Source organism: Gobio gobio (assembly GCF_949357685.1).
Source record: "Gobio gobio genome assembly, chromosome: 18".
NCBI classification, from domain to species: Eukaryota; Metazoa; Chordata; class Actinopteri; order Cypriniformes; family Gobionidae; genus Gobio; species Gobio gobio.
In genome coordinates, this window is record NC_137111.1 from 40,214,969 (window position 1) to 40,503,326 (window position 288,358).

At 37.5% G+C, this 288,358-nt stretch overlaps 5 protein-coding genes across 18 annotated transcripts; 2 read left to right on the forward strand and 3 right to left on the reverse strand.

The window, feature by feature from the left end:
- The first annotated feature begins 816 nt into the window (after positions 1 to 816).
- Positions 817 to 43,241, forward strand: ninl (ninein-like). 2 transcript variants are annotated; one of them, XM_079843394.1, is made up of 28 exons: positions 817 to 1,077; positions 2,704 to 2,915; positions 2,992 to 3,088; positions 5,747 to 5,940; positions 18,789 to 18,855; positions 18,941 to 19,131; positions 19,215 to 19,370; positions 21,851 to 22,018; positions 22,142 to 22,278; positions 23,998 to 24,138; positions 24,228 to 24,402; positions 25,655 to 25,765; positions 25,870 to 25,959; positions 28,218 to 28,365; positions 28,476 to 28,544; positions 28,632 to 28,753; positions 29,641 to 29,999; positions 32,385 to 34,001; positions 34,491 to 34,595; positions 34,683 to 34,752; positions 36,272 to 36,556; positions 36,639 to 36,752; positions 36,833 to 36,979; positions 37,067 to 37,216; positions 39,101 to 39,214; positions 39,304 to 39,513; positions 40,447 to 40,560; positions 42,259 to 43,241. In XM_079843394.1, the coding sequence occupies exons 2-28, from the start codon at positions 2,733 to 2,735 to the stop codon at positions 42,448 to 42,450; spliced, it is 5,526 nt and encodes a 1,841-aa protein (XP_079699520.1). In that variant the 5' UTR covers positions 817 to 1,077; positions 2,704 to 2,732; the 3' UTR covers positions 42,451 to 43,241. The 2 variants fall into 2 exon arrangements, with proteins under 2 accessions (XP_079699520.1, XP_079699521.1); XM_079843395.1 differs by lacking the exon at positions 32,385 to 34,001.
- Positions 42,773 to 47,251, reverse strand: gins1 (GINS complex subunit 1 (Psf1 homolog)). The gene is made up of 7 exons (XM_079843396.1): positions 47,038 to 47,251; positions 46,832 to 46,896; positions 45,897 to 45,995; positions 45,712 to 45,802; positions 45,501 to 45,617; positions 44,459 to 44,533; positions 42,773 to 43,332 (listed from the first exon to the last, which is right to left on the reverse strand). The coding sequence occupies exons 1-7, from the start codon at positions 47,110 to 47,112 to the stop codon at positions 43,264 to 43,266; spliced, it is 591 nt and encodes a 196-aa protein (XP_079699522.1). The 5' UTR covers positions 47,113 to 47,251; the 3' UTR covers positions 42,773 to 43,263.
- An 18,520-nt stretch (positions 47,252 to 65,771) lies between these two features.
- Positions 65,772 to 80,550, reverse strand: pitx3 (paired-like homeodomain 3). 3 transcript variants are annotated; one of them, XM_079842008.1, is made up of 4 exons: positions 80,214 to 80,550; positions 74,751 to 74,877; positions 72,120 to 72,325; positions 65,772 to 67,119 (listed from the first exon to the last, which is right to left on the reverse strand). In XM_079842008.1, the coding sequence occupies exons 2-4, from the start codon at positions 74,857 to 74,859 to the stop codon at positions 66,556 to 66,558; spliced, it is 879 nt and encodes a 292-aa protein (XP_079698134.1). In that variant the 5' UTR covers positions 74,860 to 74,877; positions 80,214 to 80,550; the 3' UTR covers positions 65,772 to 66,555. The 3 variants fall into 3 exon arrangements, with proteins under 3 accessions (XP_079698134.1, XP_079698136.1, XP_079698135.1); XM_079842010.1 differs by lacking the exon at positions 80,214 to 80,550 and adding an exon at positions 79,901 to 80,170 and having other exon boundaries at positions 65,778 to 67,119; XM_079842009.1 differs by lacking the exon at positions 80,214 to 80,550 and adding an exon at positions 77,533 to 77,670 and having other exon boundaries at positions 65,778 to 67,119.
- Positions 80,551 to 82,114: 1,564 nt separating this feature from the next.
- On the forward strand, positions 82,115 to 198,113 carry gbf1 (golgi brefeldin A resistant guanine nucleotide exchange factor 1). Of its 7 annotated transcripts, XM_079842756.1 has the most exons (42): positions 82,115 to 82,248; positions 91,709 to 91,811; positions 93,048 to 93,114; positions 142,352 to 142,483; positions 150,906 to 151,024; positions 151,713 to 151,821; positions 152,747 to 152,807; positions 156,778 to 156,832; positions 157,212 to 157,292; positions 162,625 to 162,660; positions 165,952 to 166,096; positions 166,495 to 166,712; positions 167,570 to 167,741; positions 169,624 to 169,835; positions 169,951 to 170,049; positions 170,134 to 170,328; positions 172,218 to 172,410; positions 172,537 to 172,677; positions 172,785 to 172,870; positions 172,978 to 173,180; positions 174,319 to 174,442; positions 175,158 to 175,283; positions 178,287 to 178,369; positions 179,200 to 179,436; positions 179,587 to 179,680; positions 179,757 to 179,933; positions 180,141 to 180,205; positions 181,439 to 181,556; positions 181,683 to 181,754; positions 181,859 to 181,953; positions 182,050 to 182,203; positions 182,362 to 182,587; positions 182,709 to 182,857; positions 183,716 to 183,965; positions 185,267 to 185,457; positions 187,104 to 187,254; positions 187,408 to 187,538; positions 187,657 to 187,758; positions 187,871 to 187,984; positions 191,522 to 191,699; positions 191,788 to 191,958; positions 196,130 to 196,499. In XM_079842756.1, exons 2-42 carry the CDS (start codon positions 91,716 to 91,718, stop codon positions 196,360 to 196,362), a joined length of 5,661 nt encoding a protein of 1,886 aa, XP_079698882.1. In that variant the 5' UTR covers positions 82,115 to 82,248; positions 91,709 to 91,715; the 3' UTR covers positions 196,363 to 196,499. The 7 variants fall into 7 exon arrangements, with proteins under 7 accessions (XP_079698882.1, XP_079698877.1, XP_079698878.1 ...); XM_079842751.1 differs by lacking the exons at positions 157,212 to 157,292; positions 162,625 to 162,660 and having other exon boundaries at positions 169,564 to 169,835; positions 185,267 to 185,469; positions 196,130 to 198,113; XM_079842752.1 differs by lacking the exons at positions 157,212 to 157,292; positions 162,625 to 162,660 and having other exon boundaries at positions 169,564 to 169,835; positions 185,267 to 185,469; positions 191,788 to 191,952; positions 196,130 to 198,113.
- Positions 198,114 to 202,935: 4,822 nt separating this feature from the next.
- On the reverse strand, positions 202,936 to 214,203 carry macroh2a2 (macroH2A.2 histone). 5 transcript variants are annotated; one of them, XM_079843569.1, is made up of 11 exons: positions 213,866 to 214,203; positions 213,447 to 213,565; positions 210,970 to 211,004; positions 210,673 to 210,854; positions 209,504 to 209,610; positions 209,010 to 209,198; positions 208,827 to 208,934; positions 208,346 to 208,445; positions 205,434 to 205,523; positions 204,813 to 204,987; positions 202,936 to 204,734 (listed from the first exon to the last, which is right to left on the reverse strand). In XM_079843569.1, exons 4-11 carry the CDS (start codon positions 210,842 to 210,844, stop codon positions 204,569 to 204,571), a joined length of 1,107 nt encoding a protein of 368 aa, XP_079699695.1. In that variant the 5' UTR covers positions 210,845 to 210,854; positions 210,970 to 211,004; positions 213,447 to 213,565; positions 213,866 to 214,203; the 3' UTR covers positions 202,936 to 204,568. The 5 variants fall into 5 exon arrangements, with proteins under 5 accessions (XP_079699695.1, XP_079699696.1, XP_079699697.1 ...); XM_079843570.1 differs by having other exon boundaries at positions 213,895 to 214,198; XM_079843571.1 differs by lacking the exon at positions 213,447 to 213,565 and having other exon boundaries at positions 213,866 to 214,198.
- Positions 214,204 to 288,358: the final 74,155 nt, after the last annotated feature.

Genomic DNA, 288,358 nt, shown 5'->3' on the forward strand with positions numbered 1-288,358 from the left:
AGAGCACTAGTAATCCAGATTTGGTCATTTGAAAAGGTGTGTATCTGGATCAGGGTGATCCAATCCAATTTTACTTTGAAAAACTGGCACAAAAGTAAAATTGATTACCTGATCCTGGATAGCAAAACATTGGATTTCCAAATTCAGATCATTCTGATCAAGATTAAACTTTGAACAACTAGGCCCTGGATTCAAATTAAAGGGATAGTTCACACAAAAATGAAAATTCATCAATTTGTTCCGAACCTGTATGAATTTATTTGTTCTGCTGAACACAAAATAAGATATTTTGAAGAATTTCTGTATGTTTTCCCATATGGAAGTCAACTGTTCATTTCCCCATATTGTTCAAAATATTTTCTTTCGTGTTCGGAAAAAATAAATTCCTACAGGTTTGGAACAACTTGAGGGTGAACATTGAGGATTTTTGGCTGAACTATCCCTTTGAGCTATCCAAAACATTGCATATTTCTGCCAACCGGTGGCGCTCTAATAAAACCATGTGTTCGTGCCGTGGACCCTCAAAGTCCTAGAATTAAATGACCTGTGAAGATAAGAGACTATTGTAAACAAATGTTTCTTATTTTATGTAAACGTGCATTTTATAAATTAATCTACCCACTTAAAGTAACTTTTAAAAACAAAAGCATTAAGGAATAACTAAGTGTTCAACTTTATTTCCGTTAACAGAAGACACAATAATGCGACACAGTCATGCAGTGCCAAAGTTAGTCTCTGGGGGATTGGATTCAGTTCGGGGTCGTGTATGTATGACCCCTCGTCCCATTGGAGTCCACCGCCTGACCAGCAGGGGCTGCAGAATGGAGCATCTCTGAAGGAGCATTGGTACCTCCCCGCCCGCACTAACGGCGGATGAGCGCGGGTGTCTGTCCGGCAACAGCCGTCCTCTGCCCTGGACGCTTTTCTCGGATGCTTTACTTATGTCTATTTTAAAGAACAACGCATCTCTCCGTCTTTGGTCGTTCACTTTATGACCACATGTTTTAAGACGAAACTGCGACTGATGCTGGAAATAAAGTGACTTTACGGGAACGTAGTCGGTGTGAGTTTACAACGGTAAGATGGTTTGAATTTCACCGATGTCACATTAACGCATTTTTTCGGTAACTTTGGACTTTGTAAGTGGATGGATGTATAAGAAGCAAGAATATTTTCCTTTAGTTTTTACATTAGTCTTGTCCTCGTTCCCATGGTGAATGTATACCAAACCCGCGTGCTGCATTGTGGGATACTTGCAGGCTTCAGTTGTATAGGATTAATTAAGTCAAATGCTGTTCATTTTTGTCTGTTTTATGTTTTTTTAACTGATATAATCATTTTTGTGTGTGAATTGTGAAAATTTGATGTGGAATTAGGATCTAAAAACCCAATTTTGATTTGACTATCGTGGGTGTTTATGATTCTGAAGGGGTGACCATTCAGTCAGTGCCATAGTGGATTCAGTGTCTTAAAGTAACTTTCTTAAAGTAGGAGATATTTTAAGTCTAAGTGTTACTTTGCTTTGGCCTCTACTGTTATTTTAAGTCACTTGAGACTACTGATAAATAACCTCTCACTGGCTAAAACACTAAAAGTGTTTGTCACTGTGGAGTGCTTTAGTTGGATTGCCAGTTACACAAAGGCATTCTTTACAAAATAAAAGACACCTTAAAGGGTTAGTTCACCCAAAAAGGAAAAATATCCCATAATTTACTCACCTTCAAGCCATCCTAGGTGTATGTGACTTTCTTTTTCCAGCCAAGCCGAGTTATATATAAAAAAATATCCTGGCTCTTTCAAGCTTTATAATGGGAGTGAATAGTAGGCTACCTTAGATTTTGAAGCCCAAAATAGTGCATCATAAAAGTAATCCATGCAGCTTCAGGGGGTTAATAAAGGTCTTCTGAAGCGAAGCGATGAGTTTTTGTTAGAAAAATATCCATATTTATAACTTTTTAAACTATAATCACTGGTTTCCGGTAACAGGATATTTTCTAATATAACTCCAATTGTGTTTGTCTGAAAGAAGAATGTCATATACACATAGGATGGCTTGAGGATGAGTAAATTATGGGATAATTTTCATTTTTGGATGAACTATCCCTTTAAATCAATTAGACCAACAGGATAACAGATGAAACAATGAAATGGTGTAACAAAAAAAAGACAACGTGTTTTATTTGGTAAAGTATAATTATAATGAAATAAAAAAGTAAAGGTGACAGTGAAATATTAACACTAAGGATCTTTTCTTTAATTTCTTTCACACCTTTCCAAAAATTCTTGACTTCTTCACACTTCTCTATGCATTGATGATATAATCGTAATCGTAAGCAAGTGTCAGACTTTTTCCTTATATTTATGCAATGCAACTGGAGTTATATAAATCCGCATCAACCACTTATATTGTAGCAGTTTTTAGGGTAAAGCTGAATTTTAAGCAGCCTGTTACACCACTTCAAAAGAACATCTTTTGTCAAATCCTACTGTACCCAAACGTTTGGTAGTGTGGTTGTGTGTGTGTGTAGAATATATTTCTTTGTGCCTAAATTGACAAATGCATTGATGATCAATGAAGTTCAATAAATTAAATCAATTACTCTCTATATAGGATAGAGAGTGGTACACATACGTCAGGCTGCAGTAATGAGGAATTGACTACTAGCCTTGTTTATCACTTTTAATTCTACATTCATGTCACAGACTTTTCTGGCTGTGCAGTATGTGGTGGGATGGATGAGGAGGAGCAGAACCGCTATGTGGCCCAGTTGAAGGCTGAGTTTGACAGCTGTGACACCACCGGGACAGGTTACCTCGACAAAGAGGAGCTTACTGCTTTATGCCGCAAGCTGAGCTTAGATGCCCATCTCCCCTTGCTGCTGGACACTCTGCTGGGACCACAACATTATGCCAGGGTAAGACGTTCCCCACGATCATCCCAGTGTCTCTAATCCCAACACAGTATTATGTTAAAATAATCTCTTTTTACAGGTGAATTTTGAGGAGTTTAAAGAAGGCTTTGTGGCTGTGCTGTCAAGGTCTTTGGACTTCAGTACGTCAGAGGAGGAGAGCAGCTATCTTGAGCCAGGTACTCGAGTGGAAAGTGACCCTTATATACCGCCACGGTTATCGAAGCTTCCAGGCCTGTGTTTATCTTCATGATTTGTTTGTATTAGTCGGTCTAGACCTTGTGGACTCAAGGTTTATTGATGGTACATGATGTGTAGTCTCACATAGCCAGACCTTCAGACTGACGGCAGAAGGTCTGGACTCTTTAGCAGCTTTCATTGGTCGAGGACCATGTAACGCAACCAATCACAGTTCTTTTTGTTCCAGCTCATGTTTAGTGGCGTGAAAATGTAAAGTAGATGTCCCTGCAATTACAGACCAGCGTGCATCTATAAATCATTCATTCAAGAACGTTGTGCAAGTTTACTGAAACAATGGAGCCGCAAACTTCACATACTTTTGAAATTCCAGTGTTTAGTTGATCCTGGTAATCCATTGTCACAGTTGTAAACATGACAGCGTTCTTCTTCCACGAGGGGGTTTGGCGTCACGGCATTTGTTTCCAGGCAGACCGTTAAAAAACGTAACACACGTCTCAAGAACATCCTGTAGAATTCAACCAATCAGATGACGACTTAGAAACTCCTGAAGTGTTTTCAGACAAGTGTGCCATATGCATCAGACGTTCAGCCAACGGTCCGTGGGCGTGACTTCTGAGGCTGAGACTACATGATGTGTAGTTGATATAATATCTGTACTCCGAGGAATTGAAGGGTCATGGTTGTTGTCCAGCTAAATGCTCAGTTGTATTTGTTATTGTATATCCTGGTATACTTATGATTCATTACATTCAAAAGCTGTAAGTTGTAAGATGTTTTTGATAGGGATGCAGAATATATCGACCATCAGAATCAGTATCGGCCAATATATGTTAATTTTTAATGTTATCCGTTCGAAAAGAAGATTTGACTGATATCTTAAAGCAGATAAATAATGGATTATTTCCTTCAGCTGAGGCACTTTTGAATTACTTGAAATATGATTAGAATTTTTTTTGGTAATGAAAGTTGGCCATAGGAGTGTAAAATTATTTTAAAAACTTATACGGGTTCAAACTAGGCTACTGTACTTTTTTTGTTCGACTTATGTTGAAGTGCTTGCTTGGGACATGGCTTTTAATGGTGAGACTTTTGTTTTTGTAATCAGGCTTTCAAAAAGTTTGGATTTAGATTTATTAGCCAATATATCGGCTTTCAAATATAAGAATGTTTTCTTATGCTCAACAAGGCTGCATTTATTTGACCAAAATTACAGTAATAAAACAGTGTATTGTTAATTTTGATTACAATTTAAAGTAACGGCTTTCTATTATTTGAATGTATTTTAAAATGTAATTTCTTCCTGTCATGGTAAAGCTGAATTTTCAGCATCATTACTCCAGTCTTCTATCCTGAATGCCAGCTGAACTTAGCGCCACCCACAACATTTGAGGTCGTGAAGGTCATATTCTGACTAGAATCTGAGTCTTCAGTCACATGATCCTTCAGAAATCATTCTAGTATGCTGATTTGATGCTCAAGAAACATTTCTGATTATTATCAATGTTAAAAACAGTGGTACTGCTTAATATTTTTGTGGACACTGATACATTTTAAGGATTCTTTGAAGAATAGAATGAAAAAAGAACAGTATTTATTTGAAATATAAATCTTTTGTAACAATATAAAAGTCTTTACTGTCACTTGTGATCAATTTAATGCATCCTTGCTGAATAAAAGAAAAAAACCTTACTGACACTAAACTTTTGAATGGTAGTTTATATTTAGGGTATTGGGGTTTATGTAAACAATTTAAAAAAAGCCATGCAAATCCCAGAAATTCTTAGATCAATATATGGCATATTGGCCTTAGAAAGTATTTTGATACTTGAGACACACTTCCTCCATCCACTACAAATGACCACTGGTTAGAAGCAAACATGTTTAAGAAACAAAAATCATGTGTTTAAAGAAAATTGAGGTTAGATGTGAGAAAATCTCTAGCATTATTTGTTTGGAAATCCCACTTGGTTTGAAATTCAAAGACATTCATACATTTTTAAGTGTGGCTTTCTTATACTAATATTAATTTTGGGGGCACTAAAAAATTGAACACAAATATAGAAAGAGAGGAAGAGAAAGCAATCATTATTTCAAGTTTAGGTAATATTTTGTGTCGTTTTTGTCTTTTTAAAACGACTTACGGATTAAAGACATTGTTTAAGAAAACAAAATTATTATTGACATTCACGATAATACCACATAATACCTTGAGGTACCTGCCTATTGATTGCTATGGCCCCTTTCACTGGAGACGTAATATGTTATACAGATGCTGAAACTGTTTGTGCAGGTCTTCTTTAAGCCAAAGCTAGAATAACATTTGCCTTTTTTCATAGATGCATTAGGGAGACTGGTACATTAATGCTTGTTGTGAAATCTCAGAGCTTAATGCTGAAATTATCTTTGAAAATGGTAAAACCTGTGATGAGAAACAGATGTTGGAAAGGTTTCTTTTAGGTTTTCATTTCCTTTCAAGCTTATTTTTCATTTTATGAGAAAGGTCATGACAAATGAACAAATGATGTGAGATGACCTACTATTACTTCTACCACTATTTTGTTTCTTAGTTTTGACTGCTTCTGACATACTTTCATTATCTGTTGCTCTAAACTAAGCATCATTTCCTATTCTTCTAGCAGTCCCAGAGGAGGTGAAGCCTAAATATGTGAATGGAACCAAGCGGTACGGGCGGCGATCAAGGCCAGACAAGACTGACGTAGAGCTCACAGCAGACTCAGAAGATTCACTAGCATTTGGGACTGACAAAGTGGAAATAAACGGTGTAAGGAGAGCCAAGCTCAGACGCTCCACCTCACTGGAGAGTGTCGAGGTAAAATACATGATACCTACACTACCGTTCAAAAGTTTGGGATCAGTATCATTTTTTTGGGGTTACGTTTTTTTTGAAGGTGATATAGTTACATTGTACTTACTCAGATAAGTAGTATTAATTAACTACACGTACTTACTATAGAGTTATGGTTAGGGTTTGGTTTAGGGTTATTTGCAATTATGCATAATTTACTGTTAGTACTATAGTAAGTACCAGGGGCGTAGGCAGAATTTTATTTTTGGTCGGGCCTGGGCAAAAGTGAGCGGGCACTTTCATGTGGGGCGGGGGTGAATATTGTGCAGTGGTGGGGGCATACATGTGCCATCCGCAAATTACGCCTATGCTTTCAGGTAAAATAACAGACGGACTCAATATTCAGGTCATTTCAATCTTATTTTATTTGATCCTACTGAAAAAACAAATCGTAGAACACACCTTGTAAAACTACCACGTCTCAGTCACGAACTTGCCCTGTTAGTGTCACTGTCAACATAAACCAAAACTATAGCTGCAACCTGTCCACATACAAAACATGAGCAGCGGTTACAACACACATTAGACACTTTATTTCCACTTTTCGAATATTTTCTTCATTTTTATTGAAAATAAATGCCTTTCCGATCTGATATGTGATGGGAAAAAGAAGTAGAGGGAGTTCGGCAAACGGCGGATTCGAACCTCAAATTGCGTCAAAACTTGATACTACTGACAGTTTCTGAAGGTGTGTTACCGGGTTTACAGAATGAACCTGCGCTTTGAATTGAAGTCTTACTGTTACTTGCGGGCTGATGGATGGGTTCTCTGCTGCGGCAATGCAAATTTTTAAAAGTCCTTTTTATAGAATTTTGCATCGCTGCTGTTTATCTATCACATAACTGCAAATTATAGGCTAAGTGAATAGATAAACACACTTCATGAACTCACAGGCGCGAGCTGCGCGACATACATGAAACCCAGCCTGACACCTAATTGCCTAACACAGCTGTCAATCAAACTCATTAAGCATTATGCAAAAACCATTGACTGTAAAAAAAACTCAATTTATTTAGTTTACTATTTGAGATTTTATAATAATTTTGTAATTACGTTAAAATAATTTAAATAACTGTTATTTAACAAATATTATTTTTGCATAATAAACTGGGTGGGCCTACTCATCATAGTGAGCCTACTCATCGCTGGCTACGCCCCTGGTAAGTACATGTAGTAACGTGTAACTATGTCACCTTAAATAAAGTGTTACCTTTTTTTAAAAAAAGGAAAAAAAGAATACTTTTACAGCAAAGGTGCAATATTTACAAATTGCAAAGATGCAAATTAAACAAAAGACATTTATAATGTTACAAAATACTTTTATTTCAAATATATGCTAATCTTTTTTTGAATGTTTTACTCATTAAAGAATCCTGTAAAGAATGTATCATGGTTTTCCCAAAACTATTAAGCAGCACTTCTATTTTCAGCATTGATAATAATAAGAAATGTTTCTTGAGCAGCAATTCAGCATATTATGCATCATTTCTGAAGGATCATGTGACACTGAAGACTGGTGTAATGATGCTGAAAATTCAGCATTGCACACATGAATAAATTGCATTTTGAAATGTTTTTAAATAGTTTAAAAACAGAGTAACAGTATTTTGAACAATTAAATGTAGCTTTGGTGAGACATTAGAGACAAATACAGTAAAAAATCTTGCTGACCCCAAATGGTAGTGTATATTAACTTTATCTCAATTTATATTCCCACGAATAATCGAGAGCATGTAATTAAAATCTAATTTGCATAACACTCAAATGTAGATTCAAGTGAAAATAGGCGAGTCGTCCTGGGACTGTTTGCAAATAGATGTTGTTAAATATAAACAATGCAATGCCCTTGAGGTGTCGTATTGTTAGTCAATTGAAATACCTGAATCAGTTTGATTCTAGTGAATGGATCTGGGCTGACCTGCTTTTCACAGACAGGAAGTGCGGCGGTGTGGAATGTGCAAGTGCTGGCCCATAGTGCAGCCCCCACCTTCACCAGACTTTAGTGTTACTTTTGGCTCAGGATCAAAACATGGTCCATTTCACATTCTCTTTTTTTCCCCTCAAAGAGCAGGAGCTCTCATAAAAGGGTTTTGTTGTTTCTGCTGTGTCTGTACTTTTTCTTCTGGAGTCATTTTACTTGTGCATAACAGTGCCAGACTGGAGAGCCAGTGCAAATGCAAACCTGTGCTGCTGGAACTCTCGTTCCATGTGTTTCATTTTTAAAGAGTTATTTTTGGATCCATTTTGGTTTGGTACTAGAAACAATGACACTTTCTTGCTCATGCAAGCCACATGTCCCTTCACTTAAAGGGCACCTATTATGCAAAATCCACTTTTACATGATGTTTGAACATAAATGTGTGTTGACAGTGTGTGTAAACAACCACCCTATAACGATAAAAATCCACCCAGTATTTTTTTTTTAATCCTCAAAAATCATAAGCAGTTTTTCAGAACAAGCTGTTCTCAGATTCTCTGCAGTGTGACATCACACTGCAAAGCCCCGCCCGCAAGGTTTGACTGACACTGCCATTTTAACATAGACCCGCCCTGTGTGACCTGTATGCAATCTGCCATGCACAGGAGAGATGTATATGCTATGCCCTGTTCTAAAGATGGGGCGGGGATATGCAGCTCATTTACATTTAAAGCGGTACACACCAAAACATCGCTTTTTATAGACAGGCCTCAAAATGACATTTTCAATAATAAATTATCTGTGGGGTATTTTGTGCTGAAAGCAGACACAGACAAATTTTGGGGACACCCGAGACCAATATGACATCTTGTAAAAAGGGGCATAATAGGTGCCCCTTAAAGGGATAGTTCACCCAAAAATGAAAACTCTGTCATTGTTTACTCTCAAGTTGTTCCGAACTTGTATGAATTTCATTGTTCTGCTGAACACAAAAGAAGATATTTTGAAGAATGTGGGTAACCAAAGAGTTGATGAGTCCCATTGACTTCCGTAGTATAGGGGGAAAAAATACTATGTTAATTGGGTCCATAAACTGTTTGGTTTCTTTATAGTTTTTTTTGTTTCTTTATAGTTACTTAATAGTTTTAAAAATGGATATTTGTATTACAAAACCCCATCGATTCACTTCAGAAGGCCTTTATTGGATGGATGCACTTTTTTGAGCTTCAAACTCAATGGACCCCGTCCCTGCCAAGCTTGGAAGCCTCAGGATATTTATTAATATAACTCCAATTGTGTTCATCAGAAAGAATAAAGTAATTTACACCTAGTGAGTAAATCATGGGGTAATTTTATTTTTTAAAGTGAACTACTCCTCTAAGTGAGTCAAAAGATGCTCTTAAGTTCAACCAATTGTATTTATTATAATTTTCAACGATAATACATTTTCATTTGGGGTGTGCCATATCATACCGTCCATGATAACACTAGTATACATTTTTACATGATAAAAAAGTGTAATCTCGCAATATCAAAGATATAGCGACACAATGACGAATGGCGCATTTACGTTCCCTAACGCGCAAAACAACAACATCTGTCTGAGAGTAAGAGCAGCATGTCAGCCTCCGATGACGATTTAGTACCTAAAAAGGGAGCTACTTGGTTACAAGAGGTCATTCCTCTTGACAACTGACAAAACATTGAGAACTAAAAGCTGTTATTGATGTTTGCAGCACAATATTTGACCGGAAGGGTCAAATTGACGGTTATTTTCATCAGTTACAGTTCGTAAGGTCCAGCATTCTGCCCGCTTTGAATCAGACACAGAGATAAAGTAGTGCATAAGATTACATTTATTTGAATTAAATATTGAGAGAGAGATTCGTACCTGCCTGACTATTTTATTGCTAAAAGTCACAGGGCGGCGTTGATAACAAGTTTCTGTGCTCCTGAATGCGTGATCTCCACTCTCTGTATGGGAGTGACGTAGGCCAGTGTGTGTGCGCATCAATGAAAACAGCGCATTGATATAGAACAGTGATTCATCTGACTTGGAACTACATGTACCTGTAGCCTGGCTCCGCCCTCCTATGTACTTCCGCTCAATTTTAATTTTCCTTTAGTACTCCGTGGCTGAATCTGAAATCGCCCCCTAAACCCTTATTCTCTATTCCCTACATTAGTCCACTAATACAGTTCACTTGAAGGAGTGAATGAAGTCAGACAGCCATTGTTTGTACATCGGCTATACACTTGTTATTGCCTATGGCAGATCCAGAGTGGCTCTGGGCAGATCCAATAGTTTTAAACTTCAACAGAGTACACACCTTCAAGGAAGTAAACGCTTGTCAATAGAGAGTGTCCAGACTCTCTGTACAAATGAAATGTACAAGAGTCTGTAAGGACCAGGCTAATGTACCTGTGCATTAAACAATTTTATTGTACACCTTCCAGCCAATCAAAGTCGGATATTCAGACAGACCATGGCATAAATTACTTTAGTTATTGTTCAATTAAAATGTTAATGAGTCATGTTATACTTTCACTTAAGATTTCCATTGAAAACACTGCCAACTTGTACCAAGGCTACTTTTTTACTTTGCTTACATTTGACTCATGCTGTGTGACTGTGTCACTACTATTGCACTATAATGCTGCTGCTGCCACCTTATGACATTAGATTTACACTAAAGTATTCTGTCATCAATGACAGTAGCTCATTGGAAAAGGATGGAAAATGCCTTTCATTTTGTCTGCACTAATAAATGCTGCTGCCTACCAGCTGCAATCACCAATACAACTTTGTTCAATATTTGTTTTCTCTATATCGTCGTAAATATCATTGCAAAGATTCTTGAAATATTGTGATATCATTTTGAGGCTATATCGCCCACCCCTAATTTTCATTTAATTCAAAATAACATGCAAATTAAGTGTCCGAAAACTACATTCAGTTCACACTTTAGTATATTATTTTAAAGTGTATGGTTTTACCTAATTAGTATTTTTTTGTTAAAAGTATTCTAAAGTGTACTTATTCACACCGTAGCATTTGAATAGCAATGTGGTACAACTGCTCAGATCATCTTAATTAGATAAAAATCGTGTCTAAAGCTGTTATTTGGGTTGAGACTTCTTGAGAGAGTAGGTCGCAGTCTGAGTTGAACAATCAAGTGCTTTAGCCAAGAATGAAAGCATGCTGGTCCATCAGTACAGTTTATGTTGGCAGCCGCCAGCATTTGGTGTTTATGAACCAGCCAGCCAGGCTCCATTTGGTCCAGGACGTTTTAGTGCCTGTGTGTGTGCTCGACATGGTGTGTTTTACGTGTCGAATGTGTTCAACCAGGATTAGAGGTCTTGGTCTGGGAGGAGCTCAGGGTGTAGAGCATCAGCTGTGGTCAGAAGGCCTGATAATGTGAAGTACAACAAGGAAAGGGTTTGGCTATAATTTGGCATGGCGCTTCCTCTAACTGCGCCTCTCATTTTAGAAACGCATACTTGCATACCAGAGCCCTCCCTCGTTCTCTTACTCTCTCTCTCTCTCTCTCTCTCTCTCTCTCTCTCTCTCTATGTCTCTCCACTCTGTTCTCCTTTTCTTCTCCCTCTCTTTTTTTCATAACAGTGTTTGAAATATTTAGACCTTTTATGTAACCCAGTACATGCTATTTCGATGAATGGAGATTACATGCTCCCTAAATCGACTCTCTGCACTAGTGATTCTGTGTTGTTCTGCAGCAGGAGGATCCAACATACCATGTTTCGATAAGTAATCTGATGAACATGAGCACATTTATGTGTAATCTGATGAGCACAGTTTAAATATTATGTAAGGTTTCACAAGGGTGTCTGTGAAGTTTTAAACATCTTAAAAACACTTGTTTGTATTTGAAGGCTGTAAAAAGTACCTTTAGGGTGGGTTCACTTCACACGTGGCATGTTTGCCTCGATTAAAACGAACCCTGGTGCGATTGCTCTGTTAATGCGGTTCATTTGAATAAGTGTGAACGCTGCCATCAGAACCCTGGTGAAAAGATGGATCTCGATCAGCTTCCAAACAAAGTCTGGTGTGGTTTCAATGAAATATGAACGCAACACTGACCAAAGACATGTAAACGAACAAAAAACAGGACATGATGTCACAAGATGTGACCCTGAAAAGGACAGAATGCTCATGCACACCTGTTTTTCTTGTCATAGTTGCCCATCACAGTTCGGTAAAGGCATCAGAACCGTGTCTCCTCGCAGCAGATCTTTGTTTGTGTGTGTATGTGTGACAGAGGGATTCCTGCCACTGTTTTGACTCCTTTATACATTTTATAATCTCTTCATGAGTTCTCAGCTGGCCAAAATAATAAATAATACCATCATATGTAGGCTACACACATACAACGAGTGCATTTAGCCCAGTACACAGCATTGTTTTCGGAAAGTTCGGTGAATATATGGAATAAAAGTCGACCAATCAGGTTGTGAAGTATCCCAATGCCTTTAGGTTCGGTATCTTTAGGTTCGGCGTTAAAATGCCAATGTCAACCTTAAGCTGACCAGGACTAAATGTTGTTGTTTTTTTTGTCCCCACCAAATGAACCAAGCAAACCGAACAACAAGTGTTAAAGGCCCCCTAAAATCAAAACGTAAGTGTTTTAGTTTTTAATATGAATATGTTAGACTTAAGGTTATGAATAAGCTAGTGTGTTCCAAAACAATAACAACATTCGCATTTAGGAGATATAAGCATTCAAAACTTACAGTCTCACACTTCTGCTAAAATGGATCACGGCTTTTTATGACATTACCGCAAACTTCAACTTCTCTTCACATCTTCTGTCCAATCAAATGCTCTCTAAAATCTGAAGCGTCCCGCACCCTAAATAGACGCTGAAGCTGTGGCTGAAATTGGTCACTTGTTGACTTGGGAAGGATTCAGACAGTGTAAATATGCTTTCAGTTGAGGTTTCACATTAGTTTCACGTTCACCGCAGCGCGCGCACACACACACAGTCTGCTCCGGTCCAGAGACACGATAGTACAGAGCGGATCACATGCATGAGTCAATCGGACCCATTTGAATTCTGCACAGAATGCTGTATTTTAAAGCGATATGCAGGAGATTATGATGAGAAACGGTTAGCGTAAGCGATTAGGAGGAAACTGCGGCTTTACCAAGCTGAAAGGCTCTAGTCAAACTGTGATATAAATGAAACACTATTGGCTGTTTTAAAAAAGGGGAGGAGCTGCTTGAAATGTCCTGTCCTGTCTTCCTGTTTCAGGGAAAATTACGTCAACACATTGAATAATGCTGCACATTTCAAGGCACTTCAGTGGGCTTTTAATCTACTTTGCAACAGTTGTTGATCAAAAAATGTAATACCTTATTTAGCTTAAAAAAATGCTAAAGATGATTTGCCACAAAGATGACACAATCAGAGAAATTTTCATGCATTTATATGTAGATGTCACTTCCGAAACTTTGCAGCATGTAATTGGCTGTGACTTAGCAGCATGAAAAACGAAACTTTTATCAAATGGAAATATATAGCCTCAAAAGCACGCTCACTTTATAATCACTAAAAAGCCGTCACTTGTCTCAGGTTATTGATCTCACGACGTTCCATTATAATCAATGAATCTGTCTACACTGCACAATGAATCTCGAACTCAGCACTGAACAAAAACTCTGTGAGTTTATTTACTAAATTAAACACCGATTGGCCATTGCGTTCAAAAGATCAACAAACATGTCTGTGATTGGCTACATTGCTTACCGCTGCAAAAACATTTTGTAAATGGAAACATTTGACATTCTCCAGAGCGTAAACACAAATACGCACTTGAGCGTTTGCCAAATCTGTTTCGCCAATATGATATTATTACAGCATCACTATCAACTATGCGTACCTTTGAGCACCCCCATAGATCTGAAGCAACTTAAAGGGATAGTTCACCCAAAAATGAAAATAAGCCCATAATTTACTCACCCTCAAGTCATCCGAGGTGTATATGAGTTATATTACAAAAGTCCAGGCTAATTCAAGCATTAGAATTGGATTAATAGTTGCCATAAAAAGTGCATCTGTCCGTCAAATATCGCTCCACGAGGCTCCAGGGTGTTAATAAAGGCCTTCTGAAGCAAATCGACCCGTTTGTGTAAGAAAAATATCCATATTTAAAACTTTATCATGTAAACTTTCGGCCGACCGCCTTCCCTGTTCAATATATGGAAATATTGTTGAAAGTTCCCCTGCCGATCGAAACACGTAACGCGACCGGGTCCGCTCGTCATGACGTCACGTACGCATCTTGAGTTTCACTTTCAACATTCAACACTTTTCCACGGAAGGCGGAGGCCGAAAGTTTAAATATGGTTATTTTTCTTACACAAACGCATCGATTCGCTTCAGAAGGCTTTTATTAACCCCCGAAGCCGCGTGGAGGACGTTATTTGACGGACAGATGCACTTTTTATGGTCTTCAAATACAGAGCAACTATAAATCCAATTCTAATGCTTGGATTAGACTGGACTTTTGTAATATAACTCTGATTATATTCGTCCGAAAGAAGAATGTCATATACACCTCGAATGACTTGAGGGTGAGTAAATTATGGGCTAATTTTCATTTTAGGATGAACTATCCCTTTAAATGCACAATATTTTTGCAATACAGATTCACAGGCCTCAGCTCAGATTCCTGTCCATATGTCCTTTTACAACATTTATGTGAGCAACAGCACTGCTTGTTAATGTAAATAATTCAGCTGGCAGTGATGAATATTGCACACAAACCTTGTCATGCCACATAAATTATTCAGTTTTGATTACGTCATAGCCTAAAATACAACACATTTGTATTTTCTTCAGGCAGAAGCTGAGAAACATGATTGATAATTGTAATCAAGAATGATCACATTTTTTCAGATTGTTTGGGAGTTTTTGTGCACCTCAATTAGAGAGTAGCCTTTGCTGAAAGACCTCCATATCTCAATGCTTATCTTAGTGAACACATGGTATGAGGGATTGTTTGCGCATGAACGATGACCTAAGGACAGAATGTGTGATGTTCTTCACTTCATTTCTTAGCGGAGATCAATGAAGTGGCTTTTTCTTTACTGTTGACTGAGAGAGAGAGAGATAATACAAGACTTTCCGCTCTCTGCCTTCCCACTGAAAAAAAGCTTATGTGAACAGTTATGTAATGTTGTTTAAAATGTAATGCTGATGGTAATTGATTGTGGCTTGTCCCATAGTCAGCTAGGTTTATTCTTTTGTTGCTGGAAGCTGAACTGTGTAGTGTTTCGATCAGTGTATTCTGTCCTTTATGTCTCCTGCATTTGACCATTGCCATACATTGATCAAACCACAGTTATTTTACAGGTCAGTGACTGTCTGCATCAAACTGTAATCTACCACTAGATGGCAATAGCACACAAATTAATTAACGTATGCACATCCTGCATTCTCTGTATAAAAGTTTACTTTTGACCATTTGTGCAGTATGCATATGTATAATGTGCACAGTATAGAATACTTGACTTACTACTGTACTACATTTACCACAATGCACAGTATACAACAGTGCACACTGCACTGAATACACTATGCAATAATTCAATGTGCTCAACCTGACCTTCCACTTTCAGTGACGAACTGCAAGTGACATCACCATTGTTTTTAACATCTGGGAAACTTGTATCTCCGAGTCAGGCATTCTTTAATACAACATGTCACACAAGTCAGGAAAAATTACACAGAAGTAGCCTAAACAAAACAGATTAATTATATTGTGTACAATAAACCGAAATAATTAACTACATCTGAATGCAAGATGATGAAAATGAATCCTTCCTGTCACCTATTTATACATGGTATCACAACTAAATATTTGTGTTACATGAAGTGTGTGAAAGTTAAATGATTAACTTATTGTGTATCAGCTGTTCTGTACATAACACCTTTAAAGTAATTGAAATACAGCATGTAAAATGATAATAACTTGCCAATTAATTCGTTATATTTCAGAATATGCTCACTGATCTTTATATATATATTATAGATGATTTAATGTAACTCTATATGTATCTATACATTGTTGTAATGAAGTCAACTTACAGCAACCAAACATTTTGTTACATAATACATACAGTTGTGCATTCTATTTGATTAAAATAGTATGCAGCATTCAGTGTGTACTGGGCAGTATCCAGTTAGCAAACGACCTTTACAATTACACATTTACAAATTTTAGGATTTCACTTCATTCATCTTTTGTCATCTGATTTTAAAGCGCTCTCAGTGTTGGAACTGTTGCATAACTCAATCCGACTCCAAACCATCTCTTATGTAAGCTCTTTTACATCATTACAGAAAGATTTAGCTGGCTTTATATGAGCAAGGTTTAAGCTGTTTAGTATATTGCAGTGTTTCTATACTGATGTGAACGCATTACTTCAGCGCTTGTATCCTCAGTCTGCTAGTTGTTCCCGTCCAGCGTTGCAGAAATAATGACTGCTGGGATGGAATGCCTTATGATGATTGTATTGTGTTCCTTGTGATCACTGAACCATACTAATTCATTCAGCTACACTTTCTCCATGCGCTTATTCAACAATACTTCAGTTAACAGTCAAAACCTCAAGTCAAGAAGGTATGCTTCTTTAATTATGGCCTTTGTGATCATAAGTTTACAATTGAGATGGTCAGAGTAGCATACTATTATAATACATAGTATTTAGTACGTATAATGTGCACAGTATGTATGGAATACTTGTAAGATGGCACCTTAAACACTCCTACAAGTCTACACACACTTTCACAACGTAACAACGCTTTGATGGTCAGGAAGAAGTCTGCTGCGCAGCTCGCTTCAGTGCGGGCTTGGCAAAAGTGGGAACATATCAACCGCAAAGGGGGCACTCATAAGCACCCAAACACACCTGAACCAGCTAATCAAGGGCTGAATGAAATCGCATACTTCCTTACTATATAGTAGGTGAAAAACAGTATGTGACAAAATAAGTATGTCCGAACACAGTATTCATAAAAGAGTAGGCAGAAAGTACCCGGATGACCTACTAGTTCCAGCAAGATTCTGACGTGTGCGTACGATGGGCACTTTACTATCCCATGAGGCCATGGAAGAGGTTTTATGAATAGCAGTGAAGCGACGTAACTGACGCTGGTAGGTCACGTGATAATGACAGCATGGCGAATGTAGTATGTCCAGGTTACATTCATGCTACACACATGCATACTATATAGAACATACTTTTTTTATAGGTCGTGAAGTAATTACTTATTCAAAATAATAAAGTATGCGATTTCGGACGCAGCCAAGCTCTTCAGGATCGCTTGAAAATCACAAGCTGAAGCAGGTTGGATATAAACACTGCAGAGCAAGAGGCCTCCAGGAGCAGGGTTGAAGACCTCTGCCCTACGGTCTCATGGTCTTCACGATCACACACACGTGGTGGCCATTGTTAGTCCACAAGACCATAAGTGAAGCGTATGAAGGGTGTTATTTGAGACAGGGCCCTACTATGTTGCCAAAAAAGTGCAGTATACAACATAACACACAGTATTCTATTTAACACGATTACTGTGTAAACATCATGCATTTATTCAAGGAAAAAACACTCAGTGGTTTAACAGTAAATTTCCTTGAATGTTAAAATGAATTAGACCAAAATAAATTAGATCAACTACAGTAGTGAACATCCTGGCAGGGAGTCAGTTTGGACTTTTATGGAGGCTTGAAAGCGCACAGGAACAGAATGCGGCACAATAATCATTATCTCTCTATTGTCTTGTTTTTATATTGGAAGAAATCATAATTGAAAATAAAATTTATAAATCACCCAGCTCTAGTGACAAATTAGCCAAGAATAATATTAGCCTCAGTTAAAACTTTGTATTGATCATTATTTGACCAAACATTTTTACTTGAAAATGGATTAAAACCATGGCAAAATAACAATTTTTGACATAACTGGCACACACTGAAATAGACATAAATGGATGAGATCACATGACAAAAGCAGTGAGGCGTTTGAAACCATTATAGACCTCATTTGAAAAATTATTTTTAATACTATTTACATACTATTTAAAGGGTAACTAAACCCTAAACAAACTTTTTTTAGTTAATGATCTGCAAGACTGGGGCTTTATTAGTGCTGTTCATTGATTCGAGTAAATGTTTTGACATTTGGGTATAAAGTGTTTTAATTCTACAATATATGGTGTAAAAACGTCTGAGTGCTATTGGACGTTGTAGGTCAGTGTGACATATGATGGTTCGTCCAACGGCTCACTATCCGCGCCCCTGGCACGAGCTCACCACGCCCTAAGAAATGTTTTCCCCAATCACATGAGGAGAACAGCTTCACTCCAGTAGGAACTCTCATCTTACATGAAGTAGAAACATTATGAATGAAACTCACTTGACACTTGCTATCAACATTCTAATGAAGAAAATATGTTTAATAATGCAGTTGTCAGTACACGCCAGGCTTCTCTTGCGATATTTTGTACAGAAGATACTTTTTAAAGCTTGACACGCAAGTGGTTGCCATGGACGAACAACAGTACCATGCTGGCGTACAGTCTAACTTTTATTTGAGAAAATCTGTTTATGAGAGCCTATTAGGTTTGAACTTATTGGTCCTGCTCTGCCTATTGATTCATTTACATTGCATGTATAACAATATTTTGAATTTGGACTGCAGTACCCTTTTCAACCACTAGCTGTCATTCTTACATACAGCACCTTTAAAAAAATATATATATATGATGTGCATTGATCATTTATAATAAATCCCACTATATTCCATTTAAAACAACAACAAAAAAATAATTTTGATTTCATGGTGACACTGTCAATTCTTTATTTACAGAGTCTCAAATCAGATGAGGACACAGGAAGCAACAAGGAGTCCACACACCACTTTTTTGTGGCACAAGGTACTATATAATTGTGTAACTTTTAAATGAATATGTAAATTACAAATCAGCACATGAATGTAATTCTTTCTGTCATATACCCAAGGTCAGTTGAAGCTCTGGAATCAAGAGGGCACAGAAAGTCCTCAGCGCTCATCCAACCCTCAGCAGGAAGTGACAGACGGACAGGTGAGAGCAGTGTGGGAGGAGCTGGGGGTCGGTGCAGGAGGATCACTTAACCGCGAGGAGCTGTCGCTCGTCTGTGACCACATCGGTCTCAAGGACTTACAGTCTGAGGTACGGTCATGTAACATTCTGTACAGAGTGGAATTAGTAACAAAATTAGTCACTAAACACCATATGTGTTTGTCTGTACACAGGAGTTAGACGCTCTTTTCAGGAAACTAGACCAGGATCAGGATGGGAGAGTCAGTCTCAGTGAGTTCCAGAGCGGTCTGTTCACACAACAGTGTCACATTGCACCCATCTCTACCTCCACCCCTGCCCGGCCCAAACCGCAACGCCCCATCTCAAAGGTCAGGATCAACTCAAGGTCACTGTGAAAGCAGATTGTAACCAAAAACAAACATACTGTAGCTTTGCCAAACAATCTGCTGCAAACTCTGGCACCAGTATGCAAGAGTTTGGCTGCATGGTTTTCTCTGCAAATGAAGTGAACGTGTGAAAGAAGCAGTTATATGTGATTTTTTTCTTAACATTTTTATGTTGCAACTGGTGGTTTATAAATAATATAATGTGCTTATTTAATATTTTGAAATTTTGCTAATGATTTCCCTTAAAAAAAATCTATATTTTAATTTTATTTTATATTGGCATAACTGTTTACCCAGTATTGCCAAAGCATTATACACAAAACAATTAATGACAAAAATACAATATTATAATATATATATACCAGGGGTGTAACGATACCCTCATGTCACGATTCGATACATATCACGATACGATATTATTGCGATATTCCAAGACATAAGATAAAAGGTTAACAAAAAATGTACTGTTGATTAAATTCCAAATTTGGTATTACATTGGGGGTGAAAATGAATAACCTTGGTCTTGGTGTTTGTAACCAAATTCACAGGACAATGGTGAGACCAAATTAAAAATATTCATGATTCTGAAGCTGAAAATACAGAATTATTTTTGATGAATATGCTTTCACTCTGTCACTGACTAGATAGATTTAAAATAATGTAGGCCACTTTTTACTGGTAACGTAAGACATTTGTCATTATTAGGACCGCAAATATTCCCCCATTGCATTATATATAGTACTTTAATGTAGTACTGACACTAAAACTTTATTTTGGGTGAACTTTACACAATACATATTGTCACTATCCACGATACATATTGTTGCATTTTGTATTGCGATATATTGTTACACCCCTAATATATATACCTGAATAATTATATATATATATATATATATATATATATATATATATATATATATATATATATATATATATATATATATATATATATATATATATATATATATATATATATATATATATATATATATATATATATATATCCTATTTGACAGTCAGGAAATCATTTAGCTGCCTTTTGTGTTTGGAAAACCATCGCAAAATTGGTAGAGGCTTTAGTTGTTGATTTTTTTCAGCTGCTTTTTCATTTAATCAACAGGTGAGAGGAAAATTGGCAGATACATAAGATTTCTGTACTTTATCAGTTACATGAACCTGCCAGTCTGGCATGCATAAAAAAAAATTAAGCATTCCAAGCATAACAACATATGATCAAATGTATACTGGGGCAAGACAAGTACAGAAATGTGTATATATATACATATACATATACATATACATATACATATACATATACATATACATATACATATACATATACATATATACACACACACACACAGAACTGGATATATATATATATATAAAGAGAGAGTATCAAACAATATTTATTTAGTATATATATTACAATAATTGGTTATATTGATGATAGTTTTTTTGGTGTGCTGCTGAAAAATTATTTTTGCTGTAATTGATGGTTAATTGTCTTGCCCCAGTATACATTTGATCATATGTTGTTATGCTTGGAATGCTTAATTTTTTTTTATGCATGCCAGACTGGCAGGTTCATGTAACTGATAAAGTACAGAAATCTTATGTATCTGCCAATTTTCCTCTCACCTGTTGATTAAATGAAAAAGCCGCTGAAAAAATCAACAACTAAAGCCTCTACCAATTTTGCCATGGTTTTCCAAACACAAAAGGCAGCTAAATGATTTCCTGACTGTCAAATAGGATTCATTTCAGAACTCCAACATCAAGCCAAGTTACTGAGGGCTGCACTGGCTGGAACCAATTAACTTAATTGGGAAGGTGGAGCCTCCTGTTTTTGCTCTCTTGTTTCTGGGAAGGCACAAATGTATTGCTATGCAATAGCCAAACTTGCAATCAAAGCTGAGATGTACTGCACAACAGGCCTCATACCTGCATGTGATGTTTTTACATGGGAATGTAAAGACAGTGTGATCACCTTTAGTGATGACAATTCTGAGGTGATTTTACTGAAAGCACAACCAGCCAAAAATATTTAAACCAGTATCTTAACTTAGGCGCATATTCAGATGCAAGATTTGTTGGTTAATAAAGTGTAGGATTTAAAAGATCAGGCTTCCTTTAAGGAGAAAAACAGCTTCAGCAATCAGTGCTTGATAACAAATGCTGAGTTGCATGAATATTTGGCGGTCGCTGGAGCTAAAATGAGGCTAAGCCAGCTTAAGGGTTACGACACCAGAAGGACGTTTATTAGTGGTCAGTGAAATAATTTTGTTCATGATTGAGGCTCTAGCTCTGGCATGTCAAGGACAGCATTGTGCATTGTGTGGTGGGACTGTGAGATTTTTCTTTTTTTTTTTTCTTTCAGCGGTTTTCCTCACAGTTGAATTCTGAACTTTGCTGGATCATTGTCTTTTTTTCTCATGTCGTTCCCGCTACTCTCTCAGGCCCTTGAGGAACGTTTGGTGCGTTCCACCTCCCCTTCTCTACTGTCGGCTACGGTGGGTCAGAGGCTGTTGACCCGGCTGGATGATGGATCGGGATGCACAAGCCCAGATAAAGTCATCGCCTTCTGGACGGAGGAGGGCATCCACAACAGCAGGGATATTCTACAGGTAACAGATTACTTGGATGTTAACTGCATTGATTAAACACTGACAAACGCTGAATAATGCTTGCATAATTTTCTTTCTATAAACCATGGCATGAATTGTTTTTCATTCTGAACCTGCACACAGACTCTGGACTTCTCTCTGGAGGAGCGACTGTGTCTGGCTGAACTCACTCTGGCCCTGGACAATGAGTTACTGGTCAGTGGAAACGGCATCCATCAGGCTGCTCTGGTCTCCTACAAAAATGAGATAAACTACTTACAGTGAGTGTTATTCACATCAGATCTGTATTTACTCACAAAGCCTGTCAAAAATATCACATTTCAAATGAAAACCAAAGTGTGTGTGTATTTATTTATTTAGCATTGTAACATTTTCAGGACAATTTTCCCATTTCATATTAATGACTAGTATTGACTTGTTTTTAATGATGATTCTCATTACTTTAAGTCATTTTACTGTATTACTAAACCTGGTTTTGAAATTAAATATTCAAATTAAGAGAGGTTACCAGCACCTTACCCTGATGTTGTAATGTTTTAACATTTATATAAATATGTATATATTTTATTGTAACGGTAATGAGAATGGGGCATTTCACTGATGAAAATTGTGGGAGTAAATTAGCTTGAATTGTCCTGAAAATAATGCCCTAATGCAGAAATCTTAATACTCCTATTTTTTTGCCTCTTCATGAGATTCACCTGAATGTCTGTGCTGTTTGGTTTTTGTCTCCACCTGGAGGACATATAATGTTACTGTGTTCAGCAGTTTTATTTATGTTGTATGCGTTCACACTAGCACTTTTGGTGAGCACCCACGTTCAATTGATGTCAGACTTCGGTTCGTTTGAATAATGTGAACGCTTTTTTCCGAACTCAGGTGTGCACCGGCGAACTAGGGCTGGGTAAAAAATATGGAAAGACGTCAGTAAAACAGCTTGTAAACAATGTCACGCAACAATTTACCTCAGAAAAACCATATCCAGTGTCCATAAACTCATTAGTCAGCAAGAAAAAATAACTCTAGAGAGGAGCATTTTGCTAAATATATGCACCACATTACATATTCATTATAGTTTTTTAATGTTCTTCAATATTTAATGCATGTTTGAATAAATTAGGCATGTTTTTGACAACCACCATTTGAATGTATACATTTCATATATAACTTTATTATTATTATAAAAACGTGTAATTTAAGTGTTTGTATAAAAATCAGTTACCTTCAGTATTATAGTAGGCTAATGTAGTACCAACTGACTCCCATAGTTTACAGAATTAGTTAAGAGATTTGTTTTCCTTGAGAAATTTTGCCATGTATTGTACCTGATATATATCCAAAATAATCAATATTGAATCGAATCGAAATCGAATATTGAATCGTGAAATTTGTGTCAATACCCAGCCCTACTGCTAACCGTACCGTAGTCGTCCAGGGGACCACTTATGTGAACTCTGGTACGTTCGCTGGTGATATGAATGCAATCGCACTACATCTTGGAAGTGAACCGCTATTGATGACGTATGATTCGATAAAACTGCATTTGTGTGTTCTCACTCACTGTCCTGACAAGCTTGACTGACGCACAGCAAGCAGAGAATGTATCATTTCTTTAGAACATTTGCAGTACATTCGTGGCAGACAGACACAAGTGCCAGTATGTGGCAAAGGTTCAAAAACCAAAACGTAAAATAGGTGAGCTATGCATTTTGCCGCCTTCTCCTGCGTCGTCGTTAATGTGAAAACAATCCAGTGGAGGCAGGGGGAGGGAGGAGTTTGATCTCCCCAATCGAACTCTGGTTCCGACTAGGTAATCAAACCAAGTGTGAAAGCACCCATACGTGAAACAACTGCAAAGTTGCTTTACTTTGTTCTCCAAACGTCTTTACACGCTTAACAAGGTGTTACTTGTGACAAATGATGCATCAGAATGAATGATCATCTCATGATGTGGTGGTTTTTGTGTTCCACCTCTATAGAGTCCTGGCAGACCAGGCCTGCCAGGAGAGGGACAAAACCAAGGCGTACCTGGAACTGGCTGACCGCCGCAACCTGCAGCTGGTCAGAGAGGTGGATGATCGTCATGCAACCATGGAGTCTCTCAATGAGTCTAAAATCAAGTACAGCTGCTCTTCTCTAGTCAATCACATCTGATGTAGAGCCATGCAAGGGCTCTACAGTGTGACTCTCTCTTTTTCTTTTGATGCAGGGGTCTGGAGCAGGAGTTCCGGGATAAACTTACAGCACTGAGGAGTGAATCCGAGTATGAAAGCGAGGTGCTTATAGAGCAGGTTGAGAATGAGCGGGAGAGACTCCGGGAGGAGCTAGAACTGCTTAGGTCTCAGGATGTTAGCCTTCAGGAGGACATTTGCACTGCTGCTAAGGTACCCACTGATGTCACTCACTATTATTGTTGTTGTTGATATTATTATAAGTAGCCGTATTCTGTTAAATTGTGGCATTTAAAATCTATTTAAAACTATTGTTCAAAAGTGTTGTTTAAGAAATTACTTTTATACAGCAAGGATGCATTCAATTGATGAAAAGTGACCGTAAAACATTTACACCTGTTAAAGAACAATCTAATCATCAAAGAATCCTGAAAAAATATATATCACTGTTTCCACAAAAATATTAAGCAGCACAACCGTTTTCTATTTTGATAGTAATAATGTTTTTTTTCTTTAGCACTAAATCAGCATATTAGAATAATTTCTCAAGGATCATGTGACACTGAAGACTCGAGTAATGATGCTGAAAATTCAGCTTTGCCATCAGGATTAAATAACATTTTTAAATATATTAACATAGAAAGCAATTATTTTAACAATTGTAACAATGTTTCAGTAACAATATTACTGTTTTACTGTGTTTTTGAACACAACATTAAAACAATTACCTCAAACTTTTAAATGGTAGTGTATAACTTTATAAAATGAATCATTCTGACTGATGAATTATGAGTCTATGCTTTCATAGCTGTAAATTATTCTATACAAAAGCACCACGTTGTTGTTTTTGTTTGGCTGCAATGGGCTATGGTTATATTAATGAACTGTTACTTCATGGAAAAAATGTTATTCCAATAATTATTATTATTAATTTAAGTAATACTTTTTTAACATAGTTGATTTTTATTAAATAGCAGGTGCCAGCATTTTTTAAAGCAATACAACATTTGAGGTCATGCTTTACACTGATTTTACCATGGCTAAGAGGGTTTGAAGACACTCCCATACCTGTGGTAATCTCACTGTAAAGTATAAAATAAGACATTGCTGCAATAAAAACAATATTTATTTGATTTACTTGATTCTGTTTTGTAATCCTATTATAGTATTTTATTTTTCATAAAGATGAAACATACAAATAGAAAATGCGCTGGAACAAAGAGAAAACAATTTTGTATTTTGCCATTGAATATTCAAGTTGGAAAATTATATTGAAATAAACCATAACAGTATTCATAGAATATTTGCATTGTATTACATTTCCCTTACCGTCCCTCCTTTAATTCTCTTGATGATCCTGGGAACACGACTCAATGAAGAGGTGATCTGTCATGGTTAGAGGTGTATGTTTCTTTGAGCATGTCAGTGTGGTGTCAGGTTAAATAACTCTAGCTGTGTGTTACAGGAGAACAGTCGTTTGGAGGAGGAAGTCAGCCTTCTGAAGGAGAAGCTGTCTGAAGCGGAGAGCACCATCTCTAAACTACAGAAGGATCTAGAGCATCTGCTGCAGGACAAGGTGAGGCGCCTAGATGCTGTTAATTTGCTGAAGATCATGTTTCCTTTATGAGTTTCATTCTTTAAGGACAATAATAATTGATCTATGCTTGTTTTATTGAACAGTTTGGTGGCCTTGATCCAAATGGTACAGGACTGCTGAATCAAGAGGAGCACTTCTCAGAGATCTTTAAGGAGTACGAGCAGCAATGCAGGGTATGAGCGTTCCTGTTTGTGTTTATAGTGTGTTGGTGGATATTTTGTCTGGAGTGGATGGTGAGGTCAGCCTTATCATTGTGCATTGTATTTAAGTGTCCTTTCTTGGCTATGCCAGCTATCCTATAATCCATGGTACTGTAAATGACGCCTGTAATTGTGAGGAGTGGTGTGCTATTCCTTTTTGCTCGTGACTTTTTGCTCTTTTGTAAGTAATCGCCTGCAAAAAACCTAGCAACTGCATACTAATGACAAAAATGACTCGGAACACCTTAGTAACAAAGTAGAGGCTTTGCCTATTATGCCCCTTATTAAGGCAAGATGTTGTGTTTTTCTGCACTTGTCGATTTTGAGATTTGGGGCTATTTGGCCTTTCATTTGTTTCTGACTAGTGGAAAGACAACATCCAAAATGTTTATTTTATTGCACTTTATCTATTTGTGCATTTAGATTTCAAGTACAATACATTTCTTTAAAGGGATAGTTCACCCAAAAATGAAAAATTATTTCGTCATTTACTCACCCTCAAGTTGTTCCACACCTGTATGAGTTTCTTTGTTCTGCTGAACAAAAAAGATGTTTTGAAGAACGTTTGTAACCAAGCCAGTAGAGCAACCATTGACTACCATAGTAGGGGAAAAATACTATGGTAGTCAATGGTTGCTCTATCTGCTCTGTTCAAAATATCTTCATTTGTGTTCAACAGAACAAAGAAACTCATACAGGTTTGGAATAACTTGAGGGTGAGTAAATGATGACAGAATTTTCATTTTTGGGTGAACTATCCCTTTAAGGACCATTTTCTCAAAATAATTTTTTTTCCTTCTGACGAAAAAGTCCACTTCGGTATCACTCAAATACACCAAACTTTACAGTTGTATCTGAAGGTTTTTATAGAGGGGTTTGTTCATTTATTATTTGCTTAATTTTATACATTTTATTCCTAAAAAATTTTTTTTTCTGACTGTTGATGGTTTTTTTTGTATTATTATGGAGCGATAAAAAGAGATAAATTCAAAATCCCCTCTATAAAAACCCCAAATATCTAAATGAAACAAATGAACCTGGCTTTATCCAATGTTTTTAACAACTCTTTTATAAAAACAATACTATAATAGGATTATAAAACCCAAACAAGGAAATGTTGCTATTACCCTTTATCAAGTTAATTTTTAAAATGTAAAATAATATTTTTGACCCTATTCACCTAGGGTGTATTGCCTTAAAGGGTTTGTTCACCCATTAAAAATGAAAATTAGCCCATGATTTACTCGCCCTCAAGTCATCCTAGGTGTATATGACATCATATTCTTCTTGGAAGTCCTGGCTCTTTCAAGCTTTATAGTGGCAGTGAAGGGTTGTTTTGTTTTTGAAGTCCATAAAAGTGCATCTATCCATCATATAACTGCTCCACACGGCTCCGGTGGGTTCATAAAGGCCTTCTGAAGCGAAGTGATGCGTTTGTGTTAGAAAAATATCCATATTTAAAACTTTATAGACTAAACTAACTAGCTTCCAGCAGTCAGCGATACGCAAGTCGACTTAAAGCGAAATTGTAACCCCTGAAGCGATATATAGGAGCATTGCAAGCTTTAACGCCTCTCGTGGATAGGGCAACAAACTCAAGCCCCTCTTCTCTTATATCGAAATCAAGGGTTACTACGTACGGCGGTCCGCTGGAAGTTAGTTATTTTAGTCTATAAAGTTTTAAATATGGATATTTTTCTTACACAAACGCATCACTTTGCTTCAGAAGGCCTTTATTAACCCCCCCGGAGCCGTGTGGAGCAGTTATATGATGGATACATACACTTTTATGGACTTCAAAAACGAAACAACCCTTCACTGCCATTATAATGCTTGGATTAGCCAGGACTTTAATATAACTCCGATTTTATTCGTCTGAAAGAAGAATGTCATATACACCTAGGATGAATTGAGGGTGAGTAAATCATGGGCTAATTTTCATTTTTGGGTGAACTAACCCTTTAAGAAAATAGCATTGTTTTTTTAAGTGTGTAATATATAATAGTATATATAAAAAAATTATGTAAGATACTTTTATTTGTGAAATATATGCGGAGACAACAATAAGTTAGCCATTTGTAATTTTGCATTTCCATTTGGTAATGCTTTCAAAGAAAAACACATTTCACCTCTGCTTTACATATCTTTGCAAGGTTTTTTGGAGTTTCAGGAAATGCAGAAAAAGTTGTACTGGTGCAAATGGGTCTGTGTCTCCGCCCCACTAAATACAGGAGTTGCAAGACAGGAATGACGAGTTGTGCTCAGAGCTGGAGTTGTTGAAGTCTCAGGGCTCAGGAAGGAGAGCCAGACGATCCAGGAGCAGCCTGTCTGGTCATGACTGGTCAAGCCGTAGAGCATTAACCACTGAATCAGATTCTGGTGAATTTAACAAACCTCTAGATCTCACACATCTTTCATGCTATTGAGCGTTAAACCTGTATAGTAAACTACTGAATGAAATGGCTCTTCCTATCTGTTTTGTTCTACAGATGATCCTGAAATGAAGAAAGGTACATCTCCTCAGGTCAGAAAAAAGCTCCAAATCATTGACAAGAATGGTGAGAAATTATAAAAACAAAATTATACTTTTATCTATGAAATATCCATACACATGGGTCATGGTTTGCTTTGGTGTGTCTCCTCAGTGCTGGGTTCCTTGGAGAGCTTGGCTCCCTCTGTGAGCATCGAGACAGAACTGGCCATGGAGCAGATGAAAGGGAGATACGAGCAAGAGGTTCAGGACTTGAAGATCCAATTGGAGACTAAGGTACAGGCATAGCATAGAAGTCTTAAATACGTTTGATACAATTGATGCAAATTAGAGTAGATTCAGTTTAAATGCAAACAGTCAGATGTGAGGAAAAAAGCTAAGATATGCAAATGCTTCTAGACATACAATTGTAATTCATGAATGTTTTGGAATACAGACCCGAGTTTTTAAAGATGTCGAATCACATTTTATGGCAGAAATGTGGAAGCGTAAGAAAGTTATAGAATTTGAAGTTTTCACAGGAAGAATGTTTAGTGTTTTAAGCTTTTGAATGATACCCAAGTTATGATGATTTCTAAAATATGTGATTGAGAAAAAAGGCAATAAAAAAAGTACCAGGAAAATGAAAATTCTGTCATTAATTACTCATCCTCATGTCGTTCCAAACCCGCAATACTGTCGTTCATCTTCGGAACACAATTGAAGATCTTTTTTGATGAAATCTGAGAGGTGAGAGCTTTCTGTCAAACTAACACTTTGACACTTCAAAAAGTTCATGAAGAGATCGTAAAACTAATCCAAATTAATTGAGCAGTTAGTCAAAACCTTTTGAAGAGACACAATAACTTTATATGATTAAAAGATTAATTTTTTATTTTATTCACATTCAATCTGTTCAGAAAATTGACTAAACTGCTCAATTCATATAGATTCGTTTTACGATCTCTTTATGAACCTTTTGAAGCATCAAAGTGTCAGTTGCATAGCTGTCTATGGACAGAATGGGACAGAAAGCTCTCAATTTCATCAAAAAGATCTTCATTTGTGTTCTGAAGGGGACGACATAAGTGTGAGTAAATAATGACAATTTTCATTTTTGGGTGAACTAACCCTTTAACATGCTTTAGAGAAAATGATTCATAGTCTTAATTTTGTTTCCACAGGTTAATTTCTACGAGCGCAGTATGGAGCTGATGCGGCAGAATATGGAAGTTGAAAGGAAGGACATCTCGCAGGGCTTTAAGATGGAGATCAGTGAGTTGGAGGACCTGAAGTCTCAGGCGGAGGCGCGAACAGAGCAAATGCGTCAGGCTGTTGAAAAGCTGGAAGCAGAGCTGAGGGGTAAGACTGCAGGAGGAGTTTGGGGTACAGAGCACGAACGGAGAATTCAACGGGAACAGGCAGAACTGGAGCAGAACTACGCTCGTGAGATCAGTAACATCGTGCTGCGCCTCACATCAGAGAAAGATCAGCTGGAGGCAGAACTCAAGCTCAAGATGGACCAGGAAGTGCTGCTTATTAGGTAAGTCTAGTAAAGGATTAAGTGCAGCTCATATATATTGTAGACATTAGAAGTATATATTCAAAAAAGGACAGAGCTAGAAGACGAATAACTTGTCAGTCTTTAATGGCCCGTTTTCACAGAGCGGTACGGTTCAGTATGGTTGTGAATGGTACCCTAGTTCTGAATCGTACTATACCACTTTTTTGGCACCCTTCCATTGGGGTACCTAGCACAGTAGTCTGGTATTAAAAGGTGTAATAATAATAAATTACATTTATATAGCGCTTTTCTGGATACTCAAAGCGCTTTACATATAGAAGGGGGGAATCTCCTCAACCGCCACCAATGTGCAGCATCCATCTGGATGATGCGACGGCAGCCATATTGCACCAGAACGCCCACCACACACCAGCTGATAGGGCGAGCTAGACTCACTGCAGAACGTTGATTGGTTGACAGAGAATAGTCACTTGCACATGCTTATTCAGCTGTGTATTTCCTTGCAGCCTGCAGCTTTAAGGCCTCTACACACCGGGACGAATATCGCGCGCGCTTATAGCCAGCGTTTTTCGAGACGTTTTTCGACGCGTATTGAGTGTTCACACCCAAACGATGTGAACACTGACGATGTGCCGTGTGAACGTGCAAATTCAGTAGATGGCGCTCCCGGTACACAAGCTGGTGCTGTGGCACTTTACGCTTCTGACACTCGCTTGTCACGCAGAAGAAGAAGAAGAAGAAGAAGAAGAAGAGAGACAGTATTTACGTGCTTGCAAAAACCATTCCCACACTTTTTGCTAAATGGCAAGCAGCATTAGCAGCTCATATTCTTCTTTGTCTACTTACTACTTCTTCGTCATATCAGTGTGTGCTCGGCAAGACCGATTTGTACTTGAGCGCCACCAAGTCGTGTTTTACTGTAACTTCAGCAGCTCCAGGAATGTGAACAAAAGCGCCGATCTCATTGCTCGGCCAGTGTTTAACTCGCCACGTCAAAACAAAAAAAACGAACCCAAGGCGGTTTGTTTAAATGGCGCTTTAACACCTGCCGTTTTTGCGCGTCGGTGTGCACACTCACATTGGCGCCCTTTGATTAGTCACGAGGCGTTAAAAGTCGGCGATAAACGCGAGCGAAAATCGTCCCAGTGTGAACAGGCCTTTAGCTCAAACAAAGTCTTCTTGTGACAACAGCCACATAATGAGAAGCAGGAACAAGATCTGCTGTATATCATCCATTGTTGTTTACGGTGTGACTTTCTTCTTGGAGCGAGAATGATATCGATCGCTACACCACACCTATCAAAAGCGTACTGTACACGGTGGAAACGCAAGCCGGATCAGGGTTTATGGTCCCGAATCGTACTGTAAGGAACCGTTCCGCACCGCTCGGTGGAAATGAGCCATAAGACTCTTTAATAATGGAATTCAGAAACCAGCCATCCCCAGAAAGAAAGAAAAAAACAATAAATTTAAAGCTGCAGTCTGGAATCTTTTCTCTTTTTTTACTCCAATATTTTTATTTTTTATAAAAAAAAAAAATTCTTATCCTGAATCACTACAGTACACTTATAATAAGTGTTGATATTCAGACTATTTTAGCCTGCGGAGTAGCACAGGACCTTCGTGACTCATCATAGACGGCAAACTTTTATTTTGAAAATGCCTATTTTAAGACCATTACTTTTTTGTATGTTGTGACCACATAACAAGAAAAATAAATCAAAGAAATAATGAAGAACATATATTTAGATTTGTAAAGATGTTCATACATTTATAGATGGTGTTTGTTGCATTGGCTTTAATTATTTTGGACAATTATGATAATGTTAAAAATAATGGTTTATATTATTACGAATTTAATGAGATTCACCATTACAAAATAATGGGAATTTAAATTCAAATTAAAATGAAAACATCTGGATGCATTATAGTAGCGTTTGAAGTTTGACAAATTGTTAGTATCATGTTAATGTATTTAACTAATGTTTACAAATGAAACCTAATTATAAAGTGTTACCCAAACATTTGATGGTTCTAAAATTAATTGTTGTAAAAATGTATGAAAAAAATTGCAACGGTTCTAAAAATAAGCTTAATTTGTTTTATATACAAACATATATATCATTTTATTTATAATAATTTATGTTGCTCTTCATAGGTTTAGTGTGATATACCCTCTTACAATTTATTTTATTTATACATTTTTCAATGAAACTTAATATGTGTGATTCGTATATATCTTTATTCACAACAGTGTCCTATGTACAAAAATGACATCTTGAATTGTTTTACTGTTTGTTCAACCTTAAAAAAAGGAAAAAGTAGGTTTTTTTTCCTACCTTGGTGTCTATGACATTGCCTTGAATTTAGAGATAGATGTATTAGCATGTTGCTGTGTCCCAGGGAGAAGGCAGAGCAGCAGTTATTGCACATGAAGGCACAACACAGCGAGACTCAGCGTAGCCTTCTCCTCGAGCGCAGCCGTCTGCAGGAGCAGTCTGAGCAGCATCGCAGAGAAGTTGGTGCGTGGGAGTCAAGAGTGCAGGAGCTGGAACAGGAGACGCGCAGGGAGCGTCTCCTCAGCACCGAGCGCTGGAGTGAAGAGCAAGCTCAGATCTGCAGCAAGGTGGCACAAGAAAGAAAGAAACTGGAGGAGGAACACCAGGAAGAAATCAGGAAGCTAGGAGAACACATCCACTTCATGGAAGCTCAGGTAGAACTCACATCCAGGGCTGAGGAGGAGTTGCTCATACTACAAAGACAGCTAGAAGACAAGCTAGAAGAGATGTGTGTTCAGCTGGAAGACAACACGGTTTCCATGAAAGCTCAAGATGCCCTCGTCCAGCGTTTGACCTCAGAACTTCATGCCAAAGAGAAGGAAGCGGAAATTAGAAATGAGAAGGAACGAAAGCTTTGCAATAAGCTCTCTCAGTTAGAGCAAAAGCTTAAAGCGGAGCGAGAAAATAAGCAAGAACTTCTGAAGCAAAAGGAGCAAATACAGAAAGAAATGGGCAGAAGTATTCAAGATCTAAAGGAGGAATTTGCAAAAGAAAAAGAGAAGGGACAGAAGTTTCTTGACACAATTTCCGAGCTGACAAAGGAGTTGGAGAACTGGAGGACCAAATCTGAGACCTGGCAGAATGAGATCAAAGTAATGCAGGGAAGCAGTAGTCATCTTTCTACTGCCTTCGGTGAACAGCTAATGCAGTTGAGAGAACAAGGGAAAGAACTTGAGGAGCTTCAAGAAAACTTGGCCAAAACGCACGAGGCATTAAAAACCAGAGATGATGATCTTACAAGACAGGCTTTTGAGTTAAATGCTGTGGAGAGAGAGCGGGATCGGCTCATAGAGGAGCTCAAGGGTCAATGTGAGGTTCTCAAACAGCTACAATCACAGGTTGATAGTCTCTCTGAGGAGTGGGATCAAATGCACACAATGGAGCAAAGCCTTCAAGGCTTTCTTCATGTGGAGCGGGGTAAGGTTGAACAGCTCCAAACCCGTCTTAACTCGGAGCAAGAAGAAACAATGCGTATTGAACAAGAGAACTCTAGCTACCGGCAACTTGCAGACCAGCTTTCTTCTCAGATTGTTGAAATGGAGGCCGAAACTACCAAACTCAAAGAGAACACAGATAAACTTGCACTGGAATTGCAAAGCAAAGACAACCAAATGCTGGAAATCAATCGTCAGCTTGAAGCCAAAGACAAAGAGATGGATTTGCTCTGGAGCGAGGTTCAGCTGAAGATGAATCTGTTTAAGAACGTCACTCATCTCTCTGGTCAGGTTCAACTTTTGACCAACCAGTTGGAGGACAAAGAGCAAGAGCTGTGCTCTCTGAGAGAGCAGGCAGACAATACCACCAACCAACTACAGCAATCGCTGATGGACTCCCAAGAAGAGCTTCTGCAGATGGAGCAGGCCTTTGAAAGCGAGAAGTGCCATATGAAAGAACAGCTTCTGGAGATGGAGGGACTTGTCATGGCTTTAGAACCGGAGGTGGACTCAGCCAATCCCCACAGGTTTGTGGTTCTCCAGCTGGTAGATGACCGTCGAAACAGAACCAAAAGACTAACAATTGCTACATTGATCCAATCGTCGAATCGTCCCGTACGGATGCCAAGAATTGACCGCTTGCTACTTTTGTGTCTGTCCAAGAATGTTTGACTGAATGTTTCACAGAATGAGAAATCATTAACCGTAGATATGCGCTTTGATTTTTCAGACTTCATGCTGCATCTCACTAACTGAATGTGTCACTGACATGCATGCAAACTCACTATTAATAAGTTACTGTATGCATTCTGATTGAAAATGTGTTCTTGCATCCTATTAATTGTATTAATATTACATTTGTGTTTGCGGCTCTAAACGTTTTTTTGCTTTTTTTGTTTTGTTTTGTTTTTTACTCCTGAAATGACATTGTTTTCTGTACAAAGCGTCCTAAAAGTGTAGAGGCTGGTAAGATTGTAATGGAGAGCTGATCTCTATATTTTGGTTTCCAATTCTAGGGCTCAACTTGATGAGGTCACGTCTGAAAACAGTGCACTGAAAGACAGGCTTGCTGTCTTACAGCAGGATGTCAAGTCGCTGGAGGAGGAGGTCAACAAAAAAAGGTAAAGAAATCATTCGCTTTGACTTGTCAATTATCACTTTTGTCATTTTTATTTAGCAAAAACTAATTTAAAGGCTTTTTTTTAAAGGAGGAAACTTGAAGAGATGGACAGAGAATATATGAAAAATCGAGAAGACGAGGAGAGGCTACGAAAAGAGGCAAGATTGCATCAATAAAATGCTTGGGAAAATATTGATAGCATGGATTGAGGGTAGCATGGATCTTAAAGTCACCATGAAATCAAAATATATTTTTTTAAATGGAATATTGCAGTATTTATTATAATGATTAATCAGTGCACATCATTTTGTAAAATGTATGTACCTTCATAATCTGTAATCAAAATAACCGTTAGCGTCATCTCTTTTTCTCTGATGAAGTTTACAGGGCGGGACAACCTGTCACTCGCATTACAGCACAGAAATAGCAAACCACAACCATCCAATCAGTTCCCAAGGGACAAAATCAAGTCCCATCCTACTTTTCTTTTCTTTTTCTTGTTCGAGAAGCTCCACTCAGATATACGTCACAATAGAGAAGAAAAGGCTATCGTGACTTCCATTTAATGCTGACTTTAAATTAAAAATGAAACCAAAACTGACCCTATTCTTAATACACATTCCTAGACTTATTGTGAAATGCTCATCAGTGCACATCTTTCCAATGAAAAAAGTTCTTCAATGAATTTAATTTATAAGTAGTAATAAAGTCTAAAATGACGACTTGTTTTTTTGACCTCACTAAGTCATAAAGAGACTGTTCCTAATGGCTAAAATCAAGTTCTGCAACATACAAGAACCTATATTTTAAATATTTGTTTAATGGCATCTTTTTTTAAATTGTCTCAATTTTAGCCATTAATTGGCATTCAACATTACAATATAATTGAAAGCTATCAATTTTTACATTTATTAGGCTTTAAAAAATATAACTTTTAATTGAACTTAAAACAGTCTTCTCATAAACCCATTATAATAAATGCCACATTTACCTGTGAGGCCTGTTTCAGATTTTTACTTGCCCTGTCAAACTGGACAAAGTTATAGTTTTTGTTGTTATTGACCCATGTAACCTTGTAAACAGTGCTTTAAGATTTTCGGGTAGGCCTAACAGGCAGGATATACACAAATTGAATAAAGGTATCAAACTCTTCACTGCATGAATTATAAATTAAATATAGATTACTCCTTATTAAAGCTACAATTGTTATAAAGTCAAGAGTAGTGAGCGATTTTCTTTTGTTCTTTGGTTATCCTTAATGACAAACAGAAGCGGGTTTATTAGGCTGCTGTCACTTTAAGAGTGAGCACTGCCTGAAGTGTGTGTGTGTCCGGAGATTCACAAACAAGTGGCAGCACTGCAATGTATTCTTTTTTGTGTCTTATCGCACTTGAATGCTTTAAAAACATTTGCATGAATAAGAGCAGAAGCATATAATGTACCACTATCCAAAGGATGACAGGATAAAATGGATGCTGCATTAATTGCATTAAATATAACACGTTAACCGGAAAACATGAATTGCATTCCTTAACGCGTTAATTTTGACAGCCCTATTTCTCTCTCTCTTTTTTTAAAATGTGCTGTTTCACGTGTAAATGTCACATTATGAAAACTGAATGGTTGCACACCATTATACTTCCTGCTCCTAACCATTGTTTTCCTTCTCTTTCATAGAATTCCAAATGTCGCGAGGAGGTGCTCGAGCTCAGTGCGAGAAACCTTCAGCTTAGCAGTGAGAACGCTGAACTGAGTTCCCGGCTGTGTACTGATCAGAGAGCAGTGCAGACGCTGACTGACAGGCTAGCACAGGTGTGTCAGGAGAACGATGGGGCAGCTGCGTCCTACAGACAGCTGCAGGAAACCCTACAGCAGCAGAACAGCGACAAACTACAGCTCCAGGAACGGTGGCAGAAAGAGAAGGAGCTACTAGAGAGGGAGCTTAAAACTGCCAAGGAGATGGTATGATTTAGTTTTTTAGGATGTATATGAATACATTCTCCCAAAGTTGGCTGGAATCACTGAAACTCCTCTTATTTTTCAGCTCCAGCATTTGACTGTGGTTGAGTCTGCACTGAGTAAACAGACTCTGAAAAACCAAGCACTAGAGCAAGACAAGGACCATTTGTTGAAGGAAACAGCAGACAGGAGCCAGAAGGTGAGATGCTGATGCTTTTTCTCAAAGCACTTGGATGTCCGCGACTGGATATGCTAAAACCTGCTTTGTGTTTGTTGCAGATGGAAAAGCTCCAGGAATTGCTTCGTAACTCCGAAACCCAGATAGAGCAGCTCAACTCCCAGATCTCAACTCTGTGGCAAGAAAAGGATGTTCACATCCAGGAGGCAGCCACACATCAAAAGATGCTGCAACAGTGTCAGGACAAGGTGAACAGTGATCTTTATACATCTTTATACTTTCTTGGGTTCAATAATAATACAATTAATAACTAAAATATTGTTTTATAACACAAGGTCCAGGAGCTTGAGAACAGCATACATCAGCTGCATAAAGAGAAGGAGCATTTACATCAGACCCACAGGCTTCAGGAGGAGACGGCAGTCAGTGTTCTGCAGAACGAGTGCAAGAGCTTGCGAGTACAGAACGAGGAGCTTTTTAACAAAGTTAGTCTGGAAGAATAAATTGCTTTTACAGTGGATTTTTTTTTGCAGTTAGCCGTGTCCAAAATTGCTCTCTATTTATTTTTTAAAGCTACACTGTGTAACAATAGTTTATTCTTAGCTAAAAACACTTAGTTCTTTCAAAAATATGTGCTCATTAATGTATATTTACTTCTTTCAAGTAATAAAGTATTCTCGTAAGTTTATAATATGCCATTGAAAATACATACGGGTAAGGGGTTCGAATGCCGGTCGCCATGTTGCCCCTCCATCTTGAAAGTACATTAGCCAAAGAGGGACATACCCGTAAATTCAAGCTTCGCCTTTCGCGTTTTAACACTCGATGGCACCGTGTCGAATGTGGACGAGGTCGAACTGGAAGCCATGTTAATCTTGGACTAAATCAGCCACCGTAGGAGTTAAAACGAAATCGGAATTGAGAGGAACAGAAACTCACTCACTGGATGGTCATATACCTTTTCACCCCTAGATGGGGGAAAATATCACACAGTGTAGCTTTAATGCATATATATTTATGCATGACACTTTTAACCAAGGTATGCATTCTCTGGGAATCGAACCCATGACCTTGGCGTTGCTAGCATCATTCTCTACTGTTTGCGCTGCAGGAATGTTCTGGATGCACTATTGTGATTGAATTCCATATACATTCTTTTTTTGCTGTGTACAACCAATGTACACTTGTCATTGCTATTATAGGCCATTATTGGCGAACTCACCATAAAAAGACAAATTGGAGCTTCCTCTATTCCTGCAGTCTTTACTCAAATAATATTGTGAAGAAACATATTTTACAAGGTACAAACTAACTTAATTTACAAGGCATCTTGCAGGTAATGAGTAATTCATTTTTAGGCATTAATACCATTTATTACTATTGTGTTTCTAGTAATTTAAAAGTATTGTACACGGATGATTCAAGTATTATCACCTGTAGGTCTAAGTCGCTCCCTCATTCACTATTCCCTACATTAGTCCACTAATGTAGTTCACTTGAAGGAGTGAATGAAAACAAGTGCGTGAATTCATACACTGAGTGTGTAGGAAGGGCTGTCGCTTTTGCAGATTTTGTGCTTGCTGTTTAATCATCTATTGAAACTTAGCAAACTGGCAGTAGTACGATGAAAATATTTATATTGAACTCTGTCATGGAAACTAATGAATAAACCTTAATTAAACAGTTTAATAATCACTTAAAAATGTATACCTGTACGATATAGCCACATTGGAAAATGGATAGATGGATGATTCAGCTGCGGACGCCATCTTCTAGTCAGATGCGGGAATTCATTTGGCACGCAAATCTCTCAGTGCATTATGGGTATTTTCTAGCCATTGAGTGTACATCAGTTGTACACTCGTTATTGCGGTGCATTGTGGGATTGAATGAGTGCACTCGATAACGTCCACTATGTTTTCGGACACCACTACAAATGGCTGTCCCCTATTTAAAGCTATAGAGGGTGATTTTTGGACCCAACCTGTGTCTCAGAAGTGAAAGCTCATAACCATTTGTCTTCCCTGGGCACAGAAACACTGCCCAGCTTGTATAGCATTCAAATTATCCTCCTGTTTAAACATTTTGTACAAATATTTTCAAACATTTTGTAGAATTCTTTTTTTTTTTTTTCGACCGTCTATGAAACCACATTATGTATATAATGTATCTTGTGCTTCCCATTAAAGATCTGGTCAAAAATACAGTAAAAAGTAATATTGTAAAATATTATTACAATTTAAAATGATTTTTTTTCTACTTTAATGTTTTCAAATATAACAATATTCAGCAGCCATTTTTCCAGTCTTCAGTGTCACATGATCCTTCAGAAATCATTCTGATGAGCTATGATGATTTTTTTTTTTTAGGTGGCTCAGCTGCAGACTCGGGAGCTGGAACTTCAGAGACTGACACACGAGTGCTTCACTTTGAGAAACAAACAAGCAGAGCTAGAGACTGCTAAACATGAGGCAACTGAACAGGTTTGGAAATCATTTTCTAATTTCTCACTGATTGAGAATCTCTTATGATTGTTTTTGGTCTCACTTTTGTGTTTGATACTGTGGTTTAGGCACTAAGGGCAGAGAGCGCTCTGTCGCTGGTCCAGGCTCAGCGTGTACGTGAGGTACAGGAACTAAGGGAACAAGTGGGGTCTGGCACCCGGGAGCACTTGGCTCATCTTCAAACTCAACTGGCCGAGCAGCAGCGCAGGACGCAGGATTTAGAGGGTCTGCTTCGCTCTCAGGCCAAGCAAGCCGGCGTTCAGATGGGCCTTCAGCAGGTACATCTACACTTTCAAATTCTTGAGGCAGTCTAACAGGAAGTCAACATGCAAGTCCTTATGATATACGGTAGTGACCAAAAGTGATGCCCAGAGGAAATATTTGTTTTTGACCCTATAAGTTCAATTATAGGGATAGTTCACCCAAAAATGAAATTTTGGTGAATTTGGTCATCACTTTCTCACCCTTAATTTGTTTCAAACCGGTATGAATTTCTTTCTTCCACTGAAAACAAAATATATTTTGAAGAATGTGGGTAACCAAACAGCTGATGACTTCCATAGTATTTTTTTCCATACTATGGAAGTCAATGGGGCCCATCAATTGTTTAGTTCCCCATATTCTTAAAAATATCATCTTTTGTGTTCATTAGAAGAAAGAAACTCAATCAGGTTTGGAACACCTGTGAGTAAATTTCCATTTTTGAATGAACTATCCCTTTAGATGATCAAAATAAGAGGAAAATAATTTATATTTTTGAAATATTTTAGATATGAAGGAAAAACTAAACTAAACTTGGTTAAGGTATTTATCTGACAATCATTTGGCAAAAAAGGCAAACTACAGCTACAGTTTATATTTTATACATGCAAAAAATGCATAGAAAAAACTAAAAGCTCAGGATAAAAGTATACATTGACTAAAACGTAATAGTTATTCATATTTCGTTGGTTCTCTCTCATTTTTACATTTCTTTGAATGACAGCCTGGCCAAAAAAAGTCTGCATAATATGACGTTTCATTGTGTTATCTCAAATAAAACAACTGACCCAAAGCACAACTACGTAATATGATTACAAAATTATTAATATTTAAACAAAGGGTGAAGGTGTCAATTTTCCTAAGCTGGACCACTTTTGGCCACTACTGTTTTTATCATGTTTAAGTTTTCACCTCAAGTATTTTTATTTACAAACTATTAAATCAAACAGGAGCAATACGAGAAATTGATGGTGAGTATGCAGGAGCGTATGGACGAGGTTGAAGCCAAGCTGAAAAACACCCGTGTCATGCTGCAGGAGAAAGTCAACCAGCTAAAAGAACAGGTGACCACATACACATGGCTTTAAAGTTCCCCAATATGCTTTTCCGGATGTTGCCTTTCATGTAGTGTGAAATATAGCTGTTTGTGATTGCACATCTTTCAAACTTTGCAGACCTTTTACAATGTATATTATGAGAATTAGTTTTTTTGACCTTAGATGCATGTAAACCTAATGAAGGAAACCTCCAAAACTAAGTTTGAAACTTTTAAAATAGCATAATAGGGCACTTTAAAATCACATGTATTTTATTACTGCATAATACTTACATACTAAAAACTATAGAAAAGTAGTGAGACATTAGTTGGCATTTTGCAATTGGTAAAGAAATTCACGACAACCCCACATGCTGTATGTTTAGGTATCATCAATAAAAAGTCTAAACGTTTGCCAGTCCAATAACTAGAGAAAGTTGTCGTTCCTCACTGGAAATGAACAGTCGAGCACTTGACATTAGCTATGTTTCCATCCACCTGTTTTTATGCACGTTTTGGGATGTTGCATTAAATTCTAAACGTATGGCAGCCATATCACCTTGTAGCCCAACACTGGTTTCCCGCTGAAGCTAAGCAGGGATGGGCCTTGTCAGTACCTGGATGGGAGACCTCCTGGGAAAACTAGGTTGCTGCTGGTAGAGGTGTTAGTGAGGCCAGCCGGGGGAGCTCACCCTGTGTGGGTCCTAACGCCCCAGTACAGTGATGGGGACACTATACTGTAAAGCCTGGAACACACCAAGCCTTAAACAGAGGTCCTGACTCTCTCTGGTCATTAAAAATCCCAGGATGTCCTTCGGAAAAAGAGTAGGGGTCTAACCCCGGCATCCTGACCAAATGTGCCCATTGGCCTCTGTCCATCATGGCCTCCTAATCATCCACATACTGATTGGCCATAAGCTGGTGTGTGGTGGGCGTTCTGGCGCAATATGGCTGCCGTCGCATCATCCAGGTGGATGCTGCACATTGGTGGTGGTTGAGGAGACTCTCTCACTTACACTCTCCCTCTCTCTACCCAGAAAAGTGCTATATAAATGTAACAATTTATTATGGGCTCAATTGAGGCAGATATTTAATCCGATAAGAATACATAAGCATAAATTGCAAAAACATTTGGGCACTGTTGTGCGTAATTGGACTAACCAGTGGACCAATATCAAACCAAATGTTGGTTTGATCATTCTGAAATGCCTGAGCCAGTCTGTCATCTGAATGATTTGGTTTAATTGCCTCCTATAAGCGTCTCTCAATTGCATCCCCAAACACCAGGCATCCGAATGCAAGATAACGTGACTGCATTTATAATGCATTTCGTCTTCGAGACGCATGCCATTTATGATGTAGGATAAAAGAGCCACAGGAGCTTCCCCGATTGCAGCAACTTCCATTTTTATTAGATATTTTGTGCCAGTTTCCCAGGAAGGGATTTATTTGTTCTCTTGAACACATGGGATGGAAACGTCTTCTATTCACAAATGTTTTGTGATATACAAATTTTGGGCATAAGTCAAATTTGCAACTTAGGATGGAAACAAAGCTGGGATAGTGTCTTTTTGTGCACATTTTGGCAAATGTAGTAGTTCAACTGTGCATTTCATCCATATATAAGACTGTAGTATACAAACAGAAATGGTATATTAATATGCTGTTCCAAAGCTTGATTAATTTTGTATAGTGACAATCGCCTCTCTAACTTCCCCCTCTATAGCTGGCCAAAAATGCCAAGTCGGATCTGCTGCTGAAGGACCTGTATGTGGAAAACTCTCAGCTCATGAAGGCTCTTCAGGTGACGGAGCAGAGGCAGAAGAGTGCAGAGAAGAAGTCTTTCCTGCTGGAGGAGAAAGTGATCGCCCTAAATAAACTGCTACGTAAAATCGCCCCAGCATCGCTTACAGCTTAGCCTTGCTTCACTCCATGATGAGCCTTTACCTGTTGTACTGGACTGTGAAGTCCCACCCGCTAGTGCACTTTTGTATTTTGGTGCGAATTGTTTTTTTTTGTAAAAGCAGTAAACAATCCTAGTGTTAAAGTGAAAGCACAAAGAATGCAAAGTCTTACAGTTACTCTAACAGCATATTGTATTTAAATCATGCTGTTTTCAATGATATAAAGAGGATGAAGCGTAAAGTTAATTTAAGATCATATTTTATAGTCTCTTCAGAGGCAAATGAATACCAATGAACAAGACTCGTGTAGTAAGAGATTTGATCATGTGTCAAGGACAGCGTTACACATTCCTTTATTTGTTCACTGTAATGTAGGGTACAAACAGCAAGCGTTCTTGCGACTCTTAGCTTCAAGTATTTGATAGTAAAATAAGAGACACTTTTTTTACAGCTGTTTTAATGCCCATTTTGGTGCAAATAACCAAAAGCACAGTATTCACTCAATGTACAGTTTTGATACAAATACTATCTTCTAATTGCACAATTTTTAATCATGCTGCACTAATGTCCACTTGGATATAAGTTATTCTAAGTGTTACAGTTGATGTTCACCTTGTTTAAAAGAGCTGGCTACCTTTGGGAGATAAAATGTGACACCACTGTGTTGTAAATGCATCATGTATTATCCCACTGTAAAGAATGTGAGCAAGTAAAGTTTTACCTGTGCACGTGTTACTTTCTGATGGGATCAATCAAATGTAATTTTATAACGCTTCAATTGTTAAAGAGATGAAAATATATGAGTATCCACAATCAACTGCTCATTCCTAGGAGATGACATGCTCTAATATACCCTGCCGAATAAGCTGCTCACATTTCCATCTGGGTAAGAAGTGCTGTGAAGAGAGAACGGGTGAAACGCGTTATGCAATATAAACACACAAGCAGTCTTTCAGGGGCCTGTACCATGATGAAACCACTCAATTTTTCAACTAAACATTGAAATAAATCTAATTAATAAACTAAATGAACCATTTAAACTAAATTACTGATCGAATTATTGATCTAAAGCCCACACTGTCACTGTATGATAATTGAAATGAACTGATGACATCAGCGTTTTTTCCAGAATGGCTATACAGCTGAATAAAATTATTCTGCATTATTTTCCTGTTTAACACTGTAAAGCTGCTTTGAAACAATCTACATTGTTAAAAGCACTATATAAATAAAGTTGACTTGACATGATAGTTTAACAAACTCAGAGTTTCAGGATTAGTTTCGAGTTGACAAAACCAAACCAATCTATTCAGGCTTTGTTGGTCCCATGATGCTGATCATCAGCTTTCTCTGTCAACTCAGGCTTTGATCCTGAGTTTCAGAGTTAAGCTGTGACATCAGTAGTGAACAGCCAATCACATGCTGTGGATTCATTTCTCTCTTCCGCAGAATATTACATGATTGAAAATTATTAACAATTTAAACAAGTTTACACAGCAAGAAGAAAAGAGCTGTCTATGAAAGCGGACAACTTAAAGAAAAATCTTATGTCATTGCAAGTAAAAGTTATGAAATTAGTTTAGTTGGTAGAGAGAATTGAACATTTAAGCTCATGTAGCAATTTTTATAGCTTTACTTATTGATTTTAAAGCTTATTTGTAAGACCTTTTTATAGGCGAATTATATTAATAAAAAACATTTGCTATGTAGTAACCTTTAATTTGGAGTAGAAAAGGGGGGAGTGACTTTATTGCATCAGAGCTGTGTCACTTTGCTCACAGCTGATTGGTCCAATTTCAGTTTGAGATCTCTTATCCAGAACATAGCCTGCCCTGGAGCAGGTTAGCCGTGGAGCGTAAGTTACTATGGAGATGAACACAGCTAAAAGCCAAACCACTTTAAATGCTACCTAAAACCCAAGATTGGCACAAACTAAGCTTAAACATTTCTGGCTAGTCAGCTAAACCGGCTTCATGGTATAGGCCCCCGGTCCGATTAAAACATGCCCTTAAGAATAGTTACCTGGCTATTTTTCTTCAGCAGAATCACAGTGCCATCATCTATTTCAAACTCTCCATGGTCTTTAAGACACCGCACCTGAATATGAAGGAACAGAAACATCAGTGCTAATAAAGTTCCTGTGCGTTTAGCTAAATGACTGAATTTCACACATGCAAAACCAAAATTATCCCAAAATAAATTATTTTTTATAGAGGTAATAAATCCTATGTTAAGATCATTACATTTTAAGCACATTTACACATTCTAATAGCTGTAATGGTCATTTTACAAGGTAGAAAAAAAAATATTACTGTTGTATAAATACTAAATACTACTACTACTACTACTACTACTACTAAATACTACTATACCGATCAGGCATAACATTATGACCTAATACTGTGTCGAGCTACAGTAGCTCGTCTGTTTGATCGGACCACGCAGGCCAGCCTTCGCTCCCCACGTGCATCAATGAGCCTTGGCCACCCATGACCCTGTCGTTGTTTCACCACTGTTCCTTCCTTGGACCACTTTTGATAGAGACTGACTGACCGTTGCAGTTTTGGAGATGCTCTGACCCAGTTGCTAAAATCCTTACGCTTGCACATTTTTCCTGCTTCTAACACATCAACTTTGAGGAAAAAAATTTTACTTGCTGGCTAACATATACCACCCACTAACAGGTGCCGTGATGAAGAGATAATCAGTGTTATTCACCTCACTTGTCATAATGTTAATATATATATATATATATATATATATATATATATATATATATATATATATATATATATATATATATATATATATATATATATATATATATATATATATATATAAATAAATAAATAAAATTGTTATATTGCATTATTGATTGTACTAAACTAACTAAAACTGAAATAAAATAAAAGGTGTATATGACAAAATATAATAAAAATCTAATGAAATGACAAAAACACACTTATTAAAACTTTAAAATAAAAAGATAAATAAAGAAACCCTTTAAAATATTAATACAAACTATAACATTATGTCAGAGATACTAAAATAACACTGCACTCACCTCAATGTATAAACTCTTAGGGGGCTTCATATCCTGTGTTATGTCCAAACCTTCCTCTCCCCCAATTGATCTCATATAGGTTGCCAAGGACTTTTTATACTGATTGAACCACTCCATCTGATTTATAAGCATTGAATTAACATGTCAGTCACGCACCAAGAAGAAACAAGTAGCATGTAATATTTGTTACACAGAGGAAATGCAGGCCCACCTCTTCAGCACACATGTGAAACCTAATGGCTGTGGGCAGTACACTGCCGTACTCCCATCTGAGAGCACGGATTCGCAGGAGGCGATCATAACTGTGGGAAGAAAGAGAGATGCGTTTGATCACACCTGCCAAGGTCTCAAGAGGGAAGCAGATGATGGATAACAGGAAAACAGTGAATCACTCACAGGTATGCGGAGATACAGCGCTGGTTCCTCAGTAGGCAGCTGTGGCGGAACTTGATGGATGGTATCAGCTCGCTCTTGCCCTCGGTCTTTGCCTCATTCCTACAAAATTACAGGTTAATTTGGAGTATATTGGCTTGTTTAAGACTTAATCACACCAATATTTTGTAATATTTTTAGCTTTTATTTTTATGTTTTGTTTTTTCACATTGTAGTAAATGTATGTACTTTTTCATTTATATATATATATATATATATAGCCAATTTAGTTTTCCTCTCATTTTCTTAAGCTTTTTACATTTTCGTCTAATGTTTATCTTATTTCAGCTTTACTTCATATACAAAAATGATGAAAAAAGTTGTTTGTGACAGTTGTCAATGAGATATACATAATTATGAGATACAAAATCATAACTATTATAAACAAACTCTAGATTGAGTCATGATTATAAAAAAAACACTGACATAAAAAGTTAAATTATGACGTAAAAATGTATTTTAAAAAACGTGAGCTAAAAGTCATTAAGAGGAAAAAGTCAACATCATGACATACCAAGTCATTTTGCAATGAAAAAGTCGGTCATGATATAAAAAGTTTAAATTATGTCAAAATTATGGCAATGTATGTCAACATACTTTGGTAAAATACTTCAGTCATAATTATCTGATTTAAAAAAAAACGCAATTATGACGTTACGTCATAATTCAGATTTTTTTGTCATAATTTAAAAAAAAAAAATTCTTTCCCTGACGTGTTTGATGTGGCATACTGTTTCTGTCTTAGAATCATAAAATATTTTGGCTGAATGTAACAAAAATGATTAGTAATGGTTTTAGTTAACAATAACACCGTTGCAGAGCCTGCCATCTGCGAACTAACGTTACTCAAACACAGAAAGCATTGGAGTCAATGGTGTGAGAGCGGAGCACAGACTTACACATCAGTCTGATTCTGTTCGTACAGAGCCTTCATTTCCTCCAGGACTTGCCGAATACTGTCTTCCTGTGGAAAATCCAGGACAAACCGGTATGACTAAACTTTGACATGTTAATGACATCCGACTGTTATCATCTGCTGAAAGTATGGCAGCTAAAGTGTTCTATTAAACACTGCAAGTTAAACTGTACGGAGCGCGTTACTTACATTAAACGCGGGCAGCTGACCATCGCCCATCCGATGAAGTTCTCTAATAAGCTCGACTGCTTTTTCGCAGAACATTATAAAATTGTTTGTACCCAAAATATGTCGAAATTTCTGGGATAAAGTCGTTGCTTAGTAAAGTAAAGTGTACTCCCCGTTTTCGCGGTAATTTTTTGTTGTTATGATCACGTGACCCTTTAAGTTACTACGGAGAGTCAAACAGGACACTTTTAGATATGGGTAGTGACGGGAAGTCCGACTCATTCCCGCGAATCGGTTCTTTCGAACAGTTCGTTTCAAAGAACCGGTTTAGTGATTCTTTTTGAGGAGTACAGGTAATGCATCGTTGTTTGCATAAATAGCCTACAACATAGTATGTTTTTTATGGAACCTAAAAGCAAAAAAAAGTTAAATGCCTAGGCCACTTTCTGATAACTTTGTGACCTTATCCCGGACGACATCATATTATTATTACCTTAAAAAATATTGATGTATGATATATATTTAAAGATACTTAGTGGTATAGAACATTGTATTTTTTAGGGTTATTTTTTACAGCATCATTTATTAAAGATTCTTGTATTATTCATTCGTGACAAAATGTAATTAATCAAATACATGCTACCATCTAGTGGTGAAAAGGTCACACAATTATGACAATGTATGTCAACATACTTTACTTTAGTAAAATACTTTAATACTTCAGTCATAATTATCTGATTAAAAAACAAAATTATGACATATTACGTCATAATTAAGAATTTTTATTTATTTATTTATTTTCTTACAGGTGTTTGATATGGAATACTGTTTCTGTCTTAGAATCATAAAATATTTTGGCTGAATTTCACAAAAATTCTTTGTAATGGTTTTAGTTACCAATAACACCATTGCAGAGCCTGAACAAATAAAAAGCAGCTAATAACAGATATTGTGGCTTCATGCAAGTTCCCAGAAGAAATAGACAGGAGACGGAGGTCCAGTTGTTGGTGTTACCTTTTTCATAATTTTGACTTTTTATCTCATCATTATGTTATATTACATTATGTTATGTCATCATTTTGACTTTTTTTAATGTCTTTTTGACTTTTTATATGATACTTTTTTATTTACCTAGTATGTCATAATTATGATTTACCAAAGTATGATTTTATGTGGCAGAAATGGGCTTCCGTACTCACTGTAAAAATAAATCAGGTCTCCAATTGAACATTTTCTTGTGACTGATCACATCCAAATTTTTTAGTTGGCCAAATTTAATTTCTGTGAATTAAATTGCATCAATTCACAGAAATTCAATTTGGCCAACTGAAAAATTTAGATGTGATCGGTCACTAGAAAATGTTCAATTGGAGACCTAAATTTTTTTTTACAGTGCTCATGTGCCTATATTGTGGCACACTATCTATTCAAAGTGGAAGTGGTAATTTACTCTAAGTGTCAAAGGCCCTTTTAACCCTCATCGGTCCATCTGTCCGTCATTTTGACCTGAAATTAATTTTTGAAATAATAAAATAAAAATGTAGTGTTCAGTGGAGGGGTCCAAGACCTTAGGACTTTTGTCACACTTGAACCACGACTGCCCCCCAAAAAATTCACTGGATCCGAGGAGTTTATGTGGTTAAAATTAAAGAAAGTAACAAAGCAGTCCCTCACGGGTCAATTTTACCCCCTTAGGAATGAATTGAATGCGAGGAATGCTTCAGAACACATGGAACACCTAAATAAATTATCAAAATGAAAACTAAACTTTACCAAAAATATATTTTATAATATTAATATAATATATTATAATATTATAGTCTACATGTGTATCTGAATACATACTAACTTTAGGACCCAGCGAACCAGCTCATTTGCTCCATATAGAGATATAAGGCCATCTAGTGGCAAAAGTCATGAAATATCATGTTATTATATTATCTTTTTTCCACAAGAGGTCGGCAGAGACCCCCAATGTGAGATATTCAGAGCTGAATTAACAGGGTTATGCTTGAAATGTTGAGTTATTTTGAATTTAAGTTTAAAGAATATGCTTAAATTATATTATTTATTGATAAAATCTAGTAATTTTAAGGTAAATAATAAAAAAATTGCATTAAAAATAGAAAACATTATAAAAATGAAATGATACAAGCTTTCTGGACCAAAAAAAAAAAGTATAATTTTAGGCCTTTGGGTCATTTTGACCCACGAGAGACTGATTTGTTACAGAGTACGAGGGACAGATGAGGGTTAAGGCAAGTCATTTCACTTGGCGGCCATCTTTGAAACACCTCTCGGGCAGCTATTTCAGTCATGCAAGTACAGCATCTATTTCTTTAAATGGGGAAACAACAAATTCTCCAAAGCTCTTCACCAAGCTTATGATTAAATTTCACATTTAAAATCAATTAAATCTGAATCTCAGCGAAATTTTAGAACATAGAGCTTCTAAAGGCAGCGGAGCGGCAGTGATGCGACCAATTGGCAATTGGCTCTTTTATTTAGAAGTGTAAATATTGCGTGTTGTACTTTCTCCCATTCAAAGTAAAACGAGTTCATTGTCTCAAGTCTTTGACAGTGTGGGAACAGCAGAGTTTATAGGTGCGAGTTAGATTAAGCAATAACACCCAAAGGCGTTTATGAGGGGTAAAAAATTGGGAGATATGATTCTCTGTGGACGACGTGGAGTCAATGAAGTCATGCTCTCTATCTACTCCACAGTTTGATTGGGATGCCTCCCAAACCGGGGATAACAGTATAATTAACAGGGACAGCTGCAGATACGGTCCCTCTGTCAGCGGCCACAGCAGAGACCGTCCACTGGGCCTGGGCCCAAATCAACTTCTAAAACCATAGAAACTGTTCACAGCCATATCAGTGTCTTGTGCTACAACAGGTGGTCCCTGAAGTTCCCAATTCAACCTCCCCCCTTGTCTCAAGTTTGCTGCCTACTGCTCACATTAGACCTGCGGACACTCGCATTTGTTGTCGAACAACTCACAAACATCCTCTGCTTGGTTTGTATTTTTCGGACCAAGATAAAATCCCACTTACGGACCCAAACATGCCTCTGTCAGAGCGGCGGTATCACATAAAACCTTTGGGGCTTTGGAAGCTATCGCTGTAGTGCTTATAGGCTCTCGGATGGTTGTCTCGGGTACCTGGAAAAGGAGCGGAGTGAAAATAACAGGGAGAGGGAGATAAACAACGAAGGGATGAATGGAAAAGAGGAAGAAGGATCAGAGAAGGGGTCAGTGGGATTTGTCTTGTTTTCTCACACCATGAGTTAACCAGCATGCGTCTAAAGAGTTTCAGCTATGTAGCTTTGGCTCCTTCAGTCTTTCTCATCGACCGGATCAAACGGAACAGATTCAGCTGTGGCCTCCGATCCCGTCTCGCTGGAACGGCACAAATGTTGCCACTTGAGCCGCGATGTCACTCCCACCCCCATCCACTAACCCACTCCAGCTGATTTCAAAAGAAACCTGCTGTCTGTTTGGAATGGTGCTTTACCAGTGGTACTGCTCCAGAGTATATTGCTAAAAATGATTCAGCCAGTTGCATGCACATATGCATGACAGTGCTTGATCGTTACGGCATAGTGTAATACAAAATGTTAGGGTTAGAGTGCAGTGTTTAAAAGTGCAGGGAACTTTCCTACAGAGCCATCAAAGCTTATGGCAGTAAATGGGTGTAAAATGCAGTGTTTTGTTAAGAATTCTATACATCTCTAGTTGTTCTGTTTTATGTATCATAAATTATACTGCAGAATTTCTCAAAAGTTTTCTCACCCTCAAATAATGCTATTGGTGTGAAAATGTTTCGGGATATCCAGGTATGTGTTTTGCTACGTTGAAATCTACAGTATGGGACAATACCCAGTCTTTAAGAAAATTGCCAAATTAAATTTATATGGCCCAAACTCATTTTCTATATCTTTGGCAAGCAATGCTTAAAGGAACACTCCACTTTTTTGAAAACAGGCTCATTTTCCAACTCCCCTAGAGTTAAACAGTTGCGTTTTACCGTTTTCGAATCCATTCAGCCGATCTCCGGATCTGGCGGAAGCACTTTTAGCATAGCTTAGCATAGATCATTGAATCTGATTAGACCGCTAGCATCTCACTCAAAAATGACAAAAGAGTTTCGATATTGTTCTTATTTAAAACTTGACTCTTCTGTAGTTACATCGTGTACTAAGACCGACGGAAAATGAAAAGTTGTGATTTTCTTGGCCAATAGGGCTAGGAATTATACTCTCATTCCTGCGTAATAATCAAGGAACTTTGCTGCCGTACCATGGGTGCAGCGGCGCAATGATATTACGCAGCGCCTGAAAATAGGCTAACTTCCGTCAACAAGGAGCGAAACTCTTTGGTCATTTTTTGAGCGAGACGCTAAGGGTCTAATCAGATTCAATGATCTATGCTAAGCTATGCTAAAAGTGCTACCGCCCGACCCAGAGATCGGCTGAATGGATTAGAAAAGGGTAAAACTCAACTGTTTAACTCTAGGGGAGTTGGAAAATTAGTCTATTTTCAAAAAAAGTGGAGTGTTCCTTTATATGCTTAAAATAATTTTTTGTTGACAAATATAATAATCACAATTAGATATTTTACCCAAACCATGCAGCCCTAATTCACGATAAGACAAACTCCAGCTGTTGCAAAATCCATTCAAATTGGAAACATAACCATGCCATGGTTTGGCTAGTAATTCCAGGTTAATAACTGCATTAATTTCACAGTAATTCCACAGTAGGACTTCTCTTGTATCTAACTGCACTCTTGGAGATTTCTTGTAAAATCACTTCACTATTGTGAAATATCCATCTACGAACAATTATGCATTTTATAATAAGGTATTGGTATATCTTTATGCTGAAATTACGCTAATAATAGCATTTTGTAACTTAAACTTAAAAAACTTAAAAAAGTAACTTAAAATCAGCCAATTAGCTTATTTTATATTCTAGCTTGTCATCGTTTTAACAAATCACTCTAAAAAAAAAGGTTCTATATGGCACCAAAAATGGTTCTTGGCTCGTAATCATAGGGGAACCTTTTTTAGTGCTATATAGCACCAATTTTGGTGCTTCAGTGGTTCTTCAGTGGTTCTTCAGAGGTGCTATATAGCACCTTAGTCAAAGAACCGGTGAAGAACCTCTGAAAAAACGCTCATTTGTCACACTTCTGACTTGGCTAGATCAGAAATTTGAATATGAATAATATACAAGGTCCAAGATCCCAAGCAAATGGAACACTGATCACCATTATTGTGACTTCAAAACATTTACAGTACTAAACAATTTTTTTACATTGGCACGGTTAAAGTAGTAGTTGTGCAAAGCGAAATCTGAATCACGTTGTTGAAATATTTTGTCCCGTTGCTTTTGGCTCTCTATGGGCTTCTCCCCATGCTTCTCCCTTGACTTTATCGGACATTATGCCTCCACGTCCCCCCGATTGCCTCATAGACAGTAAAAGATTGCCTGCGAGCTTCTCCTCCTGTATGTCTATACGGTAATTTCTCTACTATGCGACAGAGTCGCGTGGTTATGACGCAATCGTTAGCCTATTTTTTACAAAAACGGCTTCTACGGGGCGATAGTGTAAGATACAAGGTAATGGAGCCTTTTATACATTGTTGTGTTTCTTTAGAAATAAACAATGGTCAAATGGAGTCTTTAAACGCCTCAGATGTTAAAGTTATTCTCTGTCAAAGTGACGCCAAAATGAATGGGAGTCAATGGGATGCTAACAGCAGGTGATGGGTTGGTTAGCAATGGCTGCCCTTATGGAAGGTTTTCGGGTGCTGGATTACCCCCTTGGTTGTACCCCTTCTAGCAACAACTCTTCTTCTCCATTTTTTGTGTGTTTCTGTGGCAGAATTACAGTGCCACATACTGGTCTGGCATGTATACTATCGTTTTGAGTCGGTTTCAGTGGTTTAATGTTTACACCGTTATTTCTTGAGATCAGATAGGGAAAGCACTGGCATCGTGTGGATGTGACCTAAGAAACAAGATCTCAATAGCAGCATCTGAAATCACATACTTTTCTACTATATGGGGAAAAACAGTATATAGAAGGGGAAAAACAGTATATGACTAAAGGAGTATGTCCGAATTCACAATAGGCCTACTCATAATAGAGTCGGCAAAAAGTCCGGACACTGGACTTTGGACACGACGGACACTTTTCTACCCCATGAGGCCACGGGAGAGTATTTTTGAATGGCAGTGAAGTAACACAACTGTAGGTCACATGATAATGACAACATGGAGAATGTAGTACGTCCAGATTACATTCAAACTACACACATTCATAACTATATAGACTATATAGTTATAACACTTTTTTAGCGAAGTATAAAATCTTTGCTACAAAAATAAATAAGTACCTACTCAAGAGAGTACAATAATATGTAAAATATAGGCTATGTAAATGTAAATATATAATAATAATAAAGAATGAATAGGTGAAAAAATAGAGTAGCTAGTATGGAATAGATTAAATATGGCCAGTGTAAGCTGCGTGAGAAGCCATTGAAAGGTAGTTGCGACCTTGTGTGATGTGCTGTTTACTGTCTGTGTGAATTTCCACTCTGATGACAGATGATCTGAATGGAGTCTGTTGTGGAAGGCCATTAACTCTAAATAAATACTTCACAAGACTATATGATCTGCGTCTAAATACTGCCAAAACATTTGGAGGTATAATTTAACCATTCAACATACATCCATACATTCATGGGATAATTGCGAGGAAGTCTTGTTTCGGCTTGTCTTAAATATTGAGATCATGTGAGTTTCATCCGCTCTCATGTTATTGGCTGTGTAGAGTGTCCTCTCACCAGTTTTCCAGTCCACGCAATTGCAGTTCACACAACTTCAGCTGTCAACATGAGCTGATGTCAGACGAGTGCATTTAAATTAAAGGATATGAAAACACCCTGTCCACCCTGTCCGACACAAACCATTGATAAGTCATTATACGAGTCATCCTTATACACGTTCGCATCAATGTTCTCAATATATCCATGGATTAGAAATCGGGTCCATCCGGTTGGACTGTAATTTAATGCATGGATGAGTTGTTTTTCCACTGAAATGTCCTAAAAATGAAAGTTCCTAGAAAATGTTTGTTGGAGAGATTCCAACATCAGCCACATATGAAACAAAAGAACAATTTGGTTTCTTCAAGCAAAATCAACTAAAACTCAAATATTCTCAAAATGTTACCCAAACAAGATTAATTTCTCAAAGTTAAGAGGTCTCTTAATTTTTTCCAGAGCTATATATACATCCCCTAAACCTACCCATCACAGAAAACGTTCTGCATTTTCAAAAAACATCACTTAGTATGATTTATAAGCTCATTTATTCCTCATGGGGAATAAAAAAATGTCGGACAAGGATTTTGAATATTCTCAACCTTGTGGGGACATTTTGTCCCTATAACAGGATTTACCAAGTGCGGTCTTAATTGCATGTTAACAATTAAATGAGAATAATACAATTTTATATTTAAACTGAACTTTAGAGTGCTTTTTGACCCACTTAAGTATGTCAAATCTTTTTGTTATTTCATAATTACTTCTCTTGTCTTTGAAATATGGTTGAATTGTAAATGCACCGACACGTATTTATATTGAACTTTAATGTAATTTCTAGTGTAACTTTAAATGTAATATTGAATAACACACTATAGTTAAATTACATAAGAGTTATTTTAAATTGTAATAATATTTCTAATGCTGGGCAATCAATTAATCGCGATTAATCGCATCCAAAATAAAAGTTTGTGTTTACATAATATGTGTGTGTACTGTCTATAATTATTATGTATATAAGCACACACTCATTTATATATTTAAGAAAAATGTTGGGGCAGTGGGGCAAAAAAGTATTTAGTCAGCCACCAATTGTGCAAGTTCTCCCACTTAAAAAGATGAGAGAGGCCTGTAATTTTCATCATAGGTACACTTCAACTATGAGAGACAATGAGAAATCCAGAAAATCACAATCTGATTTTAAAATAATTTATTTGCAAATTATGGTGGAAAATAAGTATTTGGTCACCTACAAAAAAGCAAGATTTCGGACTCTCACAGACCTTTAACTTCTTGTTTAAGAGGCTCCTCTGTCTTCCACTTGTTACCTGTATTAATGGCACCTTGTTATCAGTATAAAATACACCTGTCCACAACCTCAAACAGTCAGACTCCAAACTCCACTATGGCCAAGACCAAAGAGCTGTCAAAGAACACCAGAAAGAAGACTGATTCTGCAATAGGTAAGCAGCTTGGTGTGAAGAAATCAACTTTGGGAGCAATTATTAGAAAATGGAAGGCATACAAGACCACTGATATTCCCCCTCGATCTGGGGCTCCACGCAAGATCTCACCCCGTTAAGTCAAAATGATCACACGGGGGGACCTAGTGAATGACCTGCAGAGAGCTGGGACCAAAGTAACAAAGGCTACCATCAGTAACACACTACGCCGCCAGGGACTCAAATCCTGCAGTGCCAGACGTGTCCCCCTGCTTAAGCCAGTACATGTCCAGGCCCGTCTGAAGTTTCCTAGAGAGCATTTGGATGATCCAGAAGAGGATTGGGAGAATGTCATATGGTCAGATGAAACCAAAATAGAACTATTTGGTAAAAACTCAACTTGTCGTGTTTGGAGAAGAAAGAATGCTGAGTTGCATCCAAAGAGCACCATACCTACTGTGAAGCAATGGGGTGGAAACCTCATGCTTTGGGGCTGTTTTTCTGCAAAGGGACCAGGACGACTGATCCGTGTAAAGGAAAGAATGAATGGGGCCATGTATCGTGAGATTTTGAGTAAAAACCTCCTTCCATCAGCAAGGGCATTGAAGATGAAACGTGGCTGGGTCTTTCAGCATGACAATGATCCCAAACACACCGCCTGGGCAACGAAAGAGTGGCTTTGTAAGAAGCATTTCAAGGTCCTGGAGTGGCCTAGCCAGTCTCCAGATCTCAACTCCATAGAAAATCTTTGGAGGGAGTTGAAAATCCGTGTTGCCCATGCAGCGACAGCCCCAAAACATCACTGCTCTAGAGGAGATCTGCATGGAGGAATGGGCCAAACTACCAGCAACAGTGTGTTAAAACCTTGTGGAGACTTACAGAAAAAGTTTAACCTCTGTCTTTGCCAACAATGGGTATATAACAAAGTATTGAGATGAGCTTTTGTTATTGACCAAATACTTATGTTCCACCATAATTAGCAAATAAATTATTTAAAAATCAGACAATGTGATTTTCCTAGATTTTCTTCTCATTCTGTCTCTCATAGTTGAAGTGTACCTATGATGAAAATTGCAGGCCTCTCTCATCTTTTTAAGAGGGAGAACTTTTGCACAATTGGTGGCTGACTAAATACTTTTTTGCCTCACTGTATATTTATATATAAGATCAATTATATAAATATATATACAGTATATACAGTACATGCAAATCTTTCTTAAATATATACATGAAGGGGACTGTATTTATGTAGGCTATACATAATAATTATGCACAGTACACACACACATATTATGTAAACACAAACTTTTATTTTGGATTAATGATTGATTAATCGGATGCATGATTAATCGATTGCCCAGCACTAAATATTTCACAACATTACTGTTTTTACTATATTTTTTTATCAAATAAATACCGCATTGGTGAGCAGAAGAGACTTCTTTCAAAAACATTTAAAAAAATTACCAAAAGCAAACTTTTTAACAGTAAACGAGTATGTGAAAATGTATACTGCATAGTAAGAATGGCCCTGCAATGTATTGTTTGTGAAAGAGCATTATTTCCAAAATAATGACAAACTGCATGATAATTCCTATAATTGCAGTATTACAAACTTACAGCTGCTCGCTATTTGGAAAGCATTACTCTATGTGGGAGACTGGAGGAAGTAAAGATCTCGACTAGTTCTGGTTGCTGTAGTTGACTCTCATCACCAGTAGATGGCAGCAGAGTGCATTAGGCACATATGTTCTCTTTCTATATCTCTCTGGACTTCCTACATATTTTTTAAAATAATTAGTAAGCTAATAACAAAACACATACACAACAACAGAATTCAAACAAATGTGACTCATAGACAAATTATGGTTGATCACTCAACCTTGTAATTCTTGCACATGGGACTCATTCTTATTAGACGTCATAGGCTTAAATCATGTAGGCCAAATGGATAAAGATGGATGGCTTAATTATTGTGTCTTTGTTATTGTAAGAATACCATAATGAAGGTTTACACGCATATATAACTAATTATTAGCAAACTGGTGATATTAAACAAAAGTAAAACAATTGAGGCGTAGGCTGTAATTTCTACTAGATGAGATGCCTAAATGGCTTTCTAGTAATTGGTTCTCAAGCCCAAGATAATCCTATTTGAAAATGCCCTCGAGGTATTCTTGTCTTTGTGAGATGCCTGTGCAAGTACTGATTTATGAAAGGTGTCTGGTGTATTGTAAGCCAAATGGGTGAGGCCAACAACCCCGAAGAGACTGCAGTTTACCGGATGTATAGGCACAATAGGTCTTGATGTTGGCATATTTTACTGGTTTGGGAGATGTCAATATCCCAGCATTTAGGCCGTCACTCATATTTGTTTTGTCCTATTAGACTCAATCTGTATGTATGTATGTATGTATGCATATAGCCTACATGCACACACACACACACACACACACACACACACACACACACACACACACACACACACACACACACACACACGTTGTGTTTTCATGTTTTATGGGGACATTCCATAGATATAATTATTTTAATACTGTAAAGTCTTTTTTTCCATTCCCATAAATCCCTAAACCCATCAAAGAAAACTTTTTGCATTTTTAAATAAAAAAACAAAACAAACATCACTTGTATGATTTATAAGCTGTTTTCCTCATGGGGACCAAAAATGTCCCCAGAGGGACAAGGATTTTGGATTTTGCCACCCTTTTGGGGACATTTTGGCCACAAATAGATAGATAGATAGATAGATATATAGATAGATAGATAGATAGATAGATAGATAGATAGATAGATAGATAGATAGATAGATAGATAGATAGATAGATAGATAGATAGATAGATAGATAGATAGATAGATAGATAGATAGATAGATAGATAGATAGATAGATAGATAGATAGATAGATAGATAGATAGATACTTAAAATGTTAGAATAGAACATAAAATAGATACATAAAAATGTATTATATTTAAAATTTATATTAAAATCAATTAGCTGAACTTTAGAAGGCTTTGACCCACTTAAGTAGGACTTAACTATTGTTTTTTTAAATATAGTTAAACTGCTGAATGTACTGAAAAGCAATTATTGTAAATGTAAAATATATTTTAATGTCATTTCTATAGACACTTATGTTTTTAAATATATTTGTAATCATACAAAACAATGAAGTTGCAATTTAGTGCATTGAAAATATATTAGCTTTAAATATAATATCAAATGAAACACTACAGTTCAAATTACAATCAAGTACTTTACATGTGCTTTAGTCGACACATGAAAATAGGTGTACTTCTTTAAAACACGACAAAAGATTCTTACATATAATCATTTAAAATATACTTTATTTTGACATTATTACAAAGTCCAATTAAACAGATTGTTCGCCCAAAAATGAAAATTCTGTCATCATTTACTCACCCTTAAGTTGTTCCAAACCTGTATGAATTTCTTTGTTCTGATAAACACAAAAGAAGATATTTTGAAGAATGTCGGTAACCAAACAGTTGATGAGTCCCATTGACTTCTATAGTAGGGACGAAAATACCATGAAAGTCAATGTTGGTTGCCGACATTCTTCATACATGTTTGGAACAACTTGAGGGTGAGAAAATAATGACAGAATTTTCATTTTTAGGTGAACTATCCCTTGAAATGTGTTTAGAATCCTAGTTGTGAAAGTGTACTCCCTTAAGTACACTTAAGTGGCCTTTTATTTGATTAATATATTATCTGCAAGTACTGTTTTTGGACCATACTTGAAGTACACTACAAGCGCACAATTAAGCACACTTCTTTTTCACAGGGGGGCTCTTATGCTAAAGGGAACAGTGCAAGATAACTAGCAGCTTCTTCAGGATTAACTCTGGAATTTTAATCCTGCTAATGTATTACAGGCGGGGGTTTGGACTACAGCACAGACACGGTCTTGAGGGCAGAAAGGTTTTCTTATCTAGAGGAGTGATTCGATCAGTAATTATGCTGTAATGATGCTTGTGTAATCCACATGTGTTTATGTAATCCACACAACATGTTGAATGCTGAACCTTTTAGCTCTTTTGTTGCATGCTTGAGTTTTGCAAAATTATTAGGTGTTTTTTGTTGTCGTCATGGAAACGTCAGTAATGATCCCTATTCAGATGGGACAGGAGGGAGAGTGAAACTGCTAGTAATTGTGAGGGAACAGCTCTTGGCTCGTATCCTCCCTGGGTGTGAGACGTTGTGTGGTCTGTGAATTTACACCTGCCTCAGGCATCGGTGCGTGGGGTTGCTCAAACTATTTCTTTTGTATCCATTTTCTAAGCTGTGCCTGATAGGATACAAAAAGCAATTGCGACTAATCGTGTAATGGCAGATTAGCACCTGCTAACACCGTCGTTTCTTGGGATAAAATATTTTGGAAGTGCTTTAGACTCAAAGAATTTGGGCTGGAAGCAAGATCAGGCTCCATGTGTGTATTATACAGTCTGATAGGGTTTGAGCATGAGACAGTGGTAAAAGAGAATTGTGTAAGGGTTAAAGAAGTTCACACAAAAATAAATGCAAATTCTGTCATCATCTACTTATGTCGTTTCAAACCGGTATGACTTACTTCGGCACAGTAAATTTTTTTTGTTGGTTTAACTTAAAAAAGTAAGTAACCTGAGTTCATTGAAATTAAAAAATTTAGTTAATACAATTAAGGAAATTGGTTTAATAAAAATAAACTCAAAATATCTGAACCACATAAATAAAAACAATCATGAAAAAGCACAATTTGGCATGTTTCACTGCATTATCACAAATAAAACACAAAATCTTTTAATAATATTTGAATAAAGGGTGATGTCGATTCTCAAAAATGTTCAATGTATTAACTCAAATTTTTAATTTCAATGAACTCAAAATTTTAAGGCAACCAGGTAACTTACTTTTTATATATATTAATTGCATGTTAATTGTAATTCAATTCAAATGTATTATTGATTAAATTTATACTAAATGTAATTAACTTTAGACCTTTGGAGTTATTTTCTTTTGGCCCGTAAAAAATTGCTGTACAATCAACTTGGATGTTTAAGTCATTTTAATTTAAATTACATTAAACTGACTTTAAAAAATGAGTTGAATCTTGTATAACTTATAAAAATATATATTTTTTTAAAGCAATGTAAGACAAATGTTGTCATAACTTATTGATCATATAATTGATTTTTACAGTCTATGTAATTTCACAGCATATATTTTCCTTGAAATATGGCCAGTGTACTACCGAATGTACTGACAAGAATTGATGGTGAATTAAAATATACTTTATTCTCATTTTCTGTATTTAAACACGCATAATGATCAAGTTGCAAGTACATTTAAAATATATTAACTTTGAAAGTAATATCAAATAACACAGTACAGTTAAAATGATGTACTTTAGTATGTTAGTCAACACATGAAAATAAGCACAAAAGATTATTAAAACTTAATAATTTAACATGTACTTAAATGTAAAACTTATAAAGTGCATTTTTAAATGTGCGAAACATAGTCATGAAAGTGTACTCTTTAGTGTAATTTATGTAAAGCTGCTGTAAGTAATTTTTTTTGTGTTCAAGATGCTTGAACACGTGTTTTTGTTTTACCCTGAATCATTATAGTACACTTATAATAAGTGTTTATTGGGACTATTTCAGACAGGTCTGGTATGAAACGCTGTGGAGGAGCACAGTCCCTGCGTGACTCGCCATAGACATAAGCAGAGAGAAGTAGCTCCGGCTGCAATGTTCTGTTTATTAACCGCTAGAGCCCAAAAAGTTACAGACTGCAGCTTTAATATAACGTAAATATAATCAAAATTATATTATCTTCAAGTATATGTTTTTAAAAATATACTTTCAAGATATGGCATACAGTACATTCAGCACTTATTTCTTTCCACATAGGTTTCCCTTTAAGCGTGAATGCATAAGAATTTCTGTTCCAAATGATAATACTTAATAGTTTAATTTAGCATTTTAAGAAATGCAAAGATATCTTAGGATTCACCAGATCATTTCAGAAAGATTCCATTGAGTAGAAGAGAGTCTTGTTGACTCTCTAGAATTTTATTGATGAACTTTCACAATTGCAGGCAGATTTCAAACGTTCATTAAATACATTTATCATTTGCCAAGTCGTGCAAACAGGTCATGAAACAAGTATTATTGAGACAAGAGAGGCTCCATCTGTCTTTGATCAATTTGTCTTGTTAATAAGTCTGGAGAGTGAGCCAGGCAGACTTTAATTTCTTTAATCCTCATTTGGAACATGGTATAAAAAGACATGACATTTCTTCAGTCTATCTATCTGTCTGTCTGTTTTTATTTTCAATACTAATTATTATAACAAAGGCAACCTGTTCAGGCTTCAATTACGTTTATCCAATTTTCAGTTTTAATTTCGTCTTAGTGCCCCGTGACATGAATTCACTGTACAATGTACTGAGAAAATGATCAAAACCTAATTAAACCTCCAACAATATATGCAATTATCCAATTGGGGCAGCAGTTCTTGATATAAAATGCCATACCTTCCTGACTGTCTTTATGTAAGTGTTAATAATAAGCTTTTCATTATTTCAAAAGTAGTCAGCCTTTGTGTTACAAGTTTTAATGGTGGTTGAGTTAAAAGCATTCGATTTTATGATGGATGGTTTGTAAACTCTATTTTTCACAAGCTTCATTTATTTACCTTCATCTACTTTTATGAAAATTATATAATGTCAGAACTTAATAATTAAATGAAAATTAAACTGAAGTGTGATCTGTTACGTGAAAAATTTGTGAACGAGTCTTAACAGACAAATACGTGGTATAATAACAATGGCTATCCGAATGTATCTGAAAGTATCCAAATGTGTGGTTGTTGTCTTTTGACTCACTTCAAGGTAATTGAGCCATCTCTGCTCTTTTGCATGGTGTCATGCTTGAATGCAGGCCTCATGCTTCAACACTCTTTGAGTCATTGTTTAAGTGCAGTGTTTGGTTGAAAAATGGTTTAAGATGGAGTATATAGGGCTTCCTGACTGAGATAAATAAATGTCTTTCTTAATTTCCATCATGCCATATGCGCATTTACTTTATTAACGCTGATTTAAAATGCTAAAACCAAACCAATTCATTAAATAAAAACCATTATTAAACTCAGGTCCTGCTCTACTGTTCTTGAGTGCTAATCACCGTTAAACGTACGCAAGAGCACCCTCATTTGACACTGTAATAATATCATATTGACGGAAATAAAATTTGGCAAATGCTCCAATGCGTATTTGAGCGCATGGTCTGAAGCGCATGGCGCAGGTGCGCTTAGGACATGTCCGAATCCACTTTTGCTAGTTTAATGACAGTTTGCGCGCCAGGCGCATGGTTCAAAAGGGTTGTACCTAGTCTCTTAATGAGTCATGGGTGTGTTTTGGGCGTAACGTGCAATAAACCAATCCGAGTCTCATCTCCCATTCCCTTTAAAAGCCAGTTCCGCTTGCACCGTGGAGGATTTGCTATTTACATGGCGGAATTTGTGAGTGGAAAGACTGAACGCTTCTCCAGAGAGAAATCCTTTTAGGCGCATAATGCTAATGTGCTATTGACTTTAGATCAGGTTTTTGTTGGTCAACGGCGCAGTCGTTTTCAGTTCCCTCAAAATAGCAACACGCCAACAATGCGCCTGAGCACACCTCGTTTTCTGACCAGCACACGCATGGGCGAACAGATGGGTGCGAGTGCATTTGCTATTTAACATCGTGGCACTGGACGTGAAAATGATAACTGCGTCGGGCTGAAACTAGAAACAACATGCATTGCGCCTGGTGTATGATAGGGCCCTAGACTATAGAACGTCAAATGTTTCTATTTGCAACGTGTTTTTTATTCAACTTAAAAAAGTGAGTGTTCACGCTGCCTTAATTTTAAGTTTAGTCAACTTGAAATGGGAAGTAAGACAACTTAAATATTTCAGTTGACTAAACATACAATTTTAAGGCAGCACAAACACTTACTTTTTTAAGTTTAATTTTTTTTTTTTTTATACTGTAATGTAGCCAATCAGACATGTTTGTTGATCTCTTGAACACAATGGCCAATCAGGGGTGTTTCATTTAGTCCGAATCAACTCACAGTTCAAAACGCCAACGTTTTTTTGTTCTGAGATGAGTGACGGCTTTTTAGTGATTAATGGAGCGGACTTTGCACGCTTTCATTCATTCATTCATAATTTGAATAAAAGTTTTGTTTTTCATGCTGCTAAGAGGACCGACAGCCAATTGCACTCTGCAAATTTTCGCATAATGCAGGATTCACATCGAAATTGCAATGATTGACATAGTGTTAACTAGAGCACAGGACAAAAATACGTCAAAATAGATATGCATTAAACAATGTAAATTCAGATTCATAGAAAAATATTTGCGTTTTCATATCAATATTTTGACATTCTTTTCTAATTAGGCTATTTGTAAAAGTAACAACTTGTAAATAATCTTAAATGTCTCACTGTACATTCCTATTGTTGTTATGGTGGAGCCGTATTTTATAGAGCACCCTCACTAATTTCTGATTTTGGAAACAGGCCTGATTATACTAGGCTACTTACATTTGAAGTTGCAGTGGATTCTCAAATTTCGATAGCATATGGGATTTTAGGATTATTGCAGGTCAAGTCCATTGTGAATGTGTTTTCTTTTCAGTTCATATCAGTTTTGAGAGGTAAACATAAGGGACCAGAGGATATTTACCCTCCAGTGAGATATTGATTTGGAGTGCTCAGTGTGGATCATCAGTGTGAGCTCACACCATTACCTCAAATGGACAGACTCCACTGCTTTTACTTTGTGAGACAATTCATTTTAAAAGGATGCCTCACCCAAATCCTGTTTGAAATGCTGATCCGCCATGCCAGAAAGCTGTAATTATATGTCATTCTCTCACTGTAGTTTAATTTCACTACATTGTATGTTTTTTTACACTAAGCATCATATTTGCATGTATCCAAACTGGTTTTACATTATGCGTGGTATAAAAAAAGAAAGAAAGAAAGTAGGTAATTCCATCTGGCAGTAGACAAGAATACCTATCTGTCAAAGAAAGGTTGTGGTCCCATATGTTATATTCTTCATGTACCTTTTAACGTGTGTGTGTGTGAGTGTGTGTGTGTCCCTAAACCCTACATTAGATGGCAATAGCAAAATCCTTGTTGGTCCCTGTGAGGAAAACAGCTAATAAATCATACAAGTGATGTTTTTTTTTTAAATGTAAAAATGCAGAACGTTTTCTGTGATGTGTAGGTTTAGGGGAGAGAATATGTTTTTACAGTATAAAAACCATTACGTTTATGGAGAGTCCCCGCAAAGATAGCGACCAGACGTGTGTGTGTGTAGTCCTAGGGTTAACCCTATGTTGCAATACCAGAAATCTTTGACCTTGTGGGGACACTTTTTGGTCCCCGTGAGGGAAACGGCATATTATATGATGTTCTTTGAAAGTGTAAAAAAAGTTTTCTGTAATGGGTAGGCAGCATAAAATGTGCTGTATTGTACAGCATAAAAACCATGGAAAGTCCCCATAAACATGGAAACCCAATGTGTGTGTGTGTGTGTGGTTCAGGTATTTACTACGTTGCAGGGACAAAATGTCCCCACAAGGAAGGCAATACCAGGAATCATTTAAATGTTTTGGTCCAACAGCTTATAAATCATACAGAATTATGTTTTTTGAAAATGTATTTGTTTGTACAGTATAAAAACGATTATCCCATTATGTCAAATGCGATCTAATTTAGTGTAATGTAATTTTGTCAAAGAAAAATTTTAACCTGTATTTCATATGATACATGTATATTTTTGCAGCACATGTATTTCCCTTACAATATTTATTCATCATTGTGTATATATATATATATATATATATATATATATATATATATATATATATATATATATATATATATATATATATATATATATATATATATATATATATATATATATATATATATATATATATATATATATATATATATATAATGTATGTATGTTTATCTTGGGTAAATGTTTCTTTAAATGTAGAATGGGAGATATAATGTTGCTAGAGCTGTAAACCTGAGCAATATACCCCATTGCGACTCTCTGGAGGGATTCCTCTCATACACTTACGTAATCTTGGCAGTATTCCCTCGGAAGTACAAGGCACTGAACCAAGAATTCCCCCCGTTACAGGATAGTGAGTGGCGCTTGATGGAAGCCCCTCCAAGACTGTAGGTCAAACAGATCAGTGACAGGCCAGTAAGAACATCTATATCTCTCTGCCTCCCGATCTCCCGCGCTGTCACTGCTGTTGTATAATGTTGCCATGGATCTGAGGTTGCGTTGCTATGGCGTCACAAGGACTTTGTGTGTTTTCCCCCCGAGCCCAATGTCACGAGCGAATCGTTCTTTCATAGCATGGGTTCTTCATAAAAACAAATAATCATTTCTTTTATTTTTAATGAGACAAAGCAGGCTACACCAGAAAAAGCTTGTTTTATAACAACTGCACTCTTACATACATTATATTACAGTCATAGACTCCCTTTTTTAGAACACCACACAAATCTATTTACTCAATGGCTTTTTAGTTAATTCTTTAAAAAAAAGTCCTAATTTTCAGAGTTTTTTTTCTTCTTCTGTACTTGTTTTTCTTTTCATCTGAAACTACTCACTGCTAGGTTTCGTCTCGCCATCAACCTCTGACCTCTGACCTTAGGTGAATGGAATTCACAACAAAGATTAAAATTCCGCGAGGAGGTCACTCCGCTCGTGAGGAACATGCTCCTCTCATCAGTAAAATACTACATTTCCAAGATATGTTTATCACATACAATACAGAGTCCGTTATGTACACCGTCTCGCCCGTACCAATGGTGAGAGCAGGTATTCTTTTCGCTTTGCAAGGTCTTCCCGTGAGTGCGGTGGAAGTGTTTAGGTCCTCTTTTGTCTCTCTAATCATGCAGTGGACAAAAGCTTTTAAACAGTTGGTCGGTTCAGCAACAAAGTCTCAACATGTTTTTGCATGAGTTCTTTGAGGCCTGGTCCATTGTGAGGCTCCTTTCCTCTTGAAGCTTATTCCTATTCTGTCCTTTCAGCAGCCATAACAAGTTCATTGCGGGGTGATAATGCCTTGGAGTCAGATGTGGGGTTGGCTAGACAAGGGCTTGAAGTTCGGGTCGGGGTTTTTTCCAGCGCTAGACGCGGGGACTTCATACCGGCCGGTCCACAGCATACTGGCAGGGGCTTAAGTTGGACACAGGGTTCTGCACGGTCGGGTAAGCGAAGTTGGCGTGCTGTTTGGCCTTGAGCCGGAGGCTGGCCAGACTGGAGTTACAGGTGTCTCTGTACATGTACGGGCTGGCCGTGGTGGCATAAGGGCAGGCGGCTGCTGACACCGCCGCAGAATTGAGGGTGGGGCTGTTCAGGTTGTTCAGGTTTCCCAGGTTATTGAGGCCGGAGCCCGGCACCCCTGCCACCGAGGGCACCATAGAGGAGGCCATGTTCATGGAAGGGATGGAGCTGGGCGGGGAGAACATTGGCTGGGAGGACAGCGGGCTTACATTCATGGAGTTAAAGAAAGGAAAGCTTTTGGCTGATAAGGGGCTGCTGGCCAGGCTCTTAGTTGCCCAGTTGTTGTACGAATAGCCCGAGTACATGTCGTCGTACGGCTGCATGAGTCCGTTGAACTGGGCGCCGAAGCCGTTCTTGCACAGCTCCGCTTGCTGGTTCCTTTCTCGCTTCCTCCATTTGGCGCGGCGGTTTTTAAACCACACCTGTTTAAAAGACAACGGGGAAAGAGTTATCAGCATCATTTTGCAATGTAATTCGGGGCAAAACAAAAATGGGTAACACTTTGTTTTACAGTGTCCTTGTTACATGTTCTTAACCTAGTAATAACTATAAATGATGCATAATTACATCCAACTAACCCTAAATCAAACCAAACCCTAACCCTTTATTAAGTACATGTAGTTAATTATTATCACTGTAACACGGACACCTTCAAATAAAGTGTAACCCAAAAATGTTACCATATTCTTTATCACTCCACCAGCTCAACAGAACTTTAATATTCCCATTTTTTTTTAAACACTCCTCATGAGATTTAAACAATAAAAAGTTCCGCCAGGCAGAATTTAAGTGCTTCATTTATTAAACTAATTTATTCTCTTATTATGAGCTTCCCCAGTGAGAAATGTCATTAAAGAGCTTCCCTCACATTTAGTCAATTTTATATCCTATTTTTAGGGGATATTGGGTGGATTAAAGTTTTAATGTGAAAATTTAAATGAATATATTTCATTTAGCTCTCGGAGAAATTATAAAGCGGTTTTCTTGTCGATTTTCTTTTCCCCGTGAAAGCGTTCACCGGCTGTAATTAGTAAAGAAAAACTAGCTAGGATGATGAGAAATCAAGAGCTCCTTTTAAATATTAGGTTTCAGGAATGTAAATAACGTCTTTTATATACAATATGTAAATGATTGCTTTTAAAAGTAACATCCGCCTTCCTCATAACTCTGTAACATTTTGGAAGTTAGTACCTAAAGGAAATGTGATGAATACAAACAATCATGTGTATTAATACTTTATCACTTCTGAGAAGGATTGTCTCCACATATTTCAGAAATAATCCCACATAGTGATCGTACATCGCCGGATTTATTTATTTTTAATATTTAAGGACATCTTTTATCCAGCATACTGTAAATGATACCAGTCTATATTGGGAGAGAGGGAATACCCTTCTCTGTGAATGTTCCACTGACACTTTGGCAATGGTGTTTAAAGCCTTCCAAAATAACTGAATGTCAAATATAGTTCAATGATCGCTGTGCATTCTCTATATTTTTGGCATACAGGCATAAAATGGCACAAATGGTACGAAACGGTATAGTTTTGGCACATGCTATGTGAACACAAAAACAAAAATCATGGACATGATTCGAAAAGGTTAAATGGTCCTGAGAAAAATAGTCACACTTTTCCTGGAAATAAATGGGAAACTAATTTCATCTAGTGGAAACGTTTGGTACTGCGCCCAAACAAAATCTTACTGAAAGCTCATTTTTTGAGATAACCTAAAATTTGGAACACAACTTATTTAGATTTAGCTTTGATTTTCTTGCAGTTTTAGAGTAAAACATGTTTTGGAAAAGATATATTTCATATAAAAATTTAAAATATTTTTAAGTTGGCTTTTTTTTAATAATCTGCCAAGTATCTTCTTTAAAGAGACAAAACTTTTAAGAGTCTAAACTTAAGTCTTAAGTCAAGATTCATTAAGTTGGAAATTTCATTTTCAGGTTGGTTAACAGGTAATAAATGGATTATAACTACTGCATAAATATAATTTAGTACCATAAAATCCCCTAAGAATACAAAATATTAAATAAAAACTGTATCAAACTAAAATATAGTACATTAATTGTATTGAAATTAAAGAGGGGGAGCACTATATATATATTAGTGCTGGGCAATTGATTAATCGCATCCAAAATAAAAAAGTTTGTGTTTACATAATATATGTGTGTAATAATCATAGACTGTAAAAAAATATGGACGTAGGGTCCGTGACGTCACCCATAGGATTCTGAAGAGCAGTTTTGAAGCGTAAAGTAGGGACGAGCTGGCCGTTGCCATCTTTGCAGCGCGTTATCGCGAAAACAGAAAATGGGCAAAGAGGCGGGACGTGGGCGGAGCTGAGGTGACGCGGTGACTAACAGACAGCAGATAAATGGCTATCCACCTGTCACTCAAAGTGGCCACGCCCTTAATTATGCAGAACTTTAAGGCTTTATATAATGTAAACAAATGAGTTGACAAAATTCACCCCTCACACAGTTGTCATGAAGGGCAAAATTAGCCGTATAGACCAAAACCACAATTTGTACCAGGCTGTAAACATGTTTTTTTTCTGCTGTAAAGTTGGGAATTTTAACATGGGACTCAATGAGATTCTGCTCCCTTCTGGAGCCTGTCCCTATTGCGGCCAGTCGATGAATGGCAGTTTAAGTCACTTCCATATTGACTTCAAGAGAAAGGGGGGGGTTGCCGCTTGGTAATAATGTGTCTAATTATTATGTATGTATAAATACAGACACATGCATGTACATATTTAAGAAAATTTTTATATTTACATATAGAAAATATGAATATACAGTCTATATGCAAATATTTCTTAAATATATACATGAAGGGGAGTGTATTTATATATAAATAATAATTATACACTGTACACCCACATATATTATGTAAACACAAACTTTTATTTTGTTGGACACGATTAATCAATTGCCCAGCACTAATAATACCATATATTTATATGGTACTCCCCCTTTTTTATTTAATATATACTGGCTTAATGTGCTTTTCACCCTCATCTTCTGTTCACTTTAAAATCCAAATGTGTGTAAAAAAAATGCACAGTGTTTTTATGATTATGTATTGTATGTATTGTTGCATTTATTGTTTATGGATCCAATGTATTGTCAATGTAAATGCACCACATTTCATTGTCCAAGACAAATTTCTCCTTGGGGATAATAAAGTGTATTTCAATTTAATTTCGGTTTCAAAACCCGCAGTGGAAGCGTCAAATGGAGAAGAATCCTTCACAGTCATGTGTGGTCCATTGTGTTTTTGTTTTTTGTTTTTTTAAGTATCCTGGGTCAAGCTGGCATTAGGTCAGGGCCATGATTTAGGGTTTGTGTGTTTATTAGGAGAACATACTCTATCAATTGCGTAAATCAATATGACAGCAGAAGCATGCGGGATATGCGGCATAAGGTTCCAGCTGGGATTACTGACATTCATGCACGGTTCAGGAGGCCACTGATAGACATTAGGAAAGGAGTATCTCTACCTCTGTTGTTCTTTCAAAATAACAACCAAGACTGTGTGCTATGTGACCTTTCCTCTGGCCAACATGAATTTGATCCATTAGAAGTGCGCCAGACAAGGAGGTAGCGATTGTATTGTCATCCATCAGAATGGGAGCCCACCTGCTCTCTTTGTGTGCTTCACCGATTAAACTTCTGCTTTTTTGATGGGACCGAAGGTCACAAACCTTTTCTAGGTTCTTCTAAGCAAGAACTATTGTTCCTGTTACATCACAGATCTCAATATTGCAGTTTTCATGGTTATAGAAAAAAATGCCACAGCCAACACCAAAGCCGACGTCTTGTGTTTAAGTAATCCTGAAAATACTGGAATAACCCAGGCCTTTCATTAATGTCCCGTGGTTCAAAAGGACACCCTTTCATTACACACAGTATGCACCATAGTGACAGAATAGCAAACAATACAATATAATATAGAACCCTGGGGTTCCTGGCTCAATTTTAAAAGAGCCCTTGATGCCAAAAAGGTTTGTCTTAACCCTCTGATGCCCTTCAGTCATTGTTGTTTTTTTTTTTTGTAAGAATTTTTTACTTCATCTGAATGGTACGAAATATGGCAGTTTTGGCACTTGAACACACAGTAAAAAAGTTGACATGGTCCTGAGAAAAATAGTCACACTTTTACTCCACTTGGAAATAAATGGGAAACTAATTTCATCTAGTGGAAATGTTTGGTACTGCGTACAACATCTTACTGAAAGCTCATTTTTTGAGATAGCAACATAAAATTTGGAACACAACTCGCTGGGATTTTCTCGCAGTTTTAGAGTAAAACCTGTTTTGGAAAATATATATGTCATATAACAATTGAAAATATTTGTAAGTTCTTTTTTTTCACTTCAGCAATAATCTGCCAAATATCTTCTTTAAAAAGAGACCAAACTTAAGTTTTTGTATTGGTTTGTGCTCCAAAGCATTCAAAATTGATAACAGTATAAGATGGAAAATGATACGGTTAAGGTGTATATTATAATATAATTTATAATATAATAAATATATAATATTTATAATTAATAATATATAACAATAATAATATAATTTAGTACCATAAAATCCCCTAAAAATAAATTTTATTTTATTTTATATAGTATTTTGTGCATTTTTAATAACAATAAACTTTCTTAACTATAAAAACTTTGGTAACACTTTATTTTACAGTGTCCTTGTTACATATTATACATGTACTTACCATAATAATAACAGTAAATTATGCGTAATTACATGCAACTAACCTTAATCCTACCCTAACCCTATGTACATGCAGTTAATTAATATTACTCAGTACTTAAATATATAATTACCCTGTAACAATGACACAGTAAAATAAAGTGTAACCATTTCTATAACTTCATCTAAATCTAATCTACCAAGTGTCTTCTTTAAAAAGAGACCAAACTTAAGTTTAAGTTGGAAATTTCATTTTCAGGTCTATGCTCGAAAAAAGTGGTTAACACTACAGGTTATAAACTACTGCATATTTATAATTTATAACCAAGAAATACAAAATATTACATAAAAACATTTTAAAACTAAAATATAGTACATTAATTGTATTAAAATAAAATAAAAATAATTTTTGAACGCAATGTGAGGAGCACATGCAAGTTATATGCAACTGATAAAATGAGCTGACCCTAACTCATGTAAAATGAAATGAAAAATCTATTATAACAAAATGAATGAATAATGATCCCATGATGGAAACCTCTAAAAGTTATATGAAGCACCTAATATAACCTTTTTTCTAAGAGTGTAACTTCTTATCTTTGTCAGTCAGCTTGTCCACTCACAGTAACTTTGATTATTACATCGACAATTGTTTTTGAACCCCAAAGTGCCATATGCAGTGGTTTAGTTTGGCCGGGACACGTACCCGTACTCTTGCTTCTGTGAGGTTGGTCCACACAGCGATCTCCTCTCGTGTGCTCATGTCAGGATAACGGTTTCTCTGAAAGGTGGCTTCGAGTTCCTGGAGCTGCTGGCTGGTAAAGTGCGTCCTTTGCCGGCGCTGTTTTTTCTTTAGAGAGCCGTCCTCTGGGTTTGACTCATCTGTGTGGTTCTGATGGGACTTCTCTGTGTCTGTATGGGTCAGAGGAAAAAGCATTACCGCTTAAGTCCCACGATTATCATGCTTACTTTTTTTTTTACTTCAAAATATGTGTACACGATCACCTCAAATTGATTTGAGTATTGCCAACTTAATCAGGTTTACAGTGTGTGCTAAACAAAAAGTACTTAATTTCTGTTTGCATTGAAAGTAAGATCAAGATAAACTGCAGGGCCCAAAGTGTTTTTGTATGTGTGATGAAAATCCTCCCTCTGTGGTGTAGAGTTCTGCAAATTGAAGACCCCACAGAAAGGGCTAAATTAGCTGGCCACATAATCCTGGGATCAGCCATTAGTGACAGGGCAGGTTTGGGGCTGTTTGGCAAGAGCTTAACTCTCTAGGAGCAGTTCTAACTAATCAGCAAGCTTTCCAGGGCCTCTAGGAAAACCAATAAGACATCACGCTGCCATCTGTCAGTGCGCAGATACCCTTTAACTCTTACAACAGTCCCATAAAAATAAAACTTGAGAAGATGAATTGAATAAGAGTTCAATGCAATTAATGCATTGTAACTGGGCAACATGAACGGAGAAATTAAAAATCAACGAAATTGTGGTAGGCCGTGTAATGAGAGGAACAGAACTTGCAATCCCGATACCGCTTTTTTTTTTTTTCTCCAGTCGCTTTGTTGTATTACAGTCAACGCTTTAAAAGCATTTATTTATCGTCAGTTGGTGTTTAATTAGAATATAATATCGCGGAAATATTTTTGTCCATCAACGACTAGATACGCGGATTTATGAGTCAGAAGTCGTTGACTGAAATTAAACATGTTTAACGTTCGTTCAACATTTTTTTTTGATAGTGAACATAACCTATGTAGGCTTCATTACGTTACATATAATAAAATACATATTTTGTCTAGTAGGCCTATTCTTTTTTTAATCCCCAATGTTGTTTAAAATGGTTTTAATTTCACGTTGTTTCACGCCATATTTTTAAATGAACAAATGTTCGTTCAAACTAATAATAATAATACATTTTCATACTATTTAGCCTAATTAAATGCAGTTTTAGACTATGAATATTTAACATCTTTATTAGTATTACAAAGCAGATATGCATTTTTCAGAAATGCTGAAAGAGTAAAAAAGGCCTAAATAAACCCGCAACAAAGTCTATAAATAATTTAACAGCTTAATATATTTTTTTCTTAGTGGAATAACATTTTCCCATTGGCGGTTCAGTTTTTTATTCATTATTGAGGCTGTTATTGAACGTTGGCTATCCGTTTTACGTTCCTCGAGATATGAGTTTCTAAAAATATAAACTTTTCATAAACAACCAACCAGGGGCGATTCTTCTGGTTAGTGATATTTAGGCCTAGGTTATCTGTTGAAGGAAATTGCAATCAAACTTAAAAGACGATGCGAACACACAGTGCCCTACGTGACTAGGTTCAACATTGTTAAAAAAACACGTAAACAATCAAATCGCTTTCCTCATTATGTTAATGCCTTTTAACATTCAACTAAAAGTGTTAAAAATACAGGTTACAAACGGGGGTTTTCACAGTGACGAAGAACTGGTTCCCCACAGAACCTTTCATTGATCAGTTCTTAAAATATATATATATGTTTTCTTAGTATAAAGAACATTTTAAAGCTATAAAGAATCTTCTTCAAACAGATGCCAAAAAAGAACCTTTATTTTTAAGAGAGTCTGCGCGCTAACACGCTGTAAAACTGTCAACCTACCTTGAAAAGCCTATAAAAAAGTAGCTAATTTGAGCGACAATAGCCTACATCAACGCTTCGTCATAGTTTGTTTAGGATTAGCCTACATTATCTTCTGTCGTGCAGTCTCGGTGAAGTGCATATCGTCTTCAGACCTTTGCTCTTTTCACAGGTGTTTAGGCTTATTCGCATTGGCCTACTGACTGTCATTTGGATACCAAATTTGAGGCAGGAATGAATAATTTATGCACCGTTCCTTCAGCACGTGACTGGCTAGCCGGGATGTTCTCCTTCAAATGGCTACTGTCATGAGTATGCACAGGGCACATAAAGACTGTCTGTAAATGTATACTGGATTCAAATGACCCAAGATTATTCAAATCTCCAACCAAAGATGTGGAGCTGCTATCACTAGCCCACTTCAACTTGAACACGAATCAAAGGACACAATGGGTCATAAAATACACAACAGAATTATGCACTGGTCGATAGGGTAGCAACGTGTGAATTTGGACTTTCTCCCACAAAAAGGGAAAGCAAGATAGCAAATTATGAACACAAACAAGGTAGCAATATATGACTTTGGACTGTCTCCCACAAAAAAGGAAAACAAGATAGCAAATTATATACACAAACAGATTTTTGGCTACTTTAAAATTAAGCATATGCCTAGAAGTTAATGAATTTCTGTGTGTTTATGATTAAACATGAATATACTGACCACTGTTGTCCTGGCCTTTGCATCCCGGATCGTGCTGAGGAGTCCCGGAGTCAGACAGAGACAGTGCCGGGCTTCGGGCCTCACTGTCCGTTAGAAGGTTAAAATCCATCACCTCGACCGCCAGGCTCTGTGAACAGCACAGGGTCATATTTATATGAATGCTTATACATCATATACACACAAGCTCAGGCTTTAAACACACGAAACTGCATTGTTTGCTCACGGTTCACTGAATGGGACGCAGCTCATTCTGACTTGTAATAATGAACTGAAAGACACATCCCTTTTTATTCTAACATTTATAGATTTTGTAATATGCTTGTTCATTCGATTTCATTAAACACACCTATAATATTTTCACTAGTGATCAGTGTCGCTCAGGAAATATCAAAAATGAACGCGAAACAAACAAAAAGTCGAATTGATGCATTAAAAGTCACAACCTGCAACGATAAGGCTACATGACAATGTTTTCAACAACCTTGGATAATTGTGTTGGAACCCATTTAACAGAAAATAAATTTTCATCTTAACAAAGATGTTTTTCAACGCTGCACGACATAACGATGAAACATATTTTCAAACATTTTAAACAAACGTAATATAATTTGCATTGAGTTTAATCAGGTCTATAAACTAAACAATACTTTTTGTCAATGCTTTTATTATTTTTTTGTTAATTGCTTTTGATAAAAAAAAATCCCTGCGCAAAAACAGAGATTTAAAAAATACAAATTAAATCTAATCCCCGAAAATAAGACATAAACCTAAATAAACAAACCCCCTAGAATAATTCAGAAACCGAATGTGCAATAAGAAGTGAAAAAAAACAAAAACAATTATTTGCATGTTTCATCATATCAAATGAGATGTGGTAGGAGGCTAATAAAGGCCAGCGCATTTTCTTTGTGTTGCAAACCTCTAAGATGACAGGGATTCATCCGTTTACAACTGTATACTCTTTATGTCTGAAAACGTTTTGGACTAGACACCGATCAATCAAAGTTCAAAATTACGTGAACCAAAAGCCTTAAATAGCAGCCTCGTAATAGAGCCTAAAATAACACCTCGTTTATTTATGTTACAGCAGCAACACCCCAGAGATATAGAAACATAATCACTGTCTTTGGAATCTGTTATGTGACTGGGTGAAGCAAACGACACCGAAACTCGCGCGCCGAGAAGAGTTCACGGAACTGAACGCCAACAGGCTACAAAACATGCGATTTTCCTTTTTTTATTTGCTGCTGGATTTCACTTCTCTTGAGGGACTGTTAAAGGTGTGAAGGTTTGATGAAACGAGATTCCCACTTAAAATAAAAAATAAAATGTTGCATTCTCATTTTTTCTTCACACCTTCGAACCCCAAATAGCATATTCTTTTGATTAAATTCTTTTTGTTGCCGTTTAAAATTAACATTTCCATGTAATGATGAACTCAACAACAAATCATGAAAAAAAAAATTGCCAATCATTTAGCCAATGAGTCACATAATTTTTTCCAAAGAGCGCGTAATTCGTACATTTCTACGTTTCCAAGATCCTCGTTATCAAAACATTCGTAAATAAACGAGCGCATCGGGCTACTTGTGCAACTTACACATGTACTTACACATTTATACCTGCATTCGGTTAGATTCCACTAAATATGAGAAAAATAGTAGGCTATGGTTAAAAAGAAAAACTCATTTAGAACGATAGGCATGTTTGCGCATGCCACACGATAGGACTGCATTTACAAGACAGATCACAATGCATAATGTGGGCCTACTTTGATTAACACTATAAAAGATAATAGGCTATACTAAATATAAATTATAGGTTTATTTCACAGATATTAATTGACACATCTGACTCTGCGAGAAGTTTCAATAAACAGATGTATTTATTTTGATCAAAAGACGAACAGGCTTAACGAGTGCCCTTGTTTATCGCCCCATCTTCCTTCAGTGACATTGTCCAAATGTGTGTACCATGTGTGTAAGCCTACCAAATATGCTTAATAACTTTCAGACCAAATAACATGCCATGTGTGTCATTGTTTGCGCTATGCAATGTTTGGCAACATTTACGCGCTATTCATAAACTAGCTGAGGTAAAGTTTTGACGTAGTTCAGCACCTAAAAATCCGACAGCTCCCATAGACTCACGCGACTTTTCCATCATTCATATAACTTATTGAGTATAAACATTACGGCCCAGCCTGATTACTTAATTTCACCATATTACATTTTTCGATAAATTAATCGAAATGTCTATATTAATGTGTATGATAAATGGAATTCCAGAACATATTAATCTTTCTTTGTTTCTTAATAGTCATGTACAATCAATAAAAGCTTCTAAGGCTTGGAATCCGCCATCCATTAGAAGAAACAAACAAGCGCCATAGTGAAAAATCAGGAAGTGATCAGTATTCATGAGGTGACAGACCCTGGGGATATAGAGATTATCATATCACGATAAATAACAGACCAACAAGTTAGCATCACTGATGAACAACTTTTCCTACCAAAACACTACTGATGCCTCTTTCAGAGTCCCTAATTAGGTGATAACTAGGCTTATAGGCCTATCAATATAACAAATCCTTAAAGGAACACATTTGGATAACAAAGCAGAGTGTCCTGTTAAATTATAATGATTTGTTTTAGTGTGCACATGACAGCATGCCTTCTGATTTTGTGCTGTCTGCAGTCAATTAACATCCATTCATTAAGATTCAAAAAGTCGTCCATAATCACTTTTCTTTTTAATCGAATAAACAATCGAGGTAACTTGCCTTGTAAATGCAGCTGGCTTGCGAGGAGGCTATTCGAGAAAGCAGAATTGCAAGCAGAACTATAACACATGATCTGACTTTGATCTGTCAGGCAAGCTGCTCAGATGCTGCTCCTTTTGCTATAGCTTTGTTCCCAATGACATAAGCTGGTCATTTCATCTTGAGCAAGGTGTCGATGCACCCCCCCCCCCCCCCCACCCCTGCCAGGACTTGTGACATTATTACATTTCAAACTCTATCAGGGGTCCTCTAAGGATTGTGGGCCAACAAGACGAGATGCACTGATAGAATTTCTTAAATGTGAAAAATGGAGAGACCAAATGGGAAAGTGACCTGACCTTGGGCAGACCATTCCTTGTATAGAACCAACTGTCCAAATGAATGCTCAAATTGTTCGCTAAAATGGACCGTAATAATAGAATTTTATTTTTTATTATAGCCAAGTTTGGCTCAAACTTTGTATCTCACACACATATGTTAGGAAATTGCTGCCTTTGAGATATTGCTGACAAGGCTCAGGGAATCTTGTCAGCGAGGGGGCAGTTTATACACACGACATCGATCTCATTAAAATATATATATATCTAATAAGAGAAGAGATAATAGAGGTAAATCCTCTCGTTTTTCAGAAGATTGCTGGGTCCATCTGTTGGTTCGACAGAGGCAGACAGCATACATTTCCACGGGCTGCTGCATTATCTCAGGAATTATTCATAAACGCGTTTAGAATTAATTCCTTGGATTAAGAGTTGATTAAGATGTGTGTCACTTTGCTGTCTGAGAACTTATTAAGGGCCCACTCGAGCCGGCGGCAGATGGAATTTCTACCCAATGTTTGTAGATGTTAATTTCTCCCCTCCTAACACCCATTTGCATTTGGCTGTGTATGTCAAAGCGCGGCTTTTCCTGCACGCACAGCTCCGACTACCCGTGTACGAGGAGATGCGCATCTCCCTCACTATAAGATCAAGCATGTTTATTCCATTACGCATGCACTATCCCACGTTCCACTGAGATACTAATGTTTTTGCTAATGAAATTATGATCGCGTTATGATTTGCTAATGAAATTAGCATCACATCTACAAAAATCTTGCTTGATATCAAAATTTGAAGTAAGTGTAGACTACTACTTTATATGTTTTTGACTGAATTTAGATAGATTTGTATGTGTCAATGTATGTGTATTATATCCCCACTAAAAGCAACATGAAAGGACGTGACCAAACACAAGAGCTTCACGCACTGTTCTGCCATGTGTGGTTTAACCACACACACACACACACACACACACACGAGAATAAACTGTTTTAGCTATTTTGTTTAAAAGATATTTAGCAGTTATGACTGACTTTTGAATGTTTACTTTATTTTAACTGTGCTAGCCGTATCGTTTACAATAAAAAATAGGCCTAGTTGATTAATCATAAACAAGAACTAGGCCCAGCCTATTTAAATAAGCTACGGATATAAAACACAACATGGACAAACGCAACAAAATAAAGAAAGAAAGGAAATTGAACCTATTCGGATTAATTTCTGTTTTTTGATACACTGGCAGAAATGTCTCGGTCAATCTTGTTTGACTATCTGGCCGCATGTAAATTTAGATAAACAGGTGCGTTAAGGAGAGTATTTTTATAGGCCTAGCCTATATATTTCACATTGACAGAAATTAATGTAGCCAATAAGTAAATTGTTGCATTCCTTATTCCTTTACTCCAATTTTATAAAGCGAGCTGTTTTAAAATATTAAACTATCTGAATATGTTTTATTGGTTTTTATTCGAAAAAACTATTATAGTGGGTCCTACGGCTTTGCGCACCTGCCACCTTTCAGTTTGGGTATATTGCATTAATATTTTGACTAATTGTATAACAATCCCAGAATGCAGCAATATAGAAAGAGAAATTCGCAGATATCGAGGTTTGTTTAATATGGTTGTTTTTGTCATGCAATGCGAGTTCAACACAATTGTCATAAAACGATGGAACAAAAGTTTTACTAACTGCAGCCACTTCTTCAAATCAGCTTTGTGAAGGCACAAATTGTCTGACTTACCTCAAAATCATGTAGGGTTTTATTTGAAAACACAACAATTAAACTAAAACATTACATAAAGCCTTTCTTTCACAAGCCTGTTTAAATGAAATTAATTTGTAACGTGCTAAAAAACTCACCAAGTTTAAATCAAAATTATCATGTAAACTTCCTAGGATGTTTTTCTTAATGATGAATTGTGTTATCAATGGAATCATTTAAAACAATGTCTTATAAATAGATCAAATATTTAACCATAGCCTATAATATTAACAAAGCACTATAACCCGGCACGTTATTGTATATTTTTAAGTTAGGAGTAGCCTACATGTTGTACATTTCGGCACAGCCGGACATCATGACATCAACTTCAGCCCGATGATAAACGACGCTCGCGCGTCCCATGTTTCTCCTCAGTCGCCGATCAAAACTGATCTTCATCTCTACGGCTTTCGAGCACCAAGCCACCTATCAGCAAAATGCGCTGCGGTCTATTTTGTCTGACACGACAGGTCTGGATTCAGGTAGCCTATATTTTTGAGAGACTGGAAGGAGACAACAATCCCCACAGCTCCTCCATCGCACGAGAGCACATATCATCAGCACCCAGTGATTTTTTTTTTGGTCATGCATCTACTCACATGAATCCCGGTCTAGTGGAGGTAATCCTCGAAAAATGTACAACTCTTGCGTGCAACGCGTGTTAGCTGCTTTTCTGAAACGATGCAGTCAGTCGTCATGTAGAAAGTTCCTTAGGAAGAGCAAATGAAAAGAGACAGTTTCCCTTTCTTTCTCTCTCTCTCGGTGTTGCCTGTCATAAGTTTGTAGCGGAGAGTGAAGGCTCGATCCCCATGCAGAGGGGAACTGACTTTATGCTAAATATCTCGTGCGACAGGTCCGCGGCAGGAAGGAATGCCCACCCCTTGACTCTCTCTCTCTCTCTCTCTCTCTCTCTCTCTCTCTCTCTCTCTCTCTCTCTCTCTCTCTCTCTCTCTCTCTCTCTCTCTCTCTCTCTCTCTCTCTCCCACGCTCTTTTTCAGCCTCTCACACATGCGCGCGCTAAACATACGCACAGTAAATCAAGGCTTCGATCAAGTCACCCTGAGTTCACTTCCACAGTTCATCCAAAACCTTAGAGGTGATGTGAGCAATACACATTCATAGTTAGCGTGGTGTTATTTCGAGGTTTTATAAACCGTCTATTCCTGTCTGCTCAGTAGCCAAATAGAATATTCTTCTCAACTCCTCAGATATTAAAAACCATGTTTTTTAGCCGGCATTCATTGTTCCATGAACCTTTAACAATCATGGAACCTTTCAAATGCTCAAAAGGTTCTTTACATTAGAATAAACCTCTTTAGATTATTACAAGACGAATTACTAAGAAAATTGGTTCTCAGATAGGTTCGTCAATGGCATCTTTTGGAACATTTTTAAAGCGTTAGCCTATCGATCTACCTTATAGCTTATACATATCCATCTATTTAAATTACGCCTACTGTAAATCAAATATAGGCTAATAAAAAGATTTAAAAAAAAAAACTACCTATGTAGGTAAGCAGATAATGTGCAGAAATGGATCTCTCTTGAGAAGCCATTAGACAGATTCGTAATGTTTTGTTAGGCTATTTATCAAGCAAATTTACGTAGCCTAACTTACGTATCCATAAGACACCCCCTTAATAATAATAATAATAATAAAAACGAAATAACTGTTCCCTGGTTGTAAAACAATATAGCCTATATTAGAAATGCTGATATTCTTTGGCTTTGAAGATGTCGCCTAGTTGTAGCCTATGTGTTTGTTGCATACTTCTGCTGACGTTTCTTTGATAGCCTACACTACACGACTTTATAGATTATGGTTTCATGCCCCACCTGCAAACAACACTGCCCTCCAAAGGGCAAAGTTATTGAATATGAACTTATGCATCTTTTGTGCAATAGTCCATTTATTTATTTTAATCAGTAGGTTTATGCTATGTCTGTTAGCAAACACCTTCATTTACCTTTTCGAATTGGTTTGCAGCATTGAAATAAGTTTCTGTAAGGTGATATCAGGCAAATTGACGTGTATTTATAATTTCTGTCAGAATCTTTCCGAAGGACTGCAACACCGTGCAATCTAGCAATGTATTTGGAAATTGTATGGCTGATAAATTTTCTCTCTGAAACCGCATTATCGGAGCTCTTGTATGTTTTGACAGGAGACAAACAAGCCTGTGTGTATGAACTCTGAACGCCTCCGTCGTACTGTTTCGTCATCAGTGTAATTCAACCAACCCTGTTTGGACGTGATTTCACCAAAGATCCGCCCTATTTTAAACGCGACAAGGAGAATATTAATGTTACGACAATGATAAACTGTGTTATTGGTTTTGCAATGTATAAACACGTAAAACTAGCCATTTAAAAGTAATGGTTGATTGAGTGATGATTCGAAATAACGACATAATCTCTTTTAAATACACGGGAAGTAAGGCCCAAGGGTCAAAAGCCTATTGGCTGAAACAGCTGTCAGTTGACAAGAAATATCAAGTTAGTGTGCGCCTACACCATTTCCACGTCAGTAAGTTTGCCTGTGGTGGAGATTACCTACCGGTGACAGAATATCTGTCTAGTGATATAACAGAAAAACAGCAGGGCATGACAACTCTACGTGGAACTGTCTAAAATGTAAGCCTTTATTCAACGCAGTCATTGCAGCATTATTATTTGTCTGTACGCTTTTGGCAGCCTGCTAAACTAGTTAGCCTAGCGAGTGGAAATGAATCTGAACGCGCCATTTTGGATTCGTCTGCCACAGAGTCAACAGCAGTGTTATCATGTTTTTCTGTCTTGACAGACGCATGTACGCAGAAAGAGACACAGGCTCTTATAAAACAAAACGAGAGGGTCACGAGGTCTCATTTCACACGTTTATTTGTGCAGTTTAACAGCTGTAGACAGTATGACAAACCGCTTGCTAGCTTGTTGACAGGTTGGTTAGCTGCATCATCAGCTCTGTTGATTATTCATAAGTCTTTTGTTTTTCTCAGTCATAGTCGCATCTCGAAGTAGAAGGTATGTGGAAGACACGTAAAGATATATGTTCATATTGCGATTTGCAGGTCGCTTAACATTGTGTACTTTGTCATTTACAAGCTTTGCTAGCAAGATTGCTAAGCTTATTGGCCTACTGATCAATTCAGCCATAATCAATCATCAACCTTTGTACATCATACGGCGCAGTGAGAGTCAGACTGTGGAAAGATAGTTTGTTATCAAAAGATGCTGGTATTACTAATGCTGTTGAAGATAACGGATCTATTGCAGTGTGCCGGAGGGCTGTCATGAAGATGTGCTATGTAACATCATGATGATGGTTGTTAGTACGTGGCCATCATCACTGAATGGTCCGGGCCCTTTTGTTTATTAAGTATCTGCTTGTAATAGAGCAATCAATTTGTGCTTCATTATATGGGTTTATGTTTAAATGCACAGATATTTGACTTTAGAGTATCATAACTTATCTTCATTATGTCTAGGTTTAGGGGAGGGAGCTGTATGTATTACACCGTTTACAGATATTAAAGCTCTGCAAAGTTTTTCATATTTGATACAACAGGATTTTATAGCTCATATGGTATGATGCTGGAGAATAAGAAACTCAATATGGAACCCTCAATTTTATTCAGAGGCCAAAACTGAGGAAAAATAGGCAATTTTTTTGCAGTTGCTGATATTTATGACTAAAAAGTAAGAAGGAATTCTGATAGATTGTATTGTACATTTTTATAACAATATAGAAGGAAGCAGTCAACATTTATCTTCCAATAATACGCCTTAGTAGATAATATTTAATTGCTCAGTTTTATGATAAAAGTACTGTAGTTTTTAATGTGTGGGGCAAAACATGTAATGCAGCACAATACAGTGATGATTGAAATATGTACATCATAAATGATATTCACATTTTAACACGACTTCTGAAAAAATGATGTATGGATAATTACGTAAACATAAGTTGCTTCAGTCAAGAGTTCCTCTTGAAATATTATTAAAGGATTAGTTCACTTTCAAATAAACTTTTGCTTATAATTTACTCACCCCCTTGTCATCCAAGATATCCATGTCTTTCTGTCTTCAGTCGAAAATAAATTACAATTTTTGATGAAAAGATTTCAGGATATTTCTCCATAAAATGGAAGTCAATAGACTCCATATGGTTCAAGGGTTTATGGAGAAATATCCTGAAATCTTTTCATCAAAAATCTTAATTTCTTTTCAACTGAAGACAGAAAGACATGGATATCTTGGATGACTAGGGGGTGAGTAAATTATAAGCAAAAGTTTATTTGAAAGTGAACTAATCCTTTAACAATGTAGAAGGTATTCTTATTTTTATTTCATAAAAATCAGTAAAGATTTCATAGCAAAAATATGTGTGCACCATTACCTGAAGGTGGACAGTTTTAGAATTATACTAAGAGGTCTTTACTTGCGAAAAAAGTAACACTAACAATCAGATGACAGAAGGCATGTAGAAGATTGTAGCAAAGTTCTGATCATGTTTACCAGTTCTCTTTCGTGGCTTATTGCGTGTGAATGGACAAATGGACACCCACTAGGGCTAGAATTTTCTAGTCAACTAGTAGACTGAAATGCACCCTGTTAGTTTTCTTTATTTTACAAAAGCACAAAGTTTTGAAAGTTTTGCTGTTATTGTGAGTGTTCAAGGCATGTAGACCCTTTACACTTTCAAATGTTGTCTTATCCATATGGCTCTAAATAATACTTTCACAAAAGAGTACTTTCTGCTGTTGATTGCACCGATGCCTCTGGCCGCCTTTTCCTGAATATTTGGACCAGCCGTGTTACGTCCTGTCCGTCACGGACTGCATGACTTCACCACTTCCTGTGGATTTCTCTGCGACTTGAGGCTGGAATGCACTACACGACTTTTAAAATCGGAACAGATTTTTAAACAGCAACATTTGGTGTGCAACAGATCCTGAGCGTCATTGACAAACATCTTCTCTTGTAAAATTCCCCACCACTCCCTATACACAGTATGTGTGATCAAAAGCGAAACTTTAAAGCAGCGTGCATTCTAAGGCAATTTCAATACCTCGCATAAAGATAGTAGTTCCCTGATGCCCACAACTTATAGGCCGATAGACAGAGTAGGCGGGATTGCGAATTCACAAGCGAAAGTGATGTTATATAAACTGTTATGTTATATCTAAGCCCTGTTTACACCTGGTAATTTAGGGTGTGTTCACACTTGTCATGTTTGGTTCGATTAAAACGAACCCTGGTGTGATTGCTTGGTTAGTGCGGTTCATTTGAACATATGTGAACGCTGCCATACGAACCCTGGTGAGCACCAAACAAGCGGACCGAGACCGTTTAAAAGATGGGTTTCTCTCCGCTTCCAAACGAACTCTGGTGCAGTTCGATTGATATATGAACGCAACACGGACCAAAGACATGTAAACGAACCAAAAACAGGACGTGCTGTCACAAGATGCCGCTACAAGTCAGCTGATTTGACGACACGGAAAGATCGGTGTATCCAAAATGAGTAGAGAGCAAACGTGGAGCAACGAGGAGGTAAAGTGCCTCATCAATGTATGCAGATCTTTGTTTCTGCAGACAACGGAGGAAAATCCTGGTGCTGTTTTGAATGTTTTGAACATTTTATGAACTGAGTTCTCAGTTCTCAGCTGGTAAAAATAAAACCATATGTACACGCATAAATGATCACGTTTAATCCAGCACACGGCATTGTTTTGAATGTTAAGTAAGCAAGCTCCGTCGCGAAATATACGTCATAAAAGCCGACCAATCAGGTTGTGACCGTATCCCTATGCCTTTGGTTCGGTAACTTTAGGTTCACTGTTAAAAATGCTAGTGTGAACGCTAAGCGGACCAGGACTATATGTTTTGTTTTTGTTTTTTGGTCCGGACCAAACGAACCAATGAACCAAACTAAAAGTGTGAACGCACCCTTAATCTGTCTCTTTTGTCCACTTTCAACCACTTCTGTCCTGATTTCTTTGAGGGGAAGGGCCTATGGGCGGGTAAATGTATGGGCTTTTTCAGATCTTTCGATCTAATGGATGAAATGATCCGACGTAATTTACATATGAACGCATCCAAAGACAACGGAAAAACATATGGAGAGCAGTAGCTTTCGTTTCTGCTCTGACAGCCGCAAGACCACGCTAAACGCTGTGAGTGCATGTTAGAAATCAGGAATGGTGAGAGAACTTGGTATGTTTTTCATCTTCAAACCGAACTTTGAAGCCAAAGTTTAAATCCCTTCTGGCTATTGCGCTTCCTGTAATGTTTACACATTAGGTCGGTAGGCGGAGAGTAGGCGTCTTTTGTGGCTGTTGGAACACATTCGACCACATGAGCGTTTATACTGCGAAAGCAATCCGGTCTAATGCGTTTTCGACTACCGCTGGATGTGGTCGAAAGTGGACAAGCTCAAAAAGTTTTAGACCCTGTTTACACCTGTATTTAGCGTATTTCATTTGTGATCTAATCAATTACAATTTAGTCATCATTATTTTCTTTAAGACTGTTCATAACTTAAAGCTACACTGTGTAACTTTTTTAGTTTATTCTTAGCTAAAATCACTTAGTTCTTTCAAAAATATATGTGCTCATTAATGTATATTTACTTCTTTCAAGTAATAAAGTATTCTAGTAAGTTTATAATATGCCATTGAAAATACATACGGGTAAGGGGTTCGAATGCCGGTCGCCATGTTGCCCCTCCATCTTGAAAGTACATTAGCCAAAGAAGAGGGACATACCCGTAAATTCAAGCTTCGCCTTTCGCGTTTTAACACTCGATGGCACCGTGTCGAATGTGGACGAGGTCGAACTGGAAGCCATGTTAATCTTGGACTAAAACGGCCACCGTAGGAGTTAAAACGAAATCGGAATTGAGAGGAACAGAAACTATTATTCACTGGATGGTCATATACCTTTTCACCGCTAGATGGGGGGGAAATATCACACAGTGTAGCTTTAAGCCAGTTACATAAAAACGTAGATTAGCCTAATTTGGTACCGACTTACTGCCAGTGGGTCATACCAGATTTTAAGACACTGTCTTAACATAATGGATGTTTATGCAACTGGCCCCAGGTGTAAACAGGGCCCTAGTCATTATAGAGTGGTGCAGGGATGACATCAAAACCAAAAGAGTAAAATATGAGTAAAATAAGGTCTGTGGTAAACATAACTTGAACTCTGCAACATAAACTGCACACGTGCACACACACCATAAATTCTCATGATCTATTAGGGCTGGGTGGTATATCGAGTTTGTACAATATATCGATATATTTTTTAGAAATGATATGGAATGAGGCAATACCGTTTATATCAATATAGTACAGTAGATTGATAGGAATGCATCTGAAAAATAGTGGAGTACGCAGAATGAGCTGATGCAGGGAAAGTGAATGATACAATTTAAACGTGACACATGCTTTATATTAAGGGCTTTAAAATAACTGGTAAGATATAGCTAACACGTAACGTTAATATAGTTTAAAGCAGCTTGCCCTGTCAGATGCTCTGAGGCTACTTGTGCTGACCGACAGATAAATACTTCCGGTGTTTAATGCGTTTGAGATGTGGTGCTTTACTCAGTGCATAACTTACATTTCACAGGTATATTCTCCATCTGTAAATGTTAGAAAGTCATGCAAATACGTCCATTTTGCTGTCTGGAGAGGACAAACCTCCTGCAAGTGAATCTCCGCTAAAATGCAGGCTTCCGTGAATTAGCACCGCCACGCGCCCGCGCGCCAAACAGACGGAGCGCAATAGAATAGGAACGCAATAATTCAGACTAAAATATTTGTTGTTGGACAATAAATGTGCCATATGTGGAATTTTAAACCTACACATATTTTTATGAAAGTGACCATTATAATGGTGTAATCAAATATATAGGCTATGCTTTTGTTTTTATTTTCATTTTTAGTTTAGTGAATTTTAAAACAAAATTATTAATTTTGTTTTTAGATTGTAAACCCCCTTTTTGCACATAATATATTGCATAGCCTACATTAAATTTACTGTATTTGTTTATAGCCTTCAGTATCAATATTGTTTTTAGGACATCATTGGTAGGGTTGGGTACCGAATAGGCATGTGCCGGTATCAAATTTTCATGTTGCGATTAATTGCTGAAGCTTTGATCACGGTATACGGTATTATCACGATATTGAAATAAGTTGCAAAAAAAGTGTTGTCATACTACAACAGGTTAAATCACTTTCTTATAACAAAAGAACCAAACATTTAAATACAATAAAGCAATACACAAAAAGGTATAAAGTAATCAAATATTTAAAACAGATTAAAGTGCAAAAGAATTATAAAGAACAATAGGTATGCTGAAATGTACATTTAACTAAGATTAATACATGCTTTAGAAGTATTTTTCATTGTCAGTTTGTTAATGAAGGAACTAATGTTAAATAAATGCTCCAGGCCTTGTAAAGTGTGTGATTGAACAACAGTCAGAACATATTCAAACAATATCTAGGGCATGTAATTTAGTCCAGATTAAAATATAAAATGCAAGTTTTAAAATGAATAGCCTTAAGTCTTTAAGTATTATGTATTCAGGGCTCCAGACTAACTTTTTTCACTAGGAGCACAGTGGCCCCCAACTGAAAATTTTAGGGGCACAACCAGAAATTTTAGGGGCGCACACCGTAAATCAACATGCTAACCAAATCTACTAATTTCCACTGTATTACTAATAGGGATTGGTATCGTTAAGGTTTTAATGGTATTACTACTCTTACCGATACTGCTTATCGATCCGGTACTTTAACAGTATTCTTACCGGTTCTTTTTATTATACTTTAAATATATATTTTTTTTAATAAAAAAATTAAACACAATTAAGAACATAATTAACATGGCTTTATAATCTGAAAAGTAAAATATCTATAGCAAAAGAAACCGCAAAGTTTGAACAAAAATATAAAACATCAATTTATAAATGGACCAGTGTGCAGGCATTCAGAAGGTCTGCTAACATTAATATTACAGTAAAGAACAAACCTACAAAGAAATCTAATAAAGTAATGAAATGTAAAATAACACTGCATAGTTTTCACTGTATACATTGATAGATTAATGCTTATAAAAGCTTAAGTTATTAATTCAAGAGATGTGAATATTTTCTATTTGCCTTTTGTTCGATTCGAATTAATGGCTCAATCGTCAGCAGGTTTATTAGACGCTGCCCCTTTAAGACCGATCAATGTAGAACTAATAATATCATATTCTCCTATTTCTCCGAACTATTTACGCCCATTTAATATATAAACTGTTAAAATAACTACTCTCCAATCCGGTCATTTTGACACCGGCTATTTGTTGTTTATTTGATGGTTTAGACGCGCACACGAAGCCTAAAATATTAAGTGCAAGTCGGTCCATTTCGCAGCACACAAACATAAGCCGCCTTGAAGTTGGAAACAGCGTCTCTTGCGCGGATTATTGTGCATTTAATAGCTCTTTATTATCAAACACATCCCGCAGTTTAGCAACAGTAGAGAATGCAGTTTACAACAATCACTGATTCTGACGTTTAGTTTAGGTTTATGGAGAAATGACAGCGCAGCTGCGAAGGGAAGGATGAGCTCGACGGAACACGGCTATAGGAGTTTTACCTCATACCATCTTTTTATAATTCGAAGCAAAAATCGAAAATAAAATTAGATTAATATCACAGCACATCCCTAAAGTTTAAGCAGACTAAACTTTTGTGTAGTTCTCTTGGCCATCGTCACTCATTAAGCTGACTGTGGTGTTGTGTTTGCTGTAGCTCATTCGCTTTCTCTCTCTCTCTCTCTTCTGGATTGCGAATGGCAAAAATGCATCACGGACAAATGGTTTAATATTATCTCATATAGAAATGGCTGGCAAAGATAGAATTTGCCAGACATAACGTCTATCAATTATAATTAGTAAGTGTATTTTCTTAATTTCTCCAGTACCGACAGCAGGCAAATTTACTGGTCGCACATGTGCGACTGGATGTAAAATTCAGTCGCACACACTCAAATTTTAGTCGCAAAATGCGACCATTTAGTCGCACTCTGGAGCCCTGGTATTAGGTTATGTGATTACTGGGGAAACGGCTGCATTTCTGCTGTTCTGTCAGCGCCCTCTGCTGTCAAAGAATGAATGTGCACTTCAGCGTGTCTCCTCATTCCGCCATGTGCTCGGCTCATGCACGGTCTATTTACCTCAGTGCGCATTCCTCTTTGACATGTCGTTCATTTTAAACGGTTGATGGGTAAAGTATTCTTAAAAATTCATTCTAAAAATCGGAATAATTCGTAATAAATAATTATTCACGGTATTTTGAAGTGCCCACCATAACAATATTGTGCATGTTCATTATTGCGGTATATCGTATTACCGTTTACCAGCACATGTCTAGTACCGAACTCAGTACTTTTTAAGGGCACCGACCGAATTACGCCGGTACTACCGAGTACCGATTCACATGAAATCAATCGGTACCAAATTTCGGTACCTGAGAACGCATATTGTGATATAGACTAGTGTCTGTGAATATTAAACCGCAAATATACTATTTAAATACGAATCATGCGTGTCTCTGCGAATTAATGCATAGACGCGCGGTTTACGTCACACACTCACACTCGCGCGTGACGGCCGTGTGTTTCCATCTCTGCCTCTCATATGAGGACATGAACGCACGAACGTCATCTCCAGAGCCACTGAGTCACTTCATGAGCATTTTACCGTTTCATTTGAGAAAAACTACCGTCATATCATAAACACACAGAAACTCAAATTCAGGGCAACCCATCAAAATAAAAGTTCGGCTAATTTGACAAATAGCTCTAAATGTAATAATAATAAACATCGCAATAAGCATCACAACTTTATTTTTTCAAGTTCTTTTTAAAATTACTTTTTAATAAACATTTTAATAAAAATTAAAAAATAAATGTTTTAATTTTAACCATATAAATCTCAGTTGCAGCACTTTGTTTGACAAAAAAGGTAAATTAAATGAATGTCTTATGTCTTAATTTCATTACCAGAAAATACATAACACATAATTTGTGGGAAATCTTTTCATAGAAATTAAATTTAAAAGAAAAAATAGTAATATGGTTGTTTTTATGAATTAAATTAAGTACCTAGTAGCCTACTATTTACTAGTAAATATTACAGTAATCAAACATCACAGACAATGGCAGACAGCGACAAGGGCAGCTCTGGCATAATGTCAATAACACTTTTATAAAGGACTTACAGGTTCTTTACAGTTATTTATGTAAACATCCCAAAAGTACAGAAAAAAGGTACCGTTGGGTACCGAATTTCAGGTACCGGTACCGATCTAATCATTGGGCATGATGTGAAATAAAATAAATAAATACAGATTTTTTTTTTTTTAATCCAAATAGAAAAACTTAGAAAATACCGTGATTATATACCGTGTGTCGCCATTCAACCAAAAAAATACAGAGATATGATTTTTTGGCCATATCGCCCAGCCCTAATATGATCTATATGCTTCTCGAGGGAGCCAATGATGAATTAGTCCTTCTGGGTTTTGACGTCATCCCTGCACCACTCTGTTGTGAATCCCATAATACCATAGGTTTGATGGGTTTCAGTTTCAATCTACCAGAACACGAGCCAAACATTGGCAAGTCTTTCTGCATAAACAAGAAGATTTTTTTGTTTAGAATATATATTGGAAATACTTTCTGAAGTTTCTAGTACATTCTCTTGGCCATACAGAGCCTCTTTGATCCTCAAAGTTGTGTGTATGGTCCGATTTCTAATATTATTGATTTCTAAAATTTTGTGATTTCTGTGCTGCTGCCTTGCCCCCTCAAGGCACAATCTGGCATAATGAAGTCTGAGTTGATACTACCTGTCTGCTGCATTGTCTGATGCTTTACACAGCGATTACCGCCAGCTTTAAGCTCTGGTCTAGAATCGGTGGTCTGACTAGGATGATCATATATAATGTGTATGTCTCTCTCTCTTGCATTCAATAAAGGATATGAAGTTGTTACTTGTTTGTAATTGCATATATCTAATTGCACTCTAGATTCACTATGGTGGACAAGAATATATACATCGTTCAAGGGGAGATTTCTGTTGTTGTTACTGCTATCAAGAGGAACTCTAGATGGAGTACCCATACTCCTTTGGTAAGTTGTCCACTTTAGATTTATTATAACATTGTAATTATCTGAAATGTAGGGCCTGATGTCCCATAATAGATATTTAAAATGATGTTTAGCCTGATGGTACTGACCTATGGTGCGTTCACACCAGACCAGACGCAAATAAATCGTGCTATTCGCGCGTAGTTGGACGCTTGAACATTTTGAGTTCACTCGCTTCATTCGCATGTGACATTCACTACACAACAGATGCAAATTTGCGTCATGGGAGGGGCTTCTGCCAGCCGGCTTGTTTCTTTGCGAAATGGCTGACATGAATTGTTTTAAAAGACGGCGAATAAGCTTAATTTGCTGGCTTTAACTAGCATGTAGTCTCAATAGGGTGAATTCAGGGGGATTGGGACACTTTTTCCAAGTCATCTCAATGGCAAAAAGTGTCCCAATCGCCCTGAAATCACCCTATGTATAGCTCAAATTGAGTAAAGATTTCACTTTCTTCCACGGAAGATCTTTTTTATTCCTGTTTCTATAAAGTACCTACAGCTCCGGGTATCCACATATGATTTTGTCCTCATTGTTGTCACTACTAGAGCAAGCTCCTGATTAGTTAACGCGGCGCCTCATTCGCGCGAATCGCGCTGCAGAATGTCTATTCGCGTCTTTGCATTGACTTCACATGTAAATGCTTAATTCGCGTCTGGTGTAAACGCACCATTAGTCACTCCGTCTATGGTGGTCTGTAATATATCAAACTTGTTGTTAAAATGCCACATTTAATGGCCATACGTTTCTCAAAATTCTTGAATATTTAAATTAGGGATGAAGTTATTGCTGAAATTGAAATGGCGATAAATATTATCATGTTATGGTCGGTAACTGATAAGTAAAAATAAAACATTGAAATCAGTTGTTTAAATGCTAAAAGTGAATTTAGGCATAACACCATTTAAATGAGATTAATTTTGAGATGTATTAAAGATTATATTTAAGTGTTATGTTAAATGTTTTTAAGATTAAGTTTAAGTGAGCGTTAGAGGATGGCAAAGGTAAATGAAATGTAATATCTAGCATGCACAGTTAAATATTCAATATCAACCCATATATAATGTCATATCTCCAATCCATGACAAAATCTCTAATATTGGTTAAAAACTGATTATGCATCCAATATTTAAATAACATAAACATATTGAATGATATTGTTAGTGAAATGATTAAATGATTTTTAAATGCTAAAATTAATTTGTCATTCTTTCACAGGATGAAGAACAGGACCCACTACTCCACAGCTTCAGCCACTTGAAAGAGACCCTCAATAGCATTAAAGGTTAGACATGAAAACTCAAGATTGCAGTACACAAGCAATTCAAGGGTTAGTTCACCCAAAAAGGAAAATTCTGTCATTTACTCATCCTCAAGTTGTTCCAAACCTGTATGAATTTCTTTCTTCTGAAATTCTTTTGAAAAATGTTTGTATCCAAACAGTTGATGGACCCCATTGACTTCCATAGTATTTCTGTTCTTACTATGGACGTCAAGGGGGTCCATCAACTGTTTGGTTACCCATATTCTTCAAAATATCATTTTTTGTGTTCAGTAGAAGAAAGAAATTCATACAGGTTTGGAACAACTTGAGGATGAGTAAATGACAGAATTTTCATTTTTGGGTGAACGCTTTAACTAATGCTACATTCAGACTGCAGGCAAATGTGGCCCAAAAATGTTATTTTCCTCACATGTGACTCAGATCAGATCAGTTTTTCTCATGACTGCTATAAAAATACTTATTTACAAAAAAAAAAAAAAAAAAAAAATCTGATCTGAGCAATAAATTGGAATTGAGCACAAAGGCTCACAGTGTGAACGTAGCCTAAGATGGTAACTGAAAAGGTGTCTGGACAGTTTTTGTCATGTAGTAGTCAGTTTATCCAGCCTCTTAATTTGGTAACAGTAGCTGTTGAAATTCCCGTCTCCCTCTCAATCTTAATAATACAGATTTATGTTGATAAGTCTTAAAAACAAGCTAAATGATGGGTTTTTCCATTCTGCCACAGCACCAACTCTTCATTTCCTTTATTTAAGAGTAGACTGAACCACGTCAGACAGGATCTAACTAAACAGACTCGTTTAGCATTCGCAAGAGTGCTTCTTTCCTGCTACAGAACGAAAGCATATTTAACCAGGTGTATGCTAAATTTCCTTTGAGAAAAGGGATGGCCTTTTCAAATCAGTCAATATTATCTTTCTCAATGTCTTACTATTGGGCTTTTATGCCACCTTATAATTTTTGGGGTCCCATGGAAACTGTCAGTGTTTGTTCATTTAGTTATCCAAATGCCTCTTAATGAAAAGGACAGCTAAGGTAAATGTTATGCTATGTTTTTATGCAATTGTTCCTCTGTTCAAAAAGAAATGAAAAATCGTTCTTATTGCGATGCCCTCAATTGTAAAGAGGTATTGTAATCATGTTATAACACTTACAAACTTGCACAATTGCTGCTATTTTTAACAGTCATAATCTCCTTATGGTTGATAAAAATTGTATGAAATGCTGATTGAAGAAGACGTTTGAAGGCACCGGGAATCCCTATATAAGTTGAGAGAACTTAATTTCCACATTTCCAGTATTATTTTTACTATAAAGTGCTCACTTATGTCCACAACAGTGACATCTATGGCTTGTTTACAGATTTGCACTAGAATCCTAAGAGCTTTTGAGTTCAAGTAAGTTTAATGAGTGTGGTGACTGATTAAAACAAGCCCTTTAGACTGTCTTTTGGGTAAGAAGGGAACAAACTATCTCGACTAACATGACTTCCCTTTGGTAGCTGAAAGTTCTGCTAAGCATGCCAGCCTGATTCATCATAGTGAATTTCTGTGTATTAATGGAGGGGTGTGAGTTGATGAGATGTGCAACAGCTCTCTACTCTGTCTGCATGTCGTCATGCCTCTGTAATGGAAGCCCTGGACAGGGAGTCCTCTCTCTGGAGAATACTGCTGTTCGGAGATGGACAGGAGCGGCTGTGTCTGGACCCAGGCAGAAATCTACCAAACTCCCCCTCTGACCCATAGTAAAGGCCTTTGCAAGTGTTGACTTTCATTCACCTACTTCATAGTGAATAAAATGGGTGATGTAAGCTTGTTTTCCAAGCATATGTACACCACTGTTTAAAGGTTTGGGGTCTGTACGATCTCTTGTGCTCACAAAGGCTGCATTTCAGCAATACAGTAATAACAGTAATATTGTAAAATATTATTACAATTTAAAATAATAGTTTTCTGTGATGGCAACGCTGAATTTTCAGCATCATCACTCCAGTCTTCAGTGTCACGTGATCCTTCAGAAATCATTGTAATATGCTGATTTGCTGCTCTAGAAAAGTTTCTTATGAATGTTGAAAACAGCTGCTTAAGATTTTTTTTCATGAATCAAAGAACAACATTTATTTATTTGATATAGATTTTTAAAGATGGATTGTATTAGTCTTTATTCTAACTTTTGATCAATTTAATGCACCCTTGCTGATACACATCTTAATATCTTTAAAAAAAAATCTTACTGGCCCCAAACTTTTGAACAGTATTGTAAGATACAAAATAATAAATCTAGTTATTTCTGAAAGTATCAACCAAGTTCGTTTGATTTTCAGCCATGGCTGTAAGTTATGCCTTTAATCAATAAAAATCAATAAAATTGATCCTTTGATCAATAAAAATCTCGAAAGTTCTAATCAACCAGCCTTTAACTTACCGATTGCCTCGTTTTACTATTTGTCTCTTAATAATAGATCTAAAACAGTAAGCACTTAGTGAGTAGTGCGCAAATATTGCTCAATGCCTTTTCAAGAATGATGAAATATGTTAAATTGGGTTTGGTCATATTATGTTGCCAGTGTTTTGGCTCAGTGTACTGTGAATTAAATTTATATATGCATCTCTTAAATAGCCCAGCTGTCTTCTTAATGAAAGCCTATAATTCCATTCACATTGTGGCCATTTTATCTTAGCCAACAACAAAAGATACCGCCAAAGGAAATGTGGATTAGCCCCAAAGGTTTACTAGCCACTTTCTCTGGCTTGATAAAGGTTTCATTCTCCTTCCTCTGCACCAGCCATTTGATTGGCAGGCACATGTGCCGTATAGCGGCAGAATGCAGCTGGAAGTATATCATCTGCAGTTTAGGTTGGGTAAATATAGCAGGGAGACTTGTCAACCCGAGAGATGGATTGTTCTGGGAAAGGAAGTGTTGTCTCTCCCTCCACAAAAAAAAAAAAATGTTCTTGTCTTGAATGAGGCCATTTTTGTATTTGTGAAACAAAGAGTTTCCAGTACGTCAGAAACATGTGTTGGTACTAATACTACCACACTTACATGTACATTACACCTGATTCAAGCAGTGTTTTTGGTCAAATGTGCTGAACAAGACTAAAAAGTTAGCATGTTCAAGGCTCGAAATTGGGTGCATTTGTGCAAGTGCAAATAATTTTTGTGGTGCGACATGTTTGAGGCACTGGTCGACCGACCATAAATCAGAACTGGCTGGTTTTTGCTCCAAACAAACGATCGCAATCAGGTTTTATTTTGACCAATCTCTATTCCGGACTTGCACACAAACTGCATTGCAATAATTTCCCAAAATGTAATTCGTGCGAAAGTATTACAAAGTCTGAAAACAGGACGTTAACAGGCCAGAGATGTCTTATCTCCATGCAAAGTAGTATTTAGCAGTACCCAAAGAAACGCTATATCGCTGCTGTTCCATAAGCGCCACCTACTGTCGGAGAGTGATCTTGCATTTTCAATCGGTCCGTCTGCTGTTTTCACAAATCTAAAGTCAGATTATTCTGTTTTTACTTAAAATCCTATAATTACAACGATTGCTTAATTTTCGATGGGTGCTCCTACATTTTTGCTGGTGCTCCTAACCTTTTGAAGTTGGGAGCACCAGTGCTATCAAGTAAAGTTAATTTCGAGCCCTGATATTGTGAAGCTTTTTCCCTCCGCACAAATTGGATTTGTTGCATGTTGGCAAAATTCTTTAAGTAGCAGGTTGAATAGAAATTGACCTTCTATTTCAACAGGTATTTAGGTTTCATATTGTTATAGATACCATAAGTACCCTACTTTTTTTGACTGACGTACGGAAGTCATCGCTGAGATTTCGATTTGTCTTTTGTCTTGGAATCTCTAGCATGAAGGTGGTGACAGCAATGATCTATTTCATCTGGTGTTATTTGCTCAAGACTCTTGGAGTGAGCTGCGCTTAGTTGCTGATAAGCATGCCCAGACTGAATCTGCGGACTTTTGCATTTTCTGTCTTGATTTGTGGGAAAGTTATATGGAATGACTTTAGCTGTTGTAAAATGTGTTGAAGTGACAGGTTGCTCAAATTAAAATAGTTATTTTCTCCCATGTCGTTCTAAACCTGTTTGACTGGTTTTATTCTGTGGAAAAGACGACAACGGGGTCCAATGATGCCTTGTTCCATAGAAGAAAAAGTCATTCAGGTTTGTAGTGACATGAAGATGAGTAAATTATTAAGTATTTGGCTCTTATTGGAAGCTGAAAGCATTTTCAAATTACCCCAAATATATTTATATTTTCTCTAAGTTTTAATAGAATATGGATAAAGTTATAGTTGCCTCCAGGACTATTATTTTAATATGTAATATTTACATTTTTGCCAATTTGTAAAATAAACATGAAGCACAATCGTCCTCTGTTGGCAGCAGAAGCCAGTCAGATGTTCTTGTTAATCCTGAACCCCTCTGGAATTACAAACAAGCAACTTGGGGTGACAAATGAATGCCATTGCGTTCTGCGGTTTGTGTTTTTCTGCAGACAGCTTTTAGACTCTCCGTTTTGAAATCCACAAACACACTGGTATTGGAGAAGTGAGCTTTAGATCTTGTGTCTAGCATGGTGGACAACTGGTCTATGAATCTATTGGTGTTGTAAGGGAGATATTCTAGCTATGAAACGTGGTCTGTTTAACATCAAATTGAGAACTAGGATTCGGTGTGAGGTCAAGTAATTCTGTGGGATATTTTTGATATCCGCTCTACATCGAATATCGTACCATTGAGGCAAAAAGTGGGGAAGGAAACAACTGTTGGAATGAAGATGTCTCACCTTCTCATAGTATTCACTTTTTATACACTAGTCAGCCCAAGCTTTAGTCCTTTAGAGCTTTGAATCTTCCTCCAACCCTCCCCCTCCCTTCGCGTCAAAGGTCAGGTTTTTGACAAGTCTGTAGAGGAAGCCGACAGACTAAATCCTCTCATTTTTATTCATACAAATACAGGTTTAAAGACGCCACCTGGTAGATCCAATACCAGAGCTTTGTTTGATTGACAACTCTCTCACTTACCCTGTACTCCTAGCCTTTCTCATTTAGTTTTCAGGTACTAAAGAAATTCCTCCTCTAATAGGTCAGACCACACCACCCGATGATTGGATGTCGACTGAGTTTTGTAGTAAACATTACAGTGATACTTTGATCGCTAGTTCTTTTCAGGCACTTTCTGTAATCTCTTCATCTCCTGAACAAAGGGCTGCGGATGAATCCTTTGACTGTGTCTTCTTGATTAAGAAATTTGCCATGCCTTTGACAGGCCCTAAGTACAGTATTTGCAAGTTCTTGTCTCCCTATTTTTGTATATTTTAAACTATACTTGACATTTCGCACTACACATATCATGTTAAGTCATTTCTGCTTGGATGGTTGTGAGCTTTTCCCACAAGGCTGCTAAGCAATTTGGGACAATCAAAATTAACTGGATCAGTAGCAGGAAATTATATTTTGCGTAAAGATAAAAGGCCAGTTTTAAGTCCCCTACAATTTTTTGCATTGTGGTTTTATTGTTTTTATGACTCTGAAAATTCTGTCATTTATGAGACTGCGCTTTCCTGCCATTGACGGAAATTTGCCATTCACTGTTATATGGTAGGGGGTGCTATGACACACCTTCGGAAAGAGTACAGAATCTCTGTATCAAAGCACAGGTGAAAAAGAAGCAGAAACAAGTGATAGCATATGTAAGCAGATGCATATGAAAAATAACGCGATCATCAACATTAAACGGCATATAAATCAAAACTGCCTAATGTTACTGAATGAAATGTCGACCCATGACGAGCTATAGGACTGTGCAAGCTTTGGCGGTGTTGAGGGACTTTATCTATTCCATCTACGTTTTGGTTATCGCTCTGAATCTGATCTGGATGTAGTCTTTGACAAAAATGCGTTTTTCTCAGCTTTTCGCCCAGAATGTTGCCTTTTTTTTTTCATGAAACTTACCCACATTCAATTGTTGATAAAAAAGAAGACTGCCTAAGTATAGTCTAAGCAATTTATCCAACTGGCTGCTGGTGTCCTCTGTTTCAGTCTTAGCACACACATGTACAGTGAACTATAGCTCAAGGTCAAGTGTGAGCTGTCTCAGGCTAACAGCTGTGCCTGTGCTGGCGTCCCAACAAGGGTTTCTCCTGGGGCACGTGGGAATATCCTGCTCCTTTGAGGCCCTGTGGACTCCTCTGCCATTTAATATGTGCTTGTATATCATACCTACATGAGCTGCAAGAATGTGCTCTGACAAAAAAAAGAGCATAGTCATAAGTCTGATCAGACCGACACAAATGCAAATGTGTTTACTTATGATGGCACATGGAGCAAATAAATTCCCTTTGCCCTTCAAGAAAAGTGAGAGGGAAAAAAAACATGAGGGTCTGCCACTCATGTCCTTGGTAACATCATCTGAGATGGCAAACAAATAGAAAGCAGAGTGAGTGTTCTCAATATCAATGTGATGAACGCTCCTGCAGGGAAGTCTCTTAGGGTGTAAAGTTACAGAATAATACAGACAGAAAGAACCGTAATGACTTACAGGACCGATATTAGGAAATCATTTAATCTTTTTATTTCTTTACAGCATTTTCAATTGGTTGTCACATTCTGCTTGAGCTTTTATTCTATATGCTCCATATTCAAAAGTCAGCATAAAATGGAAATTGCAAGAGTCTTATTGTGATGTATATCTGAGTGAAACCACTTCATGAACAATAAAAAATGTAGGATGGGACTTGCTTTTGTCCATCGGAAATTGATTGCATCATTGGATCGTTGTGGTTTGCTATTGCTGTGATGTCATTTTAGTGTCATGTTAGTGACAGCCTGGCGCCAGTAAAATCAGAGAAGTTTGTTTAAGATTAAGAATTGTTACAGATTTTTTTTTTTAGGGCTGTGCACGGATAAATCAAATACTGTGATATTCCATAAAAAAATAAGAATTGTCAGTTTTGATTTCATAATGAAGTTGTAGACACAAAGGTCGTTTAAGGAAGTAGTTAAATCTGTAAAACTACTCTCTACAACCCTCCCTAGTTAAAACGATTTGACAGACTGTCACATTCTAGTCGTTTCCACCGAAATTACCTGAAACAATTTGTCCGGAAACTTTTTTTCCCCCCGACCTGTTGCTGTCTGCGTTTCCATCGCGGTTACCATGAAGTTCAATTTCCTGCTTGATTTCGTCCTCCGCATATAAGCTTGATAAAGCCTGAACCTCGTCGTCATGACATCGGTCGTATTTTTTAAACTATTGTTGATTCAAACAAACATCTCTTACTGGACGCACCGCAAAAGACTTTTAAAAATGTTTTTTAAAATAAAATGCTGGAGTCAATCAATCAAAATGCTGCATGAACTCAACCAATCAGCATGTTCAGCACTCAAGTCCCACCCCCAAAAGTTCCTGAACTTTGAAAAAGTACTACCTCGCAAACAGGGACATTCTGAGCGGGACATTTTTACCTGGAACTTAATTTAGACCCTGGTCCCTCCGGTCGAAACAGAGTACCACCCTTAAGTCCCTAGTTCCTGGGGAAAGTTCCTGCTGTGGAAATGCAGCTTTTGTCTTGGATCCTACAAAGTACAACAGTTATTAGTCACTAGAGCAGACTTTATATATTGCCTTGTGCTGATATTGCACTATATTGTGAAGCATGCGTAATGTCCAAACTATTATCGTTTAACCTCTAATGCTAAGCTGAATGTTTAAAGGTAAGGTTACTGTCCGATGTGAATGTCAAAGAGATGAGAGAGGAGCCTAACTTGTCGAATAGCGAGAAGTTTACTGGAAGGAATTTACGACTGCGGTCCCCTGAGGAGAGAAGCCTCCTTCCATTACGCTCAATCTGCCGTCCTAAGTTTCCATCACAATACAATTCTCAACTGGCCCTGGATCCTCATTGCCTTTTCCTGTCTTAAGAGATGAGAAGAGAATACTTGCTTATGTTTTAACCTTGTAATTGATACCGCGTATTGCTTTCAATTTCTTTGATTTGACAATTGTCATGAGTAAATATTTTATGATTATCCATTTTTATGACGGATTGAAAAACCTTGGGCTTAATATCCCCAGAAAGTGACCTTATTTGTTTCATCATCTTGATCAGCCCATCAGTAACATTGGCTCAAGCAATGACATAACATTACTGTTTTTTCCCCATTTCATTGCGCTTTGCATTAAATATAGCTTGCATAGAAAAGGCTGTATGGCTTGGACTTGAATAATGAAATGCATTCTGCTTGAAGTCGCGCAGATGCTTTTCCGAAGGTGTGTTGAAGTGTCACTTTAGCTCTGTAAATCCACAGTACATGCTTCATATGCAAGTCATCCGTCCCTGTGGTAAGTTTAACACCCACAGCATTGTATTGGTGTCACTCGGTGTGGCAGCGTGCTCATCATGGCCTCTGTCCCGCTGTAATAAAACGCTTCATAAGTCGTGATGATGGATGCTTGTCTCGTCTTTGCCAAGCAGCAACCCAGCGCTGGTTAATAGCTGTAAATCTGGCCAGTTAACAGTGTTCTAACCGGGGCCTGACAGTCAAGGCTTAGGCCCGGTGTTAGGTGGGGATGCAACTGTTGTCCTGTTTCAGAGCTTCTCAACAATGTGCTGAGTGCATGGAGAGGCCAGCACACAACTATTAATCATGCTCTGTGCTATGAAAGGCTCACGGGGCGGGAGTACGTGTGTATGGAGGAGTCGAAGGTACTGTTGGTGGGGCAGTGATGTTGACAGGAACAGAGGACAAGAAGATGGAGCACAAGCCGGCTGACTCCATGGAGCTTGTCCTCACCCCCAGCCTAAACATCTAACCCCACCAACCCCGTGCTTTTAAAGAGGAAACGTTAAAAGGTGTGTGAGCTGCAAGGTTAAAACAATTACAGGGGCCAGAAAAGTGAAATTATATACCTCCTCTCTCCTGTCTTTTTCTAGGAATTTGAGAAGGCTTCCTTACAGTGTGTTACAGGTTAAAATGTATGATTGGGAGGTTTTGTTATGCAATATAAATTTGAAGCACAGTATGCCAGTACCTTAATGGTTATCAGCCAATATAAGACTTTTATCTATCTATTCATGGTTTTATTTTTATTTTTGCAGTTCAGAAATGATTAAAATGCATGTTTAACTATGCATGCTCATTTCCCCTATTTTTACATTTAGATTACTTTTGTTATTAGCTAACTCTCACATAATCTTTAAAAACACTAGCATAGTGACACTTTAAAATGTAATCTTTAGCAAATGAACATCCATTTTTTTCACGGTACTTTCATACTTGGTTATCAGGCCATACCCTGAAATAATTACCGGCTTATTGGTATCAGCCAGAATTTTTATATCAGTTTATTTTGTTTTTTTTAATTATTATTTTTATTTAGCAAGGATGTATTAATCAATTCACAGTAAAGATTTTTACATTTAAGTTTTCTTTTTCAAATCCTGTTCTTTTGAACGTTCTATTCATCCTGAAAAAATGTCATGGTTTTGACAAAAATATTAAAGGGTTAGGTCATCCAAAAATGAAAATTATGTAATTAATGACTCACCCTCATGTCGTTCCACACCCGCAAGATCTCCGTTCATCTTCGGAACACAGTTTAAGATATTTTAGATTTAGTCCGAGAGCTTTCTGTCCCTCCATTGAAAATGTATGTACGGTATACTGTCCATGTCCAGAAAGGTAATAAAAACATCATCCAAGTAGTCCATGTGACATCAGTGGGTTAGTTAGAATTTTTTGAAGCATCGAAAATACATTTTGGTCCAAAAATAACATTTATTCAGCATTGTCTTCTCTTCCATGTCTGTTGTCAATCCGTGTTCACGACTGCTGCTAAGGTGTTATCTGGTGAGCCCGAGCTCAGACTGTAAACGAAGGTCGTGAACGCGAATTGACAACAGTAAATAAGCATATTAGAATAATTTGTGAAGGATCATGTGACAATGCAATAATGTTTCACAATATTATAGTTTTATCTTATTTTTGATCAAATAAATGCATCCTTGATGAGCATAACACTGTGTCCTAACCAGACATGATGCGATAAGATTCCAGCGACAAGCAGTTTGTCTGTCCGCACCAGATCCAACTACGAAACGCAACAGTCAATTAAATAACACAGCCAATCTCTTAGTGCTGGGCGGTATACCGGTTCATACCGAATACCGGTATTTATTTATTTTATGATATGAATTTTCATGATACCGCAATACCGATATATGTCGCTTAAACAACGTTCGGAACGCGGCGCAGCGTCATTGTTTGAGAGGGTACCCATTTCATTGATGCACTGTAGTAAGAGCAGTCAGAGTACAGTTGAGATCGCATTACAGCACAGCCTATGGCTGTATCATAGACTCTCATTCACTATTCCCTACGTTATCACTTTATTTGAAGGAGTGAATGAAAACGTGCGTGAAGTCGGACAACCGTTGTGTGTACATCGGCTGTACACTCGTTATTGCGGTGCAATGGGATAGAATGAGTGCACTCAATAACGTCCACTAGGGTTTCAGACACCACTAAAAAGCGCTGTGCCCTCCAAATAATGCTATATTTGAGGTTATGGGAGCGATGTCGGATTCAGCCCTTGATTATAGTTGAGAATTCAAACTACACGCGGCGCGCGAGAGAGAGCGGTTTCTGCACGGAGCGCTGCGATGAGTTTAACAACGCTCACCACATGGGTCATTTAGCACTGATATAGACCGGAGCGAGCGCGTTTAAATGTTTTATGGACATATTTCATAAACTCTAGTGCTCTAGACATGAACCAGAAGCGTGTATGCGCGCATATTTCATCACGTCTTATTAAAATAAAATGTATGCACTGATTACACTGATAACCTATGTCTGATCACGAACGCGCTGACACGATGGATTACGTTATTCTGCTACACAAAAGACAATGATGTAAGTTAATAAATAAACTGACAATTCAAAGAAGAATGGGCCAAAAAGTAACTGCTTTATTCTTTCTGTGTTAAACTGATGTGTGTCATTCGTTCAAAAATACCATGATATACATTTTTGGTCATACCGCCCAGCACTAAATTCTCTCTACAAGTGCACTTCTCCCAATATAATCACAGAATCAAATTCATAATGCCACCATTTTAATATAATTTAAAATGCATTCTGACTGAACCAGCCTTTTTCAAAATACATTTGCTTGTTCACATTGAGTTCCTTTATTTACAAGATCTGAGGTGATCCATTGTCGATTCCAGTATGGCTATAAATGTCACACAATGATATTTAATTATTTTTTACATTTAATAAAGCACACAATCATTATCATTGTCATACTTTGTATTTAGTTCTGTTCTGACATCGCAGAAATTGGAACCGTTTCTAAAATGGAATCCGCTGGTTAGGACTGAAACTTTTTATTGCATGTGACGTGTAAAAACATTTTCCGCCCATTTGTCTAATTTCCCGATTCATTGATAGATCCTGCCATCACCTAAACATACTGTTGTTCTACATGGCACCGAAGGAAAAATTGATTTGTACTCGAGGCTCTCAAAATAGTCAAGCTCCTTCTGTAGAGAGTGGCGAAGACATGCAAATTGACTCAAGTTACACTGGCAGCTTTTGTTGTGAGGTCTGCAGTAATCCCTCATCAGCGCAGCAGATGATGATTAGCAAACAAGACTGCTTAATTACTTTCTGCCTTCTGAATTAATATTACTCTCATGTAAACAGACGTTCTGCTGATTTGAAAGCACTGTTTGTATGCAGCATAAAATGTCCTTCAAACTGGCTTTGAGGCATGATGGGGAGTTTTCTTCAGTGAGATGAAAGACCACATTTTGCTTAAAGAAAATGACGGCCCTTTTAGGACCATTGTTTTTTTTCTCATTAGTCTTTTTTTTTTTTTTCAGTGGTTCTGCTGTACCATCCTAATGTGAGATGTCAGCCATAATTGGCAGAAGGATTGAGTGTTTTGTGTGGCTGTTTTGGATTTTTCTTTAATGTTCTGTTAAGCATATTCTTATGAGGTGGTAATTGGTCCAGGGTTGAGAGACTTGTGCTAGACGCCTGCTCACTTTGTTACCGCTGAAGGAGAGGGCACTGGCCCCTAATAACTCCACACTGAGAGCCGAAGACATTCTAAAACTGAGGGGTATTAAGGTGGGTTTTGGGCCGTTTCAACACCTCTGACTTCGTCCCACAACACTTTGTGTGGTGACATGATGACGGGACAGTCTGCATTTCACGGACTTACAAAATGACCAGGTTTCTGCAAGTGCAATGTGCTAGTTTTTGATGTGCAAATCGTACTGTTGCTATGTTTAACCAACAGGAGGCCGGAGTAAATTTAGCAAATGCTGGGCGGCTCAATTGTGTTTTCTTTTTTACGGGTTGTTTTTATCAGCTGTATTGTTGCTGTCTCCTGCCAGCACGCTTTCACATCTCTGATCAATCATTTTGGAGAACGCCCATTTATCACAACAGAGAATGTCCATCAAAAATGCTTTTGTATTCTCTTGAATCCCACTAAACCAGTAAGGTGCCAAGTTAAGACTAAGAGAATTAAACCATTTGTTTTTATTTTACTTTGAGTCAAGGCTAAAGTTAGATGGCTTTCTAAAGGAATTAAGAGGTTCTCATTCATCTTAAATTAATTTAGAAATTATTGAAATCTAGGAAACCTTCGTCCTAGCATTTTAAATCTGTCCTAGCATTTTTCTCAATGACCTCTTAAAGGGATATTCACCCAAAATGATATACTCACCCTTAAGCCATTATAGGTGTATATGACATTCTTCTTTCAGACGAATAAAATGATATAACACATGTCCTGGGTCTTCCAAGCTTTATAATGGCAGGGAAAGGGATAGTTCACCCAAAAATGAAAATTGTCGTCATTTACTCACCGTCAAGTTTTTCCAAACCTGTATGAGTTTCTTTGTTCTGCTGAACACAAAAGAATATATTTTGACGAATGTTTGTGACCAAGCAGAGAGAGCAACCATTGACTGCCATAGTATTTTTTACCCCTACTATGGTAGTCAATGGTTGCGCTCTCTGCTTGTTTACAAAAATTTTTTTTTTGGGCATTCAAATTTTGGGCTGCCATTATAACGCTTGGAAGAGCCAGGACATTTAAAAAAAAAAATATATAACTCTGATTGTATTCATCTGAAAGAAGAATGTCATGTACACCTAAGATGGCTTGAGAGTGAGGGGTGATTTTTCATTTTTGGGTGAACTATCCCTTTAACAATTTTCATGATAATTATTTAAAGCAGCACTAGGTAGGTTTTGCTCTCGGGGTCCCCCTACAGTTGGGAAACAGTATTGACCTCTACTACTGTCGTAAACTCTGTCATCATTCTACATCAGCGGATGCATCGCACATGCATTTATTGACATGACAACAATGACAGCCCTGAACACTGCCGGAGTTCACATGCAGGTGTTCTGCTTGCGTCGCGTGTGTAATGTCTTCATCCCAGGTACAGTGGCATATGTTTCAGCATGTCATATGAATATAATTTCATGGGTTTTTATTTTTTTTCAAACGCCAAATGATCGCGATGCTCACGTTTACAAGCCAGCGTCATTATAGTAGCCTAGTCTATTGGTTCCCGTTTTACAGAATCTATATGATACTTCAATTCAATGTTTGAGTGGTAGGTAATAACCATATATCGTCAATATTATAATATCAAGCTACCATAGATGAATCTGCAAATTTGAAAAATCGATTTGCATTATAGTTTGAGGCAAGACAAATAAACAAATATCAGAGACATGTTAGGTATCCTAAAATATGATTTTGTACGGCTTATGTATTTACTTGCAAGAATGTAGCCCCTCCTCCTTCAGCTCACGCCAACAAGCCAACGCTGGCCCAATGTTGATCCTCGTCCTGCCTTTAATCCGATCACTTTCTCGTTTCCTCTTTTTGCATTCCTCCGACAAAACCTTTGCTTTCTTATTTTTCTGTGCTGCTTCGGCCATGACTATAACATTCGGCAAACATATGATAGTTGGGCTCGCACGTCCGAATTTAAGGAAGTGGGGGTGGTGGTGGAAGTGACGTATATGCCGTAAAGCAGTCGAATTTTGTAGTTCTTTTTGTTCTCGGGTTACTACCCGAAACCCGAAGTTTAAAAGTACGATTAAAAACGATACAGACCCCGTCAGGCTATGGCAGACGTGTCATTCAACCTATTGTAAGTTGATGTATCATCACAAGAGTCTTGAAAATATATTATAAAGGTTGAAAAGTTACCTAGTGCTGCTTTAAGCATGGTTTCCTTCTATTCTCTTTATTGTAATGAAAAAAGAAAAAACTAATGAAAATAAAATAAAGATATTTGGTTACACTTTATTTTAAGGTGTCCATGTTACGGTGTAATTCTACATTTAAATAGGGAGTAATATTAATTCACTACGTGTACTTGCTATAGGGTTAGGATTAGATTTGTTGTAGGGTTAGTTGCATGTAATTATGCATAATTTATAGTTATTACTATAGTAACTACTTCTAACATGTCTAACAAGGACACTAAAATAAAGTGTTACCAGGTATTCAAATAGATGCATATACCGTTTAAAAGTTTTTCGTCAGTAAGAACGTAATACTTTTCTTTTTTTTTTTCAATTCTGCATAGTCACATTAAATTGATCATAAGTGACAGTAAAGACTTTTACATAAAAATTATTTTATTTAAAATGAACTATTTAAGTTTCATTGATCTTTAAATTAAACAAAAAATCCTGAAAACCTGAGAATATTAAGCGTCACAAATGTTTTCAACTTTGATAATAACAAGAAATGTTACTCGAGCACCAAGTTTTTTTTTTACCTGAACAGTTTATCATATTTATTGCTTACTCTGACTCTGTTACCAGTGGTGTTTTTTTTTTAAGAAATGGGGAGCTAATTTGGTCTTGTCAACAGCCCTTTTTTTGTTTGTTTTCAGTGAGTTTACACGTGTTTGCCTGAGGCTAGAAAAAGATGCAAGTTACATGCAGGAGTATTAACTGTAGGTGTCGGTCACACTGAATCTCACTAAATCTGACTCACATGTAGGCCTGGCTAAATTAATAGGAAGCCTCTCCGGTTCTGACTGAAGCGATTACCCTTTGATAGGTGTAAAAAAACCCTGATATCAGGTATTGTGCCTTATGGTTTCTTGCATACGGTCAACGTAAAGCTAACCAAAATTGTCTGTAATGCCAAAAGAGGAAAGGTACGCGATTACCAGTGTCCGATTTCATTGAGGATTGTAACATTAGAGCAAGAGTAGAGGTTACTCAGCTTTTAATGACAATGGATAGTCTTATGATGTTGAGAGGGTTCTCTTTTTTTCAAGTCTGTTAGGCTGGAGAAATCAAAGCGCACAGCAGACCAGCAGTAGACTAAGCCCTGGTAGAGGGGGAATGGTCTGGGATGGGGGGTTTGCAGAAATAAGGGCCAATATTAGTATTTCAGAGGCAGCGCCTTGCTTGTGTGGCGTTCAGATCTTAAGCCTAGGGCGTCCCTGTGCGAATCCCAGACTGCCTTTATGGACTGAGCTAATAAACCTCTCCACACACACGCACACACACCCTGAACACAGCTGCTTGTTATTTCATGCCCCATAAGGACCCTGTGACCACGAACATTCTAATACACATTTCTAATTAAATAGGCATCGGTGTGTGTGTGTGTGTGTGTGTGTGTGTGTGTGCATTCAAGTCCAACTGTCTTGTTTCGCTCCTTGCTCTACACACACACACACACACACACACACACACACACACACACACACACACACACACACACACACACACACACACACACACACACACACACACACACAGATTGACAGGCTTATTGGCAAATAAAATTCAAACCACTCTTGCCTTGTCAATGCTAGGACAAACACTCCCTCAATGTCACACACAGCATACACACAAAAGCCATAGTTTTATGGGCAGACAAGATTTCATAGTGAATGTTGTCTGTGTTTTGTCACTGTTGTTTTCTACTCTTTATTTAGGCCTTTCATATTCATTTTTCATTGTTTCACTGTTCGTTATTTAATACGTCCTTTAGTATGATAGTTTATTTTATTTAAAACACTGTTGAGTGAATCCTTTTTTATTCTTACTCTTTTATTCATTATAATTTTTTGAGGAATTTATGTCATTTGAAGCATTGTAGCATGAAGCCAAAGCTATATTTGGATAGAGATTAAGTGCATGAAGAGGATACCGGAAAGTCATGTGTATTATTCAGAACCGATCAAACACACTTATACACACTGCAGCTAAATGTGGCTGTCACTCATCTATTGAGTTGGTAATCCCATTCTGTGGCAGTACTGGTTTGGATATTTACAGGAGTGACCGCATTGTACACCTGAATTCACTCTTGGAAATCCAGGTACTGACAACTGTGTTAATATGAAATATAGTACATGTATTATGTACATAACTGGACAGAACATGCAACTCATTGACAGATTTAGATACAATTCTTGTTGCGCTCCCCACCCATTAGTTTAGCGGTAATCTGTACATTATGGCCTAGAGCAGTGGTTTTTAAGCAGGATGCTAGGGCCACTTGAAGGCCTCAGCAAACATCAAAAAGGCCCTCAAGATGACTTGATTATTTTAAATAAGACAAAACAAGCATTAACAACATTAATTAGAAAATCAAGATATTTCTTATTTTCATTTTTTTTTAAAGAAAACCACTGAAAAAAAAGTGAAAAGTCTTTGCATGGATTTTAAGTAAATTGCACATATGGAATTAAGTAAAATCTATTTACTTTTACATTTAATCAGTTATCAGGTGCTTTTATCCAAAGCGACTTACAAATGAGGAGAGCAATAGAAGCAGTCAGACCAACAAGGGGTAACTTCATGAAGTGCTGTAGCAAGTCTCAGTTAGTCTAGCACAGTACACATATTATATATATAAAATATAAGAAAAACTAATAGAATAGGTAAGTGCCAGTCTTAATTGGTCAGGTGCTGCTGGAAAAGATGCGCGTTTAGACGTTTTTTGAAAATGGCTTCAGACTCGGCTGCTCGAATCGAGATTGGCAGGTTGTTCCACCAGGTGGGAACGGTCCAGGAAAAGGTCCGTGAGAGGGATTTGAAGTTAGATAAGTTAGACCAGTTAAAGTTCAATAATTTCTACTTAGTTGAAGTTTACTTCGCAATGCTTGGTTTCAAGTATATTTTACTCAAACAATATAACACTGAATTAAGCCATACTTTTAAAGTGTATGCTTTACATAGAACATCTAAGTCAATAATACAGTTGATATTGTATAGACAACATATCTACATTAATAGAAGTAATGTGGTACCCACCTGAACACGGATCTCAATACTTTGTACACAATACACAATAACGGTAACATTTGTTGGATAATTTTTTTTATTGGACTGAACATGACATCAAAATAAATGATAAAAAGGTGTATATACAGCTGGACAACTGTGAAAAATGCAACCTTATTAATTATTCATGCACCAGTGAGGAAAGTTGAGTATGATTTACTTAATTTTGATATTTGATGACAAGCTTAAATTGAGTACTAATATAGAATTTAGTTTAAAGGTCCCATGGCATGAAATTTTAATTTTATGAGGAATTTCAACATTAATATGAGTTCCCCTAGCCTGAATATTGTCCCCAAGTGGATAGAAATGTTGATCGGTGTAAACCCGAGTTCTGGCTGTCTTTCTCTGCCTTTGAGAAAATGACAGCCCAGACTAGCCAATCCTGAAGTCTCCTGGTTTGACGTCCAAGCAGGAGCGGTTTCCTCCCTTTCCTCCGCCCAGAGAATCTGGCACGCCCATGCGAACGCTCGAGAGATCATGGGTTGTGAACGAGTGAACGCTGGCAGTTTCTCAGTGTTTGGATGTACAAATGAAAACAGAAGTCTTTTTTCAGTTCCTTCTGATCTGTGATCAGTATTTCTTATGTGTAGCTAATTATTTATTATTCGTGCACACACTGCGGCTTCTCTCTCTGCCGACAGAACAGTGTTTTCTATCTTGTGAGTCAGTGTTTTTGTACGTCCTCGTCGCGTCTATCTGTTCTTAAATGTGCATACAGTCTTTTCTGCTCAACATCATCAGAGTCACATCTTTAGAGATAAACCTCACGCACGCCGAAGCTCGGCCTTCAACATCCCCGACCCCCAGTACTGCATCTGGCCCACAGCGGAGGCACCAAACGCGGCGTGAGATTAAGCAGAAGGGGGGTAAGCGTGAGGGTATCCGGCTAGGCTAGCCAGCTTTCCCCACAATAAACTGGATTACATTCAATTACTGCTGTTTTGTCTTTGTTTGCGCTGTGTAAGTTACTCAATGCGCGTCACTGACGCTTTTCATATGATTGGAACATATCTAGAAATAATGCTTTAATCAAACTTACTAACTCGTTCATCTCGCTGTAATGGTACATTGCATGTGTTACAGAGTTGGTAGAATAATGATGAAGACGGACTCGGCGTGACTGGGACTCGTGTTTATTCAGAACTCTCAGATACAAACACAATAAACTCGCGCTGACAGACAGCGCTCTCATAACTTAGTAGTTACTATAAATAACTTTGTTAGCAATCGCTCCGTCTCCGTGATGTCCGGTTCGCGAACGAATCATTCTTTTGAATCGGTTCTTTTTAGTGAACCGAACCAGTTCACCAAATCGGACTGAATCGTTCTAAACGGTTCGCGTCTCGAGTCAGCGCTGATCCATAATTTACTAAAGTTACTAACTTTCTGACATGAGTGACAGCCCCTCCGACTAGAAATAAACTAATAACCTGAAGTATATGCTGTAACTACAACAGTTCACCCTGAACTGAGACATGCTGAGAGAACTGATGAGAAGTGAACTCGGGTCCAACCGTCTCTCTGGCAGCAGCTCGTGCGTCATAGACCTCGTTAAACCACGCCCCCTCCGCTCATTTCAAATGCAAAGATGTCAGCCAATCACAACAGTGGGCGTTTTTACTGAAGTCTCACAGCAGACACGCCTCTTGAAACAGGGCAGTCAGCCACAGGGCAAACAGCAGTATAGACAAAATGCCTTTTATTTCTAAATGATGACATTTTATGATGTAAAAATCATACTAACAATATAAGTACACCTCAGGAAACACTATAAAATAATAGAAAAATGCCATGCCATGGGACCTTTAAATTCTTGCCTGAAGTAAATTATTCAAGTAGAAATTACATTTGCCTACATTAGAAGCCTAATTTTGAAAGTGGTTTCTAGACCTGAAAAAAAATTGTAAATGAATAAAATCTTATAACTCCACTGGCATTTTTATAACGAATGATACTTTTTTCAAGCTCATAAATTAATTCATAGAGTAGCAATTGCAATTCTTATCCTTAATCCTTTATCCGGTTATTCATAAAAAGCTGGAAAAGAAATGGGACTTTTGAATATTGTTGCTGACAGCGGGTGGATTCATGTCAAAAAAGTTGAGAACCTCTATAGTCTAGAGAGGAGCAGCTTAACAAAACATGTCAACATTGGTTTACTAAAAAATTGTTGGATGTTAATGTCTCCGGTTGCTAATATTTCTTTCATCAAAAATAGCTCACACCCAAATGGCATCCATGTTTCTTATTTACAGCCATGAGACATCAAAACATTTCTGTGGTTATCACCATGTCAACCAACACGAGTTCTATATTTCATACACATACAAACTCATTTAGGGCCTGTGGGTTTGTGAAGGCACAGTTATTTAAAACATTTCAATATTTTTCTCAATAGTTAAATGTTGTAAATAGGCCTATGGTTTGCTTGGAATCAAATGTTGTGATTCTTCTTTGGTTGGTTTGATTCAAGGCTGAGAAGTCTTTATAGAATTATGTATTAAAAAATACTTAAAGAGAAAATGAATGGGAAAGAAATGGCTCTACTCAGACAACAGAAATAGTTTGGAGATATAGCACACGTTTTGAGCTTTCCGTGCTAAAATGTTGAGCCTCTGGGTCTCCTATGTCAAGCTGTGGCTGTCACTCATTCCTTAAATCATCTTCTTACTCTCGTCACCTAATGAAAATAACTGCACTCTTTATCTGAAGGGGACTGGATGGGTTTTTCTTACTTTCAACTTGAGTTTCTATGAAAAAATTAGTACACGAGTACTATTGTCAATATACAACAGATGCATGGAATATCTCAGCGTCCGCGTTTGATGAGCCTGTGTCTCCCCGGCACTTCATTAATCATTGTCCATGGAAGTCGTCCAGTGACGCCCATCACTCTCAATTACTCTTCATTGAAATGCTGTGACAAAGCTCAACCGTACGATTAAAGGCCTTATGCCCGCTGCCCACTGTCGGCAAAGAACAGAACGCTGGCAAAGTCAATAACATTCAAGTGGCCTGGCATTAAAAAACAGCTCCTATTTTAGGCCAGCAGCTGAGTTTAGAGCAGAGCTCGTCGTAAAGGTGACATGGGTCAGAACTTTCTTGTCGCCGTCGGGGGAGAAACAGACGCTCTCAGATGATTAAACAACTGTCAGCCATGCGTTTGAGGGGGTGGCTGCATAAATATTCAATCGAAAGAGGTGACATGTGCGGCCATTCTTCTAAACCTGTTGACGAGCCCTTCTTAAATAGAATCAGATCAGCGCCGCCGATTACAAATTTTGACAAAAGCTGTCATGCTGACAGGGACAGGAGACTGTTGCTCGGGCAGAGCCCCCGCAGCTGACCGGGGGACATGCTAACAACCTAGGACAACAAGGAGGTGATGACTGCTCTGGAAGCAAAATAGACCTGCTGGTACACTGGCGTGCCAATGACCCTCCCCACGTGCTCATGCTTCTTTTACTGCCTTGCATGGTGCTGTCCAGGCTTTGCAATTTAGCCTTCCACTCAGAGACAAAGACTTAAAAGCCTTTGAAGATCTGGACATAATGCTGCAAATAGAGGGATGTAACTACCAATAAATTATATAGGGTGAGAATTTTGAGAGTTTGGAAACTTTATGGAATCATTTAAGATGTTTTAATGGTTTTGAAAGAAGTCTCTTCTGCTCACCAAGGCTGCATTTATTTGATCAAAAATACAGCAAAAACAGTATTGTTGTGATATTTGTTACAATTTAAAATAACTTTTTTTCTATTTGAATATATTTTAAAATGCTATTTATTTCTGTGATTTCAAAGCTGAATTTGCAGCATCATTACTCCAGTCTTAGAGTCACATGATCCTTCAGAAATCATTCTAATATGCTGATTTGCTTTTGATTATTACTATTATTATTATCAATGTTGAAAACAGTTGTGTACAATTTTTTTTCTCAGGATTATTTAATGAAAAAAGTTCAAAAGAACAGCATTTATCTGAAATATAAAGCTTTTGCAACATTTATAAATGTCTATACTGTCACTTGATCAATTTAATGCTGAATAAATGTATTAATTTCTTTAAGCCCCCCCCCCCCCCCCCCCAAAAAAAAAATCTTACCAACCCTGAACTTTTGAACGATAGTACAATGTTACAAAAACTTTCTATTTCAGATAAATACTGTTCTTTTGAACTTTCAATTCAACAAAGAATCCTAAAAAATGCTTTCAAATATTTTTTCAAAAACATTTTTTGAACTGCTTTCAACATTGATAATAATCATAAATGTTTCTTGAGCAGCAAATCATCATATTAGAATGATTTCTGTAGGATCATGAGACTGAAGACTGGAGTAATGATGCTCAAAATTCAGCTTTGCATCTTAATATTTTTTATACATTTTAATAATATTTCACAATATTACAGTTTTTTTATTTTACACACACACACACACACACACACACACACACACACACACACACACACACACACACACACACACACACACACACACACACACACACACACACACACACACACACACACACACACACACACACACACACACACACACACACACACACACACACACACACACACACACACACACACATTCCTTATTATTAAAATTATAATATTTAGATGTAATATTTTTTTTTTTAATTAAACAATAGTAAATAGCTCTGAAATTAGCATTATTTCAACCAAACAGTCATTGTTGCCAGGTAGATTCAAAATATTTAATGTCTGAATCAAATTTGTTTAACTCTATTTAAAATTAAACAAAAGCATTAATGATATAACATTTTTTATTTATTTATTGATTTATTTATGTGCACTAATATATATCTAGGTATGCACTGATCCAATATTCAGGTCTGTCTATAAAAAAAAAGAAACATTTATATAGCATATTCTAGCCCTATTTTCCAGGTCTTCCAAAGCCATTCGATAGCAGAGGGACAGATGAATATTCACAATGTTAAATCAAAGTTCACAGAAACTCTTTCCTCTGTTGCGGCTTTCAGTAATTCTCCATTCATCATTTAAACAGTGTGTCACGTTCTGTTATGACAGCAGCACGGTAAAACTCTCTCCCAAATAATTCAATATTTCCGTTGTTATACTTAATCTGTAGATTAAAGGTCTATAGATTTACATAAGTAACTGGAATTTATAACGTGATGAAAAAAGGCTCAATAAACTCTCTGATAGATATAAAACACTAGGAGTTGTGTGCACAATATCTCTTTTTGTGCCCTGAAGTTTTCATTGCGAAGCGTTGCTCGCTGTGACGGCATGTTGCTTTCTGTGCCAGGGATGTGCATGAGCGATTTGTGCCACTCTGTATTGGAGCCTTTCATACTATGATAGTTTTGTGCGCTGAAAGATTATTAATAGCCCATCTTGTTTGGTCTTATCTTGTTGCCCCATTAAAAAGCACTAGCTGCATTAGCTGCACATTACATTGAACTTTTCATTTTATAGTATTTATTTTCTACAAATAGTTTTTCATGAGTAAAATAATAAATAATTAGCTGAATTATCCCCTCACCTATTTTGTGAGATTTTTTTATTATAGATTATAATCATTTGTTGTTTTTCTCTAAAATAAAGAAGTTTGTGGATTGTGTTTAACACATAAAAGAGTGATCATCAGTTCTACAGTTATCAAGAAAAAACAGCACTGCTATCATCAGATTGGTATCGGCTGATGCTCTGAATCGATTCATTGAAATTAATAGTTTGAACTGATTAACACTAACTTTTTTCATGTTGCATTTATCACCTTTTATGAATCGAAGTCATTTGAAATGTGTTGATATGTTATGAAATGGAATGAAATGAAATAGACAGTATTGAGATTAAATTTAACTCGAGTCATGAATTTGATCCAAGTGAATTTACACGATCCAATGTGCACCTTGAGATCACCTAGGAAAGCCACGTCTACCAAATGCACATGTGAAAATGCTTCATAGTATGTTTAGCAGCAGTCTTGGTAACAATTGGTGGTTGTGTTTTGACTGACATGGCTGTTTGTTTGTGTCTCACCCCCTGTTGAGCTGCTCCGGTATGTACAGGTCAGTCTTTAGCCATTCCAGTTATGCACATAAGCCTGTGTTGGTTTTAAACTGTGAAAATTCCTGCTAAACTGGCAGTGCTGGCGGTGGTTGTGAGTGATGAAATCTTGACCCTGAATTTATGACCTGGGAACATGTACTGCTGTGTCTTTTTTCTTCTTCTTTTTTTTTTCTTTTAAGTGGGCTCAGGGGTGGTGGGAGGAGAGCACAGTGGACTGAACTTGTGAACCAGTCGGCTGCCTTGTTACTGTTTAGTCAAGTTTAGGTTGGGCTAATCCTGGGCTCAATGCACAGATTCCATCAAACTCAACAGCACAGATATATGGGTCTGCTCTCAATATAGCAAGCCAATAAACAACACTCTTCTTTTTGCAGGGTGGTATTTGTGCACGGAACAATGTAGAAACGGCTCAGACTAATCAATCTTTAAGGTTCTGTCTTTTTATTTTATTTTTATGTACTCACTGACATTTTTTACCTGAATCTCTTTGTCATTTAGGGTGTGTTGTGTTCACACTGGGCATGTTTGGGTCAATTTAAACAAACCGTGGTGCGATTGCTCTGTTAGTGCGGTTCATTTGAATAAGTGTGAATGCTGCCATCTGAACCCTTGTGCGCACCAAACAAACGGATTGAGACTGCTGAAAAGTCTGTCCACTTCCAAATGAGCTCTGGTCCATGTTGCGTTCATATATCTTTCGAACTGCACCAAAAACATGTAAACAAACCAAAAACAGGAAGATGAGACCCTAAAAAGGGACCAAATGCTCATGCATACCACATCTCCTCACAGCAGATCTTCGATTGTGTGACGGAGGGATTCCTGCCGCTGTTTTGACTTCTTTAGACATTTAATAATCTTCACGGTTCTCAGCTGGTTGGAGTACCATCATATGTAGGCTACACATTTAGCCCAGCACACAGCATTGTTTTGGATGTTCGGTAAGTTCCGTTGTGAAATATTCCTCATAAAAGACAACCAATCAGGTTGTGAACTTATCCATATGCCTTTAGGATTGGTATCTTTAGGTTCTGTGATAAAAATGCCAATCTGAAAGCTAAGCAGACCAGGACTAAATGTTTTTTTTTTTTTGGTCCGGACCAAGCAAACCAAACTACAAGTGTGAACACACCCTAAAACAAACTGTAAATTGTAACTGTAAATTGTAAATTGTTGTTCATTTAAATAAGTGTGAACCCTGCCATCTGAGCCATGGTGCTCACCAAACAAGCTTCCAAAGGTACTCTGGTGCGGTCACAAAATATACGTCTTAAACAGTTTAGTTTTAACATTTTCGAATCCATTCAGCTGATCTTCGAGTCTGGCGGTAGCACTTTTAGCATAGCTTAGCATAGATCATTGAATCTGATTAGACCGTTAGCATCTCACTCAAAAAATGACCAAAGGGTTTCAATATTTTTCCTATTTAAAACTTGACTCTTCTGTAGTTACATCGTATACTAAGACGGTCGGAAAATGAAAAGTTGAGATTTTCTAGACCGATATGGCTAGGAACTATACTCTCATTCCTGCGTAATAATCAAGGAACTTGATACCGTACCATGGGTGCAGCAGGCCAATGATATTAAGCAGCGCCTGCAAGTAGTCTCCAGCTAGGTAACTTCCAACGTGACCGTCATTAAGTTTGTGTAGTTGCAGAGCTGCATGTATCAGATAGATATGGTTCAGGATCTGCACCAAAGTAAATATCTTCTGAATCGTCTCTCACAAATGTCTCCATGGTTACAAGGCACGCTCCTTGTGCAAGCAGGTTATATCGTAATATCATTGCGCCGATGCACCCATGGTACGGCAGCAAAGTTCCTTGATTATTACGCAGGAATGAGAGTATCGTTCCTTGCCATATCGGCCTAGAAAATCTCAACTTTTCATTTTCCGTCGGTCTTAGTACACAATGTAACTACAGAAGAGTCAAGTTTTAAATAGGAAAAATATCAAAACTCTTTGGTCATTTTTTGAGTGAGATGCTAGCGGTCTAATCAGATTCAATGATCTATGCTAAAAGTGCTACCGCCAGACCTGGAGATCGGCTGAATGGATTCGAAAACGGTAGAACTCAACTTTTTAACTCTAGGGGAGTTGGAAAATGAGCCTATTTAAAAAAATAGTGGGGTGTTCCTTTAAAAATGACGAGTTGTTCCGATTCCGATACTAGTATCGCAAATATCACCGATACCACAACAAATTCTGGCATTGTATCGGCGAGTACTTGAACCCATGTACCGATCCGATACCATTTTCTTAAACAAGACCTAACGTTAGTTATAACCGCAAGCTTTGCCTAACCGCTGCACGGTTCTTCGTCTCTGCTCCGAATGCATTGCAAACACAGGAAGTTATGCTGTGTTGCCACAAGCAACCACTGGCAGCGAAGAAGAAATGAAAACGCGTTAGCAGTAGGCTATGTCCGCTGTTTAGCAGTATTTCGTCTCTGTGTGGATGGCGGGCACCCGCGCACACACACACGCGCGTGACAATCGCTCGCTGTCTTTGTAATCTCTGCCGTGTGTCACTATCAAGCGGCAACCTCCCCAGTTTCTCTACCTCTACGTGCGTTTACAGTCGATGGTCACTATATATAATGTATAATATGAGGACACGAACGGATAAACTGTCACTTCATGAGAATTTACCGTTTCATTTGTGAAAACTGTCATATAAGGAACACAGACACTCAAATATCTTCACGGCAACCTGTCAAAATAAAAGTTCGGTTTAATTTTTTTTAAATTGACAGAATATATTAGGCTACTGTTGTACAGTAGATTTAGCTACGTCTCTGTAATAATAATACGTCTCTACTAATAATAATGCCTAGATGGTTGCGTATTTTTCACTTGTTTTGTTGTAAAGAGATTGTTTTCTGATTAATATATATCTATATATATATATATATTTTATATTCCTACATTTATTTGTTGCACTGTTTTTTATACAGTTATATTGTAAAACTAAAATACCTTTTTCAGTTTGCAGTGTTAGATTTGTGGCTGCATTTGAAGTTCTTTTTCGCTTAAGAAAAATAAATGATATTACTGTCAAATGCATGTCAGATGATAAAAATACTGTAATAAATACAGTAGTTCACTCTTCACTGTATGCATTTGTTCATGTTTTATTAAGGGATAAGTCCGAAGCACACCATTAAAATAATTCTAGCAATTCATACAGGGCTAGTAGTATATACAGCTGTATATACAGATACACACCCAGGTATCGGATCAGTACTCTGTATCGGCCGATACCCTGAGCCCAGGTATCGGAATTGGTATCGGGAAGGGAAAAAGGGTATCGGAACATCTCTAAAAATGACATTGTGAACGCTAAGCAAACCATGAATAAATGTATAGTTTTCTTTTTGGTCTAGACCAAAATACCTTCAGTTAAGGCAAACTGTTAGATTAAACTTAATGAGTAGTTTATCTTATGTCAATAAAGAATCATGAGGAACCGATTGTAAAAGTCCCACAGTATTTGTCAGATCTCCATTTCTTCTGCCTGTGATTGGCCATCTCTTCCCCAGCATGCTTTCGGCCATTTTCTTTTAAGGTGACAAAGGGGATAGCCAATTGTTTTTCTGTTTATCAGAGGTGACATGACCATTGGCGCAAGTGGGCGAGGAGGCCCACTGTTGCCATAGCTAAATATACATCCCTGACAGCTTCATAATAGGTTCCAGGAAGTTCAGTTGAAAATAAAAACAAAGCAACATTTCTAGCTGATTGGTTTTGAAAGGCCGTTTTTCCTTGCTGAATGGGAAAAATGTGGACTTCAGCATTCCATGGCAGTGATGCCAGTCGGATTGGATAGGCGCAGCCTTGCGTGTGCAGAACGGACGGGCTGAGATGGAGATGCAACAGACTGCAAAAACTCAATATATGGGAAAGTGTTCTGTCACAAGGCACAAAAGAAACAAACAACACATGATAAATGCAAGGATTTGATGAGTTTGTTAAAGTATGGTGTAATTTTTCACAGTTCTCCTTTACGTAGTTCATCCAAAGAACAAAGAAACAATATAAGTATTCTACACGTCGTTGAATTGTCGTGCGGTTAATAAATCCATATCAATGTCATCCTTTTATCTCGTGACTGGCTAAAAAAAACTGGGCTAGTTGACAAGTGTGAAAGGGAATGAGGGTCTCAATTATGCACTTATAAACTAAGCCTAGCAAAGCCCGTAATGTAAGCAACATTGTGTCAAGTTTAGTCTGAAATCTTCGGAGCATTGTTGGCATGTGGATTCTGATACCTTTTTAAAGAGTGTGTTCTGGTAGCAATTATTCTTCAAATTCAGTTTTTCGGACAAATGTGTCAAAATGTTAAGTGTGGGAACCTTTTTATGCATTTTTTTTTGTGTTTTGTAAATTATTATTATTATTTTACAATGTGTTGGTCAATAGCGAATAATAAAATCTTTTTATGTTCAGTTAATTTAGTGATTTTTGCAAAGCATGTTGATTGCCAGCGACTAGGAGGGCATGACCGATTGCTTGCGTAGCACGTAGACGTCTCGGCTTGATCTCCATTTGTTCGAGACATTCTCATGTGAAAACGGAGCTTGAATGTTTACAAACACCTATCTTGCTGTTGCTATCTAGGAAGAATTTTGTCATGAATTCATAAAGATAATGCACTCCCTGGCCAGGGGCCCATGTGCTCAGCTGTCCCACATTACCACACAGTATGGTGGAAGAGCCACTTAACGCCGGACGGTTTAAAATTACCGCTCTGCTGGCAAGCGGCTGCAGTATTCTGGTCCACCACCACTTCTGTAAATTGTGTTTGTATTTCTTTTTTGCTTCTCCGGTTTGGGGTAAATTATGTGCTGAGAGATGTTTTATGACAAACAGCAAACCCCAGGGAAGTGCACTTTAGACATCACTAGAAAAGGTTGAGATGGGATGGGAATTTGGCTCGAGTACTTTAGCTCTTCAAACTCTCAGCCCATGAATGGAAACTAAGAGGGAGATGAGGCCATGCACGAGTCTTCAAGTCCTTCCGTCATTTTTCTTCCCCCGGAACGGCTCTCCCGGCTTTGTGTGTGTGTGTGCACGTCTCTGTGCGTGCCGGTTTGTTTTGAGAGCTATGGTAGTTGAAATTGGGATGGCCGATGCCAGTCTCGGCCTGTGGATAGCACTGTGTAGTCTCTCACCCCTCTTTCCATGCAAGACTGCTTACAGTACCGCAGACATGCTGACCCACAGGGGAGTAATTTATGACAGTTGTCGCCTTGGTCTGCTAAGCTGCGCAGGGCATTGCCCGCCACTCTCAGCATAGCATTTCAATATCCCGCTGGGAGTACACCCGATAGGCTTTAATGTTTGCCCACTGTGGAGACCCTGTGGTATCACTGCACAGAAATGTGGTCCCCGAGCCTGTGTTGTTCAAAGTCACCAGCTGTTACCATGGAGAGAGATACTGGCACTAACAGAAGTTTAGTTCCTTTGGTCTTGGTGGATGATTACACTCTGATTGTTCCTGACAGATTGCTTTTGTTTTTCTAGTACTACAATTGCAGTGCTGTGCAGCCATTACATTTTTTTCTTTTTTTACTTCAACTTTTAAAAGCTTTTTTTTAATTGGTATAAAAATATCCAAAATATTGTTTAAAATTGTTGCCCACTTTGTTTAATTTTTTGTTTTGTTTGGTTTCCTTTGGTTTGGTTTTGTGTTTTGGATTGGTTTGGGGTAGGGCTGACCTTTTTCTAGTCGACTAGTAGTCATTCATTTAAGCCATTAGTCGACTAATCGCGCATTTATTAGGGCTGTGTATCACCAACAATGTCACGATACGATACTCATCATGATACTGGTCACGATACGATACGCATCACGACATGGATAAATTTGGAATTAAATTTCTTTTGAGCAGAGTTTAGTAACAGTAATATCTGTTAATTGAATAATCAGTGTTATTAAACAGTAAACAGTTGTGATAACTGAAAAACTATTTTATTTTTGTCATTAAAAAAAGTTAAATGAAATAAATACATTTTCACAAAAATATGTATCCGGTACAATACATGGCAAATTTTGGAATGTAAAACAAATCTTGCATTAAATCTAAAATCTAAAACAAATTTGGGAAAACAATAGGGATGCACCGAAATGAAAATTCTTGGCCGAAACCGAAAACCGAAAAAGAGGAAACCAAGGCCGAAAACCGAAAACCGAAACACCGAAAGAAATTATGCCAATTATTAGTACCATTGCATTTATGGCTATGACTGTGTACTAACTTTACTAAAATCAAGACATTGCAATTGCATAAATTAATATTAAAGTTTCAAAGAATAAATCAATTACAAATTATGCCAATATTTATTTAGCACATTGCAACAATGCACAGTATAAAATAAAATTCAAACAAAAATGTTTAACTTGACCCCACTCATTTGTACATTAAATAATAATTTACAGGCCTACAGAAAGGTTTTAAAATTAAATGTTCTCTCATAAAAACAAAGTGCATTTAGGTCTAGTGCATTTAAAAAAAATTTCTGTAGGACTACTACAAGAAAGTGCATTCAGAACAGGTGCATTAGGTCTAATAATCAATACTCAAATAACATAGTACGCAAACATGTAAACTTTACATAAGGCAGTTTTTGCAATAACTTCTAAATCTGATTATAAAATAGTTTTTTATCCAATTGGTTGTTGAAATATAATCATTATATACACAGTGTCTGTCATTTTCATGACAGGTTTATTTAACATGCATGAAATAATCAAGACATCACTAACAGGTTAAGTAGAATATAATGAATATAACGGGTAATATAGAGCATATATTTAGTGAAAGAGTTGATTTACTATAGTGAATAAAATTTTGTGGACACTGAATGACTGCCTGAGGTAAATGTGATGCTAAAGTTACATGACATTTGTTTGGTTTACAGCAGTTATATTGAGGTCTTTTCGCCGTTGAAACACTGATTGAGCGATTACACCACATATGATACGTGACAGTAAGTTGTAATGTATCCTCAACACATCTTAGATGTTCATTCATGTTTATTCTTAATGAAGAGATGATCGATCGCGCTCACAGATGACCGCGTTCACGCGCGCCGCTTGAACTGTGATGTGATCAGTGATGCCACATTAAAGAGCATCAAAACTGCATTTATCGTTTGAATTTCGTGATGCATGTTGATCGATGTTGGTGTGGGAACTCGGATTGAAGTGTGTTCCGCGCTTAAAACATGCCCACTGTTAAAGATTGCGTTGGGAAACCGTTGGGTTTCAGTGAAGTCTGGTCCTCTTCTCATCGAGAACATGAGCTGCTGCACTACAGCTGCACTGAACACTAGCTCTCGCTGGAGCAGACGTGGGTGTTTCTCAGATATACTGAAATACGTCCACACCGCAGACATTGCTTCAGACAAGCACGTGCAGGTCGCGGTTTCTGTTTACGTCATCACAACATTTCGGCCATGTTGTTTCGGTGATAAAAGTCTTTCGGCCGAAAACCGAAAATGCACTTTTGGGCCATTTTCGGCCGAAAATTTTCGGTGGCCGAATATTCGGTGCATCCCTAGAAAACAAATCTCTTAACTAATGCTGTAAACTATGGGAGTCAGTTGTTCTATGATATTAAAGGTAAAAATTAACTGATTTGTACAAACACTTAAATTACACTAAATTACATTTTGTTTTTTTATAATAATAGTTATAATATGAACTTTACAAATTACATAATCATATACATATTTTTTTGAAATATAACCATTTAAATGGTGCATATGGTGCATATATTTAGCAAAATGCTCCTCTCTAGAGTCAATTTTTCTGGCTGACTAATGAGTTTATGGACACCTGGATATGTTTTTTAAATGTGAAGTTACGACATTGATTACAAGCTGTTTTACTGACGCCTTTCTGCAACACTGATTGAGCAATTCCATGTGACATGATGCGGGTTTCAGTAAGTTGTACTGTATCTTTACTGTATCTACTGTTTATTTCGCGCTGTAACTGATATTAAGTATTAAGGCGGAAGACAATATCCGTTCACGTGCGCTGCGCGCGGCCGCTTCTCTAGAGCTGAGCTGCGCCAAAGCGATCTCACGCCACAGCGCCAAAACGGTATTTATGTTTTTGAATTTCGAAATAAAGTGGACGTAATTTGAAATCTGAGACTTTGTTTTATATCAATAGCAACAAAGCACAGGGTATTGCTATTTAGTGGATGTGAGGCTGCAATGTTCAGTTAAAAAAATTCGGGGAGTCTGCCCGCTTTTGAAAGGTTTTGCCAAAGGTATTGCCAAACCATACACTACCACGACACTGGGCTATAATGATATTCATAGATTTAGCCCATGTGTCTGCAACCCTATGGTGTGCGCATACACTGATACACACACACATATACACTCTCTAGTTGTTTTTGTTGAAAGGAATGAAAGTTCTCTGCTTTTCGCCAAATCATTTACACACTCGTCTTTTTATTTTCTTTCTTTTTTCTTTCCGAAGATATAGCAGCAAAATTGAACGCTCCAGTCTCAGTGTTTGGCGCAAAAGCTCTTGTGATTGCTGCCAGCTCTCTGTGCCGTGCAATGGTGCTTGAATGTCTGAACTCGCACAGTGTATGCCCGCCTTATGCGGAGTTCACAATGCACGATTTTAGCCCTGATTTTCAGTTGCCGACAGGTTTTCTGAAGTTGCAGACACATGCACGAAATCGGAAGCAAATCTATGCTCGTTCACTCGAGTGACAATCATGCAGTGTGAATGATCAAATACGCGATCTAAGAGAATCACTAACGCATCGCCAATGCCTGTGAGATATTAGGCATGACAAATATCTGGTAAATATCTGATAAATATTAAAAAAAAAAAAATCTCTGAAAATTACATCGGCGATGACCTACAACCAATGATAGAGCAAGACACAGGGCAGCGTGAAGTTCGGGGAGGAGTTATATACCAGGATATCAGTATTTTTAATAGATTTATTTCCAATTATATCAAGCAGAAACAAAGCACAAATATTTGCTTGATCAGCCGCAACAGCAGCGCATTGCTAAATTATTTATTTACCTCCAACTCTCTTTGCAGAACACGCAATCCTTGCTCCCCGCTTCTCCCCAACCATTTCCTTCTCCATAATCTTTTTTTGTCTTTTTCTTCTTTTAGCAGCAAATCAGCGCACAGACCATTTGGACTGGAAGCTTCTTGCTGGCTATCATTTTTAATAACAACTCCAGTCTCGCACAAGAACTCCAGTCTCACACACGTGAATTTGCGTTATTTCCTTATCACTTCTCGCGTGTTTAGTTGTGAAACGTAGTTTGCGAACCAGATAGAGTTGTCTGCAATTCTTCCTATTGTGAAACCCACGATCACCGATCCATCGTGCAGTGTGCACACAGCAGCGACTGAAATCTACCCCAGATAGTCATGCAGCGTGAAAAGAACTGTGATCCTACGACTTTGAAAATCATACAATGTGAACTGCGTAAAGTACTTATTTTTTTCTTTCAACTTTCACAAAATTACAAATGTATTTTGTTGTTGCAGGTTACACACACATCACAGTGCAGTTTTCTTTCTGTGGTCGCAATAAATAGAACAGGCGCAGGCCGCGCAGCTAAAGTCTTCTGATCCACGACTAATCAACACAGACCCCTAATATGTAAACAGTCATTGACTCTCTCATACTGTTGGAGAGTCCACACAGGACTGATCAGTTCAGTCCCTCCAGAGCTCTTCATTAATGCTGTTCTGCCGTGTTTGGGCTGTTCCTCGCTAGGCCCTCTGCCCTCTCACTCGCTCACACACACAGCAAACTGAAACAGCTCAGATTAAGATTAATCCTCCTTAATGCACTGGCTCATAATATAGTCATTAGGTGACTTGAGCCTAATCCAACCCATCTAACCACCGTGCTTTATAAAACACACACGCAGGATTTGCTGTCAATGCTTGGAGGCTGGAAACACAGCATCACGTATAAATACAGGCCGGTCTGACACTTAATACTGATTAAGGCTTCGCTGAATGGTGAATGTAAATGAAGAGCTTGTGCAGAGTTTGAGTGTGAATGGACAGAGGGGCCTTCACTGGGCAGGAAGCATCCATGTTACGTTAGCTGACTTCATGCTGACAAGAATAGTTCATCCAAAAATGACGATCATTTTTCAACAGTTCTCGATTTAATGGTTCACTGTTGTGAATAACAACACAATTTTTGGTTTGTTCACACTACTTTTATGGTATTTTATGGAACAGCTATGGACACCATGAACTTTTATTGTACGATTTGTGAATATTTTTCAAATCAAAAAGCAAATTTTTGCTCTACAGAATAAAGGAAATAAGAAAAGACATGAGGTGCAAGGAAGGACAACATTTTTATTTTGGTTTGAATGGCTATGAATCCTCTGTGCTCTGGCTTATGGTCGTATCAAGACAGGCTGCAGTAGCAGCAGCACAGCTGGCTTCTCTTAAAGTGAGGGGGCCGAGAGAGAGTTCAGCACCTTTGAGATTAATCAGCTGTCCTCTGCTGCAGTGAAGAGCTCTGCTTCAGTCTTGTTGCAATTTTTATTCGTAATGTATTTAAAACACTGTGTGATTGATCTCGCAGTTGTTTACTTGGTGTGAAAGCTGTGAACTGCCATTGATGAATTATAAGTATTTTTATGCTCTGTTTATTATAGTACAGTGCATTTTGCAAATATGCCTGTGAAAAAACTCAAAACCAAACCAAGACAACAAAGGAGCAAGCAATCAAAATGAAATAGCCTGAATGTTAGTCAGTATTTTAGGGATATATGCGCTTAGTCCCACAGTAAATGACAGGAGTTCACAAATTTTTATACTACAATTCAAAAGTTTAGGGTCAGTAGGGTCACTTTAAAAAAAAATGTTTTATCAGCATTCAATGCATTATAATATTGTTAAAAATTGAGAGTAAAGCCATTTATAATGTACAAAAATGTATCACAAATCAGTATATTAGAATTATTTCTGAAGGATCATGTGACACTAAAAACACTGAGTAATGATGCTGAAAATTACAGACAGACAGACAGACAGACAGACAGACAGACAGACAGACAGACAGACAGACAGACAGACAGACAGACAGACAGACAGACAGACAGACAGACAGACAGACAGACAGACAGACAGACAGACAGACAGACTAGGCTATATACATATGAATTGATACTGAATCAAGATTGAAATTGATATTTGTGCCATTAACCAACCCCCAAATACCCCATATGTACCCCGTGTGTGTGTGTGTGTATATGTATATGTGTGTGTAACCAACCCCCAAATACCCCATATGTCCGTGTGTATATATACATGTATTTACATATACACATTATATATAATATAATAAATATAATATAATATAATGTGTGTGTAAGGTCTTTTAAATTGTTATACTATTTCACAAAATGTACTGTTTTTATTTTATTTTTAATTAAATAATGCAGCCTTGTTGAGCATAGGGTACCTTTTTCCAAAAAACAAAAAAAAAAAACCTACAGATTCCAAAGTTTTGAGTGGTAGTAATATAAATCATGATTGACATCTTGGCAAACGTAGTTTTTTCTTCTTGTTTTTCTGTGTTTTTATTTTTCGTTTACTACAGAAGCACACCTTTTCAACCTTTGTTCCTCCCCTTGTATAGCGACTCAAACTGTGGTCTAATTGTAGGCAGGGCTTGTTTTAGTATGCGCCACAGTGTCTTGCTAACACAGTAGCCGAGGCCTGTTGTCTAAGTCTAAAGTGCGTGGTTGCAGGATATGCTCTCACGCCCCATGGGAATGCTATTAGTGTGGAACTGAAGGAACACAGCAGGTGAAACAAATAAGGCCCAGATTTTTTTTCCCCCTTTCTTCCTCTCGTCACCTTACTTTTTTCCTTTTCTCGCTCCCTTGTTCTGTTTTCGCTTTCCTCTTTCAGTCTGCTCTCTCTCGTTCCCTCATTCTTTCCATGCAGTTGTGGATAATAGTAGTCATCAGGAGTGGTGTGAAATGAGCTCCGAGCCTGAGCATGTGTGGTGATTTATCCTGCCGAGCTGACCGCTCTCCCAGGCTTAACCCCTCGCCGTACACCAGTCAAACCCCCCGCGGACACCCATACCCTCACTCAAGACACACAGGAGGGTATCTGCAAGGGTACACGTTCAAAGGATGCGACGGAAACAGCGGGTCTCATATTGGCTGTTTGTTTTTCCTCTAAATAGAGGTGCTAATTTGGGGCTGCGTCAGCTGAAGGACACACTGAGGGACGTCTGAGCTCTCTATTTCTAAATAAAAAGAATAAGGATTGAGTTTAATTAAAAAACCAAGCGTGGGTGGATTAAAATTATTACTGGGCAAAGAATGTTTGGTCTTTAAATGATGTTAACGGTGATCATGAAGCCCTTGCTGTTGTCTGATAATGTTTCAGAGCTCCAGTTTGTGGCTTAAATGGTTGCAAATGCTACAGAAAAAATAAAAACAGAACTTAAAGGGGTCATAACAATCTCTTGTTAATCTTGAGCACCTATAGAGTGGTATTGCATCATTCATATCTCCGAAGAGTCTTAAGTTTTATCAGATTAATAAAAGACAGATACGGTGTCCCGATTCTTTCCAAAAACAGCCAAGCGTGTGGAGGCGTACAGTGGGCAGAGCTAAAGAGTCACATACACACACACACACACACACACACACGCACGTGCGCATCTACTTCATCGCATGATCCCTAGATAACTTTTGATTCACTATACGTTCATGTTGTTGACATTATATGCACTTATGCACCGATTGCCAACCAAACACAGACATTTGACGCAGTTTTACTTTCTGCTTGCTTGCGGTACCGACTCATGACCGTGATCTTTTTTCCGCTGGGACCTCTCCATCTTTCAGTTTCAAACGATCTGCAAAATCAGGGTGCTCATCCGGGAAGTGTGCCCATACAAGGAATTCCACCCTTTATAATGTCATACAGGGCCATACTCGAAAAAAACTTTCCGAAACGTATTTGAATCCTGTGGGAGTGCATTTGGCACAGAAATACTGTCATACGTCCAACTCGTTTTTTTGAAATTTTGGCCATGTTTAGCATGAGAATCCAACTCTTTAAAAGTGTAATTAAATGGCATTAGACACCCCCCCCCCCCCCTTTAAAAAGTAGTTGCCATTGGTGGCAGTTGTGATAACTGGTGTGCGTCCTCATGTGATTTCATCAGACATCATAGTGCATGCAACAACAAACACCCTGAGCCGTGATGTCTGATTCACTCATCAGTTTGTTTGAGTCAGTTAAAAATATTCTTTCGTATTCACAACTAACTCCTTAATGTGATTCATGTTCTTAGAAGTCAGTTTGTTTTGCCCTGTGGTTTTATGAAGAGGTATTCCTAGTAAGCGTTAGAGACATGGATGTTTCCAAATTTGAACCGTAATACACTGAATTGCATCAGAAGAAAAGAATCTCCATGACTACATACATCAGGAAAGCGTCATTGTAAAATTTGTAGTAGCTTTACATGATTAGTAATGTATCAGAACTGAAACCCATGCCACATTGTGATGGCCACATCATTCTGCCACCATGTCACGCAGTAAATCAACTCTGAACGCTACTGGGATGCTTCCTGAAGACTTCCCACCGCAGACTTATGGAGTCCAGGAAGCAACCTTCAGCAACACATTCCTCAGGAAGCGCTCGGTGGAGAGACACTCTCACACACACAGGCGGAACTGGAATCCGTATGCTTGCCATCTCTCAAATGTTTTAATTCAGCATGATAAAACATCCGTTATTTATAAGGTGATTGACCGTAAAGTATTTTGGAGCACAAGTCCATCCATCATGAGCAGACAGCAAGCTGTGAAACTCATTACTGTACGCTCCGGCCTGCTCTTCACTGCCCGGCTCCACTCCGCTCTGTGGTCAGCCGGAATAATGTGGCTTCTGTTCAAAGTATGCAGCATAAAAAATACATTTTATTTGCAGGATAACAGGTGCTGGCAAGGCAGGGAATGTGTACTAATGAAGTCATGCTTTATGAATGCATCATGTTTGGACTGGGGACTGTTGTTTCCCAGTAAGTTCCTAATAAACAAAAGCTGTTTTGTACCGATTAATAAATGGTATATATATTAAAGCCATTATAGATTAAATGTTTGGCAAGTTGTTTACAGTAGACTGATATTAGTTTTGTAGTCTAGTATTTCATACTTTACATTATAATATTATGATGTCTAACTTCATTTGCATAATTGATTTGACTGACAAAACTATTGCCTGTTTTGTTTATTTTATTTTTATTTTAGCCAAAATAGTGTAGATTTTATTAGTGGTATTATTAGTTATCAACCATAATCTGAAAATAGTTATCAGTTTACACTACCATTCAAAAGTCTGTAAGATTAAAATATTTTTGAAAGGAGTCTCACACTCACCAAGGCTGCATTATTTGATCAAAAATACAGTAAACGGTAATATTGTGGAATATTGTGGAATTATTGCAAAAATTTCAGCAGTCATTACTCTAGTCGTCAGTGTCTTTCTAATATGCTTTTTATTATTTGCTTATTGTTGATTTTCTTAATCTAGTTAAAGGGATAGTTCACCCAAAAATGAAAATTACCCCATGATTTACTCACCCGCAACCCATCTTAGGTGTACGTGACTTTCTATATGAGTTATATTAAAAAAAATGTCCTGGATCTTCTAAGCTTTATAATGGCAGTGAATGGGAGCACAAAAGGCCTTCTGAAGCGAAGCAATGTGTTTTTGTAAGAAAAATATTCTTTTTTAACATGTTATAAAATAAAATATCTAGCTTTTGCCAGACTGCCTTCCATATTCAACTTACAGAAAAAGGCTTTAAGTCTGCGTGAAACAGAAGTTGATATCGTCCTTTTCTCCTTATTGTGACGTATATCCGAGTGAAACGGCTTCTGAAATTAGAAAAAATGTAGGGCGGGGCTTGATTTCGTCCTTCGGGAATTGATTTGATCGTTGGAAGTTGGGCGTTGCTAACAAAATGGAGGCAGATTTGAATGCCAGTTTGCACTCAGTTCTGGAGGAAAAACTCGATCTATATCTTCAATACATTTCTTTTCTCTCTAAATCTTTTCTACATATGTTACTGAGCATATTTCTTCACTTTTCGCTGGTTTATGCTACATATTTCACTCATTTTAAGCCTTTTATGGCTTTATTTCTGTAAAACTTTTTTACTCTCCCTATAAGGGCTTTTCTCATATATTTCTCTCTTTTTGACTCAAGTCCTTCCTGAAGAAGGTATTGTGTATACCGAAAAAAATGCACCTAACCACCATATTGCTACGATCAGTGACAGGTTTCTGAGAGGCGGTGCAGAAACGAGACAGAGGCCGATAGCCCCGCCCTCGCTCCATAGCACATGACAGGAAGAGAAGTCGCTTTAAGTAAACACTACAATATTAAATATAAAAATACGAATTGTAAGATTTGATTTCATGCTGACTTTAACTGACGCAACGTAGTGTAAGCGTTTTGAAGTTTGAAGCGTAAGCATTTTATTTTCTACGTGAGTTGAATGCGGAAGGCGGACTAGATATTTTACTTTTATAAAGTTTTAAATATATGGATATTTTTCTTTAAAAACGCATCGCTTCACTTCAGAAGGCCTTTATTAACTCCCCAGAGCCATGTGGATTACATTTATAATAGATGGATGCACTTTTTTGGGCTTCAAATTTTGAGCTCCCATTCTCTGCCATTATAAAGCTCGGATTAGCCAGGACATTTTTTAATGTAACTCCGATTGTATTCGTCTGAAAGAAGAAAGTCATATACACCTAGGATGGCTTGAGGGTGAGTAAATCATGGGGGGATTTTCACTTTTGGGTGAACTATCCCTTTAAACTGTGGAAACTGTGATTGGATTATTTTCATGATTTTGAATAGAAAGTACAAAAGAACAGCATTTTTTAAAAATGTATAAATGCATTCCAGGATTTTTCTCCACATCATAGACTTCAATGGCAACCAAAACGTTGAAAGTCCAAATCAACGCAGGCTTCAGAGACTCTTCAATAAGGTCTTATCTAGCGAAACGATCATAAAAAATTTAGGGCCGGGACTTTAATGCGTTAATTAAGATTAATTAATTACGGGACTTTAACGCATTAATTAAGATTAATTACACAAAAAATAAATAACAATTTTAACCACACTTATTTTTGCACCGCGGAAAGTTTTTCAATGAATGAGTTTCGACGGACCGATTATACTGGAGCACCAACAGTGAACATGAACGAAGAAGCTGACGAGACCGCTTTGCTTGGCCTGTGGATGGGAAATTTTGTTTTAAAAAACTAAAGGATGGAAGCGTCGACAAGAGCATGGTTGTGTGCGCAAGCTGTGCAACAAGGAATTTGCGTATCACCGCAGCACACCTCAACGCAAAACACAGGAGTTAGCGTGGACGTTAGCCCGACTCTGAGTAAAGTTACAAGGACCTAAATATACTATTGCTACACTTAATGGCAAACATTGCACTGGTCTGCTGGACTGAAATAAATAAACAATATTTCGTTGATTAAGCTTATGTATTCAGTCATTATTCAATGGTATACTAAAAATCCATGTGAAAAATTACTTCTCACTGTTCTCAGGTCAAATATTTATATGCAATTAAAATGCGATTAATTTCGATTAATTAATTACAAAGCCTCTAATTAATTAGATAATTTTTTTTAATCGAGTCCCGGCCCTAAAAAAAAATAAAATAAAAAAAAGTATATACTTTTTAACCTAAATTGCTCATCTTGTGCTACAGATTACGTAATCACGTCGGAAAGGTCACACTAGACGTAGGGAGAAGTACCGCCCCTGTGTTTACAAAGCGTTCATGCGAAGACTAATACAAATTCCCTTTAGCAAAAAAAGGTAAAACAACGATGTTGGATGTGTTGAAGATGGAGTGTTTTTTGGTAATGGGGCTTTTGTATGAGTCCTCCCACGTTAGCTTGGGGCGACACACACACACTACGTCTAGCGGGATCTTTCCAGTGTGATTACGCAATCCATGGTGAGCCGCAGAGCAGCGCAAGATGAGCAATTTAGGTTAAAAAGTATATACACTTTACTTTTTTGTTGTTGTTTTTTTTTTTTTAAATTACCGATCGTTTTGCTAGATAAGACCCTATTCCTCAGCTGGGATCGTGCAGAGCCTCTGAAGCCCTTTTTTTCAGCACCTTTTGACTTAATAATGACGTTCTTGACATGCCCTGACCCTTGTTATCAGCTGTATATGCAGAACCCTTAAATTCATCTCTCCCTCTCCCACCTTTCCTCTTTTCATCTTTTTTTCCCCCCTTCAAAGTAGAGTTCATTCTCACACTAGCAGCATTTCACCTCTGTCAAAACTAACAGCATTTGAATCTGCTCAAAATGACTGGAGGGTGATTTAAACAAAGCCCCCCAGGTCAAAGGTCGCCTTCAGCCCTGCTGTTTATTTGTTTGCCTTTGTCACTCAAAATCTCTTCTGCACTTTTTTTTTCCTCCCTTTTTTTTTAATATCGGCCTCAAGGTGCAGCAAACAAATCCCTGGCTGCCCCTCGAGTGCAGGGGAGAGTGATGAGGTGGAGGAGAGAGAAGAAAAGGCCGGGATTAGGGGTGAGGGCTAGCTAAACAGGCCAGTTGTTTATCTTTGTGCAGTGAAGGTAGTGCTGTGCTGTCACTTTCTCATTCCTCACATAAAAAAACACGCTCCTCCTCATGCTCTGTGCTCACGGTCAGTAGTGCTTTAATGTAAGACCACTTCTCCAGAACCCCTTCTCATTAGCTTACCTAATGTTAAGAGCTTTGATCTTGAAGTACTCTTGATGCATCACAATTAACATTATTTATGATGGCCTACCCTTTCTCTCACTCCTTCCCTCTTTTATTCCTTTTATACTATTTGCTTGTACACATTTAAAAGGTGAGTCTGTAAGATTTTTTTTGTTTTTTGAAAGTGTCTAATGCTCATCGATGCTGGATTTATTTGATCAAAAATACAGTAATTTTTTACTTTAAAAGAATTTAAATAACTTCTATTTTGATGTTTTAAATGAAGGCAAAGCAAAATTTTTCACAACCATTACCTCAGTGTCACATGATCCATCATAAATCACACTGTAAGAAAAAAGAATTCGTAAAAAGTACTGTTAATTTTTGGCTGGGATATTATCCGTTTATTTTACTGACATTTCCTTCAACCCTAAACCACAACACTCTCAAAATATGAGAAAACACCAGTGAAAAAAATCAATATGGAACATTTTTCATATTAACAATGCATTGGGCCCTATTTTTACAGACTTTTCTCATAGTGTATTAATATGCTCATTTGGTGCTCAAAAACATTTATCATCAATGTTGAAAACAGTTGTGCTGCTTAATATTTTTATGGAAACCGTGATTATTGATGAATAGAAAGTTCTAAATAACATAATTTACTTGAAATATAAATCTTTTGTATAGTCACTTTTGATCAATATAATGTTTCTTTATGAATACAACTATTAATTCCCTAATATGAATAGTAGTGTAGTTCAAATCAACTAAAGTTCTCATAAAGAGCTCATATTAGTTTTTACTTTTTCAAAGTAAAAAAAAAAAGAAAAAAATGTAAGCATTTTTTTTTTCCATGGCTAAATGACAAAATCATAAATACATTGAGATCCTCTGTAATATAAATGCAAACAATATTTCATCCTTTTATTCTAAAATACAGCTTTGATCTCGCACTGTAAAGGGAAAAATTGTCAGTGAGTTACTTTGGAAGCTTTTGAAAAAGTTTTAATTTCTCTGGGGCTTTCAAATTGCCTGTTTAGGTTGTGGCGAGCATTGTTCGGCGCATTTATAAAACACCACTGTGGGTTGTACTGAACGACCATATGGAGTTCCATAACATTGTTACAACCTAATTGCCCTCTTCGACAAGTGCCAATTTTCTTCAAGAGGCAGGAGAGAAAAGAGCGGACGGGCCAGAGGAGCGTTGACATGCGTCAAACTCCTCCCCGCAGATGGATCCGTCTGTGGTTGGGGCCTGAGATGAGAAGTCTCCCTGGGTTTGCTTTAGCCGTGCTGGCCTTGTTAGTTCGTCCCATCTCTTGCAGCATTAGAGCAGGCTACTGGAAAGACCCGGCTCTAATTCCACTAGCAGATCAATAACCATCAGTGTTTGGTTTTGGGCTGCTGGCTTGGTCACGGGATGCTCCACCCCCCTCCTCCCCTGCTCGCCCCCATTCGCAACCCTTGTAGGCTCGTTTTGTTTGGAGGTAATTTTCACTGTGAGCTTGTGAACTGTGTCTCAATTGAGTCTCAATTGGTGCTTGTCTGTATGGAGTGAGTGGGCCAGGAAGGTTTGATGTACATTTATTCTTTCTTTCATTCAAAGAGTATAGATATATCAAGCAATTTTTTTTAATCTATATTGTTTTCATTCATTATTAAGAATGACCTAAATCTTTCATCAGGTTTTGAGTAATTTTGTCTCACAGTAAAGATATTTATCACAATATAGTTTTTTTTTTTTGGTGCTTTAAATCTCTCGGGACAGTGCGCACATATACCAAATTTAGAATTAGTCTTTCGCTGCTTATTGCGCTTTAATGGTTTAAAATCTTTTTAAGCAGCAATGCTTAACGCATGCAAATGATAAGCTTTTGTGATTGTGCAGCATGGCAACATCACGCGAGCTCGTAACTGCGATGGAGAGGATAGTCCAAAATCTCTACTGGTTGACAAATTTAAAAATCTACCGGTTAATCGTGTCTACCACCCCTATTTATTTTACCCTTGTAAATAGGGTTGTCAAACATACTGGTACTACTAGTAAAAAGAAGAAGAAAAAGCTGATGGTACCATCATTTCTGCATTACCGGTAGTAGAGAGTATCAGGTATGTTCTGTATCCGCTGATAGATGCTGCTTTCAAACACTCTCGTTCGTGTTTGCTTGAGCGCTCTCTGCACGTCAAAGGTTTCTATTTACAGCATTTTTACAAGCATTCAACAATCTTATATCAACAATCTTATAATTCCCTATCAGAGGTGCTAGTCACCAAGTTAGAGTCCACCATTGAAACTTGTGAGGTTTTTTGTTCAACGCAAGCCGCACACTTGCGAATCCTTTCATTACAACAAACTGTGTAAACGTGATGTAAATAAAAGATTCATTGTTCAATTAAGCTTTTTTTTTTATCACAACTGGAGTTTGCAATAGTGCAGAATTCAGTGAGCTTGCTCTGAGATTGACAGTCTTTAGATTTATCTTCTCTTGCTTTGTTTATTACCTATTTACAATCTGAATTTAAGTTGTTTTTCATGCTGCTAACTGCAAAGTTTGTGGATTGACAACTGTACTTAAATGCGCGATTTAATCTGAAACAATTGACAGTGATAACCAAAGGACGAGACAAAATGGGACACTTTTTTTTTTTTTTAAGTACTTAATTCAACAGTATATCCTGTGGTACTGAAATTACTTCTGAGAACCACAAAATTTTCCTTGTATTGGTACCGACTACTGAAGTTTTGGTACCGTAACAACCCTACTTGTAAAGCAAAGAGTATAGCTGTTTTCAGTCTGATGGAAGACACTTGGCCCGTATAATTGTCTGAAATATGTGACATAGCAGTCTGACAAATTAAGTTATTCATTCTTTTGTGATTAAATTAAACAAACACAAAGGCCCAGCAGGTCTAGTACTGAGAGTCAGCCACTGTTTGTATTACTGCTGCTGTAGCCTGATCATTTGCTTCTCTGAATAGCACACACACACACACACACACACACACACACACACACACACACACACACACACACACACACACACACACACACACACACACACGTCTATAAAGCCTGGTGGAAAATTGCCTCCTCTTGTTTGTGTGGTGTAACGTGGCTCTTATGGAATTCTGATCTGTCAGTGATGCTTTAGTTACATTTACTACAGGGGGAAAACTCAAACAGTTTAGGAAACTGGATACTGGATCCTTTGGGTAGTTTTGATCCTCTATTTTATTTTTAATTCCCGTGAGTGTAGAAGAATATTCAAAGTCTCTAAGTAATCACCTACTAATGCTGTATGTTGTATAGGAGTGGGTGGCATGCCAAAATGTTAATGTAATCATAATCACATTTATATCATGGTACAAATGTCAAGATACTATACAGTTATTTTTGCTGTGTAAATTCAACAAAAAGGGCTTATATTTTAAATAACTTGGTAATGTCTTTTTTTCTTCTTTTTTTCTTCTTTTTTATATAAATCCACTGTAGTAGTACATTTCTTTGGAGCTAGATGGATTTATAATATACACCTTAAAGTAATAAAGAAATACAATTATTGAAATAATATAGTAAACAATAAATAAAAATAATTTAAAGTGTTTTTTAAATAAATACAATTAAAATATCAAATATAAAGAGGTTATTCATGTCTGCCAAATGCATTAATTTAACGTAAATGTAAATAACAGATGTGTAAAAAGTCTGCCGTCATTCAAAATAGATTTGCATATTTAAACGCTTTGTAGGAAATACTTACTACTGTATACTCGTAATCTCAGTAACAGTTCAAAGTGTTTGATAAGTGATTTTATCTGTTTTTATTCATTATATATAGTATGATTTAAGGGTCTTTAAAGCAAAGTTGCAGTGAAATGAAATTGGCAACATTTTTATGAAACATTACGAAGTTAGTTAAAACATTTTTTTTAAACAGCAACACATGCATGAATGAATTGTTCACAATTACATCTATAACGTGTTTAGAAAATAGATAATTTTCGTCTCTTTACACAAATATACTGTGTAGATTTGAATCTGAATTCTAGAAATCTGCTTTAGCTGTTCCTCAGGGTGCATTTGAATCAGCGTAACAGTTTTAATGTGCTTTCTTAATGCTGTTCTTCACATTGCATTTTGTACATTTTTAACTCAGACCCTCAACCGCTTAAACTGTGCTCCGTTTTAAGCTCTTTCTGCACCAGTACCAATTGATGTGCATGTGTAATGTATGGCAGCGGCATCTCCTCTAGGTGCTCCCTGGGGCCCGAGGGTCCGGGAATATTTGCAGAGGTACCAGTCACACTCGGTTGCACAGGTTGGCTGTTAAACCAGACTCAGGCCACTCATCAGAGTTTAGACCTACAGCGAGCACAACAGAACACACCATTGCAGTGCAGTGGGAAAACTTGATGTTTTACAAAACTTGAAATGCGATGAAAATGCTGTGTTTGTGCATTATGAAGCAGTAAGATATCATGGAAATGAGCCATAGCCTCTGTTTTTGCTAACAGCTCTCCTGCTAGTTATGTACAGGCACAATTGAATCTTAAGGGAGATTGTTAGGAGCCGTGCCGTGCCGTTGCTCAATTCTCTGAGCTTGTTCTCCAAGGACACGCACATACTTGGAGACCCAAAACCCTTAGCCAGAGGATACATGGATGGGTGACCGACTTTAATCCCTTTTTTATTTTGGTCAATGTCACACAGAGGTCACTCTGGTTACTGTGTGATTGTCTCACCATCATGGTCCAACACCTCGATTTCTTTATTTCCCTGCGTGGCCCCGGAGATTGCGCTGAAGTACCGAGTCATATTTAGCCTTTATTTAAGAAGATTGGCGCACATGGGGGGAGGCAGAACGACGGGCCGCCGATGGCCGGCCGGATCAATACAACACAATTGAGTTCTCCAATCTGAGAGACTAGCTGCAGTGAAGGTGGCACTTATGGGGTGATCGCCTTTGATGAAGACTTTATTAGCTTCTATTGACAGATTCATTTGAGACCCCTCTCCCTTCATTGCCACCACTTCACTCCAGACTCTCTCTTCCACTGTAAAGTAATATAGTCTAAGCCCACCTTTAAAAGTTTTTCTGGGTTTGAAGAAACGCGTTAACAGCAGAGTTGTTTTGTCCTGTGTTTTCGAAGCTTCGCGGCCGTTTCTTCGACTTGATTTCAAAGTAACTTTTGTTATTCTTCTGCCGTCCACGATTTCTTTGGCTTTTGGTGAACTTGGGTTAAGTGGTAAGCACTTGAGACCCTTGTCATCAGATACTGCAGCACCGTCAAAGAGTTTTCACTGTAGGAATGGAGCATTACTGAGCTTTTCCCCCCATGAGAATACAAAGAAAACATCAAGTTCCCCAAAGAGAGTGCGCAACAGAAGATTTGCTTTTGGAAGAGAGTCTAGAAGCAACCTGGCCGCGGATAAGACAAAGTGTGGAAATTTTCAAATGATTTAATATTTTATCTCCAAACAAGCCGCAGGCGTATTAGATATCACAAGCTAATACTCAGCAGTCATATGTGCGCTCTGTAAAATTGGCTGAGGCTCGACTCGGGCTTTGAAGTCACAAGTTGTTTTTTTGCGTCAAAGTAGCTGTTCGGGGGAACCCTAATCCGCCCAGTATTGCTATGGCAAGCTGCGCCTCGGCTCGACACTCGCAGCAGGTTTTCGTGACTCCACTAATTTTTCCATTGTTATTTTACCTGGTTTGTATTTTGTAACCCTCGCCCCCCTCTCGCCGGCGTTCTCAGAGGGGCAGTTCCCCGCGCCCGGGTGGATTGGCCCGAGGTGCTTTCCCATCCACAAATAAAGAGCTCGGCGAAGATAATGAAGTATGTTGCATCCTCGGCTGCAGCTGTGTTTTGTTGGCTCTGTTAGATTAAGGCTTTATGTGTGGTGGACTCGGCTTATTTCTTATAAAAGCTCATCAATAAACTCAGAGCTGCAGGCCTAAATTTGTATCGTGCAACTGGCCGTTTATTTCTTGGCCTCTGCTGTTCTCATCAGGAATTACCGTATGGGACGCACTGTGCAGAGTGAATCTGATTTTTCAACCTTAATATAAGAAATTTTATGCTCTTTTAGTATAGTATCTGGAGGACTTCTAGTATTGAAAATGGAGGTCATACTCAAGGAAAAAAACTGAGCAAATTATGCAATTTGGTACAGTTGCTAATATTTATATTGCCAGAAAGTGAGATGGAATTCTGACAGCTTGTAATGTAAATCAGTGAGATCTTTATAAGAATATAGCAGACTAATGACACATGCACAACATAAACATCAGTTGTAACTCTCCCAATGATATTTGTTAGTTAGATGATATACTTTTTATTATCAAAACTCAAGCATTGAAATGCATTGTATGCGTTGCACAAATAAACGTTTATCAAAAGATATTTGATACTCACATTTTAACATGAGGTTTCTAAAAAAATGTATGGGTAATTAAGGAAATCTAAATTGCTTCACTCCAGTAAGTTTTCATCTTGAAATATTGCTAACATTATAATTTTCTTCTTACGATTACTTTATTAAAAATCAGTAAAGATTTCACTGTAAAAAGACACATGTACCACAAACTGATTGGTGACTTATACTAATATACTAAGGCCTTCAACTATCAACAGGTTTTTTTTGGCCTTGGGGCCAAATTTACTAAACAGGGCAAATTAGCATGAGAGCGCAATTCCAAAAAAGCCGGATTGGAGTGGAAAGTTCTGCGTGTGATTACGGACTCAATGCAAATTAAAGAACAGACAGATAATTTGCATAATGACCAATGCAATCTACCTTTTAGCGTCTGGTTTAAGATGTGTTTTTTTTATGGCGTTAAATAATGGCGCAAACACCAGTAAATTGATGAATTGATGCATGATTCATTTAAATTCTCTCCTCCCATGCATGTTGCATCTGAAAGGGAAACTCCTACAAATGCATATGCAATAAGGTCAGCCGCAAAAATAACCCTGTCCATGCCTTTTCAGCTCTAATGTTTCAATGCGTGTCTATAGTAAATCCTGACGGTAGTTTAATGCCAAAAGAGGGTTTGCACTGGCGCAAGCTGTTAGTAAATCTGGCCCTTAGAATAATAATAATAATAAAATAATCTTGGTTGTATTTTTTCCCCCTTATCTTTACCTTCATCTGGATTGTTGACAAATAAACCAAAATACTGTAGATTTTGAGCACATTTTGACATCAACAACCTAAGATCCTGAAGTGTTTGTTCTTCCCGTTTGAAAAACTATTTATTCTGCATTTTATTTGCATGTACCATTCATTTTGTCCTTGCTGATGGAGACCCAGAACAAATCTGTGATGAGAGGGTTAATTCATGAAAATATTAAGCATTCTACCCTTAATTTGTCAATCTCACTTTACCTAAAAATTGCATTACTACAAATACATGTATCGATACTGGGAAATACCGGGGGGGACAAAAGTATTACTCTTGCTCTGTTTCTAAAAAGCAGTATCATCCCTAATGATGAGAGAGAGGCTTTAATTTTCCCAGCAGCTGTTACTTCAGCAGGCTAGCAGCAGAGTCCTCCCACCCCAACGAGTTCAGTCATTTTCATTAATGCTAAATCCTACATCCTACACAGCTGCTTTAAACAAGAGCTTTTGGAAACAGAGTTGTAATAAGATACTCCGCTCTGCCAAGGTGAATAAGAAACAGCCCTCTCTTAACCCCCTCCCTGGCTGTACCTTTCTGTCCTGTTGCATCTTTTTCACATGTATGCAACACCGATTCGTAATTTCAGTCGTGACACATGTCTTACACATCATTGTTCATGTATATGGCAATGATTTATAAAGAACGGGATTATTTTTAGCAATTGAACAATTTGTCCTACACGCTGAAAATAGTAACTGACTAGTCTTATTCATCATGCGTTTATGTCAGTAGGTTGAATTGCTCTCCTCTGACCTAGAGACTTGTCTTTTGTAATTCTAGATCTTTCCGATGTGGAACCCAATGTGTTTCTTAGACCTTTCCTGGAGGTGATCCGCTCAGAGGACACAACTGGACCAATCACAGGCCTTGCCCTCACATCGGTCAACAAGTTCTTGTCATATGGCCTGATAGGTAAGTTTTTATTGTGCCTGAGAAAACTCTTGCTCCAGAATACTAGATACCAAATCAAATGTAATTAAGCATGTTTGCCATATTTTCTCTTAGGTTATCTTTTTATCCAAGTTTTTATGCAGAAATATGAATAAATTTAAAAAATATACACAATCGCTTATGTTTGGGGTCAGTAAGTAAAAAAAAAAAGATAAATCAGATGTATTAAATTGAAATGTTTTGCAGCATAAACATTTCTTAGTATTAATGTTGAAAACGGCTCAGTTATTAATTTACAATATTACTGTTTTTACTGTATTTTTTATCAAATAAATACAACCTTGGTAAGCAGAAGTATGGAGCCCCGCATATGGCATGCAGACATGCGGAGATATATATTGTGGCCTTGAATTAAGAATTTGTTCCCACAACTCAATTTGTCATTTGTGGCCACATTAAACTAATTTGTTTACTTATTTTGATTTAAAGCTGCAGTCCGTAACTTTTTGCGGTCTAGCAGTTAATAAACAGAACTGCATGCATCTTGCGGAAGAACATTGCAGCCGGAGCTACTTCTCTCTGTTTATGTCTATGGCGAGTCACGCAGGGACTGTGCTCCTCCGCAGCGTTTCCTACCAGACCTGTCTGAAATAGTCCCAAATAAACACTTATTATAAGTGTACCATACTGATTCATGGTAAGACAAAAACATGGTTTGGAAAATGGAGTCATGTTGTACATTCTCATTATATAATTTTTGTAGTTCTTGAACACAAAAGTTACGGACATCAGCTTTAACTAAAACAAGGGAACACATTATTACAACGTGGCCACAATTTAGTAAAACGAGGGAATTAATTAATATATCATGCGTTAAATTTACTTTACGTTTTACTAATTCACTCCTTTGTTTTATGTCATTAACAAATTAAATTGTGGCCACAATATACATATTTGTTTGTATGTTTTCATGTGTGGGGCTCCAGACGTAAGGGACTTTTTCATAAACTTGAAAACAAAGAATCTTACTGACTCCAAACTTTTGAATAGCAGTGTATATTATCATCAATAAATATTAACATAAAAATGTATCTTTAATTTGTCCTTCTAAACCCATCAGTGATCATTAAAGAGAACTTCAGCAGCTGCTTCATACAATGAAAATGAAGTGTGGCCAAGGGCTGTCAAGCTCCAAAAATGACAATTCTTAATTATGTGTTATAACTAAATCATGAAAATATGCCTAATTAAGAAAAAAAACATTTGGTTTAGAACAACATGAAGGTGAGAGGATGAGGTATACATTTTTGGTTGAATTATCCCATTAATGGTCTTTTTAGTTTTTTCAGTCAAAGAATCCATGTAGAGTAGCTCATTGAATCACGTCATCTTTGAATGCACTTCTCAGCAGAAGTCTTGATGAGTGGACTCTATTTTCTCATTGACGTGGGAGAGCTTGTTTTGCAGCAGTTGCGATCAGCACAGACTGTCCTCTTCCTTCTCAGGGAAATATGGCCAGATGCTGCCAGGGTCGGTTCAAAGTGTGAAACCAGCACTCTGTTCAAGATACAAGCAGTCTCTAGTTTTTCTCCCCCCTCCTATAACTAGTCAGTTGTTTGAAAAAAATACTATGAAAACACTTGTCAAACAAGTGGTTTGCACAACAGAAGGATAGTTTTACAGATGTTGTAGGTGCTCAATGCCATAACATGATACAGTGCTGAGTGTACATCGATCTTTTGTACATATTTTTTTAATTCATAATTTAATTCTAAGGAATTAAAATCTAATTTAAGCCTAGAAATAAACAAAGTTTAAGCATTTAAAATATATATGTGTGTATATATATATATATATATATAATACACACGCACACATGCATATATACCAATAATCGATAATTCTTTATATTTGAAAGCCGATAACCGATATATTAGCAGCTAATTCTAAATCCAATTTTTTATAATTTGTCTGATTACAAAAACAAAAGTCTTACCATTAAAAGCCATGTCCCAAACACCCTATTATAATGTTCTTCTTATTTTATGTAGCCTATATGACAGCAAATGTTGCACTAAACTGCACTTAAATAATCCATTATTTATCGTCTTTTTCTTATTGGGCCGATGACGATAACATTAATATATCGGCGGATACCGATATAGTGGCCGTTATATTGCGCATCCCTATTATATAGTTTTCCGTTGGAATGCAATAGACACGGACACACAGATCAACTAAACAAATCCTGGGCACCCTGAGAGCTGCTGTCACCCCAGATGCACCCTTGTTCCCAATCCCCCACGATGCCAGCATCTCATCAGGAATGGTTGCTATGGCAACCTGCACTGTAGATCTCCAAATCTTGGCCCCATTTACTTGTACGATTAGGGATAGCAGTCACACATGCATATTTCCTTGAGTACAAAATAAGTCATGTTGTCAAAGCGTACTAGCAGCAGCACACCTGGCTGTAAACGTGTCTTTTTTTTTTCAAGTGTGCTAATTTGAGACGTTATTTGCCTAATATTCATTCAGGTTAGGCTAATACTGTATAAATTGAAATACAATGCGCTACAGCGTTCTCTTTACTTTTACTTTATTATTTTTTTCTCAGTAACATACAGAATTAACTCTTTTCTTTCCCAGTAGAGCTTCAACACTCTCGCGCACATTTTATTTTTCTTCTCTCTCTCTCTCTCTCTCTCTCTCTCTCTCTCTCATATGCACAGAGCTGTGCTAATCCCAGGTGAGCACTCCTGACGAGCGTGACATATTAATGCACTCGTATGAGTGTGTGATTAAATGACCTTTAGGTATGTGAGAGGCTGTGTGCTGACTGATGGGTTATGCTCATTCAGACTGCACTAATCTGCCATGAAGAGTGACATTATCATTACTCCCAATTAGCATTCCATAGACATACAGTACAGCCACACACTATAGGTCTTACATTAACAGCTCTGATTGATTCACAACTCACTGTGATGCAGGGGTCTTAACTTTGGATTTTGGCTATAGACTATAATTGATCACTGACTCTTCATATTCTATGTCAGTTTATAGTGTGGTTTAAAAAAATAAATTAATTAAATGTGCACTAATATTAATATTATTTATTTGTTTTCATTATTTAATTTGTATTTTTTTGTCACCTGCAGAAGACATTGACCGTTTCTGGCTTATTCGTATCTTTAACCGGTATTCAGTCTGTAAGACTAATATCATAAATGCAGGAAATGCATGTTTTCTTAACTTCAAATCAATATACATGAATCAAACTGGGCAAGGCAAGTTTATTCATAACGCACATTTCATACACGGTGGAATTCAAAGTGCTTTACATAAAACGGATTTAAAAAAAGAATAAAAGAATCACAAGTGCATAGGAAATAGGAATGACAATAAAAAAACAAAGAATAAGACATTGATTTAAAATGTATTCAACAAGTATTAAAACAAAGAATGAAAATAATAAAAAGAGGACACTTGGATAAAGTTGGACGTACAGTAGCACAGAGCTCATTCAGTAATTGCACAGCTAAACAGATGTTTTTTGAGTCTGGATTTGAATGCGGCTGCTGTTTGGAGCACATCTGATCTCTTCTGGAAGCTGGTTCCAGCTTACGGGTGGCATAATGGCTAAAAACGGACTCGCCTTGCTTTGAGTGAACCCTTGGCATTTCTAACCGACTTGATCCTGATGATCTGAGTGATCTGTTGGGTTTATATTCAGTGAGCACTGCAATTTATAGGCCATTGAGTGATTTATAAACAAGTTATAGTACTTTAAAATTCTAAATGTAACTGGAAGCCAGTGTAAAGACCCGAGGACAGGTGTTATATGTTCAGACTTTCTGGTTCTGCTCAGAATCTTGTCCAACTCTGCACATGTATTCTCTACTACAATATGAAAGGCATTACAGATTATCTATTTTTGTTCATATATATAATATTTTCTTGCTAATATATTTTTCTGACATAATGTGTGTTCTCATTTATATATTAATATGAGAATTGTGGACCCACTTTATATTAGGTGGCCTTAACTACTACTATGTAATTACATTTAAATGAATAACTTAATACAATGCACTTATTGTTTACATGCATGTTTTTGCATTGTACTTGCATTAAAAAAAATACCTGCATGATGTAATTACATCTGTAATTCATTTCTGTAGTTACATGTATAATTACACTGTTGACACTTCCCTTACACCTAACCCTACCCTAAACTTACCCTTACCAACACACCTGTCCCTAACTTTACCCGTGTCCCACCTCAATATCAGCAAGTGTTTTGCATTACAATATGAACACAATAAGTACATTGTACTTATTTGTTGATGTAAGTATATAGTAGTTAAGGCCTCCTTATATAAAGTGGGACCTGCATTTTATTTGTATTATATGTATATTAATACACACTTGTAAATACAACAAAAAGTAATAATGCTACTAGTAACTTATACAGAGTATCTGATATTTCATATGAATATTGTTTTGTTTTTACCCTATTCTCCTGTATTGTTTGCTCTGCAAGCTTTGAATCATTCCAAAATTTGTTTGAAAGATGTTCATAAATTAAAATTATCTCTGAAAAGCTTAAAGTATAGTCTTGACACAATCCAAATGTCCTCTACGGTGGACAGAATAGTTTACAAACGGACAGCAGAGTGCTGCTGGTTCCAGGAATATTATTGGTCTTTTGGAGAGCGACCGTTCAACTCGCTGCTGTTTCAGTACAGAGACAGAATACTGACATCTATTGGCCAGACACATAAATGCAGTGATCTTTGGTACACTTTATGTTGGTCCCTGTAGGGAATTCTTAGTCATTCACCTGTCCTATGTCAGTACATTGAAGTTATGACAATTTCTGCTGCTTGTAATTTTGGTTTAGGCTCACCGATCACACAAAACACTTTTTCCTTTTCCTTTCTTTTCTTTTTTTGCTAACCGATCACACAACACCTTTTTCCTTTTCTTTCTTTCTTTAAGTGGAGGAGCATTTTAGCATTGCTCACCAAGAGTAACAACATGTGATTTTTATCAGTCAAACGAACCAGGACTTCCCTGCTGTTGTTCCCTCTTATCAGTGTACAGTGAGACCTGAGCCCTTATGGCACACTGGGGGGTCTCACTGTCACCACACACACACACACACACACACACACACTCACACACACACACTCTCCGTGAATTTGTTTAGTGAGGGCTAATTCCCCTCAATCTCAGGCCTGAGGTCGGTGGGCTCGGGGGGACGTACGTATTGACAGATATCCAGATCCCACTTTTCCCACTCTCCCTTTCCCACTCTTCTTTTTCCCAGGCCGGTACTCAAACCAAAGGCTCACTTACACAGCCACTTATCCCTCTAAAAACTATGACAGCCAGCACACACAAACCCATGAATGTGGAGAGTTTGGAAATGTGCTTTTCAGATCATGCCTTTGCTTTAAGTTAGGGACTCGTTTAAAAACAAGTTACAATTTGTGACGGGACACACGTGAAACAGATTTCGTGCAGATGGACTGGACATATTCGATTTAGTTTTTTGGCTGAAAGAGTCAGATCGGCGCCCATGCACGCCTGGTTTCAGGGTTAACGCACGCACCCATTTCTGCAATGAGCAGTTCTTTCACTTAAGGGACACCCTGGTGTCTGAATGTACTTTTACTTAACCTTTTAGTACACGACAGCTGTTTGAACCTCTTTGATACTCTCATACACATGCACAAAGACCCTCCAGCCCCACCCAGACTTCAGTTATTTCAACAATGACTCTCCCGCTTGGCTGTGTAGACCTTGCCAAGTGAGGATTAGTATTTTAGATGACTTCTGATGTTGTGCTGAATAGACTATGGCTCTTGTTTCCGTGGAGATGGGCTGTTTGGAAGGGGGTCCTGTGTTTATTGTGGGCTTGCCTCTTCATTGCTGTTCAGTTCACTCGCGATCGCTTGCAGATTTTCACTCGAAATTGAGTTGCTCAGTCACTGTGCCATGTCAGCAAGTTATCGAAGTCTATAAATGTATGTTCAAAAAAATCCTGAATGCTTTGATTTTAAAGAGCTCTTTTATTGTCATATACCACATACCTGGTGATCAAATTAAGCAATATGGTAGTCATACGATATTGTGAATATATAAAATATTAATATAAGTTATACATATATAATATTAAAAATGCACAGCAAGTCGAATTAATTTGATCAAATACAGTAAAAACAGCAATATTGTGAAATATTTCCACACACACACACACACACACACACACACACACACACACACACACACACACACACACACACACACACACACACACACACACACACACACACACACACACACACACCACACACACACACCACACACACACACCACACACACACACCACACACACACCACACACACACCACACACACACCACACACACACCACACACACACACACACACACATGTTTGTTTTTGTGAAATGTGAGGACATTCCATAGGCGCAATGGTTTTTATACCGTACAAACCGTATTTTCTATCCCCTTACACTGCCCCTGCCCCTAAACCTAACCCTCACAGGAGACTGTGCAGTTCACTTTCTGTGAAAAAAACCTCATTCTGTGTGATTTATAAGCATTTTGAAAAGTGAGGACATGGGGAACGTCCTCATATTTCACCCTCTTTTTGTAATACCTATGTCATACCCATGTCATTATACACATTTGTGTCCTGATATTTCACGAAAACATGCCACACACACACACACACACACACACACACACACACACACACACACACACACACACACACACACACACACACACACACACACACACACACACACACACACACACACACACACACACACACACACACACAGTACCAGTCAAAAGTGTTTTTGAAAGAAGTTTCTTATGCTCAAGCCTGAATTTATTTGATCAAAAATACAGAAGATAGTCACATTGTGAAATATTATTACAATTTAAAATAATGCTTTTCTATTTTAATATACTTTTAAAATGTAATTTATTTCTGTGATGCAAAGCTGAATTGTCAGCATCATTCCTCCGGTCTTCAGGGTCACATGATCCTTCAGAAATCATTCTAATATGCTGGTTTATTATCAAAGTTGTGCTGCTTAATATATATTTTTTTAATAACTTGTGAAACACTTTTTTTTTCAGGATAAAACAACATTTATTTAAAATGGAAATATTTTGTAACAATATACACTTCTGTTCATTTTTGAAAGAAATTCATACTTTTATTCAGCGGGGATGTGTTAAATTGATAAATGAAAGAAAAATATATATTTTCTAACAATTTAAATCTTTACTATTTTGAATAAATGCTGTTCTTTTTAACTTTTTATTAAGAAAAAAAAATCAAGCAGCACAATTGTTTCCAACATGGATAATAACGGAGTATCAATTCAGCATATTAGAATGATTTCTGAAGGATCTATATAATATTATATAACACACACATACCTATTTGGGGTTTATATATAGTAATTAAATATAAGTGCACATTGTTCTTTAATTAGTTCCTGAGTTAATCCATTTAATCTCTATTGTTTCTCTCTCTGTGTTTGGCAGCGGCTAAACAGGTTTTCATAGGAAAGCATTAGTATCAGTAACAAGAGGGCGGGGTTTAGTGAAGCCTCAGCACTGCACAAGCTCTTCCTCCATCTTTCTTTTGAACATCACATGGTGGTGAAGCGTAAAATGATTGGAATACATGTCCAACCCTAAATATGTGACAACATTTAGCATAATGGTGATGTGAAATGATCCTTAGATTTCTACTTCAGTGTATTTCCCGTCTATTCAATCACTGGGTAATTATTAAAGAGTTTGGAGATTTGAAGCCCTTCTCTAGACCTTAATAACATGATGGTGATCACTCAGTTCAGAGTAAAGGCTGTCCCGTGTCTCAGTCTCTCTCTTCCTCTCTCTGTGTGTGTTATTTGCCTGCTAATAAGTGGAATGCACTCTTGTGTCAAGGCTTTACCTGCAGTCACAGCCCCGGCTTCCTCCCCAGGCAGCCTGCGCTTATTAGTTAATGAAATGCTCTTTAAAGGCGATGGGAAAGAAAAAGCAGCCGGGCTCCAGCCTGCTATCTGGCCCTTCTTGGGTTTCAAAACATCGTTGCCTAGACAGCCAATTTACCAGGCCGTCCACAAAAGCGCACACATCTGGTGATTAGATGTCAGATGGCTGTTTGGAGCTCTTCACATGGAGCGTGGTCAGTTGATAGCAATGTGGGGGCTGAACTGGTGACCAGGTTAATTGTTTAAGATTAATCATGTAACCATGGTCATGTCATTATGACCCACGTACAACTTATCTGGCTGAGAATCGGGAGCATTAATGAGAGAGTGAGGGGGAATATATTAGGATATTTTTAGCTTGTTTTAAATTTCGCCGTCCCTGTCCTCCACAGATGCCAATCATGAAGGGGCAGCAGAGGGCATCGAGAACATGGCCGACGCCGTCACACATGCGAGATTCGTGGGCACTGACCCCGCGAGTGACGAGGTTGTACTGATGAAAATCCTCCAGGTAACACAATGTCAACCACACAAACTGGTGGTGCTTACAAATGGTTAATTTAATAAAATAATATGTTTTGAATTTGTTTTAATTTGTAAATATCGGTTCGTAATTTTAATGATTTTTTTTCTTTGGTCTCTTCTGCTCACCAATGCTGCCTTTATTTGATCAAAAATGCAATAAAAACAGTAATGTTGTTAATAATTATTACAATTTAAAATAAATGTTTTCTATTGTAAAATAATTGATATAAAACGTAATTTATTCCTGTGATCAAAGCTGAATCCTTTAGAAATCATTCTAATATGATGATTTGGTGCTCAAGAAACATTATTTCTTATACATTTTTTTAAAAAAGTTTTTTTTTTTTCAGGATTCTTAGATGAATAGAAATATAAAAAGCACTATTTATATAAAATAAATCTTTTGTAACATTATACAGGTATTTTCTGTTATGTTTGATCAATTTAATGCATCCTTGCTGAATAAAAGTATTAAGGCCCCGATATTAGCGAAATCGAACAACGAACTGATGTGATGTCATTTCAAACAAATTCAGGCCAAAACGAAGTTCGTTTGAAACCGTTTCGGGTCCTTTAATTTATTTTGGGTTCTTACTGACCCTAAACTTTTGAACATGTGTGTATGTATAATAGATAATGGTCTGAAATGCATTTTATCATATTATTATTTCCAGGTTTTAAGGACTTTGCTGCTAACTCCAGTTGGAGCCCATCTTACCAATGAGTCTGTTTGTGAGATCATGCAGTCCTGTTTCCGAATATGCTTTGAAATGAGATTAAGTGGTAAGTGAAATGAAGTGAAAAAAAGTATACTTTCAGTGCACTGCAGTGTTGGGGGTTATACAATGTGTTTTTCAAGTAACAAGTAATGCATTACATTTTAAATTGACAACAAAATATAGTTACTTTTTTCAAAATAAGTAACGCAAGTTACTTTGTTTTCCAATTTATTGGCTGACAGCTCTCCTGTCTCTATGATAAAAGAAATCGGGTATAAGGTGCAGAAGCGTTGTGTGCGCTGTGTGTGAACATGATGCTTATTGTAGTTCTTGACTAAATGTGAGCATGCATTTACTCATCTCTCTTGCACAAAAACAGATTCAGTTTTCCTCAAAATGGATAGAAAATGCAAAATCAGAATATTGCACAAACCTGCAATAATTAAATATATTTAAACATACTTTGTGTGTAAACTCACATTATTAACCAGATTCTTTGCCACTGACCTTAGATGATCCAATTCAACCAACCATTTGGTGTAAAAGGGACTTTACATTTTCCAAAACATTTCTTTTATTTAAAATCAAACAAGCAAGCTCAGCTCAGGAGTGGAAAATGTAACGTGAAAGTAATGAAACGCATAATTTTCCCCAAAAAGTTAGTAAGTAATGCAATTATTAACTTTTTTTTTAGGGAGTAACACAATATTGTAATGCATTGCTTTTAAAAGTAACTTTCCCCAACACAGGTGCACTGTAAATCGGATAAAAATGTTTTCTGTAAATCAAAATGTTGTTGTATATGCTAACTCTTGAACTGCTCAATATGTGAATCTGCCTCGTGCGCTCTCAGGACTGTGATAAACCCTGCTCTAATCCTGACCAAACACAGTCTGGACTCTGAACCCCAGAGGTGCTGCTCTTGTCCTCTGGACTAACATTTCCTTTTCTTTCTCTCTGTTGTTTTTTTTGCTCTTTTCTCATCACAGAGCTGCTGAGAAAGTCAGCTGAGCACACGCTGGTGGACATGGTGCAGCTGCTCTTCTCCAGGTAACTAGAGAGAGAGTGGAAGAGGCGATGTAGAGATGGGGATTAGGAACAGAGTCGTGTTCTTGCTGTTCACATAATCAAACCAAACCTGAGACCAAACACAACAGGAACTAGGTCTGTCTCCGTAACAGGCTCCGATTTCACTCTCAGGCCTCTCTCAATTACCTCCGGAGGTTTCCGACTTCCCCCTCGCACGCAGACAGGGACAGGTGAAAGCATCAGTCTCTGACAATGCAAAGCATGGCTAATTACCCGGCCCACACAGAAACTGCTGCAGTGCCCTCTTTCTGGACCTCAATGAATGGGGGGGTGGAAAAATATTACATTTCCAAATGAAAAGTGATGCATATACCTGCATTACTGCGATTTTATTTATTTACACAAGCGTTCAAAAGTTTGGCGTCAGTACGATTTGGCGTCACTCACCAAAACGGCATTTATTTGATCAAAAATACCGAAAAATCTGTAATATTGTGAAATAATGTTACAATTTAAAATAACAATTTTCTATTTGAAGATATTTTAAAATGTTATTTGTTCCTGTAATGGCAAAGCTGAATTTTCAGCATCATTACTCCAGTCTTCAGTGCCACATGATCCTTCAGAAATCATTCTAATATGCTAATTTTTAATTGTCTAAATATTTCTTATCGCTAACAATGTTTACAACGGTTGTGCTGCTTAATTTTTCTTGTGGGACCATTTTTTTAAGTCGGCATGGAATCAAAAAGAACCTTTTATACTTTGTTAGCACACATTTCTAGTCTTGTCGTAAACTATTCTTCCGTTCTGGTTAATCCACAAAAAAAAAGTTTTGTCTTCGTAATCTTTGATGCAAATTTGAAAATGTACTTCCCTTCTGCAATGGTCTTCCTTCTCTGATGACGTCAGCTTGGGTAGAACATCCCCTTCAACTGTGAGTCTGCTGTGAACTTTGACAGGGAGCTGAATGGAACGCCTACTTTTCTAGATCCAATTAATTCCCAGTGGGAAAAAAACAAGCCACGCCCTTTATTTTCCCATTCAGTATTTATTTGGAAAATATGTCACAAGACTGAAGTCAGTTCTTCAAGGATTCTTAATTAAAATGTTTTTTTTTTCTAAGTAAAATGTTTGTCTTTACGGTCACTGTCACTCAAAAAAAAAATCTTGCTGACCCCAATTTTTCAATGGTATTTATTGATTTATACATCCAATAGAAAAAGCTACAGATATGAGTGTAGTAAATGCATTCTGCAAAATTCCCCATCCTTTCCCCCAAAGTCAGTGTGGAAAACATTGAAAAAAGTTCCATCTGGGCTTACTTTAGAACCGTAAATTATTCATAATATCATTTGTCTGTTAGAGTATTAAGACTATTAAATTCCAAGGTGATATTCAAAACCGTTCTTGGTCAAAAATGTCTTGATAAGAATATTAAGTGCAGATATAGTTCACTGACATCATTATTGATTTATTGTGACATGAACATTGTATGATGAGCAATTTAGAAATATATGTGCTTTAAAATTTTACTTTTGATTAGTTCATATCTAACATGCAGTTCTATGATTGTGGTGCAATTGTGAGCGGAAGCCTTCTTGTGCAGGTCATAGTTTACCGCTGCTCTAATGCAATAACATGATTATATGGTGGCATTTATCAGAGGTGCGTATCCACTCGCATTAGACTTCCAGTCACATCCCGCACAGACGAGAGGATGAGACCGCGGAGCATATCTCACTCTACCCATCTGCATATAGATTAGGGACACACACGCACATACATATGTACGCGGAACAAAGACATAATGACAAAATTTGGTCTCTTATGAAAAGCTCAATCAAAGAGGAACCGGTAATGTTTTGCATAAAAGAGAAGCGTCTGAATAATATTACAGCATTTTGACCTGGTTTTCGAAATCATGTAAACAGCCCCTGTTTGTTTTTATAATTTCATGCACCGTAAACGTCCTTCAGATGAGTATAGCATTCATTAATAATTTTTAATTATAGCCGATAACACCTTTTAATCTAAGATGCGCGCACACACACTCAATCTCACAACCTGAGTTTGCTGCTCCCATTGTGCACGTTCTTATTGCCCAGACCCTCTTGTCCACGTCGCCTTCACAATGAGAGTGTGAAAGGCCTTAATAATGAGTGTGTGTGTGTGTTTCTGTGTGCCTAAGGGTAATAAGCAGTGAGTGTAGTGTAGTGTGTGTGTGTGTGTGGTCGAGAAAGCCAGAGTAATGAACAGCGGATCTTATTGAGTGCTCAGAAGGAGGCTTAAGCAGCCTGCTGAAAGCATTAGGGATGTTAATCTGTTGGACTCACAGATCATCCCATAATCAAGCCGGCAAGACAACACTCCATTAACGCGGAGCAGAGTTAACATCAGGAGCCGTCTCTCCCAGCCTGCCTGTGCGAGCGCTGACATCTCACTCGAGGAAAAGCCGCAGTGTCCACACAACACGCACACATGCAGACAATGCATTCGGGCTGAGAACATCATCCATCTAATTCAGCTAATGAACCAGCACAGGGGGTCGAAAGTCACGCCCTGGGAACAAAGATGCTGACTCTTCGGACATATTGCCGCCGCCTCTGTTTTGGTTTGACAGAGGTTTCTCAGAATGATATTCGAATGTGTTAATTAAATTGCAGTTTGGGGAACTAGATGTGACTCCTAAGAACAGTTGAGCTCTCTCTTTGCTTAACCATTCCATTCCATGGCGATCCGGCCCAGGCGGTACGGATTTGGTTTCATTTTCCACTATGGAGCTGAGAGCAGAGCGCTTTGGAATGTAATACAAATGCGTCAGTCGTTGCCTTAACTCGAGAGTTTACAGATGACGTGAGATGTAAATAACGACCGCTTTATGGAGGACGATCAGATATTTATTTTAATGGTATTATTAAATTGCGCTTAGGTCGCTTAAATTTTCGAGATTAGCCAGCTACAGAGAAACTGGTAGCCAGGCAACAGAAAAGCGGCCAATCCCGAGTTGTGACGACACTACACTCGTTCTACGAGCACATTTCAGTGCGATTAGCCAATCATTCTGAGGATTCTGGGCTGAGAATGGTTTGTAATTGTGCTGTGCAGTGGAAATATAACTGGAACCAGAACCGTTTGGCCCGATGGTGGAAAATCAGCTTATGACAAAACCTTTGCGCCCTTTTCTAAAACATAATGGCAGCTATATTTCATTAATAAAGACCCATTAATACTGTTTGAAAAAGCATCATGTTATAATGACGCCATGTGGTTTCCAAAATAATAAATTTGGCTTTTATATTGCTCTTATTTTGTTTCATTCAATTGACAGCAAAGTATCAAGCTATTAGTGATGTTTGATCCACAAATCTTTCAAGTAAAATAATTATTTGGGATTAACCTCATGATCTCATTATGTCATCTTCCATCCAGTCTTTAGAAAGCAAATCGAAACTAAAAATACCAAATTTGCTAAAATATTTTGACATATATTTAATGTATTTCCTATTTTTTTTATCACTTAGAAATGTATACCTATCTTACATGTTTACTTTAACATCCATATAATTACATTGTGTGACATTTTTTCCCTTTGGCACCCCCTTGAATCCCAACCTCTAGTCAATTTTCTAGTCAAGATTCTTTCAAAGCAGCTTAACAGTATTAAACAAGAAAATAATTGAGCCTGGAGTTTGAAAATCCCTGATTTGTACATTTGAGAATCATTTTAATGTGCGTATTTAGAAAGGCATTGACCCTTGAAACTGAATTGTGTTATTTGTGCACAGCTAGTTGCACCAGCAAGTCTTGGCCCCAACTCATGCTTCTGGTTCAATGTTATATTATGTCACACCCACTTTGGCGACTTAAAACTAATTGCCGTTCTGTTTTGGTGCCACTAGTAGTTCACACTTCACCTGCAAAAAATGATTAATGTCACCATAAATGCATGGAAATAACTCTCAAGCCTTATGTTTGTCTTTTTTGTCAGAATGCCACAGTTCAAAGAGGAGGCCAAGAATTTTGTGGGTACCAACATGAAGAAGGTAAATATAAACCCCCCCCCCCCCAGATCTCCATTCTCCCTCCAGACCCTTTACACCTGTTTCCCATCTGCCTTCTTCATTTCTCATTTACTTTATGAGCTTTGTTACGTTGATGTCTCCATACCCATAAGTGAGGTCAGTTGCTGTTGCATAATTATTATACCTGTGTGTGCGTGTCATCCATCAGGTCAGGAGATGGAAAATAGTATGTAGTGAGAGTTAACTGTGTTTTCCAGCCACAGTTGGCTCTGTATTTTAAAGATCTCTGCTCCTTTTCATTGCAATTATCCAGGGATCATAGACACTCTCTTCTCCTGTCTTTTCATACCTGATTGTTGTTGAGTTCATCTTTTGCCCATTTGCCTGTTCCAACTCGCAGATCCCAGGCTGTATTCTGGACACACAGGATTTTATTTATGCAGAGCAGCCTAGAAACACCAATCAGACGGGCTTAGAGAGGGTATAGCACATTTACATGCATTAAAACGGCAGTTTTATTAGGTTGCAGCTAGTGCATTTAAATATGCCGGGACGCATGGCTTTATGTTTGAATGCATGGTGGGGAGATTCGCTAAGGAATTAAAGCAACCATTTGTCATAGCAACAAAACATGATGTCTGATGATCTTTTTAAAGGGATTTAAATGGATATTCCGGGTCCAATACAATTTAAGCTATTTTGGCTAAATCTGCAGCATGTCATTTTGTCTTGTTCCATCAGTTCAATCACGTCAAAATTTGATTTTTTTTTATGTTTTGAAAGAAGTCTCTTATGCTCAGCAAGACTGCATTTGTATGATATAAAATACAGTTAAAACAGTAAGATTGTGAAATATTATTGCACTTTAATAGAACTGTTTTCTATTTTAATATATTTTAACCTGTTAAACTGCAACCCCACTTTGGGGCTCACAGCTGAAAACGACCTACCTGAATTAAAACAATTATAGCTCCTGAGAACAGTGTGCTACAGGCACAATTAAGGTATCTTTGGAAAGAAGACACTTGGGACTCTACTAAAAAGCAATCAGAGTTGATAATTCTCAAACAGATAAAAAATTATAATAGTTGAAATGCCTCAAAAATTATTTGCACTACACAGAATGTTGTATTATTTCATGTAAAAATATATGAAAATAGACCTGGAGGAATCCAGTTCAGTTATGGATTGAAAGCCACACGACTTATCAGTTTATATTTCAAGTTTGAGGAAGATATAATGAAAAATGTGGTTCCTGCAAGCTTTTTTCCAAGACTATGTCTGTTCCATTTCTCCCTCCGCCTGCTTGAGGCACATCCCCAGAAATGACATCTCCCAACTAAAACAATTGCAGTTGCTAAACAATTTGCACTACATGCACAATTTAGACATCTTTAAAAAGAAGACACTTTACAGTTTATTACCCAAACATTAAAGTAGAAAAAAACTTAGAAAGACAAACAGTTATAGAAGTTGAAGTGTCTTGAAGATGATTTGTGCTACAATGAACACTTTATTATTTGATGTAAAAATATATGAAAATAAGCCTGGAGGAATCCAGTTAGTTAATGAATTGAAAGGCAAAAGTCTCATCAGTTTATATTTAAAATTTGACGAAGATATCATGAAAAATGGGGTTCCTGCATGCTTTTTTCTAAGAATATGTCCAGGTGCCAAGAAACCTACAGGAGACTTGATAACCTAATGTTATGAAGTGTACTGCAAGCTGTTTTAGCCATCATATATGATGCTTGAATGCTTTTTCAACTATAAAATAATAGGCAGAACCATAAGACTTTGTATTAGTGATTTATTTGTACAACAGAACTTATAAAAATATAATAAAAATGAAATATTAATAAAAAAGAGCTAAACTTCTTTGCAACTGAAAATACAACAAGTAATATAAGTATAATAACTATAAATATAACTAGTAATATAAATAACAATATAATATAAATATATAGCTATAAAAACACACACAATTTGCAAATGTAAAAAAAAAAAACATTTACTGGCCTTTTACTGGCGGATTCAGGTCTACAACAGCAAGTGCAGATCTTGAAGAATCTGAAAGCGTTCTTCTCTTTTCTGCTGGTTGGCTGGTGCTTGGATGCCATAGCTCATCTGAAGACTCAACCTGATGCCTGTAGAATGGCAAGGAAAGGAATGAGAATTAGCACTGCATGTCCTATTTCTGTATAGTTTGCCCATTCAATCAACAATCACACTGTCATCATTCACTCTAATTACAGGCCATCCCATGAACAATGAAACTGATGGGCAGTCGGTTAGACAGCATTCATATTGACGGCGGCCCATACATTCTCACACAGCCCAAGCATCAATCTAACGGCCGGCTATACAGTGAGCATTCATATTGACGGCGACCCATACATTCTCACACAGTCCTACAATCAATATAATGGCCTGTGATACAGTGAGCATTCAACAATCACACAGATGGTCGGCCGTCCAGAACTTTTCTTTTTTCGTCAATTTGTTTTTGTAGCACAGGGGAAAAAAATGCATTTTATATATTATATATATATATTTTTTTTTTTCTGTGTGTGCTAGAAAAAATGCTAAATATCAGTATATGTATAATCTATACTGGTATATTGTAATTTTTCTAGCACACAGGAAAAACATAAAATAAATACAGTCTCAATATATATATATATATATATATATATATATATATATATATATATATATATATATATATATATATATAAACAATTACATGTGTTATATATATATATATATGTTTTATTTACACACACATGGGGAAAAATTATATATACTTTTTCCCCATGTGTGCTAGGAAAAATGCAAAATATCAGCATATGTATAATGCATACTGGTATATTGTAATTTTTCTAGCACACAGGAAAAACATAAAATAAATACAGTCTCAATATATATATATATATATATATATATATATATATATATATATATATATATAAACAATTACATGTGTTATATATATATATATATATATATATATGTTTTATTTACACACACATGGGGAAAAATTATATACTTTTTCCCCATGTGTGCTAGGAAAAATGCAAAATATCAGCATATGTATAATGCATACTGGTATATTGCATTTTTTCTAGCACACAGAAACAATAAAATACATACATTCTCACACACATTCTCAATATACATAAACAACTACACATAGCAACTCACCGGTATATTATTGGATCAACTTCTCTGTCAACAAGCACCGTCACCGCTGTGTTCACTCTCCTTTTTCACATCGCTGCTTCGAGTGAGCTCAAATAAAGCATTTCAGCACAATAAAAACTTCTTTTGACGATCCATTGGATAATACATTCCGTCCAGTTAGTAAGATTAGCAAACAGTTACTACAAAGAGACCTCTGTTTGTTTACTAGCGCGTTAGCTTTTAGCTGTCAGATGGGGGGTGTCAGGCTCGCTGCATCTCGTCGGAGATAGCGCCACATTGGCACATTCAGATGAATAAATATTCACGCCCATGTGACAAACATACACATGCAAGGTCTCGTTGGAATCGTGTGCTCATTGGCTACATTTTCTGTCAGTCATGACGATTCAATGCTTTTATTGGCTCCAGATAAACAGACATTATCATTGGATGAGCACGTCATGACATCAGATAAAACGATCGCTATGGTTGGATATTTTTGACTATATCGCGGCTATCTTTGCATGTTTTTGAGTGGGGTTAGTTGGATTTTGTTCGTAACATTCTAAGCTTTAAACCCATGCCACTTTATTCTACCGGGAGACTGTTTTTGGTGCATTATTTTATTGCATAACAGTCTAGTATGATACTTCGCTCCGCAGAAATGCGATGTAAACAAAGGATTAACCATCAATATTACACCGTTATTGTTTCGTTGGATTAAAATGCTCTATGGGATGTTATTCAGTGGACCCTCACCTTTCCATTCGTTCTGGAATTGTTTGCAATGGATGCGTGTTTGGCTCGTAATTAGGACACTAAAGGTATGTACTCTGTTTTTATTTATAAAATCGTTGATGTGTATTGCTTACATTGATGCAAAAATACAGCCGTTATAAGCTTTTCAATGAAAAACAGTGGTCTGTCCTCGATGCTTGAGGTTTAGACCTTTAGAATGATATATAGTTTGTCAAGATTAATGATGTTTTTTTACGTTAAATCTATTAACAAACATTACACTCGTGCTAAAAATAGCGCTTCAACCCGTGCACGTGCTCATGAAGCTTATCAGGTTAAAATGTAAAAAACGGCAAAGCTGCATTTTCAGCAGATATTACTTCACTGTTCAGTGCATGATCCTTTAGAAATCATCATAATTATTATTGGTGCTTAATTGTGGTAAACAGTTTTTGCTGCTTATCATTTTTTAAGAATATTAAATGTATTTTCTTTCACTTTTGGTCAATTTAATACGTCCTTGCTGAACCAAAGTATTAGTTTTTTTTTTTATCTTACTTGCCCCAAACTTTTAAATGATATAGTGCTTCACGGTTTTCACAAAATATTAAGCAGCTGTTTTCAAAAATTAATAAAATTAAATGTTTTTTGAGCATCACATCAGCATAGTAGAATGATTTCTGAAGGATCATGTGACACTGAAGACTGGACTAATGATGCTGAAAATTCAGCTTTGCCATCACATAAAGAAATTACATTTTAAAATATATTCAAATAGAAAACCGTTCTTTTAAAGTGTAATAATTCACAATATTGCAAAGCATTCTGGAGACTTTGCAGACAGAAATGCTTTTTGCTAAAATGCTTCTATTCTTTTTATAGACAAAACAATTGTATTATCTGAGCTGAAAATGTGCTTGAAAAATGTAATAAACTATTACTAATCACAGTCAAGAATAGTAAACATACTTTTGAAACTGTGAAACATTTATTCCAAATGTAACTTCTAGATAGACTTACATTTGGTGTAACTTACCAAATGTAAGTCTATTACTGTACGTGCAGTAAAACCCAGTCTTAATGATTGTCTGTGATAATCAACATTGTGCCACAGATGCTGTCAACAGGGCTTAACTTGTGCTAAACCCAAAACATCCATTCAAAAGAAGGAAGTAGCTATTTCTATGTACAGTATTGTTAGCCAAACCTGTTAATAATAAATCCCTAGTGTATTCCGAATATGGAAATATTAGGGTTTGTGAATTATACTTCAATCAAGTGTGTGAAAGTGACATTGCAGAGATGTCTCAGTCTAAAGAGAGAGTATTAGATGAACAGTCATGGGTAAACAATGTAACATAGTTTAGGTCTAGCTTTATACTTTATGCAAATGAGTTAAGTTGAGGTGAAACCACATCAGGACTTTTATTTTCATATTTTCATTTTGGTTCCATAGTTTCATTTGAATGTTACTTTCTGTATTTGAATGTATATTCATTCGTATGGGTCTATTTTTTTATTCTTTAAAGACCAGAAATCCTATTTGACTGCCATTTTGCATGCTCTGTGTGTTCCTGGTCTGTTCATTGCACCCATTATATTTATCCTTGGTTAGTCTCCCCAAGTTATACATATTTATTTGTAACGTATGCTGAGGTGCTACTTCCCCCCCGTTTCCTCTCAGAGATGCATTGGGTTACTGTCGTTGAATGGGGGTGTTGTTGAGATACTGATAACGAGTGTGTGTGCATGGATGTCGTCCTGGTATGCGTGTTGGTTTCTCCCATGTATACCCCATGCATGTAGTTGTATATGTGCTCCCATGTCATGTGTCTCTCTCTGAGCTTGAGACGTCTATCACTAATCCCGGGGCCTGCCCCTTCTCTCCTGAGGCTTACAATATCTTATGGAAAAACAAACGAGTGCAGGTAAGGAAGAAGAGATCATCACCGATCAGACTCACTTTAACCTTGTACAACCCCATGTATTTAACCTATCACAGGGTTGACAGTATTACACTTCCAGGTTTAAGGTCTTTGTTGCATTTTTTGTATCATGTTGATGTTAGAATTCATTGACTATAGGGAAGGATGTTAAAGGCAGTAGAACAAGCTGAGACAAGCATTAGTTGGTTACACTGATACATTTTAATGCATTTAATACACCCAGAACTGCAGTTCTAAATAGAGTTGGGAATTTGTAAACGATTTTCTAGAAGTTTGGTTTCGTTTGATGGTTCTTGAACCACTGCATTCTTCTGCCAATGTGTATGAAACTCCATGCTAAAATATTAGTGTTTCATAGAGGAATTGATTTTTAAAGGCCCACTGAAATGCCTTGAAACGCGCCACATTATTCAATGTGTTGATGTAATTTCCACTGAAACAGGAAGACAGGGTGGTACATATCAAACAGCTGCTTCCCTTTTTTAAAATAGCCAATAGCGTTTTGTTTATATCACAGCTCGGCTAGAGCTGTTGAGCTCAGTAAAGCCGCAGTTTCTTCCTAATCTCCAACCGTTTCTCCTCCTAATCTCTATATCACTTTAAAATATAGTATTCTGTGCAGAGAATAGAGAAATCTCACGCATATGATCCACTCTGTGCTATCGTGTCTCTGGACCGGAGCAGACTGTGCGTGCACTGCGTCAGTTCGCGCAACACTAACATGAAACCAGACATTCGTCCCAATGGAAAGCATATTTTCTGAATCGTTCCCTATCCCCTATATAGTGCACTATGTGGCATTTCACCATCTAGAAAATGGTAAATGTGTGAACAAGTGACCAATTTCAGCTGCAGCTTCAACGTCTATTTATAATGTACGCGGCAGGCTGCTTTAGATTCTAAAGAGCATTTGATTGGACAGAAAATCTGATGTGAAGCTGAAGTGTAGAGTGATGTCATCATAATTATTGATACATATTGGCGGAAGAGAGATACTATTTTTTGAATGCTTCTATTTCCAAAATGCAAATTTTGTCATTGTTTTGGAGCACACTAGATTATAGATAACGGTAAGGCTAACATATTCATACTAAAAGCCAATGAGGGACTTTCATGGGGAGACAGCCCTACTGTGAGCTGGTTGTTAATTGATGGTATATGCTTTTGTCGAATCCATCAGTGCGTTGTCAACTTATTATTTAAATAATCGTTTTACTACCCATGATTCTGCAAAGAACTCCTCAATCAGAGTATTGTGGTGTGCTAACTTTCAAGGGCTTGCCCACTCCCATGCTAATAGTCAGACTCCCTACACTGTGTAAGTGCATTTATTCAGCCACCATAATCACAAAGTCGAGATTCCTGTTTGAATTTATCACAGTTTGTTATTACTATTTAGTCGCAAACAGCACAAGCAGTCTTGTGAAGGAACACAAACTGGCTGCATTACACATTAGTTTGAGCAAAATATGGTAATAGAGAAGTTTTTTTTTTCCCTCCCTCCCTCCCTCCTTTTTTTTTTGTTTACATTCCAAAAGTGTGCATGCTTGTTAAGGGAAAGTTAATTAAAATACTGGGCGGAAAATCTATATATTTAAAGTGCCCCTATTATGCTATTTTAAAGTTTCCTAATTTTGTTTTGGCGGTCTCCAACAGGCTTACATGCATCAAAGATCAAAAAACAGTTTAATTTTCTCCTAATATACATTGCACATCACCACAATGTTCAATGATTCTCAAACGACTCGTTGGATGAATCAGTCTCTAAATCCATCCTTTCCGTGAGCCTACTCTGCTCTGATTGGTCAGACAGCCCAGTCAGTTTTGATTGGTCTACCGACCATCTCCATAAATGAACTCCAGCTCCATTCAGGAAGCTTCCTGTTCCTTAAGCTCAGCGATTGTACACACTGTAAAGGCAGTAATGATGACGTTGATTTTACATAAATCCCATCGTGAGACCGAATCGATGATGAAACAATGGAAGAATACATTTTTCAACCCGAACCTTGAGCAGGACGTTTCTCAGTGATGCTACTCCGTTTGAGGTACATTGAGGTGTTTCAACTATAATTCCTCACCATCAGCATTAGCAAGTGTGCTTCCATCAACAAACCTGTATGTGTCTGTCTAATGTATTGCGGTGCACATGTGGGAACTGTATCAGTAACCGTGCATACGTTAGCCCAGCTGATGTAAACATTAACATGGTTTGCAAAACAAGCTTGCTCCATCCTTTATCTTTACTCAAAGTAGTGAGAATGACAGACAATCTGCATTAATAGACATCGTTTTTTAGGTAATACTGCAGCCCACATCAGATTTACAGTAGTATTTCAGTAAGACCGTAATAACGTGAGTTGGCCAGTTAGCCAGATACCTTCACAATAAACACATTGTAGAGCACAACGTCTTCTCGACATGATGATATCCAGTAGGGCTGTAACGATTTGACCAAAAATAAAAACCTCAATTAATTGAATATTTTACATCGATTACGATTAATGAACGATTATTTTGCTCTTTTTTTTTTTTTTTTTTTTTTTTCCTCATAAGGTTTTTGAGTAAGTTGCTGAGAAGGTTTTTACTGTAAATATTTTCTACCATTAAAGGTGGAATTTTTTTTTCTAATGAAAAAGTGCATTTCTTTGTGATTTTAAAATACTTGAAGGAAACGGTTCACTTTCAGCAGTTATTGTCTATGGGGCAGATTTCTGCTTGTTGTACATCAGATATAGATATAAATAACACAGTAGGCCTACAATATGCTAATGTTTTGTTGTGACGTCACAACGAAACTGCTTGTGACTCGTTTGAAAAACGATTTGTTTAATTGACTCCGAGTCGACTCTTACTTTTGATAGACAATAACTTTTTGTTTACGCTGCACTTTCAGATTTAAAACTTTGCAGGATGTTTTCATTCACTTAGAACTGTTACACACTACATGAAAAGTAATTTCTGAAAAATCCATAATAGGATTCTTTAAGATACAAGCTCTTAACATCTGCTTGCTACCAATTCAAACTAACGTAAATGGTAAATGAAAAGCGTTTTCTGGATAAAGACCTTGTGTTCCAGGAATTGGGACAAGGATAGTTAGACCCAAAAATGACATGTCTGAATATGAGTGTTTATGCATCTGTTTGTGTGTTGGCATTTTTTAATGATAGTTCTAGGTGTCCTTGTTTTCGTCTTTCCCTCCTGCGTTGTTCTTTGTGCAGTGATCTACAGCATTTGGCTTGATTTAACAAGTCTATGTTTGTTTTGAAGCTGAAGATGAGAGCCGGGGGAATAAGCGAGTCGTCCAAGTGGAAGAAACAGAAGCGCTCTCCCCGCCCCCCTCGTCACATTGTCCGCAGTCCCTCAGGACAGATGGATCCAGCCCAGTCCAGTACCCTCACCAACAACCTTTCAGGTATACCGACTTGTTAAAGTGAGCTGAGCAATGTGATGGAAACAAATAGTTGAGTCAGTGTTAAATTTAATCAGTTCTTTAAAACAGACCGTTTGAACGGATTCATGCAAAGTTTGATATATGCATCAAACATAGCTTTTTGAACTTTGCTATTAAGATATCTGTCTTAACACTCTCATACTTGCAAGGTGTGAGAGGAGGAGGAATAACGAATCTAGTTTAATAACAATTAAACTGTGGCAAAATAAAAAAATGTACATTAATATTATCACAAAATGATTGCTAAAATGTATTTTGCCTGTAAAATCATGCTATGAATATTCAGTTTATTGCCCAGATTTTATGTAATGAAACGCATGTGCGGTCACTCTGTCCTCATCCCAATGTATCTATTTCAGGTGGAGTTCCCTTCATTGAGCAGCACAGTGGAGGCTCTTTTACTCTTCCTGGTTCAGACAGTGCAGCTTCCTCCATCTCCAGCCCAACCACTGACAGTGGCTTAGACACCGGCTCTAAAACCACCTCAAAGGAAGATCTCACTGACCTGGAGCAGAGTAGCTCAACGGCCACCACTCCCATGACACCCTCTACAGAGCCAGGCAGACTGGAATCGCAGGTAACCCTCAAACCATCAATAAATTATCCAAGTACATATGAAGACTTCAGATGCAAAAGCCGTTAAACGTCACCTCCATCAAAAATGAGATGACAATATTGAGCTTATGCACTGCGCACATAGTACGATTAATCCCAGCTAAATCCCAGCCTCAGCCCATTCAGAAATACAGGTTTGTTGGCAGAAACCTCGAAACGCCACTTCCCTTTGCCAGCAAAAGCTTCTAAGTTCACAGAACCAATCAGAAAATGTGAATCGAATCAAATGATTTCAAGATGAATGACGGCATGTGTATGAGCCGGGTTTCAATTATCGAGCTGCAAGTTTTAATGCTGTTTAGCTAATCGAGATGTTTAAATGTTTAGAAGAAGTTTTTACTAGAAATGTACAATTTATGACAATGGATTGTTTAGATTTGACTAATATCACTTTAATGCACAATTTACTTAACAGTAGCCTACACTTCTTAACAGTTATTTACTTATTATTTATTCTTTATTTATTTTTGATACATCACGTGGCAGTAGTGATTTTGCAAATGTTTACTAGGTCTTTTCCAAAGAGATTAGAAGTTTTTGCAAAAAAGTCGCACACATGGACAAATTTGTTAAATACCACTGAATTGACTAAAGTGAATTTTTTTTAAAATAAGGCATTTCAATAACTGACTAATAATGTTAAATTCAAGTTAAGCCATTAAAGTGAAATTACTGAACCTAAACGCATTAAAAAATTAAAGTAAAAATGCTCATTTAAAAGTAAAAATGTCAAACAGACTTACAAGTTTTTGCATCTTCTTTGCAAGTCGTCATGTTTTCTGAGCTTGATTGTATGATGTGTGTGTGTGGTGTCATCAGTGTGAGGGCAGGGAAGTGGAGCGTGCCCAGTCAGCCTCAGTGGAGTCCATTCCTGAAGTTCTGGAAGACAGAGACTTGCTGCTAGCTGACCAGTCTGATTTGGCATCGGTTCACGACATGGACTATGTGAACCCCAGAGGAGTCCGCTTCACGCAGTCCACCCAGAAAGAGGGTAAGAGAAATAGTGTTCTCAAATGTTGTACTTTAAGGCCCCGATATACTCACAGGGATTTTTCCCCCGTTCTTCGCTTGGGGGTAAAAATAAATGTTTGAAATGCCTTTTGCAAGAGGTATAGTGTTGGCGCACATCCTGACACTGTCCATGCTACTGGGAGCAGTGTTTAGATTAATGTTAATGTGTGCTATGTGCTTTCCTTTCAGTAACAAAATAAACGCACAACAAAAATGACAGCGGTGAAAAAACTACAGATAAGAAAGCATCTGATCGTAGCGTTATGGATACATTTCCATCAACTGTCCAATGCGCACTCAAGTCATGTCACATTTATTTATATACCACTTTATACAATAGATTGCTTTATAGCATTAAACATAAAAACAGTGTCAGTGTCACTTTCAATTAGAATTACAACTTAATTTCTACTATAAAGCAGCTCTCCAGTTCATGTGTTCATGTTCATGTCTGATCTTGACGGACCGAACAGAAGAAATAAACCTGAAGATTTCCATGTTAAAGAAGACTGAGCCCCAGAGAACTTGTACCTATTACATAATAGCCACAGACCAATGTTAGTTCAAAGGTGTTCAGAAAGTTCACTGACAAGCTGTTTCAAAATCCTGAAACAAACTTTATTTTGGCCTAATTTGAAATAACGTTACACCATTTCATTCTTCACTTTCACTTGAAGTATATCAGGGCCTTTACTAGGGGTGGGAGTCTTTTCTTACCTCACAATTGGATTCAAATAGATTCTTGAGGTCTTGATTTGATTCAAAATCGATTCTTGATTTTGAATCAAATTTTGATATGTATACATAGATTTGATTGTAGTTTACTGTTTTGTGTTACTTTTCTGATTTGACTGCGGTAGACAGTTTAATAGGTCTAAAAGAAAAAAAATATCACTGAAGACTTGAAATAAAAAAATGTTCTTCCCATTTTAGTCAAGCCAACATTATAAAACAAAACAAATGCCATATAAGCTGACTGCAATCATTGCACACATGTCTTCTGTAATAAAGCAAGGCAGCCCTGAGACAAATTCATACTAAAAACTACTTGGTACATGAATAAAATTCCTTGGTACAAAAATAAAAACTTTTGCAAATATAAATAAATAAATAAAATAAAAAAAAATTTAATAAACAATTGGACAAATACAATAGAAAAGAATATACTAATTAAATAAATAAAAAATCAGGTACAGTAGCCTAGTTTTATTTAATCTTAAGAAAGTCTTAAGACCTTTAAGTCTTAAGAAATACTGCAGAAATGAAATAATCAAATATAAAATAAAACACTGTATAGTCTTTACTGTATGAATTAAATGTAAATTGATTTATAATAAATACAAAAGTGATTCAGTCAAAAGCAGTGTGATTTTCTGATTTTTTTTTTAAATTAACATTAATACAACTGAGGGCACCAGTTTATTAGTCCCTTTAAGAACAAATGCATGGATCTAATGCACTGTTACCAACAACAGTTTGCTCCCAACTATTTATGTTCTCATAGGACATAACAGACTGTGTTTATGTGAATACTCCACACAGTTTTACATAATTGTGTGCATTCGACTATTCAAGCGCAATAAGCTGTTAGAGAATTTAATTCCGGATCGCATGCATCTTAGAGGTGGAATCTGTGGCTTATTGTGATTAATAGCACTCTAACATGTCAATAACTTTTAAGTAGTACAGCGAAGTTAAGAAATGTAACACTTTACAGTATCGATTTTTGAAATTTGTGGATCGCTGTGAATCGGCAGAAGATAGAATAGTGATTCATATATGAATCGATTTTTTCCCCCCAGCCCTAGCCTTTACACTCAAGCTTCCTGAAGTGCCATTGGAGTCCCATTGTGTTTATCCAGGTGCTGCTTTAATCCCGTACGGTCTCCCATGCCTGAGAGAGCTCTTCCGGTTCCTCATCTCTCTCACCAACCCACATGACCGCCATAACTCGGATGTGATGATGCACATGGGCCTTCAGCTGTTGAACGTGGCCCTAGAAGCCGCACACTTCGCCCCCTACCAGTCGTTGCTCTGTCTGGTCAAAGATGAGCTCTGTAGACACCTCATACAGGTGAAACTTTGTTCTTCTCTAACCTAACTTGTGGGTTTCTCTAGGGCTTTTCACACTTAAAAGCCCTTCGGATATTTTCAACTGTACTAAATGTTCTACATGTGTCTCTTTCTAGTTGTTAAATGTGGACCGAATGAATCTGTACGCTGCCTCCATACGTGTGTGCTTTCTTCTCTTTGAAAGCATGCGAGAACATCTCAAGTTCCAGCTTGAGGTAAGTGACTGAATGAAAATTTTTCTCTGCTGAGATGTATGCCATCTCGGATGCAGAACAGTCACTCTTTATATGCCTCCACAGATGTACCTGAAGAAACTAATGGACATCATTACCTCAGAGAACCCTAAAATGCCCTATGAGATGAAGGAGATGGCTCTGGAGGCCATTGTACAGCTCTGGAGAATCCCCAGCTTCGTCACAGAGCTCTATATAAATTATGACTGTGACTTTTACTGCTCCAACCTGTTTGAGGACCTCACCAAATTGCTCTCTAAGGTGAGCCACTCCAACTTCAGGCATCCTGCTAGCAGGGACTTAGGCCTAGTCCACACATACACAGGTATTTTTATAACCAGAGTTTTTCCTCCTACGTTTTAAAAAAACAATCGCGTCCACACAAGCACGGTTTAAAAAAATCTCCGTCCACATGAAAACGCAAAACCGCGCTATGATTGGCTGCCTGATTTCCACATGGGTCCCATCCACGGCACCGATGCACTGAGGGATGCTATGGGCTCAGTGAAACCCTTCTTCTACAAGTTTACTTTGGACTCAGTGACGGGTAACTGTACACAGGGGCAGGGCTCAAGTGGACTGAAGCGTCACACACTTGCCTTACTATGTTGTATTATTGCATTCTGGCGCCTCTGTTCTGCAATACAATGAGATAACTGCGCATGTATCTGTATACATGTGATAAGCGCTGTTAGCAGAGTTATTAAAAGCTACGTCCGCCATTGTAAACAAAAGCGTTAACGGCGCACAATCTGACGTCAAACAGGGGAGAGAATGGCGTACACTTCGACTTAACAAGCCGAAATCTCCGGTTTCACCATCTATACGACAATGCCGAGTTCCTAAAAATCTTCACCCTGGCCGGAGTTTTCAAAAAAGTCCGGTTTCAGTAACCGGATCCTGCGTTTGCGTGTGGACGAACAGCCAAACCGCATAGAAAAAGCTGCGGTTTTGAAAATACCCGTGTTCGTGTGGACAGGGCCTTATGAGGAAGAAATGGATCTAAAGTTTGAAAACAGCCCTTGGATACTATTTGGTATAGTATCCTCTAGCTATGCAGAAATTAATTGCGTCACCTTAAAATTAATATTTTACAATCTTCTAGAGCTACAAAATACTCCCACAATTCTGAAGACAACTAAACAAAATCACATGTAATTTGCTAGAGGTTCTAATAATATATTAATTGCTACTGTCAATTAAATTTTTTTTTTTATTAATTTGAATTATTATTTTTTTTTTAATCAGTTTGAATGATTCGATGACTCATTTTCATTAGTGGTTGAATCAGTGTTTTTGAACCAATCTCTTGAATGATTCAATGGCAAATACATTTTTTAACAGTCACTTATCATCACCTACTGGCATAACAATGTAATCAATACAATCTTTGAAGCCTCAAGTTTCTTTCAAAAAGTTATTTACTCTATTTTGATCGTTACTGTAGACGTTAGTGTTTCTGATCTATAAACTTTTATCCCAGTACTTCTGTGATCAGAAATAATTTTACTCTGTGGTTGAAAAGACATGACAACTGCTCTCTGGTCAGAGGCAGCGCAAACACATATTTGAATGCTCACTGTGATCGTACTTAGTTTAATAGACATAGCCGAATCGAACTGTGTGGGTGTTTGAATCGTGATTACGTTTTCTCTTAATGTTCATTTAATATAGATATTAATAGTTAACATAATTGCATAAAAATGTAATGAAAATGTATTAATAGTGGAAAATGCCAATGCATTAAACATATGTATTTGTTTTAAATGTAGTTAAAAATGTGGAGTCATGCATGTACGTTTTGTGTTAACTTTAATGATTAATTGGTGTTATTTTAAATAATGTTTGACTGGAAATTAGCAGAGTAACAGTTAACATTTTTCATGATTCAGTTTGTATTATGGCTCTGTGATCACGTGTTATATTGTATAAGGTTAAACAATTACAAACTTTGAGGCAGATACTGATATTTTAACACTGCAATCAGTCAATGATTGGGTTGGCAATTTTTGTTTTTCAAAAAAAACTTTTAAGCACATGTTTTACAAGCATTAAGCCACATTATTGTTTCACCTCTAATAGAAATTCCTGAATGTTTCTCACATGAATAATTATGAAGTTGTTTATTATATGTTGTGTTATGTTTGCAGAATGCCTTTCCAGTGTCTGGGCAGCTCTACACTACCCATCTCCTCTCACTTGAAGCCCTTCTGACAGTGATTGACAGCACAGAGGCTCATTGTCAGGCCAAAGTGCTCAACAGTTCTGCACAGCTGGACCAGTCAGAATCATCAACAGTAGAAGGAGACAGTTCAGTCATTACAATTACAGATTCATCCACAGGTGGGCAGAATCAAGAGTCTCAGGATGGACACTAACTGAAGTGCTGTAGTAAATGAAGAGAACCAAATCAATTACAGTTGATGATGGAGCTTAATGTTAAACTCTTCTTTCGTTCACTGCATACAGAGGCTGGCAAATCGGTACCAGGTTCTAATGGGCAGAATGCTGTGGTGTCAGAGACGAGGGCTGCCTGTCCTCCCACCAGCGGTCATCTGATGGCAGAGAAGATGAGATTTGGCAGACAGGACCAGGAGGAGACAGACACGGGTACTTTACGGAGTTGTTTGTTGTTGCAAAACATAGGACAACATACTCATTTATTTACAGTAAACGTTTGAGGATTTAGAGTAATCTGATTTGTCTTAATCCAACAGAGAAGAAAAGCTTAAAGAAGCCTCGTCGTTTCACCAGCTATCTTCCAGAATCTCAGGAACTTTTGGAGATCAAGAGCAAGAAGAAGGTAACCATACTTTCATCTGCTTTTCTTTGCTTTTTACATTTCTGAATATTTAAACCCTCAAATTTGCACTTTAATGGCATTTTCGTTTCTGTTTTTGTTCTTCAAAGCTTCTGATCACGGGTACAGAGCAGTTTAATCAGAAGCCCAAGAAGGGCATTCAGATCCTGCAGGAGAAAGGCCTGCTCAGCAGCCCCATGGACAATAATGAGGTGGCCCAGTGGCTGAGAGAGAACCCCCGTCTGGACAAGAAGATGATCGGCGAGTTTATCAGCGACCGCAGGAACACCGACCTGCTGGACAGTTTTGTCAAGTAAACCTTTTCTTTTTAGCATGTTTTTTTTCTGGTTGGTTAGGCTAGCTGCATATTGCCAACTCAAAACATTGGTTAGGGATGTTGTTGTTTGAATTTTATGAAAACGATCAAGAAATGGAAAAACTTTCAATTTAGTGTGGCTTTGAGGTCATATTTCACACCAAAAGAAAGAACTGAGAAATTATATTCTGTTTAAAAGAAAATAAGGCCATTTTAGGATTACTTTAAAGACTAAACGTTTATTTTACCCCATTCTTAAGAGAAATAAACAGTATATTTTAATATTTTACCCCATTCTTATTACCATAATATAGAATAAAAATATAATTGTCAATATGTAATGCAAAAAAGTTTTAGTTTTATATACTTTAAATGTATGCTGATTTAAATGGAATAACATTGGTTTCACTGTAAAATCTTGCTGTATTGCAGAAAATGAAAATAACCACTGAAAACCCCTGAAATGTACAGGATTTATTTAAAGGCATAGTTAACTCAAAAATAAAAATGTTGTTTCAAACCCATAAGACTTAATGTTCGTATTGAAAACACAAATGAAGATATTTTTAATGAAACCTGAGAGATTTCTGTCCTTCTAATGAAAGTTAATTCCACCAAAATGTTCAAGCTACAAAAAGTTCATAAAAACCTCTTAAAAGTAATACACATCAATCAAGCCTTCTGAAGGGACATGATCGCTTTATATGATAAACAGATTTAATTTAGGCTTTTTTGTAACATACCGTTGCTTCTGACCACTTTAATGCATCCTTGCTAAATAAAAGTATTAATTTAATTTAATTTAAAAAATGTTAAGGAATGTGTTGGTGTACTGCAATAAAGTATAGAATTAATATGACAATATGTGAAATGCAAGAATATGATACTTTACATGAAAATGTTTTCATGGTTCTAAATAAGAGTTATTAGGGTCTTTAAGAGAGTTGGTTAACATTCAACAACACCAACTTCTTGTTTTTCAAACACTCATGTAATCGAGTCTAACATCTGAAAATTGGATGTCTTCAAGCTTGATGTTCTTTTACCCAATTCTTGCTCGAAATGACTGTCAAAATAGAGTTTGAGATAATTATACCTTAATGTTATTTTAAGGCCATCTCTATCTCTTCCTCAGCACGTTCGGCTTCCAGGGCCTGCGCATAGACGAAGCGCTCCGCTTGTATCTGGAGGCATTCCGTCTTCCTGGCGAAGCGCCTGTCATTCATCGGCTCTTGGAAACCTTCACTGACAACTGGCATGTAAGTCAGCTGCCACACACACACAAGCACGGACTGACATGAATATATATATATACACACACACACACAAACACACACACATATATATACTCTTTAAATAGGTTGTAGGTTCGCTGCAGTCACAGACACAAGCATTCTTACAGTTCTTCCATTACAACACTCCAAGGCAATCCTGGCCACCAACTGGCCCCATCATCAGGTAATTAGGGACAGTGGAACAGCAGTTCGCTCGGGATCAAGGACGGGGTCATTAGTCACGCAGGTAATCAGGGAAGAGGAAAATGTTGCACTGGGAAGTGAGACACATCCATCTGCCCTGCAGTAAGCAGCTCAGGCGATCCGAGAACATTTCGCACACGCTCACTTACGTGCATGTTAAAGGCAGCTCTCTGCGTGTAACCTGGAAAGTATTCGTAGTAATTTCTTTTCTTAGTCGCCTTTCTCAATCACTACGAATGAGCTCATATGATTATGCCACATAGACATGGGGGTTGTGCCCTCCCCGATGCAGCAATGTATCGAAACGGGAATGGAGTCAGTGTCTGACATTTACACTGGCAGGAGATCCCGGAAGAATTACTGTGCCCTTTTATATTTTTTCTTGTGGTGAACGATCCTTCAAAAACGCGTGGCTGTAAAGATGAGCGTACATATTAGGTGATTTGATGATGCTCTTCTCTCAGTCAATTGAATGGCCTTGTTCTCCTGTGTGCAGAAAGTGAACGGTAATCCCTTCCTGACAAACGACGCTGGCTTCGCTCTGGCTTATGCCGTCATCATGCTAAACACGGATCAGCACAACCATAACGTTCGAAAGCAGAACATCCCCATGACGTTGGAGGTGAGCGACACATGTTCCTGTTACCAATGAGAATATCCAGAAGTCGTTCACATGTTCAGGGCCACACATGCAATCTCTCTCTGAGAGATCAGTTTCGGTTCTTTGACTTAACAGTATAAGATGAGTGTATTACATGTTATGCGTGTAAGTGTGTTATAAAACCATCTGTCTAGATTTGCCACACATGCAGATTACCGTTATGCAGCCATGCCTCACTTTTATGTGCTTGAAACAACTGGCCTCAATTTATTGGGGCTTTGAGGTCCAATGAAATACAAAGATGTCAGCCACAGCAGTCACGTGTACATGTTATTAATGACTTGCATCATTAAAAGAAATAACACTTTAATGCATCTAAAGGTGAAGCATGGATTGTCAGTTTTTGCACTCAGTTTTACCTATATTTTAATCTGTCATGCTCTACCAAAACTGAAATCCTCTAATTCTCAAAACTTAACAAGAGATACAGTAAGCAAGTACCAGTGGCCCAATATATCACATGACCCAATAGAGGGTCATATTTTCACACCAAAATCAAAAGGAAAAAATTATCAATTATGGATTCATTAAGGTAATCAAAAAATCCCATCATTACCATAATGCAAAAAAAAAACCCCGCATAAAAACAATTACTCTCATTTGTTGTAATATAAACAAAATCCCATTGTCATTACCATAATGCAAAAAAAATTATAAAAGTGAAAACCAATCAAAATTTTGGGGTCTGTAAGATTAAAAAAACAGTCTCACTAAGCTGCATTTATTTGTTCAGAAATACAGTAAAGACATTAATATTGTGAAATATTATTAAAGCTGAATTTTCAGTATCATTACTCCAGTCTACAGTGTCACATGATCCTGCAGCAATCATTCTAATATCCTGATTTGCTGCTCAGGAAAGTTATATAGCAATATTTATTTTATATTCTGTTATGAATGTCTTTACTTTTGACAAATTGGAAGTGTCCTTGCCAAATAAAAGTATTAATAAAAAAAAAAAGATTCTTACTTTTTATATAATTGTGTTAGGGCTGAACAATATATTGAAATATCGCAATATGTATATCGCAACGGCAGGCAATATCTGAATGATTTTAATAGGCTACTTCAACATTGTGAAAATTCTACGTTTTAGGTTGATGCATATAGCAGAGAATAGACTGGGCACACAACTGTTACTTATGTGACTTGCTTGATGTTAAAAAGAGTTATTAAACACAATAACTTGTGAAAAACAACTCCTTGCAGTCTGCTGTCTGACACACACACACCGAAATGTGTGCACAAGCCGTTCTTTTTTTCGTGTCTTGTTACACACTCAAACTGTCAAATACACACAGTTATGTCAAAATGGCTGTCTGGATGAGTATTCACTTGAACACAGTCGGTTATGCTTTAAGTGAACAATATCAGTTAAAGAAACCAAATGCGTGTCAATGGATCCGCGCATTAGGTCTTAAAGTGACAGCCTGCTAATACAGTAAACCTGCTAATACAGTAAACCTGCCGCAGTCTGTCAAACAACAAAAGAAAAAGAGAAAATCACTCTTGGCGTGCTCTTGGCGGAATAACCTTTGTAGCTTTCTTATGTATCAGTGTATATTTAATTCATGTGAAGACTACTGTTTTTAGTTCTTATTTTTAATAACAAAGATAAATTAAAATAACAAAAATAATTGTCCACCCCTATTTCAGGTGTCTTTGTTTACCTGGATGTTCTTGTTAAGTTTTAGGTTGATATAACTATATATTACTAAGTCAAGCAAAGAGTTTTTGGTATTTAAATATTGGCATTACATTTTTTGTTTGTTTACACTGATGTTAAAATTATATTGTCAGATTTGTGACATACATTTTTGCTAAAACAGTGCTGGTCACTTTCAGAAGTTGCAGCGATGCTTTCTTTTCTCAGAAAGAATGTGAAACACATAAATGGTATCATTCAGTTTTTAAATAATTTAATATAATTTAAATGGATTTTACACACTTAAAGCAATATCGTATCGCATATCGAATATCGCATTATTTAACAAGGATATCGCATATAGCCCTAATTTGTGTGTATTTTAATTGTAGAGTATTTGTAGCATTGTAGGTATATAGAGTACAGTACTGTAATAAACTATATATTTACTCTATAGTTACTGTAATGGCAAAACTGAGTGAGAATATGCCTGCTTTTCTTGAAAATACATGGTCCTAAAAATTGGAGTAAAACATAGGCTTTCTTTATTGCAAAAAAGAGTTCTTTCTATTTTTCTTTTATTTTGGCGTGAATTGTGCCCTGGACATGTTTTCATAAGATTCACCCTTAGATACGTGGCTGCAGCTGGTGACATCTTCACTTCAGCAACGGACACAGTTTTCCATGCGTTAACACCAGATCCATTTAAACAGATGATCGCACAAACCTTCCTGCTAAAAGCACTGGTGTTGTATAGGAATACAGGGAGCAGTGGGAATGGTAATCAGCAGGTATTCAACCAGAGCACAGAGGGGATAAGCGGCGGCGGAGTGAAAGGCGAGCAGCAGGAGACGAGGCAGGACTGGGCTTTTGGCAGGCGGCGCGTCCAGCTGTCTTGTCTCTGTGTCAGCTAGCGCGTGTGCGTCTGCTCCTACTCTCCAGCCATGGAAAATGCAGTCCTGGAAAGACCCTCCGTCCCTCTGTTTACTCCTCTGTTTATTTCTCCTTCTGTTCATCTCTCTCTCTCAGGGGAAGCTCAGGTTTCCCTTGCTTTACCTGCCATTAAGAAAGTATGCAGTAAAACAGTGGCCTAACGCCATCACTCAGCAGCAGACGTCTGTGTGTTTATTTGAGCTGAGGTTGGCCTTAGACCAGCCTGCTTAACACTAACACCTATTAAGTGACACCAGCGGTAATAAACCGAGACCAATTATTGGATTTGAAAGGTGATAGTTGGAGGATGTCGCTGTAATTGGATGGAATGAAGGCATTTTAATCAGTTTCCGCCTCCTGTTTGTTGTTTTATTTTATTTGTCTAGCAATTCAAGAAGAATCTCAAAGGTGTGAATGGAGGAAATGACTTTGATCAAGACATGCTGGAAGACATCTACAATGCCATCAAGTTAGTGCTTATGGATAGTTTTCATTACCTCTTACTTGTTGAACAGTTGTAATATAATTATATAAAATATATCAAATGCTGAAACACAATAAGTTTGACAGAATTAAGGATGGCCCTTTTACCCAAAGCCAGTGTGAGAGAGTTTTGGGCCTGTGGACGCACAGTCACTTGTTATATCAGGCACTTTATATGCAGTCACTGTCACTTGTTGATAACGGACGAATGACTCACAAACTTAAGCATTTAATTTTCACTGATGTGTAATATTTTGTTCATGCAAATTCTAATATAAATTTGAAACTAAGGTAAATTTACCAATCTGGCTGACCTACAGTCTGTATACAAGATTGTAGATATTGTGAAAATGACTTTCAATAGTCTTAGACGCATCAGTTAGATTGTTGAAAATGATCCTAGGATGCAATTGTTTGCCAGCAAAAGGGTATTTATCAGTGTGAATTTATAGCTGTATAATTTCCTATAATAAATCATTTGCTGCTACTTTCAGGGCATGTGATTTGGTGCTCAAGAAACATTATTTTCAATGTTGGATACACTATTTTTGTGCATGATTTTTTTTCTTTTTAACAAAGTAACTTTTGAATGGTTGTGTGTGTAAAGATTTTAAGTATGTATGTGTATATACACAAATAAGTAAAAATCTAAACGGCTTAATAGCTGAAAAAGTCATTGTTGAGCTCTGATGTTTATCATCTCTTATAAACCTCATGTTCTCTGGTCTTTAAGTGTGTGGATGTAATAGCTCTTGCTAATAATGTATACAATGGCTCAGATGGGATAAGCTGAGATAAACGAATGTGGTCCTGCAGGAACGAGGAGATTGTGATGCCCGACGAGCAGACAGGGCTGGTGAAGGAGAACTATGTGTGGAGTGTTCTGCTGCACAGAGGAGCCTCTTCTGAAGGGCTGTTCCTGCATGTGCCTGGCAGCAGTTACGACCGCGACCTCTTCACTATGACCTGGGGACCAACCATTGCCGCCCTTTCCTACGTTTTTGACAAGAGCCTGGATGACACTATCATTCAGAAGGCCATCACTGGGTTCAGGTAAGACCGGCAGATTTGTAGACAGGTGTCGGACACAGCCTTTCAGCGCTCATTGCTAAGTAGTTTGTGTATTATTCAGTGATCATCAGACTTTTGTTTCTGCAAATGATTAAGATTTTGATTATGATGCCACACTCTTTCTGCTTTTAGGAAATGTGCCATGATCTCTGCACACTATGGCTTCAGTGACGTCTTTGATAACTTAATCATTTCACTCTGCAAGTTTACTACTCTCAGCTCTGAGGTAAGATGCATTCGGTTTCCTGCTGCAGCTTTAGGTCATGCGTGAAAAGATCTGATTGGGATTTGTGTGTCTTTAGTCTGTAGAGAACCTGCCCACCGTATTTGGCAGTAACAGGAAAGCTCAAGTCGCTGCTAAGACTGTGTTCAGCCTGTCCCATAATCATGGTGACATTTTACGAGAAGGATGGAAGAACATCATGGACTCCATGTTGCAGCTTTTCAGGGCTGAGCTCTTACCCAAGTCCATGGTTGAGGTGAGACGGGAGTGTCAACATATCACTTGATATCCCCTAACAAACACTTCTTGCTTAGAAGAAACCAACTGCATATAGCAGGAACATTGCTCCTAGATAATGTAGTCTTATTTAGATCAGGCAATAGTGCCACCTACTGTCACAAAGAAAGATCTGTTTAGATTTGTTAAATGTAAATTTGACACAATATTTCATTCTTGTTAAAAGGTTGAGGACTTTCTAGACCCTAATGAGAAGATTTCCTTACAGCGTGAAGAGACACCATCAAACAGGTATACTATATAGATAAAATTGAATTATTTAAGTTTTTTATACACACTTCCAGGTTGAAACAAGCTGCTTTTAGTGATTATCTTTAACTCTTTCCCCGCCAGCGTTTAAATTTTTTTTGCCAGCCACCGCCAGGATTTTGATCATTTTTCAAATAATGTAATGGCCCATAGAATATTTTGTTGTATGAATATCTGAGCATGCAATATGTCAAAATAAAGAGCAAACACTCTGGTTTTAAACAAAAAATCCATAACACTTAAATATGGGCATTTGATTTTTTTTCATATAAAAAAGCAACATTTTGAACAAAAAGTTGAGAAAATCACGTTTTTGTCAAAGACTACATCCAGATCCGATTCAGAGCGATGATCAAACATGCGATCACATCTGCTTACATACGATAACTTGTTTTTTTGCATCATCTTCACCTGTGTTTTGATCAGGAGATTTTGTACTCATCCAGAAGATGCTTAATATCGCCCATAGCGTATAACAGAAAAATTCTGTGTTTGGCGGAAAGAGTTGAGCAGTGCTATGGCTATAATGATCTGTTTTTCTGTGTTACATTATATAATGTATTGTTTGTTAATTTTAGTTATTACATAATTATTTCATAGTTATTACTTAGTTATTATACCTGTGGCTTCTAGTGCAGTATTAAATACACTTTTTGGAACTTTGGTGTATTTGAACTTGTGTTTGAAAACATCCCCACATTTGTTTTGTGAAATGTGACATTTATAAGTAAAAAAATTGTTTTTAATACTTGTATGCACATTTGATCACTCAAGTAAAAACATTTGATTCAACTGAAACATTCAAAATAAATGTAAAGATGTATGTCATCTGTATTGCATGGTTTTATTACAGTATCTTTTGACCAGACCTGTTTCTACCATGATGCTGCAGCGATTGTCGATATTCGTGTATTTGACTTTATATTTGTTACAGTGTTTATACTTAATACGTGAAAATCAGTCGTTCTGACTTTTGTGTGATGCCCTTGTGAAATACAAATAATGCTTTTATTAGAGCAATAACATTGATTGTGGTCCATGAAATATCATAATTTGTGTCAAATTTTTAACCCCAAACAGGATTTTTTTCAACTTAGTTTGTTTTTGAATGTAAACATAAACCGATCCCTTTGAGGTGCCTTAAGATCTTGGAAGTGTTTGTTTGTTAACAATAATTTCATCTATTCCTTTCCTATTCCACTGTGCTTCTCTCAGGGGCGAGTCTGCTGTATTGAGTTTTGTGAGCTGGTTAACATTGAGTGAACAGTCTGGGCTCAGAGGCCCCTCCACTGAGAACCAGGAGGCCAAACAAGCTGCCCTGCTCTGCATTAAGGTACAGCCAACACATTTTGTTTACAAAAGACATTGCGGTATAAGGTCAATCTGAATCCTTGCTCCATAAAATACTATCACGCGTGAATTAAATAATTTTCTCCCATTTCTTCTGTATTCACGTCAGCACTGTGACCCAGAGAAGCTGATTACAGAGAGCAAGTTTCTGCAGTTGGAGTCTTTACAGGAGCTCATGAAGGTGAGGTCCACATTTACAGACTGCATGTATACAGAAACCATTTTCTTTGGTGTGTTTCTTAGTTTTTACAGATTTGTTCATTATGCCATTTTTTATGTTTCCAGGCTCTCATCTCGGTGACCCCAGATGAGGAAACGTATGATGAAGAAGATGCTGCTTTTTGTCTGGAGATGCTGCTACGTATAATCCTTGAAAACAGGTACTGCATGTATGAACATGCTGCATTATCGCATTGAGAATTACTAGTTGACAGTGACTTGTAGATTTTTATAGAGCGATGGCTGTGTGTTTGCAGGGACAGAGTTTCATGTGTATGGCAAACGGTACGGGATCACCTGTACCAGTTATGCGTCCATGCTAGTGAGAGCTGCTTCCTGGTTGAGAGAGCAGTGGTGGGATTGCTCAGACTTGCTATACGCTTATTACGCAGAGAGGACATTGGCTCGCAGGTACACACACGTAAAGCACAAACTGTCATTGTGTTCGCTGCAAGCCATAACAGAAAAGTAGATTACATGTTCATTGTGGGAGTATAAAAGCGTAAAAACAAACAGAAAGTGCACAGCTAAATTAGACCCTAAGCAGTTTCCTCCCTCTCGCTGGATAGGTTCTCCTCTCTCTTCGCTTGCTGTTGATGATGAAGTCTCACGTCCTGTCCAGAGTCAGTCGAGAGGTGGCATACGGCTTGCATGAGCTGCTTAAAACCAACGCTGCAAACATCCACTGCACTGATGACTGGTACACGCTCTTTTCCCTTCTCGAGTGCATCGGGGCTGGGGTCAAACCTCCAGCTGCCATGCGGGTCACCAGCACCAACCCAGACAATGACACAGGTGATTCGGTCATTCCCACTTTTTTCACCATTTTATCTGTTAACATCCCTCAAGACACAGTCGAGAGTAGTGTGAAGTCCGTTTCCAGATTGGCTTATCTTGTGTAATCCTTTTGTTCCAGGTGCTCAGTCAGATAGTGAACTGAGTTCATATCATCAGAGTGAAGTGAGTCTTGACCGGGGATACACGTCTGACTCTGAGGTTTACACCGAGCACGGCAAATCCAGAATACCCCGTTCATCTACCGATGTGGATGTGGGCTGGCTAGTGGTGAGTGTTCACCCCATACCCCAGACAGGAAGCCTATTTGAGACAAATCCACCCTCACTAATGGCAATGCATCATAATTAGGAATGTTGCTTTGGATAGACATGTCCCGGTTTATCTTTGACAGTACATTATCATTTGAAGCACACATAAACATGCATATTGAATGCATATTTTCACATACATAATATTAACCGACTTCACCCGGCTCTCTCAGTACAGAGCAACTCAATTCCTGTGCATGCTTTAGTCACTTCCCGCATCGACTACTGCAATGCTCTTTTCTGTGGCCTGCCTTCAAAGCTTCTTTGCAAACTCCAGCTCGTACTAAATTCAGCTGCTCGAATAATCTGCAGATCATCTAGCTGAACACATTACTCCAACACTACGACACTTGCATTGGCTCCCACTTAAATATCATATTGACTTTAAAATTCTTCTTCTTACTTATAAAGCACTCTATAATCGTGCCCCTTCATACCTATCTGACCTTCTTTACATTTACACTCCCACTCGTAATTTAAGATCATCTTCTGCCCTTACTCTTGTTCTCCATCAAACTCGCACTACTTTTATGGGGTCCCGAGCCTTTAGTCATGTAGCCCCTTATTTATGTGACTTGCTGCCACAGGATGTGCGAAACTTTGTATTTTTAAATCTCGCCCTAAAAACCAGGCTTTTATGTGATTTTACTTTTATGCTTGTATCCAGTCTTTTCAGGCTGTAATAATGATTATTTGTCTAATGTTGTTTTTTCGTCTCTGTAAGGTGTCTTTGAGGGTCATGTAAGGCGCCAATAAATAACATGTATGAATGAATGAATGAATGTCCCCTAATATAACTTCTTTCTTTTTTGGACAGGTTGGTAAAGATGACCTGGATGGGTCTAAGGCAGCATTGACCCAATCTTCAAAGCCCCTGACACATCCTCTCATTAACCAATACAGTTTAACTCTTGGGCAGGACGTGGGTCTGCATGACACCAAGTCCCTCATCAAGTGCGTGGATTCCCTGTCCTTCATCGTCCGCGATGCTGCCCACGTCACTCCAGAAAACTTTGAGCTTTGTGTCAAAGCCATACGAGTGTTTGTGGAGGCTAGCCTTAATGGAGGTACGTATCTCTTATACAGAAAAGAACCAGGATTGGAAATGAACAGGGGCTTGGTGTAAAAAAAAATGCCACCTAAATTAATAAAAATCCCCCATAGGAGCAAAAAAAGTGTAAATGCACCTCTGAGCTGCATTAAACAGTCTGTGTTTTGTGCCACCTTGGCTTTTGTTAATACAGATTTAATTTGGGTAACAACCCTATAGTATCTTATTAGTCCATTTTATTTATTTATTAAATGTAAGAATTTGACAAAAGGTTACAAGTAGTTGCCCTTTTTAAAAATGATTATGTATGCAATGTGAAACAGGCATTTCTTGCATGCTTTCATTACTGAATACGCTGTGCGATCTTCAACACTGAAACCTGCCCATGTTGTGTAAAACAAATGAACGATCTTGTCTCATCTTTACACAACCACATGACACACAGCCATTGCTCCAGTTTGCATGCTGCCTCAATAACGAAATATTCAATGTTGCCACGATACAATTTGCATTTTATTTTATGATGGGTTTCGTTCCAAACAAACCTTTCGGAGGGCATTTTATTCAAACTTCATCTTGGAAGTTTGACTCCTTGAGGGATTAGTGTGTCTGCTTCACTTCCATGGCTTTGTAATTGGATGTGTCAGTGCCTGTAATCTCTTTAGTGCTGTATCTTGAGCTGTGCTCCTCTGGTGAGTCATTTAACTCGGGGGCAATTCAACTGTCTTGTGTGCCTTCTCCATTTATCCTTCACTCTGCCTCTCAGGTCCTCTATCCGGGGTGGTCGGTGATCTACAGTAGGCTTAGTCAAGACTCATTCAGCACTTTATAGCTCTGCTCTGCCAATCAGCATGGTCTTTTCATGAGCTAGAGGCGACTGTTTATGTGGGAAGATACCTGCTGTCATCAGGGGCTTACATGTTCACTTTGAGGGCGGCAGATCAAAGTTTTAAGTTTTGAACATCTAATGGATACAACAATGTGATAATGATATGGTATATATCTGCTTTGTTCTCCTTTCATTGGAAACAGAACACAATATTTTCAATGCAATCCCAAAATTGAGCGAGATATGTCTGAGACAGGTTCTTCTAACCAGCAAATAAAAGGGTGTGAAGATGGGCAGTCACACAGAGAAAAGCTCGCTAGAAAATCAGCACCTGTGATTCATTCTCATAGTTTTGTTTGCAGGCATTATCAAACAGCACAGGCTTTTACCGTGCTTGACGGACGTGAGAATGGGGCGGCGTGCGCTTGAAAGCTTAAATTGATTTCCCTTGTTAGTCACTCTGTTGATTGTTTCCACGCCCTCCGCAGGGTACCGCACCCACGAGAAGAAAAAGAGCCACAAATACGACTCCAAATCCAGCCGGCTCCGAAAGAAGCCACGCGAGAAGGATGGCGCATCCCGGAGAGCCAAACCGTCCAGTCAGCGGCCCGCCCGTTCCCATAGCGACGATGAGGAAGATGAGGGCGTGCCGGCCAGTTACCACACGGTGTCTTTTCAGGTTAGTCTGGACGTAAGTACAACAGCCCTTTCCCTAATTCCTAAATCTGTCCATCATCATGTTTGCAGATGTGTTTGGTGAGGGACGGGCATGTGATTATTTCACATTTGAAACTAGCAGAAAAATATTTATGCTTTGCTTCGAGGTTTGTTTAGTTTCTGACCTCATTTTTTATTTACAGCTTTTACAATATTTTAAAAAAAATGTTTTGCCAATTGTAACACCAGTAAAATTTCACATTTCCTGAAATAAGTTTCGATACCACAACAACAAAAATGAAAATGCTACTACACATTGCATTAGTAAAAGAAAAAAACTAATAATAAACAATTTCAGACAAAATACAAATGCAAAAGACAAAATTATGAACTGTCGTTTCAAGTAAAACTTCCACTAAAAGTATTCAAGTTAAAAATAAGTATATGTACTATACCCTTACTTTTACTGTATTTTATTTATTATATATTGCCATATTTTGCATTAAGAAATTCAAGCCTACTTTTTAATATTTTCATGAAAAATTATTTAAAATTATAAAGTACATTTGTAAAATCAAATGTATCATGGTAGTATTTGTTGTACTGCTCTTTAAAAATAACTGTCTGACCAGGATGATTTTCACAGTAATGACAGTGAGAATTTTTTAATGATTAAATATTGATAGTAATAAGCTCTTAATTATCATTTTAAAAAGTACATATACAGTACCTGTTAAGTTCGGAAACATTACTGTTTTTAATTTTGAGTCGTTTATGCTCATCAAGCCTGCATTTATTTGATAAATGTTGTAAAATATTATGTGAATTTAAAATAATGGTCTATTCTAATATACTTTCAAATATAATTTATTCCTGTCATTTTCATCAGACGTTACTCCAGTCTTCAGTCACATGATCCTTCTGAAATCATTCTAATATGATGATTTATCATCAATGTTGGAAACAGTTGTGCTGCTTAATATTTTGTATAACCTATTTAGTTGTTTTCTTTTCTTTGAAAAATAAAATGTTTAAAAAGAACAGCATTTATTTAAAATAGAAATCTTATGTAACAATATACTCTACCTTTCAAAAGTTTGGGGTCAGTAATTTTAAAGAAAATAATACTTTTATTCTGCAAGGATTTGTTAAATTGATGAAAAGTGATAGTAAAGATTTATTTATGTTTATTTTGAATAAATGCTTTCCTTTTTAACTTTTTATTTATCAATGAATCCTAAAAAGTATCACAGGGTTCAAAAAGATATTAAGCAGCACAACTGTTTCCAACATTGATAATATCTGAGTATCAAATCAGCATATTACAATGATTTCCGAAGTATTATGTGACACTGAAGAATGATTAACAAAATTAAGTTTGTTTTCATATTTGCATTGAAATATGACCCAGACATTTCTTAGTGATATTTACCCAGGGCAGCATGCTTACCCCATCTTAATAACCTGAATAGTGCACATCAAAAACAATATCATGTTGTCGTTTTCTTTCCACATGTTTACCTTCCATGTCTTCGTAAAATAATAATATCTTTTGTCCCCATTAATAAGATGAATGCGAGTCTGTTAGGAAAGCAAATATTTGTTTAATAGACTAGATATTCCCTGAGTGTTTAGCGATTTATTAAAACAGCCTGTTTGCCCATATAGTTGTTAGACCTGATGCATACACTGCACACGCGAGCAGCCGGCATCTACAGCTCTTGGGCAGAGGAACAGCGCCATCTAGAGGATGCTGGCAGAAAGATTGAGGCCGACTCTCAAACTCTGTGGTCCAGCTGCTGGTGTCCACTCCTTCAAGGTCAGAGACTTATTTTCAAGCCTCAGTGTCAATCAAAAATGCATACATGCACATACGTAATACACTTGTAATATCTGATGTAATATTATTGAATGTATAAAAGAAACTGGATGTTCAGAGATAAGCTATAACGTATGCACTTTGGCCTTGTAGGTATGGCTTGGTTGTGCTGTGATGCACGGAGACAAGTCCGCATGCAAGCTCTCACCTATCTACAGAGAGCACTTCTTGTACACGATCTACAAACTCTGGACGCGGTGGAGTGGGAGTCCTGCTTCAACAAGGTGAACTATCTCTGTTTGTATCTGTAGTTGATGAGTTTAACATGCATTTTCATTTGTAAGAAACAATTTCTTCAATAAAAAGATCTGAGAAATGATGGTGATGTCTGTCTATCTTCAGGTTCTGTTTCCTCTACTGACAAAACTCCTAGACAACATCAGTCCAGCTGATGTGGGCGGCATGGAAGAGACCAGGATGAGGGCCTGCACACTGCTTTCTAAGGTCTTGCCTAAGTTTCTTTGCTCCTAACGTAAACCTGAATGAATTGAAAGGTTATTATGCGGATTATTTCATTTCTTGAAGTGATTTTGATAAGTGTTTTTGGTCTCCTCAGGTGTTCCTGCAGCATCTTTCTCCTCTGCTCTCTCTGCCCACGTTTGCTGCCCTCTGGCTCACCATTCTAGACTTCATGGACAAGTACATGCATGCCGGCTCCAGCGACCTTCTGGTGAGATGATCTCAGATGAGCATAAGAATCACCTGAATTGACTTAAAGGATTAGTTCACTTCAAAATGAAAATGTCCTGATAATTTACTCACCCCCATCTCATCCAAGAGGTTCATGTCTTTCTTCAGTCAAAAAGAAATTGTTTTTTGCGGAAAACATTCCAGGTTTTTTCTCCACACAATGGACTTCAATTGCAACCAAAATATTGAAGGTCCAAATCAATGCAGTTTCAAAGGGCTTCAGAGTCTTTTTTCCACAAAAAAAATTATATATGTATACTTTTTAACCTAAATTGCTCATCTTGTGCTGCTCTGCGGCGTGCCAAGGATTCCGTAATTACGCCGTAAAGGTCACGCTAGATGTAGGCAGAAGTACAACCCATGTGTTTACAAATCGCTCCTTTAGCAAAAAAGGTAAAACAACGATGTCGGACAATTTTGAAGTTGAAGTTGTTTTTTGGTAAAGGGCGTTTGTATTAGTCCTCGCACGTTCGCTTGGGGTGGTACTTCTTGACCTTTTTGACGTGATTACGCAATCCTTGGCACGTCATAGAGCAGCGCAAGATGAGCAATTTAGGGTAAAAAGTATATACATTTTTTTAATTTATTTTAATGACCGATGGTTTCACTAGATAAGACCCTATTCCTTGTCTGGGATCGCGCAGAGCCTCTGAAGCCCTTTGAAACTGCATTTATTTGGACCTTCAATATTTTGCTTGCCATGGAAGTCTATGATGGGGAGAAAAATCCTGGAATGTTTTCCTCAAAAAACGTAATTTATTTTCGCTGAAGAAAGAAAGAAATGAACATCTTGGATGAGATGGGGGTGAGTAAAATATCAGGAAAGTTTTATTTTGAAGTGAACTAATCCTTTAATTATAGAAATTATACACCCTAAAATGTTGTTGTCATTTTACCCTCTTCTCGTTCCAAACCCATATTATATTAACACCGACTGAAATTGCAGTCTGGTCATCACAAGTCATGTGGAATACATCTCCATCCACTTTTAATGTATAGAAAACACTAGATCAGATTTCTTCTTCTTCTTTTTGTTTCATGGAAAAACAACAAAAGCATTTGGAACTACACGGGGGGGGGGGGGGGGGATGTGTCAATTTCCGTTTGTGTGTGAATGATTCCTTGTTCAGCTAAAGGGTGTGTGATATAACGATATTAGACTGTGAACTATTAAAATGTCTCCACAATCTGCCTTTACAGAGAGATAGTTAGTATCATGATACAGTACACATTCTATCATATGTGGTTCATAGGCTGTTTTTGGTTAGCATCTCTATTGTGGTTACGCTCATGTGATATTGCATTTCATTGTCATCACGAAAGTTTATTTGCATGCATTTTAAAGCCTTGCCAGTTTTCAACGATTTTACTTCACTTCAAACGATTTTACATGCATGCTGTTCTGACATTCATTTTTGCACACATCCAATGCATGCACAGAAAGCCAGTGTGTGAGTACTGAACTAAGTTCTCTTTCGCATCTTACTGTGCTTAAACTGTCAAATACACACATGGTTCACAAACACAATCAGTTATGTTTTAAATGAACGTAAACGGGGAAAAAGTGGATGTGTATCAATTAGGGATGTAACGATACATAGTATATTGAGATATCACGATATAAAACTGCACCGATATATATCATTGATGTAAATTATATGATTCGCAAAATAGAGTTAGTTTTATCCAAGGCTCAGCTAACTGTATTTATAAAGTAGGCATATAAAATGTAAATTCTGTCATGTACTCGCTCTCATGTCGCTTCAAACCTATAAGATTTTCAAATCACAAATGAAGATATTTTTCAAGAAACCAGGACATTATTTCTGTATCTCCATTTACCTCTAAAACTTAAAAGATCCAAAAAATGTCATGCAGGCATCGTAAAAAAGTAATCAATCGAGTGTCTAATCCAAATACAATTCTTCTGAAGAGACATGATGGTTTTCTATGATGAACAGATTTACAACGACGCATATACTGTAGTAAACACGGACGTTCAAATGCTTGCATTATATGATAAAACAAGATGAGAGTGAGTAAATGCAGAACTTACCATTTACAGTTTGGGAATGGTCATTTTGACATGCTTTCTTGCGATTAGAACTGTGACTGATTGCATTGATCATCTGAAGTGCACACGCTCTGCCGGAATGACACTCGTCAAAGTGAAAGCACAAACATTTAAATCACCAGATTACATTTAGTTCTAGTAGTATGATTATTCAAAGCATTTAAGATGGTTTATTCTTATATGTGTAGTGCATTAATAGCAGGAGAGGCGGAACATGGCGAGCACCGGGAGAGTCTGTGTGCGTGACGCAAAAAATTAAAGACATTACTGACATTACTACATTAAACTACTATGTATAATGTTGAATATAATGTATAGTAATGCAATGGGAGAATATTTGTGTGTCCTGATAATTATATAAGAACAATAATATTATTTAAATAATAATAAACTCTTTTTTTTATTTTGGCTTAAAATATCACGATAAATATCGTATTGAGAGTTTAGTATCGTATCGTGACCCCTAGTATCAATATATTGGATCTGTGCATTGTTGGTCTTAGTTACATCAGCCTAATATTCCTGCTGCTGTCTGTGTCCTTAAAGGTGCAGTAAGCGATTTCTGAGAAACTGTTGATATTTGAAATCAAACCAAACAAACACAAAACTCCCTTCATTGCTCCACCCTCGAAATGTACGAACATGCTCTTTATCATCGCTGAAGCGAAGCAAAATAATGGTTTGTGAAAAATAAAAGCGAGTTGGTTGTTACACACCTAGTCCAGACAATGACACTCAACTTTCCTGTTACTGTAGATAACATTACAACAACAGCATATCTTGGTTTTGTGAAACAGCAAAACCAATGCTACTCTGTACACTCTGTATGGAGCAGAAACAACGTAACCTCAGCGTCAGTTTTCATGTCCCTCAGCCATCTCTCTCTTTAGTCTTTCTTCAAATCTCCCTTTTCTCACTCTCTCTCCTCCCCCGTCATGAGTGGACACGCCCCTACTGCTGATTGGTTACAAGTGTGTTGTGCTGCTGGGTCTTATCCACTTTCAACAGCGTTTCTCAGAAATTTCTCAGAAGAGAAAATCACTCACTGTTCTTGACTGAAGAACTTTCGTAGCTTTAATAATCAATCAATCAATCTATATTTAATTCAAACAGTTAAGACTATGCATTATTATTTTTTACATTTGATCATGCAATTTCTTGTTTGAATCCTACTGTTACTTAGACCTTCTGTAGCTGTTTATTTCATTTGTATCTTTTTTATATTGTATTTGTCCTGTTGTTAGTAATTTGCATCATTACATTGTTTTTGTTATCTTGTATGGTCGGCTATATATTTAAAATAAGGGAATTAGTTTGGCTGTCCTGCTCAGTAACTTGCAAAATAATCTTAAAAAACCAAATGAAAAATGGGTGTACAAGATTTATAGTAGAAAAGTTATTAAATCCTGATTGCTGATGAGTGTGTCTGACTTTGGTGCACAGCTGGAGGCGATCCCTGAGTCTCTGAAGAACATGCTGCTGGTGATGGACACAGCAGGGATCTTTCACAGCGCAGACTCTCGTACAGGCTACTCTGACTTGTGGGAAATCACCTGGGAAAGAATTGACTGTTTCCTGCCACGTCTAAAGGAAGAGCTCTTCAAACAGGCTGTCATCCCAGGCAATGATCACTCAAACACAATACTTTTACCATTTAATTGAATCCAACCACATAACACATTAACGGATACCTTCTGGTTTTTGTACAGAACCAGTGTGTAATGTTCCTGTGGAGGCCGTCCCACCGCCTGTTCCCATTACTCCAGCCTCTTCCCCTGTGCCAACCCCCTCACCAGTGCCAGTTGCCCCGGCAGAGCCAAACAGCCCCAGCAGACCGGCGTCGCCTCAGGATATGCCGCCGCCCAGTGCCAACGGTGATCGTAAGCGTTATTTATACACATGGTTGCGTCTTCTAATCCAGGCTACATTTATTTGATTTCAAGCACAAGACACGAAAGAGAACTCGGTTCTGCTCTTGTGCACTGTTTTCTGTGCCGGCCACATCCACAGCACGTGCTCAAAAAGCCGCCTCTCATAATACCATAATAGTGCACGGATACTGAATTGAGTTCTCTTTCCTATCTTGCAACGGACACAAATACACAAAAAAATGTCAAAATATCCTCATAAACACGGTTGTGTCTGAAGTGAACGTAAAAAGGTGAGAACGCATGGATCAGTGCATTAGGCCTTAAAGTGACAGCAGACTAATAAACCTGCTGCCGTCTGTCATTGCTATTAACCAAAGAACAAAAGAGAAAGAAAATCACTCAATGATCATGACTGAATAACTTTTGTAACTTTAATAAGATTTCATCTATATTTTATCTATAAAAAGGAAACTAAAGTGTTATTTTACATTTGATTTCAATTTCTGAACTTTGTTCAGTTGTATTTATTTGTGCAATTGCTAATTTGCTGATTTGTTTCTCTATACTTGTCTTTAATGTTTTTATAATTTATATCAGTCTTTTTTTTTTTTTTTGCTCTTCAGGCTGCTGATTTTTTTGTTCATGGCATTCAGCTGCAACATTTGCAAAACGACACCGAAGAAATATGTTTGATATCTAAATGTTTATTTAAGTCAAATTATTTATTTGAGTCAAAGCTGGGAATCGATAAGAATCCTAATCAATAAGCATAATCTGAAATCAAAAAGGAATCGCTAAAATTCAAAGGATACCCAATTCAAGTCTTTGTTGAATAAAAGTATTAATTTTATTTAAAAATAATCTAAACTTGGTTTCCACAAAAATATTAAGCAGCAAAAACTATTTTCAACATTGATAAGAAATGTTTAAGAGATGAAAATTCAGGAATAAATAACATTTTAAAATACTGAAGTATAATAGTTTATTTTTATTTTTTAACAATATTACTGTTTTTACTGTATTTTGATCAAATAAATGCATCCTTGGTGAGCAGAAAAAAAAAACCTTAAAGGGTTAGTTCACCCAAAAATAAAAGTTCTGTCATTAATTACTTACCCTCACACGCGGAAGACCTTTGTTCATCTTCGCAACACAAATGAAGATATTTTGGTTGAAATCTGATGGCTCAGAAAGGCCTCCATTGGCAGCAATGACGTTTCCTCTCTCTAGACCCATAAAAGCTACTAAAGACGTCATTAAAAAGTCCATCTCACTACAGTGGTTCTACAATCATTTTATGAAGTGACGAGAATAGTTTGTGTGCAAAAAAAAAATCTAAATGGTAAATGGACTGCATTTATATTAGGGCTGAACGATACATCGAATTTTCATCGTCATCGCGATATGAACTCGGCCGCATTAACACATCGCAACAGACAGCCTGACACGATGAATAAGGGAAAACAGTTTACATGCGCCAATCTGAGTAACGTAGCCTATTCTGAATACTTGGATTACTTCCACATTGAATTGCGTTTTATAAGTGTAGGAATGCGGCCATCAAATCCTGCTTACTAAACATATATTATAAAATATTTAGCTAACGTCAAACGGGGCTCTTGGGCTGGTAAATCAGCACATTGGAGAATGTAAAGTTGCACGTCAATAAGCAGGGAGCACCGGCGGTGGTCGGCCAAAACACTTTTTTTTTTGTTTTGTATGTGAAGCTGTTTTACGTGAATAGTATGACACGAGTGAAACACAAAGCTTTATTTACAAAATAAATAATAGGTTCGCAATTAAATGTTACTACTACATCACAGCCATGGAAACATATGGATTCATGCCGAACGAGAGAGGAAGCTTTATGTGGTGAGCCAAATTTAAGTTTGCTTGCGTTTTGCGATCTGGTCACACGATTTTCCACGAATTTAACAATAGGTTTACTCCATTTTATTCTACTGGACATGGAATCTCTTATTTATTTTCCCAAATCCTCATTTACGTCTCTCACAGGGGATTAAACGTTTCTTTCTTGTTTGATTTATTTAGGAGTAGGCTATATTCGCATCATTTACTGTGGTAAAATAGAAAACGGAGTAGGACAGATACATTTTACTTCAAACTTTACTTTATTTAACACAGTTTGTGGTTGCTATTAGACTTGGTCAGGTTTTTGTGTAGCCTATAGCGTATTTCATACACGTCGGAGATCTTTAGTTTCGCTTTCTCTCACAGCGCATAATCAAAAAAATCTTTAACTAATATTTAACTTGTATTTATATTTCGATTATTTACAGATATTTATTTAAATGTTTTACAGGCTGTAGTATGTTGTTTCACTGACGGAAGTAGGCCTACTAAAATAAACACGCATGTTTGAGCCTTATATTTTTTATTTTCAAAATGTAGGCTATTTAATTGAGGTATATATACACCTCAATCTCAATTAAATAGCTACATTTTGAAAATAAAAAATATAAACGAATAATATATTTAACGAATATATAGCCTAACGAATTGATATATATAATATAGGCTATATAAAAAAATATAGGCGTGCATGCGTGTGTAGCCGCCACCCCCAACCACCGCGCCACTGCACAGTTACACTGCAGTGTTATATTTCGTTCTCCCTTCTCTTTCTTTAATATGAAATGCTTTTTGAATTTCCAAGATAGAAACGCTTTCTTGCCCTGGCTCTGTTGTTTTGGCTCCATCTCTACCTCTAGCTCCCGCTGCTCCTCTTTCGACTCCATTGTGACTGATCACGCAAACCGTGCATTTTTTCGTTTTCATTTTGGGGCTTCTGAGAAATGCATCGAGTTGCCTTAATTTATTTAGAGAGTAAATAAACTCATGAAACAGAGAAGTATCGTTAATGTAATCCAATGATTTCAACAATGTAACTGTATTCTAAATATCAACTATTTAAATTGCAACTGTAACGGAATACAGTTACTCATAATGTTTTCTGAATACGTAATGCCGGTACATGTATTCCTTTACTGCACAACACTGAACACGACCTTAAAGCACTAAGACATGGGAACAGTATAGCTAACATTCACATTTGAATATTTATCGCAAGTCATATCGTCATCGCAATATTAAACCAATGTTATCGCACATCGCAGCTTTTCCTCATATCGTGCAGCCCTAATTTATATAGCGCTTACAACAGACCCAGGGCCATCCAAAGCGCTTTACATCTTGCCTCACATTCACCCATTCATTCACTCATTCATACACCGACGCCGGTGTCAGCCATGCAAGGCGCCATCCAGCTCGTCGGGAGCAGCTGGGGTTAGGTTTCTTGCTCATGGACACCTCGACACTTGGTCAGGTGGAACCGGGGATTGAACCACTAACCTTCCGGTTTGTAGGCAACCTACATGAACCACTGAGCCACTGTCTTCCTTCTGGGCCTCTGACGGGAACTCACGAAGCACCACGACGCATGAGCGAGAATATGACGCAGAGCATGCGTAGGTGCACACTTTAGCACCATTTTGACCACTACGCCAAGACCTAAAGTCAATGTAGAATTCAACAGCTTCGAGACGGCACGTCTTCCTCTGCTTGTAAACAAAGTTCCATGCGTCGTGGTGCTTCGTGAGTTCACGTCAGAGGCCCAGAAGGAAGACAAGAACTTGTTGAATAAATTTAGGATTTTTTGGGGGGTTTTTAGCGCACAAAAACTATTCTCGTCACTTCATAATATGATTGTAGAACCACTGTAGTGAGATGGACTTTGTAACGACATCTTTAGAACCTTTTATGGGTCCTGAGAGAGGAAATGTCATTGCAGCCAATGGAGGCCTTTCTGAGCCATCGGATTTCAACCAAAATATCTTCATTTGTGTTCCGAAGATAAACAAAGGTCTTACGAGTGTCGAACGACACGAGGTTAATGACAGAATTTTCATTTTTGGGTCAACTAACCCTTTAATTCCAAGCATTCATGAGACTTGAATGAATAGAACGTTCAAAAGAACAGTATTTAAATAATTTATAAATGTATTTTACCGTCAGTTTTGATCACTTTCATGCATCCTTGCTGAATAAAAACCTTAATTTATGAAAAAACAAATCTTGACCCCAAACGTTGCATGGTGTTGTGTATATCAAAATTTGCATAATTGTCAAAAACACACTTTTTTCCCTTTTCTGTGTGCAGGAACCGATAGATCATCTCCAGTTCCTCCCTCAACACCTCCGATACCCACTCCAACAAAGATGAGCCCTCCAGAGTCCCCGCCCCCTCTCAGCCAGTCTCCACTCATCCTGCAGCCCCTCGCCTCTCCGCTGCAAGTGGGCGTTCCCCCGATGTCCCTGCCAATCATTCTGAACCCGGCTCTCATAGAGGCTACCTCACCAGTGCCCCTGCTTCCCCGCCCCTCCACCGACTGACCCGCCCGTCAAATGAAAGCCGACCGCGGCGTTTGAAGGAGAAACGCAGTGGAAGAAGCACCTGATCTCACTGTTCTCCCGCAGGCGAGCACTCTCCACCTCTGTAGCCCACACTATTCAATTATGTAACCGCAGGACCCGGAATAAGAGCGCATGATAAGACATCGACATGCATAGTTGCCTCTCTTCGTTTCAAACATCAGAGCAACTCCCAAACCGCTCGGACTCGAATGCCCTTCAGTTAGAGATGTTACACAAGTGATCGTATTTATTCAAAACGGGGAGGTGCCACCATGGAGGACAGTTGATTATTGACGAGACTACATTTAATTCAGTCGGGGGGGTCTGATAGGTTAACTGCGCCTGTCAGAGCAGATTTTAATGTACTAGTACTCAGTTGTTACTCGTCAGATTTAGTCAGTGATCACAGAGAAAGGCTGAACGGGAGAGGTATCGCACACTGGCTAATGATACCATAAAAACTACACCATTCAAGCTAAATTAATCTGTACAGTATGATGAAGAAAACGTAATTTATTTTGACAATTCATATTGTTTCTTATTGTGGCTTTTACACTTTAATTACATTGCTTTGCCGTAAATCGATCCAGAGAAAACAGTCACAGAGAAGTAGCCACTTATTGTTTACCATACATTGGTTCCTTAGTGGGGAAATTAAAGGGATAGTTCACCCAAAAATGAATAATTTACTCACCCTTGTGTCGTTCCAAACCTGTATCACTTTCCTCTGTAAAACATTAAATCCACAGAAGAAAGTAAGTCGTACAGATTTGGATCGACATGAGGGTGAGTAAATGATGACTGAATGTCCATTTTTGGATGAACTGTCCCTTTAAGTCGTTATTTTGGTTGAAAAACAGTAAAATACGGCCTGTACACACTAGACCTGTTTCGATGACGCCACACAATTCATTATCGTGCACCTCTACAACATTCCAGACACGTCACTAATGTTTTCAGCTAAATGAACCCGGTGAACTCTGAATGTCAGGTTTTATTTTATTTTGATGGCTATTTTTTATTCATAAGTTGTCTTAAAAAGAGCTAGTTTTGTTGCTCAGGTTTATGCTGTATTCTGCTCTGTAAAAGTTTCCCTTTCAAGAATTTCTCCTGGCCATGATCATGACGACATGATCAGTTCTTTCGATTATACGTTCCTGCCGTTCTTTCTATCAGCCATATCCCTTTATTGTGGTGATCTCAGCTCTGGAAGTTTAGCAACCACTTTTAGTTTTGTATGAATTAATGAAGGCTTCGAAAAGGTTGAAGCCAGAAGAGAGCTGTAAAATTCACTAATATAAAAATATAATGGTTCTCAGACCCGCACCTCCGCTTGCATCAGCCAAGACCACCCGAGAACAGCTCGAGTTCATCTAGAGATCAGTGTATGACCTGAGACTCGTGGTTTCTCCTCACAGCATGTGTGTTTGGATCAGTACAGAAACTCTAGGTGCTTTAAGGAATTGTACTGTAATTTAATGTAGATTGCGACTGCTGCACTTCAGTGACGGCAGATCAACGACACCAACAAACCTAAGAGGTGGCTGTGGACAGATGGACGTTTTCTTTTTTTGTACGTGCACTTGTTGTACTGCATTCTTAGATACATCAGGAACTAATTCTGTAGTCAACAGGTAATTCAATGAAAATAATCTGTGTATGTATATATATATATGAATAAAAGTCAACATACTTTTTACAATGTAATAAATATATGGTAAATATCCTAAGGCTGTGTCGCTGTGTTTCTCTTACATGTCAAGTGCATTTCACTGTCTTTTAAAAAAAGCTGCATAACTGCATAAAATTTGCCACAGGTGTGTATTTGTATTGGAATTTTAATATTTCACCCCCATTTCCTTTAAAAAAGATCTATTTTGCACTAGGTACACAAAGTACTTCCTTCAGTGCCTTTTGGACAAAAATGTTCCCATTGAAAACCCCATTAAAACTGCAATTTTAAATCTCATTGCCATTTAACTATAAAATGATGTTATCTTTGTTAATTGGCTTTTATTCTGTTGGCAAGGCTTCAAAATTTAAAGTTTTACTATTTTTTACCAGATGGTGCCATTTTTTTTCAGGTTTGGCCTATAAAGCAAATACTCACTTTATATCTGTTTCGTGTTATATTATAAAGACAATTGGATAAATTATGCAGCTATTACTGTGTGGGTGTGTCGGTATGGATGTCAGAGAGTGGTTTGTATGTGTGTAATAAAAATATTGTGTGTGTGTGTGCTTGTAATATTTAAGAGAGAAACTCCACTAAACTGCAAATCACAAATCCAAACACTGTATCAGTGGAGTTTTGCTGGCATCTGATGGGGAAACTTTGGCACTGCGCCCAAACAAACTGACTGAAAGCTCATTTTTTGAGATATCAACCTCAAATTTTGAACTTTTTTAGATGTATGGCTTTGATTTTCTAGCAGTTTTAGAGGTCAACCGGTTCATTTAAATTCATTTATTGACTTTTTTTGTCAGATGGTACAACCAAATAGTTATGTATACTGTAGTTGATATAGAAAGTGTAACAACCGAAACCATACTTGAAATTAGCAGTATTTGAGGTATTTGAGAGAGATCTACAAATCTTTTCACTCTGCCACGTCAAGGAGTTGGGGTCCTCTGGATGATGCATTATCATGTTATTACCTTGTCAATTCATAATTAAAGAGACATGTTTGCAGCTGTGCCACCCTGACATTTGAGAATATACAAATTGCTGGACAGAAGTTTTTCAATTATCTCAACAGCTTTAAAACTAATGACATTTAAACAATTTGTTTATATGAATGTTTCAAGCCTAAAATGATGCCGTAGTACTTAATTTTTTTATTACGAGTGTTCTTAGTCTGTTCATTTGTTCGGACAGTTGCACCACCTGACATTTTGGGGGTTTAAGATAAAACAAAATGTGTATTATTTAAATGTACTAAAAATGAATTCAAACTAAATAGGTTTTATAGAATAACGTGAAATGTGTGATGAATTTATGACAACTTCAATACCCATAATAATACCCATAATGCACTGGGCATTTTGCAGTTCAAGGCCACGACCACCACCAGTCTGCAATGGATTCGCAACCAGTCAAATATGCCTTGCTTTAGTAGGAAATACTCTTTAGCAAACTTTTAGCCATAATGGTGTCGACTTGCATGGTTCCCATGTGCAATAATTCAAAGAGTAAACGTTTAGCGGGAGTGTGAGTTTCTAATCGTTTCCAGTGAAGGATGCACAGCGTTGTTTGCAGCGGATAAAAGTAATCGTAAATATTATGGAGTGAAACGGAAACGTGTTTGTAGGCAACATTTCAGAATGGATGGATGACCACGAGACACCACAGTTTAGGCCAAACGGAGGAGAAGACGGAAAGAAACTGCGTTCTGGCAACGGCTCTGCCCAATCCCCCGAAGCAAGCCGTCCTGTAATGTTACAGGTGAGAAAGCTGTTGACTGTTACGGTACATTTTTACATAATGCTGTTTAAAGAGTAGACATTGTACAGTACAATTTTCAGTCATAAACCTACCCGTACAAAATCGGTTCTGTCGATCCGACTGTCCTTGTGCGGGGATACAAGTAACGTTATAATCTATAGTTTTCACGAAATCCTGGAGCGTTCAAAGGCATACACACAATACAAAGCGAGCTTAATTGGCGAAGTTACACTTTAAATATATACGTTAGTTCATCCAAAATGAATGAATATTCTGCCATTATTCACCCTCATGTCGTTCCAAACTTCTGTGGAACATAAGATGTTTTGTTGTGTAAATGATAGAATTTGTATTTGTGTGCCAGCTTTTCCTTTTACCATGTTTCATTCAGTACGTTTACATGGACAACAATACTCCGATATTAATCTGATTAAGACCATACTCTGATTAAGAAACTACCATGTAAACAGCGATTTCTAATTACCTTAATCCGGTTAAAGCCATACTCGAATTAAACAAAAATCGAATTAAGACATGTGGAGTATGCCTGTTTTAGTCGCATTATCTAAGTGCATTGTAGACATGTACACACCTTAATCTAACTATTAACGTCGTGAAGGAGTTTCCGCCGCGTTTTGTGACAGGTCACACACACACACACACACACACACACACACACACACACACACACACACACACACACACACACACACACACACCAGGCAAGTGCAGAGGGGAGGGCTTCGGGGGCTCGTATCAAAAGTATATAAAGTGCCCCTCTAAACAATCATCAATAATATTGTGACAAATAAAACAGAATTTGAATTATAATTAATATAACCGCACGTACAAAACAATGCGCTTAAATTCCCGTTTATCTTTTACGTATCTTTCAGTCTGAAATGTCGTTGCCATGACGTTGCTATGGTGCGTGACTGCGTGTCTTGCTCATAGACCGTAAAAACTCTGCTCACTCGGACACGGCCTCCTCTATATTTTTTTTCTTTGTGTTGCAATAATGCTCATTTTAAAAGTAAAATACGATCATTTTGTATCTGTAATCCCAGATTCATATTTGTCTGCTTACAACAGCGGTCGGGAACCTCTAGGCTTGCGAGCCATATGCCATTCAGTGAACGCTTGTGGCTCGATGGCAGAAAAAAAAAACAATCCAAACAATCACGATTTTGAAACCTTTTCATCACATTTTCATCATTTATCAAAACTATTATTCGAAATGTAGGCTGTCAAGAAGGAGGCAAGATGGGCAGTGTCTCTTAAAAAAACCTGAAAGACAATATTTAATATTACAAAAAATAAAACTATATATATATATATATATATCATAATATCATAAAAAAAGTATAAAAATCACTCGTTTTTATAAAGTCACACTGTCCAACAGTGACACCCGCAGGTAAACCACGAAAGTCGCGCTATGATTGGACCCCGGACAGCGTAGCGTGGCATGGGGACGTAATGACGTACCATTAATCAAACTATGTTCTGTAACATGTAAAACGGGAACATGAACGTAATATTCTAAAAGCAACTCATGTAAATACCTTAATCAGATTATTGCCTTATTCAGAGTAAGGTCAATAATTAGATTACTGCTGTCCATGTAAACGTAGTCATTGTCACTCAGTACGTTTACATGGACAACAATACTCCGATATTAATCTGATTAAGACCATACTCTGATTAAGAAACTACCATGTAAACAGCGATTTCTAATTACCTTAATCCGGTTAAAGCCATACTCGAATTAAACAAAAATCGAATTAAGACATGTGGAGTATGCCTGTTTTAGTCGCATTATCTAAGTGCATTGTAGACATGTACACACCTTAATCTAACTATTAACGTCGTGAAGGAGTTTCCGCCGCGTTTTGTGACAGGTCACACACACACACACACACACACACACACACACACACACACACACACCAGGCAAGTGCAGAGGGGAGGGCTTTGGGGGCTCGTATCAAAAGTATATAAAGTGCCCCTCTAAACAATCATCAATAATATTGTGACAAATAAAACAGAATTTGAGTTATAATTAATATAACCGCACGTACAAAACAATGCGCTTAAATTCCCGTTTATCTTTTACGTACCTTTCAGTCTGAAATGTCGTTGCCATGACGTGTTGCTATGGTGCGTGACTGCGTGTCTTGCTCATAGACCGTAAAAACTCTGCTCACTCGGACACGGCCTCCTCTATATTTTTTTTCTTTGTGTTGCAATAATGCTCATTTTAAAAGTAAAATACGATCATTTTGTATCTGTAATCCCAGATTCATATTTGTCTGCTTACAACAGCGGTCGGGAACCTCTAGGCTTGCGAGCCATATGCCATTCAGTGAACGCTTTGTGGCTCGATAGCAGAAAAAAAAACAATCCAAACAATCACGATTTTGAAACCTTTTCATCACATTTTCATCATTTATCAAAACTATTATTCGAAATGTAGGCTGTCAAGAAGGAGGCAAGATGGGCAGTGTCTCTTAAAAAAACCTGAAAGACAATATTTAATATTACAAAAAATAAAACTATATATATATATATAATATCATAAAAAAAAAGTATAAAAATCACTCGTTTTTATAAAGTCACACTGTCCAACAGCGACACCCGCAGGTAAAGTTACAGTGGGTTGCCTGAGCCCATTGATTTGAACACACCCACAAAAGTCGCGCTATGATTTGACCCCGGACAGCGTAGCGTGGCATGGGGACGTAATGACGTACCAGTAATCAAACTATGTTCTGTAACATGTAAAACGGGAACATGAACGTAATATTCTAAAAGCAACTCATGTAAACACCTTAATCAGATTATTGCCTTATTCAGAGTAAGGTCAATAATTAGATTACTGCTGTCCATGTAAACGTAGTCAATGAAACGCCAAATGAGACATTTGGCAGAATTCTTTGCAAAAGCAAGTCACATGACTTGCAAGAGCTAATTGTGTTGGCGTTGGTCACAGCTGAGCATCTAATTTTATGAGAAGCATCAGAGAAAATAAGATTTAACCCTCATCAATCCCTCGCGGGTCAAAATGACCCGAAGCCCTAAAATGATAATTTTCTTCTCTTTTTTTTGTCCAGAAGGCTTGTGGAAAAAAAGATAATATAACGTGATAGTTCATGACTCTTGCCACTAGATGGCCTTATAGCTCTATATATTGCAAATTAGCTGTTCCCTTCCGTTCTCTTTAGTATTATTAATGAATTGTTTGGTAAAGTTTTGGCACTTTTAGTTTGAATTTTGAGCATTTATAGGCTTTTCTATGTGTACTGAAGCATTCCTCACATTCCATTTATTCCTATGGGGGTAAAATTGACCCATGAATGAGGATTTGTTACTTTTTAAAATTTCAACCACAATCGTCCTCGAATCCAGTAACGTTAAAAGAAAAAAGTTTTTGTATTCGTGTTTCAAGTGCGACAAAAGTCCTAGGTTCTTTGACCACTCGGATGAACACTCTTTTTTTTTTTTTTAAATGACCTGAGGGAAGGATGAGGGTTAGGCGTTCCCGTGAAGGGAAGTTTTTCAGAGATTCACAATTCGTTTCATTCTATTTCTATGTTTTTGATTGTATAAAGTACCATTCACTTCATTGAAGAAAGAAATTATGGGTTTGGAAGGTTGTGACCAGTGTTGGGGAAAGTTACTTTTAAAAGTAATGTGTTACGATATGGCGTTACTGGTTAGTCCCTAAAAAAGTAATTGTGTTACTTAGTTTGAATGGAAAGTACTGTTGCGTTACTTTTTATCACCTTGTCTGGGTTTGCTTTTTTTTTAATAAAGTTCTGACAAAGGTAAAGGCACTTTCACACCAAAAGTAAAATGAATAAGCCTCAGGCTGAAGGAAGTGAGATTAAATGCATAAAGTATATTTGTGTTTTTCAACCTATTATTGCAGATTTGCGTAATGTTCAGAGTTGGCATTTCACTGTTTATATTAATGTTGAGGCATACTAAATCTGTTTTTGAGTGATGAGAGAATGTATGCTCACATTTAGTCTACAGTAACCATCATGTTTACAACACCTGAGGTTTCAGTCAATAAATGGTAAAACGGTAAAAAAAAAAAAAAAAAAAAAAACCAACTCAGATATTTTGTTGTAAATTTGAGTTACTAGCAATGCGTTTAGTAAATGTTTTGGGCAAACTATTGCATTTAGTTGTGTGTGTATAAATGGAAGCTCATCCTGTGGTGTAAAACATTTTTTTATTTCAAAGCTGAACAAGAAACACTTTTTTTTTTTTTTGATAAACCAAAACTGTCAGAAACCACACGTGATATCTAGCCAAAACGAACGGTCAAAAGTTCAACTCTGAACATGGAATGTAAAAACAAGTTCAGTCTAAGGATAAAAATGGCAAACGATGAAGATTAAGTTGATCTAGTCTAAAATGAACGTCTTTTCTTTAAAAGGAGAACAGTGAAACATAAATGTGTACAGTACATCACTCACAAATATCCTTGTTTTAAACACCTTCAAATAATCTGCTGTCAAAAACATATACCTACAACATCTTTCACCAAGCTGCACTACACTCCACTTAGAATGCTCTTACTAGCCTGGATGCACTCTCTGCTGAAGCTCATGTTCAACTAATTTTACCTTCCCTCAATGTCGAGGCCGACAAAACCAGTCGAAGCAAAGCTAAAACAGAGCTGCATCGAGGCCGTTACACTTTCAAAGAAATCAAACCCACGACTGAACATCACTTGGTGTCCATCTTGGCCATCTCCTGCAGGTATATCCCAATGCTCTCGCTGTCAAACAGAACAAAGTAAATGTTCTTCAGAGAGGACGTGGTTGCTGAGACAAAATGGTTTGAAATGGCCTTCAGTATAAGCTGGGCTGCCGTCTGCTTTGGGAAACCATTTCTGGGGGAAGAAAAATCAAAAAGGTCAGATGATTTCTGGGAACCATTTCTTGTTAAACCCAGTGATTGTGATGCTCACCGTCCAGCGGGTAGTGAAGGGAAAGCCACCGATTTGAGCTTTTTCTCCTCGGCAGCAGACAAACAGTTCTTGACTGTTTTCTCGAGCTGATCTTCGCACTTCTCTGAACCCCACTGAGGGACGTGACAATGGATGATGAAACGTGCTGCCATCCCATTGGCTTGACTCACAGCCACTGCAAAGCAGAGGGAATAAGAAATACTCCAGTCACAACACGGAAACATGTTTTTTTACTGCAATACCCTACAGTAGATTTCTTCCCTCTTTCTTGTTTTAAAAGTTCCCACACTTTTTGACCAAAGACTCAAAGGATTGAGTAAAATGTTCCATCTTTGTATAACACTTATTAGTATTCTCTAGCCGATTAAATATTCTAGTACTACAGAAAAGCTCATTCAGTACTGACTTTTTTAGATTGTGCTCATTTCCTTGACATTTCCAGGCCTGTAAATGATCAGTGTAATATTCCTGATATTTCCAGGTTTTTCTATACTTTTTTTGTGTCTATATTAAAATATCTAACAAGGTCATTTCCTGCCCCTTTGAACATTTCTAGAACACACTAATTTGAGTCTGCTTTCTGTCTACATGTGTAAGGCAGTGTGTGTGTGTGAGTTTAACCTGATGCGACCTCCAAAGGGCCCTGGCTTTTTCTCAGCTCCTTGACGGTCTCTAAGAAATCTTTTCCTCCTGCTTTCTCCAGAGCGTTACCTGCATCACAGAAAAACTTAATAGCTTTTGCCACGTTTCAAAAATATGTCTCTTTGACAATTTTATATTCGCTAACAACAATAGATATGTTTCCATCCACCTATTTTTATGCGCATTTTGGGGTATCGCATTAAAAAAAGCTGGACGCAGGGATGTCGTTAGGCCTATTTTAGGGGGGTTGAAGCTACCCCAAAATGTTCCTAAGCCCCCCTATATGATAATAAGAACAATAACAATTCGATTTATCAATAACCGTATCCTCATTCATATTTAGATGCAACAAATTATATATATCCAGCTACAAAAAAATTGCGGAAAAGTCGGAAGTTGGACAGAAGTACAAAGAGTCGTTGTGCTATCAAGATGATGCACCGCGTCTCGTTTTATTGGTGTGAACTGTGGCAGCTTTCAGAGCGTTGCAGCGCTACTGCCTAGAGGATTCATCTCGTCTTAACGAAAACGAACGAAAAAAAAACGAAAAGTAGGTGGATTGTCATTAACTGAAATTAAAATAAAAACGAGTCATTACAAAAAAACGATAACTAACCAAAACTGTAATGTGTGTTTGGCAAAACTAACTAAAATTCAATAAAATTATAGATTACATGTCCTTAGTTTTCGACTTTATCAATGTCTTTCATAGAGCAAATAACGTTCAGCTGCATTTCCTTTCTCTGCGTCTCTCTCTCACACTCTCTCTCACACACACACACACACACACACACACACACACACACACACACACACACACACACACACACAGCCCCTCCGTGCACACCGCCGTCTCCATGAGAACGAGTGTTCGACGTTGAAAGCAAGTTCGCGAACGGTTGGTATCTCGAGAACACCTTACACAATCACACATTAAAAAGTGGTATAAAAATATTTTTAATTCAGAATATAATTTTGTCAGTGTGTTAATGTCGACCCGAGAAGCGATTGCTACTTTAGAAAGTTAACTAGTCGCAAGTTTGAGGTAAAATGCACTTGGGTTGTCGATGTCAAAACACTATATAAGCTGTGATTTAAATATTAAATAATATGTCATTTGTTTACTCTTACACAATGTTTGCTGCTTCAATCCAGATGAGTAGGCTATTGTATAGGGTAAATTTAGTATAGGGTGTGAAAATTGTACAGCTGTGGTATTTGTATAGGTTTAGCTCAATTTAGGTTTAGCTGTATATTTGTATTTTAGCTCAAAAATGGGTTGAATACTTGCGGTTCTGTGTAATTAAAGGTGAACTATGTAGGATTTTTGCAGTAAAATATCCAGAAACCACTAGGCCAGTGTTATATATTTTGTTCAGTTGAGTACTTAGAATATCCCAAATGTTTTCAACTATTTGTAAATCGTGAGAAATTGCTATTTTAACCAATGAGCCGGGACGTGTGAGCTATGTGTGTGAGGGAGTCGCCTGTCGATTGCGTCATATCTGCGTCACCCTCGGTCTCCGGTTTTATTCAGTGAAACACTTTACTCTCACTGCAGTGTGAACAAGTGTCATAGCAGCCGCAGAGCGAACGTCATAACTTCCTTTTCAACACCTTCAGATATATCTAATACGATAAACAGAGTTGCGTTACCTCATATACTCATGACTGGAAAAGAGGAAGTTGCGCCGGCAACCGTGTCATAATAAAAGTCCCGCCAGCGACTATGCCATAATAACAGTCCCGCTCTTCAATCGCTCCTGCGGCCTTGCTAAGCTCCACAACACTCGGCCCTGCTCTGCTTCACTACAGTAATGTTAATAATCGCATCCATGAACATGATTTCTGCCCGAGTCCTATCCTGACTCTTTTCCACCGGCTGTGAGGTGAAAACCACATGTCCCAAGATTCAGCGCTCAAACGTGCCGTCATCAAACTACGCCTTTGTTTTGAACAGGCGACCTCTAGTGGACGGAAAAGTTACATAGTGTAGCTTTAAATAGCATTCTGTGGACAACTTATCTTATATAGAGAGGAATTAGATATAATTTGCTATTACTTTATCATACATTTACATGAGCAGACAGATAGCATTTAAGTCATTGCTTATAGTAACTCATCAGGAGCAAAGTCTGGCCTAAGTAAATTCCCCAATCAGCTTTGATGTGTCTAAAAGCTAACATTACAGTAACTTTTCTTTAACAGAGTAGAAATGGAAGAAGAGAATATGTCTGTCACGTTTTACTTGTTAACATCTTGGTTTCTTGACTGGTTGTTGACATAAGTGTAGCTCTAGATGTGAGTGCAAAGATTTTGCAAACGCAAGTTACAAATACCCTGGGGGCTTAGCCCCCCCTGTCTTCCAATCCTAGTGACGTCCCTGGCTGGACGGAAACGCCAAGATGCACATAAAAAACGGAAAAACAATAAAAAATAAATGCGCATAAACCACAATGGAAACCCATTAACCGAATAAATCCCTTGATGTGCAACAAAAAACTGCGATGCGACTTTGCCTCAACAGAGGATGTGATTGGATTGCTGGACTAACCAGCGGACCAATCGCATCGCACAGCATCTCAAATGTTAGTTTGAATCTTAAATGACTGCGTTTCCAAACACCAGGCATCCAAACGCAAGATCACATGACGGCCTTCGTTGCGTTTCGTCTGCGCTCTCATGAGACGCAAGCCATTTATGATGTTGGAAAATAGAGCCACAGTGGCTTCACCGATTGCAGAAACTTCCATTTTTATTACAGATATTTTGTGCCAATTTCCCTGGAAGTGGCGATTTTGTTCTCTTGAACACATGGGATTGGAAATGGTTAAATTTGCAACTTTGAATGGAAACATAGCTAATGTTAATAATCTTGTTAGTGTACTGACCGATTCCCTCTTTCAGATCAATCTCTGCGTTTGTGGGATTGATGATTCCCTCCACTTTGATCGTTCCGATTTTGCTGATTTCACTCTCTGTAAGGGACAGCTGATAAGGAAAGAGTTAAAAAAGGGTTAAAGTTAACAAGGCATTAAGGCTGTTAAGTTTCCTAAAGAGCATTTAAGATGGGTAGGTTTTGAATATTTCCTAGAATTTTAGACTTTGGTGGTGGAGTTGGTTCCTTTAGTGATTTTAATTCTAAGTATTTTTTAGTAAATATGTACTATCTAGCGTGATATCACATATAACAGCTTTTAAATTGACTGTGAAAAATTCTAAGTTATATATATGTTAGTTATATGTAGTTGCGTTACTAAATGTACCTTGCATTCAAAGGTATACAAAGTTTATAATGTGCTCTATAAGTGTTCAAATAAATCTTAAAATGACACATTCTTGATAATGTGTGATATGCACAGCTAAATGCACCTTTTGTCCAAGGAACAAGCTTTTCGCAGAGAGAATAGTAAATCCCTCTCCCGGTCCGTCTTCCACCGTTGTGTTGGCATCTGCTTCTTTGTCATTCTCTGTGCTTTTCTGCAAAAAGAACCATTTGTTGTATTCTCACAGACAAACACAGTACCAGATATGCAACGCATGTCCTGCACTTACTTTGGGTTTGCGACCTGGTTTTCCTTTGCTCTTTTTGCTGGGTTTCTTGATGGGTTTCCGGTTCGCCCTCTTCTCCGGAACGGTCACCTGAGTCTCCACCTTCACCTTGCCGCCTCTCTTCTTGGAGAGCAGCTCGGGATGGATGCGAGGCAGAACTCCACCGTTTGATATAGTCACCCCTCTGAGCAGCTATTCAATAAAACATAAAAACAATGGCTTTGCTATTATTATTAAAGATTATTAGAAATATTAGATGGAACAAAAGTCAAAATTCTGATCTAAAACATTTTGTTTAGCTGTATAATAAGGTTAAGTAGCCTAACTAGTATAAAGTGGTCTACTCAAACAAAGGTGGCAAATTCATTGCTTTTAGTGCTCTACCACCACCATGGTAGACTACAGCAATAAAGTGTACTCTGAGTTGTTTTTGGACAAGACTGTGTTAAACATTAACCCTAACCGCCCTCAGTCTATTTTAACATGTAATTCATTACCTGGTTGAGTTCTTCATCATTGGCCACTGCCAGCTTGATGTGTCGTGGAGTGATTCTGCCCTTCTTGTTGTCTCGTGCTGCATTTCCAGCCAACTCCAAAATCTCAGCTACAAAAACATCAGAGCAACAAATCACAAATCGCAAGACTCCAAAACAGCAATAATGGCCAGACTGTTATCCACTGGCGGGCAAAAGTTTGGAACAATTCAGAATTTTTTTTTTTTTTTTTTTTGAAAGAATTCTCTTCTGCTCACCAGGACTGCATTTATTTGATCATAAATACATTAAAAACATTAATACTGTGAAATTATAATTACAATTTAGTTGTTTTCTATTTGAATATATATTTTTAAAATGTAATTTTTTCCCGTGATGACAAAGATGAATTTTCAGTATCATTACGCCAGTCTTCAGTGTCACATGATCTTTCAGAAATCATTATAATATGCTGATTTTCTGCTTAATTATTATTACTGGCACTCAATTATTAATAATGGTTCTTATTATTATCAACCAAAGTTGATAACCGTTTTTGCTGCTTAATATTTTTGTGGAAACTGTGATTTTTTTTTCAGTGTTCTTTGACGAATAGAAAGTTCAAAAGATCAGCATTTATTTAATACAATATTTAATATAAATAAAATATTTTGTAACTTTATAAATCTTTACTATCACTTGAATGAATTTAATGTGCCCTTGTTGAATAAAAGTATTAATTTCTATTATTTAAAAAAAGATTGAGCTTACCCACAACTTTTAAATAGTACAGTAGTGTATCACAGTTTCTTCAAAAATAAAGTTTTTTTAACATGGATCATTTAAAAAAAATCATATTCAGCAGCAAATCAGCATATTAGAATGATTTCTGAAGGATCATGTGACACTGAAGATTTGAGTTTTGAAAATTCAGCTTTGCCATCATCGGATTAAATTACATTTTAAAATATATTACAATAGAAAAGTTATTTTAAAATGTAGTAAAATTTTACAAAATTACTGTTTTTACTATATTTTTATGAGATAAATGCAGCCTTGGTGAACATTTTTTTTTATACTTGTGCTTCTTAAAGCATAAAGACTTTAAAAATTAATTATTTCAAAATTTTGACGGCCAGCGTAATTAACTGATTCATAATGAAATGAATTGTGCTTGCTTTCTGGATTCCCACCTGCTAAGTACTCAATGACAGCTGCCATGTAGACGGGGGCGCCCATGCCAATGCGATACTTATGGGTTCCTGTGCGCAAATAACGCATCATCCTCCCGACAGGAAAAATTACTCCTGCTCGGGCAGAACGGGACAGCTTGGTGATCTTTTTCTTTCCTCCTCTGGCTGACATCCTGCCTTTTCTGTGGTGAAAAATCAAACATTTCTTCTATAATCATCTTTTGATCAAGGTAACAATCCATTCAACAACATGTAATCAAAACATCATCGATCATGTGAGTGACAGAGCAAACCCACCTCCTCTTGACTCACAGTGCCACTGGATGGAGTACCTACAGATGAATCAAGACACAATGATTCATTCATTAACATCTCAACAGTCTCCATCTGCTTCAACAGATAATGATCACAGACACTCTCTTATCCATGCTAATGACTAAATTAGAATAATTAAGCTACAAACGCCTTGGGTTTATTTCGTCTGTTGAACACAAAGGAAGATATTTTGAAGAATGTGGGTAACCAAACAATTTCTGGTCCCCACTGACTTCCATAGTGTGGTATGGAAGTCAATGGGGACCAGAAAGTGTTTGGTTACCCACATTCTTCAAAATATCTTCCTTTGTGTTCAACAGACGAAAGAAAATCATACAGGTTTAGAACAATTTGAGGGTGAGTAAATAATGACAGAATTGAAATTTTTGGGTGAACTAGCCCCCTTTAAAGGGACGGTTGCGGGAGACTTTTCACTGATAAGCATACAAAGTGACGAGAAGATGTGTGATAAAAAGACAGTCTAAACGAAACGTCTTATTAAAGAAAACAAAATATGAAAGCTGCAGGAGTGCACTGGTCCATGAAAAGTGGAGAAAGTGGTATATTTCCACATTTTCATTATTTGTTGTATGTTGTATTAAAACCTGAAGCCTTAGCGTGACGTCATATACTGTTCATTGCGATATCCGAAGAAAATTCAAAGTCTCAAAGTTTAGTGTGACTGGAAGTTACGGTGGGACTAATTGATACCGTTTTGCGAATAAAAATGGATATTATGAATATTTAAAGCCAAAGTAAACTTCAGTTTTGACACTAACATTTAATGTATATGCCTACAGCCGAACGCATTGTCTTACAAAGATCAAATTTCATTTGACAGCGTACACAAACACAGGTGCTCTCGTCAAATGCACGATGGAAAGTTTCATTCTTGTTCAGTCGGTGCTATTTCTCTCCAGAAGTTATGAGCAATAAAAACGTCTTTGTAGTCGTTTAAATGGCCGCATCTATGTTAGTTATTTTTCAGTGTGGCAGTGTGAAAATGAAGTACACTTTGGGTTTTACTGTATTATTGTAAACATAAAATCTTGAAAGATTAAAAGCACATAAGTACCCAGTTAAGAACAGGTAAGAAATACAAAAAGACTTATTACACACATAGCTTACATTAAATAAAGACATTACATTAGTTAAAGGCATAGTTCACCAAAAAAAATTTATTAAGTTGTTCCAAACCCGTAAGAATTTCTTTCTTCTGTTGAACACAAAAGAAGATATTTTGAAGGATGACGGTAACCAAACAGTTGATGGACCCCATTGACTTCCATAGTATTTTTTTTTTCATACTATGGAAGTCAATGAGGTCCCTCTTCCTGTTTGGTAACCGACATTCTTGACATTCTGGTTTGGAACAACTCTAGGGTAAGTAAATGACAGAATTTAAATTTTTGGCAGAACTATCCCTTTAATTATGTTAGCTAACTAGTCCGTATAAACTGTAACTTGGATTCCTTATTAATAATAATAATTACATTTGTACTACTGCTGTGTGTCTTGCTGCTAGGCAGATTTTCAAGACCAATCAATATTCCATGTCATATTTATTTGTGTAATATATATCTGTATAAGCTGTGTAATAAGCAGGATAATTAATATATTGATGGTCATTACTGAAAAGATATGCAAATCTAGTTTTTTATGAAATGTGACATCTATCTATCTATCTATATTATAAGGCATGCAAATATGGATTTTTTGTTGTCTTTTTTCCCCCCTCAAAAATATGACCCTGGGTCTGTGAATGGCATTTAGACTGTGAACTACCGCGTCGACAGACAGGGGATCTTGTCGACACAGCCTGCAGCGACCCCGCACTGCCATCCGAAATTAAAGGCGCAGCGCATGTTTAAAGATAAACAGCGAACATTTATAAACACGGAGCGCGATTCCTCCCCCCTATGAAAAGTTTCGCCACAAATATATGTAATGGAAGACCCGCCTCCTGCCAGCAACAGCTCGTTAACACCATTATGTTCAGTCGGGATGCGGTACGTGATCGAGAGGCCGTCGCCGAATCCGCGATTCAAAGCGTACGATCAAAGGCCTCGCCTTCACCTCACTGTTTTTCCTATCAAATGCACACAAAACCGGGCAGGTTTGTTTTCAAAAAACATTATGTCGTGCACAAATCCATATTCTTGGTTTTTAACCCCGCTCCTCCCACATCCACTCACCCCCATTTTGTTTTTTACCTCGATGCATTTACATAGAGTAAAACACCCGATCTAAATCGCGAGCGAGTGATGCGTTTCGACGCGACGCGACTGCAGCGTTGTTATTATAATCATCGCATCTGCAAGCGAGCTGCGTTCCGCTTGGTTTTTATAATGCGAACGCTGTCGTATCGTCGCGCGTGTCGTGTACAGTGTGCTCTCGAGCTGCATTCGCATGCATCGCATCGCGCGCTTATCAACCCAATATCTCGTGCCAATATTTACCTGTTTGTTCTCTACAAATGCGTCATGTACGAAATATATCTGTCCTCTGACAGGCGCAAATAAGGAGGAGTTCCTGGTATTCCTATTCCCTGTCCTTGTGTGCTGAGTCGCTGCTGTTCCTTAAAAAAATTGAGGGAGAGAGAGAGACCGTGAAAAACTACAGCAGCCAGTACCACCGTACTGTCGATGGAGGCAGGCTTTAGGCTTCTGCTTCTCATTTAAAAAACATTACATTCAAGATATGAAATACAGTAGAGCGCACCCAGTGCAATCCACGCAGAATGCACACATACGGGACATGATGTGGATATAATGCATTATCAAGCCGTCATTTCTCATCTAAGAGGCGGTTGAGAGCAACATGCAAATATAATTCGTCACAGACAGCTGTAGGTGTCTGGGAGATTGATAATACTTACTGTGAAAAACAAAAAATCTGTCTCTTCACCTGGTGTGTGCTCGAGTGAGTGGTGATCTTCATTCGTTCTCTCCTGGCGCCTAATGAACTCAGTCTGATATGCACTTGATAAAAATGAGCCTTGCGCAGACACGACACTAAGCCTATAGTGCACACTAACGCGTTAAATTGAGTGCACTTAAAACGCAAACCTCCTCGTGTCAGTTAGGATCACTATATCTCTGCTCGGTTGTATATATGAGTCTCTGGTTAATGCAGAATCTAATGTGCGCTGACAGGCTCGAATAATGGCCTGTTTCAATAGCGTTAGTGTCTGCGAAATCTGTGCTGGACTAAACTGGTTCCACAGAGGGCAGTATTAGATCAGAATTCAAATATGCGTGTTTGATTGTTGTGCTCCGGTAGAGGGCGGAATTGTATTATGTTGGGTTATATTTTCTCAGACAAGGACAGGCGTTGCTCAGGGACGAACCATATTCAAATATTTTTTTTATGTGGGCTATTTGAATTGTACATTTTAAGCATGTGAATTGAAATATGGGTTGATTACTTATTTCATTGGTTAAAAAAAATAAATACACATGACAAGACTGAGTTTAATCTTTAATCGTCACACATTCAATGGTTTTATGTTTTCACCAAAAATATCCCGTACTGCAGGGGTTTTAATCTTTTAGATGCAACGGACCCCGATATGAATGATCCTCCTCATGTAAGGGACCCATCCTAAAATTAAAAAGGCAGCTATATATGTTTAAAGACCCAATTTGTACCATGAAAAATTCATATTATAAATATGTGAAAAATATATATACATAAATTATTATTTTTTTTTAGTGGGAAATATTCAGTTACATTAAGATATACTCCTTATAGCATTATTTATTTTAATCACATTTTTTTAAATTATTTTAATTTAATTTAATCAATGTATATTATTTGTTAATATTAATAAATTTTTTATGTATTTTGATCTAATTTATATATATATATATATATATATATATTAGGGCTGTCAAAAGATTAATCGCATCCAAAATAAAAGTTTGTGTTTACATAATATGTGTGTGTACTCTGTTAATTATTATTTATATATAAATACACACACATTCATGTATATATTTAAGAAATATTTGCATGTATATACTGTATATACATTTTTATATAATCTATAATATATATAAATATAAAAATTTTATATATAAAAATAATATTTTTTTCTTAAATATATACATGCCTGTGTGTGTGTATTTATATATAAATAATAATTAACAGAGTACACACACATATATTATGTAAACACAAACCTTTATTTTGGATGCGATTAATCGCGATTAATCTTTTGACAGCCTTAATATATATAATATATATAGATTATCTATATTATATAATTTCTTTTTTTTCTTTTTTCTCACAGTTTTTCTCTAAACATTTTCAGACCTCTAGCACTCTTGTGGCTTCCTGTCTTAAAGTCGATCAAGACATTATTGTGATTCTTCCTTATTGTGACGTATATTCGAGTGAAAAGGCTTCTCAAACAAGAAAAAATATAGGACGGGTCTTATGACAGGTTGTCCCGCCCTCGCGCCAGTAAACGTGTCATCAGAGAAGAGAAGAGATGTCGCTGGAAGAGAGAGGACAAGTTATTTCAATTAAAATATTACAAGGGCACATGAATTTAAAAATATATGATATGGCAGTATTCCAAAAAAAAATATTAATGGTCAATTTTGATTTCATGGTGACTTTAAGGTGCGGTCACATTAGCGTAATTTCAGTGAAATTTCACAGTGAAAAAGGTCGGTTGTCTATCAATAGTGTAGCCATGTATAAAGCTTGCAGCTCACACAGGAGGCAATTTCAAACCATGCAGCTTTCTGTTCGTCAGTGCATCTAATTCTGACAAAACTGAACATGAGTGAAATCTTTCCCTTTTTGTCCAAAGTGTGTTTTATTACTTGATCATGATCAGTATAATGATGGACATGGAAAATGTATTCATGTGAAACTGCCTTCAATATCAGACTAAAGAGAAACATGTTTATATATCAGAGAGTAGGGCTGCACAATATATTGAAATGATCAAAATATCGCAAATGTACATATCGCAATATGCATATCGCAAGGCCACGCAATATCTGAATGATTTGAATAGGCTACTTCAACATTGTGAAAATTGTACGTTTTAGGTTGATGCATATAGCAGAGAATAGACTGGGCACACGACTGTTTCTTATGTGACTTGCTTGACTTTAAAAAGAGTTATTAAACACAATAACTTGCGAAAAACAACTCCTTGCAGTCTCGTGCTGTCTGCTGTCTGACACACACACACACAGAAACGTGCGCACTAGCCGTTCTTTTTTCCGTGTCTTGTTACACACTCAAACTGTCAAATACACACAGTAATGTCAAAATGGCTGTCTTGAGTATTCATGTAAACAGTCGGTTATGCTTTAAGTGAACAATATCAGTTGGGGAAAGAAACCAAATGCGTGTCAATGGATCCGTGCATTAGGTCTTAAAGTGACAGCCTGCTAATACAGTAAACCTGCTAATACAGTAAACCTGCTGCAGTCTGTCAAACAACAAAAGAAAAAGAGAAAATCACTGTGCTCTTGGCTGAATAACCTTTGTAGCTTTATTATCTATCAGTGTATATTTCATTCATGTGAAGACTGCTGTTTTTCTTATTTTTAATAACAAAGATCAATAAAATAAAAAAATAAAAATTGTCCACCCCTAGTTCAGGTGTCTTTGTTTACCTGGATGTTCTTGATGTTAAGTTTTAGGTTGATATAACTATATATTACCAAGTCAAGCAAAGAGTTTTTGGTATTTAAATATTGTCTTTACATTTTTTGTTTGTTTGTACATTGATGTTAAAATGATTTTTGTCAGATTTGACATACATTTTTTTTTTTGCTGGTAACTTTCAGAAGTTGTAGTGATGCTTTCTTTTCCCAGAAAGAATGTGAAACACATAAATGGTATCATTCTCAGTTTTTACATTTAAATTTTTTATTTTATTTAAATAGATTTTACACACTTAAAGCAATATCGTATCGCATATCGCATTATTTAATAAGGATATCGCATATCGCATTTTTCTTCAATATCGCACAGCCCTATCAGAGAGGAAAAGGGATTCTATTAAACAGAATTAACTTATTTTACCTGTATTTAAATGCGGTCTGCTGCAGGGTTTTCCAGAAAGGATTAAAGGGTTGGTTTAACCAAAAATGAAAATTCTGTTAATTACTCACCTTCATGTCGTTCAAAACTCTTAAGACTTTCAGTCATCTTCGGAACACAAATGAAGATCTTTTTGATGAAATCTGAGCTTTCTGTCCCTCCATTGACAGCTATGCAACTACCACTTTGACACTTCAAAAAGTTAATTAAGAGATTGTAAAACTAATCCATATGAATTGAGCGGTTTAGACCAAATTTTCTGAAGAGACACAATCACTTTATGATGAACAGATTGAATTTCGGCTTTTATTCACATATAAACATTCCTCAACTCGCACATCAGTTGTGGTAAACGGAAGCTGAAGCATGTTCACTTGACGTGAGAACCAATGAGGTTCATTCTCGTGTTACGCAGCACGTTTGAGCTTCCACAAGAACCAATGAGGTTCACTCTCGTTACGCAGCACGTTTGAGCTTCTGAAATAACCAATGAGGTTTATTCTCGTACACACTAAAAAATGCTGGGTTAAAAACAACCCAAGTTGGGTTGAAAATGGACTAACCCTGCAATTGGGTTGTTTTAACCCAGCGGTCAGGTTAAATGATTGCTTAAAACAACCCAATTGCTGGGTTAGTCCATTTTCAACCCAACTTGGGTTGTTTTTAACCCAGCATTTTTTTAGTGTGTACTAGAATGAACCTCATTGGTTCTTGCAAAAGCTCAAATGTGCCGCGTAATTTTCAACCCAACTTGGGTTGTTTTTAACCCAGCATTTTTTTGAGAGTATTACGCAGCATGTTTGAGCTTCTGCAAGAACCAATTAGGTTAATTCTCGTGTTACACAACACGTTTGAGCTTCTGCAAGAACCAATGAGGTTCATTCTCGTGTTACACAGCACGTTTGAACTTCCTCAAGAACCAATGAGGTTCATTCTCGTGTTACGCAGCACATTTGAGCTTCCTCAAGAACCAATGAGGTTCATTCTCGTGTTACGCAGCACGTTTGAGCTTCCACAAGAACCAATGAGGTTCATTCTCGTGTTACGCAGCACGTTTGAGCTTCCACAAGAACCAATGAGGTTCATTCTCGTGTTACGCAGCACATTTGAGCTTCAGCAAGAACCAATGAGGTTCACCCTCGTTACGCAGCACGTTTGAGCTTCTGAAATAACCAATGAGGTTCATTCTTTTGTTACGCAGCACATTTGAGCTTCTGCAAGAACCAATGAGGTTCATTCTCGTACACACTAAAAAATGCTGGGTTAAAAACAACCCAAGTTGGGTTGAAAATGGACTAACCCCGCAATTGGGTTGTTTTAACCCAGCAATTGGGTTGTTTTAACCCAGTGAATGGGATGTTTTAACCCAGCGGTCGGGTTAAATGATTGCTTAAAACAACCCAATTGCTGAGTTAGTCCATTTTCAACCCAACTTGGGTTGTTTTTAACCCAGCATTTTTTTTGTGTACTAGAATGAACCTCATTGGTTCTTGCAGAAGCTCAAATGTGCTGCGTAATTTTCAACCCAACTTGGGTTGTTTTTAACCCAGCATTTTTTAAAGTGTATTACGCAACACGTTTGAGCTTTTGCAAGAACCAATTAGGTTAATTCTCGTGTTACACAACACGTTTGAGCTTCATCAAGAATCAATGAGGTTCATTCTCGTGTTACGCAGCACGTTTGAGCTTCCACAAGAACCAATGAGGTTCACTCTCGTTACGCAGCACGTTTGAGCTTCTGAAATAACCAATGAGGTTTATTCTCGTACACACTAAAAAATGCTGGGTTAAAAACAACCCAAGTTGGGTTGAAAATGGACTAACCCTGCAATTGGGTTGTTTTAACCCAGCGGTCAGGTTAAATGATTGCTTAAAACAACCCAATTGCTGGGTTAGTCCATTTTCAACCCAACTTGGGTTGTTTTTAACCCAGCATTTTTTTAGTGTGTACTAGAATGAACCTCATTGGTTCTTGCAAAAGCTCAAATGTGCCGCGTAATTTTCAACCCAACTTGGGTTGTTTTTAACCCAGCATTTTTTTGAGAGTATTACGCAGCATGTTTGAGCTTCTGCAAGAACCAATTAGGTTAATTCTCGTGTTACACAACACGTTTGAGCTTCTGCAAGAACCAATGAGGTTCATTCTCGTGTTACACAGCACGTTTGAACTTCCTCAAGAACCAATGAGGTTCATTCTCGTGTTACGCAGCACATTTGAGCTTCCTCAAGAACCAATGAGGTTCATTCTCGTGTTACGCAGCACGTTTGAGCTTCCACAAGAACCAATGAGGTTCATTCTCGTGTTACGCAGCACGTTTGAGCTTCCACAAGAACCAATGAGGTTCATTCTCGTGTTACGCAGCACATTTGAGCTTCAGCAAGAACCAATGAGGTTCACCCTCGTTACGCAGCACGTTTGAGCTTCTGAAATAACCAATGAGGTTCATTCTTTTGTTACGCAGCACATTTGAGCTTCTGCAAGAACCAATGAGGTTCATTCTCGTACACACTAAAAAATGCTGGGTTAAAAACAACCCAAGTTGGGTTGAAAATGGACTAACCCCGCAATTGGGTTGTTTTAACCCAGCAATTGGGTTGTTTTAACCCAGTGAATGGGATGTTTTAACCCAGCGGTCGGGTTAAATGATTGCTTAAAACAACCCAATTGCTGAGTTAGTCCATTTTCAACCCAACTTGGGTTGTTTTTAACCCAGCATTTTTTTTGTGTACTAGAATGAACCTCATTGGTTCTTGCAGAAGCTCAAATGTGCTGCGTAATTTTCAACCCAACTTGGGTTGTTTTTAACCCAGCATTTTTTAAAGTGTATTACGCAACACGTTTGAGCTTTTGCAAGAACCAATTAGGTTAATTCTCGTGTTACACAACACGTTTGAGCTTCATCAAGAATCAATGAGGTTCATTCTCGTGTTACACAGCACGTTTGAGCTTCCACAAGAACCAATGAGGTTTATTCTCGTGTTACACAGCACGTTTGAGCTTCCACAAGAACCAATGAGGTTCATTCTCGTGTTACGCAGCACGTTTGAGCTTCCACAAGAACCAATGAGGTTCATTCTCGTGTTACGCAGCACGTTTGAGCTTCCACAAGAACCAATGAGGTTTGTTCTTGCTTGTCAAGTAGGTTTCGGTTGAGCTTCTGTTTATGTTCTGTCTTTTATTTTTCACTGGAACAGGTTATCGTTATGTTTGAACAATATGCAATATTTATTTATTAGATTATTTGAGTTTTGCGAGTTGTTAAAAGATAAATGCACCTCTGATGCTTTGTAGGCCCAAAGGACATGCCAACATAGTTTTAGCATGAATATTTTCTTGTTCACTTTTATTCACACATTGGTATGAGATTTTTGTTTGATTTTTTTGGTTTTTAATTTATTCTAATTGATCTTCAATTATTTTACATAATAAAAAATATATATATTTTTTTAAACAGTGCTTCTTTAAAAGAGGTCAACAGGATTGTGTGTGAATTGCTTATGAACAAATACATATCTACACATAGAAATGTATACTGTATCTGTGTTAAAGTCATCTGTGTTCAATTTTTAGATGGTAAGTGACAGCAAAAACAGCTAAATGTAGTTTGGATTCATTAATAAAGCCCCGCCACTTCCTGGTTATGTAGATAAAAAGACTGAGTCTGCAATACCCATTGTGTAGCAGATTTCTTAAGCTACCACGGTGAGCCTTGGAAAACGATTTCCCCAGCCCTGCATGCTCTTTTTGGGCATTTTTCAGAGATAAAGCAAGCCTTGCCTTTAGAACGGGCCCAGGAGTATGCTGGGAAGAGTGACATGCGTGCTCTTAGTCAGCAGAGCCAGACTGAATTATCTAAACACCTGGTTCCAGCAATCTAAACAAAGAACTGGTGATGACTGGACCTGGTCTACAGGGGCCCTCGGCTCCAGCATCTCTATGATATTGCACTCACAGAAGTATGACATGCTCCATTAAGTGTGGTGATTTAAAAAAAAAAAAGTCATCCACTTAAGGGACTAAAATTAAAAATAATTATTTTATTTTAATACTGCACCCTGAATGTAAATATAGACAGTGTGCTTATTAGTGGTGAAATCTGACATCTTGCGGAGTATAACATGAATCCAACCTGCATGTGTTACATACAAAATGAAGCTGTTTTTGTATGATTTGTATGATCTGTTTTCTTATAGCCATCTGGTGTCTTGACGATGAATTAATTTTCCCTACTTGCTTATTTTAGCACTCTTCCAAGTAATACGCCACTGATATATATTCCTTGTTATTCTCTCTAGATGTGTGAGCTAGAGTTATTTACTATGGGAACCTGTCAATTGATTTATTTTTACTGTATTGCCCATTATGCATTTATTCTTTAGATTACATTTCAAATAGAAATCTTGAGGCTTCAGTTTCATACATTTGAGCCTGGTTTCCATACTATTTTTGTTTGAAGATTTTGTTAGCTTGTTGTCTTGAGATGTTTTACCTAGTCTTGTAGTTTTATATTTATGCAGACATTTTTACATTGATAGAGAGTTTAGAAAGAACATTCTTTTAACCAGAATTTGGCCATATTCTGATTATGTAACCCTACGTTACGTTAACCCTGATTACTGTAACCAGTTTAAGACAATATTACGGTTTATATAAAGACAGTTGGCATATGCCTGTATTGTAATCACTTAATAGGAATATTTTCTTAACTAATGTGGATGTGCAGTCACAGACTTTTTATGTCATAAAGACTTTAGATATCAAAACAAGTGCACAAGTTGTTTGTGAAGAGTCCTTAACAGGAACAAGCTGTCCTGCCAGTGGCATGATTAAAAAAAAACACATCACACAGCTCCAGCATGGCTACCTTTGCCAGGTATTTTTAGGCCTCAGACAAGTAGTCGATGGTCCGTCTCCCCCTCCCAGACCAGAATCCACAAAAAGAGAACCCCCTTGGGGATGCTGTGAATAGGCCCTGTTCTGTTTAACCCGTCCCTCTAAGGTCCAGTGTCATTGCAAAGGGCCCTAAAAAAGTCCCAAGGCAGAAAGAGCTTTAAAGAGAGAGAGAAAGATAGAGGGTAACAGAGGAAGAGTTTCAGATTACACTCAAAGGGGGCTGGCGTGTCAAAATAAGCTTTCAGAGTGGCGACAAACCGTGGGCCACCGACCTTACCCCTTTGCCAAGCCGAACATTCCTGTCGGATATTTTTAGAGGTGGCATTTAAAGTTGGCAGAGTATCAACTCCCAGGCAATCTGCAGTATTTCCTGTTCCTGTAAAAGAGGGAGGTCTGCGAGACAAATGCCCACCCAGACGGGGCCTGTCTAAAAATGTTTTACCTCAATTTTATAATTCTTTCAGTTTCGTTTCCAAGCCAGCACACAAAACTAAGGTTGTCTGGTTAGATGGGGAGTCTGTATTTTCTACTGCACAAGAGGCGTGATCAGCGGGCATCGTTCCAATCACACTGTAGGAAATTAGATAGTCCTTCAACCAATCAGACCACAAGAGGCATGGTCAACAGGCATAGTTCAAACGACTCTGTACGCAATTGGATAGTCCTTTAACCAATCAGACCCACGATCCAACGCTTCTCTATCCGTCATTGTGTTAAACCCGCCAATAGCGCGCCAGGTGGATAAGCCGGCTTATGATTGGTCCCCGCAAATTTGTAACAGGTTTCCAGCCTGAGCTGCAGGGCGAAATCAAGTCGCCGGCAGATCGGGCTGGGTTTACCCAGTCTAAAACTAAGGTGAAATACGCACACAAATGTAGATCTGTGATCAAAGCAACCGCCCAGCCTTTTCACTGTTTATGTGGATGGGGCCAAAATGACCAACACGTCATCTGTCCAACTTTTGTAGGGTATAGGCAATGTCAGTCCGAATGCAATGATAAGATGTCCCTACTTGCCTGTCAATTAAATGAATCTGCAGCAGTCAGGTGGTACAAGTCAGAGATCTATAAGTTGTTTACGTTCATTATTATTATAATGTTATGTGCTTTGAGACATGAGGTAATTTAACGGCATCTCTTGTGACGCTTTGCAGACTCTGCTCTGGATGTGCGCGGTCATGTGTTTTGAAGGAGGTGTGGCTTTGGAGACGCTCTGAAGAGAGGGTGTGATTTAATGCAGGATTCCATGTAGTCCCATTATTTCCCCTTATAGAGCACTGGATTTGAATCATCTCTGTTTCGTATATCTGCTCTCTGTAGAGAGTAAGCTGTCACTTATCTGACACTTAATGTTTGCTCTGCATTAAAAGAATACCCTTGACTCTGCCCACAGGGAGACATAGATCATTGGAAGTGTGTGAAATGAACGAGACGGCTTCCCTGTTAACAAGGGCAGCGGTAGTGAAATCAGCCCTAGTGTCACAGATGCTTGAATAAGTGCCTGCTTTTTTGTTGGAGCTGGGATAGACAGGATGGTGATGACAGCATGTTTCCTAAAGATAGTGTTTTCCGTGACATGGGCTAATTGGCGACGAAAGGCTGAACGGAACTGGCATTATCGGATCCGAGTTTATGATCCTCAGACAAGGCTGAGAGTTTTATTGTTCTTTTCCTTGATGTTATGAGTAAAAAAAAAAAAAAGCATAAACTCTTTTATTGTTTCCTTAGTGTAAAATATATATCCAAGATTGTCTTTTCCATGATCTCACACTTACAGAATAAGGTTGAGTTAGTCAACGTGTGACTAAGTTTGCCAACCGCAATATAATACAATAAATAAAAAAAAATTGTAATACTATTTCTATTGGTGGCAGATTGACTAATTGAACAAAAACGAATTGTTACACATTCACAGTGTATGACTTGTGTATAAACATATGACTGGTGGTTAAATGCATTTTATCTCACAGAATTTTAATGTCAGACTAAAGTGTCACACACCATTAGACACATCAATTTAGCTAAGCACAACTTGCAGTTGGAAACCCCTGTGTGAGATTTTATCTTTGTATAAGTGAAACATCATATTTGATGAGAAGAAATGTAGGTCAGGACTTGATTTTATTTATCAGGAGTTGATTAGATTGTGACAGGTGTGCTTTACAGACCAGAATATAAGGCAAGGGGTCAAGGTTTGGTGGCTTGGCATGGTCCAATTAGCCACTGCTGGCAGATGCCATGACTTTTGACATGACATTTTGCTAGCCAAAAAATGTCTCCTTGACAGACATTCAAAAGTAGCTGTGTATTGTAACAGTATATAGGGGTCAGACACCATAAATTGGAGTGACCCCAAACTCGGCAGGATGGTCCCAATTGTGCGAGCTACTCCAAGCTCACAAACGCACACCCGTCCAACACTAGGTGGCACTATAATAAGGCAATTTGCATTTTGGATCATAACTTTGGAACCCCAAGGGCTAGAAACAGTCGCCCCCTGAATCCATGAGTCAGACCCTACAAAATGTATATCTACAATTGTATTTCCGCTTTTAAAAACACATTTTCGAATTCCTCCTAAGCCGCTGGTCCGTTCCTCATCGAAATGGGCAGACAGCAGCTAGGGACAGTGCTGGAAAAAATGTATTCAAAGAATTTTGATTTGTCAAAGCATTGCAAAGATATGTTTATTAATTGGTCAGGCAATGTCCAAGCGTAGCGAAATTTGACACACAGGATAACTGATGACACACACCAAGTTAAATACATTTCTGACTATAGGGGGCACTACAACTAAATAAAACATTATGACTCCACAACTGTATGATTCATTAAGGATCACCCAACTTTAAGCATATTTTTGCCGGTGATGTGCGTACTTTGATCCTGATTTTGCTGATTCATTAAGTTGGAAATTGGTATGCATCTTCTTTGGTGGACATCCTAACATATCTAATATAAATCAGTAGCCAATCAATTTCAGCGGTTAATAACATCACTTCGAAATGGTTACAAAAATGGATATAAAACATTAATGTGTGTACCAAACAGCCTCAAGATGGCGCTATAATAAGCAACTTTACATTTTAGCTAATAACTTAGCTAAAACTATGCAACCATGTGGTGACACAATTTTAGGTTCTTGAATTATGAATACTTGCCTTAAGCCAGAACAATTAAAAAAAAAAGAGACATGGTTACGGCCTTGGTCCAAACATCCCAAAACTTGGAACATATGGAGAACAAATCATTCTGAGCAAACATGCTTGGTTTCATGACCTTATTGTGCTTAAGAGGCTAACAGCTAATTCTAAACTATCAGTCTGAAAGATCAACTGAAAGATATGTATGTTGTCCACAAAATATGGAATCTTTTAAGCCTATTTTTTTCTATCAGTTTACATCACTTTAAATGAAAACAAATGCATTGATCTAGTTAATTGGCATAACTATGGTGTACTGACAGTCTGACAGTATATTGTTTTATTAGTGTACATAGAAATCTGTGAAATGCTTATAGATCATTAAATGTTTATTTAATTTTAAATACCCCCACCCCAATACAATATATTTTTCAATTGGCCAGACATGATTCAATATATTGCTGTCCATTTAAAATAGAAAGAATAGACATCATGCTTGGCAAATTGAAAAATGTGTTCAATTTTAACACATTCAAATGTGTTTAATCATTAATTACACATGAGCATCATAAATGAATGAAACTAAGCATGTTATTAATGAGGAACTTTCTTGTAATAATGACTTAACATCTCATAATAATGAGAAACTTTGCATTAACATCCTGTTATAAAAAGTTACTAAGCTGTAAGAAAGTTTCTCATTATTTTGTCATTTATAAGATTTTTTCTTAATATAAAGATATGCTAATTAAATAAACATTATATTTATATATTTGCCAACGCTCACTAGTTTACCCAGAAATGAAAATTCATAATTTACTCCCCCTCATGGCAAAACTTTTTCACTTGTGGAACACAAAAAGATATTTAACAGAATGTTTTAACTCTTTTTGTCCATACAATGAAAGTAAAAGGGACCCAAAACGGAACCCTGCTGATTTTTTTCTTTTTTTAATTGTATGAGCACAAAATGTTTGTTTTTTCTTCTTCTGAATAACACTACTTAAAGCCTTTATGTATAAAGCATTATAAAGGTATTCATAATGTACATTATAATGCATTATATCTTTTCATAAATAATTGTAAAATTGAAAAGCCTAACACAGAATATTTGCAGATTCCATGTTACATCGAAAATGGTTGTTTTTCATGCGTTTTATTGCATTATACTTTCTAAAGGCGCAACATATGTATTATAATGCATCATAACTGTGGTTGAAATAATTCATGAGACCATACAATGCATTACAAGGCATCATTAATGCTTTATATATAAAGGCTTTAAATAAAGTGTTACCATAACTTCTTTTGTGATTCACAGAAGAAAGAAAGTCATACGGCTTGGAACGACATGAAGCCGAGTGAATGATGACAGAAGTTACTGTGAACTATCCCTTTACTGTCTTAGTGGTTTGACACATAGAGGTGCAGACCCTTCTCTAACACTCACTCGATACCTGGAGGAGAGTGTCATGCTGCATATGTCAGACCTGGAGAAGGCTTTGGATCTGGCCAGCGTCCTCCTAGCTTTGCATCCATCTGGAAAACAAGTCTGGGCCATAAATCAGAGGATCCAGAGAGATATGCTATCACAGGCTGGCAACAGGACCCGCAACAGAAATGGAGGTCTATCATGAAAAAAAAAGAGAAACGTTACGACAGCAACATATAGAATTGCCTTCACAAATACAGATGTTTCTGGAAGTGCAGCAGCTCCTTTCCCAGCAACAGCGTTCACCATCTGCTGAATCGCTCAGTTCACCTTTTCTGTGTACCCCTGCACACCAAGCGCTTACCAAGATAAACACCGCTATGTTGTGTGAAATGAGAGAGAAGTCAAGTGAAGTAGAACATTAGAATCTGAGAACTGACAGGGAAGCAGAGGTTTGATTGTAAACAGGTTTAATCTTTGTGAAAAAGTTTATTATGGCCACCAAGACTGCATGTATTTGAAAAATGATATTGATATTGTGAAATATGTTTACAATTTAAAAGAACTGTCTTTCTATTTACATATATTGCCAAACGTAATTTATTCCTGTGATGCAAAGCTGAATTTCCAGCATCATTACATAATCCTTCTGAAATCATTCTAATTTGCTCAAGAAACATTTCTTCTTTTATCAGTGTTATAAACTGTTATGCTACTTAATATTTTTGTAGAAACCATAATACATTTTTTTTCCAGGATTCTTTAAGGAATACACAATTCAAAAGAACAGCATTTTTTACTGTCAGTTCTGATCAATCTAATTCAACCTTGCTGAATAAAAGCATTAATTTATAAAAACTTGCTTACTCCACATTTTTGAACGGTAGAATATGTGTGTCAGAGTTATGTTCTGTTTTGGCCTTGTTTGCCTGTTTGGCCCAGTTTCTCAGCTTGGATTAGTTCTTCCGTTCACCTGTTCTGTTAATTATCTTGTTAGTTCTCCTTGGCTGAATCCGAAATCACCCCCTAAACCCTTATTCACTATTCCCTACATTAGTCCACTAATACAGTTCACTTGAAGGATTGAATGAAACCGAGTGAGTGAATTTGGACAGCAGTTGAGCATACATTGGCTGTACACTCGTTATTGCGGTGCATTGTGGGATTGAATGAGTGCACTCAATAACGTCCACTATGGTTTCGGACACCACTACAAATGGCTGTCCCCTCAAGTAATGCCCTATTTAAGGGTATAGGGGGCGATTTCGGATTCACCCTTGTTATTTCTCCTTGCCCTGTGTTTCCTGTGTTCATTGATCGGTGTTGTCAATGCTATAGGCTATCAGTCCAAATCCGATTATTTGTGTATACGATTGGAATCTGATCTGAAATTGAGAGTCACAAAATCCGATCAAAGTGGTCAGACTTACACGGATTTCTAGAAATGCACTTTGAATAAGATTTTAAACCACAAATGAATGTAGCTCGGAATGGATTTGTAAAAATTGTATTTTATGTTTTTTTTTTTTTTCTTCATACATGCTAAATTCCTGAATATTCCTGTGTATTTTTGAATTAAAGACTACTTTCAATAAGAGGTGTGTGTATACGCAGCAGTCTTACCTCCGTTTGCTGACAGTTTATCAGTATCCCACCAACCCCTTCTCCACACTTTTAGTTCTAACCACTTACATACACAGTACTCTGGGTTCGGGCCAAATTCCGTGCTCGAAGCCCTCCCCCCGCACAGCACGCCAAACACGCATTTCAATTTACTCTCAATAAATGATATGTAAGTGTGAACTCGTGAATATGTAGAATGTTAGAAAGTCCTTCAAAATGGAGATTCTCAACCAAATACTGAAATCAAAGACTTTAGACATAGGAAGACTTTTAATTATTAAATGAATGGGTGATTACTTATGAATGGGAGAAAGTGCAACGCCCAATATGGCAACTAAGCCCCACCTTCTAAACGAACGCCTTCTTTTTTGTCTTTTCGTTTAGTTAGACCAAATTTATGAGGCAGTTGTTGTCAGATTTCATTGGTGATTTCAAATATGAAATTGAATCGTAAGATTGGCGAACAGTTTTGGAGAATTTGATGTTTTCTCATTCAAAGAGATGGAGCTGCACTTGCATGTGTTTCAAAGATGGGACTTTAAAGGGACTTTGCTAAAATGCAACTAACCATATAATCATGCAGATTAACAACAAAAAAAATATCAGCTGTAGGAAGTGAGTGTTGTTGATGTCAACACTAATCACTACGCTATTTTGCCTCAAATGTATCTGTCATTTGATAATTTGTAACACATTTATTTGTATAGCGTTTTTCACAATACATATGGTTTCAAAGCAGCTTTACAGAAAATGCAGGTTTCTACATTACAATAGAAGGGCAGATGTTAAGCAGATGTAATATGGTGAGGTTGTGCAAGATGCCTTCATCCTATTCTTTGGCTTACAGTATGCAAATATGAATACATTTTGATGCTTGATTGTAAGTACATTTTTGTTCAGTTTTCTTTTAATAATTCATTTTTGTACCATACATTTGGGCACTGAAGAAAACATTCAATAATATTATTGATCTGACTGTAGTGACGCTGTTGTATGTATGAGAACTGAACTGAGCTGGACGATGCTTTATAGATATAACAAACTTATTTAATAATTGATGATCTTTACAACGGAACTGAATCAACACTGAACCGAACAGCCGAAATTCATAATTTTCCTGTCATACATCACTGTAAAGCTGCTTTGAAACAATCCGTATTGTATAAATAAAGGTGACGACTTGACTTGAAGAAAACCAGTTGAGAATCACTGCTGCAAAACTAACAGCCCTGATAGTAGTGGTGCCATTGTACTTTAATATACATCAGGGTATATAAACCATGGGAGTTACACTCCATAGCATAGTATTACCATAGTACATGTCCAGTTTTTTTTCAGGGTCTATTCTTTATTTCCTCTGCAGAGCTGCTTAATATTTTTGTGGAAACCATGTTTTTCAGGATTCTTTGATGGATAGAAAGTTCAAAAGAACAGCAATGTGAAAGTATTTAATGTCACCTTTGATCCATTTAATGCATCCTTGTTGAATGTATGTATTTATGCCCAATATGCCCTTTTTTTACCTTGCATAACTGTTTTCTGGTTGTGTCCATTTTAGGGTTTTATATGTGAAAGGTACTGAGGTGCCACTGCTTTTCCACGTAATACCTAATGATACTGCCTCTATATTTATCCAGTATTGTTTGTATCGGATACTAGTCATGGGCTTCAAAGGGATGCACACATGAGCAGCCTGCATGCCGCCATGTCTTTGAAATTCAACACTGTTATGTGATGTTGTTGCGGTAACTGTCTTTCACAAGTGACAAGCCAATAAACAAGGGGCCTAAACAGGATGTTTCAGAGTTGTCAAGACGTAGTTAGTGTAGAAGACTTTCACTACCTTTTTGCATAATGTATTAAATATATTTCTTTAAAACCAAATAACTTTTTTCAACAATTATAATAAAAAGACATGTTTCTTAGAATGATTTCTGAAGGATCACGTGACCCTGAAGACTGGAGTAATGAGACTGAATTCAGTTTTGCTATCACAGGAATAACAATTTTTCAATGTATTTAAAATATAATATATAATATTTCACAATATTAGTGTTTCTACTGTATGACTTTCAAAAACATTTAAAAAATATTTCTGATCCCAAAATGTATTATTTCGTAATAGTCATGATGATTTTAGTATTTTGACTCCTTTGTGGATGTATTAATCACTATAAACACCCCTGACAGTCCTGATTGTTTGTGACCCAGCAGGGGGCATTCTCACATCTGAACTGCAAACACGGAAACAAAGGCTGAGACATGAGCTCCATTCATTGCGTCTCCACTTTTCTTTTTTTTTTAGATGTGGCCAGGCACACGTTTGCAAAGCAGGTTCAGTGACCTCTGGAGCCGCACTCATAATGGGGTGGTGACCTGTTGGCAGAGCAACCCGAAACAAGTCCTTGACCCTGGGGAGGAAGAGTTAATATAAACCCTTGGGGACGGCCCGTGTGGGCTCTGCTGTGGCTCAGGCTTTCAGGTATGCATCGCCCCATTGCCTTTAATGGCTATGAAGAACTTTGCAACAAGCTTGCTGTGTGTTTAATTAAGCCAGAGGATGAAAATATAGATAAGTGAATATGGAAACGACACACCTGTTGCTTAGTTGTACCATGTACACAGAATGAAAGAGGGCAAAAGAGGTTTTCCAGCTCCATCACTGATCAGTTCATCGGATCAAATCTAATCTCTGCAAATAATTGCTGATCACAGGATACAAGATGGCATCCAGCCAATAGATTCTCTCAAAGTTATGAGCAAACATTCTTCCAGTAACATTGACTGGACATTAGTTCAAAAGTATCTGGTCTTGTAATAACATTCTCAAAACGTGAGCACAAAAACATTTCATAGAACGCTTTTCTGAAACATTTTTGTTGGATGTTTATCTTGCTATTTTTAACTGTTAGTGCGGGGTAAAAATGTACTGTAGTATATCATGGCCATGAATTAAAGGAATGCCATTTGCCTTTTCCAACTCCCCTAGAGTTAAACAGTTGAGTTTTACCGTTTTCGAATCCATTCAGCTGATCGGTAGCACTTTTAGCATAGCTTAGCATAGATCATTTAATCTGATTAGACCGTTAGCATCTTGCTCAAAAAAGAAACCAAAGAGTTTCAATATTTTTCCTATTTAAAACCTGACTCTTCTGTAGTTACACCGTGTACTAAGACTGACAAAAAATGAAAAGTTGTGATTTTCTCGGCAGATATGGCTAGGAACTACAGTGGCATGAAAAAGTATGTGAACCGCTTGCAGAATCTGTGAAAATGGGAATAATTTTAACTAAATAAGAGGGATCATACAAAATGCATGTTATTTTTTTTATTTAGTGCTGTCCTGAATAAGATATTTTACATAAAAAATGTTTACATATAGTCCACAAGACAAAAAAATAGCTGAATTTATTAAAATAACCCTGATAAAAAGTTTATGAACCATTGATTCTCAGGGCTGTGTGTCGTTCCCTGGATTCTATTCCCATTTTCACAGATTCTGCAAGCGGTTCACATACTTTTTCATGCCACTGTATACTTTCATTTCTGGGTAATAATCAAGTAACTTTGCTGCCGTAACATGGGTGCAGCAGGAGCAATGATATTACACAGCGTCTGAAAATAGTCCCCAGCTAGGTAACTTCCAACGTGACCAAGTTTGTGTAGTTACAGGTATTCCGGTTCAAATAGATACGGTTCAGGATCTGCGCCAAAGTAAATATCTTCTGAATCGTCTCTCAGAAATGTCTCCATGGTTACAAGGCACGCTCTTTGTGCAAGCAGGTTGTCACGTTGGTTATGTTGACGTAAGTGAGCCTATTTTCAGGTGCTGCGTAATATCATTGCGCCGATGCACCCATTGAACGGCAGCAAAGTTCCTTGATTATTACGCAGGAATGAGAGTATAGTTCCTTGCCATATCGGTCTAGAAAATCTCAACTTTTCTTTTTCTGTCGGTCTTAGTACACGATGTAACTACAGAAGAGTCAAGTTTTAAATAGGAAAAATATCGAAACTCTTTGGTCATTTTTTGAGCGAGATGCTAACGGTCTAATCAGATTCAGACAAAGGGATAGTTCACCCAAAAATGAAAATTAGCCCATAATTTACTCACCCTCAAGTCATCCGAGGTGTATATGACATTCTTCTTTCAGACGAAAAAAATCGGAGTTATATTACAAAAGTCCAGGCTGACCACCTTCCCTGTTCATTTTATGGAAAAATTGTTGAAAGTTCTCCTGCTGATCGAAAGACTAACGCGACCGGGTCCGCTCGTCATGACGACACGTACGCATCTTGAGTTTCACTTTCAACATTCAACACTTTTCCACGGAAGGCGGTCGGACGAAAGTTTACTTGATAAAGTTTTAAATATGGATATTTGTCTTCCACAAACGCATCGATTCGCTTCAGAAGGCCTTTATTAACACCCCGGAGCCGCGTGGAGTAGTTATTTGACGGGAAGATGCACTTTTTATGGACAGAGCAACTATAAATCCAATTCTAATGCTTGGATTAGCCTGGACTTTTGTAATATAACTCTGAAAGAAGAATGTCATATACACCTAGGATGACTTGAGGGTGAGTACATTATGGGCTAATTTTCATTTTTGGTTGAACTATCCCTTTAACAATTTGTCCCCACCAGTTACTAATATATCAGCATTCAGCAAATTTTACTTATGGCACACAATAGATTCTATTTACACTAAATGAAATTAGCAGCATTTTCTTAGCGAAATGCTTTTTACACAAAGTGAAAATAGCGATAGATTGTATTTACACTATGTAAAAATAGCAGTATTTTCTTTGCAATAAGTGTAGATAGTAGTTAGATGCTATTTATACTTCTAAATAATGGCAGATAATATTTGCACCTCCAGTGTTGTTGTACATTAAACGGTATGCAATAATAAATTATTATATTTATTAAAAATATGAAATGGATGCTGTCTTATTAGGACAATAAAGCCCCCCTCCTACACCTACCCCTACCCGATAAACACTTTATTATTAAACACACATTAGACACATTATTTACACTTTTCACATTTTTTCTTAATTTTTATTGAAAATAAATGCTTTTCCAAGTTGATATATGATGGGGAAAAGGTAGCAGAGTGAGTTCAGCAAAAGGCGGATTCTAACTCGATTTGCCTTCCCCTACACTACTGCTACTGGTGACAATCTTCCTTAATTTTGTCTGGCCCAACATAGTCTCAGCCTCAGACGTCATGCCCACGGACCATTGGCTGAACGTCTGATGCATATGGCACACTTATCTGGAAACACATATTTTTTTAAAGTCATCATCTGATTGGTTGAATTCTACTGGATGTCCGGGAGACGAGTATGGTGCGTTCTTTAACGGTCCAGCTGAAAACAAAGATGCCGTGACGCCAAACGAACGCCGTCGTGTTTACAACTGTGACGTAACATCGACGTTACATTTTCACCCCTAAACATGACGCGGATCAAAACGAATTGTAATTGGTTGCTTTACATGTCAGTCAGACGACCTCTAGGCAGTCCTTGGCCAATGAAAGCTGCGATGGAGTCCAGACCTTCTGCCATCAGTCTGAAGGTCCGGCTATGCGAGACTAATATATAAATAGTCTGCATGTCATGGCTCCATGAATTTTAGATGTTTTAGAGAACGTTTAAAAGTAACAGTTCCATCATGTTTGCAAAATGATCAACTGGAATGTTCCGTAATATTTTCTCTAACATTCTCATAACCAATAAAAACACTTGTTTTAAAAAAAATTGACATTTTTAACATTCAGAAATAGCATCGGGGATAACATTGTGAATGTTAGCAAAAGGTTCTTAGAACATATTTTTGTTACCTGGGCAGTTACCATGAAGCGTTGCTCAATATGATTTATGAATATAGCCACGGAAGAAAGACACCTGTCCACTCCTCCATTACCAGACCCTCCTGCAATCTGACACAGCGTGCTAACCTGAGCAAGAATGTCACCCTGCGTGCCCTCGAGGTCAACACAGGGCATGTCTCAATGACAGACCTCTTCAGCGCGGCCTTGTTCCTCCAGACCTGTGACGGCATGAGTGACACTGACTCACCTGCACCTCTGACCTATGACCTTCCCTAAAATATACAGTGGGGTTCAAAAACAAAAAATAAAATGAAACAAAGGCTCACTGTGTAAAAATGAAAAAGCTTTATTTAAGATTCTACAGTATTTCAAAATCACTATATACATTTCTTACTTTGATCATGTGACTCTTTGTACAGACTATGTAAGATGTTCTTGCTTCCATTGAAGCTCAAGATGCTCTTTGGAATGTCTCAAATCATGCTGGTGAACATCATTATCATTTAACACAAATTTGTGGAGCTTATGCAGCTCAAGTTCTACTGTCTACTGTCATTCACAAGCCATTTTGAAATTCGTGTTGATTCAGTTCAACTTTGGAAGAAGCATTTTTACCAGAGGCCTCTGGCATTAGATCCCACTGTTTTGTAATTTTGTGGTGCAGTAATGTAATGTTCTCCTACACAATAACTTACAGCACTTTTATATGCAGACAATAGAACATGTTATGGATATCCACAGTAAACGACCAACAAAGCTGCCAAAGGAAACAAACGCAATCTCAAGACTAACTGGTCTCAGACTAGCTCAGCGCTGTATGGATGACAGGTCCTTGAGAAAGAGGGTGATTTGTGGATGTTAAGGGAAGGGTTATGCTACAGCGACCCTGTTGGAGGCCCAAAGTAGCTCAGCAGCCTTTGCATGCCTAAAGATGTTGAGGATGAGATCCACGACCTCATTGCACGGCCCGGGACATGTGACATTTCCAGGTGGTCACTGCTTACACTGACCTGAATTCAAGGACTTTTCTCTGTGTGCTAAAAAAAATGCTCTAGCAAAACCAAAAGCAGCATTTTACTTCTCTCCAGCTGATCTGTCATATCTTCAGCACAATTCTGAATCTTTTCAGTTTTGAAACCAATATTTTTGTACTCAAGTTTGATATTTTAGTGCAAGTTTTTGATGTTATATGCAACAATCAAACAGCTTTTTGCCTATTCTTTTATAATTATACATGTCGCTTTCAGTGTTCTAATATTAACTGAGATATTACTTGGACTAATTGTACAAAAATTTTACAAAAAACAACAACTGCAGGACCATTTAAAGTTATGACATGCAAGTAATGACAGATCTTTTCTTCCATATTGTGACATACACCTGAGGTAATAGATTATCAAAGAAGGATACTTGTAATTGATTTTCGGATGTAAAATGTAGGTTGTTTATTAGATTTTTGAGATGAGCTTTCAACTCTCAAAAATCTTTCAAAAAAATCGAATCTTGTAGTCGATTGTCGAGGGGCGGCGTTTAAGTGGACTAAATGATTGAGAAGTCCAGCATGTGTCACCAGAGAAGTCTGTCATTTTCCCCAGAAGATCAAATTATGACTTTTTGATTAAACATTATGAGGCCAGTAAAAATATAAAAAAATATAAAAATAAATATATAATAAACAAAAGTGGACTGTCAAAATAGTGTTACATGCTTTCAGCTAACCAAATGTGCTAAACTTCAAAGATTTAAAATAAAATATAAATGTAGAATAAAAAAACTTAAACCTAAAAAATGTATGTAAATGAAATAATAAAATAAATATAATAAAATAAAATATAAATAATAATATAATAAAATGTATTTAATTTTATAATATAAAATATCGGTGTGTGTGTATACTGTATATATATAATATAATATAATATAATATAATATAATATAATATAATATAATATATAATATATTTCATTTACATAATTTTTTTTACGTTTAAGTTTTTTATATATAATATACACCGATCAGGCATAAAATTATGACCACTGACAGGTGAAGTGAAAAACACTGATTATCTCTTCATCACGGCACCTGTTAGTGGGTGGGATATATTAGGCAGCAAGTGAACATTTTGCCCTCAAAGTTGATGTGTTGGAAGCAGGTAAAATGGACAAGCATAAGGATTTGAGAGATTTTGACAAGGGCCAAATTGTGATGGCTAGACGACTGGGTCAGGGCATCTCCAAAACTGCAGCTCTAGTGGGTTGTTCCCGGTCATGGACGGCCAAGGCTCATTGATGCACGTGGTCCGATCAAACAGACAAGCTACTGAAGCTCAAATTGCTCAAGAAGTTAATGCTGGTTCTGATAGAATAGTGTTAGAATACACACAGTGCATCACAGTTTGTTGCGTATGGAGCTGCATAGCCGCAGACCAGTCAGGGTGCCCATGCTGCAGTCCGATGAAATTTTTTCTTTTACATCACGTGGATGGCTGGGTGCGTGTGTGTCACTTACCTGTGAAACACATGGCACCAGGATGCACTATGGGAATGCAGTCTTGGTCTTGGTTGGCCGAATAGCTGCCCGTTGCAAATATTGCCACTGAGTGAATCATCTTCCATCAGTCCATTGTTATATATGATGCACTGCAAAAATGCTTTTTTACAGTCAGTCTTTTTTAAAGGATTGATTTAATTATATACATACATGCATACATATACAATATACATACACATACACATATATATATATATATATATATATATATATATATATATATATATATATATATATATATATATATATATATATATATATATATATATATATATATATATATATATATATATATATATATATATATATATATATATATATATTATATATACATATACATACATACATACATACATACATACATACATACATACATACATACATACATACATACATACATACATACATACATACACATATATATATATATATATTATAATATACTGTGTATACATTTAACCCAATGATGCTCATTTTAATTGACAAAGACATGTTTTGAATAGGGAAAAGTTGTGAGTGTATTATGATCTGTGCAGGCTTTTCCCCTTTCCCCACTGAAGCATTTGCTTGACATTTACAAAGAAGAGAAAATGTACAAATGTACAGAGAGAGCAAAATACTGGATTAATAGTTTTGGGGTTAAGATCTGATCTGATCACCCAACCCAAACATCTGGTTTGCATCTGGTTTATTTGATTCGTTTTGTGTGTTCCTCCTTTTCTGAAATGCTTAAGGCAGATATACGGATTCTGGAAATGGTGTTCCCACTAAAAACAGCATGCTGGTGGGACAGATGTTAAAACGGTTTTAGAACAGCCTGTGTATGACTAAGTTAACCCAAAGCGAAAAAAAGGGAAGATCTTTAAATAATCTTGTGACCATACAGCAGCTTTTGAGACTATAACACCAATCCACCACAACAATGGTGAAAAACAAATACAAGTGCAGCCAAGGAAGAACATCTGACCTTTTGTAAAAAAAGAAGTCACATGAACAGTGTCACAAATTTGATTAGTGGCCTAGGGCCAAGTTTAAAAATCTATGTGGTGTGAGACTTTTGGATCTTCTCTGTGGCTTTCTACCATATCTTCACTATTTCTACTGGTCTCTGTGGTGGTTTACTATGAGGTACTATGTGGTTTAACCTCAAAACCCATTATGTCCTCAGTAGATTTTCCTCATGTTCCCCATGAGTTTTCCCTCTCTTCGTTCTCTCTCAAGAGATGCAGAGCGGCACTCGTCCGAGTCACCACAGTTATCTTCAGCACTGCTCAAAGCTCAAATCCTCACCACACTATAATTACAGTCTGGCTAGCGTTTCAAGGGACGTGCTCACTTGAAAGCTTTTCTGTTCTTTTTGAAATGATATACGGCCTGTCCTGCGACCCTCAGAACTAAGAGGGAGATGAAAGGTCTCGGCCAAGAATGGGACTCTGTCAGAGAGGAGTTCTGACCACAGAAGACCAGTGGTATCACCCTGATCCTGACCACTGTGTGCAGGAGAAAGTAGTTATAGTTAGTCTAGCTGGATCCATCTTGATTTATAGCATTAAGTTTTTGAAAATGTAGTTTTGCGTTTTGGACATTTTCTTGTCTTGGGGGGGGGGGGGGGGGTTGTTTTGTGGTTGTACTTCCACCAACAATGTACCAAAGAGGCATGAAATCGGTCTCACGGACCTTTTCCTGGAACGTTCCCACCTGTGGATAGTCCTGCCTATCACAATTTGTGCAGCAGAGTCTGTAGCCATTTTCAAGAAACATCTAAAAACACATCTCTTCCAGCAGCACCTGACCGATCAAGAATAGCACTTATCATTCTATTCATTTTCTGTCTGTCTAATTTATTTATAAAATAAAATAAAAATTCTGTCCTGTGTGTTCTGTGCTAGATTAACGGAGACTTGTTACAGCACTTGCATATTGTTGCCCTTGACTGTTCTAGTTGCTTCTATTGCTCTCATTTGTAAGTCGCTTTGGATAAAAGCGTCTTCTAAATGACTAAATGTAAATGTAAATGCACCTATAGACGCAGCTGGCTTTTAAAGGGAATGGGAGATGAGACTCTGATTGGTTTATTGCACGTTATGCCCAAAACACACCCATGACTCATTAAGAGACTAGGTACAACCCTTTTAGACCATTTTTACTGTCGTTAAACTAGCAAAAGGGGATTCAAAAGTGTGTGCACTTTAGACCATGCACTGAGATCGATAAAATAGGGCCCTAAAACTATTAAAAAACATTTTTATTCATTGAAATAAAGTAGAACAATAAAATAAATAAATAAAAACTATTTTGGTAACACTTTATTTTACAGTATCATTGTTACATGTTATATATAGTTACTATAGTAATGGCTATAAATTACTAACCCTAAACCAAGCCCTTATCCTACCCTAACCCTATAGTAAGAATGTGTAGTTACTTAATATTACTCAGTACTTAAATGTATAGTTACAATGTAACAAAGACACCTTAAAATAAAGTGTAACCAAATGTTTTACCTAAAATAAAAATTAGGGCTGTCAAGCGACTACATTTTTCAAATCGAATTAGTTACAAATTAATCACGCATCAAATTTGGATGAGAAATTACCCCCAAAAGATAATTTAAAGTCATCATTGTGTTAAATGAGAAAAGCATCAAATATACATTAACAAAATTCGCTTTAGAAAGAAGTATTAACTAATATAACATAACTAATTAATTAAATGAATGCAATAATTGACAGCCCTAATTTAAATTAGGAAATTAGATCGAAATTAGAAATGCTACCTTGGCAACAATCTGAAATGTTTAATTTGAAATACAAAAATGATTAAAAGTAAAAAATAATTTAAAAATTCAAAATAAAAAACTTATTATAGCATATAAAAATAGTTTGGTACCTAAATCCTAAATATTTAATAATTTAATATTTATTATAAATAGTAAAATGTATTATTAATAGAAAAATATGAAATAACTTTTTTTTAATTATGAAACATTTTCTGTTTTTTCTTTCTAGGTTTAACCCCAAATTTCCAATGTGCTATCAGATTTTTTTACATTATACATTACTTTGTGGATAGGTGAGGAGTGTTTGGATTAAAAAAGAAAACCATAACAGGCCATAATTCATTAATATGCCTCAGATAAACCACAAGTTTAAAATGTGTTGCAGAAAGTAATGCAAAACATTTAAGCACTAAAAAAGCAGCAGAGTTATGCAGATATTTAATGGTCTGGCAGCGTCTTATAGGAACGCACCATGTAAGATTATATCCGAGTAAATCAGCCAATGAGACGCTGAGCTTGCACGGCTGAAAAGTGTCCATTGGAAATGAGTAGAACATTTAGCTCCGCCCCTGTGCTTTGAAGGTTCTCATGTCTCTCATGCCACACATTGAAGACAAGTCCTTGAGTGAGGTGTGAATAACTGTGGAGATGAAGAGATGGGAAACGGATGTTCAGTCCAACAGTGTCATCTCTATATGACACCAAACCTTGACCAAAAGAAATGTCTGCATAAACTAAGAAAACAATTTGTTTCATTTCTCTTGCACAGCTTCTTATGAACAGTTTACAGACTGTGGGTCATGTTGCTTTGCTTGCTGCATATTTGAAATGAACGTTTTGGGTTTGAGTGACAACTTTGTGTCTTGTATACGTGCATATGACTACTGACTACATATGTCTTTCTGCTTAATCAAGCACACTAAGTAGCTGGGGAAAAGGCCAAATTTAGAACTAATTTACTCAGTTGCTGTTCAATCACTTACTCATAATGAGTCATAATTAGTGCACTTCTCCTGTAGTTTGACTGTAACCTGTTCCTAATTAAATCATGGTTTTACTAAAATAGGCTTACATTTTATTTTACAGCCCATAGAAAGCCCATTATGCTTAATTTCTGCAAAACTCCATGATGATGAGTGCTTTGATGGGAATAGTCCAAATGCAGACATGTAGCAAAGATAGAGAACTTGGCTCCTGAAATCAAATACCACATCCTGGACCTAAGAATATTGAAGCATTTATAGCACCTATGCTCTGTTACATGCTATATGTGTCATATTAATCCAAACGAGAATTAGTTTTCAGTGTTTTGTAGAGAGAGATTTATTTAGTTCCTTGTTTGTCATTCTGAAGGCAATGAAAGTTCATTAGATGAATTTGGCGGACTCATTTAAAGATGAGTAATAGCAGACCAGCACAGGAAAATATGTATCATAAGTAATGTGGCAGATGTGGAACAATGATTTCTTGGTTGGCCAAACAAACAAAGCCTGTGTGTTTATCACTGAGAGAAAATATATTTTGCTTTACTTAAAGGGATAGTTCACCCCAAAATTTCAATTCGGTCATTAATTACTCCCCCTCATGTTGTTCCAAACTCCCAAGACTTTCGTTCATATTCGTAACATAAATGAAGATATTTTTAATGAAATCTGAGAGCTTTCTGTCCCTCCTTTGACAGCCACGCAACCACCATTTTGACGCTTCAAAAAGTTCATAAAGAAATCGTAAAACTAATCCATATGAATTGAGCGAATTTTCTGAAGAGACACAATTGCTTTTATGATGAACAAATTTAATTTTAATTTCACATATAAACATTCATCAACGCACAGTTGTGGTAAACGGAAGCTCAAGCATGTTCACTTGATGTGTGAGAACCAATTAGGTTCATTCTCGTGTGTTACGCATCATGTTCGAGCTTCGGCAAGAACCAATGAGGTTTGTTCTCGTGCATCAAGCAGGTTCGGTTGAGCTTCTGTTTATGTTCACTGATCAATTTGCCCCCAAATTATGCAGCCCTAATTGGTATTAACATAGACTTTTTGTTCTTACAGATTAGATTTTTTAGCACTTTAGCGTACCTTTTAAACAGAAAGCATAAGATTGCATACAGCATATAGCATTGCTGTAGCATAGCAAAAACAGCTTCAAAGAGGCGGATAAATCAAGCATAAAAAAAGAAACATCCTGTAAAACAGAAGCTAAAATATCAGCATGTGAAGTGTAGTCTGGTAATAAGCTGGCCAGAGGGACTCAGTGACGCGTTCTTTCACTGCTCTGTGGATGCGTGTAAACATGAATGGCATAAAAGTGGGCCCGCGTCTATCTTTAGGGCATGTTCAGCTGCAGGCATAATACTCCCAGATGCCTGGGAACTATCAATTACACAGCTCTAGCACTCCAAAAGGGCTGTCCTATCCCCCTCGGAAAAGGATGTTAGTGTTGTCTGTCCACCTTCTGGACAAGTGTTTCCCGTTGAACCTCTGGGCGCACTGCCATTTAATGGAAAGCAAAATAAGTCATTCCCTATAGATACTGGGAGTTATATATGGACCAGAAGTGTATTTAAAAAGCCTTTCACAATCACCTTGTGTACAGAAAGGCTATCATGCAAAGCCCAGTTGAGTTTGATAAAGAATATAAAGCCAAATCCATTTGTCGAAACCGAAATCTTTTGTAACATTATAAATGTCTTTACTTTCACGTTTAATCAATTTAATGCATCCTTACTGAATAAAAGTAGGATGTCACCCAGGGCATTTTTTTGCTTGATCATCGATGTTACAAAATGCAAGATGCTCTTCTTAATTTTGTCATTTCATCTAAATATCTAAATTTGTAAGAATGATTCAATCAGAACAGTTTTGAGGTTAATAGATCTAATTTTGTGTTGCTGGAAAATAGTGATCTGTGACATTTTTATAAAGTTGAATATCAGTTTTTGTTAGTGTCTATTTGTTAATATGGGATTTGTGGATACATTCGTGTTTTTAGCTTTGTAAAGTAAAAAAAACAAACATTGTTTTTATTTTGAAGTGAAAAGGTAAAATTAGACCCTTGAGTCAGAATTGACACAGAAGCCCAATAAGCTACTATTCTGACAAAAGTTTTGGGTCGCCTGCCTTTACATGCACATGAACTTAAATGACATCCCATTCTTAATCCGTAGGGTTTAATATGGAGTTGGCCCACCCCTTGCAGCTATAACTCTTCTGGGAAGGCTTTCCATGAGGTTTAGGAATGTGTTTATGGGAATTTTTGACCATTCTTCTAGAAGCACATTTGTGAGCTCAGGCACTGATGTTGGACGAGAAGACCTGGCTCACAGTCTCCGCTCTAATTCATCCCAAAGATGTTCTATCGGGTTGAGGTCAGGACTGTGCAGGCCAGTCAAGTTCCTCCACACCAAACTCGCTCATCCATGTCTTTATGGACCTTGCTTTGTGCACTGGTGCGCAGTCATGTTGGAACAGGAAGGGGCCATCCCCAAACTGTTCCCACAAAGTTGGGAGCATGAAATTGTCCAAAATGTCTTGGTATACTGAAGCATTAATAGTTCCTTTCACTGGAACTAAGGGGCCAAGCCCAACCCCTGAAAAACACCACACCATAATCCCCCCTCCACCAAACTTTACACTTGACACAATGCAGTCAGGCAAGTACCGTTCTCCTGGCAACCACCAAACCCAGACTCGTCCATCGGATTGCCAGACAGGAAATCGTGATTCATCCAGTGGCGGCGGGCTTTTCACCACTGCATCCGACACTTTGCATTGCATTTGGTGATGTAAGGCTTGGATGCAGCTGCTCGGCCACGGAAACCCATTCCATTAAGCTCTCTACACACTGTTCTTGAGCTAATCTGAGCACACAAAGTTTGGAGGTCTGTAGCAGCTATTGACTCTGCAGAAAGTTGGCGACTTCTGCGCACTGTGCGCATCAGCATGCGCTGACCCCACTCTGTGATTTTTATGTGGACTACCACTTCATGTCTGAGTTGCTGTTGTTCTGTATAATATTTAGTAGTGAGGAAATTTCACAAATGGACTTATTGCACAGGTGGCAGCAACCAATCACGGTACCACGCTTGAATTCACTGAGCTCCTTAGAGCGACCCATTCTTTTACAAATGTGTGTAGAAGCGTCTGCATGCCTAGGTGCTTGATTGTATGTACATGTGGCCATGGAAGTGATTGGAACAACTGAATTCAATGATTTGGAGGGGTGTCCCAATACTTTTGGCAATAATGTGTATATATAGGCCTGCATATATGTATATGGACATATATGTTAATAAGAATGTAATAGTCATTTATAAAAGTTAGCAAAAAAGTAAAAGTTTAGGTTAAAAAGTTAAGTGTAAAAATGTAGCTTTCCCTTAAAGTTAAGCTAGCCAATTTTGGAGAGGTTAGCAATAGCAAGCTAGCTTTGGAAAAAAAAGATCCCGCTTTCCCTTCAGAGCGGCTTGCCATGCCTCCTTCAAAACACATGACCACTCACAGCCAGAGTAGAGTCTTCAAAATGTCACAAGACACCGCTAAATTACCTCATGTCTCAAAGCACATAATATTACAATAATAATGAACGTAAACAACTTAAAAGAGCTCGGACATGTACCACCTGACTGCTCCAGATAAATTTTGCTGTTGATAGTATTGCCTTTAGAAACGCATAAATCAGAGTCTGAGGACGTGAACAGTTCAGAGTAGAACGTCACGGGTTGCCGTCTCTAAATTACAGGAATTACGACATGGCGTGAACGCAGCATAAACTCATTGTTTTAGTTCAGGAGGAGCTGTAAAAGGTGGCTGCTGTTTGTTTGAGGCGCTCAGTGACTTGCTGATGGCGTATGATGTCTGTGCGAGCAGGGTGCTTGGAGATATGCAAATACATAGGTTGACAGGCATCCTGATTCGGACCGAAAGCAATGACTGGACGAACATTGTTTGGTCCTGAGGCTTCCACAGAAGATATATGTAAATGTTTTAATATTTAGACCACTTTTCTTATTGATTGCTATCAGTATGAAAAGAGAGTTTCAAACAGTATAACAAAAAGTGTTTAAAACATTGCCTACCAACACATTGGATGATGCATTATCATCCTGCACATGCTAAACTTATATCTTACTTGTAAGTAAATGCACATTTTTCTTGACGGGGGCATCTTAACTTTTTCATTTTGTTTTGCTTTTTAGGCAAATCAACAAACGGTTTACTTGTAGTCTTTGCACTTTATACTGACTCTGAGTAGAAGAAAGTACTTTAACAGAAAAAATTACACCCTTCAACTTTAACGCAATAAAAAAGATATAACGACAGTACTAAGTACTGAGAGGCACCATCATTCAGATTACTGTCATCTAGCTGTCTGCTGAGGGTAATGATATGTACGTTTACAGTGCACACTACTTATTTCAGTCTCACCCTATCACCAGCGCTGGACCCTTTCTCTGGGCGCCTCCTTCTCCCCATCCCTGGTCTCCATCCTCCTCCCTCAGCTCCTCAATTCCGACTGCTGCCCCAGTGTGGCTGTTAAAATCATCAGGTCGGCTTCTTGGGGGAATGAATCACATTGTAATAACAGACGTCAGCAAGTTTGAGGGGGAGGTCTGAGCTACCTGCCATAAATCACCTGCCCACCGGCCACTTCAAATGTCCAGTTTGGTGTGGACAGCAACATGTAATCTGCACTTCTGAAGTGCTGTATTGAATGCCGTATAATTTAGTGTGAGAAATGCTGAGACTTCCTGTTTGTCCTTTTTTTTTTTTTTTAGAACAAACTTGTTCAGTCTCTGTTCAGCCATAGAATTGTACTTATTAATAGCAGAACCTCAAAGTTCAAAAAGTTGTTGTACTTGTGACATCAAAACTGCACATTGGCAGAATCTTTTTACATTCAAGAAACTTGTTGATTGAAATAGCTGGTCATTACATTGTTTAATGTGCAGTGCAACCATATTGAAATATCTGATTTGACCTGTGAAGTTTATGAAAATGAAATGTATAATATCACAGTGGCATATGTCTTCAGACCCTAGCAAATTTAATTGAATGGGCATGAATTATAAATTATAATTAAAGAGTTCACTTGCTAAAACAGATTTTTATTCATTTTCATAAATCATGTTTTTTTTTTGTGTGCAAATAATATCAAACTGCAGTTGGGTTGTTTTGATGAAGCAATAATAATAATAACACAAATTACAGGTAACTTACAAAATTAAAGTTAATTGAAAGTATGTTTTCTTTTTTATATATATTAAAAGTTTGTATTTAGCAAAAGCAGATAACTCCAACAGTCGTTTCATGTTCACATTTCGTGTTTCAGAGTTAAACAAAACCAAGTAATTGATTTGTAATTGCATTTAAGTGCGATAACTAACATTCTTTAACCGCTTTTTACACCCAAAACAGGGAGCTTTTCCCTCACCACTGTAACATGCTCCTTTAGGAACGTTCCGTGAAAAAGTTTCAGCTTCTATTTTCCTTTTACGAGCAGAAGATATCACAGGTTTTCAAAATGATCCATTCTCGATCACTTTCTCAGCTTTGACGAAACTCCTTTAGACAAAACTCATCTCAGCTAGTGCGTCTTTTTGAAGTGACTAGCAGCCTTGTCACCTGACCTGAATATTGCGCACTGATTCGCTAAACTGACTTATTGGGTGTTGTTCAAAAACAACAAGGGTGCTTGTCGGTTTCTGCTGTAAAACATGAACTTGCAATGCCTTGACAGTGGACAGTACCGGCTTTTGTGACAAAACGTGTTTAGGGTTCAGAATGTGCTATATGTGGAGAATAGGGCACGGCAGTCAGTTCATTTTGCGTTTAACAGTTTTTGCAAATTAACAGCCCTGTAGAGCAGCATTAACATTCTTCAAAATGTCTTTTGTGTTCAATAAAAGAAAGACAAACATGCAAGTAGATGATGATAGAATTTTCATGTTTTGGTGAACTTACATTTAAGTCCTTTTGGAAGAAAGCAAAATAGTTATAACATATTCATATGAGTGGACCGTAAACTCAGCAGTGGGTGAAGTCTCAGAACTGTAAGGCTCTTTTGAAGTCTGACCTGCTTCCACTATCCACAAGTGCCCGTGAGAGCCAAGGACAGGTTTACACAGAGAAGGGCTAGAGACTGACCACACTTCCTTATATAACACTATAATCCAAATTCTCTTTTCCTCTCACGGTTCACATCTGCACATTTGAAAGGCTGACTGCAGAGTTCTTTGAGAAGCAGATGTGTTCATGCATAAACATTGAAACATCAGTTGGTCTAGGGTGGGTCTGGCACAGGGATCAGGTTAGTGATGTCTGCTTCTGAACATAATTTGTTTTGTCTTATTTACTTTAAAGTTCTAAATCTTCCTCTAGAAGTATATAAGTGTAAGTATACAGAATTTGTCCATTACAAATGGGCTTATTTCTTCTACAGCAGTAGAAAAAGTTACAACAGAAGCAAAAGCAACACACAATGAAAGCCGGTCTGGAACAGTGCATATGAGCGGACCGGGGCGACAGAAATTGACCCTCTTTGCTCAAAGGCTGCATCAAGTCTGCAAAAGTCGAACCGAGTGTTGTTAAAGTGTAACTTTGCAGATTTTCAACCCAATTTGTATTGCTACAATGTCGGTAGTATATGTAGGCCTAAATGAACATTGTTTACTTGCTGGTGGACTGAGAAATTCATGTTTATTTGTCAGCAAAAGTTCCCCAAAGCACGTCATCTGGTAGATTTTTGACAGGTCCAGGGATTTGGTTAAAACTACAGATTACACTTCCGCATTTTTGTATCCCCATGCACGGACAGTCGGATCAACAGAGGGTTATTAACAGAACAGTTTTTCTGAGGGTAGGTTTATCACATAGACCGTAAAAAAATATGGACGACGCGACTTCATTGACTTCTGCTGACCATAGTTGAAGCTTTCGTATGCCCGCTCACGGCGCTGACATCTTGGGACCGAGTCTGCGCAGTAGCGATCTCGGGACCGGAGTTGCGCAGTAGAGAACAGGAAGTAGAGACGCGATTATCAAGAGCCCGCCCACACTTTCACAGATGCATAACAATTCATTATGTTGGTGTGAAATAAACAGTTATAGAAATGTAGAAATTAAAGCTAAAGCTCCAATCTCCTCCCAAAAATCCCGAAAAAAGTCTGTTAGTGCCTCAGTGACATCTTCACTCGGAGAAGCCGTCAATCTCAGCTGTCAATCATGACGTCACACCCCCCGTTTTTATAGCATCACATAACTCACTAAAACTAAACTTATTTAAAAAACGAACACTTGAAATGAAATCATCGTAATAAAAAGTGCCTAAAATGACAGAAACCATCTTTAGGAAACAATTAGTTTAAGTGTAATTGAATTGTTTAGTGTGTCTCGCGTCCATTCAAATACATGGAGGGGTGGGGTTTAGGAGCTATACTGGGACCAGCCACCGGGGGGCGATCGAGGCTCGGAAGCTTCAGTTTCTGACAGGAGCACTACAGGCTTGGTTTATCAATGAAAAATGTATCGTACTATGTCTACTCTTTAAACAGCATTTCGGATAAATCTAACAGTATTGCAACAGCTTATTTACCTGTATGCGACAGCGTTTTGCTTCTTGGGATTGGGTGGAATTGACAGAACGGCAGTCTCTTTCAATTTTACTCTCTGTTTGGCCTAAAACACTGTGTTCATGTTCATCCAGTTTGAAATGTTGACTACAAACACAGTTTTTTCCAGATTTTCCATCACGCTGTTCTCTCCGTATGTATGATTCTTTGCCTTTAGCCACTACCTTCAACGCTCTGGAAACCGAAAGTAACTCTCACGCTAAACTTTTACTCTTTGAATTCTTGCACCCGGGAACAATACAAGTTGACACCATTATGACTAAACGTTTGCTAAGAAGTATTTCCTACTAAAGCAAGGTGGTATTTGACTCTGGGAAGCGTATCCATAGCCGACTGGTGGGAGTGGCCTTGGATGGTAACATGCCCAGTGCATTATGGGTCTTGACGTTTTCCTACCTATTTGACTAAATGGAAGACAACAGCCTTTTTTCTCTAGTCGGGTAGCACCAGTTAAAAAAAATGTCTTTCAGTAACAGCAGTGACATTTGTACTGGACTTTTTTAAAGGTTATATTCAACTGTCTGAAAACAAAACCGGTTCCACAACCTAAATATGTCTAAATTTGTTCACCTTGGTCCATTTATGTACATTATAAAGAGTATAAACTATCTATAACATTGCATCTTGGTCAAATAAGTCCACATTTGAACTGCTTTAAAGATTTTTTTTTTTACATTTGTATTGTTAGACATTGGAATAAGATAAAACCTTATATTTAAATGTAAAAGTACGATAGACTAGGCTGTGGAGGATCCACTTATTCTATTCTTTGCGTCCCAGGAAAAGGAGGATAGATTTGTATAGGTCACATACAAAGGAGTCTTTAAATTGGGACAGCCTTCATCGCACCGCATCCTTCAAATGCAGCCTCTGAGGACGCAGCTAAAGTGTTCCATAATCACTCCGCTTTTAATCCACTTCGGGTTTTTCTTTCTGAAATCACAGTAGCTACTATTTCAAGGTCATTGGTCCCGTCACACATGGAGACCGTCACACATTTGGAAACACACAAATTACTATCACACTGCATAGTTTTCACATAACGGTTTCTTTTGACTTTCATGATACCTGCTGAAAACATGCCACTGAGGACCAGTGAGGTGCTTTTGTATAGTCTAGAGAAGAACTTGATGATGAAACCTGTCATGAACAAGACCTTAGGTCACACTGAAAAGGAATTTGCAAATACTTCACGTCTTCAGAGAAAAAAGACAGAATTTGTGTTCCCATGCGTATATAAATTGATGTTGTTATGATAGAAGTGGTAGGCCGTTCCATTTTTGAGATGGGACTTTTTTGTGTGGAGCTTGTCTGTTGAGTATCAAAACACATCCACAACACTCTGGCACAAGCTTTTAAAGAAGGCTGTAGTATTAATAACAGTCAGAGCACAATCCCGCTCCAGGATGCCGCCACCCCTGTCAAACCCTGTCATAACATTGCTCCTTTCTGCCTCGGTGTGACTGGCATATTTTGAGAAACAAAGGAACAACACAGACCACACATGTGGCTACTGCTTTCACTCGACTCAAAGTAGTTGCTTGAAAGAGACCAAAGTAATTAAAGCAGAAGACTAAACACCTACTCAAAAGGGGACCGTCTTATAGAGGCTTACTCTTCTGGATGAAAAAAATAATGATATATATTTTAATAAATGTTTATAAATGTAATGTAAGACCATCCCTTTTGAGTAGGTGTTTGGTAACTAAAAACACCTCCATCCAAAACACAAGATAAGGCAGTGTTGCTAGTACTAATCCATTTAATATAATTTAATAATATTTGCCATGTACACTTCTATTCACATAACACAAATGTGCAACATGACAATGACAAATATATTAAAATATCTATGAAAAATCTATAATTTTAAATGCATTTATTCTATTTGATATATTTTTGAAAATTGTCTTTACAGAAAATGTCTTTACTTCCACTTTTGATTAATTGAATGTGTCCTTGCTAAATAAAATTATTAATTTATAAAAAAAAAAATATATATATATATATTGACCTCAAACATATTTACACACCGCTTTGTTTTATTTATTTATTTTTTATTATTGTTACAGTGCTTGTGAAACTAATGTGTTTATAACTGGACTTAATAGAATCAGTGAATTTCTATTAACATTATATTAATGTAAAAAATGAAAATGTTAAAATATATTTATGTTGTAGCATATTCAAACTTGGTACATAATGACATGGAACAAACAAAAATAATGAATTATAAGTTGTGGTAATTAAAAAAAACTATGTATTTTTATTTCTATATTTTTACATCTGCCCCATAAAAATGATCAAAAAGTTGTTTTATTCAGAAATAGAATGTGTATTTTAATTGGATTTTAGTTCTGAGTAACGTAGATGGTTCTGTGGGAAAAAATATCATCACATCATTGATCAAAATATAAGAGAATTGCATGAGTTGATAACAGAACAGAATGGATATGCTCTTTGGTAATAGCACTTCCTGTGCAGATTATAATGGCAATACTTTTGTCATTAAACTGTCATTTTAAAATACTAATGAAATAAATTATCTCCATAAAACCATTTGCCCACTGGGCAAAAGGAGCGGCATGTCTGCTTCTGTGAGTAAATGTATTCTCTATTCACTTAAGCTCGGGCTTATCTGTCATCCATATTACTTGTGCTGACATCCAGAGCCTGCCAGCTGTTTTCACTTTTCCTCAAAAGTAGACTATTTAATGCTTAAGCATAGTGCTCTCCTGTGATCTCCTAAATAACTGATGGACACTATCCAAGTCATCCTGTAGGCTTTTTGAGCTGTTAGAAACAGGGCAGCGTACGTCCCACAGCTGACGACAATCATAGCAACACACTCCCAGCAATCAGTATTTATCTTAGATGAGGTGGCATGAAGCCTTGGACTCTTCAAACAAAAGCCACATCGTGACTTTAAGCTTTGGGCAAACCACACAATTATCCCAACATGCTGGCAATGCTCATTAACTGTGTTTTCAAAAAACAGTTCATGGTGTGCTTTGGGTTTGACCCTGAAGGAAAAGTGCTGTCCGTTAACAATCCCAATTACTCAATGGCAGATGCTCAATTGGCCCCTGAAGTATGCGATTTGTAATCTACCATCTTTGCTTATAGTCACAGAACGTTTTGAGCCAATCACCTGAGCCATAAATGCCTCATGAAAAATCACATGACTTAACAATAAGGCTAGCCTGCTGACCTGGGGTGAGTGTGAGAGCGTTTTGGGCCACTTGATGAAACAGTCACTTGTTCTTTCAGGCCAGTTCTCCACTAAAACGTACGTATATTGATTTTGTGCATCCATTTTTATGCCTTGCAAACTTAAACGTTTAATATTATGTGACGTATTCCACAATGTTGTTGCAAATTGTGCTGGATAACATCAATTAAGCTGGATAACATAGATTGCAAAAATATCTTGCAGAATTGCAGAAACATCAGTAAGAGTGTGTGGGAAAATAATCAACTAATTTTTTGTATAATAATAAGCCATAATATTCCAACAAAAGTGTGTTTATGAATTTATGGAGTTAGAGAGGGATCGCTGTATAATTTCTTGAAATTAATGTAAGTATTTCTGGCAAAGTTGCCAAAAGTTTTGGGACGCCTGCCTTTACATGCACATGAACTTTAATGACATCCCATTCTTAATCCATAGAGTTTAAGGCCCACCCTTTGCAGCTCTAACAGCTTCAACTCTTCTGGGAAGGCTTTCCACAAGGTTTAGGAATGTGTTTATGGGAATTTTTGTCCATTCTTCTAGAAGCGCATTTGTGAGCTCAGGCACTGATGTTGGACGAGAAGGTTTTGCTCGCGTTCTCCGCTCTAATTCATCCCAAAGATGTTCTATCGGGTTGAGGTCAGGACTGTGCAGGCCAGTCAAGTTCCTCCACACCAAACTCGCTCATCCATGTCTTTATGGACCTTTCTTTGTGCACTGGTGCGCAGTCATGTTGGAACAGGAAGGGGCCGTCCCCAAACTGTTCCCACAAAGTTGGGAGCATGAAATTGGCTAAAATGTCTTGGTATGCTGAAGCATTAAGAGTTCCTTTCACTGGAACTAAGGGGCCAAGCCCAACCCCTGAAAAACAATCCCACATAATCCCCCCTCCACCAAACTTTACACGTGACACAATGCAGTCAGGCAAGTACCGTTCTCCTGGCAACCACCAAACCCAGACTCGTCCATCGGATTGCCAGACAGAGAATTGTGATGGGTCACTCCAGAGAACACGTCTCCACTGCTCTAGAGTCCAGTGGCGGCGTGCTTTACACCACTGCATCCGACGCTTTGCATTACACTTGGTGATGTAAGGCTTGGATGCAGCAGCTCGGCCATGGAAACACATTCCATGAAGCTCTCTACGCACTGTTCTTGAGCTAATCTGAGCACACAAGTTTGGAGGTCTGTAGCTATTGACTCTGCTTCCACTTTGTTATAATACCATTAACAGTTGACCGTGGAATATTTAGTAGTAAGGAAATTTCACAATTTCAGTACCACGCTTGAATTCACTGAGCTCCTGAGAGTGACCCATTCTTTCACAAATGTGTGTAGAAGCGTCTGCATGTCTAGGTGCTTGATTGTATGTACATGTGGCCATGGAAGTGATTGGAACAACTGAATTCAATGATTTGGAGGGGTGTCCCAATACTTTTGGCAATATAGTATAAATACACTACAGTTCAAAATTCTGGGGTAAGTTAGATGTTTTTTTTTTTTTAAAGAAATAAATACTTTTATTTAGCGAGGATGCATTTAATTGATCAAAAGTGACAGTAAAGACATTTATAATGTTTAAAAAGACAAATACATTCTGTTATTTTGAACTTTCTATGCATCAAAGAATGCTGAAGAAAATGTATTACAGTTTCCACAAAAATATTAACCAACACTGACATCACAGGACTGTAATAACACTAACAGTTTTTTTATTATAGTAATATATCACAATATTACAGTTTTTACTGTATTTTTGATCTGCAGCCTTGGTGAGCACAAGATGCTTATTCGAAAAATCTTACCAACCTAATAAAAATGTTTGTATTAAAAGTGTACATTGCTACAAGTCAAAACTTCTTCTTTCAATGTGGGGCCAGTAAAAATGTTACTCTATGACTAAACTCTCTAGAAAGGTCAAGGAGTGTCAGAGGCTGCTGACATCATTTGACTGATCACATGATTGATCTGTCCTCCTGAGGAGCAGAGGAAGCCAAATCCAGCCTTAGAATTGAATGTCTGTTCCTCTCGGCAACAACGGATGGAATCAATATTTGAGCATAATCACCGAGGACATTTATCACTATCAAATGAAACCACCTGAACTTTGAAAAGCAGAACATCTGCATCTAAATTTAGCATGATATGGGTAACCGTAAGGACAGTACTAAAGCTCATGTCCTAATGCATTCGGTCATCACACAAAATCATTTATAGCGGTTTCGGTCTCCAGGCGCATGTGTCCTTTTAGGTGGTTTCTGATTGAGCTCTAAATCACGTTGTAATCATAAATTTTTCTTTACAGTTTCCAGCAGCATTTCTGCATGACTTGAGTTGAGAGGACTAACAGAGAGTATCGATAGAGCAGAGCAGACGGGGCAGATAAAACACTCTGCTGCATCCTCACATGTTGTTTCTCAAGTCCTTGTCTGAAAAAGGCATCAGCAGTCTCTCTGAGAGAACTAAAACCCATTCAAGCCCACCGGGACTTGCGCAGGGTGCCTTTTCTCACATATCCCACTGTGGGGCGGAGCAGCATTCTTGTGATGTTTTTAAAAACAAAGTAGAAAAGCAGATTGCGTATAGGGTTTGTGTGGAAAAGGACCCCTGGTTATCAACAATCAGTACGTTTACATGGACAACAATACTCAGAAGTTAACCTGATTAAGACAGTACTCTGATTAAAAAACGAAGGTGAAATTCTAATCACCTTAATCCGGCTAAAGTCATACTCGAAGTAAACACAAATCAGATTAAGATGTGGAGTATTCCTATTTTAGTCGATGTACACACCTTAATCGCACTTAACGTCGTGTAGGAGTTTTTGCTGCATTTTGCGACAGGACGGCAGTGGTCAACCATTTGACAGCAAACAAGAGAGCATGGCTTGGTTTCAAGCAACTCTTTCCCACCAGTCCTTACTTTGTAATGTCATCCAGTGCCACCGAGTTTGTCGCTGTGGCAGAGTAGGCCCGTTGCTGGAGATTTTGTATCCACCGTTGTCTATTTGCACGTATAGCATGACAAATAATTAATTGCCCTTGAAGCTTTCATAAAATTTAAAAACGAAACACTCAAAACTGTATATGGTACCATAACGAAGACAAACTGTTTGTTGGTACATGAAATTCTGGAGAGAATGCCGGACTGCGTAGCATATGACGTGTGCCATTAATCGAGCTATGTTCTATAACATGTAAAATGGGAACATGAACAGAATATTCTAAACGCAACTCATGTAAACACCTTAATCAGAATATTGTCTTATTCAGATTAAGGTGAATAATTCGATTACTGCTGTCCATGTAAACATAGTCAATGACTACGTTTACATGTGCAACAATGCGACAGATTTCTTTTTTTCTCTTACACTCGCTTAATTTATTTGATCTAAAATATAGTAAAAACAGTAATATTGTGAAATATTATTATAATGACATTTACAGCATTATAGCCACGGCATTTGAAAGTTGCAGTGAAATGGGCAAATTTTTTATTATTCCATTATACATTTTTACAAATTTCTATTACAAATTTTTCTATTATTTGAAATAGAAATCTTTTGTAACATAAATATCTTTACTGTCACTTTTAAATAATTGAATACATTCTTGCTGAATAAAAGCATTTCTTTCTTAAAAAAAAAAAAAAAAAATCCTACTGGCCGTAGTTTTTCAAACTGATTAAAGTGTGCACATTCATATGTAATCAAGGTGTAAAGAATTTTTTAATTATTTTTACTTAAAGCTACACTCTGTAACTTTTTTAGTTTATTCTTAGCTAAAAAAACTTAGTTCTTTCAAAAATATATGTGCTCATTAATGTATATTTACTTCTTTCAAGTAATAAAGTATTCTCATAAATTTATAATGTGCCATTGAAAATACATACGGGGGAGGGGTTCGAATGGGGGTCGCCATGTTGCCCCTCCATCTTGAAAGTACATTAGCCAAAGAGGGACATACCCGTAAATTCAAGCTTCGCCTTTCGCGTTTTAACACTTGATGGCACCGTGTCGAATGTGGACGAGGTCGAACTGGAAGCCATGTTAATCTTGGACTAAATCGGCCACCGTAGGAGTTAAAACAAAATCGGAATTGAGAGGAACAGAAACTATTATTCACTGGATGGTCATACACCTTTTCACCGCTAGATGGGGGAAAATATCACACAGTGTAGCTTTAATGTTACCCCAAATTACAATTTTTCTTGAAAATTGTTCAAGTACAAAACCACATAAAACCAACATGAGTTCATCTCTAAGACCTTGGCACATGTGTTTTAAAAGATTTTTCCTTTTCTTTAAGCTGGACATTTATGATACCGTATTTTCATTCTAATTTGGCTCCGAAAAGTCTGTGGTTTGGCCGTCTTGTGAAATTCTTGATATGGTCCACAAAACCAGGGTAAGGTATATGCCCTGCGATCATTAGCTGTCAGGTTGAGGTTTGATTCGAAAAAAGGAAGTAATTCACAGACCAACAGGGGACTGCTGGGCTTTATGAAGAGACGTTCTCATTACCCCCCAATCTTTATGGTGAGACAGTTCAATCTAAAGAGCGGCTCCTTCTCCCAAAAACCAGCTGTCTGTCTTTTGTTGAGGTTGAGCTTTTTTTCCACCACAGGGAGTTGGGGAGAGAAACGCGGGATGCTCCCTCCCTCCGCTCTTGCCCTGATGGGCTTTGCAGGTTTGGGAATCAGGAGAGAGAGCGAGAGGGAGATGTTTGTTGTGTTAGGGGAGAGATGGTGAGACTGGGAAAGTGATCAGGACACACGATAGGGGATGTAATGAAAGCGTCTTCCTTTTGCAATGCATCGTTCTCACTCTCTCTTCCGATCTCTTTCTCTTGTCTCTTGCATGTCACACCTGCTGTGCATCTCATGTCTCCAGATTTCTGTCTCTTTCCTCCAACACAAGTCCAACCACCATGCACCACTTCAAAGTTCAGTATTATTTGAGCTCAATTGACAGCATTTGTTGTAGCATTTTTGATGCATCCCTCAGTTTTTCATATACAGTAAAAAAGTAAGAAAAGGTGTATGTATAAAAATGCAGACATGCATATGTACAAATGTGTGTTTGATGGGTCTGAATTCTGGGTCTGTATAAAAGGTGTTGATTGTATTTGAACTGGTTTTGAGGATGGAACACTTGGTACTGCGTTAGGATTTTGCTCAGCGTACTTTTAGGCAAGTGTGCGATGAGAGTGACAAAGCTGTAAAGGAATTTTTTGCGGAGAGACCTTAAATGGAGATGGTTTGGGTGTGTTTTAATGCAAATGACTAACCGTGAGCATGTGGTCGCTCATTTAGAATATTTTTGATTCATTAATATTAGAGTGAGGTTAAAGGCCCTTTCACACCGGATGCGTAACGAAAAAGCGAATATTCGCGTCAAAACCATTCACATCAGCCGCGACACGAATTTGCGACGTCTGTGACGTTTCAGAACTCCAACATTCCAAAACCTTCGCGACAACAGCTGAGAAAACATGGACACTTCATCATCTAGTGAAGACGACCTTTTCATTTCATTTAAAAGACCGAAAATAATGTTTTGGGTGCACCCAGTCTTAAAATAACAGTGAGTCTGAAGGTGAGTATGCTCTTGTACAGGAGCTAAAACTTTATCATGGCCGGTTCCGCACTTACTTTTGAATGTCCGTGGGACAATTTGAGGAGCTCCTCCAGAGACAGTAGCACCGCATCTGACGAGACAAACACACACTTCAGGAACCAATCGATCCGAAGCAGCTGTTTTCAGCCGTTTTCAGCCGAGTCACAATGTAAACAAAGTGCCACAGACGAACTGACGGAAACACATTCACTTTCCATAGTCGCGGACACAACCTTTTGAATTAAAACTTGTTGATTTTTTTCTAAACCATATGTTATTGTTGTCTGTAGCCTACAGTGGGCAAACACAGCTGCATCTGTACACCTGTAACTACAACTAGAGCTGTAATCTCGTGAGAAATGCGATACCTGGCAAAGGTTAATGTTGATTGAATGGCTAGGGACATCAACTGGATATTTCGTCACCTTTGTTTCCTTGTATGAATTTGGTTGAAGCCTTTTCTGTCGCCGCTAGAGTAAAAAAAAAAAATCGACATTGAAGCGGAAAAAATAAACGTTGTTTCGCGTTCGGTGTGGAAGCACTCATTAGACAAACAACTGATCACAAAATAAAACCATTGCGCGAATAATTTGCGCGTCAAAATCGCGCCCAGTGTGAAAGGACCTTAAGAACAATTTCATGTGTTGAGAATCAAGTAGACACTTGTGAAATGTTCTCCTGTATGTATAAATACAAAATTATCTTGTAATTATTAGCAAATGAGACCCGATGTATATCATTTATGAAACATTATATTATGGACAGTCAGGAAGTAACTAAACTTATTAGTTATTTGTGCGTGTTTGACCAACTATTGAGAACCAGTTCCCTTTCGAGGGAACTCAACGCTGACAATTTTGTTGACGCTATTGGAACGCTTTAGGTGTATTCGACAGCAGCTGCGGCTGGATGTATCCGATCGACGTGAGTCACCGCATGCAGCTGAAAATGGAGATGTGAAGTCAGACATTTTCTGCTTCCCGTAGTGACGCACGTGCTGTTTGCATACTTTACCACAGCAGACGTGAAATAAATGCTATATTAGTCAAATACACAGATGTTTCAGAGACATTTTCATTCAATATTTTATGTAGGCCTACTGCTTAATACAGCGTCTGTTTGTACAAGAATAAAGTTCATCATAAGCCAATGCTATCAATGAAGTGGGGTTTTGTAGATTTATTTCCGATAAACGTGACAATATAACACTGCGACCAGTGTTGGGGAAAGTTGCTTTGAAAAGTAATGCATTACAATATTGCGTTACTTCCTTAAAAAGTAACTAATTGAGTTACTTTTTAAGAAAAGTAATGCGTTACGCTACTTTTGCATTACTTTTTCTCACCTGGACTGGGCTTGTTTTTTTGTTTTTTGTAACAAAAAAGTTATATTTTTGTGCAAATGTGAAGACCTCTTCATACCAAAATTTAAATAATAAGCCTCAGGCTGAGGTAAAAATGCAATATCACACATGTACAGTAGAGGGTGCAGCTCAAACAAACCTTTCAGCTGTGCTGACATTCTGGATAGTGGAAGAATAGGACGCAGGAGAAAAAAGTTTTACCAATAAAAACAAAAAATCTAGTAATTTTTGCCCATGATTTAACTGAATCATTGAAGGCTAGCAGCAATACATTTGTCAATAAAGGTAGATTGAAATGCATACAACTATTTGTTTTATTTAACATTTGAATTATTCTGATTTGACTGATTTTATTCATTTTGAGGAGTACGGAATCTTTTTTGTACAAGTGAGATGAATAAATGCTCACATTTGGTCTAGAACTACAATAATATGTTTACACACAACGCTTACTCTCAATTTTTCTCAACATGGGGACAGGAGAGCTGTCAGTCAAATAAATGTGAAAAAGTAATCTGATTAAGTAACTCAAGTTACTTGTAATGCGTTACCCCCAACACTGATCGCGACTACATGAAAATAGGTTTTTCTGTTATAAAAACAGATCTGTGAGCATTAGTGGAACTGAAGGTTTTAGATTAAACACATAACATACGTGATCGTTGTCATGCGATGAATCCGGCCAATTGTGAAACAGCCATGTCGTCATCAGGGCCCGTGCAGCCGCTTTTGAGAAGCTGCGCAGAATGAACCAACCAGCTGCTCTCGAATAGTACTGTACTTTGATGGCATACGTCACAGTCACATGACTTTGGAGTTTCTAATCGGCATACACTCCTTCAAGTCAGCCGGTGAACGGTCACAAGCCTTTTAGCTGAACCGGTGTCTGAAGCATGTGTGAAAATACGCCAAACTTATTTGCCACTGCAGTTATATGATCTCACTGGGTGTGCCAGCATGTTTATAAAAGGGTGCCCTCATTAAACATCACCAGCTTCTTTGTCTTCAGGAAGCATCGCCATGATTGTCTATTTTCAAACCAAATATGGTTTTCCCTACTGCCTCCTCCCTTACCCCAGCATACGAGGAGTTGGTAAGAATGATGACCTGTGCCACAGCTGGACTCAATCTAGCAGACTCGGCTTTATGAAGTTCATTCCCCGTAGGGTACAGCACATTAAGTCTTGAGGCGACTACGTAGATCCGATTGGAGGTTTCGCGTGAGCTCGAAAAAGTTCCCCATGCAGATTTTCCTCATCTTGGTCAAGTGAAATTGCTACTTTGACCAATAAAAATCTGCTTGGGTTCAAAGAGATTTCTGTATGAAGATGAAGCGATTTCTAGTTTTTGCTATTTTTCTAAATTTTGCTAATGTTGCCTTATTATTGCCTTATTACCTTAAGTAATCCAGAAAACTCGGTCAGTATGTAGGTATTCTGTCTGCATTGGCAGAAGAATGCACATGTGAGAACCGTTAACGGAGCCAAACGTCTAAAAATGGAACTTTATTGCGACACATGGTTTGGCCTGTTTGCATGAGATTTGTAGAGTGGGGTGGGGGGTTTAGCTGAAGGAACGAGTTGAAATAATTTCTAGTGGTGATCAGTATTATGCTGTTGATTGTCCTGCTGCAAATGCTGTTGAATCGCTAAAGCTCAACTTAATCCTAGAGAGCTCTTTTATCGCTGCCTTTAACTGTCAATCAAGGTCCTTTCCTCTTTTTGTGTCAGGTAAAAGACGGTGGGATCAGAGAGGATGTGGATGTTGGGTCACCAGTGGGCGGGGGTTTATAGCCGTCTCTGCTTACCGGAGGCAAGGCAATGGCACGGCCAATCCCACAGTGCATAAAACTGTCACACACCAGCTGATGGTGATGAACAGCCACCGCCAACGTGCAGATCACTGGACATAAAATGAATCCTTAAAACGAGCATTATGTAGATGGTCTGAGTGTAATATCCTACAAACCATAAAGGGAAGACCAGAGCTCCTAAAAATAGCTATCACTTAAGTTTTTTATGACCTGTCCAATAAAACCACAATGGCATTTTAATGTGGGCTTAATTTAATGAGAATGTGACCCTGCATTACTATGCTCAGAGATTGTTTTACCCATCCGAGCTAAAAAGAATTAGGAATCCTCAAAACACTCGTTGACCTGTAATAAAAAGGTTCATGTATGTTGTAACAATGACTTGAATCAGTAAGCAAATTAAGCTAACATGTGCTTTTTTAGTTAACCGAACACTTGAGAATAATTAGCTCTGGTGTTGATTCCAAAAGCCCTTTGGCTGATGATGTCACGTCACCATTAAGAACATGTTTATCATGAGATTCCACCATGATCAAGGCTCAACTTGCTTATTTCACTTAGACGGCCTACTCCCTCAAAAGGGCTCATTAGACCCATATGTTTAATGAATATGGAGTATTTTCAAGGATCTTTACCCACATTGCAGCATTCTTTTTCTCCTGCTGGGTCAGTTATGTTTTTCAGACGCTCTCCTGGGTCAAAAGAAACAAAGATGTGTGTGATGGAATGGCAGCTCTGAATGAAATCTCCATCTCCAGCCTTCACAACCTCATTGTCCCCCCAGGGGGTAAAGAGGTCCTCCTGAGGGCCAAAGTCCTAGTGCCCCCTATAAGTGCTTCTTAAGCTTCCTGCCATGGCCTGGCTTTGTTCTGCTCTTGTGAGAACAGGGGCTACACACAGAGTGCAGTGCCTGTGAGCATATGTTCTTCTAATTTGCTTTGATAACTGCCAGATGATGAGGCCGGGGCCCCTTTCGAGTCTGTGCCGCGAGGACCAGGATGGGCCTCGTCTGGAAAGAGGGATGGTGGGGAGCCTAGAGATCTGTTCCTGGAATGAGGTCCCACTTTCTCTTCCTGTGACATGGAGGCTGTTTCGGTCACTTCTCTGCTGGGGAACCTGCATCTGTTGAGAGAAAGTATCAAGGAACAAAAAGAAAATGCTGATGCTGTAAAATATCTATAATAGATTTGTAAACCATATCATTCTTCTGACCATATACAGTACAAAAGTTTGGGATCAGCAAGATGTTTTTGTTTTAATACATTATTAAGTTTATTCAGAAAGAGGCATTAAGTTGATCAAAAGTAGCATTATCAACATTTATAATGTTACAAAAGATATCCATTTCAAATAAGTGTTGAACTTTCATCAAAGAACCTGAAAAACACTGATAATAATAAATGATCAATCCTATTACTGGTATAATTAACTAAATATGTAAAATTCTGACTTTTTTTTTCTCTGAATTTTGAGATATAAACTCTCAATTGTGGGTTATAAAGTCAGAATTGAGAGATATAAACTTGCAATTACAAAGAAAAAAGTCGGAATTATGAGAAAAATCTGCTCAATTTTGACTTTATAAATCACAATTGTGAGTTTATATCTCTCAATTCGAAGAAAAGTCAGAATTGTGAGATACAAACTTGCAATTGCGAAAAGAAAAAAAAGTCAAAATTGTGAGACAAAAGTCATAATTACCTTAGCGTCCATACTTTTGTTTCCAGGTAGATTGATTTAAAAAAAATGGCTTCAACAGTTTGACTAAAGTTATCCAGTTAGATTAGGACTGGCTATTTTTATCCAGCTATCACCATTTTTGGATGCAATATACAACAGACGGCCCATGAACTGACAGTGGGTGGTCTAAGAAATAAGACTAGGCGACACCACAGAACGTCTCGGTTATGTATGTAACCCTCGTTCCCTGAGGAGGGAACGGAGACGTTACCTCAGTGACTGAACGAAAGGGAACCTGATTTTACCAAGTGCAACATGTTCCTGGGTCAGCATTCCAATCAACCAATCAGATTTGAGGGACAAGTTTACAGTTTATGTCAAGTTTAGGCATACAACCAGGGTTAGGTGCTTCTACATCAATATTGTTCGCCTATCATTTCCCTCTGATTTTAGGGATAAGTTATGAGTAGGGTTAGGTTTAGGCGTAGGGATAGGGTTAAGACTACATTTTCGTACAGGAATGTTGTTGAAAATATGTTGACTCGTTTAACTTGGAAATCAGGATGTGCAGTTCAGTTGAGATGATGGAGAAAGTATTGATTAACAGAGAGTTATCAGAGATGCAAAACTACTCTTGTAAACATTCAATTTAATCTTCCATTCATTTTAGTCACTGATTCATTTTACTTTTAAATTGATTCAATTATTGGATATCACTAAATATGGCAATATGACAATTGTATAAGGACTTTTATTAGTCTAAAATGCAGCTGCTAGAGTTCTTACTAGATCAAGAGAATATGATCATATAACACCAATTTTATCATCTCTACACTGGTTACCTATTAAGTTCGGTATCAATTACAAAGTATTGCTACTGAGGCCCTAAACGGTTTAGCTCCTGTGTATTTAACCGATCTTCTATCACCCTATAATCCATCATGCTCTTTAAGATCACAAAACTCTGGGCTTCTGGTAGTACCTAGGATATCAAAGTCCACTAAAGGAGGGAGAGCGTTTTCACATTTGGCTCCTAAACTCTGGAATAGCCTTCCTGATAGTGTCCGGGGCTCAGACTCAGTCTCCCAGGTTAAATCTAGTTTAAAGACGCATCTCTTTAGCCAAGCATTCACATAATGCATCTCATAACCGTGTACTCCAGTTATATCAGATCAAATGCACATGATTATCTCTGCTTTATGTTATGAAAAGCAGCGAGTTATTTTCCACATGCTTTTATGTTTCATCTTGGGATGCCCTTCTCGAGGTAACTAGAGTGTACGTCAGCTCCAGTTTGGATCCAGCCTCTTATGCCGCCGAGCTCACACTGCACAATTTTAGGCCCTATTTTCTCTCGCCAACAGGTTTTGCGAAATCGTCGACAAATGTCTGAAATTATAGGCGAATTGTAACGCGAGTGACAATCTTGCAGTGTGAATTAATTAAAGAGGCAATCTGAGAGAATCGCTGATACGTCGCCGATGCCTGTTAGATATTTGGCATCTGTTGTGTGAAATGTGTTCTGATTGAAAATGACATCGGCGATGACCTACAGCCAATGAGAGAGCAAGATACAGGGCAGCGGGAAGTTCGGGGAGGAATTATAGACCACAATATCAGTATTTTAATAGATTTATTTTAGCGCTGGGCATCGATTAAAATGATTTTTTTCTGTAATTAATCGCGATTAATCGCAAGTTTTTAATATTTTACGTTTTTAATATTTTGATATTGTAATAATTTCAGTTACTCTCCAAATTAATGTATAAACAATTTAAAGACAGCATATTTTAAATATGTGTTGTATTGTCATATTTTTGTGAATGAAGGCCAGTATCACTGATACTAAAGTGTCTATGAAACATTAATGACGTTACATTACAGTATAACTGAAAGCTCCCAATTTCAACATTTATTAGGCTTTAAAAAAAACAACTTTTAATTTAAGTGAACTTAAAACCATCTTTACATAAACCCAAAATAATAAATGTTATATTTACCCATGGCCTTCCCTGTTATACATATACAGAAATGTAATAGTTATCTTTCTTAACTGCATAAATAATAAATTAAATATAGATGAATCTTCATTAAAGCTACAATTTTCTCTGTTCCCGTTGTTCTGTGATGAACATTAATGACAGGCATCATCAGTGCTCCTCATAGTTGCCAAGTCCGCGTATAACACGCGACTTTGGGCTTCTTTTTTTGGCAAGTCGCGTTAAAAAATCACGAGTCGCGGGTTGCGGTTTTTTGGGCTTATTTTAAAAAATGTGGTTGCTTGTTAGGAAAATATAATAAGCAACTTCGTTTCTTTACATTTATGGTCGCTTTTTTGTCCAATACATTGACTGACACTGTCTTCTCACAACAGGCATTCAGTGCAACGATACAAGTGCTGTAGTAATCGGTCCTTTTATATCCCGCCTCCTTCTCCCCTTCATTGAAGAAAAATCGCGTTCAACGTGCAGGCATGTGACGTTATAAATGCACGTAATGAAAGTTAGTAGACTTAAATAGACATTTTTACAAACAATAGCACAAGCAGAGATGGAGAGGAAAGAGGGAGGAGAGGCACCTAATTTAATTAAAAAAATATTTTTGTAATGTATTTAAAATTACAGGCTATTATAAAAAAAACAAGTCTACTAATAATAACAGTAGGTATGGTTCGAATTTATTTTATTTTAAATATGTGGCTATATTGCAGCGCTGTAGTGCTTGTGTCCCAATGTGCACACTATCCATCCTAAATAGTGTGACATTAGTAATTTTCAGTACTATCTAGGGCAGATAGTGTGCACAATGAGATGCAGGGCTTGTCTTTTTCACGGTTTGCAGTGTGTGTTGTTCACTACTTACTGCCCCTAATATGTGTGCACTAACTCCGACTATGGGTTACCATAATTGGCCTCCATGTCACTCTTTACTCTTCAAAGCTCTTCTGTTCACAGCTGATCGGAGGATATTGTGTGTCCTTTATTGCAATTTGATGATTTTTGGAAAATCACATCTGTTTTTGCTTTTCAAACTCTGAGAGGTTTCAGTTTAATATGTTGCAGGCTCATTTATTGATAAAAAAATTATTTATTATAAATAATATTGATGATAATAAATTATATAATAATATTGGGCTTGTTTTGGGCTTGTTTTTGAAGCTGCGGTTGCTTATTTGTCTCGCGAGAGTTGGCAACACTGGTGCTCCTGTCACTTTAAGAACAGCCGCGGATCTCACGCGCTGTCCCGCGCATCTCATTTCCTCACAACTCTTTAAGTTCATTTAAGACGTTATTTAACTAATTTAAGACTCCTAATATGAGAATACTCAAAATCCTCTGTGTTATTGTTTGTTCAAGAGCAAAAGAGAACTCGATGTGAGCAGGAAACTGACGCGAGTCTATCTATGCGTCGAGTGTGTGTGTGTGTGTGTCCCTTGATTAGCTGACATGAGACGCATCCACACAGACAGGACACTGACACACACACACACAAACACACACGGGACATTGGCATACAGCGCGTTCTCTTGTGTCTTGTCACGCTTGGAAGCATTTACATGAATAAGAGCGTGATGATCATGTAGCGCTAAGCAAAAATGGATATAAAAACGGACGCTGCGTTATTTGCGTTAAATATTTTTAATGCGTTAAGCTGAAAAAATTAATCGCCCGCGTTAACGCGTTAATTTGCCCAGCCCTAATTTATTTACAATTATATCAAACAGATAGCCTGACGTCGTCATACTCAATTCTAGTCAGAATATGAGTCTGATACTGCTCCGTTGGGCTGTGATTATGGGGCGTGTTTCAACCGAACCAGGAAAGACCTCAATTGGATAGACCTACAACCAATCAGAGCAACAGAGCGACGCATAACATTAGTTATCAAACGTCAACAGAACTCAACTGCACTGTGTTGCCATGTTCACGGGTTGAAGCGACCCCAATTATGTGATATACAGACCCAGGAATGCGATTTTTAGCTGCCAGCCCTGCCAAAAAAACACATATTTTACCCCCCTAAATGCCTTTTTTCCCGGAAATGGTTTTCCCAACCATTTCCTCCTCCAAAATCGTTTTTTATTTTTATTTTTCAGTGCACAGATAATTTGGATCACAAGCTTCTTGCGGGATATCATTTTTAATAACAATTCCAGTCTCACACAAGAACTCTGGTCTCACGCACGCGTGATCTTGTGTTATTTCCTTATCATGTGTCGCGTGTGTTTGGTTGTGAAAATGTAATTTGTGGCGATTCTTCCTATTGTAAAGTCATGCAATGTGAAACCCCCTGACGCCGATCCATCGTGCAGTGTGCACACAGCGACTGAATGCTACCCCAGATAGTCATGCAATGTGAACTCGGCATTATGAAGACTTCAGATTAGAGCCCGACCGATAAAGGATTTTTAAGGCCGATACCGATACAAATATTTGGTCACTTAAAAATCCGATATTCCGATATATCAGCCGATATATATAAAAAATAAAAAAATAAAATAACAGAAACGCGTAAAAAAACACAAACAGATTTCCCTTATACATCAGTTATTTGTAGTTATTCATGATCCCTCAGCCTCTCTAAAATAATATGATAATGCAGTTTAAAAATAAACTTGTTTGTTTTATTGTTACAACAGAACAGAGGAACATAAAATATATTAAAGTTCTGATAAATAAAATGTATAAAAATACAAACTTAAGATATGAAACTTAAAGTCGTTTGGACGAAAACACAATAGGCTAACAAAAACAAAAAATCAAAGTTACCAGTATTAATAGATGTGGTAAGCTTTATAAATATAACTTTTAGCAAGACTGGAAAAAAAAATATTCAGTTAAGTTCTAGAAGTTCTGATAAATAACAACAACAGCAAAACATAAACTATATACAGTATAAATATGAGCCACCTTATAATTACAATGTCAACTTGCTTATCCCTTTACATGCACTTTTAATTCTATCCATCAAGCTACAACAAACCATTTTCAATCATCATTTGCTGCCTGCCTTCTAAAATCTACTAACGTTACTGATGATGACTCGTGTGAATCCATTATTTGACTCGTTAATGCGGCGTCTGAACGAAGTCACGCACTTTCGTTCACTCTTCACGAGCCTAACTTACGATTTACAATGCAGAGACTGGAACTACAAATATACTAGTTATAAATACAGTAATCATTACTTTATTTAGGCAGAATACGTTTGTTGTGTTTTTCAAGGCGCATCAATGTTAGCTGTCTCCCACTGATAGCCATGGCATTAGCTAGCTTTGTGGTTAGCGTCTATGATAAGTTATAATTTAGAAATATGTATACTTTTTCAAAATAACGGGCAGGGGAGAGATGATACGTCTCATGATGTCAAACTGTCAGACTATTAAAGAAATACATTTTATTCAGTCACATTGTCCGAGGTAAAATAAGTCAGTCAACTGTAACCTAGCGTAATTACCAGCTCTCTTGGCTTACATGTAACAGCAAAACTGGACTTGGCAGTTACAAATTGTGTCATGTTATTTGAGTTAAGAGAACTGATGGGGATGTTCTTTTAACTGTTATTCAATTCAAGCAATGTATGTCTCGTTGCCAACTTACATGCATTTCGCGGATGATCTGTGTTGTGAATGCAGCGCTCAGAGCGCTGAAGCTCAGCATGACTCTGCTGGATCAGCTGGTGGTGTTGCCAGCCGGCACGTTGTAGAGCGCCCTCTGGTGGACAAACTATGAAACGCCAACACTCAATGTGTTTGAGAGGTGTTTCGTCCGGTTTTTTTATTTTTAAAAAAATATTCATTTATCGGCCATCATAAATGCCGATACCGATAGTTTGGAAAAAGCCTAATATCGGCCGATAATATCGGCCCGCCGATATATCGGTCGGGCTCTACTTCAGATGCCCCAACACCTGTGAAGAGAAGACTCGAGAGGACTCTAACTTATGCGAGGACTTGAGGAGATGAAGCAAACTCTGAATAAACATGCACCAATGCTAAATTTTCTATATATCCTAATCATTTGGTTAACATGTATTTTTTTACTTCAATGAGCTCATTGCTTCTGCCTTAAAGGGGTACTTCACCGCTGGAAAGATGAATGTGTATTTAAATTGGGTCATTTATATAGTAGAATGTGAAATTATTTTAGAAGTTGGTGCCTTCTAGACTGACAAAAGCCAGAAAATGTATTATTGTCTCATGTGGATGAAGGACATCAGAATACAGAATACACTTGATTTGCTGCCCTATGAGGCCACTCCCAAGCCACGCCTACCGGTTCCAGCTCTTGCCCACCATGGCACCGCCCCACCGTCATTTTGATTTTTATAGTAATAAAATAATTTAGTTCTGTTAGAGAACAGACACTGCAATTAAAAACGGAACGTGTCTGCTCAATACAGCACAAGCCGAATGAGTCGCAGCACAAACGCAGCAGGCCAGGAGTCAGATTTCATTCATCAGAGAGTAAGGAGCTGACCGACCAGATGATCGCGGAAGATTTGGTTTCAAAGCAAAATGCGCCATTTATTAATTCATATTCATTCACGGTCGCATTGTCATTCATTCACGGCCTCACAGTCATTCACAGTGCGTGTCCAGTCTGCCGCATTTTCAGTTCATGCCTGTACAAGCTTAACTTTCATAGGAATTAATTGAAAACACTGGCTTTGCTCCGCACCGCTCCGTTATGAATGTCCGTGCGGCCGTCTGTGTCTTACATTCTGTGAGTGAGACCCCACCCCTATGGGCACCATATGGGACTGGCTGTAGTCTTTAGCCTCTGGCCAAAAAAAGCCTCAGATGAAAATGACGATGTTTTGCATCATCTGAGGCTTTTTTCCAGACACAAAATGCATAATTCTCTCGTTTCAGGGGGATATGAGGGGAGGAAGCACGATCATTCGAATATACTACCGGGTGTCTGATACAAGGCCTAATGCCAAATCGCTGAATCCTTTAAATGAATGCATTGTTTAAATAAATACATTGTTAGCTGTACATTTCTGACATGCATAGCTTGGACACAGTCACCCATGATAACAGATCACTCTAAATTTTAATGTAGAAAATGCATTTTCTGTAAAGCTGCACTATACAAATACATGTTAATTGAATTGAATTGAACTTTTGTCTCAGTTATACAATAACTTGTGAAAGATTAATCCAATTGCAAATACCCATGCTCCTGAGTATCACTGAATTATATTTAGGGTTCTGGTTGAATTAAAACTGAATCAGCAACTTTGCTTTTATATAGTTTATTCACTGCTGAAGACTGGGTTGAAATCGCTACAGTGTCTTTTATTTGCTCACAAAATGTGTTTCTTTTGTATGTTATAGTCTTAGTTAATTCAATGGTCATGAAACGCTTACTCAATTGTCCAATATATTCTGCTGAATTTAAAACTGCACTTTAAAAGGCCATCCACTCTGCAGAGCTGTTTATTTTATGTATCGTTCCTCTGTGCACTAATGGTATCATTTGTAATGTGGATAGCTAGAGCTGGTGACGTTCTTTTTTGAGCAGTCTGTGAAGAAGTAGAGGTGCTTCTGAGTGTGTCCATAACTCACGCGGGGCTCATGGATCTCTTCACCCTCGCAGCTGTCTGGGCAATTATGTCCTGCACACCCTCACAGACATACACAGAACGGAGATGAGATGGCAAATTTTAGCAATCAGTGACAAGTCTCCACTATGTAATTTAGTGCTAATGTCTATTTCAGAACTGAGTCAATCGGCTGGAAGGCAAGGTCATGTCATCCAGAGATGAGAAACAGCAGATGATCACTGCGATTTGAATTATCCGATTATCTTTAAGCAAAGACACATTTTCAAAAGAAAATATTGGACAATTCCGGACAACTCTATTATAGTTCATTCAATTTCAGATGTTGTTTTACTAACACACTTTTATACTAAGTCATTTTCATGTCTGTGTTTTGGCAGCTGAATGTTCTGAATGGGGAAGCACGATCATTCGAATATACTACCGGTTTGATACAAGGCCTAATGCTAAATGTTTGATACAAGGCCTAATGCAAGGGTTTGATACAAGGCCTAATGCAAATGCTATGTTTAATAGTTTTTATTGCCAATTGTTCTCTTGCCTTTCTTCAAGAGCAGAGTATCCTCTTGCCAGGGTGTTGTTAACTAGAATCTTGTTAGTAATTTTTAAGTAGATTTTTTTTATTTTTACTTTTATTCAGCAAGCATGCATTAAATAGATCAAAAGTGACAGTAAAAATATTTATAAGATTTCTACTTCAAAAGATTTCAATTTCAAATAAATGTTCTTTTTAACTTTGTTAGTATTTTTTTCTGTAATTTAATTGTGATAAAAAGCATTGGAGTTTTTAATATTTCTATATTCTAATAATTTCCCAGTTACTCTCCAAATTAATGTAGAAACAATTTAAAGGCAGTATATTTTAAATATTTTTTGTAATGGCATATTTTTATGAATGAAGGCCAGTATAATTGATACTAATACTGTCAAGGATTTAAAAAAAAAAAAAAAAAACATTAATGATAGACATTCAGCATTACAGTATCATTGAAAACTATCAATTTCAACATTTATTAGGCTTTAAAAAAAATAACTTTTAATTTAAGTGAACTTAAAACAATCTTCACATAAACCAATTATAATAAATGACATATTTACCTGTGGCCTTCCATCCTGTTAAAAACAAACAGAAATAACGACTTTATTCAACAATTTCTTCACGTCTGTGTCAGTCTTACGCAGTTTACATTGGTCAGCTCCTGCGTCGTGGTGCTCACTTGAACAGCATCGGCCAATGATAAACTGGCGTTCTGGCATAGCTCTGACGTAACTCGGAATCTGTACTTTATTTACTATGTAAACTGCGTGAATTGCTTAAAAGTATTTACCTGAATAAGAGGATGATCATATAATATAATGATAGCCAAGCCAAGATAGAAAAGCGGATGCTGCGTTAATTGCGTTAAATAATTTTAACACGTTAAACTGAAAAAAATGTATTGCATTAACGTGCTAATTTTGACAGCACTACCTTGTTAATCAAAGAATCCTGAAAAAAATGTATCATGGTTTCCACAAAAATATTAAGCAACATGCTGTTTTCAAAATTTATATGAAATAATAAGAATATTCAAAGTAAATGTTTCTTGAGCAGCAAATCAGGATATTAGAATAATTTCTGAAGGATCATGTGACACTGAAGACTGGAGTAATGATGCTGAAAATTCAGCTTTACCATCACAAATCAATTACAGTTTAAAACATATTAACATAGAAAACAGTTATTTTTTGTGTGGAAAAGAGACTTATAAAAACATTAAAATATCTTATCCTCACAAAATTTTTTAATTGTACTAAATATAGTGCATCCGGAAATTATTCACAGCGCTAAATAAAAAAATGTTCCCCGCTCAATTCTACAAACAATACCCCATAATGACAACGTGAAATCTTTGCAAATGTATTTAAAAAAGAAAAAAAAACAAATGTAAGTATTCACAGCCTTTGCCATGACACTCAAAATTAAGCTCAGGTGCATCCTGTTTCCACTGATCCTCCTTGAGATGTTTCTACAACTTGATTGAAGTCCACCTGTTGTAAATTCAGTTGATTGGACATGATTTGGAAAGACACACACCTGTCTATATAAGGTACCACAGTTAACAGTGCATGTCAGAGCTCAAACCCAGCCATGAAGTCCAAGGAATTGTCTGTAGACCTCTGAGACAGGATTGCATCGAGGCACAGATCTGGGGAAGGGTGCAGGAACATTTCTGCAGCACTAAAGGTCCCAATGAGCACAGTGGCCTCCATCATCTGTAAATGGAAGAAGTTTGGAACCACCAGGACTCTTCCTAGAGCTGGCCGCCCGGCCAAACTGAGTAGTCGGGGGATAGGGGCCTTAAGTCAGGGAGGTGACCAAGAACCCGATGGTCACTCTGGAGAGAGGAGAACCTTCCAGAAGAACAACCATCTCGGGCACACCACCAATCAGGCCTGTATGGTAGAGTGGCCAGACAGCACATGGCAGCCCGCCTGGAGACTCTCAGACCATGAGAAACAAAATTCTCTGGTCTGATGAAACAAAGATTAAACTTTGGCCTGAATGGCAAGCGTCATGTCTGGAGGAAACCAGGCACCGCTCATCACCTGGCCAATACCATCCCTTCAGTGAAGCATGTTGGTGGCAGCATCATGCTGTGGGGATATTTTTCAGCGACAGGAACTGGGAGACTAGTCAGGATCGAGGGAAAGATGAATGCAGCAATGTACAGAGACATCCTTGATCCTCTGTGAATGTCCTTGAGTGACCCAGCCAGAGCCCAAACTTGAACCCGATTGAACATCTGAAACGAAAAGAGATCTGAAAATGGCTGTGCACCGATGCTCCCCATCCAACCTGATGGAGCTTGAGAGGTCCTGTAAAGAAGAATGGGAGAAACTGCCCAAAATTAGGTGTGCCAAGCTTGTAGCATCATACTCAAAAAGACTTGAGGCTGTAATTGGTGCCAAAGGTGGTTCAACAAAGTATTGAGCAAAGGCTGTGAATACTTAGGTACATGTACGTCTGATTTGTTTTTTTATTTTTAGTAAATTTGCTCAAACCAACGTATTTCATGTTGTCATTATGGGGTATTGTTTGTAGAATTGAGGGGAAAAAATATGCATTTAATTCATTTTGGAATAAGGCTGTAACAACAAAATGTGGAAAAAGTGAAGCGCTGTGAATACTTTCCGGATGCACTGTAAGCAAATTATATTAAATAATTCTTGAAAGCACAAAAAGTGGCTTAAAATGATAGATAGCCGTTATATTTTCCACAGAAATGACCCTATAGATGAACCTCCTGTGCATGTGATCATTTGAAACCATGACCAGGAAGCAATTAGTTAGGGCTGGAGTTCGGACTGCGGGTCAACCCGACAGATATTTCCACTTAAGCCCTGTCTCAGGAGTGAAGAGCTGTAGGTTTCGTGCAATGGAGTTTCCGTAGGGTGGAGAAAAACAAAAGATGCTATAAATATCCATTGGAACAACCACACTAGATAAGCAGTGAAGGAAATCGTTTAAAGTGCTATGTGTCACTGCTGCTGTGAAATGTCACATTCGGCTCTATGCTTCTGCGGTCCAGAATGGCCCAGACATTTTTTTACACGGTAGCCAATAAATCTGTTTTGCCTTGGTAGATTTAAGACACAAAGCATTAAATATAAAATATTTCAGTAAGCCGAGGTCAAAATGTTAAAAGATGTAAAAGTTAATCTGAAACTTGGGGGGAAAACTTTCCAACAGTAATTAGACAACAGAAGTAAAAACATAGTATTTTACAGGACTGAATATAGCTGTCAGCATGGTGATAAAATGTGAAACATTTCCCTTCTGTTCTGTCCTCACAGGACTTCATTCAGCACTGATCCAGAGGTGGTCAGACAGTAGTGAACCAGGATATGGGAAACAACAACGGAGACAGCCAGATCCAGGCTATTAAATGCTCCATCAAATAAGTTTTACTGAGTTTTATTGGGTAAACACTGCAAGGAAGTGCAATAATAGTGACATAGCTTTCTGTCATCCCCTAACATTCTAAACATTTGCTCTGTCCACATGATGGTCCACAGAATACAAAAATCTAATGTGTTAAGAAGGGGCCAACTAAAAAATATTAGACAAATCATGCATTTAATGTCATTTATTATCTGAAAGATACTGAGAGCTGGGGCGCTATAGCATACACCTGGCGCAATGCAACGGCAGGCGCGACACAAATGTTTTTTTCTAGTTTCAGCACAGCGCAGTAATCATTTTCACGTCCAGCGCCACGTTGTTTAAATAGCAAATGCACTTGCGCCCATCTGTTCGCCCATGGGTGTGCTGGTCTGAAATCCAGGTGTGTTCAGGTGCATTGTTGGCATGTTGCTAGTTTGATGCAACTGAAAATGACTAGGTCATTGACCAACAAAAACCTGGTCTAAAGTCAATAGCGCAGTATTTTGTGTGTTATTTAAAGGGAGCATTAGTAATATGCACCTATTGGCGGGTACACAACGCACGTACACTCTGCTTATTACACACACAGTGCAGCAGCACACAAACATTTAAATATTAAAAATAAAAGATTCCACTCTGGAGAAGCATTCAATAGCAGATCCGCCATGCAAGCGCAACTGGCTTTTAAAGGGAATGGGAGATGAGACTCTGATTGGTTTATTGCACGTTACGCCCAAACACACCCATGACTCATTAAGAGACTAGGTACAACCCTTTTAAACCACACATCTGGCACCAGTCGTTTTTTTCCATCGCAAAAGTGGATTCAGACACGCCCTAAGCGCACCTGCGCCATGCGCTTCCGACCATGCGCTCTGATCGTTAAAATAGGGCCCCTGGAGTGTCTAATGGTGCAGTCACATGCTTGCTTTGCGAAATCAAGTGAAAAAATTGTCGTTTTAATGGAAATCGGTGCAATGAAGAATTTTTTATCAAAACTAATAACTCAATTACTGCATTTTTTCAGCTCAAATGAACACTAGTAGCAGTTAAGCACCAATAACTTTTGGTTCCTTTTCACACTAATTATGATTTACAGCTGCAGATTATCTTCCTGTGTCATTATCTTCCAAATGGCTTCCAAAACATACTAAAGAATTTTTTCACAGAAACTTTCTGAAGGGAAATAGACCAAACAGATTAAAAATGATAGATTTTCAAATAACAAATTAATTAAAAAATACATCAAAATATGACTTTTTATATATGTTTATCATAAAATTGTGAATAAACACAATATAATATATGCAATATTCCACCACTGTGTTAAAATTTAGTGTGTTTTCTGTAAAATGAGACCATTTTTATTAATTTACTCCAATGTATGTGGGTAGGGCGCTCTTTTAAATTCAGATATGCCTAATTCTCTAAAAAAATCGAAATATGCTGCAGAGCTGAAGTGGTTAAAAGGGGAGCCTCCCTCATTTTATCCTCTTTACAATACAGCCATAACCTGATGTATGATCCTTAATAACCTTGAAATCCATCATAAGGCTCTTGAATGATTAGTGCGGTGTCAGGTGCTTGTGTTTCTTTGGCACTTTGTTATCGGTTCCTAGTGGATACAGATCATTTCCACTTGAACCGTTGCAGTTTAACTGTATGCTCTGTCTGTCCACAACATCCATCTAGTTAAGATAACACAAACATCCTTTTAGATATTAAGAGGATAGAAGAGTGTGTTTGGCCTTTTCAAGAGTGTGTTCATCAATCTGTTCTCATCTACCCATGTCTTCATGGATACTTGATGAAAACGATATATATATATGTGGAGAACAGAGATGACTGTAATGCTGAATAAATGTTACGGTACTAGCTTAATGCACATTACACTCATAATGACCATATCAGGTATCCAAGCCTGGAACTCTTCATGACAAAAATAATAGACAGTTTTAGTAAAGATGAACACAGATGTTTATCCTTTCAGCTGTATACAGTTTAAAAAATACTTTTCTTTTGAACTCCCTATTCATCAAACACTCCTGAAGAAAATGTATCACGGTTTCCACAAATCTAAAAGCAGCACAACTGTTTTAAACGCTGATAATGGCTTTGCCATCACAGGAATAAATTACTTCTGAAAATATATTATTACTTTTCTACGGTAGTCCATACATATAGGAGCATAATCGTATTTTCCAAAAAATTAATCATATACAATTTTAAATGGCTATTTCAGGCTGATCTGCTATCTATATTTGTCTTTTACATTAAAGTCTGCACTTCATAATCTGAGTATGTGTTTAGTGTTAAAGGATGGGCTTTGTCTAAAATAAGTATGTACATAACATATAACATAGAATTATTCACACTCATGTACTTTTTACGTTTCTCATCACATACCACCATTACAGTTTTAAGTTTGAATGTAATAATAGCCTGTTAATTGTATCAGCTTGATAGGTTTTAAATTCAAGTAACATTGTTTCCTTAAGGAAGAGAAATTTCAAAGCTTTGAGTTAAATGTTTTCTGTCTCAACTGAACAACAAAAAGTGTTAGTTATCCCTGCTCTCCCCTACATATTTTTACGAGGCCCTTTCTGTTTCCTGTGATCAGTTGTGATATGCCATGTAGTGTAATGTCTGTGCATGAAACGGAAGATAAGGAAAGCCAAAGGCCCAGACGGTGTCTCACCAGCCTGTCTCAAAGCCTGTGCTGTCCAGCTGTCATCCATCTTCACACTGATCTTCAACAGATCACTGGAGCCATCATCCCTGTACCCTAGAAGCCAAAAATCACAGGACTGTTGCTTTGACGTCTGTGGTCATGAAGTCATTTGAGAGAATGCTGTTGGCCCACTTGAAGGACATCACTGGTCCCTTGCTAGATCCCCTGCAGTTTGCTTATCGAGCAAACAGGTCTGTGGATGATGCGGTCAACATGGGACTGCACTACATCCTGCAACATCTGGACAAACCAGGGACTTGCACGGATCCTGTTTGTGGACTCTTTCAACACCATCATCCTGGACGACAGACAGGCGGCGGCTATTGAGGCTGGGAAAACTCTCATCCAGGATCCTCACCATTAGCACTGGTCCTCCTCAAGGGTGTGTGCTCTCCCCACTGCTTTTTTAACAAATGACTGCACCTGTCAAACTCCTGAAGTTTGCAGATGACACCACAGTCTTCAGCCTCATCCAAGACGATGATGAGTCTGGTTACAGACAAGAGGTTGAGCAGCTGGCTGTCTGGTGCAGTCATAATATCCTGCTGAACACGCTCAAAACTGTGGAGATGATAGTGGACTTTAGGAACCCCCCAGCAGTGAAGTTTTTCAGGTTCCTGGGCACCACCATTACTTAGGACCTGAAGTGGGACAATCGCATTGGCTCCATTGTGAAAAAGAGGTTGATAATAGAGGTTGTACTTTCCTTGTCAACTGAAAAAGTTCAACCTGCCACAGGCGCAGATGACACAGTTTTACTCAGCTGTTATTGAGCAGGTTCTGTGCACTTCTATAACTGTCTGGTTTGGGTCAGCAGGCCAATCAGACATAAGAAGACTGCAACAGACTGTTAGGACAGCTGAAAGGATAATTGGTGGGCACCTGCCCAACCTTCTGGACTTGTAACCATGAGGTCACAGAAGTCCGGACCTCTGTATTTGTACAATATAGTATTAACTCTACTTAAGTGCTGCAAGGACATTGCACAGCATTGCTCAGCGGTCTATCACTGCTCGTCAATGCTTCAGTTAACGGTCATAAAGTTTGAGATAAAACTGTATGTACGTTTTTTTACTTGAAACTTAGTAGTGACAGAGCATATAAAAACCCCAAAACAAAAAAGTGAGAAAACGTTACAAGTAGCTAAACTAAACATTTCATATTTGACAGCTGTTTTAGGATAGAATAACCAGGCAAAATAATACACTTTTGTCTAATTTTGCCATTTTGAACTGAAAATGGGCCAAATTTACGTGATTCGTGTAATGTAACTTTGTGAACTTCGTCATATTAGGCATAAGATTAATAATGATTAATTACTTTTTTTTTTTTTTGCCTTCAAACGTCTTAAAATGCACAAAAAAAATTTCGGGGGTGAATGCCCCTCAACCCCCCTAGCTCAAATTTGGGAACTCAGTGATTATAAAACTCTGCCTACTTGTAACATATAGGGCAGGTAACATCATCACAGACCCCTCTCACCCCGGCCACAACATGTCTGCACTTCTGCCGCGAGGCAGATGTTACAAATCTCTGTTGCATAAAACATCTAGGCATAAAAACAGTACCCCCCCCCATGCTATCTCCAGCTTAAACAATTAACACAGCAATTACTACCTGTTTCTATAATTCATACCTCAGTACTTGAGAGTGAGGCAATAATTAGATATTATGTAACTACATATACATATTTATACAGCTGTATAAACAGACATAATGCACAAATCTTTACAGAAGTTTTCTGTTCCAGATGTACAGGTGCTGGTCATAGAATTAGAATATCATCAAAAAGTTCACTTATTTCACTAATTCCATTCAAAAAGTGAAACTTGTATATTATATTATATTCATTCATTACACATAGACTGATATATTTCAAATGTTTATTTATTTTAAGTTTGATGATTATAACTGACAACTAAGGAAAATCCCAAATTCAGTATCTCAGAAAATTAGAATATTGTGAAAAGGTTCAATATTGAAGACAGCTGGTGCCACACTAATCAGCTAATTAACTCAAAACACCTGCAAAGGCCTTTAAATGGTCTCTCAGTCTAGTTCTGTAGGCTACACAGTCATGGGGAAGACTGCTGACTGGACAGTTGTCCAAAAGATGACCATTGCCACCTTGCACAAGGAGGGCAAGACACAAAAGGTCATTGCAAAAGAGGCTGGCTGTTCACAGAGCTCTGTGTCCAAGCACATTAATAGAGAGGCGAAGGGAAGGAAAAGATGTGGTAGAAAAAGTGTACAAGCAATAGGGATAACCGCGCCCTGGAGAGGATTGTGAAACAACCCATTAAAAAATGTGGGGGAGATTCACAAAGAGTGGACTGCAGCTGGAGTCAGTGCTTCAAGAACCACTAGCACAGACGTATGCAAGACATGGGTTTCAGCTGTCACATTCCTTGTGTCAAGCCACTCTTGAACAACAGACAGCTTCAGTAGCGTCTCGCCTGGGCTAAAGACAAAACTGCTGCTGAGTGATCCAAAGTTATGTTCTCTGATGAAAGTAAATTTTGCATTTCCTTTGGAAATCAGGGTCCCAGAGTCTGGAGGAAGAGAGGAGAGGCACACAATCCACGTTGCTTGAGGTCCAGTGTAAAGTTTCCACAGTGAGTGATGGTTTGGGGTGCCATGTCATCTGCTGGTGTTGGTCCACTGTGTTTTCTGAGGTCCAAGGTCAACGCAGCCGAATACCAGGAAGTTTTAGAGCACAACATGCTTCCTGCTGCTGACCAACTTTATGGAGATGCAGATTTCATTTTCCAACAGGACTTGGCACCTGCACACAGTGCCAAAGCAACGAGTACCTGGTTTAAGGACCATGGTATCCCTGTTCTTAATTGGCCAGCAAACTCGCATGACCTTAACCCCATGGAAAATCTATGGGGTATTGTGAAGAGGAAGATGCGATATGCCAGACCCAACAATACAGAAGAGCTGAAGGCCACTACCAGAGCAACCTGGGCTCTCATAACACCTGAGCAGTGCCACAGACTGATCGACTCCATGCCACGCCGCATTGCTGCAGTAATTCAGGCAAAAGGAGCCCCAACTAAGTATTGAGTGCTGTACATGCTCATATTTTTCATGTTCATACTTTTCAGTTGGCCAAGATTTCTAAAAATCCTTTCTTTGTATTGGTCTTAAGTAATATTCACATTTTCTGAGATACTGAATTTGGGATTTTCCTTAGTTGTCAGTTATAATCATCAAAATTAAAAGAAATAAACATTTGAAATATATCAGTCTGTGTGTAATAAATGAATATAATATACAAGTTTCACTTTCTGAATGGAATTGGTGAAATAAATCAACTTTTTGATATGATATTCTAATTATATGACTAGCATCTGTATACCACTTTATTATTAGGGGCCAAGCACAGAAGGTGTGTAGGCACCTATTGTATCCATTGGCGTTCTTATTCTTCTTCCTCTTCCATTTCTTCTTCTTCCGCTCTTGAATCTATGGCAGCCCATAAAACCGAATGGTAAAAACGTATGAAATTTGGCACACAGATAGAGGACAGTCTGAAATGTTACTATAGCAAATGTGGAGTCTCTAACTCAATCCCTCTAGCGCCACCAACTGTCCAAATGTGTATTTGTGCACACTTGGCAAAAAAAGCTTTTTCTGATTCGAATTCTGAAAATATTGACTTTTTTGTTTTGTTTATTCAGATGAAAACTCAGCCCTGTATGTGTTATGCTCTAGTCAAAGAGTTTGCCATTTTATGTCTCTGTAATAGACCAGTATTAATGTAGATAATCCTTCTTTATTTATTCGCCACTGCTTTGTTTCTGGATACTAACAGTGCATGTGTATTTAACTGAATGCGATGCCCTGATTATAGACTGGTATCTGCTGCCAGAGGCTGTAAGGCCAGATGGTACAGTCTGCATCGAAAATATGTCTGCGCTCTGGCTTTGATGTCTTACCCTACCAGTTCAATACGCCAATGATTTCTCAGGAGGGCAGGAACAGTTGGACTCTACAAATGAGAGAATCACTAAAGCAAGAACACAGGCATGGGCAGTCATTAAAGACTACATAAGAGCTAATGTTTCCACCATATGCTTTGGATTGTAGCCTTTAAATAAATGGAAAATAATTACAATTTAAATCTTTAATCCATATGAAATGTATCTTATTGCATAAAAGCTTTAATGACAGATTTAAGGCCAGACGAACCATTATAAAACCAGCTACTCCAGACAAAACGCTCAAAATTAATAGCACTTACACCATGTCTAAAGTAAATGGAGCCTCCAATAGGACACAATGTCAGGAACATACGCAAACTTCCTTTTGATATGGTGGAGTCTGCAGCCGGTCTTTAAGGAGATTTATCATCAAATGAAAAGGTTTCTGCATATCTTTTTTGTTGCTTGACCGGGCTACTATACTTCAGTTCACTTAAACTGGAACAAAAAACTGTGCACTTAAAATACAACTAACAACTAACAATTGGACTGGTGATCTTCCAGAATGGATACTACATCTGTTACTTTTTCAAAGTTACAGTTTGAAAACGAGGCAAAAGCATCAAAGGAGGCAATTAGTCGATGCACAGGCGAGCAATATGAGCAGACAGTAAAACCAGCTGCGGTGGATCTGCAGGGAAACGTTAGTGCTTCTGAAAAGATGAATGCACTGTAATCTGGGAAGAACGACTCTGTGTCATGCCCGGTTTTATTTAAACTCATCTTTTGTGCGTAAAAGGAAATGACAGTTTCAGGACGTGTAACGGTACAATATGGTGTCAGATTGATGTCTGAATGTCAAGGTTCTTTTGACAGTTTGATACTATTAACGATGTTTTAAAAAAAAAAATCTTCAAAGAAAGTAGTATTTCTATCAGCAGGATATCCCTAGTATCAACATGAGTGCCACGGAAACTCCATTGTTTGTCCATTGCTTGTGTAAAACTAGAGATTATATTGTGTTAACCTGCGTCATGTTCTGTATCTCATATGCTTTCTTGACCTATTGTCCTTGAACGTTGGCTCTCAGTAGATCTGCCCTCTGCAGGCACTAGCAATTATATAACACTTCATATAGTGTTCATAAGGGGGTGGTTCATTTTCTTTTTTTAGCCCGGACGTTATTTGTATAAGCTCTTCATGATAGGCATCACAACCTCCCAAAGCTTCCCTATTCAGTTGTGAAGTGGTGTGGATGAGGAAGTACCCCTTGTTTCACCACAGCCCATCCTCTGGGCCAGATAACATGTTTGTTTCGTTGAATTTACGGTCAGTTCTGTTTGTTAAATTGCAGTTATCATGAACCTTTACAAAATGTATAAACCCTACCCAGAATATATACACTGAAAAAAAAAGTTGCTGCATTAAATTTTTCAGTACAATCAACTTGGATGTTTAAGTCATTTCAACTTAAATTACATTCAACTGACTTAAAAAATGAGTTGAATCTTTTCTAACTGAACTTTTACCCTGAGTTGTATAACTTGTATAACTTAAAAATTTGTTTAACTTATTTTGATGAGTTAAAGCAGGGGTGTTCATACTCAGGTCCTGGAGGGACGACTGTCCTGCAGAGTTTAGCTCTTGCTTGCCTCAACACACCTGCTAGAGGTCTCTAGTATTCCTAGGCTGCATCCGAAACCTGGAAAATGTTGCCTTCGGAGGACACATTTCAAGGTCGGAAGGCATCAAGGCACGTCCGAATCTAATGTTAGCTTCACTTTCTGTCTCCAGAGATACCTTCATCTGATCGATTTTTGAAGGCAGCATATATGTATCCTTCGCTGCCTTTGATATCCCATAATCCTGTGCGTTCCATTCGGTGACAGTTGAGCTGGAAAGTTGCGTTTTCTGGTCAGTGTGTGTGTAAATGTACGTTTTTTTTACAAATATTTGACACTTCTGATGTCATTTCTAGAGAGAAATTACTAATGTAGTAATTAAATATTTGTTTAGTTCTCACCAAAGCTCTCTCTATGTTGCTGTAGATCATTAAACTGTTATGCTGCCTTAGAAGTCTGTCCGAAATTAGTTTTGTGAGGTACCTTCATGCACAAAACACTGCCTTACAAGTCATTGTCTGATAAGGCAGCGAAACAACAGCTCAGCTGCCTAGGTTTTCGGATGCAGCCTTCATAAGACCTTGATTAGCTGGTACAGGTGTGTTTATTTGGGGTTGGAGCTAAACTCTGCAGGACAGTGGCCCTCCAGGAGCATTGGACACCCCTGAGTTAAAGCAATGTGTTTTTTTAGAGTGATACACCATCATTCAAAAGTGGGGTCAGTAAGATTTTTTTTTGTTTCGTTTTTTTGAAATAAAATAATTCTTTTATTCAGCAAGGACACATTAAAATGATCAAAAGTGACAGTATTTATCTTGTAAAAAAAGGTGTTTTTACTGTATTTTTTTATTTAAAAAACTTTTGAACAGTATTGTAGGTACAGTGTCCTGTAATACTAGTTTAATAGTTTTTACATACATTTTTGAATAATAAATTATTATTAAGTATGATTCTTTTTTTTATACAAAGACATTTTAATATAATATTTTAAATATAAAGACATTTTACGTAAAGATGTTGCATATTCAACTGATATAATGCTTTTAAAATGCTTTTTTCACTTTAAAATATTTTAATAAAACTAACAATATGGTATAAAATACACTATATTATGTATTATAGCAAAATTAAAAAGCTGCATGCTCTGCAACATTATTCTAAAGGTAAAGTTAGAATAATGTCAGATTTATTGTGATTTATACTAAAAATGCTGTAAGCATTTTTTTTTTAATATATCACATAAAAATGGCTACAACTAACTGAAAAAATATCAGTGAAATAGCCAGAAGAGTGAGCTGTTTTTTATCCATTCAGAACCATCTTAAGGGTTTTGCTTAAATGGCGCATTTAAGTTGGCAAAACTGCTATATTTATTACATTTTTAAATATAACATTTGCTTTTTATGAGGTATTCTCAGAAGACTGCTGATGGTTATGTCATTTGCTAATTCATCATTGGGCTGCCAAGTGCTCTCCACTTTAAGATTACATGCGTTTTACACAACACAATGAGACTGATCACACTGAAATCCCTTGTAAGTGAACCATAGGTTATTTGTCCTGAGGCACGTGTGAAAGAAATGATTGCAGCCCCACTAAAGACATTTGACATTTCTCAAAATGTCACTCAGGTCCTGGTTGGCAGGAAGAAAGAGTGAACAACAAAGTAAACAAGAGTCTCAAGCTCTGTTTTGTTTCAGTATTACCTCCAATATGATAAAATTGCTGAAGATGATGAAACATTTCACTCATCACTCCTAGAGAGATACTTGCCGACTGTCAAGTCGAATAAGATTAAGATGAAAAGAATGACTTTGAACAAAACTGCCACCCACCAACTGCTGCAATGGTCATTAATGATAACTCCAGCACCTGTGTCAACAGCCTCTGTGCCTGGGTGTAATGAGCGTCTTTAGTTCAGGCGGTTCTGTCAAGTCAAGTGCAGCATGGCTGCAATTACCCACCATTGAAGTTCATCTAACGGAACAGCCGACTCCCCTGTTTATGTTTTTTCTTGAGGAGAGGCCAGTTTAGTTTAATGAAACTGAACAAAAAAACCTGATTTGGTCTCTTTCAGTCACACAATGGGTTTGCAAGTTCCTTGAGGATTGCTGACCCATCAACACGTATAGCATCTGAGCACTGCACCACCAGTTTATGCAAAAGTTATATCAGCCTGTGCATTAAAGTGTTAGTTCACCCAAAAATGAAAAACCCTAATGAACCCTCATGTCATTCCAAACCCGTGAAACTTTTATTCATTTTCGAAACACAAATAAAGATATTTCAATGAAATCTGTCCCTCCATTGCCAGTCCACACAACTTTTTGTGCACATACACATATTTTTATGCAATTGGAAGGTTTGCAATGCAAATATATATGGCACTTTTAAAGTTTCCGTTTAATGTACGGCTTTATAGCATGATCAACGTTAGCAGGTACTGTATATCCTGAATTGAACTTGTGAACTTCTGCTGCACATGAACTTCTTTGTGTCCGTGTTTTCGACACTTTTCCCCCTGCCCCGATGGTGTACCTATGATACAGCCTTTGCACTTCCTCTCTGTGTTGATTCGGGCCCCTTCCTGTGCCCTCTGGGGTCCAATAAGTCACTGATTTTGGGGTAGATTCTTAATATTTTCTTACCACCCGGTTTCGACTCTGCCCTAAGCTCTGTTTGGCTCTGTTGTATACTTGCTTGGTTAAGTTGGCTCTCCTTGTGGTTAAACTGAATTAAAGATGAGGTAACCGGAGCTGCACAGTAGCTCTGACGCTGCTTAGCTTTGGGAAAATTAAGTCTTTGTGTTCCATTAAAATCTCATTATGTCTTGCCCCTAAACCCCAAACGCATCCCACCCACTTTGCCAAATGGCCCCCGTTGTGCACCACACTGAAAGCACTGGTGGAATGTGTAAATTCTTTGTTTATTGCCCTGAAAACACTTAACCCTCTTTTTGACCCAGGTTGGGTACCGCATCCATCCCTTAGGACATGCTGAGATTCAATGACCCAACTACTGCTGCAAATTCAAGTGGAGCGTCAGAGCAGTTCAGAGCACTGACGACTCTATTCAGCACTGTAAATATAGATTCATATATCTCACTTGACCACTGTGACAGATCAAACGGGTCAAATAACACGTGCTGATAATTTAAAGAAAAATGACAGCCATTTAGTTCACTTATGGTAGATACATTCAGCTTTTCATTTTACAATTCTGTGTTGTGCAAGACAGTCGTCAGTCATCCGTTTGTCCACACCCTTAAATAAAAGGAGTGTAAAAGCCATCTGGGATCGGGAAAGTCCCCGCATATTGACTGGTTTATCTATTCCCTGTGTTTGGAGTGATGATCCTCTTTTGGTGTCTGAGGATGTGGAAAAAAAATTATAAGATAGATCAGTTCAATAGATGCCTGAAATAAATAAAACATCTGTCAATTTTATGTATTTATTTGATCAGTGAAAGAAGATCCCTGACCTTCAGAAAGCCCTGATCATCAACCTCTGGTTGTAGCTGTTTTATTTAACATATTATGAAGGAAGTTTGGGATTTGTCAAAATACAGTTTACAGTTTTGTTACGTTCTGCTAAATAATCAAAATAAATAATTGAAAAATAAAATAAAATAAATTAAAGTAATGCATTACGATATTGCGTTACTCTCTAAAAAAGTAACTAATAGTGTTACTTTTAATGGAAAGTAATGCATTACATTAATTTTGCATTATGCATCTCATCTTGCATAATGTGGCAGCAGTGGCTCAGTGGTTCATGTAGGTTGTCTACTTACTGGAAGGTTAGTGGTTCAATCCCCGGTTCCACCTGACCAGGTGTCGAGGTGTCCATGAGCAAGACACCTAACCCCAGCTGTTCTAGACGAGCTGGTTGGTGCCTTGCATGGCTGACACCGCCGTCTGTGTATGAATGAGTGAATGAATGGGTGAATGTGAGGCAAGATGTAAAGCGCTTTGGTGGCCATGGGTCTGTTGAAAGCGCTATGTAAATGCAGTCCATTTACCATCTGTGCTTGCTTTTTTTTAATAACAAAAAAGTTTTATTTTTGTCAAATGTAAAGGCCTTTTCTCACCAAAAGTGAAATAATTCATCCCCAGGCTGAAGGAAATGCAAATTCACACCTGTGCAGTAGAGGGCGCAGCTCAAACTAACCTTTTAGCTGTGATGCCATTCTGGATTGCAGAAGAACAGGATGCAGGAGAAGTTCAACACTCTTGGGCTGCGTCCGAAATCGCGTACTATGTGAGTAGGTACTACATTTGAATTTGAATGAACTTCGCGACCGTTAAAAAAGTACGTTCTATATAGTATGAATGAATGTAGTATGAATGTAATCCGGACGTACTACACCCGCCATTTTGTCATGATCATGTGACCTACCAGCGTCAGTGTCATCCCATCACCTCCATTCATAAATCGTCTCCCGTGGCCTCATGGGATAGTAAAGTGTCCATCGTATGCGCATTTCAGAATCTCGCCGGAAGTAGTAGGTCATCCGGGTACTTTTCGCCTACTGTTTTTCGAATACTATGAATTCAGACACACTACTCTGTTGGCATACTGTTTTTCGCATACTATATAGTAGAGAAGTATTCGATTTCGGACGCAGCTTTGGGCTGAATCCCAAATGGCACACTTCATGTGCACTTTCGGTCTTGTGGACTTACAATGGCTGCCGTGTGCACATGTCCCTTAAGTCTACGAGACCGTAGGGTGCCCCATTCATCATTTTAGGTTTCAGAAGGGTGCTCGGGAGCGCCCCCCTTAGGGGTCGTTATGCGCCCTCGATGCACACTTCAGCCAAGCCTGCAAATTCGCGAGCTATGCGGAGGACTTTACCCAGCAGTCAAAACGGCATTACGTCATGAAAGTGCGGACTCTGAGGAAGACCATGAGGGTTTAGGGTGCCATTTGGGATCCAGCCTTAGGCCCTGCCTGAAATGGCACACTTCATATGCACTTTCAGTCTTGTGGACTTACAATGGCTGCCATGTGTGTGTGTCCGTTAAGTCAGGGGTTTTCAAACTGGGGTCCTAAGGTTCTAAGGGGTCCCCAGAAAATTCCAGAGAATAAAAAAGACAAAGCAAAAATGGTTAAAGTCTAACAAACATTCTAACTGTTTCATATCTAAATGTGTCTTGCTGTATACATACTTTCCAGAATTTTTAAATACTATGGGTATTTTTCTTACACACACCCATCGATTCACTTCAGAAGGCCTTTATTAACCCCCAGAGCCGTGTGGGGCACTTTTATGATGGATGGATGCACTTTTTTGGGCTTCAAATTTTGGGTTGCCATTCACTGCCATTATAATGCTTGGGAGAGCCAGGACATTTTTTATATAACTCTGATTGTATTCGTCTGAAAGAGCAATGTCATATACACCTACGATGACTTGAGAGTGAGTCAATTATGGGATAATTTTCATTTTTGGGTGAACTATCCCTTTAAATATAGCCAATTTAAGTTTGGAAACAATATGTAGTATTTATAATGTCACACTTACTATTTATCTAACAGTTGTTGATGTTTTTCACACATAAAAAAATATAAATAGATTTTAGGGTTCATCATATTGGGGATCCTTGGCTTCATAAAGTTTGAAAACCCCTGCGTTAAGTCCATGCAGTCGATATTCAAAATATTATAGGTTTTCATAATATTGTAAGTTTCTATTTCACAGTTTTTTTTTATTTTGAGGAATACTGAATCTGTTTTTGTGAGCTGAGTGAATGCATGCTCACATTTAGTCTAGAACTACAATAATCATCATGTTCACACACAGCGCACACAACGCCACACTTACTTACGATTTCTCTCAACATGGGGACCAGAGAGGTTTCAGTCAATAAATGGTCAAAAACAAAGTAACTTGAGTTACTTATTTGAAAAGTAATTTAGATATTTAGCTAATAAATTTAAGCACTCACACCCTGACGAAGGCTTGTAGCCTAAGCCGCAACGCGTAGGTGTTTTTGTCACCTGTTTTTATAAGATTAAGCCATGATGAATTAAAGGCATTTTAACTTTTTCTGCACCATTCGAGTGCCTTGGAAATTGAGTTGAACCATCCCTTACATCCAAAGAGCACCGAGATAAGGAATTCACTCCCCGTGCTGCACTTCTTTTGCATTCTCTGCTTTGATAAATTTAAAAGTAATGAGTTACTTTACTAGTTACTTGAAAAAAGTAGTCTGATTACATAACTTGTAATCAGTTATGTACAACTGCGTTGTAATGCGTTACCCCCAACACTGGTCACTACAATACCTTTTTTTCCGCCTCTAATGCTTTAAGAAAAAGTAATTGGACATCAGATTGTATGGATGTAATGGAATTTGTCTTCCACAGAAAGAGACTAAGAGAGATTCTGAGAGAGAGCTTGAATTTGTTAAATAAATGACAATTATACTTCATATCACAATGGCCTTGAATAATACAATGGCTACATTTGGAGTCGTAAGCAGGTTATCAAATAGGATGCAAAGGAAGAACCATTTTAGTAAAAGATACCAAAATTAACAGATTACTCAAATAAGCCTTGTTTGTTTCCCACGTTCTGGCCAGTTGCAGTATACAAGTGTGTCTGAAGGATAATTATTCTTTCTGATACTAGAAGGGACAGTTAGTCTGACTTTAAAATAGGGTAAGATGGGTTGGCATGAGGGTGTTTTGAGTAATTACTGGACCAGACTTTACAGCAACATCACTGTGTTGAGGAGGAACTTTATACTGAAAAACACCTAAAGAGCAGTAAAGCACACAGCACCTGGGCTTTAATAGGGAAGTGCTGTTTGAGCTATGGAGTACCCAGCAGGTTGGATTTCTCTGGGCTACAAATTTATGACATTGCCCTTATTTTGCCTCAACACTAAATATAAACAGTGACAGCTGAGGTGGGAT

Coding starts and splice junctions, on each gene's coding strand:
- pitx3 (XM_079842008.1), bottom strand. CDS start 74,859: ATGGATTTTAACCTTCTAACGGACAGTGAGGCCCGAAGCCCGGCACTG. Junction 72,326..74,750: donor CAAAGGCCAGGACAACAGTG/GTCAGTATATTC, acceptor TGACCCATACAG/ACACAGAGAAGTCCCATCAG. Junction 67,120..72,119: donor TCACAGAAGCAAGAGTACGG/GTACGTGTCCCG, acceptor TCTTTTAAACAG/GTGTGGTTTAAAAACCGCCG.
- gbf1 (XM_079842756.1), top strand. CDS start 91,716: ATGGTGGACAAGAATATATACATCGTTCAAGGGGAGATTTCTGTTGTT. Junction 170,050..170,133: donor ATCTCAAGTTCCAGCTTGAG/GTAAGTGACTGA, acceptor ATGCCTCCACAG/ATGTACCTGAAGAAACTAAT. Junction 174,443..175,157: donor CCTTCACTGACAACTGGCAT/GTAAGTCAGCTG, acceptor TCCTGTGTGCAG/AAAGTGAACGGTAATCCCTT.
- ninl (XM_079843394.1), top strand. CDS start 2,733: ATGGATGAGGAGGAGCAGAACCGCTATGTGGCCCAGTTGAAGGCTGAG. Junction 24,139..24,227: donor CTCAATGAGTCTAAAATCAA/GTACAGCTGCTC, acceptor CTTTTGATGCAG/GGGTCTGGAGCAGGAGTTCC. Junction 36,980..37,066: donor TGCAACAGTGTCAGGACAAG/GTGAACAGTGAT, acceptor TTATAACACAAG/GTCCAGGAGCTTGAGAACAG.
- macroh2a2 (XM_079843569.1), bottom strand. CDS start 210,844: ATGTCAGCCAGAGGAGGAAAGAAAAAGATCACCAAGCTGTCCCGTTCT. Junction 209,611..210,672: donor TGTCATTGAGTACTTAGCAG/GTGGGAATCCAG, acceptor ATGTTTTTGTAG/CTGAGATTTTGGAGTTGGCT. Junction 204,988..205,433: donor CCCTTTGGAGGTCGCATCAG/GTTAAACTCACA, acceptor TCTGCTTTGCAG/TGGCTGTGAGTCAAGCCAAT.
- gins1 (XM_079843396.1), bottom strand. CDS start 47,112: ATGTTCTGCGAAAAAGCAGTCGAGCTTATTAGAGAACTTCATCGGATG. Junction 45,996..46,831: donor GAACAGAATCAGACTGATGT/GTAAGTCTGTGC, acceptor GTAATTTTGTAG/GAATGAGGCAAAGACCGAGG. Junction 44,534..45,500: donor CTAAGAGTTTATACATTGAG/GTGAGTGCAGTG, acceptor CTTCATATTCAG/GTGCGGTGTCTTAAAGACCA.